Source organism: Coregonus clupeaformis, chromosome 27 (genome assembly GCF_020615455.1).
Source record: "Coregonus clupeaformis isolate EN_2021a chromosome 27, ASM2061545v1, whole genome shotgun sequence".
Taxonomy (NCBI): Eukaryota; Metazoa; Chordata; class Actinopteri; order Salmoniformes; family Salmonidae; genus Coregonus; species Coregonus clupeaformis.
Genome location: NC_059218.1, coordinates 8,171,036 through 8,459,393, shown reverse-complemented (window position 1 = coordinate 8,459,393; position 288,358 = coordinate 8,171,036). Strand labels below are relative to the sequence as shown.

Here is a 288,358-nt window from a genome sequence, read left to right as displayed (position 1 = left end):
CCACGGTAAAAGAAGAAGGCATATTAGCCAAAGTCACAGAATGGCACTTCATCCAGACGGATAAACTCAGCTACTGCTCTATTCAATCGTTGGGCATGTTTTGAGTTCAATATCATTACATTTGAAATGTTTTACGTCAGTATTTTTTGGAGACCCCCATGTATGCATTAATTTACCAATTATACAATCATGCAATTAATTTGACTTTGTCTTTAACAATCTAACTACATAACAATGACTTAAATGTAATGTAAATGCCTATTCCACCTCAAAAAGCACAAGAAAGAGGATTTTGACACCCACCATCTCATATTGTTCTGAAATCGTTTCTGTAGTTAGAAATTGATACAATTATCATTCCTGAAACATTATTTTTGTTTAAATATAATTTGATCTCTGACATTTACATTTACATTTTAGTCTGACAAATTAAGCTAATTGATTGCACCCAAATTGGCCATTTTAATTTATTGGATTCATATAATCTTCCATAAATATAGTACCTAACATTCGATTTGGACCATCGTTCTTCCTAACAATGAGTCAAATATGAGGAATGCAATAAAATTATCAAAAGCCACCCACACCCCACGCCTATCCCACACCAACAACCAGTATACAGTATCAGTTCTCTATATCTGACAAGTAGTATGCAGCTGCTGCTTGGAGTATTGCTTCTTCATCCTTTGTACTGTAATGTATTTCCTGTGAATCTGGTGATGTTTTTTCCCCCCTGTTCAGAGAAACTAGCCATTGATGTCGCTTGCATTATTTACCATAAATGAGTGTGAATTTGTGAAAGTACCACGTTTTGCCCACTAGATGCTGCTGTTCCTTCTACTGCCACCAAACACCCTTTTATGCATTTTGCTGGTCTCTTGTGTTTATTAAATGGATCACAACATTTTATTTGCAACTTTGGGTAGAAAAACAATAGCTTTTGCTCATGATGAAAATAAATTGTATGGTCATCCTCACAATTCCAGCCATGAAAGCATGGCTGGAAAGCAATTAAGTTTGTCCTTCTCTTAGGCTTAATTTGTGTCCAGGTTGCTAAGAGAAGGACAAACTGAATTGCTTTCATTTAGAACTGGCTTGACCACACAATTTATTTTCATCATGAGCAAAAGTTATTCACCAGAGATAATGCGTGTCATGGCTTGCTGAAATGACATGGAATGACCCACAGGTGAATGCATATTCAATAGGAGTTTGCGCATGCATTGAGTTATTGAGCTTATTTTGACTAATTTCATGGGCCTACTGATGACAAACAATCTGTTTCCCTTCCATGTGGCATTTATTTTATTGTACTGATCAACAACATTTGCATAAAAGTGGCTTATTTTATAAAAGTGTGCGCTGTCTCTTTAACCAGTAATGACTCATTCACAAGCCAAGAAGCGGCCTGCCAGAGCCTTCGGCCTCAGTTTGCTGAGGGAGAGACGTGAGGGAGACTGATTAAGTGAATGAATAAAGTTTTTAGTGGCAATCTGCTTTGAATCAGTATATTTTGCAGTATGGTTTGCATATTATCACAAAAAAAGTACTAGGGTAGTGAATTTATGTTAGTTTCAGCTGTAAGCTAGCAAGGAAAGGGTCAGTGCAACCCTGGATCCTTGGGACATCCCTACCCTAAACCCTAACTTTAATCCTTATCCTAACCTATTACCTAACCCTAACCTTAACCCTTTTTAACTTCAACTTCAATGGAGTAGGGATGTCCCAAGGATCCTGGGTTTCACGGGCTGCAAGGAAAGTTAGCATACAAAGCTGGAAGCTACCGGTATCTTCTTGCATTGTAAAGTTATTCTAGCCTGTATGGAAATTGTATTGCGAACGGTAATTAACAGTTTCTACATGCCATGTCGCATTATTCAAGTGTGTTAACTTCTGTGTAGCATGAGTGGGGAGCTAAACATGAAACAGCTCAGACTCCCAGTGCAGACTATTAATGAGTATGTGGAGCAGGCACGTGTGCTCCGTGGGGGACATCTGCTGCGCTGATAGCCAGACTTGATCCGTCAGACACATTTGGCACAAGTACCAAAAGTAACCAACATTCTAGTACCGAACCGTTTTTCACGTTTTAGTATTTTAAAAAATATGGACGTTTTGGTATACCGTGCAACACTTGCAGACAGACAGACAGATAGATAAATAGATGGAGGGATATGTTTACCTGATGAAGTAGCAGCAGAAGATGAGGCTGAGGACGAAGACGAAGACTCCGGTCCCGAAGATGACCATGTAGATGTTGAGAGGAAGGTCCTGGAACGCCACGGCAGACATGACTCCTAACCTCTGGCGCCCGACCTGCTGTGACCTTTGATCCTTCCCCTCTGACGGTGAACCAGACACACACACCCTGGAGGGAGACACACACAAACATTCAATCATTTCAGAAAAGCCTGCACGTTAAGAATGTTGATTACAAAAAAAGAATGCACACATGCAAACAAACGCACACACACACACACACACACACACTAACAGTAAGTAACACAGGCCGTCTCTGTTGTGGGTGTGGGAGAAGATAACAGGCGCAGACAAAGCAGGAAGTGATGCAGTCTGTGGTGAGACATAGCTCAGCTGCTGTGCAGCTGGCAGGATATTGTACACCCCAAAGACTTGTTGCTGATAGACACTGATCTAAGGGCAGTTTGTATCTAATGTTAGGTTGGATTGGGGGAGGTGAGCTGATCCTAGATCTGTGACTATTGTCTACATGGGCTTACTGATGCCCTAGTCTTCTGATGTACGACTGTACAGCATGAATGCCTGTACAGCATGAATACAGAATAGCTGTATTTTCAGGCCCTGGTCCAAGTATAACAACCTGCTCACATGCGTGCACACATGCATGCACACGCACACACTGCCCTAGGAAAGTCCTTGGCTACAGACACTGTTTATATTCCTAAGCTCTATTGGTCAAGCGGCACGTGTTCAGTTTATTGGCTGAGAGAACAGAGATCACAGGTGAGGCATTCAGCCTCCAACCGAAATAAGGAAGTGGTTCAGTATTGATACCAACATAATGCATTACCTCTCAGGCAGTGTATAACCCCTGCAGTATAACACTGCAGATTTGTGTGCGCTGTGTGCTTGTGTGTGTGCACTCTGAAGCACAGATGTTGGTGTGGGTCACTGTTAGAAGAGCCACTGGATATGAGACTGTGATTTCCAAACAGTTCCTCCACTTTTTTTCCTAAGACAATCTGAAGGTAAATGTATAAGTGTGTGTAATATAAACGAGAGAATCAATAAGTTTACTCTTGTCTGTTGTCTCAACTTACCATAAAACAGACTTGGATATCAAGAACTGTCTGCGCACAAACGAGAAGTTGCGCACAGTGCACACTCACAGTGACGTGAAGTCACCAAGGGACAATGACATACCATTAATGACGATCATATAATTTATTTTCAACGGAGGATATGTATCGTCAAAATGTCCAATGTGTTAGTAATAGAAACGATTCTATGAAGTAATGCAAGTAGGCCTGGTGTTATGCGCGCAAACTGCGCATATCATACAGTAAAATAAAAAAGTCAAATAATGGTGTCAGCTCATAACTTGTTCTTCAAGACAATCAAAACAATGCAATATCACACAGCGATTAAGTAAATATTTTGAAAAACAAGAAACGTTAACAGAAACAAATGTGTTATGCGTAAAATGCTTACCGTTATAACGAAGAAGGCGCACAGACTGCCCCTCGATGGTAGAACATGTTTATTCTTCATCAACACCAGTGGTTCGTCGTGAATGGCTGCGGCTCACATTTGGACTTTACATTCTTCCCTCGGTAGGCTATTCTCTCACTCTCTCTCTCTCTATGGTCCTTATTTTCCAATGTCCCAACCAAAACAGACATAAAGATGAAAATGTTGCCATGAGATATACATTTGCGACTTTAAATAAAGACAAAGAAAAAAAGTTGACAAGACAGATGCAAAAGGAGTCGACCGTGGCTCGTATCTTACCACATCTGTAGGCAATTTTACTTATTGTTTCTACATCTGTTGTCCTGCCCTGGTATTGTCATACACAACATTACCGTTCCTGCTAATTCCCGCTAATGTTCATAAAGTATGCGAGGAGTGGAAACAATTATTTTTTCCTCACTTTCTCTTATCGAGCCAATTTGAGTTCAAAAGAATTGGCCCAAAATAAAAAAGAACGTACATTTAAAAACATTATTGAAAGCGAAACTGTAGTAATGCAAGTAAAAAAAAATATATATATATATATATATATATATATATATATATATATATATATATATATATATGTAAACAAAAGATAATGAATTGTATGAAAACATATAGAATTCAAACGTATTGAAAATGGTTTTGAAAGCATTAAATTGATGTTTGCATTCATGCTCAAAGTTTCTTTGTGTCCTTGAAATGAATTTCCCACCCCCCTACCTTCCTTCAAAGTCATATTTTCTCTCCACGGAGTTTTGGTATTGACGATGAGGCGGAGTTTGGGGGGATGGGCGTGTCCAACGAGGCACGAGGGACAGCATAACCAATAGGATACTTCAGAGATACTTTTGAGTTGCACTCTACTGCTGATTATCTACCAAGCAGAGGAGGCTGGTGGGAGGAAATATAGGCGGACAGACGCATTGTAATGGCTGGAATGGAATAAATGGAACGGTATCAAACACATCAAACATATGGAAACCACATTAACCATTAAACCATTAATTCCATTCCAGCCATTACAATGAGCCTGTCTTCCTATAGCTCCTCCCACTACTAGCCTCCTCTACTACCAAGCTACTTCAGGGTATGACTGATGTGTAACATTTCTGACTTGTTATTGTTTATCAGTAACCACATTTCCATCCACAGTTTTTGTGCCTGTAAAGTCATATCGTATAAAACAAAAATCACGACAGCTGTGATGGAAAAGTTTTTGTGCAATTTTATAAATGCAGACAGATCATTTGTTTGTTCGATCTGGTGGGATATTTTTGTGTGGGTAAAAAGTATTATGTGGGAAATGGCAGTGGAAACACCTTTATGCGCAAATATTGATATAATAACCATCATATCAAATCAAATCAAATGTTTTTTGTCACATGCGCCTAATACAACAGGTGTAGACCTTACAGTGAAATGCTTACTTACAAGCCCTTAACCAACAATGCAGATAGTCCGGGTAGCCATTTGATTAGCTGTTCAGGAGTCTTATGGCTTGGGGGTAGAAGCTGTTAAGAAGCCTTTTGGACCTAGACTTGGCGCTCCGGTACCGCTTGCCATGCGGTAGCAGAGAGAACAGTCAATGTCTAAGGTGGCCTTCCTCTGACACCGCCTGGTATAGAGGTCCTGGATGGCAGGAAGCTGGCCCCAGTGATGTTCTGGGCCTTACGCACTACCCTCTGTAGTGCCTTGCGGTCGGAGGCCGAGCAGTTGCCATACCAGGCAGTGATGCAACCAGTCAGGATGCTCTCGATGGTGCAGCTGTAGAACTTTTTGAGGATCTGAGGACCCATGCCAAATCTTTTCAGTATCCTGACGGGGAATAGGCTTTGTCGTGCCCTCTTCACGACTGTCTTGGTGTGTTTGGACCATGATAGTTGGTGATGTGGACACCAAGGAACTTGAAGCTCTCAACCTGTTCCACTATAGACCCGTCGATGAGAAAGGGGGCGTGCTCAGTCCTCTTTTTTTCATGTAGTCCACAATCATCTCCTTTGTCTTGATCACGTTGAGGGAGAGGTTGTTATTCTGGCACCACACGGCCAGGTCTCTGACCTCCTCCATATAGGCTGTCTCATCGTTGTCGGTGATCAGGCCTACCACTGTTGTGTCGTCAGCAAACTTAATGATGGTGTTGGAGTCATGCCTGGCCATGCAGTTATGGGTGAACAGGGAGTACAGGAGGGGACTGAGCACGCCGTGTTGAGGATCAGCGTGGCAGATGTGTTGTTACCAACCCTTACCACCTGGGGGCCGCCCGTCAGGAAGTACAGGATCCAGTTGCAGAGGGAGGTGTTTAGTCCCAGGGTCCTTAGCTTAGTGATGAGCTTTGAGGGCTCTATGGTGTTGAACACTGAGCTGTAGCCAATGAATAGGCTTCTTAAATGCCCAACAACCTGCCCACTTGACCCTATCCCCTCCTCTCTTCTCCAGACCATCTCTGGTGACCTTCTCCCTTACCTCACCTCGCTGATCAACTCATCCTTGACCGCTGGCTATGTCCCTTCCGTCTTCAAGAGAGCGAGCGTTGCACCCCTTCTCAAAAAACCAACACTCGATCCCTCTGATGTCAACAACTACAGACCAGTATCCCTTCTTTCTTTTCTCTCCAAAACTCTTGAGCGTGCCATCTTTAGCCAACTCTCTTGCTATCTCTCTCAGAATGACCTTCTTGATCCAAACCAGTCAGGTTTCAAGACTGGTCATTCAACTGAGACTGCTCTTCTCTGTGTCACGGAGGCTCTCCGCACTGCTAAAGCTAACTCTCTCTCCTTTGCTCTTGTCCTTCTAGACCGGTCTGCTGCCTTTGATACTGTGAACCATCAGATCCTCCTCTCCACCCTCTCCGAGCTGGGCATCTCCGGCACGGCTCACTCTTGAAATGCGTTCTACCTGACCGGTCGCTCCTACCAAGTGGCGTGGCGAGAAGCTGTCTCCGCACCACATGCTCTCACCACTGGTGTCCCCCAGGGCTCAGTTCTAGGCCGTCTCCTATTCTCGCTATACACCAAGTCACTTGGCTCTGTCATATCCTCACATGGCCTCTCCTATCATTGCTACACAGACGACACACAACTAATCTTCTCCTTTCCCCCTTCTGATAACCAGGTGGCGAATCGCATCTCTGCATGTCTGGCAGACATATCAGTATGGATGACGGATCACCACCTCAAGCTGAACCTTGGCAAGACGGAGCTGCTCTTCCTCCCGGGGAAGGACTGCCCGTTCCATGATCTCGCCATCACGGTTGACAACTCCGTTGTGTCCTCCTCCCAGAGTGCGAAGAGCCTTGGCGTGACCCTCGACAACACCCTGTCGTTCTCCTCTAACATCAAGGCGGTGACCCGATCCTGTAGGTTCATGCTCTACAACATTCGGAGAGTACGACCCTGCCTTACACAGGAAGCGGCACAGGTCCTAATCCAGGCACTTGTCATCTCCCCGTCTGGATTACTGCAACTCGCTGTTGGCTGGGCTCCTGCCTGTGCCATTAAACCCCTACAACTCATCCAGAATGCCGCAGCCCGTCTGGTGTTCAAACTTCCCAAGTTCTCTCACGTCACCCCGCTCCTCCGCACACTCCACTGGCTTCCAGTTGAAGCTTGCATCTGCTACAAGACCATGGTGCTTGCCTACGGAGCTGTGAGGGGAACGGCACCTCCGTACCTTCAGGCTCTGATCAGTCCCTACACCGAAACGAGGGCATTGCGTTCATCCACCTCTGGCCTGCTGGCTCCCCTACCTCTGCGGAAGCACAGTTCCCACGCAGCCCAGTCAAAACTGTTCGCTGCTCTGGCACCCCAATGGTGGAACAAGCTCCCTCACGACGCCAGGACAGCGGAGTCACTCACCACCTTCCGGAGACATTTGAAACCCCACCTCTTTAAGGAATACCTGGGATAGGATAAAGTAATCCTAATACCTGGGATGATGTTGTTGATGTGAGCCATTTCAAAGCACTTCATGGCTACAGACGTGAGTGCTACGGGTCTGTAGTCATTTAGGCAGGTTACCTTAGTGTTCTTGGGCACAGGGACTATGGTGGTCTGCTTGAAACATAATAATAATAATAATAAACATGTTGGTATTACAGACTCAGTCAGGGACATGTTGAAAATGTCAGTGAAGGCACTTGCCAGTTGGTCAGCGTATGCTCGGAGTAAACGTCCTGGTAATCCGTCTGGCCCTTTGGCCTTGTGAATGTTGACCTGCTTAAAAGTCTTACTCACATCGGCTACGGAGAGAGTGATCAAATAGTCATCCGGAACAGCTAATGCTCTCATGCATGCTTCAGTGTTGCTTGCCTCGAAGCGAGCATAGAAGTGATTTAGCTCGTCTGGTAGGCTTGTGTCACTGGGCAGCTCGCGGCTGTGCTTCCCTTTGTAGTCTGTAATGGTTTTCAAGCCCTGCCACATCTGACGAGTGTCAGAGCCGGTGTAGGACGATTCAATCTTAGTCCTGTACTGACTCTTCGCCTGTTTGATGGTTCGTCGGAGGGAATAGCGGGATTTCTTATAAGCGTCCGGGTTAGAGTCCCGCTCCTTGAAAGCGGCAGCTCTACCCTTTAGCTCAGTGCGGATGTTGACTGTAATCCATGGCTTCTGGTTGGGGTATGTACGTACGGTCACTGTGGGGATGACGTCATCGATGCACTTATTGATGAAGCCAGTGACTGATGTGGTGTACTCCTCAATGCTATCGGAAGAATCCCGGAACATATTCCAGTCTGTGTTAGCAAAACAGTCCTGTAGCTTAGCATCTGCGTCATCTGACCACTTCCTTATTAACCGAGTTACTGGTGCTTCCTGTTTTAGTTTTTGCTTATAAGCAGGAATCAGGAGGATAGAGTTATGGTCAAATTTGCCAAATGGAGGGCGAGGGAGAGCTTTGTACGCATCTCTGTGTGTGGAGTAAAGGTGGTCTAGAGGTTTTTTTCCTCTGGTTGCACATTTAACATGCTGGTAGAAATTAGGTAGAACGGATTTAAGTTTCCCTGCATTAAAGTCCCCGGCCACTAGGAGCGCTGCCTCTGGATGAGCGTTTTCCTGTTTACTTATGGCCTTATACAGCTCATTGAATGCAATCTTTGTGCCAGCATCGGTTTGTGGTGGTAAATAGACAGCTACGAAAAATATACAGTGGTGTGAAAAAGTGTTTGCTCCCTTCCTGATTTCTTATTTGTTTGCATGTTTGTCACACTTAAATGTTTCAGATCATCAAACAAATTTAAATATTAGTCAAAGATAACACATGTAAACACAAAATGCAGTTTTGAAATGAAGGTTGTTATTATTAAGGGAAAACTAAATCCAAACCCACATGGCCCTGTGTGAAAAAGTGATTGCCCCCTACAACCTAATAACTGGTTGGGCCACCCTTAGCAGCAACAACTGCAATCAAGCGTTTGCGATAACATGCAATGAGTCTTTTACAGTGCTGTGGAGGAATTTTGTCCCACTCATCTTTGCAGAATTGTTGTAATTCAGCAACATTGGAGGGTTTTCGAGCATGAACTGCCTTTTTAAGGTCATGCCACAGCATCTCAATAGGATTCAGGTCAGGACTTTGACTAGGCCACTCCAAAGTCTTCATTTTGTTTTTCTTCAGCCATTCAGAGGTGGACTTGCTGGTGTGTTTTGGATCATTGTCCTGCTGCAGAATCCAAGTTCGCTTCAGCTTGAGGTCACGAACAGATGGCCGGACATTCTCCTTCAGGATTTTTTGGCAGACAGCAGAATTCATGGTTCCATTTATCACAGCAAGTCTTCCAGGTCCTGAAGCAGCAAAACAGGCCCAGACATCACACTACCACCACCATATTTTACTGTTGGTATGATGTTCTTTTTATGAAATGCGGTGTTACTTTTACGCCAGATGTAATGGGACACACACCTTCCAAAAAGTTCAACTTTTGTCTCGTCAGTCCACAGAGTATTTTCCCAAAGGTCTTGGGGATCATCAAGATGATGTGGCTAGCGGAATTGAACTCAGGTGTGATAAACCACAGTTCAGTTGTGTTATAACAGTTGGGGGCAAACACTTTTTCACACAGGGCCATGTAGGTTTGGATTTTGTTTTCCCTTAATAATAACAACCTTCATTTCAAAACTGCATTTTGTGTTTACTTGTGTTATCTTTGACTAATATTTAAATTTGTTTGATGATCTGAAACATTTAAGTGTGACAAACATGCAAACAAATAACATCAGGAAGGGGGCAAACACTTTTTCACACCACTGTAGATGAAAACTCTCTTGGTAAATAGTGTGGTCTACAGCTTATCATGAGATACTCTACCTCAGGCGAGCAAAACCTTGAGACTTCCTTAGTATTCGATTTTATGCACCAGCTGTTGTTTACAAATATACACAGACCGCCACCCCTTGTCTTACCGGAGTCAGCCGTTCTATCCTGCCGATGTAGCATATATCCCGCCAGCTGTATGTTATCCATGTCGTCGCTCAGCCACGACTCGGTGAAACATAAGATATTACAGTTTTTAATGTCCCGTTGGTAGGATAACCGTAATCTTAGGTCATCCAATTTATTTTCAAATGATTGAACATTGGCTAATAGGTTTGATGGAAGAGGCAGTTTACTCGCTCGCCGTCGGATCCTTACAAGGCACCCCGACCTACGTCCACGATATCTCAGTCTCTTTCTCATGCGAATGACGGGGATTTGGGCCTTGTCGAGTGTCTCTAGAATATCCTTTGTCTAATACGAGGTGAATAATCGCTGTCCTGATATCCAGAAGCTCTTTTTGGTCATAAGAGACGGTGGCAGAAACATTATATACAGAATAAATTACAAATAACGGGAAAAAACACACATAATAGTGCAATTGGTTAGAGGGCTATAAAACGGCAGCCATCTTCTCCAGCGCCATACTCAAAATAGTTAATCGTTTTGTATGGTTACATAAGACAGAAGGTTACTTAAGGCAAAAACGAAAGGAGGGTGGGTTGTCGTATAATGAGAACATCTAGCAACCCAATGGTTGCGTGTTCTAATCTCATCACGGACAACTTTAGCATTTTAGCTAATTAGCAACTTTTGAACTACTTACTACTTTTTAGCTACTTTGCATGTTAGCTAACCCTTCCCTTAACCCTTTAAACTAACCCTCCCCCTAACCTTAACCCTTTAACCTAACTCCTAACCTTAACCCCTAACCCCTAGCCTAGCTAATGTTAGCCAGCTAGCTAACGTTAGCGTTAGCTACCTAGCTAACATTAGCAACCACAAATTGGAATTTGTAACATATCATACATTTAGAAAATTCGTAACACATTGTATGTTTTGAAAATTCGAAACATATTTTACTTTTGCAAGTTTGTAACATATCATACGAATTGTAATTCTTAACTTATCCTGCAAAATGGATGATGGACATCCACAAATGAATACATACCATACGAAGCGTCACATATCATACTAAATGAAGTATCTTGGATTTACATACTGTGATGTCACGAGAGGCTGTGTCCTGGAGGGACGTTACATCCCCCTGAGGTGGCTGCAAACCCAGACAGCTATGGCTCCATCTGCTGGTATGGTCGGGAACTCCACCCCTCTATGGCCAATCTTCCCACGCAGCTGAAACCAATCAGGGGCTGATGAGCTGAAGGTTTGTTGAAGGGAAGAGACACGGTCTCCAAGCTGGGCTCTCTGGAGGACAAGAGTGCTGCACGTCCACTTCCATGAGGAATATAAGGATTTGGAGATACTTACCTTTGGGAAATACTCACCTTTGGATATATGCACCTGTGGAAATACGTGTGGGACATTTGGAAGGACGTTTTGCTGGGTTGGCCACTAGCTGCAACGTGGAATACAGTAAGACTGGGGAAAAGTTATTTGAGCGAGGGAGAGTTATGATTTTGGATGTGGAAGAGACATCCCTGAACTGTTAACCCTTAAAGAGCCACCAGAGAACAGAATTGTGTTATACTTTCGTTAGTTTCCCAAGACCTTTAATAAAATCCTTGTTTTGGTTGAACCTGGTCTCCTTGCACTACTTGAGCAATCCCGCTGAAAGCTGTGTAGCCTCTCGTGACATCACAATACAGAATCAAACGAAATTATCTGATCCAGGTTGAGAGCATAGATATCCAGGAAAAGAGAAAAGTGTAGTAAATCATTCTAAAACCATTCCAAAAGTACCATAATGATGCACACTTATTATTTCTCACACAAGTTTATTGTTGCCCACACAAACTTCCCTTATTTATATGATTTATATGTTTGGTTGTAGGCCCACCACTTTCAACAGCAATTCTGAGTACTCTGTCCCTTACAAAAAAAGATTGCAGTGATGAAACTGCAGTAAAAGTGCAGGAACTGCAGTCGACTGTGGTATTTTGGACGCAGTAATTGCAGAATAAGTTATACTGCACTCTAACTGTTGTTACACTGCAAAATTACTGCAGTAAAAACAACTGTGTTATTTTGGATGCAGTATTTGCAGCATACTGCAGTTATATTGCACTCTAACTGCAATCTTTTTTCATAAGCGGTAGGTTTTCACACTTCCCGGGAACCACCAAGTCTGACAACAGGGAAAGCTTTGGTTGTTCCCAGCTCAAAGGTGTGCTTACTGCACCCTGTGTTGCGTGGCGACATCTCCTCGAAGTTGTAGCATCCCAGCCGTTGTTGCTGGTGGCACTTCAGGGAGTCTTGGGTTATCTGATTAAACTAATTGCATTCTAAACTGAAGACCATGATTAGATGATTATTGGAACCATGTGCTGGCTGGAGCTGGGGCAAAAGTGTGTCATCAAACAAGCCCCTGAGGACTGGAGTTGATCATCCCTGACCTAGATCAGAATTAAAACTAGCTATTTTTAGAATGTGTTGTACAACAGCTGATTAAAGACGAGGCATTCAGATCAAGAACACGAGATGTGCAGTTGAGAACGTTTCCACGGTAATGGTGCCGCTTTACAATTCCGTGATGAAACTTTGAAACAAAGTTGCCCCTTGTTGTAGCAAATGAGTGTCATGAAATACATGCACCAGAAACAGGGTAGCGTACAGTTTTTGACTTGTAAGAAATGTCAGCAAGCCAGGCTAGCAATGTACAGCAAAATAGATAGCTCTCTGCTTTGCTGGCTAGCAAGCTGCTTAGCTGAACACAGAATGTTAGCGTACTGTTCTTTGAATGGCTAATGGTTCCGTCTCGTCGCAAAACTTTGGCTAAAGTTGACTTATTGAATACTCCAGGTAATGATATGAGACGTTCAAAAACTAGACCGTTCAGATCAAACAAACCATTGCGTTGTGTCTCATCTTATGTATCTGAACTGGGTTTTATGGCTATTCCGTGCCAGTACACTTGTGTGAACTGAAGTAAATAGCTAGCCAATATAAGCATACACCGCCACCTACTGTACTGGAGAGTGAGGCCAGTCAAGGCCTACCTAAATGAAATTCTCTTCATTAGTCCTGTTCCCTCCCTTTCCTCCCCCCACTACACCACCCAAACCCCAATCCCGTCCAGCCTCTTTAACCCTTTCACACAATCTCTCCCTATCTACGTCACCGTTTCCTCCACTAAACACTGGTCACACAGACCTGTTTCATGTCTCCCTATCATCCACAACGTGGCATTCAAACATGTGTGTCCAACCCGTAGTCTACTCCACACAACTTCCTCGCACGTACTTCCCATACTCCCTACCTCTTCCTTAACTGACCGGTGCACGCGATAAAATTGCCTCCCCTTACTACTAGCATCCCACTCCCTTTGCCAAAGATCGAGCCCTTTTGCCCGGATCAAGGACTTGACTTCCCTGCAGCCCAGCAGGACCTGAATATCTACACCCTCTCTCCTCACCATACTCTTAGCCACCACATCAGCCTTCTCATTAACCACCACACTCACATGGGCGGGAACCCATCAAAAGCTTACCACCACTCCCATCCTCTCCAATCCCATTAACAGCACCATCATCTCAACAAACAAGTCTGCCCTATCCGACCTGCCCGTCTTCACACTACTCAACACTGCAGCCCAATCAGAACAGATCACCACTCTGAGTGGTTTCACCTCCTCCACCCATCTCAAACCTATAATCATGGTCATCAACTCGGCCGCATACACTGACACATAGTCAGTTAACCGCTTACATATACATATATACATATATACACATATACATACATACATACATACATACATACATACATACATACATACATACATACATACATACATACATACATACATACATACATACATACATACATACATACATAAACATATACATATCCTTTAAAAACAAAAATATTTCCCTTTATTACTTTCCAACCCCACCACCCCTTCCCTAATTTGAGTAAACTAGTGAACAACAATGCTTAGGCCTCTACTTCCAGCTTATACATACTATGTACATTTTATGGACACAGTCAATTTTACAATAATTATATTTTGTTTGTTTTTACTCCTGAACATCTTCTACCCTCAACCTTTCTGCTCATTTTCATGATGTCCATCCGGTTTGCTTCTATATGCTATATCTTTCTAACTGTGCTCTTTCACAAAAGCTCTCAACCTATAACCTATATACTTATTATGGACACAGTATGCTTACATTATGAGTTATCTTGTTGTTATTAGTTGTTGTTAGTTGTTATTAGTCCCATCCTTCAACTCCATTCAACACCACCCATCTATCTCTTAACACCATCCATATTGGATTTCTATTTGCCATATATTTTTCAACTGTACTGTGATATTTTACGAAAGTTCTGAACCTTGTAAATTGAAAATAAACATTTCCATATGTTATTGTTAGCTGCATGTGCGACATAACTCCACCAGTCCTACCGATGATATCATTTACGAAGATTATTGTGATGAGTGTGATGAAAGGAGTCAGGCGCAGGAGGGTATTCACCGAATACAGAGTTTATTCCTTTGTTGACACATAAATGCGCTCAAATAGCGATCAACGAAAGGGGAAACTCTCATCCCTGGCAAAATACACTGTAACGGTAGAATCCAATAATATATAGGCACAGGGGAAAATCTACCCTGGCAACAAAATGTACGAGTAGCTCCACCGAGCTATACTACTCTCACAACTAACAATCAGCCACAAGGACAAGGGGGCAGAGGGAACACTTCTACACAGACTAATGAGGGGATTAGAACCAGGTGTGTGTGATTAACAAGACAATACAAATGTGATGATGATTGGGGCGGCAGTGGTTAGTAAGCCGGTGACGACGAACGCCGAAGCCTGACCGAACAAGGAGGGGAGGCAGCCTCGGCCGAAGTTGTGACAATTATACCTTTTTTAAACATTTAGAAGACCGGGGCCTCACTGTGGTGACGGTCAGCATTGGCCTTCTGACAATGCACGGCGCACTGGAGGTGAACGTGGGCAGCGTCCCACGACTTCTCCACGCGCGCCGAAACCAGTCATCCACCGCAGGAGCCTCGGTCTGGCTCTGGTGCCATAGTGCCAGAACTGGTTGGTAACCTAAAACACATTGGAATGGTGTTAGGTTAGTAGAGGAGTGGCGGAGAGAGTTCTGGGCATATTCTGCCCATGGCAAGAACACCGACCACTCCCCCGGCTGGTCCTGGCAGTAGGACCGCAGGAACCTACCCACATCCTGATTTACCCATTCCACCTGCCCATTTCACTCGGGGTGGAACCCAAAGGTCAGGCTGACTGAGACCCCCAGACGTTCCATGAACGCCTTCCAAACCTTGGACGTGAACTGGGGACCTCGGTCGGACACTATATCCTCTGGCACCCCGTAGTGCCGGAAGACGTGAGTAAACAGGGCCTCCACAGTCTGCAGGGCCATGGGGAGACCGGGCAGAGGAAGGAGGCGGCAGGACTTGGAGAAGCGGTCCACAATGACCAGGATGGTGGTGTTACCTTGGGAGAGGGGAAGATCAGTCAAAAAATCAATAGTAAGGTGAGACCATGGTCGTTGTGGAACTGGTAAAGGTTGTAGCTTACCCGCTGGGAGGTGCCTAGGTGCCTTACTCTGGGCGCACACTGAGCAGGAGGAGACGTACACCCTCACGTCCTTAGCCAAGGTAGGCCACCAATACTTTCCGATCAAGCAGCGCACTGTACGACCGATACCTGGGTGACCAGAGGAGGGTGACGTGTGTGCCCAGAAGATCAGACGATCACGGATAAGAGCAGGCACGTACCGCAGCCCAACTACGTCGTAGTTCTGCTCCGCCGGGCTGAGCTTCTTAGAGAAGAAGGCACGGGGCGGAGCTTGGGAGGCGTGCCCGAGCAGTCGGGCCAGCACTTTGCGAACCAGGGACACATGCTCGGCGCGAGTAGCCATCCAGGACCTCTATACCAGGCGGTGTCAGAGGAAAGCCCTCAAAATTGTCAAAGACTCCAGCCACCCTAGTCATAGACTGTTCTCTCTGCTATCGCACGGCAAGCGGTACCGGAGTGCCAAGTCTAGGTCCAAAAGACTTCTCAACAGCTTCTACCCCCAAGCCATAAGACTCCTGAACAGCTAATCATGGCTACCCGGACTATTTGCACTGCCCCCCCACCCCATCCTTTTACGCTGCTGCTACTCTGTTAATTATTTATGCATAGTCACTTTAACTCTGCCCACATGTACATATTACTTCAACTACCTCAACTAGCCGGTGCCCCCGCACATTGACTCTGCACCGTACCCCCCTGTATATATAGCCTCCCTACTGTTATTTTATTTTACTTCTGCTCTTTTTTCTCAACACTTTTTTTGTTGTTGTTTTATTTTTACTTTTTTGTTAAAAATAAATGCACTGTTGGTTAAGGGCTGTAAGTAAGCATTTCACTGTAATGTCTGCACCTGTTGTATTCGGCGCATGTGGCCAATAACATTTGATTTGATTTGATTTGACATCAGGATGTCATCGATGTAGACCACCACACCGCGACCAAGCATGTCCCGAAACACCTCGTTCACAAAGGACTGGAAGACGGATGGAGCATTCATCAAACCGTAGGGCATCACCAGGTATTCATAATGCCCCGTGGTTGTGCTGAATGCTGTCTTTCACTCATCCCCCTCCCGAACACGCACCAGGTTGTATGCACTCCTGAGATCTAACTTAGTGAAGAAGCGCGCCCCATGCATTGACTCAATCACTGAAGGAATGAGGGGAAGAGGATAACTAAATCTAATCGTCTCCTTGTTCAGTGATTGATAATCAATGCACAGGCGCAGACCATCGTCTTTCGTCTTCAAAAAGAAGAAACTCGAGGAGGCGGGTGAAGTGGAGGGACGTATATACCCTGGCCCAGGGACTCTGAGACGTATGTTTCCATAGCCTCCGTTTCAGCCTGCGACAGGGGGTACACGACTTCTGGGAGGTACAGCGTCTACCCAAAGGTTTATCACGCAATCCCACGCCCGATGAGGTGGTAACGCGTGCGCCAAATCGAGGTATTCTGGGGGAATGCGCACGGTGGAGGTACCATCTGGACTTTCCAACGTGGTTGCACCAACGGAAACATCTAGACACCTACTCTGACACTCTCGCGACCACCCCGTGAGAGCCCTCTGCGGCCATGAGAAGGTGCTAGCCAAGGGATACCTAATACCACAGGGAAAGCAGGAGACTCAATAATCGAAAAAATAACCTGCTCACAATGTGTCTCCTGGGTGATCATGGTGACTGGTATAGAGATTTCCGTAACAAACCCGGACCCTAATGGTCGACTATTGAGTGCTCTGATGGGGAGTGGAATGGATAGGGGAACCAATGAAATGCCTTGACGGCGTGCAAATTCCCTGTCCATAAAGTTCCCTGCTGCGCCTGAATCGACTAGCGCCTTTCACTGGGGAACTACCTTGTGATCGGGAAAGTGGATAGGTAGGGTACAGTGCGCAGCAGAGGGCTCTGAACAAGTGTGAGTGTTCGATACCTGGGGTGATGCGTGAGTGCCCTGCCTTCCACCTCCAGGCCCAAAAGAACGTTGACTACGACGTGTGGTGTACTGTCCCTTAGTGCCACCAGAGTGGCACTGTCGCTGTCCTCCTCCGCTCTCTCGACCGGCGGCTCCACCCACCTCCATCGGCTCGGGATCCGAGTCGTCCGGGGTGGAAACGGGCAGACCCCTACCAGGACGTCCTCTGGCTGCCTGCAGGTTGTTCAAACGAATGTCCACCAGTTTATTGAAGGACAACATGGTGTCCTGGCAGGCTAGCTTGTTCCACCCGGACCCCGCTGCCAGCGTCCAAAACTCCAACGCAAAGTCCTGCGCGGTCCTCGTCCCCTGCCTCAGGTGGACCAGCCGCTCGCCAGCCTCTCGACCCTCGGGCGGGTGATCGAAGAACACCCGAAAGAGGCGAGTGAACTCCCCATAGTCCTCCAACGCGGCTCCTCCTTCGTTCCACACCGTGTTGGCCCACTCCAAGGCTTTCCCACAGAGGCAGGAAACGAGGACGGACACCTTCTCCCGCTCCGATGGCGCCGGCCTGATGCTGGAGAAGTACAGCTCCATTTGGAGGAGGAATCCCTGGCACAGCGCCGCCGTCCCATCAAACGCCCGTGGCCGGGATATATGGATCCCTCCGGGTGCTGGGGTGTAGGTGGCTGGATCCGGTTGACCAACTGGTCTCGACAGATCGGGTCCTCTCCACTCCAGGCATTGGACGACCTGAAGAACCCGATCCATCGCTTCCCCCAAGCTGGCCAGCATCGTGGAATGCTCTTGGACCCGTGCCATGACTCCAGGTTTAACTGCCATAAATGTTATTCATGTCATTATTAATAGGGTTTACATAATATCATTATTATTTGTACAACTTGTATTTTGAATATTGATTTTGCTTGTATTTATGTGATAGGAACTATCTGTACATTCTATGTTGTGTTGGGACGCTTTTAGTGGTGACAAGTTCCAGACATCGCGGTAAAGTAGCGGCGGTAAAGTTTAGTACTCTGAAAGATAAGTTAAATTAACGACGTGTTTATTTACAAGTATTCTTGTTTCTAAGTGGACCCATTTCCCTCTCAGTTGTGTGCAGCCAGCGAGGTATGTTCATTATGTTAATTATTTGTCGCGCATATTTACGTGCAAGGTTTCTGTAACGTGAACGCCAACTTGTGTTTTGTGCATGTGTTGAAATGTATTTAAACAGTTCGACGGTGGATTGATGACGGTGGAGAATTTAGTAGAAGAATAAATCCATCAGTAACCAGAACAGCGGCGTCGTGTATTTCCTGGAGGGAGTGATAGTCGAACTCGTGTCTGCGTGATCGGTTCCTGACCTGCTCTGCAAGACGGCTCGTCAAGACGGACTCACAGATAAGCCACTGTTCAGTGTTAAAGGACTCACACAAGTTCATCCGTTTTTTCATGAAGACGTCCGTAAGTCAGACACTTAAGTTTGTGTTCTGAAAAAGGTGACACAAGGATTGGAAAATATAAAGGACTTCTAAGGGCTGTGTGTAGCCAAGTAACATAACAGTGTGTAACAAGATATTAAGAGACATTAATGTAAGTGATTTAGCGATATTGATAATTCTTTATTTAATTGAATATAAGTCATTGATTTACTTAAGAAGAGGATTTATGTTTGTGCATTTAAGAAAGCTGTTATTTTGAGTGATTTTGCAACATTTCAAAATCTTTATAATATAATTATAATAATTGGTCATTTAGCAGACGCTCTTATCCAGAGCGACTTACAGGAGCAATTAGGGTTAAGTGCCTTGCTCAAGGGCACATCGACAGATTTTTCACCTAGTCGGCTCGGGGATTAGAACCAGCGACCTTTCGGTTACTGGCACAACGCTCTTAACCACTAAGCTATAATGCCTGCCTTTATTCTGAAGGGTTAATTTCAAAGACAATAACTTAACTTGGCATATTCTATTCTCTTGAGTATTTCTTTTTGTAAAATGTTTGTTGTAAACTCTACTGTTTATTTAAGACAACTGTCTTGTGTACAGGTTACTTTCAAATAAGTTAATATGTCACATAGAAGTAAAGAGAGTCAGTGTAAAGGATCACTCGTAGAGCCAGTAGAAGAGACAGAGCAGACAGATGAGTCTAGCGTTGTACAAGAAGCAGTACAGTCTGAAGAGCCTCGATGAAGTGGAAGAGCCCGTACATTAACGGAAAAGGGAAAATAATTTCAGAAAGAAAAAACAAAAGAACTACTAATTCGGCTTTGACAGCATTTATGAACGCTGGAAAGCTTTAACTAAGGTGGCTAAGAAATCAGTTACAAAACAAGATCCAAGTAACATCCTACACGAACACAGCAGCACTATTCAAAGAGAGTTATCTGAACTGAATAATGTTTATGAAGAATATCGCAGGATTGACAGCCCAGCTCACGAGATGCGCCGCTAGCTGGATAAATGTATATCAGTCACCAAGATTGTTGTACACAACGCGCAATCTCAAATTCAAGGAACAAAGGAGGAACTGATTTGGCCGGATGCAAGCTCCGTATTCGCATCTACGATTTCCAGTGTGTCATCTCCAGACTTTAAGTCTTCTAAGGCCACTTCCATTCGCTCTAATGTATCCTCAGTTAAACGACAAGAAGCCGCTGCTGAGTATGCAGCCACAAAGGCTGTGTTGAAGATTATGGCTGAGCAAGAGTGCCACCAAGAGAAACTCCAAAGACTTGAAGTTGAGGACAAGAAGATAGTTGCAGAGCAAGAAGTAGCTGCAGTAACTCGTCGTCTTCAAGGCGAAAGAGAAGAGACTGAACGTAAGATAGGAAAGGAGAGACAAGAAGCTTTGCTCTTAAAGAAACAGCAAGAAGAGAATGCTGCAAGGAAAAGATCTGTAGAAGACTTAAAAAGAGAGCTTGGACGTTTAGAGGAGATAAAAAGACTGAACGCGGCCAGAGCAAGGCTTCAAGTCTATGACGAAAATGAGTTGTATCCAGACCAAAGGCTTACTCCACATAAGTCTGAGCTGCCTACATTTGAGCAACCAATTGATCAGGTAAATCCTGTGTATCAGCACCCACAACCACTAAGGGATGTGGCTCCAAGAAATGTGCTTCAAAACGACACAAGTGAGCTTGTGAAAGTCCTGGCTGAGGCTATATCAGCAAATAGGCTTCCCATTCCAGAGCCTACAATTTTTAGTGGGGATCCACTCAAGTTTAACCATTGGAAGTCTTCCTTTCAGACACTGATTGAGAGAAAAAATATTCCAGCTGCAGAGAAAATCTTCTTCCTTCAGAAATATGTGGGAGGAGCAGCTAAAGAAGCAGTAGAAGGTTATTTTCTGATCGATTCAGAAGATTCATATCATGCAGCATGGGACCTGCTCAAGGAACGTTATGGTGAGCCGTTTGTGACTGCCAAGGCCTTCCGAGACAAATTACATGCTTGGCCAAAACTAGCTCCTAAGGAGAGTGCAGACTTAAGAAAATTTGTAGACTTTCTACGTAGTTGTGAATTCGCTATTGCTCACAATGAGAGTCTAAAGGTTCTTAATGATGATATTGAGAATCAAAAACTAGCTGCCAAACTACCCGACTGGTTAAGTAGCAGATGGAACCGAAGGGCCACACAATACCAACTGGAACACAGAAGGTTCCCAAGCTTTAACTATTTTGTGACATTCCTGTCGATGGAAGCTAGTATTGCGTGCAACCCTATAACATCCTACAACGCATTACGACAAAGTGAACCTGATAAAGCAAAGATCAAGAACCAAACTGTAGGTGCCAAGATCTTCACAACTAACATCAGTGAGAGAAACATAGTCACATGTGTGTTATGTAAGAAATTAGGACACAGTTTACACAAGTGCTTCAAATTCATTGAAAGGACAGTCGCGAACGAGTCAAGTTCATTCAGAATGAAAGACTGTGCTTCGGATGTTTAAGTCCTGGCCATCAATCCAAGAGCTGCAGTAGCCGGATGGTCTGTGACACCTGCTCAAAACGTCATCCCACATGCCTACACGAAGATCGCTCAAAACAAGAACCAAAAAGGGGAAACATCTAAAGACATAAGTTATGGCAAGGAAAGAAAGCTACTGTCAACACAAGAGGTTATCAAGGAAACCACATCCAACAGAGTTGTGCAAGATGGCAATACTACACAGACTTCAGCGATAGTACCTGTCTATGTGTCAACGCAAAGTGATTCAAGTAAGGAAGTTCTTGTCTATGCTCTGCTAGATTCACAAAGTGATTCTTCCTTCATTCTTGAGGAAGTAGCAAACATTCTAGATACGAACACGGAACAAGTGAAGCTGAAACTATCTACAATGTCGTCAAAAAGGACAATTGTACCCTGTAAAAGACTCAAATACCTACAAATAAGAGGTCTATTCTCCTCTAAGAAGATCACAGTGCCAACAACGTACACTCGTGAATTTATCCCTGCCAATCGGACACACATTCCAACTTCAGAGACCGCTAAAGCATGGCCTCATTTGGAGCATCTTGCAGAACACATTGCACCGCCAAAGGAATGTGAAATTGGTCTGCTAATCGGATACAATTGCCCACAAGCGCTAATGCCCAGAGAAGTCGTATGTGGAGAAGAAAACGAACCCTTTGCTCAGAGAACTGATCTAGGTTGGAGCATAGTGAGTTATGGTGACCCACAAGAGCACTACAGTGATGCAATTGGAGTAAGTCACCGCATCATTGTAAGGAAAGTGACACCTGAACCCAAACCAACAATCAAGCTCAAAGGTGAAGTTCACTATGTTTGCAAGACTCAGATCAAGGAAATGATCAGTCCAAATGATGTAATTAAGGTACTAGAATCTGATTTTAGTGAAAGAGTTGAAGAAGATGCAACCGTCTCTCAGGAAGATCTCCACTTCTTGACTAAGCTGAGAGATGAAATCAAACACAAACAAGATGGTCATTATGAAATGCCCTTACCTTTCAAACAAGACAGACCAAATCTACCCAATAATAAGTCATGTTCTGTTCAGCGTCTAAGAGGCTTGGAACGAAGGCTCAAGAGAGACCAGAAATACTGCTCAGACTACATGAACTTCATGAAAGATATCATTGCTCGTGGTGATGCTGAGAAGGTTCCCGAAAAGGAACTCAACAATCATCCAGCCTGGTATATTCCCCACCACGGGGTATACCACCCTCAAAAGCCTGGGAAGATACGCGTCGTCTTCGATTGCTCAGCAAGATTCCAAGACACGTCATTGAATGACCACCTTCTTACTGGGCCAGAGCTCACAAATACCTTGGTGGGAGTTCTCTGCAGGTTTCGCAAGGGCCCAATTGCTATTATGTGTGATGTGGAGCGAATGTTCCATCAGTTCCATGTAAGACCGGAAGACCAAGACTACCTGAGGTTCTTATGGTGGGAGAATGGTGACCTGATGTCTCCGCCATCAACTTTCCGGATGAAAGTCCATCTGTTTGGGGCAGCCTCCTCACCCGGCTGTGCCAATTTTGGTCTCAAACATCTAGCCGCTAAAGGTCAGGATCAATTTAACCAAAACGCTGTTAAATTCATCCAAAGGAATTTTTATGTTGACGATGGACTGGTGAGTGTAACGTCTGATGCTGAGGCAATTCAACTCATCAAGGAAGCAAGAGGTCTTTGCAGCACAGGCAAGCTAAGACTACATAAGTTCGTCTCCAACAGCAAGCATGTATTGAAATCAATACCAAAGGAAGAGTGCGCTGAAAGTGTCAAAAACCTTGATATGGCTTTGGGAGAGCCACTCATGGAAAGAGCTCTCGGAGTGCAATGGTGCGTGTCCTCTGATGACTTTCAGCTCAGAGTTACAGTCAAGGAACACCCGTTGACCAGAAGAGGAGTGCTATCAACAGTAGCTTCCATCTACGACCCATTGGGGTTCGTAGCCCATTCATTCTCCTAGGAAAGCAGATATTGCAACAACTGTGTCGAGACAAGGCCGGTTGGGATGAACCACTCTCAGAGGAGCTCAAGACACAGTGGGAATCTTGGCTACAAGATCTACAAAACTTGTCTAATGTAAGGATCAGAAGGTGCTATATTCCAGCAAACTTCATAGATGTCAAACAGTACGAGCTTCACCACTTCTCAGATGCCAGCGTCACAGGCTATGGGGAGTGTACTTATCTCAGAACAATCAACACCAATGGGGATGTCCATTGTTCGTTAGTCATGGGGAAAGCACGTGTTGCCCCCACCAAAGTGACCACAATACCACGCCTTGAGTTATCTGCAGCAGTGGTAGCAGCAAGGACAAGTGTTGTGCTCAGAAAGGAGCTCGAAATAGATGGTCTTCAAGAACATTTTTGGACAGACTCAAAGGTTGTCCTTGGATATATAAACAATGATGCAAGACGATTCCACGTCTTTGTGGCTAACAGAATCCAAAGAATCAAGTCCACTACAGATTCAAAGCAATGGCGATTTGTACGTTCTGAAGATAATCCTGCGGATCATGCTTCAAGAGGCCTAAAGGCAGATCAGTTTGTAGCTTCAACTTGGTTTAATGGGCCAGATTTTCTGTGGAAAAGAGAGCTGCCCATAGAAGACGTCAAAGTAAGTGAGGTCATTGACAATGATCCAGAACTTCGAAAGGCCCAGGTGCTCAACACAAAAGCAAAAGAGGACTGCTCTCCACGAAATCAATGGAGATTAGCAAGAGTAGCACAGGTGTACCCTAGCACTGATGGAAGAGTCAGAAAGGTAAAACTGTTAATTAGTGACTCAACCTTAGATAACCAGGGAAAACGCACTACAAAGCCAGTCTATCTTGACAGGCCTGTATACAAGACAGTTTTACTGCTTGAAGCAGAATGAATGTTATGGTTATTTTGTGAGGTGAAATCCCAAAGGATGTGATTTGGTGGGAGTTTAACTGCCATAAATGTTATTCATGTCATTATTAATAGGTTTTACATAATATCATTATTATTTGTACAACTTGTATTTTGAATATTGATTTTGCTTGTATTTATGTGATAGGAACTATCTGTACATTCTATGTTGTGTTGGGACGCTTTTAGTGGTGACAAGTTCCAGACATCGCGGTAAAGTAGCGGCGGTAAAGTTTAGTACTCTGAAAGATAAGTTAAATTAACGACGTGTTTATTTACAAGTATTCTTGTTTCTAAGTGGACCCATTTCCCTCTCAGTTGTGTGCAGCCAGCGAGGTATGTTCATTATGTTAATTATTTGTCGCGCATATTTACGTGCAAGGTTTCTGTAACGTGAACGCCAACTTGTGTTTTGTGCATGTGTTGAAATGTATTTAAACAGTTCGACGGTGGATTGATGACGGTGGAGAATTTAGTAGAAGAATAAATCCATCAGTAACCAGAACAGCGGCGTCGTGTATTTCCTGGAGGGAGTGATAGTCGAACTCGTGTCTGCGTGATCGGTTCCTGACCTGCTCTGCAAGACGGCTCGTCAAGACGGACTCACAGATAAGCCACTGTTCAGTGTTAAAGGACTCACACAAGTTCATCCGTTTTTTCATGAAGACGTCCGTAAGTCAGACACTTAAGTTTGTGTTCTGAAAAAGGTGACACAAGGGATTGGAAAATATAAAGGACTTCTAAGGGCTGTGTGTAGCCAAGTAACATAACAGTGTGTAACAAGATATTAAGAGACATTAATGTAAGTGATTTAGCGATATTGATAATTCTTTATTTAATTGAATATAAGTCATTGATTTACTTAAGAAGAGGATTTATGTTTGTGCATTTAAGAAAGCTGTTATTTTGAGTGATTTTGCAACATTTCAAAATCTTTATAATATAATTATAATAATTGGTCATTTAGCAGACGCTCTTATCCAGAGCGACTTACAGGAGCAATTAGGGTTAAGTGCCTTGCTCAAGGGCACATCGACAGATTTTTCACCTAGTCGGCTCGGGGATTAGAACCAGCGACCTTTCGGTTACTGGCACAACGCTCTTAACCACTAAGCTATAATGCCTGCCTTTATTCTGAAGGGTTAATTTCAAAGACAATAACTTAACTTGGCATATTCTATTCTCTTGAGTATTTCTTTTTGTAAAATGTTTGTTGTAAACTCTACTGTTTATTTAAGACAACTGTCTTGTGTACAGGTTACTTTCAAATAAGTTAATATGTCACATAGAAGTAAAGAGAGTCAGTGTAAAGGATCACTCGTAGAGCCAGTAGAAGAGACAGAGCAGACAGATGAGTCTAGCGTTGTACAAGAAGCAGTACAGTCTGAAGAGCCTCGATGAAGTGGAAGAGCCCGTACATTAACGGAAAAGGGAAAATAATTTCAGAAAGAAAAAACAAAAGAACTACTAATTCGCTTTGACAGCATTTATGAACGCTGGAAAGCTTTAACTAAGGTGGCTAAGAAATCAGTTACAAAACAAGATCCAAGTAACATCCTACACGAACACAGCAGCACTATTCAAAGAGAGTTATCTGAACTGAATAATGTTTATGAAGAATATCGCAGGATTGACAGCCCAGCTCACGAGATGCGCCGCTAGCTGGATAAATGTATATCAGTCACCAAGATTGTTGTACACAACGCGCAATCTCAAATTCAAGGAACAAAGGAGGAACTGATTTGGCCGGATGCAAGCTCCGTATTCGCATCTACGATTTCCAGTGTGTCATCTCCAGACTTTAAGTCTTCTAAGGCCACTTCCATTCGCTCTAATGTATCCTCAGTTAAACGACAAGAAGCCGCTGCTGAGTATGCAGCCACAAAGGCTGTGTTGAAGATTATGGCTGAGCAAGAGTGCCACCAAGAGAAACTCCAAAGACTTGAAGTTGAGGACAAGAAGATAGTTGCAGAGCAAGAAGTAGCTGCAGTAACTCGTCGTCTTCAAGGCGAAAGAGAAGAGACTGAACGTAAGATAGGAAAGGAGAGACAAGAAGCTTTGCTCTTAAAGAAACAGCAAGAAGAGAATGCTGCAAGGAAAAGATCTGTAGAAGACTTAAAAGAGAGCTTGGACGTTTAGAGGAGATAAAAAGACTGAACGCGGCCAGAGCAAGGCTTCAAGTCTATGACGAAAATGAGTTGTATCCAGACCAAAGGCTTACTCCACATAAGTCTGAGCTGCCTACATTTGAGCAACCAATTGATCAGGTAAATCCTGTGTATCAGCACCCACAACCACTAAGGGATGTGGCTCCAAGAAATGTGCTTCAAAACGACACAAGTGAGCTTGTGAAAGTCCTGGCTGAGGCTATATCAGCAAATAGGCTTCCCATTCCAGAGCCTACAATTTTTAGTGGGGATCCACTCAAGTTTAACCATTGGAAGTCTTCCTTTCAGACACTGATTGAGAGAAAAAAATATTCCAGCTGCAGAGAAAATCTTCTTCCTTCAGAAATATGTGGGAGGAGCAGCTAAAGAAGCAGTAGAAGGTTATTTTCTGATCGATTCAGAAGATTCATATCATGCAGCATGGGACCTGCTCAAGGAACGTTATGGTGAGCCGTTTGTGACTGCCAAGGCCTTCCGAGACAAATTACATGCTTGGCCAAAACTAGCTCCTAAGGAGAGTGCAGACTTAAGAAAATTTGTAGACTTTCTACGTAGTTGTGAATTCGCTATTGCTCACAATGAGAGTCTAAAGGTTCTTAATGATGATATTGAGAATCAAAAACTAGCTGCCAAACTACCCGACTGGTTAAGTAGCAGATGGAACCGAAGGGCCACACAATACCAACTGGAACACAGAAGGTTCCCAAGCTTTAACTATTTTGTGACATTCCTGTCGATGGAAGCTAGTATTGCGTGCAACCCTATAACATCCTACAACGCATTACGACAAAGTGAACCTGATAAAGCAAAGATCAAGAACCAAACTGTAGGTGCCAAGATCTTCACAACTAACATCAGTGAGAGAAACATAGTCACATGTGTGTTATGTAAGAAAATTAGGACACAGTTTACACAAGTGCTTCAAATTCATTGAAAGGACAGTCGCCGAACGAGTCAAGTTCATTCAGAATGAAAGACTGTGCTTCGGATGTTTAAGTCCTGGCCATCAATCCAAGAGCTGCAGTAGCCGGATGGTCTGTGACACCTGCTCAAAACGTCATCCCACATGCCTACACGAAGATCGCTCAAAACAAGAACCAAAAAGGGAAACATCTAAAGACATAAGTTATGGCAAGGAAAGAAAGCTACTGTCAACACAAGAGGTTATCAAGGAAACCACATCCAACAGAGTTGTGCAAGATGGCAATACTACACAGACTTCAGCGATAGTACCTGTCTGTGTGTCAACGCAAAGTGATTCAAGTAAGGAAGTTCTTGTCTATGCTCTGCTAGATTCACAAAGTGATTCTTCCTTCATTCTTGAGGAAGTAGCAAACATTCTAGATACGAACACGGAACAAGTGAAGCTGAAACTATCTACAATGTCGTCAAAAAGGACAATTGTACCCTGTAAAAGACTCAAATACCTACAAATAAGAGGTCTATTCTCCTCTAAGAAGATCACAGTGCCAACAACGTACACTCGTGAATTTATCCCTGCCAATCGGACACACATTCCAACTTCAGAGACCGCTAAAGCATGGCCTCATTTGGAGCATCTTGCAGAACACATTGCACCGCCAAAGGAATGTGAAATTGGTCTGCTAATCGGATACAATTGCCCACAAGCGCTAATGCCCAGAGAAGTCGTATGTGGAGAAGAAAACGAACCCTTTGCTCAGAGAACTGATCTAGGTTGGAGCATAGTGAGTTATGGTGACCCACAAGAGCACTACAGTGATGCAATTGGAGTAAGTCACCGCATCATTGTAAGGAAAGTGACACCTGAACCCAAACCAACAATCAAGCTCAAAGGTGAAGTTCACTATGTTTGCAAGACTCAGATCAAGGAAATGATCAGTCCAAATGATGTAATTAAGGTACTAGAATCTGATTTTAGTGAAAGAGTTGAAGAAGATGCAACCGTCTCTCAGGAAGATCTCCACTTCTTGACTAAGCTGAGAGATGAAATCAAACACAAACAAGATGGTCATTATGAAATGCCCTTACCTTTCAAACAAGACAGACCAAATCTACCCAATAATAAGTCATGTTCTGTTCAGCGTCTAAGAGGCTTGGAACGAAGGCTCAAGAGAGACCAGAAATACTGCTCAGACTACATGAACTTCCATGAAAGATATCATTGCTCGTGGTGATGCTGAGAAGGTTCCCGAAAGGAACTCAACAATCATCCAGCCTGGTATATTCCCCACCACGGGGTATACCACCCTCAAAAGCCTGGGAAGATACGCGTCGTCTTCGATTGCTCAGCAAGATTCCAAGACACGTCATTGAATGACCACCTTCTTACTGGGCCAGAGCTCACAAATACCTTGGTGGGAGTTCTCTGCAGGTTTCGCAAGGGCCCAATTGCTATTATGTGTGATGTGGAGCGAATGTTCCATCAGTTCCATGTAAGACCGGAAGACCAAGACTACCTGAGGTTCTTATGGTGGGAGAATGGTGACCTGATGTCTCCGCCATCAACTTTCCGGATGAAAGTCCATCTGTTTGGGGCAGCCTCCTCACCCGGCTGTGCCAATTTTGGTCTCAAACATCTAGCCGCTTAAAGGTCAGGATCAATTTAACCAAAACGCTGTTAAATTCATCCAAAGGAATTTTTATGTTGACGATGGACTGGTGAGTGTAACGTCTGATGCTGAGGCAATTCAACTCATCAAGGAAGCAAGAGGTCTTTGCAGCACAGGCAAGCTAAGACTACATAAGTTCGTCTCCAACAGCAAGCATGTATTGAAATCAATACCAAAGGAAGAGTGCGCTGAAAGTGTCAAAAACCTTGATATGGCTTTGGGAGAGCCACTCATGGAAAGAGCTCTCGGAGTGCAATGGTGCGTGTCCTCTGATGACTTTCAGCTCAGAGTTACAGTCAAGGAACACCCGTTGACCAGAAGAGGAGTGCTATCAACAGTAGCTTCCATCTACGACCCATTTGGGAGTTCGTAGCCAGCCATTCATTCTCCTAGGAAAGCAGATATTGCAACAACTGTGTCGAGACAAGGCCGGTTGGGATGAACCACTCTCAGAGGAGCTCAAGACACAGTGGGAATCTTGGCTACAAGATCTACAAAACTTGTCTAATGTAAGGATCAGAAGGTGCTATATTCCAGCAAACTTCATAGATGTCAAACAGTACGAGCTTCACCACTTCTCAGATGCCAGCGTCACAGGCTATGGGGAGTGTACTTATCTCAGAACAATCAACACCAATGGGGATGTCCATTGTTCGGTAGTCATGGGGAAAGCACGTGTTGCCCCCACCAAAGTGACCACAATACCACGCCTTGAGTTATCTGCAGCAGTGGTAGCAGCAAGGACAAGTGTTGTGCTCAGAAAGGAGCTCGAAATAGATGGTCTTCAAGAACATTTTTGGACAGACTCAAAGGTTGTCCTTGGATATATAAACAATGATGCAAGACGATTCCACGTCTTTGTGGCTAACAGAATCCAAAGAATCAAGTCCACTACAGATTCAAAGCAATGGAATTTTGGAGTTTTCTGAGTAAAAGGGCCAATCCGAAAAGGACATGCCGGGGAGGTCATCGAAGATGATCAAGAACCGAACGCCGTCCACACAACCAAAAAGAGACTCTTAGATTAGCAAGAGTAGCACAGGTGTACCCTAGCACTGATGGAAGAGTCAGAAAGGTAAAACTGTTAATTAGTGACTCAACCTTAGATAACCAGGGAAAACGCACTACAAAGCCAGTCTATCTTGACAGGCCTGTATACAAGACAGTTTTACTGCTTGAAGCAGAATGAATGTTATGGTTATTTTGTGAGGTGAAATCCCAAAGGATGTGATTTGGTGGGAGTTTAACTGCCATAAATGTTATTCATGTCATTATTAATAGGTTTTACATAATATCATTATTATTTGTACAACTTGTATTTTGAATATTGATTTTGCTTGTATTTATGTGATAGGAACTATCTGTACATTCTATGTTGTGTTGGGACGCTTTTAGTGGTGACAAGTTCCAGACATCGCGGTAAAGTAGCGGGTAAAGTTTAGTACTCTGAAAGATAAGTTAAATTAACGACGTGTTTATTTACAAGTATTCTTGTTTCTAAGTGGACCCATTTCCCTCTCAGTTGTGTGCAGCCAGCGAGGTATGTTCATTATGTTAATTATTTGTCGCGCATATTTACGTGCAAGGTTTCTGTAACGTGAACGCCAACTTGTGTTTTGTGCATGTGTTGAAATGTATTTAAACAGTTCGACGGTGGATTGATGACGGTGGAGAATTTAGTAGAAGAATAAATCCATCAGTAACCAGAACAGCGGCGTCGTGTATTTCCTGGAGGGAGTGATAGTCGAACTCGTGTCTGCGTGATCGGTTCCTGACCTGCTCTGCAAGACGGCTCGTCAAGACGGACTCACAGATAAGCCACTGTTCAGTGTTAAAGGACTCACACAAGTTCATCCGTTTTTTCATGAAGACGTCCGTAAGTCAGACACTTAAGTTTGTGTTCTGAAAAGGTGACACAAGGATTGGAAAATATAAAGGACTTCTAAGGGCTGTGTGTAGCCAAGTAACATAACAGTGTGTAACAAGATATTAAGAGACATTAATGTAAGTGATTTAGCGATATTGATAATTCTTTATTTAATTGAATATAAGTCATTGATTTACTTAAGAAGAGGATTTATGTTTGTGCATTTAAGAAAGCTGTTATTTTGAGTGATTTTGCAACATTTCAAAATCTTTATAATATAATTATAATAATTGGTCATTTAGCAGACGCTCTTATCCAGAGCGACTTACAGGAGCAATTAGGGTTAAGTGCCTTGCTCAAGGGCACATCGACAGATTTTTCACCTAGTCGGCTCGGGGATTAGAACCAGCGACCTTTCGGTTACTGGCACAACGCTCTTAACCACTAAGCTATAATGCCTGCCTTTATTCTGAAGGGTTAATTTCAAAGACAATAACTTAACTTGGCATATTCTATTCTCTTGAGTATTTCTTTTTGTAAAATATTTGTTGTAAACTCCACTGTTTATTTAAGACAACTGTCTTGTGTACAGGTTACTTTCAAATAAGTTAATATGTCACATAGAAGTAAAGAGAGTCAGTGTAAAGGATCACTCGTAGAGCCAGTAGAAGAGACAGAGCAGACAGATGAGTCTAGCGTTGTACAAGAAGCAGTACAGTCTGAAGAGCCTTGACGAAGTGGAAGAGCCCGTACATTAACGGAAAAGGGAAAAGAATTTCAGAAAGAAAAAAAAAAAAGAACTACTAATTCGCTTTGACAGCATTTATGAACGCTGGAAAGCTTTAACTAAGGTGGCTAAGAAATCAGTTACAAAACAAGATCCAAGTAACATCCTACACGAACACAGCAGCACTATTCAAAGAGAGTTATCTGAACTGAATAATGTTTATGAAGAATATCGCAGGATTGACAGCCCAGCTCACGAGATGCGCCGCTAGCTGGATAAATGTATATCAGTCACCAAGATTGTTGTACACAACGCGCAATCTCAAATTCAAGGAACAAAGGAGGAACTGATTTGGCCGGATGCAAGCTCCGTATTCGCATCTACGATTTCCAGTGTGTCATCTCCAGACTTTAAGTCTTCTAAGGCCACTTCCATTCGCTCTAATGTATCCTCAGTTAAACGACAAGAAGCCGCTGCTGAGTATGCAGCCACAAAGGCTGTGTTGAAGATTATGGCTGAGCAAGAGTGCCACCAAGAGAAACTCCAAAGACTTGAAGTTGAGGACAAGAAGATAGTTGCAGAGCAAGAAGTAGCTGCAGTAACTCGTCGTCTTCAAGGCGAAAGAGAAGAGACTGAACGTAAGATAGGAAAGGAGAGACAAGAAGCTTTGCTCTTAAAGAAACAGCAAGAAGAGAATGCTGCAAGGAAAAGATCTGTAGAAGACTTAAAAAGAGAGCTTGGACGTTTAGAGGAGATAAAAAGACTGAACGCGCCAGAGCAAGGCTTCAAGTCTATGACGAAAATGAGTTGTATCCAGACCAAAGGCTTACTCCACATAAGTCTGAGCTGCCTACATTTGAGCAACCAATTGATCAGGTAAATCCTGTGTATCAGCACCCACAACCACTAAGGGATGTGGCTCCAAGAAATGTGCTTCAAAACGACACAAGTGAGCTTGTGAAAGTCCTGGCTGAGGCTATATCAGCAAATAGGCTTCCCATTCCAGAGCCTACAATTTTTAGTGGGGATCCACTCAAGTTTAACCATTGGAAGTCTTCCTTTCAGACACTGATTGAGAGAAAAAATATTCCAGCTGCAGAGAAAATCTTCTTCCTTCAGAAATATGTGGGAGGAGCAGCTAAAGAAGCAGTAGAAGGTTATTTTCTGATCGATTCAGAAGATTCATATCATGCAGCATGGGACCTGCTCAAGGAACGTTATGGTGAGCCGTTTGTGACTGCCAAGGCCTTCCGAGACAAATTACATGCTTGGCCAAAACTAGCTCCTAAGGAGAGTGCAGACTTAAGAAAATTTGTAGACTTTCTACGTAGTTGTGAATTCGCTATTGCTCACAATGAGAGTCTAAAGGTTCTTAATGATGATATTGAGAATCAAAACTAGCTGCCAAACTACCCGACTGGTTAAGTAGCAGATGGAACCGAAGGGCCACACAATACCAACTGGAACACAGAAGGTTCCCAAGCTTTAACTATTTTGTGACATTCCTGTCGATGGAAGCTAGTATTGCGTGCAACCCTATAACATCCTACAACGCATTACGACAAAGTGAACCTGATAAAGCAAAGATCAAGAACCAAACTGTAGGTGCCAAGATCTTCACAACTAACATCAGTGAGAGAAACATAGTCACATGTGTGTTATGTAAGAAATTAGGACACAGTTTACACAAGTGCTTCAAATTCATTGAAAGGACAGTCGCGAACGAGTCAAGTTCATTCAGAATGAAAGACTGTGCTTCGGATGTTTAAGTCCTGGCCATCAATCCAAGAGCTGCAGTAGCCGGATGGTCTGTGACACCTGCTCAAAACGTCATCCCACATGCCTACACGAAGATCGCTCAAAACAAGAACCAAAAGGGAAACATCTAAAGACATAAGTTATGGCAAGGAAAGAAAGCTACTGTCAACACAAGAGGTTATCAAGGAAACCACATCCAACAGAGTTGTGCAAGATGGCAATACTACACAGACTTCAGCGATAGTACCTGTCTATGTGTCAACGCAAAGTGATTCAAGTAAGGAAGTTCTTGTCTATGCTCTGCTAGATTCACAAAGTGATTCTTCCTTCATTCTTGAGGAAGTAGCAAACATTCTAGATACGAACACGGAACAAGTGAAGCTGAAACTATCTACAATGTCGTCAAAAGGACAATTGTACCCTGTAAAAGACTCAAATACCTACAAATAAGAGGTCTATTCTCCTCTAAGAAGATCACAGTGCCAACAACGTACACTCGTGAATTTATCCCTGCCAATCGGACACACATTCCAACTTCAGAGACCGCTAAAGCATGGCCTCATTTGGAGCATCTTGCAGAACACATTGCACCGCCAAAGGAATGTGAAATTGGTCTGCTAATCGGATACAATTGCCCACAAGCGCTAATGCCCAGAGAAGTCGTATGTGGAGAAGAAAACGAACCCTTTGCTCAGAGAACTGATCTAGGTTGGAGCATAGTGAGTTATGGTGACCCACAAGAGCACTACAGTGATGCAATTGGAGTAAGTCACCGCATCATTGTAAGGAAAGTGACACCTGAACCCAAACCAACAATCAAGCTCAAAGGTGAAGTTCACTATGTTTGCAAGACTCAGATCAAGGAAATGATCAGTCCAAATGATGTAATTAAGGTACTAGAATCTGATTTTAGTGAAAGAGTTGAAGAAGATGCAACCGTCTCTCAGGAAGATCTCCACTTCTTGACTAAGCTGAGAGATGAAATCAAACACAAACAAGATGGTCATTATGAAATGCCCTTACCTTTCAAACAAGACAGACCAAATCTACCCAATAATAAGTCATGTTCTGTTCAGCGTCTAAGAGGCTTGGAACGAAGGCTCAAGAGAGACCAGAAATACTGCTCAGACTACATGAACTTCATGAAAGATATCATTGCTCGTGGTGATGCTGAGAAGGTTCCCGAAAAGGAACTCAACAATCATCCAGCCTGGTATATTCCCCACCACGGGGTATACCACCCTCAAAAGCCTGGGAAGATACGCGTCGTCTTCGATTGCTCAGCAAGATTCCAAGACACGCCATTGAATGACCACCTTCTTACTGGGCCAGAGCTCACAAATACCTTGGTGGGAGTTCTCTGCAGGTTTCGCAAGGGCCCAATTGCTATTATGTGTGATGTGGAGCGAATGTTCCATCAGTTCCATGTAAGACCGGAAGACCAAGACTACCTGAGGTTCTTATGGTGGGAGAATGGTGACCTGATGTCTCCGCCATCAACTTTCCGGATGAAAGTCCATCTGTTTGGGGCAGCCTCCTCACCCGGCTGTGCCAATTTTGGTCTCAAACATCTAGCCGCTAAAGGTCAGGATCAATTTAACCAAAACGCTGTTAAATTCATCCAAAGGAATTTTTATGTTGACGATGGACTGGTGAGTGTAACGTCTGATGCTGAGGCAATTCAACTCATCAAGGAAGCAAGAGGTCTTTGCAGCACAGGCAAGCTAAGACTACATAAGTTCGTCTCCAACAGCAAGCATGTATTGAAATCAATACCAAAGGAAGAGTGCGCTGAAAGTGTCAAAAACCTTGATATGGCTTTGGGAGAGCCACTCATGGAAAGAGCTCTCGGAGTGCAATGGTGCGTGTCCTCTGATGACTTTCAGCTCAGAGTTACAGTCAAGGAACACCCGTTGACCAGAAGAGGAGTGCTATCAACAGTAGCTTCCATCTACGACCCATTGGGGTTCGTAGCCCATTCATTCTCCTAGGAAAGCAGATATTGCAACAACTGTGTCGAGACAAGGCCGAGTTGGGATGAACCACTCTCAGAGGAGCTCAAGACACAGTGGGAATCTTGGCTACAAGATCTACAAAACTTGTCTAATGTAAGGATCAGAAGGTGCTATATTCCAGCAAACTTCATAGATGTCAAACAGTACGAGCTTCACCACTTCTCAGATGCCAGCGTCACAGGCTATGGGGAGTGTACTTATCTCAGAACAATCAACACCAATGGGGATGTCCATTGTTCGTTAGTCATGGGGAAAGCACGTGTTGCCCCCACCAAAGTGACCACAATACCACGCCTTGAGTTATCTGCAGCAGTGGTAGCAGCAAGGACAAGTGTTGTGCTCAGAAAGGAGCTCGAAATAGATGGTCTTCAAGAACATTTTTGGACAGACTCAAAGGTTGTCCTTGGATATATAAACAATGATGCAAGACGATTCCACGTCTTTGTGGCTAACAGAATCCAAAGAATCAAGTCCACTACAGATTCAAAGCAATGGCGATTTGTACGTTCTGAAGATAATCCCTGCGGATCATGCTTCAAGAGGCCTAAAGGCAGATCAGTTTGTAGCTTCAACTTGGTTTAATGGGCCAGATTTTCTGTGGAAAAGAGAGCTGCCCATAGAAGACGTCAAAGTAAGTGAGGTCATTGACAATGATCCAGAACTTCGAAAGGCCCAGGTGCTCAACACAAAAGCAAAAGAGGACTGCTCTCCACGAAATCAATGGAGATTAGCAAGAGTAGCACAGGTGTACCCTAGCACTGATGGAAGAGTCAGAAAGGTAAAACTGTTAATTAGTGACTCAACCTTAGATAACCAGGGAAAACGCACTACAAAGCCAGTCTATCTTGACAGGCCTGTATACAAGACAGTTTTACTGCTTGAAGCAGAATGAATGTTATGGTTATTTTGTGAGGTGAAATCCCAAAGGATGTGATTTGGTGGGAGTTTAACTGCCATAAATGTTATTCATGTCATTATTAATAGGTTTTACATAATATCATTATTATTTGTACAACTTGTATTTTGAATATTGATTTTGCTTGTATTTATGTGATAGGAACTATCTGTACATTCTATGTTGTGTTGGGACGCTTTTAGTGGTGACAAGTTCCAGACATCGCGGTAAAGTAGCGGCGGTAAAGTTTAGTACTCTGAAAGATAAGTTAAATTAACGACGTGTTTATTTACAAGTATTCTTGTTTCTAAGTGGACCCATTTCCCTCTCAGTTGTGTGCAGCCAGCGAGGTATGTTCATTATGTTAATTATTTGTCGCGCATATTTACGTGCAAGGTTTCTGTAACGTGAACGCCAACTTGTGTTTTGTGCATGTGTTGAAATGTATTTAAACAGTTCGACGGTGGATTGATGACGGTGGAGAATTTAGTAGAAGAATAAATCCATCAGTAACCAGAACAGCGGCGTCGTGTATTTCCTGGAGGGAGTGATACCAGGCATGCGCTCTTCTCCCGCTGACTCCATAGGGGTGGGTGATTCTGTGATGAGTGTGATGAAAGGAGTCAGGCGCAGGAGGGTAATCACAGAATACAGAGTTTATTCCTTCGTTGACACATAAATGCGCTCAAATAGCGATCAACGAAACAGGCACAGGGGAAACTCTCATCCCTGGCAAATACACTGTAACGGTAGAATCCAATAATACATAGGCACAGGGGAAAATCTACCCTGGCAACAAAATGTACGAGTAGCTCCACCGAGCTATACTACTCTCACAACTAACAATCACCCACAAGGACAAGGGGGCAGAGGGAACACTTATACACTGACTAATGAGGGGATTATAACCAGGTGTGTGTGATTAACAAGACAAGACAAATGTGATGATGATTGGGGCGGCAGTGGTTAGTAAGCCGGTGACGACGAACGCCGAAGCCTGCCCGAACAAGGAGGTTTTAGAAATAGTTTTATTTGGGAAATGATTTCCTTTTCAAATAACTGAAAGTGAGTAATCTGAATAAAGGGAAAAAGGCCATTCTTGAACATTGGGTGAGACAATCTTACTAATTTGCTAGAGAACCAGCTCGGATTTATGTATAACTTTTGTATGACTGAGGCTTTTAGTGATAGGTCTAATGCTTTAATATTTAATAATTTCTGTCCTCCGAATTCATATTCATTATACAAATAGGCCCGTTAAATTTTGTCTGGCTTGCCGTTCCAAATAAAATTGAATATTTTTTTATCATATAATTTAAAAAAAACTGTTTGCTAGGCGTAGGCAAGACCATAAGCAAATAGGTAAACTGGGATAATACTAAAGAGTTAATCAGGGTGATTTTCCCACAAATTGACAGGTATTTACCTTTCCATGGTAGCGAGATCTTATCTATTTTTGCTAACTTTCTATTAACATTTATTGGAGTGAGATCATTTATTTCATTTGGGATATATATTCCGAGTATATCCACATCCCCATCAGACCATTTTATTGGTAAACTACATGGTAATGTAAATGTTTTATTTTTTAGTGATCCAATATGTAATATAGTACATTTATCATAATTTGGTTGTAATCATTTTTTATTTTATTTTTTAAGTCATTTAGCAGACGCTCTTATCCAGAGCAACTTACAGTTAGTGAGTGCATACATTTATCATACTGGCCCCCCGTGGGAATCGAACCCACAACCCTGGCGTTGCAAGCGCCATGCTCTACCAACTGAGCTACAGAGAGGTTAGGAAATGTATCTAGATCCTCTATGAGGCTGTGGAGGGATTCAAGTTGTGGATTTAAAAGAAAACATGAATCCTCAGCGTACAATGACACCTTTGTTTTTAAGCCCTGGATTTCTAATCCCTTGATATTATTGTTGGATCTGATTTTAATAGCTAACATCTCGATGGCCATAATAAATAGATATGCCGATAGTGGACAACCTTGTTTCACTCCTCTTGACAGTTTAAAACTTTCTGAGAAATAGCCATTATTTACTATTTTACACCTAGGGTTACTATACATGATTTTAACCCAATGTATAAGAGATTCTCCAAAATTGAAATGCTCCAGGCATTTATATATAAACCCCAGTCGTACTTTATCAAATGCCTTTTCGAAGTCTGCTATGAATAGCAGGCCTGGTTTCCCAGATTTTTCATAGTGTTCTATTGTTTCCGGTACTTGCCTTATATTATCTCCAATGTATCATCCATGTAAAAAACCTGTCTGATTAGAATGAATAATGTCCGACAATACCTTTTTAATTCTATGCACTATACATTTTGCTAGAATTTTTGCATCACAACACTGAAGTGTAATGGGCCTCCATTTTTTTTTATGGACTGGATCTTTATATTTTCCACTTGTATCCTGTTTCAGTAATGATGAAATCAGACCTTCTTCTTGAGTGTCTGATAATCTACCATTTACATAGGAGTGGTTAAAACATGCTAATAACGGTCCTCTGAGTATATATAAAAAAAGGTTTGGTATACCTCAACTGGTATGCCATCCAACCCTGGAGTTTTCCCAGACTTAAAGTTTTTACTTGCATCCAGAAGTTCCTCCTCTGTAATTTCCCCTTCACATGAGTCTTTCTGTATGGCTGTTATTTGTACATTATCAATATAAATAAAATCTCTACAATTTGCTTCAGGAAGAGGAGATAGAGGCGACTGAAATGAAAACATATGCTTAAAGTACTTTGTTTCCTCCTTCAAAATATAATTTGGTGAATCATGGGTTTCAGTAAATTCTTTTTGGTAGCATTCCTATGTTGAAGATTAAAAATGTAAAGGTGTCCCATACAATATGGGGATTTGCTATTCCTATGTTATGTTGGAAAAAATCAGTTATAAATTCCTCTGTCCTAGTTAAAAATAAATGATCATCCAATAGGCTTTGATTAAATTTCCAATATCCTCGTCCGCGTGGAAGTTCAATAAGAGTAATGTATATGCCAATTATATGATTGTCTGACCGCATTCTGTCCCCTATCAACACTTTTTAAACTTTTGGTGCCAACGAGAATGACATAAGAAAGAAGTCAAGACGACTAGCTTGATTGAGTCTCCACCATTGTTACGTGAATTTCTATCCCCATGTTTCAAAAAATGAACTTATTACTCAGTCTTTATCCCAGAGGTTATAAATCTCTAATAATCAGACCAAGCAACCCTGAATATATCAGGGTTCATTCATGAGAACGTTCTAAAACAAAATGGTCGTACAATATTTGTATATGCACACGTCAGAGAAAAAATCCCTCCCCTCTGTAGGCAGGCTGTAGTTTTCCACCTTATAATTGCTCTCCTGACCATCAGTTCACACACACACACACACACACACACACACACACACACACACACACACACACACACACACACGCGCGCACATACACACACACACACACACACACACACACACACACGCACTCTTCCAAGCCTAACAGTTTCTCTCCTCCCTAAATTCCTCAGTTATCTTGGTTTCTCAGTTGCCTGTAGACAGTTCTCCTTGTCCTTTGTTGTCTGGCCTAACTCTTACTCACATTGCTAAATAGTAGCACAATGTCATAATCTTTACTGGTCCTACACTCACACATTCTAACACATTTCACACAGTTTCAGGGTGTAATAATTAGTCATTAATAATTAGTTTAACTGAGGGTGTGACATTTTAGTCATACCTCACTCACACATTTCTTTATCAGCCGTGTACAGTGGGGAAAAAAAGTATTTAGTCAGCCACCAATTGTGCAAGTTCTCCCACTTAAAAAGATGAGAGAGGCCTGTAATTTTCATCATAGGTACACGTCAACTATGACAGACAAAATGAGAAAAAAAAATCCAGAAAATCACATTGTAGGATTTTTAATGAATTTATTGGCATATGATGGTGGAAAATAAGTATTTGGTCAATAACAAAAGTTTCTCAATACTTTGTTATATACCCTTTGTTGGCAATGACACAGGTCAAACGTTTTCTGTAAGTCTTCACAAGGTTTTCACACACTGTTGCTGGTATTTTGGCCCATTCCTCCATGCAGATCTCCTCTAGAGCAGTGATGTTTTGGGGCTGTCGCTGGGCAACACAGACTTTCAACTCCCTCCAAAGATTTTCTATGGGGTTGAGATCTGGAGACTGGCTAGGCCACTCCAGGACCTTGAAATGCTTCTTACGAAGCCACTCCTTCGTTGCCCGGGCGGTGTGTTTGGGATCATTGTCATGCTGAAAGACCCAGCCACGTTTCATCTTCAATGCCCTTGCTGATGGAAGGAGGTTTTCACTCAAAATCTCACGATACATGGCCCCATTCATTCTTTCCTTTACACGGATCAGTCGTCCTGGTCCCTTTGCAGAAAAACAGCCCCAAAGCATGATGTTTCCAACCCCATGCTTCACAGTAGGTATGGTGTTCTTTGGATGCAACTCAGCATTCTTTGTCCTCCAAACATGACGAGTTGAGTTTTTACCAAAAAGTTATATTTTGGTTTCATCTGACCATATGACATTCTCCCAATCCTCTTCTGGATCATCCAAATGCACTTCAGACGGGCCTGGACATGTACTGGCTTAAGCAGGGGGACACGTCTCGCACTGCAGGATTTGAGTCCCTGGCGGCGTAGTGTGTTACTGATGGTTGGCTTTGTTACTTTGGTCCCAGCTCTCTGTAGGTCATTCACTAGGTCCCCCTGTGTGGTTCTGGGATTTTTGCTCACCGTTCTTGTGATCATTTTGACCCCACGGGGTGAGATCTTGCGTGGAGCCCCAGATCGAGGGAGATTATCAGTGGTCTTGTATGTCTTCCATTTCCTAATAATTGCTCCCACAGTTGATTTCTTCAAACCAAGCTGCTTACCTATTGCAGATTCAGTCTTCCCAGCCTGGTGCAGGTCTACAATTTTGTTTTTGGTGTCCTTTGACAGCTATTTGGTCTTGGCCATTGTGAAGTTTGGAGTGTGACTGTTTGAGGTTGTGGACAGGTGTCTTTTATACTGATAACAAGTTCAAACAGGTGCCATTAATACAGGTAACGAGTGGAGGACAGAGGAGCCTCTTAAAGAAGAAGTTACAGGTCTGTGAGAGCCAGAAATCTTGCTTGTTTGTAGGTGACCAAATACTTATTTTCCACCATAATTTGCAAATAAATTCATTAAAAATCCTACAATGGGATTTTCTGGATTTTTTTTTCTCAATTTGTCTGTCATAGTTGACGTGTACCTATGATGAAAATTACAGGCCTCTCTCATCTTTTTAAGTGGGAGAACTTGCACAATTGGTGGCTGACTAAATACTTTTTTCCCCCACTGTATATCTCACTAGATCAGGATAGTTAAGCCTCCATATATCTACTAGTTCTAATGTATCCATGACATTCACAATTTCCTTAAGAGCAAGAGGGTGATTGTTTGTAGTGTGATTTCCTTTACGGTACATTGAGCTATTTAAAACTATATTATAATCTCCCACCATAATAATATAGTCTTGAATTGCTTGCAGGGTTGATCATTTATTATATATATTGTCAAAGAAGTGTGGATCATCATTATTTGGTCGGTAAAGGTTAATGAGCCATATCTGTTTATGTTAGCTTATTGTTTAAACATTAATATCCAAGACAGTACAGTATGAAGATGGCCAGAAACTGCTTCTCCAATAGAAATCCCCGATCACACTTGTAGGCAATGCCATGGTGACGTTGGCTAGTTAATCTCATGCGCAGAAACACGTCATCGTGTGCTGGAGGTAGAAGAGACCTACAGGGATTTCCACATGCTGGTTTGCTCTAGGAGGAATAATGAGATTGATAAAGTGTTACCGACATTTCACACGTGAAGTGTTCCAAAAACACAGTTTCACATGCGAAACCACGTTACATTTCATTTGACTTTCCACTTATCAAACTACATACACTGTTAGCCATTGCTGTTAATTTTGTGGTACATTGTACAGTCATTATACGGTACATTTCTACAGTAATAGGAAACTGTGTCAGTGTTTTGCTATATATTTACTGTCAATCGCAATGCACTTGTGTACTTTTTGGCCCGTCCTACAAATTAACTTGGCATGCATCACTTGCAATTGCATTTAAATTTATAGCATACAGATTGGATAGCACAACATTTTTATTGGCAAGAATACATTTCTGCACTTTGCTAAAAGTTGCCCAGAATCAAGTCAATAATTGTGCGATTGTCTGACAACCCCAACTAAAAGGTAGCAGTACTCAGGGACACTTGACATTAAGGCCTAGATTCAATCAGATCAAGCGTAAACACGCAATAGCCGACACCCACATTACGGGTGTTTTGGTGGTGTTGGAGATGTAACTGCATTAGAGCTGTCACACCGGTGAGCGGCTGCTTGTGTGGTCATTGTCATGAAACCACATCCGTCCTATTCACGTTAGAAGTTCAGAACGAGAAAGTGTAGGCTACAGTGCCTTCAGAAAGTATTCACACCCCTTGACCTTCCACATTTTGTTGTGTTACAGCCTGAATGAAACATGTATTAAATAGCCAGTTTTGTCACTGGGCTACACACAATACACCATGTTTTTCTAAATGTTAACAAATTAATTAAAAATGAAAAGCTGAAATGTCTTGAGTCAATAAGTATTCAACCCCTTTGTTATAGCAAGGCTAAATCATTTCAGGAGTAAACATTTGCTTAACAAGTCACACAAGTTGCATGGACTCACTCTGTGTGCAATAATATTGTTTAACATGATTTTTGAATGACAACCTCATCTCTGTACCCCACACATACAATTATCTGTAAGGTCCCTCAGTCGAGCAATGAATTTCAACCACAAAGACCAGGGATGTTTTCCAATGCCTCGCAAAGAAAGGCACCTATTGGTAGATGGGTAAAAATAAAAAAACAGACATTTAATATCCCTTTGAGCATGGTGAAGTTATTAATTACACTTTGGATGGTGTATCAATACACCCAGTCACTACAAAGATACAGGCATCCTTCCTAACTTAATGGACGGCAGACCCGGCGCCAGGATAAAGTGACTAAGGGGGCAGTTGAAATCGGCGGGGGCACACATTTTTGGGGGGTTCTTGCATTGGAATTATATTGAATTCTGCTTATATAATCACGCTATACCACAATAAACAAAGTTAAAATGCAGAGACTCCGAGATCATTGAGTGCTTTTAAAATATTTAGCCTATCTCTGCTGCGCTGTATCAGCACAATGGACAGCACCCTACAGCTAGGCTGTTTTGGTAATGAATATAGGCTACAAGATAGATAGGGCAATTCACCAATTACAAACAGCCTATGTGAATGCAGCCGTACACACAGCTGTCTTACCGAAATAATGCAAACTAAAGGCTGGAAGTATTAGCCTAGTTATTCATGCATGCAAACAAAAATACTGAATAGCAGTTTAGCTTAGAATACTGATGTAAGGGATAGTTGATTGGTTAAGATCATTGCCTCTTTGCTGACCCAGTCAATCAGTAAACAGAATCAAGACATTCTAAGGAAGGTCCAATAAACCTCCTTGTTATTCAGAAGAGGCGGGACTAACAATCACGTTATGCGTATTGATGTATTGGAATGCTGAATAGAGTGCCATGATAAGAAGCCTACAGAACAAAGAAACAACAAAAATAACTTTTAAAAAACAGTTACCAGACATAATGTGACTTACCTGAAATCAGTGGAGTCTACTGGAGAACGGAAGAGAGACTTTATGTGTAATACTATTCTCATTCTTCGGTGCTACAAGTGGAGCGAGAGACCACCAACGTTTTGTTGGGGCACAGAAGATTGGCTAGCTTGCTAATGGCGTTGGGACCAGAGAGTCTTCAGCTACAGAGAGGCGGGTTAGCAGCTGCATGGGATCGGGACCAGCAAAGTTGAGGATCGGGACACTGAATAGCGCGGGAAGTTGCAGGTCGAGGAAAGCGGACATTGAACTACAGCAAAGGGAAGTAAAAACTGTCACTATTGGACTTAGACTTAACGTCATTCATAGAACGGGATAGTAGCAGTGTGAACAGACAGTGACGGTGTGAAGTTGGCAACATTAACAATTAGCCACAGTAGCAGACAGTGCAATTTATGCAAATACAGCTATTCTGGAAACTCATGAGCTGGAGCATATCGCTAGCTCTGACTATAGAAGCAGATTACTTACTCATTCTAGCTGAAGATCATTAGTTTGGTAACGGATATGAGAGAAGCGGACTTGTGATTTCACAGTGACTGTAAGAGAAATAACATTATTGGGAGAAAGGAGTTCCATGAAGGGTGCTGAGAGGACATTGTCATTGAAGACAGTTTAGCGCTTGAGTCGCTGTTTTATTGAGTTGAAACAAAATCAACTTTATTATTTTATTTTATTGACAATTTTATTTGTGACTTTCAGGTGAGCTGATAATCGAAGGTTGATTATCTACAAAGTCATGGGTTGGATGACTGTTTGGATATTTCACCAACTAGTGTCAAACTATTTTGGTATTGGTTATTGAGGGTGTGAAATACTTTGTTCCTTGCTGAATACTGTATGTGGTTTTGAGAAACGACTGTTCCTTTTTGAGTGTTTTAATGCTGATGGTTTGATTAATAGAGGCCATACTATTGCACTCTTACACTGACACAACTGTGAATGTGAACGAATGCGAACAGAACAAAACAGCGTTACCAAGTAGAAGGCCTAGTAAACACAATATCTGATCTTTAAAGGCATGACACCATCTATATTTGGGCTAGTTACATTAACAGTAAACAAACGCAGTAAACAAAAGGTGAATGGAGATCCAAATAACCAAAACATAGCCTACAGCCTACTACAGTGACATGAAGCCATGCACAGCTGTCTTGCAAAATAAATAGGCCCACGGGGGGGCAGTATGAAAAAAATAAAAAATAAAAATAATGTATGCACTCACCAACTGTAAGTCGCTCTGGATAAGAGCGTCTGCTAAATGACTAAAATGTAAAAATGTTTTAAAAAATACAGGCCCGATTCAAACATGGAAAATCGTGCCGCTCGCTCTTGAGTTCAGCAACACGTTGTGATATGGCACAATACACTTATGTGAATCAAATTTGACCCACGTAATCAATTAAGCAATGACAGCCTACAATAAACACGTTTCCAATAAGTACAGTTCAATTTACAGTTGATTTTACAGCAACGAAAACCAACAGGCTACCAAGAAAAACATAATAGCATCTGAAGTAACCAAGTATTCCAGCCACTCTCTTCATATGATCCAGTTGCTATTAAATGAATGTTTTTGGACATTAAATCTGCGGCTAGGGTAGGATTCTAGGCTAACCTGGGGTGGCTCCTCTGTTCCAAGATCATCAGGAACAGTCGGAAGTGGAGGTGGCTATGGAGCCATTATCATGGTGACACTTGTGGAAGGGTGGGTAGGCTCTGCACACGGAACTATCTAGAGCTCGGCAGCATCATCGCTGCTGGGCTTGGCGGTGTCCTCGGTGGTTTGATGCTGCTGCTCATCGCTCTCCTTCTCCTTTGTTTGGGTACTTTGATGAAGCCAATTTCTGATATCCATCATGGCAGATTAGCTGGTTCGAGCTAGCTAAATAGGCTAAGGCTAATAACACTAACGCTTTTTACAGCTAGCTAGCTAAGAGTGAAGCAGCTTCAATGTTAAACTTATAAATCAAAATCAAAAATTACAGGCAGAGGCGTATCATGTTATTAGCCTACCACAGAGATGAGAGATGAGAAGCATTTTGACTGCTCTAATGCAGTTTGACAGCTCTAATGCAGTTAAAATACCGCCAAAACACCAGTAATGCGGGTGTCGGCTATTACGTGTTTGCGCTTGATCTGATTGAATCCCAAAGGAGTCATACCTAACCGCCCAGAGGCTTTCCATAGCCCCCCAACACACCCGTGGCGCGCCCTGTCCATTGTGCTGACACACAGTGTTTGGTTTTCGCCAGATATAATGGGACCCGACCCAACTTGTCCAAAAAGTTGACTCAAGTTTGCCAAAAGCACCTGGATGATCATCAAGACTCTTGGAAGAATGTTCTATGGACAGATGAGTCAAAAGTATAACTTTTTGGACGACATGGGTCCCATTATGCCTGGCGAAAACCAAACATTGTATTTCACAGTAAGAACCTTATACCAATGGTCAGCGACGTGAGAGACTGTTCAACAACTTGTTGTGTTATTTGTTCACTCATGTTCCCTTTATCTAATATTAGGTTTTGGTTGAAGATCTGATAACATTAAAAAAATATGCAAAAGTAGAGAAAATTAGAAAGGGGGCAAATACTTTATCACAGCACTGTATCTAATCAAGATATATTAGTGTTTTTTATATTTTATTTTACAAATGTTTGGATATTTCTTCCACTTTAACATTAAATAGTATTTTGTGTAGATCGTTGACAAAACATTTCAATTAAATCTTATTTTAATCCCACTTTGTAACACAACAAAATGTGGAAAAGTTCAAGCGGTGTGAATACTTTCTAAAGGCACTGTACATGATACAAATAGGAGAAGGACCAAAAATAAATTGCAAGCCAATACAGGCAGGGACACACTCTTTTCACGCCACTTCGATTCAGTTACGGCCGGAAGTGATTTTTGTAGCAGATAAGGAGAGCATTTTCCTTTTCCTAACCTTAACCTAATTATCATAACCTGCTATGTTAGTTCTCCTAACCTGCTACGTAAAAGTAACTTCCAGTCATAGCTGTATCGAAGCGGCGTGAAAAGAGTGTTTCTCAATACAGGCAACCAACAGCTAAAAACAGGAAGTAGTTAGCCGGAAGCAGATCGCCATGACCTTTATTACCAAGAAGTTGTTTATGACGTTGTGCAAGTAATCTATTGATTATGCAGTCCCTCGTGGCTCATTGGACATGCCCATCTCTCCTAACTCCGCCTCCACGTCAATGGAGTACCAAAACTCGGTGGAGAGAAAAGATTAGTTGAAGGAAGGTGGAAAATAATCGTCATCGCAAGGACAAGAACCGAGAGTGAAAATAAGTTGTTTGACCAAATAAACTTTTAAGATTGGATGCGAACATCAATTGAATGCTTTCAAAACCATTTTCAAAACGTTTCATACAATTCAATATTTATTTGCTTTATTATTATTTTCAGTTTCAATGTGCATTACTTCACTCTCACTTACAATATATATATTTGTTCATTTACGTTATTTTTCTTTTGGGACAATTCTTTTGATCTCAAATTGGCTTCATATCCTCTCCACCCCCACCCTTAAACGATAAGAGATGTGTGCGCATTCCAATCTGAGCCAGCTTGAAGTTCAGACAGGTGTTGTATTCAGTGTGCAGCTGTTATAAATGATGACAGACTTGTATATTGGGCATATTAACCTACTGTACATATAAAACAAACACCATTTTATATGAAAAGTCATAGTCAATCGATCAATAATATAATAATACTTTTAGCAAAAAAAAATATTTTTAATTCACAATCTGTAGAAGCAATGAGAATAGAAAGGTTCAGAACTTTTGTAAAACATCACAGTACGGTTGAAATATATATGGCAAATAGAAATCCTATATGGATGGTGTTAAGAGATAGATGGGAGGTCTTGAATAGAGTTGAAGGATGGGACTAATAACAAATAACAACAAATAATAACAAAGATAGCTAATATTGTAAGCATACTGTGTCCATAATAAGTATATAGGTTGTATGTTGGGAGCTTTTGGGAAAGAGTACAGTTAGAAAGATATGGCATATAGAAGCAAACCGGATGGACATCATGAAAATGATCAGAGAGGTTGAGAGTAGAAGAAGTTCAGGAGCAAAAAAATCCACCTAAAATTAACTGTGTCCATAAGGTGTAGATAGTAAGTATAGACCGGAAGTAGTGGCCTGGGCATTGTTGTTCACTAATTTACTCCAAGTAGGGAAAGGATGGCGGGGTTGAAAAGTAATAAAGGAGTATATATATAAAAAACATGGGGGATTGGAAGTGATGCAGACAATTACATTGATAGAAGATACAATCTATCTGCAATATTAAGCTGATCCACCCCCCCCAAAAATAAAAATAAAATAAATAAAAAACATTTTATACTGTACTACAACATTTTACACAAGGTGAGAAAGTTCTCACCAGTGGACAGTGTTTCATCGCCTCACACAGTGTGAATGACTACTATACCAATCTCATGAAACATCAAAGAACTTGAACCATCATGAAGACCATACACTGCTGTCCAGTACCAACTATGTACCAATTATGAACAGGAAATTATCCTTGGCCTTGTACTACTTGTCAGAACGAGGAACCCAAATATCATTGAAAACTACATCTAAAACTGTCATCAGGAAGTTTGAGATTTGCTTGTTTGGCTTAATGTTTTAACCAACTGGTTCCCAGACTGTATTGTGCTGCTAAATGGACCCATTTCCAACTTATTGACCTATAATGTCAACCAGTATCTGTGTACAATCTAGTCTAACACTGTGGCCCATGACCCTATAAAGGAGTGGTGTTCAATCTTATGCGCAAAGGACTCCAGCCCAAGCAGTAGCACACCTGTTTCAAAGTATCATATTCTTCAATCAAGATGTTTATCAGTTGAATCAAGTGTGTTACCGGCACTGCTTGGTCTGGAGCAAAAGCCTGCACCCACACAGGCCCTCACAGGGTACGATTATCCAGCCATGTTTTTTTTTCTTTGGGGATTATTAGGCTTTATAAAACGGGTTGTTTGGATCCAGGATGCTGATTTGTTGATAGCAGGGAGTTACAGCATCATAATCCCCGCATTCCACAGGTAATGCCTGTTAACAATTCCATTCGATTTATCAATGCGCATCTACTGTCCCACAGCCCAGCCAGGCAATTTATACATGACCTTGGAACCAAAAAATAACCACATGATCATTATGGCACCTGTGTTCATTCTACACAACAGAAACTGCCTCCAAGCACACTCAGTTTTAGTGTGGGATAAAGCTGCATCCATCCATACAATACCATTCTAATCATGGACAATAGAGCCATACACACATTCTGTGTAGTGGTGATGTGAGCATATTAAGCATACAGTATGTTTCATCCTGTGACAGGAAGTGTGAATTGTGGAAGGAGACAATCAAACAAAAATCTGCCATGTCCTCTGTTTCCTCCAACTGGGATACAAATAATGACGGCTGCATGTGGCTCAACCCTGTCACATCTGGATGTCACTGGGCAGGGTTGCCTTTAATGAGGTCAGAAAGAGAGAAGGGGAAACTTGGAGAGAGCCCTGAAATAATATCACTTATCATCTCCGTCCTCGAACCGACTCTGTAATCTATCCCAAGCCCCCCCACACACACACACACACACACACAGCCACACCCTTGAGTAGTCCCAAGAGAGGAAGAAGGCAGGGACCTGTGAGTGTTTCTGCACATGTGCAAATGGCAGAGCCGCACACAATGCCATTTCTCCCAAAGGGACGTAATTTCACTATAAACACTTTACAGAATAATTATGTTACTGTAAAATGACTTTTTACTGGAATACCAGGAACAGGAAACAGGAGTAGAGTAGAATATATTGGAATCAATTTAAAACACACATTCCTATTCTTTTTTCTTGTAGACATTGTTCATTTTAACTTGGAAGATCAGACTGGTAGGTTATAACCAGAGCCAAATCATTCTCATGAAACAGGGTATTTGAGTCCATTGTATTTTTCTAATATTGCTTTTGACAAGGTTTCTGTGTGCAGTAGTCTTTTGACAAATCAGATCGGCTCTTTAGCCAGTAATTGGGCAAAAGATCAGAATTGGGCTGCCTGTGTAAACGCTGCCAAAGAGTATTTGAGGAGACCACACATTACAGAGCATGTGTCACACACACATAGGCTACTTGATGTATTCATTATCATAGAACAGGAATATTTTCAGAGTTGGTGTAAATATCAGCATTAAATAATCAATCATTCTTACTTGTCATCAATTCCATACACAAGCCTTCTTGACTTTGTCTGGATGCAGGGCTGTGGTCCATATCAATTCCGTCAATTGGCATTCATAAATTGGCGTTCATTATTTGGCATTCCTGTTTGAAATATTGAAAACTCCTCACTGAAAATAATTGGCACTTGCTGAATGAACTAAACTGAAATGGGATTGAGCTCAACCCAGCCTGCCATGATGCAGAAGAATCCCCAACGGTCAGCTGGTACAGTAGCCTAGCTCATCCAAAAACAGAAAACACAGGCAGTAGGTAGCTATCCACAGTACTAAGCCATTATCCCAAACCATGGCCATGGCATGTGTTGGCACTACCTTATCATACAAAGTGGTAAGAAAATGTTGAGCAGATTTACAAAATATTTGAAATAACAAAACACCTTTGGTGGGAATTCAACACCCAATTGAAGTAGCTTCAGCGCATTTTCATGTGATATACGGACCTCATAGATAAACACTGTTTGAGAGATTTAAGTTCTCAATGCTACATTTCAGTGCTGGGGTCCTAACACATACTTTGTGTTTGTGGTATTTATTTTCATAAAAACATTGTCAAAGAATCATATCAACCAGACTGATATTCCAGGTTACTGTGACGATCATCAGGTGAGGACCTGAGGACCTCCAGCAGTGTGTAATAACCCTATAACCTTCGTAAGTCCCTTATGACCCTTCGCAAGAGCCTAATGACCCTTCGTAAGATCCTTATGACTCTTCATAAGAGCCTTAGTACGATCCTTATGAACTCCCCCATGAGAGTTAACCTTCTACAGTTTGTTCCCCTTATGTTTGTATGATATATATATATATTTTTTAAACAATACCATTCGCGTTTGTGTTACTTATAAGCTCATAGTGTGGTAAACAAGTGTAAGCTTCTCCTTCCCTACACACTGACTATGTGAGAAGGCAGGCATTAGGGCTTTCCATTTACATTTTCGTCATTTAGGCGACGCTCTTATCCAGAGCGACTTACACATTTGGGAATGATATGATTGTGTATGTCATAAACATTTCTCCATATGTCTCTACTGTACTCTGTGTACAGTAGGCTACAGTAACTATTTTATAAGGCATGATGTATATCCCACTGATACTCAATAGTACTACCGTGTAGTTAGTACTGTATTACTAGAAAATGCTAAATTACAGTTCGTTTCTAACACTGGGTGAAAGAGAGCGCCACCATGTGGTGGTCTCCAATAGAGGAGCCTATACACCAAACAGACACACATACACGGCAAACAGAAAGAGAACTGATGATAGTGAATAGTGATAGTGTTTTTATGGTCAAAGACGCACTAAACACCAGTCAAGGAGTCCAGAAGAATGATTGTCCATGTGGAAAGGTTCAAATGTGAGTTGATGTGGAGGACAGGAGTTTACAGAGGTTGTCTCAACCTGCCCTCCTCCTGGAAACAACTGAAGAGGAGAGGCAGAGTGGGGTTCTGTTGCTCCCAGGCTAGGCCACTGATTGACTGACCAGGTCACATGACACAGGTCAGGTGAGAGTTGCCCCTAGCAACGGAGTCCCAGGTATCTCAGTCAGTAATTTTACATTTACATTTTAGTCATTTAGCAGACGCTCTTATCCAGAGCGACTTACATTATTTTGTATACCCCCCGTGGGAATCGAACCCACAACTCTGGCGTTGCAAACGCCATGCTCTACCAACTGAGCTACATCCCTGCCGGCCATTCCCTCCCCTACCCTGGACAACGCTGGGCCAATTGTGCGCCACCCCATGGGTCTCCCGGTCGCGGCCGGCTACGACAGAGCCTGGATTCGAACCAGGATCTCTAGTGACACAGCCTTAGACCACTGCGCCACTCGGGCATAGCCTTAAGGTAGGGAGGGGCAGTTCCTCTTGCTGTTCTGTAGACAAGTACCATAGACTTGTAGTGGATGCGAGCTTCGACTGGAAACCAGTGGAGTGTTCAGAGGAGCGGGGTGACATGGGAGAACTTGGGAAAGTTGAATCAGGGGATGGAGAACAATCCACACTTTTTTTGTGTGAAAATACACTGCTCAAAAAAATAAAGGGAACACTTAAACATCTCATCCTAGATCTGAATGAATGAAATAATCTTATTAAATACTTTTTTCTTTACATAGTTGAATGTGCTGACAACAAAATCACACAAAAATTATCAATGGAAATCAAATTTATCAACCCATGGAGGTCTGGATTTGGAGTCACCCTCAAAATTAAAGTGGAAAACCACACTACAGGCTGATCCAACTTTGATGTAATGTCCTTAAAACAAGTCAAAATGAGGCTCAGTAGTGTGTGTGGTCTCCACGTGCCTGTATGACCTCCCTACAACGCCTGGGCATGCTCCTGATGAGGTGGCGGATGGTCTCCTGAGGGATCTCCTCCCAGACCTGGACTAAAGCATCCGCCAACTCCTGGACAGTCTGTGGTGCAACGTGGCGTTGGTGGATGGAGCGAGACATGATGTCATAGATGTGCTCAATTGGATTCAGGTCTGGGGAACGGGCGGGCCAGTCCATAGCATCAATGCCTTCCTCTTGCAGGAACTGCTGACACACTCCAGCCACATGAGGTCTAGCATTGTCTTGCATTAGGAGGAACCCAGGGCCAACCGCACCAGCATATGGTCTCACAAGGGGTCTGAGGATCTCATCTCGGTACCTAATGGCAGTCAGGCTACCTCTGGCGAGCACATGGAAATGCCACCCCACACCATGACTGACCCACCGCCAAACCGGTCATGCTGGAGGATGTTGCAGGCAGCAGAACGTTCTCCACGGCGTCTCCAGACTCTGTCACGTCTGTCACGTGCTCAGTGTGAACCTGCTTTCATCTGTGAAGAGCACAGGGCGCCAGTGGCGAATTTGCCAATCTTGGTGTTCTCTGGCAAATGCCAAACGTCCTGCACGGTGTTGGGCTGTAAGCACAACCCCCACCTGTGGACGTCGGGCCCTCATACCACCCTCATGGAGTCTGTTTCTGACCGTTTGAGCAGACACATGCACATTTGTGGCCTGCTGGAGGTCATTTTGCAGGGCTCTGGCAGTGCTCCTCCTGCTCCTCCTCCACGTCTCCTGGTGTACTGGCCTGTCTCCTGGTAGCGCCTCCATGCTCTGGACACTACGCTGACAGACACAGCAAACCTTCTTGCCACAGCTCGGATTGATGTGCCATCCTGGATGAGCTGCACTACCTGAGCCACTTGTGTGGGTTGTAGACTCCGTCTCATGCTACCACTAGAGTGAAAGCACCGCCAGCATTCAAAAGTGACCAAAACATCAGCCAGGAAGCATAGGAACTGAGAAGTGGTCTGTGGTCACCACCACCAGAACCACTTATTTATTGGGGGTGTCTTGTTAATTGCCTATAATTTCCACCTGTTGTCTATTCCATTTGCACAACAGCATGTGAAATTTATTGTTAATCAGTGTTGCTTCCTAAGTGGACAGTTTGATTTCACAGAAGTGTGATTGACTTGGAGTTACATTGTGTTGTTTAAGTGTTCCCTTTATTTTTTTGAGCAGTGTATATCATTTTCATAGTCATGGCACACTTTCTTTAAGAGCTATTCAAGATTGAAATTCTTTTCTTTTCACAGAAAAAGAATTGTGGATTGTTCTCCATCCTCCTCTAATTCAGAATATAAAATGTTCATAGTTATGGCATGTTTTGTTCAATAGCTCCACCAAATATCCAATATAAAAGGAATTTTACCTCGGTATTCAACCGGCCTATGAGTGAATTGATTTCGTTTATAAGAAATAATAATAAACAGTATGTTTTGTTGTGTGAAAATGGTGGTGAAATTGCCATTAGATAACACACAATTGACTCGCATATCAGAGCATTAACATAAGCTAAATGAACACAGATACAATATCCCAATTGGAAAGGTACTGTAGGCTACATTGCGCTCTGCAATAGAGAGAAAGCGTGTCAATTTCTATGATTCGGCATTAATTGCTCTAATGTCTGATTATTGTAGAAGAGAATAATGTTTGATGGAACACAGTATCAATTTAGACTATCTACACAACGCCGTACATATTCTAACAGTCGGCTAATACCGAAAAAAACACAATAATAATCATTCACCTTTTCTTTCTGTAATCCTTCTCTTCTCTTTCTCTTTCGCGCGTCTGCCCACACAGGGGCCATATACTATCCGCCATGTTCCTCTCCTATTATTGGAAATTATACAGCAACAGGCTGGAGTGGTACACTGTGGTGGGATGATGTGAAAATGTACAATAAACCTGGACCGCATTTTACCGTCAACAAGTTCACAGTAACAGTTTATTTGTCAGGCAACCTATTTAGTCACTTTTTTTGTTTTGTCAGATAACCAATTTTTTTTCTCAATAATGTAACAGAGCTATATTACTGTATTATGTTTATTTGGCCTCTGTAGGGGTAGTCTATTGTCTGAAACATTGTTTTGATAACAGCGAATTAGATTATGTTTCAGAAATGAGCTGACCTTTTCAATAATGATACTGACCAATAAAACATTTTGTGTAGCCTAATAATAGTACACTAAAGGCTGCTCACACTGGGTGTATAGTAGATAGAAAACACAATAGTTAGACCAAAAAGGACCATGATAGCCACCATGAAAAAAGCATATTTAAAGAAAAATCTAATATTTTCAATGATGGTTTTATCAGAATTAAGTAATTTAGTGTGTGCAAGTTGAACACGATTGCATTCCGTTGTTGATTTCAGGATGGAAATATACTGTATGCCTGTCGAAGGTCAATTTCTCCATCTGGTGTTTAGATAAGGTACTGCATGTACACAGACGCCTGCAAAGCAGTTGTTCTTTCGTTAGTCAATTATAGTAGTTAGTTAGTTAGTTAGAGGATAACGATGACAATGTCCCTATTCAGAGCAGGCCTACTCTCCAGTATCACAAAACAAGCATGGGAGAGAAGGTAACCAGATGGGATCTGACTTGCAATGTTATACCTATAAAATATGCAATTTTGGTCAGAAGTTCAGCAATGTTTATTACAAGTTCTTCTGGAAAAATCATGGACTGATTGCTGAAGAAAATATGATTGACATAACTAGCCATCATAGTGCTGTAGGCTACTGTACCTCAACACATTTAGCTTGTCACTTTAAAAACAAAAGATCCAGCTCTTCAGGACAGCCCTGACTTTGTCCTGTCAGACCCCAACATGCAGCTGTTGGATGGGGCTTACAACAACCTTCACGACCGCCACCTATGGTCCTTCTACAGCCAGCATGACAGGCAGGCGAGGCTGGTTAAGGTCAAATCTATAGGTTTACCAAACGTTTAAGTGATCATCAATTAAGAGCATGTAGAGGTATTTTTAGATGAAACACTGATTAAGTTTGGTGAAAAAGTGACTATGATTTTGTGTGTTGTACTTAGTCAATTGAAAATGTGCTTAGAGTTTTGAAACAACTGCCTTTTTGATGATCTGTTTTGAGTTTTGTACTAAGAGTAAAAAAAAAACTGTATCTTACCCATTGTCACGACTTCCGCCGAGGCTGCCTCCCCTCCTTGTTCGGGCAGGCTTCGGCGTTCGTCGTCACCGGAGTATTAACCACTGCCGCCCCAATCATCATCACAATTGTCTTGTCAATCACACACACCTGGTTATAATCCCCTCATTAGTCAATGTATAAGTGTTCCCTCTGCCCCCTTGTCCTTGTGGGTGATTGTTTGTTGTGGAGGTTAGTAGCTCAGTGGAGCTCTTGTATTTGGTATCGACAGGAGTATTTTTCCCGTGTGCCTTGTATTTTCCAGTGCACTTGTTTTGTGCCCTGGAGTGTGTTTGACGCATTTCTGCGCAAACCTGTATTTTTCGGATTAAAGCCTGTTTCTGTGATTTACCCTCCTGTGCCTGACCACCTTATCACACCCATAGACGTGCTGTATAATGCGATACAAAAACGGAATGTCTGATGTTTTGTGGCCTCCTCTGTAACTAGGTGCTCTGTTCCCAGAGTGTCAATTTGAGGTGACTGGGAGCCTTAGGTTACAACTAGCCCATATAATGTATTACTTTCTGCCACTGAGGGGAGCAGGTGCAGACAAACAGAAGCAGGAAAAGAGTTACAGACAGTGATGTGTAAGTAAAGTCATTGTCTTTGGTGCCTTGGTCCTTGACACACGCATTTGTGCACAGGTACTACAGTGGGGGAAAAAAGTATTTAGTCAGCCACCAATTGTGCAAGTTCTCCCACTTAAAAAGATGAGAGAGGCCTGTAATTTTCATCATAGGTACACGTCAACTATGACAGAAAATGGAGTAAAAAAATTCCAGAAAATCACATTGTAGGATTTTTAATGAATTTATTTGCAAATTATGGTGGAAAATAAGTATTTGGTCACCTACAAACAAGCAAGATTTCTGGCTGTCACAAACCTGTAACTTCTTCTTTAAGAGGCTCCTCTGTCCTCCACTCGTTACCTGTATTAATGGCACCTGTTTGAACTTGATATCAGTATAAAAGACACCTGTCCACAACCTCAAACAGTCACACTCCAAACTCCACTATGGCCAAGACCAAAGAGTTGTCAAAGGACACCAGAAACAAAATTGTAGACCTGCACCAGGCTGGGAAGACTGAATCTGCAATAGGTAAGCAGCTTGGTTTGAAGAAATCAACTGTGGGAGCAATTATTAGGAAATGGAAGACATACAAGACCACTGATAATCTCCCTCGATCTGGGGCTCCACGCAAGATCTCACCCCGTGGGGTCAAAATGATCACAAGAACGGTGAGCAAAAATCCCAGAACCACATGGGGGGGACCTAGTGAATGACCTGCAGAGAGCTGGGACCAAAGTAACAAAGCCTACCATCAGTAACACACTACGCCGCCAGAGACTCAAATCCTGCAGTGCCAGACGTGTCCCCCCTGCTTAAGCCAGTACATGTCAAGGCCCGTCTGAAGTTTGCTAGAGTGCATTTGGATGATCCAGAAGAGGATTGGGAGAATGTCATATGGTCAGATGAAACCAAAATAGAACTTTTTGGTAAAAACTCAACCTCGTCGTGTTTGGAGGACAAAGAATGCTGAGTTGCATCCAAAGAACACCATACCTACTGTGAAGCATGGGGGTGGAAACATCATGCTTTGGGGCTGTTTTTCTGCAAAGGGACCAGGACGACTGATCCGTGTAAAGGAAAGAATGAATGGGGCCATGTATCGTGAGATTTTGAGTGAAAACCTCCTTCCATCAGCAATGGCATTGAAGATGAAACATGGCTGGGTCTTTCAGCATGACAATGATCCCAAACACACCGACCGGGACACGAAGGAGTGACTTCGTAAGAAGCATTTCAAGGTCCTGGAGTGGCCTAGCCAGTCTCCAGATCTCAACCCCATAGAAAATCTTTGGAGGGAGTTGAAAGTCCGTGTTGCCCAGCGACAGCCCCAAAACATCACTGCTCTAGAGGAGATCTGCATGGAGGAATGGGCCAAAATACCAGCAACAGTGTGTGAAAACCTTGTGAAGACTTCCAGAAAACGCTTGACCTGTGTCATTGCCAACAAAGGGTATATAACAAAGTATTGAGAAACTTTTGTTATTGACCAAATACTTATTTTCCACCATAATTTGCAAATAAATTCATAAAAAATCCTACAATCATTTTGTCTGTCATAGTTGACGTGTACCTAATGAGGAAAATTACAGGCCTCTCTCATCTTTTTAAGTGGGAGAACTTGCACAATTGGTGGCTGATTAAATACTTTTTTCCCCCACTGTATATAGCACAAACCTACACATGGCTCCTCATCTTCTCCAGACTCTCAGGTAAGGGTAACATATTTCTCTGAAGTGATTGTGCTCCATGAAGTTAGGGACATGCTGACATTGAAGACAGGAGCAGCAGGTGGATTCTCTTGGTTTCATACAAGGGAGTTGTATCTAGGGAGTTGTACACTGTGGCCCTGTTCGACAATACCCCCGGACAGGGCCAACCAGGCAGGATATAACCCCACCCACTATACCAAACCCCCACACCACTCAAGGGATATCAACAGATCACCAACTTAGTATAGATCATGAAGATCTCCTCCACCGAAACAAGCCAGAGACAGGAAGATCACGTCAATGACTCAACCCACTCAAGTCGAGTATAGCGAAAAAAGCCTGGCACGACGTGACGCACCTCTCCTAGGGAAGGCATGGAAAAGCACTAGTAAGCCGGTGACTCAGCCACCGTAATAGGTTCAGAGGCAGAGAATCCCAGTGGAGAGAGGGGAGCTGGCCAGGCAGAGACAGCAAGGGCGGTTCATCACTCCAGTGCCTTGCCATTCACCTTTGCACCCCTGGGCCAGACTACATTCAATCATAGGAACTACTGAAGCGATGAGTCTTCAGTTAAGACTTAAAGGTTGAGATTAACATGGATAGGCAGACATGGATAGGCAGACCATTCCATGAAAAATAGAACTCTATAGGAGAAAGCCCTGCCTCCAGCTGTTTGCTTAGAAATTCTAGGGACAATAAGGAGGCTTGTGACCATAGCGTACGTGTAGGTATATACGGCAGGACCAAATCGGAGAGATATGTAGGAGAAAATCCATTTAGTGCTTTGTAGGTTAGCAGTAAATACTTTAAATCAGCCCTAGCCTTAACAGGAAGCCAGTGTAGAGAGGCTAGCACAAGAGTAATATGATCAAATGTTTTGGTTCTAGTCAAGATTCTAGCAGCTAACTGCAGTTTATTTTGTGCTTTATCCGGGTAGCCGGAGGGTAGAGCATTGCAGTTGTCTAATCTAGAGTGACAAAAGCATGGATTATCTTTTCTGCATAATTTATAGACAAAATAATTCAGATTTTTGCAATGTTACGAAGATGAAAAAAAGCTGTCCTTGAAATATTATTGATATGTTTGTCAAAAGAGAGATCAGGGTCCAGAGTAACGCCGAGGTCCTTCTCAGTTTTATTTGAGACGACGATACAACCATCAAGGTTAATTGTCAGATCATACAGCAGATCTCTTTGCTTCTTGGGACCTAGAACTAGGATCTGTCTTTTGTCCGAGTTTAAAAGTAAAACATTTGCCACCATCCACTTCCTTATGTCTGAAACACAGGCTTCCAGGGCAGGCAATTTTGAGGCTACACCACGTTTCATCGAAATGTACAGCTGCGTGTCTTCGGAATAGAAGTGAATGGTGACATTGTGTTTCCGAACGACATCACCAAGAGGTAGAATATATAGTGAAACAATAAACGGAACATTGAGGAAAACCGAAATTGATTTGTCAGAGGACCAACCATCTACAGAGGCGTTCTGTTAGGCTATGGTTCAACCCAGCACTCAGAGAAACAAACACGACTAAGGGAGTGGAAGAAACAAAAATTATTTTAATAAAAGTTCAATTTGTCTTAGTCCAAAAACAACTGAAGAAAAGGAACAGAGTGGGCTAGTCGGCTCCGGAGGAAGGAGAGGCTGAGGCAGGCAGGCAGGCAGGCAGGCAGGAAGGCAGGCAGGCAGGCAGGTTGGGAGGTATGTCTGAACTGAAGACAAAACAAACGACAGGTTAAGGAGAGTAAAGAGCCAGGCTGAAGACAAAGACCATTTAACTCTACTGGTGAGCCAAGTTACCGCTCTAGTAAGAACAACGATCTGGCGCCGGTGGAGAGCCATGCCCAGGAATTAGTAGTGCAGGTTGATGAGAGAATAGGATGCAGCTGCGTAGGCAGGAATCACTGGAAACAACCCGCAGCTGCACAGGAGAGGCAGATCCTGAGCACACCCCCGATCCACTCCAGACACACCCACATAATGGGGACAAACACACATACAGATACAACAGACAAAGAGGGGACAAAACAAGGAGGAAGGGAAACAGAAAAGGGAGAGACGAGCTGCCCACATAACACGAACTGATATCTTTCCGACAGATAAGATCTAAACCAGGCAAGAACTTGTCCGTGTAGATTATGGTTTCCAATCTCTCCAAAAGAATGTGGTGATCGATGGTGTCAAAAGCAGCACTAAGGTCTAGGAGCACGAGGACAGATGCAGAGCATTGGTCTGATGCCATTAAAAGGTCATTTACCACCTTCACAAGTGCAGTACCATGATGGGGTCTAAAACCAGACTGGAGTGTTTCGTATGCATTATTTGTCTTCAGGAAGGCAGTGAGTTTCTGCACAACAGCTTTTTCTAACATTGTTGAGAGGAATGGGAGATTCGATATAGGCCGATTAGTTTTAAAAATGTCTGGGTCAAGGTTTGGCTTTTTCAGGAGAGGCTTTATTACTGCCACTTTTAGTGAGTTTGGTACACATCCAGAGGATAGGGAGCCTTTTATTATGTTCAACATAGGAGGGCCAAGCACAGGAAGTAGCTCTTTCAGTAGTTTAGTTGGAATAGGGTCCAGTAGGCATCTGGAAGGTTTAGAGGCCATGACTATTTTTGTGAATGTGTCGAGAGATAAGGGAAAAACTTGAGTGTCTCCATTGATCCTAGGTCCTGGAAGTTCTTTGCAGACTCAGGACAACTGAGTTTTGGAGAAATATGCAGATTCAAAGAGACCGTAATTTGCTTTGTAATGATCATGATCTTTTCGTCGAAGAAGTTCATGAATTCATCACTGCTGAAGTGAAGGCCATCATCTCTTGGGGAATGCTGCTTTTTAGTTAGCTTTGCGATAGTATCAACATTTTGAATTGTTATTATTCTCATCAATTAGGTTGGGAAAGTAGGCTGATCGAGCAGCAGTGAGGGCTCTTCGATATTGCACAGTATTGTCATTCCAAGCTAGTCGGAAGACTTCCAGTTTGGTGGAACGCCATTTCCGTTCCAATTTTCTGGAAGCTTGCTTCAGGGCTCGGGTATTTTTTGTATACCAGGGAGCTAATTTCTTGTGACAAATGTTATTTCTTTTTAGAGATGCTACTGCATCTAGGGTATTACGCAAGGTTAAATGTAGATCCTCGGTTAGGTGGTTAGGTGATTTTTGTACTCCAACGTCCTTGGGTAGGTGGAGGGAGTCTGGAAGGGCATCTAGGAATCTTTGGGTTGTCCGAGAATTTATTGCGCGGCTTTTGATAATCCTTGGTTGGGGTCTGAGCAGATTATTTGTTGCGATTGCAAACATAATAAAATGGTGGTCCGATAGTCCAGGATTATGAGGAAAAACATTTAGATCCACAATATTTATTCCACAAGACAAAACTAGATCGAGGGTATGACTGTGGCAATGCGTAGGTCCGGAGACATGTTGGACAAAACCCACTGAGTCGATGATGGCTCCGAAAGCCTTTTGGAGTGGGTCTGTGGACTTTTCCATGTGAATATTGAAGTCACCAACAATTAGAAGATTATCTGCCATGACTACAAGGTCCGATAGGAATTCAGGGAACTCAGTGAGGAACGCTGTATACGGCCCAGGAGGCCTGTAAACAATTGCTATTAAAAGTAAATGAGTAGGCGGCATGGATTTTATGACTACAAGATTACATTTTTGAACTACCCCTGTTATTATTACTATTATTATTATGAATAGTAATACAGATAACAATAACACAATATTTTAGTTCTCAGTGTTTATTATGATTTTAGTGGCAAAGCAGAATAAAAAAATCTGAATATGATGTAAACTCCCAGTAGAGCCCCAAGTCCAATGGATATATCCTCTGGCGTGTTGATGTTAATGTGTTGATGTTCTCCTTATCAATAGCCAGAATGATTTTGCAGTGCATGGTGACCGAACAGGTTTCCTGTTATATTCATCAGAGGTGAAGGGAGGGTGAAGTCTGTGAATCCCAAAAATAGTAATTATACAGATGATTAACAAAACATGCACATGACAGTATTCAACTGTTTTGATTAATGGTTTTCATACACATACCTTGTCCATAATGTAGAGGCCTATGGGCTATTCATTGAAGAGGTAAGGAAGGAGGATGGTAAATGTGATCTGCATAACATAGCAATACCAATTGAAATACCTTTGTATGCCTCCTCATCTGTATACCTGCAGACACATAAGTGAGTAGTTCAGTCATCTGCACCCAATACAGCTAGCCTTCAACATATTCTTATAGCCTACATATTCTTACATCTTTGTTGATTGATATCCATTGAATTGTGTCCATTTTCTGTGCACAAATATGAAAAGATAGATGGTATCATCATACAACAATATAAATTTGAATCATACATTTAAACCTTAAATTGAGGAGATCTTTTCAGTTAAGTGCCTTCACCTGCTGTCCTTTCAAATTCAAATCCAAATTATTCAGTTGGGCAGTTAGGTTCCTGCAAGAACCCCCACCAACTAAGGAGGTTCCTCGATGTACCCCACCTCCAAAGAACTTTGAGGATCGTAGAAGAACCCTTGTTGAACCCCTAATTTTTAGAGTGTATCCACGTCGGCACACACAGTGTTAGGATGAAACAGTCAGAGGTCACCAAGCGCAACATAAATTCAACGTGTAAGTTAGCTAGAAAGATGTGTTGGCATCGGAGTAATTGTCTCTGCACTCAAGAAATGTGGGGTTCAACAAGGGTTCTTCTAAGAATAACTTATAGGGGTCCCCCACAGTTTCAATTTGAAGAGCCCCTAAAGTATACTCCAGGAACCTTTTCTTTTTAGAGTGTAACAATATCCCTATACAATCTATACTCACCAGTTTTAGCCTCAGCCCGCACCATCTTCAGGTTAGCCTTTACACTGTTAGCCCTGCCCCCAGGATGATTATTTTTAAGTCTAATATTGCGGGTAATGGAGTCGCCAATCACTAGGGTTTTCAATTTATCAGAGCTAATGGTGGGAGGCTTCGGCGGCTCAGACCCCGTAACGGGTGGAGGAGAGACCTGAGAAGGCTCTGACTCCGACTTGTTGCTTAGTGGGAAAAATCGGTTGAACGTTTCTATAGGCTGAATGAGCTACACCACCGGTTGAGCACACGAAAATTGTCCGGCTGCAGGGACTGTGCAGGGGGATTAACACTACTACCTGTGGCACAGACGCGTCCTTTCCTACACTTGACATACCCAAATCTGACTGCCTGTAGCTCAGGACCTGAAGTAAGGATATGCATATTCTTGATATAATTTGAAAGAAAACTGTGAAGTTTGTGGAAATTTGACGAGGAGAATAATACATTTTGATGAGGAGAATAATACATATTAGATCTGGTAAAAGATAATACAAACAAAAAAACATGCATTTTCTAATTATTATTTTTTTGCATCATCTTTGAAATACAAGAGAAAGGCCAGACAGTGATGTAGGATTCTAGGTGTAATTTAGATGTTTTGTCCACCAGACGGCAGCAGTGTGTCTGCAAAGTTTCAGACTGATCCAGTGAAGAATTACATCATTACACAATATGTTGTATTAAGTCTCCAAGAGTTTTCCCAAATGTGCCGAATTGGTTTTCAAGTACATAACTATAGAGAACATACAAAAAGCTATTGGTAATACAAAATGTACATTTGCACACATTAGCTTCCCTACAGAAAATACACTAACCTTCACACATCTAGATGGCTGGGCGGGGTGGGTGTGGAGTCAGAGGTCAAACTGTAGGACCCAGTTCCTACATTTGAATATAAAAATTGATTTTTCAAAAAAACTACACTACATTTTATCCCTGGGACCCTCAGGATGACAAATCAGTGCAAGATGACTGAATGTAAGTACATGATTTACCTTCAGAGGTGAATGTACCAAACCAGTTGCCGTGATAAAAGTATTTTGTTGTTGTGCACTCTCCTCAAACAATAGCTTGGTATTTTTTCACTGTAATAGCTACTGTAAATTGGACACTGCAGTTAGATTAACAAGAATGTAAGCTTTCTGCCCATATAAGACATGTCTATGTCCTGGGAAAGTTGGCTGTTGTTTACAACACCGTTCTAGTCGCATATCGCATATTGAGCAACAACCGTCCCGTATAAGGGACACCGATCCCGTAGAGGTTAAATTGCCCTTGCCTAACAATTGCATCTGAAGCCAAGCTTGCAACTAGGCTATCCTCACAATAAATAATATAATAATATGCCATTTAGCAGACGCTTTTATCCAGAGCGACTTACAGTTAGTGAATACATATATATATTTTTTGCATTTTTTTTTCTTCATACTGGTCCCCCGTGGAAATCGAACCCACAACCCTGGCGTTGCAAACGCCATGCTCTATTAACTGAGCTACATCCCTGCCAGCCATTCCCTCCCCTACCCTGGACAACGCTAGGCCAATTGTGCGCCGCCCCATGGGTCTCCCGGTCGCGGCCGGCTGCGACAGAGCCTGGATTCGAACCAGGATCTATAGTGGCACAGCTAGCACTGCGATGCAGTGCCTTAGACCACTGCGCCACTTACAGTCATGTGTGTACATTTTTACGTATGGGTGGTCCCGGGGATCGAACCCACTACTGTGGCGTTACAAGCGCCATGTTCTACCAATTGAGCTACAGAGGACCACCAATACGGTGATAGTTATCCTGTATATTAAGAGTACAGCGACTGCAATGAGAAGGCATAATGTTACTTTGCTTATTTTTTTTCGGCCGGATGAGGTGCAGATCTGTGTTCAGATAAAGCGTCCGGGGTGAAAAAGTTTAATTAAAAAAGTTGTGTGAGGACAAAACTAAGATCTTACAATAGTTTAAAGGAATCCCACAGTCGTGGTCTTACTCTGTGTGTGTGTGTGCCATCCTGGTGCTGCAGCAGACGGTGGAGAGGGTTCACGCATGGAAGCGGTACGGAGACATCGCCCGAGGAATCTTCATCATCAGGGGAGATAACTTGTCCTCCTGTGGGAGATTGTAAGTATGCCACACACACAAACAAACACACACACACGCACAAACACACACACACACACACACACACACACACAGACACACACACACACAGTGGTGTACAGTACTTAAATAAAAATAGTTTTTTGGGGTATCTTTACTTTACTATTTAAATTTTTGACAACTTTTACATCTACTTCACCACATTCCTAAAGAAAATTATGTACTTTTTACTCCATACATTTTCTCTGACACTCTAAAGTACTCGTTACATTTTGAATGCTTAGCAGGACAGGAAAATTGTCAAATTCATGCACTTATCAAGAGAACATCCCTGGTCATCCCTACTGCCTCTGATCTGGCGGACTCACTAAACACATGCTTTGTTTGTAAATATGTCTGAGTGTTGGAGTGTGCCCCTGGCTATCCGTAAATAAAAAAACAAGAAAATGGTGTCGTCTGGTTTGCTTAATATATGGAATTTGAAATTATTTATACTTGTACTTTTACTTTTGATACTTAAGTATATTTAAAACCAAATACTTTTAGACTTTTACTCAAGTAGTATTTTACTGGGTGACTTTCACTTTTACTTGAGTCATTTTCTGTTAAGGTATCTTTACTTTTACTCAAGTATGACAATTGAGTACTTTTTCCACCACTGCGCACACACACACACACACACACACACACACACACACACACACACACAGGGCTTGCCCTAGCCTTTTGGGAACCCTAAGCAACATTTTGTTGAGGGGCAAGTTTGCTGCAATTCTACACATTTTGCCAAGGGCCGGAGAGAAGATTTTGAAAATGTATAACTAATTTCATGCAATCATCCTCATTTTGCCATAGGGTGGAGATACATTTTTGCAGTTTTAAAGCTAATTTCCTTCTCATTTCCGTTCATGACTGTTAATATGATATCTGAGTGAGAGTGACTAACACAATCAATGGGGGCCCCCTTTAGGTCTGGGCCCCTTGGCACGTGCCCTTTGTGTCCAGTCGATAATTCGACCATGATTACTACAAGTTATAGCTGTGTAGCCTAATTTACCAATCAAAAGTTTGTTTGCTGACATGGGCTAATTGAGTGACTGTCGGTGACTGACATAACAAGAGAAAAACTGCTGATGCACGATAGGGTTGGGCCATATCAACCTTTGTCTTATCGTGATTAAGTACCCATAAAACATTGTGATATACGATGGTATCACCCCCTATTGGCCAACCAATTATTATCAAAATATAATTTAAAAAGATAGTTAAAAAGGAGCTCACATGCTACGGGAGGGACGAGAGGAATCATGACAAAATAGAGACGCACAAGTGACAGTCAAGGAGCCTCACTGTGCGTCGTGTGATGGGTTGTAAATCATTCAAGGGCCCAGCTGCAGAGCACAAACTCTGCTGTCTCCAGAACTGGATCATTATTCAATGATTTGCATTTTTGCCCAATCTTCCTCTCTTATTAATCTTGTTGTTAACTCTAAATTCCATTCTGTAACCCATTAAAAAGGGTGCTTGGAACTAAAAATAGATTTTTGTTTTGTATGATACCCATCAAAGACTGGCAAGGCCACCTCCAAGGCGATGATTGACATCTTCATCCCCCACGGTTCTCCTGAGGTCATCTTTAGTGACTGAGGTCGTGAACTCTGGAACAAGGTATGGATGTTATAGGTTATACCAATGGTTTGTTTGTTTTTGTTTTTCCATGGTACATAATCAGACATATTTCAATATCTTACATTGTCAATAAATATCCCTTTCCTACCCCCTCCTCCAGGTTTGGATGAACGGACCAACCAGACCCTCAAGACTGCCATGGGCAATTCCCTTGACGGGTACCAGGAACAGTGGGAGGACAACCTGAAGGTAATTATCTTTGCACACAACAGCAGCGTCCAGGCCTCCACGAGTACTCGCCCTATTGCCTGTTGTACGGATAGGAGCCGCAGCTGTTGACTGAGGTAAACAATGCAATTGTATATATATTTATTGCATATACTGTAGTCTTTAAAATTTGTGATTGACTTCGTGTTGTTGTTTGTCTATTGCCATTTTTGTATAACGTACTTTCAGATCACTGAAACTCCACCTGATGTGGTGGAAGTTGTCGAACCAGATCAGAACGCCTTCGAGGACCACTTTCAGGCACGGGCTGAGAAGGATGTGGAGGTTTTTGAACAGGTAAAAATTGTTGTCCGCTGTAAGAAATGTATTTGTAATAATATGAAATATAATTGCATTTATTTCTGTTATCACTCAAGGTGAGACTGAACATCGACAAAGCACAGGAGAAATAGAAGGAGAGCTACCGGAGGAGAATCAAGAAGGGGACCAAGTGCTTCGACATCCGGGCGAATGACTTGGTTTGGAAGAAGGACGAAAGGAAGGCGAGACCTGGGAAACCTCGCTGCTCTTTCGCTCCTAGCTGGGGTCACCATACGTTAAGGTGAATATAAAAATCTCAGATAATAACTATTTGCATTTGCACACAAAATAACCTGAAGATAGTTTTAGTATTTTTATCTTTGTCTTCCTAGGGTTTCCTCAGTGGAAGCCAACAATCTTCTACAGTTAGAGCAGTTGGACGGTCGACCACTGAAAGCCCTGACGCCCTACACTTCGGTGAAGCCCATGAGACGAAGTATGTTAAGCTTTGGTTGACATTTGAGAAAGCAAGAAATTGTCAATATGCATAGCTTATAAAAATGTACCTCTCCAAATGACTTTAGGACCATCAACTGTCTGAGCCACCCAGGAGGTATCCCATCCAACAGAGCCAGTGAGTTTGGATCAGTCTGATTCTTTGTGCTCTGAGTCGGAGGGCGACCAGCTTGAGGTAGGCTATACCTTCAAAATCTGTTGAAAAGTACACATCTCCCATTTATAACACTGCACTAATCCATCACATTTTCTCACAGTAAAATATAACCTGTGTGTTTGCTTGTTTACGTCTCTGTCTCCTACCCTGTTCCCTTTAACTCTGCTCCTGTTCTCCAGGACCTAGGGGTTCTGCCCAACACCCAGACGTGGATCCACCTGATGTCCTCCTTTACCAACCACCCTCCAACTTTTCATTACATCATCTACAGCTACTGTTATTGTCATGTTGTCATTATCTGCTAAGAAAGTGTTCTTGCTCTATCATACTGGGCACATAATGTGAGATACACAGATGAACTAAAAACACTAGCACTGCAAACACTCAGAACAAAGAGAGCAGCAGTGCCTGGACTTTGCAGTCTCCCTCTTCAAGTCCTCCTTCCAATACTGGCTGCCTGTTGAGAACAAGTGACAGGCAGAACCTCCCACCCACACAGCACCCACTTCCTCTTTATTCCACACACCAGAATTCAGTATTTCAGTCTATGATTGCCATGTGAGTGTACAAAAAAATCGTTTAGATATTTAAATCTTAAATATTGCCAGGTTGGTTTTCACAGCTGTTTCACAAGGTGTTCATTGTTGTAAATTGTAAGGTATCCCTTTATGGTATTTGTTACGGCAACATTATTCATTCACCTACAATAGATACATACAGTGCATTCGGAAAGTATTCAGACCCCTTCCCTTTTTCCAAATGTTGTTACGTTACAGCCTTATTCAAAAATGGATTAAAGAAAAAAAAAGTCCTCAGCAACCTACACACAATACCCCATAATGACAAAGCGAAAACAGGGTTTTAGACAATTTTGCAAATGTATTAAAAATAAAAAACAGAAATACCTTATTTACATAAGTATTCAGACCCTTTGCTTTGAGACTCGAAATTGAGCTCAGGTGCATCCTGTTTCCATTGATCATCCTTGAGATGTTTCTACAACTTGATTGGAGTCCATCTGTGGTAAATTCAATTGATTGGACATGATTTGGAAAGGCACACACCTGTCTATATAAGGTCCCACAGTTGACAGTGCATGTCAGAGCAAAAACCAAGCCATGAGGTTGAAGGAATTGTCTGTAGAGCTCCGAGACAGGATTGTGTCGAGGCACAGGTCTGCGGAAGGGTACCAAAAAATGTCTGCAGCATTGAAGGTCCCCAAGAACACAGTGGGACTGGGAGACTAGTCAGGATCGAGGAAAAGATGAACGGAGCAAAGTACAGAGAGATACTTGATGAAAACCTGCTCCAGGGCGCTCAGGATATCCTTGAGTGGCCAAGCCAGAGCCTGGACTTGAACCCGATCAAAAATCTGAGGAGAGATCTGAAAATAGCTGTGCAGCAACGCTCCCCCATCCAACTACAGAGAAGAATGGGAGAAACTCCCCAAATACAGGTGTGCCAAGCTTGTAGCGTCATACCCAAGACGACTCGAGGCTGTAATCGCTGCCAAAGGTGCTTCAACAAAGTACTGAGTAAAGGGTCTGAATACTTATGTAAATGTTATATTTCCGTTTTTTATTTTTTTTATAAATTTGCTAAAATTTCTACAAACCTGTTTTTGCTTTGTCATTATGGGGTATTGTGAGGGGGAAAAAACAATTTAATCCATTTTAGAAGAAGGCTGTAACGTAACAAAATGTGGAAAAAGTCAAGGGGTCTGAATACTTTCCGAATGCACTGTATATATTCAACCACAAGGGTGTACTAATGAGCTATGCGAGATAGAAAAACAATTCAGTGTAGATAAGGGAAGGGCAGCTTAAAATAAAAACATGGCAGCCAGACAAGCCAGTGTATGAATGAAATGGATTTGCGTATGAATGGAGTGGAAAGGAGCTCTTTGTGATCTGTAAGGTAAGTAACATTAATGTGTCAAGTAGATTACACGTTTTCTTTGCTATTTCCAAAACGTAGCAATGTTTAAGACATGGATTTCATGTTGAAATGTTAACAAGGTACAAAAGCAGTTTGAAGTAATGTTTTCATCTTATTAGATAAACTAAAATTTAAACAGCGATTTTGTCGCGGAAATCAGCTTTGTTTGCACAGCGGGGATGAAAAGAACGCCATTTAGGCTGTAATGATATCCACAATTCAACGCCTTACGTCATCACACCGTTGATATAGCAACGGACGCTAAAGGTTTATCAAATCCCATTGGGACACGGGGGGGACACTTTTTGGCTGGGGGACATTATTTGGCATGACAGGCCCCCTAGTGGCTTATGCCCAGGGCCGGCCCTGCACACACGAGAGTCCCTCTTTGGTCCGTTTTTTGGACCTGCACCCGCCCCATGCCGGCCACATCAATTCTGAGCCCCACCCGGTATCAGACATCAGGACAGATTTTTCTCCACAACCCGACCCGACCCACCTGCATATAATTGTTCCCGAGAGCCGATCCGTGACCCACCAAATAACATCAATTCATATAATTGTTCTTATAACTCCAGAGTAGTAGGCTATTATTCCCCTCCCTGCATTAATTATTTTTTCTGCATGACTATTCATTATTTGGACAAAAGGAAACCATGCCATTCATTATTTTTACAATGAGATGCGGCGTCACATTGACGACTCAAATCGCTCTGAAACCAAGGGTCTTCTAATTAGCCTTCTTACCTAATGAAAGCCTTTAGCTGACATAACAAAACCAGACCTTTACATGCAATATTGTTTAGATAATCAAATAGTTTAATTGAAACTTAAATAAACCACTATTCCCACAATCCAATATAACTTTTAGCATACCAGCATACCGGTTTAAACTTGATATAGCCTGCATGGTCTAAATCAGTGGTGCTCAAACCTCTCCTCGGGGATCCTCAGCCGTTCCATGTGTTTGATATATTCCAGAGCTAGCACACCTGATTCAACTTGCCAACTAATCATCAAGCCTTTGACTAACTAGGTCAATCAGGTGAACTACTTCAGGGCTACAACAAAATTGTTAAACGGCTACAACAAAATTGTGAAAGGGGGTCACCGAGGAGAGGTTTGAGAAACACTGGTTTAAATGAACGAAAGCCTGAATTAACGTAATAATAAGCTGTTAATAAACATATTCCTGCTTGCACTTTTAGTAACACTTTACTTGACACCCAGTGTCATAACACGTTATGACATGGTCATAACCATGTCATAATATGTCTAAACAGCTGACATAACTTATTTTATGGCTGGTTATGACACCTAAATAAGAGTGTAAAAACCCACAAAACCTACCACAGTAGTTATTTTATTTCTGGTTATGTCACCTACATAAGAGTTTCAAAACCCACAAAATCTACCACACAATGCAAAACATTCCATTACACCATAGCCTATGTGTCAACAGTATGTTTGTTATATATACACTACCAGTCAAAGGTTTGGACACACTTACTCATTCAAGGGTTTTTCTTAATTTTTTTTACAATTTATAACATTGTAGAATAATAGTGAAGACTTCAAAACTATGAAATAACACATATGGAATCATGTAGTAACCAAAAAAGTGTTAAACAAATCAAAATATAGAGTGGCGTGCAAAGCGCAGGGAGGGAATCACATTTGGCCACCTCTTTTTATTTTATTTCAAGAGCGCCTAGTCTTGCTGCTGGCACTCATTTTGTCATTACATGTTTCTCTGCTTAGAAAAACGAGACAACAGTAACTTCTCTCAATGCCCAGAAAGGTAGCCTTCTTAAAGCCAATTTATGCTTGCTCTGGAAATGTGATCCAGAGGCTCAGAGCGGTGTGTGTGATGCAATTGCTGGGTCTTGGAAGGCTAGCAGAGACCAAATCGAGCTCCGTAACGGATGCCCGCGCGCCTCCAAAATGTTGTAACAATGTGGATAGCTCTGTATTGCTTTGCATTGACATGATTGGTTGCCGGTAGGTGGTGGCGGGAGGCCCTGTATAAACACAAACTCACTTCCTTGACAACGTCCTTCACAACAGCTCTGCTCCAGGAAGCTCAAGAAGTATGAATGCCCTGACTTCTGCAGAGGCCATATCACAGTAAATGCTGTACGGCTACTGCAGATGTCAGATTGACAATGCAGAGCCTTTTAGCCTATAGCCTGGGTCTGTTGCAGGTGGCTTGTGACCGTTTAAAGTCACTTGCTGGTGATTTTGAATCTCGCTAATTGTTGGTGACATTGACGCTGTAAAAAAATTCTGAAACATGACATAACCCAGTCTACGACGAAAACATTGCCAAATAAAGCTCAACCCCCCTCCCCCCCGACTACCACTTGTTTGGCTACAATTTAACATCTGTAGAATCTAGGGTAAAATGGGTGCTTTAGCGTTGTAACAATGTAGCACAGTGTGAACAGACCCTACTGTGACATTAACATTCAGATACAGATTAAACAGAAAAAACAATGATGTGAAGCTGTTTCCAGGGTGACTGATAAAGAGATGAGTGTGCAAAGCTGTCATCAAGGTAAAGGGTGGCTATTTGAAGAATCTCAAATATAAAATATATTTTGATTTGTTTAACACTTTTTTTGTCCTTACTTTTGACTGGTTCTGTAAATATATTTTTTAATTGACCATGTTAATTACAATTATCATTGTAATTGTGCACACATTAACGTCAGACATGCACCTACCCCAATACTCTGTTGCTGATGACTGGGATGAATGCAGGAGCAGATTTCAGGAGCAGGACAAGACACCCTCTTTTTGACTGATGACTGATATAAGGGCCTGTACGTGATAGGCCTATCTGGTGTATATGATTATGATGGTCATAATGCTTCTTGACAGTGTTATAAAGTGTATTTTCTTAACCAAGTAAAGTGATTCAGGATGATCATAATGCTTCATGACAGTGTATTTTTTCAAGTTATTTAAAATATGATGAAAAAAGCATGACTGAATTCATTACAACAAAAACAAAGGATTGAAGAGACAAACTTTCAAACAAAAGGAAACTTCTTGGCAGGGAAAAAACTAATTTGAATAAATGTTGGTTTTGACACTCTTATGTAGGTGTCATAACCAGCCATAAAATAATGCAATATAGTTCACAACAGGTGTAAATGTATGGGTCATGGTGTTATGACCATATTATGACAGGTTATGACATGTTATGTCACTGGGTGTCAAGTGTTACCGCACTTTTTGCTGGCTGTGTATCCATCTACCGGGTTGTAGTCCTTGTCCACAATGACTCCAAAATCCTTCCAAACCAAACCAGGGATTTCACTTGTGCAGCACCTGTTTCCACGATGGTGTATTTCATAACCTTTTCTTTTATATCTCCGGTTATGCCGACGTAAGCCATTTTCACATAAGCTAGGCTAGCCAGGAAAGTACACTTGGCAACATATTCTCACGTGGGGGGATGAAACAAGTTTCAGCACCACACAAATAATGGATATTTCCCTGATCTACTGCGTGCATGTCAGGTAGCCTACAGTGTCAAATCAAAATGTATTGGCCACATGCGCCGAATACAACAGGTGCAGACATTACAGTGAAATGCTTACTTACAGCCCTTAACCAACAGTGCATTTATTTTTAATAAAAAAGTAAAATAAAACAACAAAAAAGTGTTGAGAAAAAAAGAGCAGAAGTAAAGTAAAATAACAGAAGGGAGGCTATATATACAGGGGGGTACCGGTGCAGAGTCAATGTGCGGGGGCACCGGCTAGTTGAGGTAGTTGAAGTAATATAGCCAGTCTCCAGACCTTAATCCCATAGAAAATCTGTGGAGGGAGCTGAAGGTTCGAGTTGCCAACCGCCAGCCTCGAAACCTTAATGACTTGGAGAAGATCTGCAAAGAGGAGTGGAGCAAAATCCCTCCTGAGATGTGTGCAAACCTGGTGGCCAACTACAAGAAACGTTTGACCTCTGTGATTGCCAACAAGGGTTTTGCCACCAAGTACTAAGTCATGTTTTGCAGAGGGGTCAAATACTTATTTCCCTCATTAAAATGCAAATCAATTTATAACATTTTTGACATGCGAATTTCTGGATTTTTTTGTTGTTATTCTGTCTCTCACTGTTCAAATAAACCTACCATTTAAATTATAGACTGATCATGTCTTTGTCAGTGGGCAAACGTACAAAATCAGCAGGGGATCAAATACTTTTTTCCCTCACTGTATGTGTGTATGTATGTATGTATGTGTATATATATATATATATATATATATATATATATATATATATATATATATATATATATAAATAAAAAACATGGGGGGATTGGAAGTGATGCAGACAATTACATTGATGGAAGTTACAATCTATCTGCAATATTAAGGATGTAGCTCAGTTGGTAGAGCATGGTGTTGCGGGTTCGATTCCCACGGGGGGCCAGTATGAAAAATAAAAATAAATATGTATGCACTCACTAACTGTATGTCGCTCTGGATAAGAGCGTCTGCTAAATGAATAAAATATAAATGTAAGCTGATCTATCCCCTAAAAAATTAAAAACATACCTTAAAGGCTGTTGAAGAACGGTGTGCATCATTTAGTACAAAAACCGTCACGCAATGTTGAAAACGTTGAATTGAACTGAACGCACCCCTGGCAAAACCTCAATAGTGTAACTGCAGCTGTGTCTCCTATTGGAACAGTTCTATATTTGACCAGTAGAGGACGTGCTAGCACTACTTTAGCCTCACTTGCCTCTGTTTGGCCGTGTCTACACTTGATACTTACAGGCGACATCTCCTATCAGAATACGAAGATCACATCGAAAAGATAGGTCACATTGTGGTCGGATTGTGTTCAGATCTGGCTGACAACTTCAGGAGGAGGTCAGAGACACATTGTTTGCGGATTTCTCCTCAGTCTGGATGCAATCAGGCTACTGAAAGCACACACAGTGGGCAACGTCATCGGCACTCTGCCCACAAGTCTCTAGAAAACGTGTGTTTTGCGAGCAAGAGGCACTTTTTTTTTATTAAACATTGGATGAAATACGTTCCTAGCGTGTGAGGAACGTGTTTGCTGGCTTCATAACTGCTAGCCAGCTATCTTATTTAGAAAAAGTATTTTTTGTTTGGCTAGAGTTATGCTAACCTGTTTGCAATCCATTTGGCTTTGCTAGCTAGCTTGCTGGCTAGTTACATAGGTTAGCTGGCTAGTTAGCTACAGTAATTGGCTACTGCCATCAAGTTGTTGTTGTGTTATTATCAGATTTAGCCTGTTCCACCGTTTACAGAATGCATACTGGTATTTGAGTATAGTGTGAAAAGGGAGTCCGGAAACAATGTGGACACGGTAGACACATTTAAATATAGGTGTAGACGCATGATGTGTTCGGAATTCCATCATCAGAATACAAAAGCTGCATGAACTTTCAAGTCTAGACACAGCCTTTAATGTGTCTGGCGCTAGTTACTCTGAAGCACTGCAACTAAAATTCCAGATATAATTTCATTAGGCTTATTACACATGAATATGACACCTAATTAAACTTGTGCCTGATTATGATTTAAACTCATGCCTGAGCTGATAAAAAAGGTCTAAAAAAGACTTGGTTCCAAATACTGTCCAATGAATTATTTGTTAGCCTATAATAAATGCTTTTCCAACAGTCTTGAAAGAGTTCCCACATATGCTGAGCACTTGTTGGCTGCTTTTCCTTCACACTGCGGTCCGATTAATCCCAAACCATCTCAATTTGGTTGAGGTCGGGGGATTGTGGAGGCCAGGTCATCTGATGCAGCACTCCATCAATCTCCTTCTTGGTAAAATAGCCCTTACACAGCCTGGAGGTGTGTTGGGTCATTGTCCTATTGAAAAACAAATGATAGTCCCACTAAGCCCAAACCAGATGGGATGGCGTATCGCTGCAGAATGCTGTGGTAGCCATGCTGGTTAAGTTTGCCTTGAATTCTATATAAATCAGACAGTGTCACCAGCAAAGCACCCCCACACCATAACACCTCCTCCATGCTTTACGGTGGGAACTACACATGCAGAGATCATCCATTCACCCACACCGCGTCTCACAAAGACACGGCGGTTGGAACCATAAATCTCCAATTTGGACTCCACACCAAAGGACACATTTCCACCGGTCTAATGTCCATTGCTCGTGTTTCTTGGCCCAAGCAAGTCTCTTCTTATTATTGGTGTCCTTTAGTAGTGCTTTCTTTGCAGCAATTCGACCATGAAGGCAGGGGCGGTGTGTTCAATAGGGCGATATGGGCGACGCACTGCCAAACGGGAAAAGGAAGGGATTTTTTTTCTAATCAATTATATCACGGCAACAGTAGTTATCAGTGTTCTAATCTGATCTGACTGCCACTAAATGTCAAATCAGGCTAAAGTCGTGCTTCAAATGGCCCCGCCCGTTTTTGGGGCGATTTCAGTCATGTTGAAAATCGCCCAGAAGTCTGTCATAGACTCCCATGTAAAATCTATTTTTTTCAAATTTCAAAGCTTTCAATACAATCTCTATGGGTGTCTGTGGGCTTGCACTTACGCGCTTTCGTCATACGTGACGTAACCATGAAACGTAACTAAGAAAATAGCGGCTAGCAGCGTCTCTGTTGCGACCTGCAGTGTGGCGTTATCTTATGTTTTTAATTTGTACACTTAGTGGCGTTATTTTATGTTTTTAATTTGTACACTTAGTTTACAAACATTCTGCCAACCATGGATTTCCAGTGGTGGGTTTTGGACTGATCTTGTTGATCGTGTACATACCCGCTACGAACGGACTAAATAATGAAACGCTGCTGGCAGCGGAATCCAATACAGCTGGGAGACTTGGCTGGATGACAGAGTCCCGGACAGAGAAGTGGAGCCGGCCGGGCTTCACCCTGGTCAGAGCGGACCGCAATCTGACACAGTCACAGGGAAAATCGATCCTGGTAAGAGAGCGACTCTGTACCCCCGACATTGAACTGCTTTCTGTGTCACTGCGACCTTACTATCTGCCCCGTGAGTTCCCCCAATTGTTTGTTACCGTTGTGTACTGTTGATAATCACAAGTTTACTGGAGAACTGAGACCAAGTAGAGACTTTGGACAGGGTGGATATGGTATAATAAAGGCAGTTTATTCAGAGGTAAAGATATCTGGAATCGCGTGCACGGACTCGTTCGTCAAACTCTTAGGGAGCTATCTGAAGAGAGCCCCGAAAACATTGTGTGCAGACATTTTATACAATAAATGATGTAGGTTGAATCTAGTAGTTCTGATCTTCTGATTGGTCCTGATGAGTTGGGCGAGGTCCCCTCCACTGTTGCATTGGCTCTGAGTCGGGTTCTCTGTCTTCAAATGTTCAGCCTAAAGAGAGGGATTTTTGTGTGTGTGTGTGTGTGTGTTTAACAGTGATGATGTGTGTGTGTGTGTGTGTTATCAGTGATGATGTGTGTGTGTGTGTGTGTGTGTGTGTGTGTGTGTGTGTGTGTGTCCTCAGAGCAAGAACTCGTGAGTTGGAAGAACTGAGAGACCTATGGCGTGGGTGTTGTCCTTGGCCACCTGCTGACAAGGCTAACAAGATAGGACTCTTTTGTCCATTGTTATAGGATAGGAACAGCATTGATTGAAAACAAACGCCCAACACAAAATGGGTCATGCACAAGATTTTAGTCAGACCAAGCTATAACATTATATATTTACTACGACAGTACATTCAACCAAAAGCTAATATAACAAAGGCATCAGAGATTATTTATAATCTGTCACAGAAACTGGAATCCATCTCCCCAGATCAGTCAATAAATGCTTCTGGTATTGACTTATATGCTGCCCCTGTCTTCATGTTGTTGCTGGACATATCTTTTTTAAAATGTGTGTAGGTCACCTAAATCATCAGAAAAATTGCCCCTCCTGAGAATTTTTTCAGGAGCCGCCACTGCATGAAGGCCTGATTCACACAGTCTCCTCTGAACAGTTAATGTTGAGATGTGTCTGTTACTTGAACTCTGTGAAGCATTTATTTGGGCTGCAACTTCTGAGGCTGGTAACTCTAATGAACTTATAACTCTGGGTCTTCCATTCCTGTGGCAGTCCTCATGAGAGCCAGTTTCATCATAGCGCTTGATGGTTTTTGCGACTGCACTTGAAGAATCTTTCAAAGTTCTTGAAATGTTCCGTAGTGACTGACCTTCATGTCTTAGAGCAGGGGTGTCAAACTCATTTTAGCTCAGGGGCCACATGGAGGAAAATCTATTCCCAAGTGGGCCGGACCGGAAAAATCATGGTATATATAACTTAAAAACAACAACTTCAGATTGTTTTCTTTGTTTTAATACGATCAACATACAACATAAAGCTGGAGCCTGAGGACAGTGTGTCCAAAATAGTACAAGCACAACATCACTATTAATCATAAAACACGTCAAGTTTATTTGAAAATTCTAAAGAAAAAGAACACACAAACACACAATGCCTCAGTGATTAACAGAACTGTTTCACAGATCACAGAACTATATCAGGGAGTCATTTCTCAGGCAGAAATGTAGATAAAAATAATGAAATCCTGTTCCCCAAACAAGTGCAAGAACCACAGAGTCAAGAATAGGTTAAATATACAAATAAAATAAAAACAATTAAAAACAATAGCACATCAACATAAAAACATATAAACATAAATCTGAAAGCGTTGCTCAAACTCCCGTAACAGTCCCGTTATTTTATCTGCCACATGGCGGCAGGTAGCTTAGTGGGTAAGAGCGTTGTGCCAGTAACCGAAAGGTCGCTGGTTCTAATCCCCGAGCCGACTAGGTGAAAAATCTGTCGATGTGCCCTTAAGCAAGGCACTTAACCCTAATTGCTCCTGTAAGTCGCTCTGGATAAGAGCGTCTGCTAAATGACTAAAATGTAAATGTAAAAAAATGTTGGGTCGCGCACACATTTTTCAGACAGGGGAAGTGAGCTGCATCACCACCGGCAAGTTGCGTCTCCCACAATGACAGCTTCAACTTGAAAGAACGTATGCTGTCATAATACTGCGTGACAACTTTGTTGCGCCCTTGCAGCTGTTTGTTCAAGTTATTCAGGTGCTCTGTAACATCCACCATAAATGCAAGGTCCTGCATCCATTCTGCGGAATGAAATTCTAACACTGGTTTGCCCTTTTCTTCCATGAACTGTTCAATTTCTTCTCGTAAATCAAAGAAACGCCTCAGCACAGCACCTCGGCTTAACCATCTTACCTCAGTGTGGTATGGCAGGCCATAGATGTGGTCTTTCTCTCTGAGAAGTCTGTCAAACTGACGGTGATTCAGGCTTCTGGATCGGATGAAATTAACAGTTTGGATGACCACCTTCATGACGTTATCCATCTTTAATGACTTGCAACACAAAGCCTCCTGGTGCAAAATACAGTGAAAAGTCAAAAAATCACGTCCTCCATTTGCAGATTGCACTTTCTCTCTGAACTTTGTCACAACGCCTGCTTTTTTCCCGATCATTGAGGGCGCACCATCTGTAGCCAGGCTGACAGCGCGGGACCAGTCCACTCCGACCCTGTCCAGCGCGCCGACGAGTGCGGTAAAAATATCAGCTGCTGTCGTTGTATCTGTCATCGGCACCAACTGCACGTGCTTGACCTACTTGCTCTGCCCCGGTATAAACAGTTTGCTTGCTTAACACAATTGCTATTGCGCCATCCAGTGGACGCAATTGGAACAGCAGTTTATTTTATAGAAAAATTGCAGCGCATTTTTATACTTTACAAAATTATTATTATTATTTTTTTTTATTATTATTTTTTTTTCAAAATCATCTCGCGGGCCGGATTAAACCCGTTAGCGGGCCTGATCCGGCCCGCGGGCCGGACGTTTGACACCCCTGTCTTAGAGTAATGATGGACTGTCGTTTCTCTTTGCTTATTTGAGCTGTTGTTGCCATAATATGGACTTGGTCTTTTACCAAATAGGGCTAACTTCTGTACAGTGAGGGAAAAAAGTATTTGATCCCCTGCTGATTTTGTACGTTTGCCCACTGACAAAGACATGATCAGTCTATAATTTTAATGGTAGGTTTATTTGAACACTGAGAGACAGAATAACAACAACAATATCCAGAAAAATGCATGTCAAAAATTTTATAAATTGATTTGCATTTTAATGAGGGAAATAAGTATTTGACCACTCTGCAAAACATGACTTAGTACTTGGTGGCAAAACCCTTGTTGGCAATCACAGAGGTCAGATGTTTCTTCTAGTTGGCCACCAGGTTTGCACACATCTCAGGAGGGATTTTGTCCCACTTCTCTTTGCAGATCTTCTCCAAGTCATTAAGGTTTCGAGGCTGACGTTTGGCAACTCGAACCTTCAGCTCCCTCCACAGATTTTCTATGGGATTAAGGTCTGGAGACTGGCTAGGCCACTCCAGGACCTTAATGTGCTTCTTCTTGAGCCACTCCTTTGTTGCCTTGGTCGTGTGTTTTGGGTCATTGTCATGCTGGAATACCCATCCACGACCCATTTTCAATGCCCTGGCTGAGGGAAGGAGGTTCTCACCCAAGATTTGACGGTACATGGCCCCGTCCATCGTCCCTTTGATGCGGTGAAGTTGTCCTGTCCCCTTAGCAGAAAAATAACCCCAAAGCATAATGTTTCCACCTCCATGTTTGACGGTGGAGATGGTGTTCTTGGGGTCATAGGCAGCATTCCTCCTCCTCCAAACATGGCGAGTTGAGTTGATGCCAAAGTGCTCCATTTGAGTCTCATCTGACCACAACACTTTCACCCAGTTCTCCTCTGAATCATTCAGATGTTCATTGCCAAACTTCAGACGGGCCTGTATATGTGCTTTCTTGAGCAGGGGGACCTTGCGGGCGCTGCAGGATTTCAGTCCTTCACGAAGTAGTGTTTTACCAATTGTTTTCTTGGTGACTATGGTCCCAGCTGCCTTGAGATCATTGACAAGATCCTCCCGTGTAGTTCTGGGCTGATTCCTCACAGTTCTCATGATCATTGCAACTCCATGAGGTGAGATCTTGCATGGAGCCCCAGGCCATGGGAGATTGACAGTTATTTTGTGTTTCTTCCATTTGCGTATAATCGCACCAACTGTTGTCACCTTCTCACCAAGCTGCTTGGCGATGGTCTTGTAACCCATTCCAGCCTTGTGTGTAGGTCTACAATATTGTCCCTGACATCCTTGGAGAGCTCTTTGGTCTTGGCCATGGTGGAGAGTTTGGAATCTGATTGATTGATTGCTTTGATTGCTTCTGTGTGACAGGTGTCTTTTATACAGGTAACAAGCTGAGATTAGGAGCACTCCCTTTAAGAGTGTGCTCCTAATCTCAGCTCGTTACCTGTATAAAAGACACCTGGGAGCCAGAAATCTTTCTGAGTGGGCAAACGTACAAAATCAGCAGGGGATCAAATAGTTTTCCCCCTCATTGTATACCCCCCACACCTTGTCACAACACAACTGATTGGCTGAAATGCATTAAGAAGGAAAGAAATTCCACAAATTAACTTTTAAGAAAGCACACCTGTTAATTGAAATGCATTCCAGGTGACTACCACATGAAGCTGATTGAGAGAATGCCAAGAGTGTGCAAAGCTGTCATCAAGGCAAAGGGTGGCTATTTGAAGAATCTCAAATATAAAATATATTTAGATTTTTTTAACACTTTTTTGGTTACTACATGATTCCATATGTGTTATTTCATAGTTTTGATGTCTTCACTATTATTCTACAATGTAGAAAATAGTAAAAATAAAGAAAGAAAAACGCTTGAATGAGTAGGTGTTCTAAAACTTTTGACTGGTGGTGTATTTCAAATGAATATGCTAAATTCATATTTGCTGTTAGAGCTCGCTCTCTCTCTCTTTGTGTGTGTGTGAAAGCAGTACAAAGCAATACAATACAGAGCTATCCACATTCTTACAAAATTTGGAGGCGCGCAGCCTCCGCTACCGAGCTCGATTTGGACTCTGCTAGCCGTCCGAGACCCAGCAATTGCGTCACACCCACCGCTCTGAACCTCCGGATCACATTTCCAGAGCAAGCATAAAAATTTAAGAAGCCTACCTTTCTGGGCATTGAGAGAAGTCACTGTTTTTCTAACAGAGAAACATGTAATGACAAAATGAGTGCCAGCAGCCAGACTAGGCGCTCTTGAAATAAAATAAAAAGAGGTGGCCAAACGTGATTCCCTCCCTGCGCTTTGCACGTCACTCGCGGACATATCGCAACAATGGACTGTCTCCACTGGGAGGTCGCGCTGTATCATCCCGTGTCAGTCATGGATAACATTCTTTATCGTGTGAACATCGCTTCCCGGTATTGTTTTTTCCACTTGCGTTTGGTAGCCTAGAAGGTCCGGGGGAATACGACTGAAGATGCCTGGACGGAACAGGTACAATCTGGTGGACGATGTGGTGGATTCGCCGGTCCCCCTCGACAATGAAGAGGCGTACCAACACGGGATCCATTTCCAAGCGAAGGTGAAATTCACGGCTAAATATTCTATAATAAACAATTAAGGCCCTTTGATGTTTTTCCTATATAGCTTTTATTTGTCTTTCCCAATCGCGCGTCTTGAAACAATTCCGCCGTCACGTTGTTATCATTTGGTGTCCGACTTCAAAAGTCTCATTCTGTGTGGCTGAATAAACTCAACTCCATAGTGAAGAAAGTTTCTGATTAACTCTACCAATGGGAGTGAGAAACTCATCAGAAACTTTCTTCACCATGGAGTTGAGTTTAGTTGGCTACATTCGGGTTAGCCGATAGTTTTCTTTATTACATGGCTGCGTTATTAAGTTCAGGACAGTTGCAAATGTGTGGTAGCCTGAGGACATGACTTATTTCTAGTGGCTTTAGATACTTTATCAATAATTCCCCCAGCCAATAATATGCTTTCTAGTAGTAGGTTTTCTAAACCTGCAAACGTTCATATTTCCTTCCATCTCTGTAGGTCCTACTCTCACTAGAGTACTCAATATTGACTGTTCTTAAGTTGTTCTTGCTCAAACTATTGGTAATTGATTTCTCAAAACTAGGCTAAACAGAAAACACAGAACATTTTCCCATTTTGAGTATTTAAAACGCATAGAATATAACCCTAATGATATTATGATATATATATATAATATAATGATATTTGAGATTATTTGAGATTAATCCTACAAGATGCTTATATAACACTAGTGTCCTATACCAGTATAATAACAGTCGAAAGTAAATAACTAGTTATATATTGCATTCAGAAAGTATTCACACCCCTTGACTTTCCCACTTTCTGTTGTGTTACAGCCTGAATTTAAAATGGATTGCATTTAGATTGTTTGTCACTGGCTTACACACAATACCCCATAATGTCAAAGGGGAATTATACTGAACAAAAATATAAATACAACATGAAAGTGTTGGTCCCATTTTTCATGAGCTGAAATAATAGATCTCAGAAAATGTCCAAGTTTCCAAATAGCTTATTTCTCTCCAATTTTGTGCACACATTTGTTTACATCCCTGTTAATGAGCATTTCTAATTTGCCAAGATAATCCATCCACCTGACAGGTGTGACATATCAATAAGCTGATTAAACAGCAGAGCTGTAGCTAGAGAATTGAATGTTAATTTCTCTACCATAAGCCACCTCCAACGTTGTTTTAGAGAATTTTGCAGTACGTCCAACTGGCCTCACAACCGCAGACCACGTGTAACCATGCCAGCCCAGGACCTCCACATCTGGCTTCTTCACCTACAGGATTGTCTGAGACCAGCCACCCGGACAGCTGATGAAACTGTGGGGTTGCACAACCGAATAATTTCTGCACAAACTGTCAGAAACCGTTTCAGGGAAGCGCATCTGCGTTCTCGTCGTCCTCACCAGGGTCTTGACCTGACTGCAGTTTGGCGTCGTAACCGACTTCAGTGGGAAAATGCTCACCTTTGATGGCTATTGGCACGCTGGAGAAGTGTGCTCTTCACGGATGAATCCCGGTTTCAACTGTACCGGGCAGATAGCAGACAGCATGTATGACGTCGTGTGGGCAAAAGGTTTGCTGACGTCAACGTTGTGAACAGAGTGCCCCATGGTGGCCTTGGGGTTAGGGTATGGACAGGAATAAGCTACAGACAACAAACACAATTACATTTTATCGATGGCGATTTGAATACACAGAGATACCGTGACGAGCTCCTGAGGCCCATTGTCGTGCCATTCATCCACCGCCATCACCTCATTTTTCAGCATGATAAATATCCTGGAAGTTGAAAATGTCCCAGTTCTACCATGGCCTGCATACTCACCAGACATGTAACCCATTGAGCATGTTTGGGATGCTCTGGATCGACGTGTACATCGGCGTGTTCCAGTTCTTGCTAATATCCAGTAACTTCGCACAGCCATGGAAGAGGAGTGGGACAACAATCAACAGCCTGATCAACTCTATGCAAAGGAGATGTGTCGTGCTGCATGAGGCAAATGGTGGTCACACCAGATGCTGACTGGCTTCTGATCCACGTCCCTACTTTTTTTTTTAAGGTATCTGTGACCAACAGATGCATATCTGTATTCCCAGTCATGTGAAATCCATAGATTAGGGCCTAATGAATTTATTTCAATTGACTCATTTCCTTATATGAACTGTAACTCAGTAAAATCTTTGAAATTGTTGCATGTCGCGGTTATATTTTCGCTCAGTGTATGTTTTTCATTTTTTTAAACAAATGAATTACAAAATAAAAGCTGAAATGTCTTGAGTCAATAACTATTCAGCCCCTTTGTTATGGCAAACCTAAATAAGTTCAGGAGTAAAAATGTACTTAACAAGTTACATAATAAGTTACATGGACTCTGTGTGCAATAATATTGTTTAACATGACTTAATGACTTAATTCTTCAAGCTCTTTCAATACATGTTAGAATCACATTTGGCAGCGATTACAGCTGTGAGTCTGTCTGGGTAAGAGCTTTCCACAGTATTGTGGAGTAACTACAATGTTGTTGATCCATCCTAAGTTTTCTCCTATCACAGCCATTAAACTCTGTAACTGTTTTAAAGTCACCATTTGCCTCATGGTGAAATCCCTGAGCGGTTTCCTTCCTCTCCGGCAACTAAGTTAGAAAGGATGCCTGTATCTTTGTAGTGACTGGGTGTATTGTTACAGCATTCAAAGTGTAATTAATAACTTCACCATGCTCAAAGGGATGTACAATGTCTGCTTTTTTATTTTTACCCATCTACCAATAGGTGCCCTTCTTTGCGAGGCATTGGAAAACCTCCCTGATCTTTGTGGTTGAATCTGTGCTTGATATTCACTGCTTGACTGAGGGACCTTACAGATAATTGTATGTGTGGGGTACAGAGATGAGGTAGTAATTTTTAGTCCTGAACTTATTTAGGCTTGCCATAACAAAGGGGTTGAATACCTATTGACTCAAGACATTTCAGCTTTTCGTTTTAAATTAATTTGCAAACATTTCAAAAAACATAATTCCGTTGTGTGTAGGCCAGTGACACATTGTTTTTCTGAAGGCACTATATAGGCTTACACAATATGAGTAGGCTACATGTAATTTATGTGACTTGCGACAGCAGCCACACTTTAGATATTGTAAGAATTATTTCTGACTTATAGTTATTATTATCCTTTACAATGCTGCTCCTCTTACACCGTTTAAGCTAGAAAGGTCGTTCAGACTTCTGTCTTTTATACTTGTTAATCTATTAAAGTTGTTGTCCTTTTTTTTTGGCCTCCATCCACTTTCATGGGATTTCCTCAGCATTCTAAAGGTCCCATTGTGACATCATCACTCCCAACATATTTTATTACATGTAAACAATGTAACTTTTGACACTAATCAGCTACTTTGACCACTTTCCTAACATCAAATTCTTAAAAACTTTGATCAACAACAAATATATATATATGTATATATATGTATTTGCATCGATTAGCATAAAAGAACCGACCAACAGTAACTCTTGAATCATTCAAGCTAGAGACACCAAACCAATTTTCTTATGTTCAGGCTATCCTATCCACTGACACAAAAATACTTTTAAAGTGCTGAAGCAAGTCACAACATTTTTGTTCATAGAAAATTACCATCTAGTTATTATTATTAGGTGGGACTTGCAAAGCAAAAGTCATGACTTAAAATCTTCGTTAGACTTATTATTATTCTCCACGCTACTCCTTAAGCTAGAAATGCCTTTCAAACTTTAAAACGTGTATAAAGGTCTGCAATAGTGTGCTATTTTAACTTTTTGATATCTTATACTTTTTAAACTATAATTTTTTCATTCACATAAAGGGAAACTTCAACATTGTTCAACTTCGTATTCATCATCGCCAGCACAACCCAAACACCGACATATGTGAAAAAGATAGCGGAAGAAAAGTGTTTCCAATGACATCATTGGTGAGCATCGTGTGATTTGAACTAATTATGAGTAGGCATTGCATACTAATTGTCTACTAATTGGTTGATGATGACAGAGCCCTCCACTACCTCTCCACAACCTTCCCCCTCTCGAAGGTACCCTGTAAGGGCTAGGTGCACGCCCACTTACCTTAATGACTTTACAGCTCCATAGTCCACACCAAACACCTTGAACGGGGACAGAGTTACAGGTCATATAAGGAAATGAGTCAATTTAAATAAATGAATTAGGCCCTAATCTATGGATTTCACATGACTGGGCAGGGGTGCAGCCATGGATGGGCCTGGGAGGGAATAGGCCCACCCACTGGGGAGCCAGGCCCAGCCAATCAGAATGAGTTTTTCCCCACAAAAGGGTTTTATTACAGACAGAAATACTCCTCAGCACCCCCGTCACCCCTCCTCAGATGATCCCGCAGGTGAAGAAGTCTCCCGAGTGGCGCAGTGGTCTAAGGCACTGCATCGCTGTGCCACTAGAGATCCTGGTTCGAATCCAGGCTCTGTCGTAGCCGGCCGCGACCGGGAGACCCATTGGGCGGCGCACAATTGGCCCAGGGTAGGGGAGGGAATGGCCGGCAGGGATGTAGCTCAGTTGGTAGAGCATGGCGTTTGCAACGCTAGGGTTGTGGGTTCAATGCCCATGGGGGGCCAGTATGAAAAATAAAAACATTATGTATGCACTCACTAACTGTAAGTCGCTCTGGATAAGAGTGTCTGCTAAATGACTAAAAATGTGAAAGAAGTCCTGGGCTGGCGTGGTTACACATGGTCTGCGGTTGTGAGGCTGGTTGGACGTACTGCCAAATTCTCTAAAACCAAATGAACATTAAATTCTCTGGCAACAGCTCTGTTGAACATTCCTGCAGTCAGCATGTCAATTGCACACTCCCTCAAAACTTGAGGCATTGTGTTGTGTGACAAAACTGCACATTTTAAAGTGGCCTTTTATTGTCCCCAGCACAAGGTGCACCTGTGTAATGATCATGCTGTTTAATCAGCTTCTTGATATGTCACACCTGTCAGGTGGATGGATTATCTTGTCAAAGGAGAAATGCTCACTAACAACATTTTTCTTGAGTTTTGTCAGAGTTTAGAGTGACCAAAAGTAGCTAACAGCTAACTGCTCTCAACAAGAAGTACAACATTACAAATCTTTTCCGGCATGTGAGATAATTAACTTGCTATCTGTAATATTGTATAGCTTTGGAATTGTGACATTAGGCACGTTTCTCGACTCATACCCTGACTTTGAGAAGGGATTGCGTGACGATTAGCTTAGAAACCTCGTGCCACAGCATGACAACGTGAACGCGACTGGTCGACAGTCTGCTAGGTGGGGCGATATACGTTCCTCCATTCATTGCCCAATGGGATTCCTCCTTTCTTTTTTTCAATTTAAAGTTTAAAGTTTTCTTGTTTTTCAATCAACAAACAAAACACATTCCACATTCACAGATGTGGCAGACATAAATAATATAATATAATAAAATATCAAACAAACACATTTGCAGCAGCACTATCTGTGATCATGTTAGCTATTTCCAGCTTTAGCTGAGACAACGAGCAAATAATTCGTTTTTACAGCACCTGTAAATATGTATATACACTCATTTCCCTAATCACCCCATTCACTCTGTCCAATTTGAAATATAGTTGAGTAGTGGAGACCAGAGTCTATCAAACCTGGGCTGTCTCTTGCGGAGGTCAGTGAGCTTTTCAAGAGGAAGAAAGTCAACAATCTGGTCAATCCACATTTTAAATGTAGGTGAAGAATTAGAAGCCCACAGTAGGAGAATACATTTCTTGGCAAAGTATGTTTTATTTTTTATTTTTTTTATTTCACCTTTATTTAACCAGGTAAGCCAGTTGAGAACAGGTTCTCATTTACAACTGCGACCTGGCCAAGATAAAGCAAAGCAGTGCAATAAAAACAACACAGAGTTACATATGGGGTAAAAAACATAAAGTCAAAAATACAACAGAAAATATATATACAGTGTGTGCAAATGTAGCAAGTTATGGAGGTAAGGCAATAAATAGGCTATAGTGCAAAATAATTACAATAGTATTAACACTGGAATGCTAGATGTGCAAGAGATTATGTGCAAATAGAGATACTGGGGTGCAAAAGAGCAAAATAAATAACAATATAGGGATGAGGTAGTTGGGTGGGCTAATTTCAGATGGGCTGTGTACAGGTGCAGTGATCGGTAAGGTGCTCTGACAACTGATGCTGAAAGTTATTGAGGGAGATAAGAGTCTCCAGCTTCAGAGATTTTTGCAATTCGTTCCAGTCATTGGCAGCAGAGAACTGGAAGGAATGGCGGCCAAAGGAGGTGTTGGCTTTGGGAATGACCAGTGAGATATACCTGCTGGAGCGCAGACTACGGGTGGGTGCTGCTATGGTGACCAATGAGCTAAGATAAGGCGGGGATTTGCCTAGCAGTGATTTATAGATGGCCTGGAGCCAGTGGGTTTGACGACGAACATGTAGTGAGGACCAGCCAACAAGAGCGTACAGGTCACAGTGGTGGGTAGTGTATGGGGCTTTGGAGACAAAACGGATGGCACTGTGATAGACTACATCCAATTTGCTGAGTAGAGTGTTGGAGGCTATTTTGTAAATGACATCGCCGAAGTCAAGGATCGGTAGGATAGTCAGTTTTACGAGGGCATGTTTGGCAGCATGAGTGAAGGAGGCTTTGTTGCGAAATAGGAAGCCGATTCTAGATTTAACTTTGGATTGGAGATTCTTTATGTGAGTCTGGAAGTTGAGTTTACAGTCTAACCAGACACCTAGGTATTTGTAGTTGTCCACATAGGTCAGACCCGTCGAGAGTGGTGATTCTAGTCGGGTGGGCGGGTGCCAGCAGCGTTCGATTGAAAAGCATGCATTTAGTTTTACTAGTGTTTAAGAGCAGTTGGAGGCTACTGAAGGATTGTTGTATGGCATTGAAGCTCGTTTGGAGGTTTGTTAACACAGTGTCCAATGAAGGGCCAGATGTATACAAAATGGTGTCGTCTGCGTAGAGGTGGATCTGAGAGTCACCAGCAGCAAGAGCGACATCATTGATATACACAGAGAAAAGTGTCGGCCCAAGAATTGAACCCTGTGGCACCCCCCATAGAGACTGCCATAGGTCCAGACAACAGGCCCTCCGATTTGACACACTGAACTCTATCTGAGAAGTAGTTGGTGAACCAGGCGAGGCAGTCATTTGAGAAACCAAGGCTATTTAGTCTGCCAATAAGAATGCGGTGGTTGACAGAGTCGAAAGCCTTGGCCAGGTCGATGAAGACGGCTGCACAGTACTGTCTATTATCAATCGCGGTTATAATATCGTTTAGGACCTTGAGCGTGGCTGAAGTGCACCCATGACCAGCTCGAAACCGGATTGCATAGCGGAGAAGGTACGGTGGTATTCGAAATGGTCGGTGATCTGTTTGTTAACTTGGCTTTCAAATACTTTCGAAAGGCAGGGCAGGATGGATATGGGTCTGTAACAGTTTGGATCTAGAGTGTCACCCCCTTTGAAGAGGGGGATGACCGCGGCAGCTTTCCAATCTCTGGGGATCTCAGACGTTATGAAAGAGAGGTTGAACAGACTAGTAATAGGGGTTGCGACAACTTCGGCGGCTAGTTTTAGAAAGAAAGGGTCCAGATTGTCTAGCCCAGCTGATTTGTAGGGGTCCAGATTTTGCAGCGCTTTCAAAACATCAGCTGTCTGAATTTGTGTGAAGGAGAAGCGGGGGGGGGCATGGGCAAGTTGCAGCAGAGGGTGCAGAGTTGGTGGCCGGGGTAGTGGTAGCCAGATGGAAAGCATGGCCAGCTGTAGCAAAATGCTTGTTGAAATTCTCGATTATTGTAGATTTATCGGTGGTGATAGTGTTTCCTAGCCTCAGTGCAGTGGGCAGCTGGGAGGAAGTGCTCTTATTCTCCATGGACTTTACAGTGTCCCAAAACTTTTTGGAGTTAGTGCTACAGGATGCAAATTTCTGTTTGAAAAAGTTAGCCTTTGCTTTCCTGGCTGCTTGTGTATATTTGTTCCTAACTTCCCTGAAAAGTTGCATATCGCTGGGGCTATTTGATGCTAATGCTGTACGCCACAGGATGTTTTTGTGCTGGTCAAGGGCAGTCAAGTCTGAGGAGAACCAGGGGCTATATCGGTTCTTAGTTCTGTATTTTTTGAATGGGGCATGTTTATTTAAGATTGAGAGGAAATTACTTTTAAGGAACAACCAGGCATCCTCTACTGACGGAATGAGATCTATATCCATCCAGGATACCTGGGCCAGGTCAATTAGGAAGGCCTGCTCGCTAAAGTGTTTTAGGGAGCGTTTGACAGTGATGAGGGGTGGTCGTTTGACCGCGGACCCGTTACGGACGCAGGCAATAAGGCAGTGATCGCTGAGATCCTGGTTGAAGACAGCTGAGGTGTATTTAGAGGGTATGTTAGTCAGGATGATATCTATGAGGGTACCCATGTTTACGGATTTAGGGTTGTACCTGGTAGGTTCGTTGATAATTTGCGTGAGGTTGAGGGCATCTAGCTTGGATTGTAGGATGGCTGGGGTATTAAGCATATCCCAATTTAGGTCACCAAGCAGTACAAACTCTGAGGATAAATGGGGGCAATCAATTCACATATGGTGTCCAGGGCACAGCTGGGGGCTGAGGGGGTCTGTAGCAAGCGGCAACAGTGAGAGACTTATTTCTGGATAGGTGGATTTTTAGAAGTAGAAGCTCAAACTGTTTGGGCACAGACCTGGATAGTATGATAGAGCTCTGCAGGCTATCTCTACAGTAGATTGCAACTCCACCCCCTTTGGCAGTTCTATCTAGACGGAAAATGTTATAGTTGGGGATGGAAATTTCAGAATTTTTGGTGGCCTTCCTGAGCCAGGATTCAGACACTGCTAGAACATCAGGGTTGGCAGAGTGTGCTAACGCAGTGAATAACTCAAACTTAGGAAGTAGACTTCTGATATTTATGTGCAAGAAACCAAGACTTTTGCGATTACAGAAGTCAGCAAATGATAGCGCCTGGGGAGTAGGAGTGATACTGAGGGCTGCAGGGCCTGGGTTAGCCTCTACATCACCAGAGGAACAGAGGAGGACTAGAATAAGGATACGGCTAAAGGCTTTAAGAACTGGTCTTCTAGTGCGTTGGGTACATAGAATAAAGGGGGCAGATTTCCGGGTGTTATAGAAAAGATTCAGGGCATTATGTACAGACAAGGATATGGAAGGATATGAGTAAAGTGGAGGTAAACCTAAGCGTTGGGTAACAATGAAAGAGATAGCATCGCTGGAGGCATCAATTGAGTCGGTCTCCGCGTGTATAGGGGGTGGGACAAAGGAGCTATCTAAGGCAGGTTTAGCTGGGCTGGGGGGTCTACAGTGAAATAGTACAATTAGAAATAACCGAAACAACAATAAGCTAACCATGTTTGGGCTGAGGCTAAACATAAACAGGATGTAGTACCGTAAAAAGGAACAGTCCAGCAGACATCATCTGTATAGCTGAGTTATCATACGGTCCGGTGGTAAAGCACTAGCGAGTAAGAGGCCACGGCTAGCGTGTGCTAGCGGGCCGGGGCTAGCAGATGGAATCTTTGTGGTTAACGTCGTAACCACATCAGACGATTTCGTCGGCAGACCAGTCGTGTAGGATCGGCGGGGCTCCGTGTCAACACTAGGTGGTCCCGTCCGGTTGACAGAGAGGTAGATAGCCGGGAGATGGGCCTAGCTCAGGATTATTAGCCAGACCACAGCGTCCATTTTGTTGCAGCTAGCTGGTAGCGATGAATCCGGAGTTAAAGGTCCAGTGATTCAGTGATTCCGGCGGAAAAACGGATATGTTCTGGGTCGATAACGCTCTGTGGGGTCGATAACGCGATGTGATAGTCATAAACACATTTTCTCTGTCTGGATCAAGAAGTCCTGCTGGGCATTAAGAATATAGAGACACGGGGTCATATCAAACTGTACATCTAATATTTTCTGTGCAGCAGTATGTATAGATTGCCAAAATCTGGTAATCTCTCTACAACTCCAAAATACATGCATATAGGTTCCACTTTCAGAGTTACATCTTTTACAATCAGGAGAAATGTTTATTTATTCTATGGAGTCTCACTGGGGTGTAATAAAATGTGTGAAAAAATGTGTAATTAGATTCTTTAAATTTTACATTAGTAGAGGAGCAGGATACCCTGTCGCAAACATCCGCCCATAAATAATCACTGATAGTCAGACAAAGGTCCTTTTCCCAGATTATTTTCAAAGGAGTAAAGGAGGAAAGTCTATAGATATAGGATATTTTGTCTTTGATGGATTGTGCTGTAGCAAGAAGGGTCTCAACTTCATTCAGCTGAGCTCTAAACCTCTCCTTGGAAGTGAATGAGGAAATGACTAATTTGAAGATATTTTTTCAAGAATGGATCTAGGCACATTGAATTCACTGCAGAGCTCTTGATAGGATTTCAGTGTAGTTGTGTTCTGATGAAACAGGGCTATTGGCAAGTCTGGGTTGCATACTATTGGCGAGTGAGAGCATATTTGGGAGGAAATGCCAAGGTATTTCTTACAGTCCTTCCATGCTAGTAGGGTGCTGTAAATCACAAAGGTTTTGGCTATGTTGCCCACTTCACTAAAGTTATTAATGAATATCATTGAGCTTAGGGGCAATGAACCACAGGATGGGCCTCTATCTGAATCCACATTAGGTCTTGTCTGTTTGAGATCCATGTTAACGTGTTGCGGATTTGGGCAGACCAGTACTACAATTGAAGCCAGGGAAGGGCAAGACCACCCTTAGATTCAGGTTTCGATAGAGTGGAGAACTTGAGCCTAGGTTTTTTATTGCCCCATATAAATTTGGTGATGCTTTGATTGGTTGTTTTGAAAAAATAAACTGGGAGATAGCATGGGAGCATCTGAAATAAATAGTTCAATCTAGGGAGGATGTTCATATGGATAACATTGATTCTTCCGACTAAGCTAATTGGGAGGGAGATCCAGGTGTGGGAGATAATTTTCTTTGAAAAGGCAATTCAGATCTGGTGCTACAAAGATCCCAAGGTATTGAAACCCCTGTGTCTTCCATTGGAACGGGCAGAGTGTCTTCATAGAGCTGGTGAGTGTAAGATTGAGAGGGCAAACAATGGATTTGTTAAAATGTATCTTATATCCTGAAAACTTGCAGTACTGAGCAATTGTGTCTAAAATGGGAGGGAGAGATTTCTCAGGGTTGGATATGTAGAGCAAGACATCATCCGAGTAGAGAGCGAAATCTTGTGCTGAAGGCCGCCTGTAGAAACACCCATAATACTTGGATTGCTCCTTATCAACTCCGACAAAGGCTCCGCCCCCAACAAGTAGAGCAGGGGGGACAGTGAGCATCCTTGTCTTGTGCCACGTCCCAAAGGGAATCTGTCAGAATTAAGACCGTTAGTAGTCACCATGGCATTTGGTTGAGAATATAGGGACTTAATCCATTTAATAAAGTTTGGGCCCATATTGAACTTTTCTAAGACTGAGAACAGAAAGCTCCACTCCATCCTGTCGAACACCTTCTCAGCATTCAGTGAAGCCAGCAGGACAGGGGTCTTCTGTGTGTTTACTTGATCTATAATATCAAAAAGACGGTGAATGTTATCAGAAGAGTACCTGTCTCTAATAAATCCAGTTTGGTCCGCTTTTATTATTTTGGGAAGAAGAGTGTTTAGTCTTTTGGCGAGCAATTTGGTAATTATTTTGTAGTTGAAATCCAACAAGCTTATGGGCTGGAAGGACGAGTAGGATAGAGGGTCCTTGTCTTTTGTGAGCAACACTGTAATGCGGGCTGTGTACATAGAGTCTGGGAGAGCTCCGCCGCCTGTAGGACTCGTTCCTTGTTGGTGAAAGTAGGTTGATTGATTAATAGATCGATTGATTGATTGGTCGGTTGATAGGATAGGATAGGCTGCACATGTGAAAGTTGGTTTGATGTCTCTAGCTTGAACAGTTCAAGAGTTACAATTATTGTTGGTGGGTATGATATGCTAATTTATGCACATTTAAGTAGTTATAATTTACAGTGCATTCGAAAAGTATTCAGATCCCTTGACTTTTTCCATATTTTGGCTGTCCCTGAGGCAGAGCTTGAACCCATGGAGGTAGGGGCACACACCTCTCTCAGGCAGAGCGGCCGCGGGGAATTTCATCGACCAGGCCCTCGCTTCCTCCCTGAACATAACTTCGTACCCGCTCTCCTCTCCTTTTCCGGTCCACTGGATAAGCAACTATTGAGATCCGGCACAATCACGCACATCACAGCACCACTCACCCTCACCGTGGGACCCATGCACCAGGAAAGCCTTCCCTTCCTCATAATCACTGCACCCGTGGCTCCAATGTCATAACCCCCCCATCTCCTGGTCGAGGATGAAAATCACCACCTGGGGACCAGGATGCCGGAAGACCTGCTTTCCCGTACCCTGTGGTTCCACACCGGTTGAGAGTCCTGTAAGTGCCCTCCAGCCCATCAATCGGTCCTCCCGTATCATTGGCCCCGTGTTTTGGGACGTAGATGTGGACATCCGCCAGGCTCTGGAGAGGGAACCTGCTCCTGCTACCTGCCCTCCAGAATGCATCTACGTCCCCACGGGGTAAGAGATCAGCTGTTGACCTGGGCACACACATGCCTCGCCGCTGGACAGCCAGGTATCACCATCACTATCCAATCCCTCTACGATAAGTACTGGTGGCCCACCTTGGCGCAGGACGTCGCCCACTATGTCAACTCCTGCTCCATATGTGCCCAAACTAAATCCCCCCGACACGCTCCAGAAGGGAAACTACTTCCCCTTCCCATGCCTCAGCGGCCTTGGTCCCATCTGTCCATAGACTTCGTTACTGATCTCCCCCCGTCTAATGGTTTCACCACTGTTATGGTTGTTGTGGACAGATTCTCCAAATCCTGCCATTTTATCCCTCTCTCTGGTCTCCCTACCGCTCTCCAGGTCGCTGAGGCACTGTTCCAGCAGGTCTTCCGGCACTATGGCTTCTAGTGGACATAGTCTCCGTGGCCCCCAATTCACGTCGCGGGTATGGAGAGCCTTCATGGAGGTGCTGGGGGCCTCAGTCCAATGGGCAGGTGGTGAGGACTAACCAGGAGCTGGGGAGGTTCCTAAGGAGTCACTGCTAGGACCGACTGGGGGAGTGGGCCCAGTTCCTTCCCTGGGCGGAGTACGCCCAGAACTCACTTCTTCACTCCTCCACCGGGCTGACTCCCTTCCAGTGCATCCTGGGATATCAGCCGGCACTGGCTCCATGGACTCCGAGCCAGACCGAGGCCCCTACAGTGGACACAGTCTGCTTTCAGAAGGATCAGGCGGACCCCCACCACAGTGAGGCTCCCGTGTTCCATCCTGGTGATCACGTCTGGCTCTCCACCAGGAACCTCCCTCTCCGCCTGCCCTGCCAGAAGCTGAGCCCCCGGTTTGTGGGGCCCTTCAAGGTCCGCCGGAGGGTCAATGATGTAACTTACCGTTTACAACTCCCCACCAACTACCGGATCTCACCCTCTTTTCATGTTTCCCTCCTCAGGCCGGTGGTTCCTGGTCCCCTGGCTGATGCCATCCCCCGTAGACACTCCTCCGCCTCCCCTGGACATCCATGGGACCCCTGCCTATGCCGTCAGGTCCCTACTTGGCTCCCGACGTTGTAGGGGTCGGCTTCAGTACCTGGTGGACTGGGAGGGGTATGGCCCAGAGGAGCGCTGTTGGGTTCCGGTGGCCAACATCCTGGACCCAACATTGTGTTGACCTGCGTCTGCGTCGTCCTGCGTCTGTAACCGTGCGTCAGGGTGATGTTCCCCATCATTACGCACACCTGGACTTCCTCATCACCTAGATTACCTTCCCTTTATTTAGCCCTCAGTAGCCTCAGTCATCAGGCAGTATTGGTATGTTTTCATGTTCAGTACACATCCCCTGTTTTGTTCATTTACCTTGCATCATTGTTATTAAACTCTCCTTTTGCACATGATTCCTGACTCCCTGCGTATACGTGACACAGCCACTGTGGCAGCCCTATTTGGGAAAAGACCAAGTCCATATTATGGCAAGAACAGCTCAAATAAGCAAAGAGAAACGACAGTCCATCATTACTTTAAGACATGAAGGTCAGTCAAAATGGAACATTTCAAGAACTTTGAAAGTTTCTTCAAGTGCAGTCGCAAAAACCATCAAGTGCTATGATGAAACTGGCTCTCATGAGGACCGCCACAGGAATGGAAAACCCAGAGTTACCTCTGCTGCAGATGGTAAGTTTATTAGAGTTACCAGCCTCAGAAATTGCAGCCCAAATAAATGCTTCACAGAGTTCAAGTAACAGACACATCTCAATATCAACTGTTCAGAGAAGACTGTGTGAATCAGGCCTTCATGGTCGAATTGCTGCAAAGAAACCACTAATAAAGGACACCAATAAGAAGAAGAGACCTGCTTGGGCCAAGACACATGAGCAATGGACATTAGACCAGTGAAAATGTGTCCTTTGGTCTGGAGTCCAAAATGTTTGGTTCCAACGCTGTGTCTTTGTGAGAAGCGGTGTGGGTGAACAGATGATCTCCGCATGTGTAGTTTCCCACCTTAAAGCATGGAGGAGGAGGTATTATGGTGTGGGAGAGCTTTGCTGGTGACACTGTCTGTGATTTATTTAGAATTTAAGGCACACTTAACCAGCATGGCTACTACAGCATTCTGCAGCGATACGCCATCCAATCTGGTCGGGCTTAGTGGGACTATCATTTGTTTTTCAACAGGACAATGAACCAACACACCTTCAGGGCTATTTTACCAAGAAGGAGAGTGATGGAGTGCTGCATCAGATGACCTGGCCTCCACAATCGCCGACCTCAACCCAATTGAGATGATTTGGGATGAGTCGGACGGCAGGGTGAAGGAAAAGCAGCCAAAAAGTGCTCAGCATATGTGGGAACACCTTCAAGACTGTTGGAAAACCATTCCAGGTGAAGCTGGGTAAGAGAATGCCAAGAGTGTGCAAAGCTGTCATCAAGGCAAAGAGTGGCTATTTGAAGAATCTCAAATATAAAATATGTTTGGATTTGTTTAACACTTTTTTGGTTACTACATGATTCCATATGTGTTATTTCATAGTTTTGAAGTCTTCACTATTATTCTACAACGTAGAAAATAGTACAAATAAAGAAAACCCCTTGAATGAGTAGCTGTGTCCAAACTTTTGACTGGTACTGCAGATACAATAGTAAAAACGGTTCTACAACTGAACATCAAGAATTAACAAAGTGCCTCACAAACAGTGCAATAATATTAAGCTATATGTATTTGTATTTACAGTAGGCTATAGCCTACAAATAGCTATACCATGTAGTCGTATGGTATGAGGCTGTAAGCGTACTGCAAGGCTATAGACCTACTGCAAATTATTATTGTTTGTTCCTTAACTGGCCGAATGACAGAGCTATCCTTGAACTATCCTTCAGCACCACAAGTTCGTTCAACTTCTTTAATTAACATCATTGCGTGATCCTGGCGCTGTCCTTTCAATCCTTTCACTTAAAATTACATTTAATCAAGATCTCTTGCCTACGCCTATAATAGTCATACTCGTCACTTATTATTATTATTATTATTACAAATAAAAGATTATCACTTCTCACAATGGTGCTCATTTAGTAAAGTTAGATCAAAGCTGAATCAACGTCTGTCAAGATCACAATTATTAATTAGCATGTTACATAGGTGGTCCTCTGTAGCTCAGCTGGTAGAGCACGGCGCTTGTAACACCAAGGTAGTGGGTTTGATCCCCGAGACCACCCATACACAAAAAAAAAATTATGCACGCATAACTGTAAGTCGCTTTGGATAAAAGCGTCTGCTAAATGGCATATTATATTATTTATTATTACATAACAGAGCCAAATATAATACCATACCATAATAGGCCTATAACGCGTTACTGCTACACCAAAAACACCTTCTCATTTCTAATGAGATTTTTGGATGGATAGCTGAAGCTGAATAGTAAAACAAATTAAAATAATCTCATGCGTCAAATCTCAGAGCGCACCACTAGGCAGGATATATGCTTTGATTGAAACAAAATACAAGAAAGGCTAATACACTGCTCAAAAAATTAAGGGAACACTTAAACAACACAAACTGTCCACTTAGGAAGCAACACTGATTGACAATAAATTTCACATGCTGTTGTGCAAATGGAATAGACAACAGGTGGAAATTATAGGCAATTAGCAAGACACCCCCAATAAAGAAGTGGTTCTGCAGGTGGTGACCACAGACCACTTCTCAGTTCCTATGCTTCCTGGCTGATGTTTTGGTCACTTTTGAATGCTGGCGGTGCTTTCACTCTAGTGGTAGCATGAGACGGAGTCTACAACCCACACAAGTGGCTCAGGTAGTGCAGCTCATCCAGGATGGCACATAATAATAATAATAATATGCCACTTAGCAGACGCTTTTATCCAAAGCGACTTACAGTCATGCGTGCATACATTTTTGTGTATGGGTGGTCCCGGGGATCGAACCCACTACCCTGGCGTTACAAGCGCCGTGCTCTACCAGCTGAGCTACAGAGGACCACTAAGCTGCGAGCTGTGGCAAGAAGGTTTGCTGTGTCTGTCAACGTAGTGTCCAGAGCATGGAGGCGCTACCAGGAGACAGGCCAGTACATCAGGAGACGTGGAGGAGGCCGTAGGAGGGCAACAACCCAGCAGCAGGACCGCTACCTCTGCGTTTGTGCAAGGAGGAGCAGGAGGAGCACTGCCAGAGCCCTGCAAAATGACCTCCAGCAGGCCACAAATGTGTATGTGTCTGCTCAAACGGTCAGAAACAGACTCCATGAGGGTGGTATGAGGGCCCGACGTCCACAGGTGGGGGTTGTGCTTACAGCCCAACACCGTGCAGGACGTTTGGCATTTGCCAGAGAACACCAAGATTGGTAAATTCGCCACTGGTGCCCTGTGCTCTTCACAGATGAAAGCAGGTTCACACTGAGCACATGTGACCGATGTGACAGAGTCTGGAGACGCCGTGGAGAACGTTCTGCTGCCTGCAACATCCTCCAGCATGACCGGTTTGGCGGTGGGTCAGTCATGGTGTGGGGTGGCATTTCTTTGGGGGGCCGCACAGCCCTCCATGTGCTCGCCAGAGGTAGCCTGACTGCCATTAGGTACCGAGATGAGATCCTCAGATCCCTTGTGAGACCATATGCTGGTGCGGTTGGCCCTGGGTTCCTCCTAATGCAAGACAATGCTAGACCTCATGTGGCTGGAGTGTGTCAGCAGTTCCTGCAAGAGGAAGGCATTGATGCTATGGACTGGCCCGCCCGTTCCCCAGACCTGAATCCATTTGAGCACATCTGGGACATCATGTCTCGCTCCATCCACCAACGCCACGTTGCACACGTTGTAGTTTGTTAACACCATCTTCTCTAATCCGCTCATGAAACAGTAATTCTAGAAGATCTAAATGCATATTCCCATGAAACGGATTGAGATCAATGAAATGATTGGCATGGAGCAACACATGGAGATGCAGTTTGAACGTTTCACTGGTTAAACATAAAGAAGAATAATTCACGATTGACAGTGATGATGGCCTATTTTGAAATTAGGTAGCCAATGCCTAACTTGGTGTTTGAGAGGATTAAACATTATTTTTTTTCTTTAGACAATAGCCTATGTGTGGGCATAGACAGACGTTGCAATTGGAGGATGCATTTTTCTATGAATATTCTATAATGATAGGCTATTAAATTGGCTACATCTGTCGGTACAAACTTTGATTGAGGAAATGATGTCATTTTAAAACAACATTTGCGCTCCCTCACCCAAAAGAAATAGCACTACATCATTGGTTACATGGCTTATTTATTATTATTATAGTTCAGGGCTCTACACTGACATTTTTTACAAGGAGTACATGATGTGTTCCTAAGTAGAAATGTAGAAGCACACAAATAAATCTGGGAGAACAATTAAAGTATTTAAGTGTTTTAATGATATGTAAAGTTTTTAAGAGGGATCCATGCCCAATCAAGCACAATCATTAGGTGAGACAAAAATATTCAGCTGCCCCTTTAAGGGACGGGCTGTTACCGTGGTAACTTGGGCACTCGCTTGTCTGTGATGAAAAAATATCATAGACTGCGTAGACTTCCTAGCAGCAGACATTTGCAGCAAACTCTAATTAACATTGAAAAACAAGACTGGTCTCTTTTATACTTTTTAAAAGTATTAAACTTGAGATTCTAAAGGTCCAATTGTGACATCATCACTCCCAACATTCTATTATATTTACTGTAAATCATGTAACTTGACACAAATCAGCTACTTTGACCGCTTTCCCAAATACTTAGACAAAAAGTTATAGGGTATGAACTCTTCCTCTAGTTCTCAGCTATTCAAATCTGAAGCCGGACCAAAAATATATTACCGATCCGATGATACAGCTGTTTTAGTAACCGCATTAATACTTTTTCCAAACAACTGCATTTTTGACCCATTTCCCAGCACTTTAGACACAAAGAGGATATGACATCTTGGTCTACTTCTCTGCTATTCAAGTCTGGTATCAGAACAGAATTATCTGCTACCAATCAAAAGTTACAGCTGTTTGTCGGAGTGTAGAGTGATGAAAAGTAGATAGCTAACATCAGCTAACAGCTCTCTCATGTCTCGTCATTGAGCAGCCAAAATGGAGCCGTTGCTAATGATACCAATGCATTTCAATGGCAAAAAAGTATCTCCTCACCGTTTACGCTATCAACTCCAAACCAACATTTAGATGTTCAGACTGACCCTACTTAGATTTCTTGTCAAATGATTTTTGATACTACATATACTTTTTGAAATATAACCATTAAAAATGTGCATAAATTAAACATGAGTTTGAATGAGAACCATAGAAATACAGAGGTAGCTATTCCAAATGGTCCTGCTCCTTGTTCAATTAAGCTACAAGACGATCTTTAAAACATTCAGGATATCCTAACTTCAAATATATAAATATATAAATTAGCATGCATTTGCATAAAATAACTCACCAACAGTAACTCTTGAACTGTTCAAGCTAGAGACACCAAACCAACTTCCACATGTTCAGGCTATCCTATCCACTGCCACAAAAATTTTTTTTTAAAGAGCTGAAGCAAGTCACACAATTTTTCTTCAAGGACAATTACCATCTAGTTATTGGTTGCAATCGGCTACTAGGCTATGCATAACCATGTAGGCTACTTACACAGGATAATTACAAAAGGGGTCGCATTAGCTTTCAAAAATATGCATTTTCGAAACACAGACCATCATAAAATCTGCGTTTTAAACCATTTCACCTGTGTTTTATATTGAAAGTCAGTGTTTTATTTGCTTCAATAGAGTGATAAGGGGCGTGCAACTATAGTTTTTCTTCACACAAAGTCTACAGTAAATCATTTAATCAGATGACTACAGAATTGCAATGCTATTTGGCTAGCAGCCACACATAAGTACATTAGCTTACAATGAAAAAGTAAGGTCTTTCTTGCAAAACGATGCACGGCCATCATATTTCTAATGTTTATGATAGAAATAATGTTTTGCTTGAAGTTAATCTTGCATTTTAACCGGCTACTGGAGAAGAACTACACCTGAGGAAAGTACCAGACAAAAGTAGCCTACACATCAGTCAGAGCGCTGTCTGGTGATCCAATGATGAGAGCAAAGATATTTCATCCAAGTAGAGAAGTGCAACTGAACAGCCTAATCTTATAGACTAGATGTAACATAGTAAACGTACATCTGGAACACTCCAATTAGTATGATATGTTACGTTTTGGTATGGTTACATAAGACAGAAGGTTATTTAAGGCAAAAACGAAAGTAGGGTGGTTGGTCGGGCGTATCACTCGAACGTCTACCAACCCAACTTTAGCATTTTAGCTAATTAGCAAACCCTTTAACCTAACTCCTAACCCTAACCTTAACCCTAACCCTAAACCCTAGCCTAGCTAACATTAGCCACCTAGCTAACGATAGCAACAACAAATTGGAATTGGTAACATATTATACGTTTTTCAAATTCATAACATATTGTAGGAATTGCATTCGTAACATATTGTACGAATTGCAATTCGTAACATATCATACAAATTGCAATTTAGAAAATATTATATGAATTGTAATTCGTAACATATACTAAGAAATGGATGACGGACATCCACAAATTAATACATACCATACGAAATGTAACATATCATACTAATTGGAGTCCCAGATTTGTGTTTACTATGTTACGCCTGCCCCCAAGTCCAGGTTTAACTGAAGCACAAAATGAGCCCTTTTACATTCATGATTTGGAGCGAACCCTAAGCCAAGCAAAATGTACAATAAGAAGCATTTTAGATCTGCGTTTACAAAACCTATATTTTCTGCATTTTATCTTTCCTTTTCTGCGTGAAAAATGCAGAATCCTGCGTTAACGTGACCCCTTTTAAAGGGAGAGGTGTCATGCATTTTATAGTATTGTTCTCAATAGCCTAGTGTTGTTGTGTTTTGTTGCATCTATAACTGTACTGTATGTTGAGTGTCTTGTGCTATCTATAACTTTGTTCCTATGTCTTTTGTATTGCTATCTATAACATGTGTCTTGTGTGTGTTGTTCTTTTTCTAACTTTGTGTGTTTTGTGCAGTATGTGGGCAGTCTGGACGTTCCCAGGCCCAACAGTCGTATGGAGATCGTAGCAGCTATGAGAAGGATCAGGGTAAGACCTCATACACATCATGACAAAACGGTTGGACGCTCAATCTGGCGAGACCTAGGACTAGGGCTGTTACGGTGACCATATTACCGCCACACCGGCGGTCACGAGTCATGACCGCAGTCAAATTCCATGTGACCGTTTGTCATGGTAACTAGGCTTCTCCAAGCTATGATGCTGCTGATGGTCATTAGTAGCCTACCAAACTTGCTAACTGCCTGGTACTCAGCACTCTATTGTCCCTCTAATCACACTGACATCAATGCACATTTTTTCGAAAATCAAATAAAACACTTCATGAGAGCCCATGAGCTCATGTTGTGCAACATTTCTATAGGCTATGCAATTGCGTGAAAAAACAGAGTTTTGATGGCCACTATTAAAAAGAGGATCCCATCAGCTTTCTATAGGCTAGGCCTACTATATTTATTTATCCATCAACTTTCCTAATTTTAAGCACATTGCTTCGCTTTACAACAGGAGTATAGCCTACCTGGCTGGCATGAAAATGAACCAAGGGAAAAGTGTCCTCCATTCGCTATTTAAGTACATAGACATTTACATTACATTTTAGTCATTTAGCAGACACTCTTATCCAGAGCGACTTACAGTTAGTGAGTGCGTACATTTCCATACTGGCCCCCCGTGGGAAACGAACCCACAACCCTGGCGTTGCAAGCACCATGCTCTACCAACTGAGCTACAGGGGACCCACATGTATTTTTCCCCCCATGCCCCTGTTCCTAGGTGCATGATAATAGTTCATTCTAAACCAAAACTAATTTCACACATATATTATTTAATATATGTAAAGACTACATTAAATTAAGAATAGTCTGATGGGTGACAATATTAGCCTATCACTTGTGAATGATGTATTATCACTTGTGAATGATGTATTATCACTTGTGAATGATATATTATCCCTTGTGAATGATGCCCAGTTTAAGGCAAGAAACTACTTTTTCAAATCATAGTCCCACACCTCATGTAGCCTAGCCCATAGGCCTATATGTTTTGATAAGGTTTGTATCACAACTAAAGTGGCCAAATAACTTCTTAAAATTAAGCACATTAATCCGCTTTACAAGGGGTTTAGAGCCTAACTGGCATACATAAGCAGCGCGTTAGTTTCAAGTTTGGGGAAGATAATTTTCACCATAAAAATGCACCTTTATAATAAAAGCATTACATGTATAATCGCATTTGCCGTCACTTTTGAGAACAATTGATTGCATTTTGGAACATTCGCGCTTATAGCCTACTGCTGTGTGCATTGCTGCGCTTATAATGTGAATAAATAGCCTAATAGTTTATTAACATTTTAAGCTAAACGTTCTGATCTGTTGCATCAGCCTCATTGCTTTTAAAAGTTTTTTTGATGCAAGTGGTTGTATAAATGTGGGATCTACCGCATCCCACAACTGTACCAGCGTATGTTCTGAATATTTACAGTGCATTCGGAAAGTATTCAGACCGTTTGACTTTTTCCACATTTTGTTACGTTACAGCCTTATTCTAAAATGGATTACTTGTCTAAATAAGGTCCCACAGTTGACAGTGCATGTCAGAGCAAAAACCAAATCTGGGGAAGGGTACCAAAACATTTCTGCAGCATTGAAGGTCCCCAAGAACACAGTGGCCTCCATCATTCTTAAATGGAAGAAGTTTGGAACCACCAAGACTCTTCCTAGAGCTGGCCGCCCAGCCAAACTCGGGCGGAGAAGGGCCTTGGTCAGGGAGGTGACCAAGAACCCGATGGCCTCCTGTAGCTCAGTTGGTAGAGCATGGCGCTTGCAACGCCAGGGTTGTGGGTTCGATTCCCACGGGGATCCAGTATGAAAGATGTATGCACTCACTAACTGTAAGTCGCTCTGGATAAGAGCGTCTGCTAAATGACTAAAATGTAAATGTAATATGTTTAACAGAGTTCCAGAGTTCCTCTGTGGAGAGGGGAGAACCTTCCAGAAGGACAGCCATCTCTGCAGCACTCCACCAATCAGGCCTTTATGGTAGTGGCCAAACGGAAGCCACTCATCAGTAAAAGGCACATGACAGCCCGCTTGGAGTTTGCCTAAAGGACTCTCAGACCATGAAAAACAAGATTCTCTGGTCTGATGAAACCAAGATTCAACTCTCTGGCCTGAATGCCAAGCGTCAGGTCTGGAGGAAACCTGGCACCATCCCTACGGTGAAGCATGGTGGTGGCAGCATCATGCTGTGGGGATGTTTTTCAGTGGCAGGGACTGGGAGACTAGTCAGGATTGAGGGAAAGATGAACGGAGCAAAGTACAGAGAGATCCTTGATGAAAACCTGCTCCAGAGCTCTCAGGACCTCAGACTGGAGGCGAAGGTTTACTTTCGAACAGGACAACAACCCTAAGCACACAGCCAAGACAACGCAGGAGTGGCTTCGGGACAAGTCTCTGAATGTCCTTGAGTGGCCCAGCCAAAGCCCGGACGTGAACCTGATCGAACATCTCTGGAGAGACCTGAAAATAGCTGTGCAGCAATGCTCCCATCCAACCTGACAGAGCTTGAGAGGATCTGCAGAGAAGAATGGGAGAAACTCCCCAAATACAGGTGTGCCAAGCTTGTAGAGTCATACCCAAGAAGACTCAAGGCTGTAATCGCTGACAAAGGTGCTTCAACAAAGTACTGACTAAAGGGTCTGAATACTTATGTAAGTGTCATATTTTTTAAATATATTTTTTTATACATTTGTAAACATTTCTAAAAACCTGTTTTCGCTTTGTCATTATGGGGTATTGTGCGTAGATTGATGAGGGGGAAAAAAACGATGTGATCAATTTTAAAATAAAGCTGTAACGTAACAAAATGTGGAAAAAGTCAAGGGGTCTGGATATTTTCCTAATGTACTGTATTTCTTGCACAGAAGGACAAGTTGACCAATTGAATAGGTCAACTTTTGTACCATGGGGGATAGTAGATTGACATAGGTTAATGATTTTGCTGTTCGTTAAGCCTACTCATCTTGTTGGCTGACGAAAAGCTGGCTAAACGTGTTAGGCCTACTCATCTTGTTGGCTTACGAAAAGCTGGCTAAACGTGGACAGTTTTTCTGACATCTTCAATATACGCCTCAGAATTCAATGTGAGGGACGCGCAAAGTTGCATTCCCGATGTGTCTGTCTTCACTTGTAGCCTACTTCTTAGCTGTGAGAAGGACCTGATCATGTGACAGGTATTGGCTAATAAGAATTGAGATATCTGAGAGAGCCATGTGAGTGAGAGATGCGTCAGAGCACGGCAGCCAGGGGGGAAGGGAATTATGATGATTATATTCAGCCCAAGGGCACAACGGCCACTTTGGCTGCAAAAGGCATGGATATTTTACGGGGCATTACGGCCACACAAGGGGGATGCCGCCAGAAAATGTGAGGCCTGGTGAGAATATTATCAAGAGAGACTGATGAAGTGTGTGCAGCCTGCACAAGAAACAAATCAGAGCTCTTGCCTTTCATGCAACTTTTTTCAAATCATTATTAGAGTTGCATCATGCAGCCTTAGAATGTATTAAAAATCAAAAAACATATAGCCCAACGTTTGTATCACATTATTTATTTATTTACAACTAAAGTTGCATGAATAACTCTAAATTAAGCATATAGGAGGACCTGTTTCTTTGTTAACCGCTCAACAGAGAATAGCCGCATGGGCGCACTTCCCTGGAAATCGTTTGGAGAAAATATCCTTTCTATTTTATTCAGCTTTGTTCAATTGTATTCTTCATACTATAAAATACTATAAAACAATGCCACGGAATTCTAAGCAAATCTTGTCTGCTGAATGAACTAGTGTAGCCCACAGCCATGGCAAGCCATATAAGGGCCTAACAAAAGGAGTATGCTATTCTGTTCTTCTGAAATAGACTACATTTTCTTAATATCATGTTTCCTTAGACCTGTCTAAAATAAATAATGGATTTATTGTGATGTGTAGGCTATATTAAATTGATTTATTCAACTGTAGGCTATGCTTGGAAGCCAGGAGATGCTAAATGTGTTTATGTTAATTAACGGTCAGTTACCGTGAGACTGGCAGTTATTTGCTTGGCAATCACCGGCTGACAACATTTCATGACTGCCACAGCCCTACCTAGGACCATAAAAAAACGGCTAGCTGGAGCTCGTCTGAACGATTGGCTGGATATGCCCTCACACGCTATATACTTAATGCTGATTGGTTCTGGTACTGTCCACTATTGTGCTGTCCGGTTAGAACATAATGTTGAGGCCCATTACTGTAACTTGGTCACCACCACACACACGCGCGGACAGCACATTTGAAGATGTTTTATCTGATTGTGGTTCTAAAATGGAAACAGATACAATCATGAGGATCCATTTCTAAGAAACTAAGACATTAATATACAGCATGCAATAATAATAATAATAATAATAATAATAGAGATGTGTGAACATGGTATATTTACATGCTAAAGTGTGCAATAATATTACACAGAGTACAGGCACATCTACACATACTGACACATGATATTTACAGTGCCTTTTCCACATTTTGATGTTGTATTACAGCCTGAATTTAAAATGGTTTAAATTGAGATGTTGTGTCACTGGCCTTCACACAATACACCATCATGTCAAAGTGGAATGATGTTTTTACACATTTTTACAAATTAATATGTGTAAAAACATCGTTCCACTTTGACATGATGGTGTATTGTGTGAAGGCCAGTGACACAACATCTCAATTTAATCCATTTTAAATTCAGGCTGTAACACAACATCAAAATGTGGAGCTGAAAAGCTGAAATGTCTTGAGTCAGTTGTAATTAATAAAGAGGAGAGACTAGGTCAATCAATATTAACTTTATTAAAAACGTATCGATAAGGGAGCTGGTCACAATACCCACACTGAAGTGAATAGAGTGAGAGCCCACTGAGTGGAGTGAGCCTCCGGGTTATATACCATCTCAGGATAGGTGCAACCTCAGAGATAACATACAATGGTTCCAGACACTAACCCCACACTTCCCGTAGCCCCAAATACAAAGAACTCATTGTTTTGTTCAGTACTAAGAATTTAGAAGGACATTTGTTGTTACTTAGTTTCCACCTTGCTAGTAAGGTAACCAGGGGAGAGAACAATCTCCCAAGGCCAAAGGAGGGGGCGACTGACACACACACATTTTGGAGACAAGTGATTTATTCCCATTCCTCATGCCATCCCTTCACATGGTTTGAAATAGGAAAGATACACCTTTCAGCAGGACAATAACCTAAAACACAAGGCCAAATATACACTGGAGTTGCTAACAAAGACAACATTGAATGTTCTTGAGTGGCCTAGTTGCAGTTTTGACTTAAAATCGGCTTGAAAATCTATGGCAAGACTTGAAAATGGCTGTATAGCTATGATCAACAACCAATTTGACAGAGAGGATTTTTTTAAAGAATACTGTGCAAATATTGTGCAATCCAGGTGTGCAAAGCTCTTAGAGACTCACCCAGAAAGACTCACAGCTGCCTAAAGTGATTCTAACATATATTGACTCAGGGGTGTGAATACTTATGTAAATGAGATATTTCTGTATTTAAATGTCAATACATTTGCTAACATTTCTAAAAACCTGATTTCACTTTATCATTATGGGGTATTGTGTGTAGATGGGTGAGCATTTTTATTTATTTAATCCATTTTTAATTTAGGCTGTAAGACAACAAAATGTGGAATAAGTCAAGGGGTATGAGTACTGTACTTTCAGAAGGCACTGTACATACTGCCAAATAAAGAGAGAAAGTAGCAGGCACCGGGTTTTATATTATATTAATTTTTATAGCCATTTCTCTGGCCTGGCGAGGGCTTGAGCTTATCTAAGGACTGGCAACGGCGCATGCGCTGGGACTTAAAGAGCTAGATGTAAACGTCTAGAAACTGTACAATGGCGCCAGCAACCATACCAATATTTGAGGCTGTATATCTTGCAGTGGTAGCATGCAAGTAAATACACATCGCTAGTACACAAAATGGTTGTTGCGCTCAGCACCATTACTAATTAACATGCAATGGGTACATGCACAAACAATTCTAGCGTTAGCTGGACGCTAGCAAACAACACTGCAAACGTACATCTACAAACATATCTTACAAACTTAGCACAGGGTAGGTGTAACACTATCAATCATTAACTCCGATATCCCCCAGATAATAGGGCCGCAGGTAGCCTAGCGGTTAAGAGCGTTGGGCCAGTAACCGGAAGGTCGCAGGTGAAAAATCTGTCGACGTTCCCTTGAGCAAGGCACTTAACCCTAGTCGCTCTGGATAAGAGTGTCTGCTAAATGACTAAAAATTTTATATCCCCAAACTTACATTACAATGGACTCACAACACTTCATAGAAAGGCAGAATTTGAAAAGTCAGTCAGCGTCAAACACTTTCTCAAGACAGCAAAACACGCTCTAACGTAAGGTGTGTGAGGGCAGAGCCCTGGTGTGTATCCAAGCGCCCTGATTAGTTGGGATGATTGATAGGTTTGAAGGCCAGTCATTTTGAGAGGGACGGCATTTTTTTTTTACACATCATAAACATGGGTCCCGTGCAGAGTATGTGAGTGGAGTCAGAGAGGAAGAGAGAGGCCCAACTTGCCGGAAAATCTGTCTCCCTCTGGCAGGTGGTGTACTTTCATTGTTTCGCACACCAAGCAAGGAGTTTTTGTATGGAGGTCAATGAGAGAGTGTTGAATTTGGTCAACAAAAAAAGTTATGACTTTTTTGCTACGTGATTTCTGACCCACTGGGAATGTGATGAAAGAAATAAAAGCTGAAAGAAATCATTCTCTCTACTATTATTCTGACATTTCACATTCTTAAAATAAAGTGGTGATCCTAACTGACCTAAGACAGGAACATTTTACTAGGATTAAATGTCAGGAATTGGGAAAAACTGAGTTTAAATGTATTTGGCTAAGGTGTATGTAAACTTCCGACTTCAACTGTACCTTTTAAAAAAGTAGGGGCGTGGATCAGAAAACCAGTCAGTATCAGTGACCACCATTTGCCTCATGCAGCGCGACACATCTCCTTCGAATAGAGTTATCAAGCTTTGAGATTCTTCAAAGTAGCCACCCTTTGCCTTGATGACAGCTTTGCATACTCTTGGCAATCTCTCAACCAGCTTCATGAGGTAGTCACCTGGAATGCATTTCAATTAACAGGTGTGCCTTGTTAAAAGTTAATTTGTGGACTTTCTTTCCTTCTTAATGCGTTTGAGGAAATCAGTTGTGTTGTGACAAGGTAGGGGTGGTATACAGAAGATAGTGCTATTTGGTAAAAGACCAAGTCCATATTATGGCAAGAACAGCTCAAATAAGCAAAGAGAAACGATAGTCTGTCATTACTTTAAGACATGCAGGTCAGTCAATCCGGAAAATGTCAAGAACTTTGAACGTTTCTTCAAGTGCAGTCGTAAAAACCATCAAGCGCTATGATGAAACTGGCTCTTATGAGGACCACCACAGGAAAGGAAGACCCAGAGTTACTTCTGCTGCAGAGGATAAGTTCATTAGAGTTACCAACCTCAGAAATTGCAGCCCCAAAAAATGCTTCACAGAGTTCAAGTAACAGACACATCTCAATATCAACTATTCAGAGAAGACTGTGTGAATCAGGCCTTCATGGTTGAATTGCTGCAAAGAAACCACTACTAAAGGACACCAATAAGAAGAAGAGACTTGCTTGGGCCAAGAAACATGAGCAATGGACATTAGACCGGTGGAAATCTGTCCTTTGGTCTGATGAGTACAAATGTGAGATTTTTTGTTCCAACCGCTGTGTCTTTGTGGTGCAGAGTAGGTGAACGGATGATTTCTGCACGTGTGGTTCCCACCGTGAAGCATGGAGGAGGTGGTGTGAAGGTGTGGGGGTGCTTTGCTGGTGGCACTGTCAGTGATGTATTTAGATTCAAGGCACACATAACCAGCTTGGCTACCACAGCATTCTGCAGTGGTATGCCATCCCATCTGGCTTACGCTTAGTGGGACTATCATTTATTTTTCAACAGGACAATGACCCAACACACCTCCTGGCTGTGTAAGGGCTATTTGACCAAGAAGGAGATTGATGGAGTGCTGCATCAGATGACCTGGCCTCCACAATCAACTGACCTCAACCCAATTGATATGGTTTGGGATGAGTTGGACAGCAGAGTGAAGGAAAAGCAGCGTGGGAACTTCTTCAAGACTGTTGGAAAAGCATTCCCGGTGAAGCTGGTTGAGAGAATGCCAAGAGTGTGCAAAGCTGTCATCAAGGCAAAGGGTGGCTACTTTGAAGAATCTAAAATATATTTTTTGGTAACTACATGATTCCATATGTGTTATTTAATAGTGTTGATGTCTTCACTATTATTCTACAATGTAGAAAATAGTAAAACATTTAAGAAAAACCCTTGAATGAGTAGGTGTGTCCAAACTTTTGACTGGTACTGCAGATGTGGACATGCGCCAGGCTCTGGAGAGGGAACCCGCTCCTGCTACCTGCCCCCCAGAACGCATCTACCTCCCCACGGGGGTAAGAGATCGGCTGTTGATCTGGGCACACACATCTCTTGCCGCTGGCGCCGAAGAAGATGGCGGCCTCGCGACCAGCTCTTAGGAAACATTGCGGTATTTAGTTTTTTTTATGTATTATTTTGTATATTATTGGCTCAAATGTTTTCTATCATTACATACAGCCGGGAAAAACTATTGGATATCAGAGTGGCGGTAACTCACCAGCATTACGACCTGGAATACGATTTTTGCGAAGCAGATTCTTTGTTTGCTCTCTCCAGGGCAATTGAACTGATTCCAGCGACTGACCCAAAACATCGCCAGCGGAGGAGAGGCACTCGGAGCGGCCTGCTGGTTCGACTTAGGAGGCGCGCACACCACCCACCGCTTTCAAGTACATTACTCGCTAATGTTCAGTCTGTGGATAACAAGATTAACGAGCTCAGGTTTTCTTTCTAGAGAGACATCAGGGCCTGTAACATACTTTATTTCATGGAAACATATTCTGTCGAAATCGGTCCAGCCAGATGGGTTCTCCGTTCATCGCGCAGACAGAAATAAATATCTCTCCGGGAAGAAGAGGGGCGGAGATGTGTGTTTCATGATTAACGACTCATGGTGTAATTGTAGTAACATACAGGAACTCAAGTCCTTTTGTTCACCCGACCTATAATACAGTGGGGAAAAAAAGTATTTAGTCAGCCACCAACTGTGCAAGTTCTCCCACTTAAAAAGATGAGAGAGGCCTGTAATTTTCATCATAGGTACATGTCAACTATAACAGACAAAATGAGAAAAAAAATCCAGAAAATCACATTGTAGGATTTGTAATGAATTTATTTGCAAATTATGGTGGAAAATAAGTATTTGGTCAATAACAAAAGTTTCTCAATACTTTGTTATATACCCTTTGTTGGCAATGACACAGGTCAAACGTTTTCTGTAAGTCTTCACAAGGTTTCCACACACTGTTGCTGGTATTTTGGCCCATTCCTCCATGCAGATCTCCTCTAGAGCAGTGATGTTTTGGGGCTGTCGCTGGGCAACACGGACTTTCAACTCCCCTCCAAAGATTTTCTATGGGGTTGAGATCTGGAGACTGGCTAGGCCACTCCAGGACCTTGAAATGCTTCTTACGAAGCCACTCCTTCGTTGCCCGGGCGGTGTGTTTGGGATCATTGTCATGCTGAAAGACCCAGCCACGTTTCATCTTCAATGCCCTTGCTGATGGAAGGAGGTTTCACTCAAAATCTCACGATACATGGCCCCATTCATTCTTTCCTTTACACGGATCAGTTGTCCTGGTCCCTTTGCAGAAAAACAGCCCCAAAGCATGATGTTTCCACCCCCATGCTTCACAGTAGGTATGGTGTTCTTTGGATGCAACTCAGCATTCTTTGTCCTCCAAACACGACGAGTTGAGTTTTTACCAAAAAGTTATATTTTGGTTTCATCTGACCATATGACATTCTCCCAATCCTCTTCTGGATCATCCAAATGCACTCTAGCAAACTTCAGACGGGCCTGGACATGTACTGGCTTAAGCAGGGGGACACGTCTTGCACTGCAGGATTTGAGTCCCTGGCGGCATAGTGTGTTACTGATGGTAGGCTTTGTTACTTTGGTCCCAGCTTTCTGCAGGTCATTCACTAGGTCCCCCCATGTGGTTCTGGGATATTTGCTCACCGTTCTTGTGATCATTTTGACCCCACGTGGTGAGATCTTGCGTGGAGCCCCAGATCGAGGGAGATTATCAGTGGTCTTGTATGTCTTCCATTTCCTAATAATTGCTCCCACAGAGGATTTCTTCAAACCAAGCTGCTTACCTATTGCAGACTCAGTCTTCCCAGCCTGGTGCAGGTCTACAATTTTGTTTCTGGTGTCCTTTGACAGCTCTTTGGCCTTGGCCATAGTAGAGTTTGGAGTGTGACTGTTTGAGGTTGTAGACAGGTGTCTTTTATACTGATAACAAGTTCAAACAGGTGCCATTAATACAGGTAACGAGTGGAGGACAGAGGAGCCTCTTAAAGAAGAAGTTACAGGTCTGTGAGAGCCAGAAATCTTGCTTGTTTGTAGGTGACCAAATACTTATTTTCCACCATAATTTGCAAATAAATTCATTACAAATCCTACAATGTGATTTTCTGGAGAAAAAAATTCTCTCAATTTGTCTGTCATAGTTGACGTGTACCTATGATGAAAATTACAGGCCTCTCTCATCTTTTTAAGTGGGAGAACTTGCACAATTGGTGGCTGACTAAATACTTTTTTTCCCCACTGTACCTCACAATCAAATGCCGACCGTATTATCTCCCAAGAGAATTTTCTTTGGTTATAGTCACGGCCGTTTATATCCCCCCTCAAGCCGATACCACGACGGCCCTCAAAGAACTTCACTGGACTTTATACAAACTGGAAACCACATATCCTGAGGCTGCATTTATTGTAGCCGGGGATTTTAACAAAGCGAATTTGAGGACTAGGGTGCCGAAGTTCTATCAACATATCGACTGTTGTACATGGGCTGCTAAAATTCTCGACCACTGCTATTCCAACTTCCGGGATGGTTATAAGGCAAAGGTACACTTCAACTGTGAGAGACGGAATCTAAAACAAAAATCCAGAAAATCACATTGTATGATTTTTAAGTAATTAATTAGCATTTTATTGCATGACATAAGTATTTGATCACCTACCAACCAGTAAGAATTCCGGCTCTCACAGACCTGTTAGTTTTTCTTTAAGAAGCCCTCCTGTTCTCCACTCATTACCTGTATTAACTGCACCTGTTTGAACTCATTACCTGTATAAAAGACACCTGTCCACACACTCAATCAAACAGACTCCAACCTCTCCACAATGGCCAAGACCAGAGAGCTGTGTAAGGACATCAGGGATAAAATTGTAGACCTGCACAAGGCTGGGATGGGCTACAGGACAATAGGCAAGCAGCTTGGTGAGAAGGCAACAACTGTTGGCGCAATTATTAGAAAATGGAAGAAGTTCAAGATGACGGTCAATCACCCTCGGTCTGGGGCTCCATGCAAGATCTCACCTCGTGGGACATCAATGATCATGAGGAAGGTGAGGGATCAGCCCAGAACTACATGGCAGGACCTGGTCAATGACCTGAAGAGAGCTGGGACCACAGTCTCAAAGAAAACCATTAGTAACACACTACGCCGTCATGGATTAAAATCCTGCAGCGCATGCAAGGTCCCCCTGCTCAAGCCAGTGCATGTCCAGGCCCGTCTGAAGTTTGCCAATGACCATCTGGATGATCCAGAGGAGGAATGGGAGAAGGTCATGTGGTCTGATGAGACAAAAATAGAGCTTTTTGGTCTAAACTCCACTCGCCGTGTTTGGAGGAAGAAGAAGGATGAGCACAATCCCAAGAACACCATCCTAACCGTGAAGCATGGAGGTGGAAACATCATTCTTTTGAGATGCTTTTCTGCAAAGGGGACAGGACGACTGCACCATATTGAGGGGAGGATGGATGGGGCCATGTATCGCGAGATCTTGGCCAACAACCTCCTTCCCTCAGTAAGAGCATTGAAGATGGGTCGTGGCTGGGTTTTCCAGCATGACAACGACTCGAAACACACAGCCAGGGCAACTAAGGAGTGGCTCCGTAAGAAGCATCTCAAGGTCCTGGAGTGGCCTAGCCAGTCTCCAGACCTGAACCCAATAGAAAATCTTTGGAGGGAGCTGAAAGTCCGTATTGCCCAGCGACAGCCCCGAAACCTGAAGGATCTGGAGAAGGTCTGTATGGAGGAGTGGGCCAAAATTCCTGCTGCAGTGTGTGCAAACCTGGTCAACACCAACAGGAAACGTATGATCTCTGTAATTGCAAACAAAGGTTTCTGTACCAAATATTAAGTTCTGCTTTTCTGATGTATCAAATACTTATGTAGGGCGGCAGGTAGCTTAGTGGTTAAGAGCGTTGTGCCAGTAACCGAAAGGTCGCTGGTTCTAATCCCCGAACCGACTAGGTGAAAAATCTGTCGATGTGCCCTTGAGCAAGGCACTTAACCCTAATTGCTCCTGTAAGTCGCTCTGGATAAGAGCGTCTGCTAAATGACTAATTATTTATTATTATTTATGTCATGCAATAAAATGCACATTAATTACTTAAAAATCATACAATGTGATTTTCTGGATTTTTGTTTTAGATTCCGTCTCTCACAGTTGAAGTGTACCTATGATAAAAATGACAGACCTCTACATGCTTTCTAAGTAGGAAAACCTGCAAAATCGGCAGTGTATCAAATACTTGTTCTCCCCACTGTATGTGGCAGGGTCTACAGACAATCACGGACTACAAAAGGAAAACCAGCCACGTCGCCGAGAGCCACGTCTACCAAGGACTGTGGGCTCTCGTTCTCCTTGGCCGACATGAGTAAGACATTTAAGCATGTTAACCCCTGTAAGGCTGCCGGCCCAGACGGCATTCCTAGCCGCGTCCTCAGAGCATGCGCAGACCAGCTGGCTGGTGTGTTTATGGACATATTCAATCTCTCCCTCTCCCTATCCCAGTCTGCTGTCCCTACATGCTTCAAGATGGCCACCATTGTTCCTGTACCCAAGAAAGCAAAGGTAACTGAACTAAATGACTATCGCCCCGTAGCACTCACCTCTGTCATCATGAAGTGCTTTGAGAGACTAGTCAAGGGTCATATCACCTCTACCTTACCTGTCACGCTAGACCCACTTCAATTTGCTTACCGTCCAAATAGATCCACAGACGATGCAATCGCCATCACACTGCACACTGCCCTATCCCATCTGGACAAGAGGAATACCTATGTAAGAATGCTGTTCATTGACTATAGCTCAGCATTCAACACCATAGTACCCTCCAAGCTCATCATAAAGCTTGAGGCCCTGGATTTGAATCCCGCCCTGTGCAACTGGGTCTTGGACTACCTGACGGACGCCCCCAGGTGGTGAAGGTAGGAAACAACATCTCCACTTCGCTGATCCTCAACACTGGGGCCCCTCAAGGGTGCATGCTCAGCCCCCTCTTGTACTCCCAGTACGCCTCCAACTCAATCATCAAGTTTGCAGACAACACAACAGTAGTAGGCTTGATTACCAACAATGACGAGACAGCCTACAGGGAGGAGGTGAGGGCTCTGGGAGTGTGGTGCCAGGAAAATAACCTCTCACTCAACGTCAACAAAACAAAGGAGATGATCGTGGACTTCAGGAAACAGCAGAGGGTGCACCCCCCTATCCACATCGACGGGACCGCAGGGGAGAAGGTGGAAAGCTTCAAGTTGCTTGGCGTACACATCACTGACAAACTGAAATGGTCCACCCACGCGGACAGTGTGCTGAAGAAGGCGTAACAGAGCCTCTTCAACCTCAGGAGGTTGAAGAAATTTGGCTTGGCACCTAAAATCCTCACAAACTTTTACAGATGCACAATTGAGAGCATCCTGTCGGGCTGTATCACCGCCTGGTACGGCAACTGCACCGCCCGCAACCGCAGGGCTCTCCAGAGGGTGGTGCGGTCTGCCCAACGCATCACCGGGGGCAAACTACCCGCCCTCCAGGACACCTACAGCACCCGATGTCACAGTAAGGCCAAAAAGATCATCAAGGACATCAACCACCCGAGCCACTGCCTGTTCACCCCGCTATCATCCAGAAGGTGAGGTCAGTACAGGTGCATCAAAGCTGGGACCGAGAGACTGAAAAACAGCTTCTATCTCAAGGCCAACAGACTGTTAAATAGCCATCACTAGCACATTTGAGGCTGCTGCCTATAGACATAGACTAGAAATCACTGGCCACTTTAAGAAATGGAACACTAGTCACTTTAATAATGTTTACATATCTTGCATTACTCATCTCATATGTATATACTGTATTCTATAATATTATACTGTATCTTAGTCCATGCCGCTCTTTCATTACTCGTCCATATATGTATATATTCTTAATTCCATTCCTTACTTAGATTTGTGTGTATTGGGTATATGTTGTGAAATTGTTAGATATTACATGTTAGATATTACTGCACTGTCGGAGCTAGAAGCACAAGCATTTCGCTACACCCGCAATAACATCTGCTAAACACGTGTATGTGACAAATACAATTTGAATTGAATTGGACACCCAGGTATCACCTGCACTATCCAATCCATCTCTGATAAGTACTGGTGGCCCACCTTGGCGCAGGATGTCACCCTATGTCAACTCCTTCTCCATACAGTGCATTCGGAAAGTATTCATACCCCTTGACTTTTTCCACATTTTGTTACGTTACAGCCTTATTCTAAAATGGATTAAATAAAAAATGTTCCTCTTCAATCTACACACAATGCCCCGTAATGAAAAAGCAAAAATAGGTTTTTAGATTTTTTTCACATTGATTACAAATAAAAAACAGAAATACCTTATTTACATAACTATTCAGACCCTTTGCTATGATACTCGAAATTGAGCTCAGTTGCATCCTGTTTCCATTGATCATCCTTGAGATGTTTCGACAATTTACCCCCTTAGTTTGGTACGTTTGGACTTGTGTGAACACTTTATCCACACTCGTGAGTGAACTAAACAATGCACGGTGGTTTGCTCAAAAACGGTGGCTCGGTCCGATTTAATTCGTACCATGGTGCGGTTTGCTGCAGGTGAGAATGCAGTCTGGACCAAACACAGGGGAAAAAAACAGTCTCGCATTATTATTGATTGTTTGACTGCGAGCATTTGATGAAACGCACGCAGCATCATAACTTCAGATCTCTGAAACATTATGTGAGTAGTAGCGCATTATGAGCGCATCTGATGCAGATTAGGGGAGACAGGGCTATACCGGGGATATAGGCTACTGAATATAGCCTGTTCATGTCGTCACAGTTAGAGCGGCTATTGCGCTGTTTCCTCCCGCATTTTGTTGGAAGACCAAAGAGAAATAAATATTATGATTGGGACACACAAGTAATGTGGATTTAACTTGAGCATTTTTGGACAATAAACAAAGGACTTGCATGGACAAGCGGTTTTGTTTAGGAATTTTTGTTTTGACAAATGTCATACATTGTGAAACCAACTGGATCAAATGAAAAAAATACAATGTAACAAATAGTCAAGTTTTGAGCTATAGTTCAAATCAATGTGTGAAAATGCCCTTAAATAACCCCCTTCCCCAAAGCATGTATAAATATTGGACTATAAATTGTAGCTTCCTGTATTATACTTATGCTAAAATATGTATTATATTCTACTGAGCCATTTACTTTATGTTCATATTCTTATATTTTTATTATTTCTTATTGTTGTTGCATTGTCCAGAAGGAACCTGCATGTAAATGTAAGTAAGCATTTTGTAAATGTAAACGTAAGTAAGCATTTCGTTGGACGATGTATGACGTGTATCCTGTACATACGACTAATAAAACTTGAAACTAGAGAAGCGCACTGGGGTTAACCAAGGGTGAAGTATATATCCGTAAGTTGTTGTTATATAGCTAGCGTGTACCGTTATAGAAGGATGGCATTTATTATTATTATTATTTGGTGGAAAATCGTTATGAGAAACATCCCATTGGACACAGACATCAGTTAACGTCTAGTTCTGTCTTACATTTGATTGTTGTCTATTAACGTTAATTCAAAGAAAAATCGACAACAATTTGAACATTGTTATTGGATTTAGGTTACAAGTTGGGTAAAAAAAGAAAAAAATTGAGTTTTTACAAATCCAATCCGTTTTTCACGTATATTCACGTTTCACGTTTCCTTCATCAGAAGAAAAATGTTGGGGGGTTAAAATGCCTGAAATAAATGTTTGGGTTGTTGTTGAAATGCCATGAAAACAATGTTGATTCAACCAGTTTGTGCCGAGCGGGTATTGGATTGTCTGTATCGGATTTCCAGTAATGGTGCTGCGCTTGCTCTCTCTCTCTAGATGAGCAGTGTGGTTAAGGCGCGTATTCACAAAGCATCTCCGAGTAGGAGCAGATCTAGGATCAGTTTCACCTTTTAATACATAATTAGGGTGTTAGGTGACTCGACAAACAATGGGCACTATGCGAGAATTCTACAAAAAACAGCAGTGATCAAATACATTTTCACTAAATGTCAATAATGTGGTCGTCAAAATACATAATACATTATTTGAAAACATGAATGTCGAAGTTGTTAACCATGTCTAAAAATCATAATACTGTATGTTATGATATTTACGTGATATGAGCCCAAATATAAAGTAAGTGCCTTGCTTAGAACGTTCAATTCTGTAGGACAGCCTTTTTTTTATGAAAGCCGCAAAATCGGCGTGTTCATATTTGCTCTTTGCTATGGGTATTTCCCACTCTACCAGAGTAAGATCAATGTAAAATTGCATTGCCAACAAGTATCGGATAGTCCGGAGGGTATTTTAAGGTCATCAGACATCCTTGGACTGAAATATAAGGTAAAAACGTTTTTCCTTCACTTCTGTCATTGATGTTTTCAGAGACATGAAAAAAACATAGCAGGTTACACAGTAGAGCTTCGTAGCTACATTTTGGTGTATGAGTTGTCAGGGTAGTCTAAATTCACGCGGCGCTACCCGTTTTTATGACGAGATGCTAGCTAGCTACCTGTGTGAGGGAGTGTTTGTTGGCTGGACGCCGTTCGCTGATATGGCGAGTGATTCATGCCAAAATTAAGCCTAATGAAGTTACTGATACCATATCAACTCCATAAAAACAATATTAGGCAAGTTGATTTGCAGCCAGCCACCATTACTGTGTAGATATGCCTATTTCTCAAATCAATATGGACACGAGGGCTTTGTTGGAGCCCTATTCAGAAATAAGAGGTAGCCTAGGTCTCTCTAGTGCCACGTTCAAAACAACTGGGAACTCGGCAATCTCTGACTTCCGACTTCAGTGTTTTCAAGAAAACTGGGAACTCTGAAAAAAACGAGCCCCAACTGGGAAAAATAGTTTTCAATGATCATCCAACTCGGAAACTGAGGCATCTTTCTCAGACTTTGCAATCTGAAAATCACTGATGTCATGATTTGACCTCGTTTTCCCCCCCAGAGTTCCCAGTTTACCTGTTTAACAGATGCAATCACTGTCACCATACACTCCTTAGGCAATCTGCTATCAATTTCTGTGGAGGGCTTGATGTCTTATGGTTAAAAGCAGGGCTTGAATTGAGGGAGTATGTGAGGATATAGAGAAGTGCAAAAAGCATAGGCTACCCCTTGTTGGATTACAAATTTTGCGAAAAAACAACGGTCCAGATTATATACAGCGATCTAGGCTATAACAATGATTAACTCCACAATGCTTTCTGCATAGTCTACTATCATATTGAAGGTCTTGCTCTGCCTCAACATGGGTTCATGGTAGACCTATAAGCTTATCAAAACATTGACTTTTAAATGTAAAGCAAGTATCATTATTATTGAGAATATTAGTGTTCGGCTATGCATATAGCAAAATACCAAAAATATAGAAAAGGTATAGAAGTGGTATGGATCTATCCATAGACCAAACGGCTTAATAGATAAACACATTTTAGATTTTCAGGAGAATTGCATTGAATCAGGCTATTCATTTCAGTGCAGTTGCGTTCTTTCGCATAACCTGTAGCCGAAATGGAACCAAAACACCCCAGCCTATTTTGATCACAGATCATGACAAAGCCTGAACATTTTGGCGATACTGTATTTATCCTTGATTTAGCCCACTGTCGCCTACAGATTTGATACACATGAAGCCAAAGGCCTATATTTAATCTGGATTTGACAAACAATAGCCTGACTAGGATCCTTTGACTTCTCCCCACGCCATATGTGTTTCCAATTGGGCTAAATGTAGTCCTATGAATAAGGTCTGAATGTTTTCCTATTAATTTGCATAGGCTAACCATTGTGATTAATTATATTGACTATCTTCTGCTTTTTATGAATAAACAGGCATCAGTAAAAACAATAATTGGTTTAGATATGCTCCACAAGAAAATGAGTGAAATTGCATTATTTTCGAATTTGCATTGGTTTTCAATCAATTACTACTGCTTAGCACCTCACCATGTTTTTGTGAGTAGGTATATTTTCCTTGTAAAGATTGTGTATTAAAATGTTCTAGACAAGAATGAGGGGATGGGTGTGTGGCGATCATAGGCCTATGGAGGCATATAAATTATGAATTTCTCCCGCCAATATTCGTGCACATTTGTTGTTTCGTTGTGTGAATATTTTATTCTCAGCTACCCTACTTTATTAATGTATCAATTCCCGTTACATAGCCTGATCATTTATATCCAGTGCTTCACTTAGGCTATAACAGCCTCCACTCTTCTGGGAAGGCTTTCCACTAGATGTTGGAACATTGCTGCGGGGACTTGCTTTTATTCAGCCACAAGAGCATTAGTGAGGACGGGCACTGATGTTGGGCGATTAGGTCTTGCTCGCAGTCGGCATTCCAATTCATCCCAAAGGTGTTTGATGGGGTTGAGGTCAGGGCTCTGTGCAGGCCAGTCAAGTTCTTCCACACCTATCTCAACAAACCGTTTCTGTATGGACCTCGCTTTGTGCACTGGGGAATTGTCATGCTAAAACAGGAAAGGGCCTTCCCCAAACTGTTGCCACAAAGTTGGAAGCACAGAATCGTCTAGAATATCATTGTATGATGTAGCGTTAAGATTTCCCTTCACTGGAACTAAGGGGCCTAGCCCGGACCATTATTCCTCCTCCACCAAACTTTACAGTTGGCACTATGCATTCAGGCAGGTAACGTTCTCCTGGCATCCACTAAACCCAGATTCGTCCGCTCGGACTGCCAGATGGTGAAGCGTGATTCATCACTCTAAAGAATGTGTTTCCACTGCTCCAGAGTCCAATGGCGGCAAGCTTTTCACCACTCCAGCCGACGCTTGGCATTGCGCATGGTGATCTTAGGCTTGTGTGCGGCTGTTCAGCCATGGAAACCCATTTCATGAAGCACCCGACGAACAGTAATTGTGCTGACGTTGCTTCCAGAGGCAGTTTGGAACTTGGTAGTGAGCGTTGCAACTGAGGACAGACAATTTTTACGCACTACGCGTTTCAGCACTCGGCGGTCCCGTTCTGTGAGCTTGTGTGGCCTACCACTTCGTGGCTGAGCCATTGTTGCTCCTAAATATTTCCACAATAACAGCACTTACAGTTGACCGGGGCAGCTCTAGCAGGGCAGAAATGTGATGAACTGACTTGTTGGAAAGGTGGTATCCTATGACGGTGCTACATTGAAAGTCACTGAACTCTTCAGTAAGGCCATTCTACTGCCAATGTTTCCTATGGAGATTGCATGGCTGTGTGCTCAATTGTATACACCTGTCAGCAACGGGTGTGGGTAAAATAGCCATATCCACTAATTTGGAGGGGTGTCCACATATTTTTGTATATATAGTGAATAAACAGTAGCCTACCCGTACCCAAAATGAATAGGCTACCAGCACCTATTTCAGTCCATGTCAAGCACTGTTTATATCACCAGTAGGCCTAAATGTTCACCATTAATCCCCGTTTTTGTAATCTAGGCGTTTAGTTACGGTAATATATGATAATGCAATTCAAACTGCTAGCCTATTCTTGTGATGAAGAAGTTTAGATTTTATTATGAGTTTTGTCTATTTCTTAATTTTTGTCAATTTCTTGATTGTCTTTTGTTCGCATGTGTTGGATTCTTTGTCCTATCAATGTTGATCACGCATCCTCAGCACGCATATAGAAGTAGGGTAATTTGCCTGCGCGCAAATGTAAGCCAGGCCTATAAAAGTGGGGATGTTTGGTAGCCGAGTATTTCTTATTGTCTTAACACACCACTACCAATGAGCAAATCCTTTCGCCTACATCTTAGAACCCCACAGTCCTGCTCAACGGCTCCCAATGCATTTTTCACTGGGGTAGCTATGGGTTAGCTTGGCCAATCAAAATTGAATGAGTACTCACTTAAAACAAATGAGTTAAAAATAACCTGGCCCATGTTGACGCCAATGCTTCTCACAGTTCTGTCAAGTTGGCTGGATGTCCTTTGGGTGGTGGACCATTCTTGATTCACACAGGAAATTGTTGAGCGTGAGGAACCCAGCAGCGTTGCAGTTGTTCACACTCAAACCGGTGCGCCTGGCACCTACTACCATACAGTGAAGGAAAAAAGTATTTGATCCCCTGCTGATTTTGTACGTTTGCCCACTGACAAAGACATGATCAGTCTATAATTTTAATGGTAGGTTTATTTGAACAGTGGGAGACAGAATAACAACAAAAAAATCCAGAAAAACGCATGTCAAAAATGTTATAAATTGATTTGCATTTTAATTAGTATTTGACCCCTCTGCAAAAAATGACTTAGTACTTGGTGGAAAAACCCTTGTTGGCAATCACAGAGGTCAGACGTTTCTTGTAGTTGGCCACCAGGTTTGCACACATCTCAGGAGGGATTTTGTCCCACTCCTCTTTGCAGATCTTCTCCAAGTCATTAAGGTTTCGAGGCTGACGTTTGGCAACTCAAACCTTCAGCTCCCTCCACAGATGGGATTAAGGTCTGGAGACTGGCTAGGCCACTCCAGGACCTTAATGTGCTTTTTCTTGAGCCACTCCTTTGTTGCCTTGGCTGTGTGTTTTGGGTCATTGTCATGCTGGAATACCCATCCACGACCCATTTTCAATGTCCTGGCTGAGGGAAGGAGGTTCTCACCCAAGATTTGACGGTACATGGTCCCGTCCATCGTCCCTTTGATGCGGTGAAGTTGTCCTGTCCCCTTAGCAGAAAAACACCCCCAAAGCATAATGTTTCCACCTCCATGGGGATGGTGTACTTGGGGTCATTTGGGGTCAGCATTCCTCCTCCTCCAAACACGGCGAGTTGAGTTGATGCCAAAGAGCTCGATTTTGGTCTCATCTGACCACAACACTTTCACCCAGTTCTCTTCTGAATGATTCAGATGTTCATTGGCAAACTTCAGACGGCCCTGTGTATGTGCTTTCTTGAGCAGGGGGACCTTGCGGGCGCTGCAGGATTTCAGTCCTTCACGGCGTAGTGTGTTACCAATTGTTTTCTTGGTGACTATGGTCCCAGCTGCCTTGAGATCATTGACAAGATCCTCCTGTATTGTTCTGGGCTGATTCCTCACTGTTCTCATGATCATTGCAACTCCACGAGGTGAGATCTTGCATGGAGCGTCTACTAAATGACTAAAATGTAAATGTAAGAGTGGAGGCTGTTATAGCAGTAAAGGGGGGACCAACTCCATATTAATGCCCGTGATTTTGGAATGAGATGTTCGACGAGAAGGTGTCCACATACCTTTGGTCATGTAGTGTATATCAGCAATTGTAAGTCCTATACTCATGAAATAAAGTGTTCTGTGTTCCTGAGAAGCTTCTCTATAAAATGGAATACAACATAAAACACCAGAAGCACAGTTTCATTTTGAGCCCTAACATAATGAATAAGAGAGGGGACCTGATCCTACATAGATCAGCGCTCCTACCCTGAGACACTTTGTGAATACGGGCCCTGGTCTGGTGAGTGACACACACACGCTCTCACTCACTCACTCACTCACTCACTCACTCACTCACTCACTCACTCACTCACTCACTCACTCACTCACTCACTCACTCACTCACTCACTCACTCACTGTCACACACAGGAGACCCTATGTCACACATCCATTACCAAGGTAACAACAGAGGTAAAAAGAGAAAGAGACTTGTTTTCCTCCATACCATCTCCAATCCTACAATCTCTCTCTTTCTTTCTCTCTGCTCGCACCATCTTTCACCTGCACTTTCTTATTTTCTCTATTTATGTTTCCCTCTCTCTGCCCTTCTGTCTCTGTATTCAGCTCTCTCTGTCTCTCTAGATCTCTCTATCTACAGTGCATTCGGAAATTATTCCGACCCCTTCCCTTATTCTAAAATTGATTAAATACATGTTTGTCCTCATCAATCTACACACAATACCCCATAATGACAAAGCGAAAACAGGTTTTTAGAAATTTTGCAAATGTATTACAAATTAAAAACTGAAATACCTTACTTACTTAAGTATTCAGACCCTTTGCAATGAGACTCGAAATTGAGCTGAAGTGCATCCTGTTTCCATTGATCATCCTTGAGATGTTTCTACAACTTGATTGGAGTCCACCTGTGGTAAATTCAATTGATTGGACATGATTTTAAAAGGCACACACCTGTCTATATAATGTCCCACAGTTGTCAGTGCATGTCAGAGCAAAATCCAAGCCATGAAGTTGAAGGAATTGTCCATAGAGCTCCGAGACAGGATTGTGTCGAGGCACAGATCTGGGGAAGGATACCAAAACATGTCTGCAGCATTGAAGGTCCCCAAGAACACAGTGACCTCCATCATTCTTAAATGGAAGAAGTTTGGAACCACCAAGACTCTTCCTAGACCTGGCCGCCCGGCCAAACTGAGCAATCGGGGGAGAAGGGCCTTGGTCAGGGAGGTGGCAAGAACCTGATGGTCACTCTGACAGAGCTCCAGAGTTCCTCTGTGGAGATAGGAGAACCTTCCAGAAGGACAACCATCTCTGCAGCACTCCACCAATCAGGCCTTTATGGTAGAGTGGCCAGACGGAAGCCACTCCTCAGTAAAAGGCACATGCCATCCTGCTTGGAGTTTGCCAAAAGGCACCTAAAGAACTCTCATACCATGAGAAACAAGATTCTCTGGTCTGATGAAACCAAGATTGAACTCTTTGGCCTGAATGCCAAGCGTCACGTCTGGAGGAAACCTGCCACCATCCATACGGTGAAGCATGGTGGAGGGCAGCATCATGCTGTGGGGATGTTTTTCAGGCGGCAGGGATGGGGAGACTAGTCAGGATCGAGGGAAAGATGAACGGAGCAAAGTACAGAGAGATCATTGATGAAAACCTGATCCAGAGTGCTCAGGACCTCAGACTGTGGCGAAGGTTCACCTTCCAACAGGACAATGACCCTAAGCACACAGCCAAGACAACGCAGGAGTGGCTTCAGGACAAGTCTCTGAATGTCCTTGAGTGGCCCATCCAGAGCCCGGACTTGAACCCGATTGAACATCTCTGGAGAGACCTGAAAATAGCTGTGCAGCGACGCTCCCCATCCAACCTGACAGAGCTTGAGAGGATCTGCAGAGAAGAATGGGAGAAACTCCCCAAATACAGGTGTGCCAAGCTTGTAGCGTCATACCCACGAAGACTCGAGGCTGCAATGGCTTCCAATGGTGCTTCAACAAAGTACTGAGTAAAGGGTCTGAAACCTGTTTTTGCTTTGTCATTATGGGGTATTGTGTGTGTGTAGATCGATGAGGGGAAAAAAAAACAATTTAATCAATTTTAGAATAAGGCTGTAATGTAATAAGCCCAGACTATTATGACCCTGAAGTGCTCTTGACATTAGGGTTGGGCTGAATCCAGATTTCCATACCTTCATACCGTTCCTGTACCATATGTGGGTACAACTGGCTTACCTGGTTAAATAAAGGTTAAATAAAATAAATAAAAAATACCGGCAGTGCACACATGCTAACAAAGTACTAGCGAATTCCCATAGCAGACACTAGCTAAATGCTAAGGACCGAGCTCAAAGTTATACAACTATCTAAAGAGTCTACTCGCACTTCATCCAGAAGGGGATCTACCAACCCTGATGTTCTAGCAGTGTCTGAATCTTGGCTTAGGAAGGCCACCAGAAATTTCCATTCCGAACTACAACATTTTCCGTCTAGATAGAACTGCCAAAGGGGGCGGAGTTGCAATCTATGTAGAGATAGCCTGCAGAGCTCTATCATACTATCCAGGTCTGTGCCCAAACAGTTTGAGCTTCTACTTCTAAAAATCCACCTTTCCAGAAATAAGTCTGGAGTTGCAATTATCATTAGATGTCACGATCGTCTGAAGAAGCGGACCAATACGCAGCGCGTGGAGTGAACATGATGACTTTATTTAATAAAGCAACCACAAAAAACAACAAATGACGATAGTGAAGTCCTCTGTAACACTGACAGAAACATGGAACAAAAACCCACAAACACACAGTGAAACCACAACAGTTTAAATATGGCTCCCAATCAGAGATAACGAGCCGACAGCTGTCACTCGTTACCTCCGATTGGGAGTCACATGAATAATAACCACCACAACATAGAAATGAACACCTAGAAACCAACATAGAAATACACCCAAAAGAAAATGAACAACCCTGGCTCAATAATCAAAGTCCATGGAGCCAGAGTGTCACAGTACCCCCCTAAAGGTGCGAACTCCGGGCGCACCAACATACAGTCTAGGGGAGGGTCTGGGTGGGCGTCTGTCCATGGTGGCGGCTCTGGCACTGGTCGTGGTCCCCACCCCACCATAGTCACTACCCGCTTACGTAGCCTCCTCCAAATGACCACCCCCCAACTAAACCCCACAGGATTAAGGGACAGCACTGGACTAAGAGGCATCACCGGACTCAGGGGCAGCACCGGACTAAGGGGCAGCACCGGGCTAAGGGGCAGCACCGGGCTAAGGGGCAGCACCGGACTAAGGGGCAGCACCGGACTGAATGGCGGATCCTGGCTGGCTGGCTCTGGCGGATCCTGGCTGGACGGCTCTGGCGGATCCTTGCTGGACGGCTCTGGCGGATCCTGGCTGGAAGGCTCTAGCGGCTCCGGTCTGGCGGACGGCTCTGAAGGCTCATGGCAGACGGGCGGCTTTGCAGGTTCAGTACAGACGGGCGGCTTTAGCGCCGTTGGGCAGACGGGCAGTTCAAGCGCCGTTGGGCAGACGGGCAGTTCAGGCGCCGTTGGGCAGACGGGCAGTCCAGGCGCCGTTGGGCAGACGGGCAGTTCAGGCGCCGTTGGGCAGACGGGCAGTTCAGGCGCCCGTTGGGCAGACGGGCAGTTCAGGCGCCGTTGGGCAGACGGGCAGTTCAGGCGCCGTTGGGCAGATGGCAGACTCTGGCCGTCTGAGGCGCACCTTAGGCCTGGCGCGTAGTGCCGGAACTGGAGGTACCGGGCTGAGGACACGCATCTCAGGGCTAGTGCGGGGAGAAGGAACAGGCCGGACCGGGCTGGCGACGCACACCGTAGACTTGGTGCGGGTGGCAGGAACAGGCCGGGCAGGGCTGTCGACGCACACCGTATCCTTGGTGCGTGGAGCAGGAACAGGCCGGGCAGGGCTGTCGACGCACACCGTATCCTCTGTGCGTGGAGCAGGAACAGGCCGGGCTGGACTGGCGACGCACACCGTAGGTTCTGTGCGTGGAGCAGGAACAGGCCGGGCTGGGCTGGCGACGCACACCGTAGGTTCTGTGCGTGGAGCAGGAACAGGCCGGGCTGGGCTGGCGACGCACACCGTGGGCTTGGTGCGTGGAGCAGGAACAGGCCGGGCAGGGCTGTCGACGCACACCGTACCCTTGGTGCGTGGAGCAGGAACAGGCCGGGCTGGGCTGGCGACGCACACCGTAGGTTCTGTGCGTGGAGCAGGAACAGGCCGGGCTGGGCTGGCGACGCACACCGTGGGCTTGGTGCGTGGAGCAGGAACAGGCCGGGCAGGGCTGTCGACGCACACCGTATCCTTGGTGCGTGGAGCAGGAACAGGCCGGGCAGGGCTGTCGACGCACACTGTATCCTTGGTGCGTGGAGCAGGAACAGGCCGGGCTGGGCTGGCGACGCACACCGTAGGTTCTGTGCGTGGAGCAGGAACAGGCCGGGCTGGGCTGTCGACGCACACCGTATCCTTGGTGCGTGGAGCAGGAACAGGCCGGGCAGGGCTGTCGACGCACACCGTATCCTTGGTGCGTGGAGCAGGAACAGGCCGGGCTGGGCTGGCGACGCACACCGTAGGTTCTGTGCGTGGAGCAGGAACAGGCCGGGCAGGGCTGTCGACGCACACCGTATCCTTGGTGCGTGGAGCAGGAACAGGCCGGGCAGGGCTGTCGACGCACACCGTATCCTTGGTGCGTGGAGCAGGAACAGGCCGGGCTGGGCTGGCGACGCACACCGTAGGTTCTGTGCGTGGAGCAGGAACAGGCCGGGCTGGGCTGGCGACGCACACCGTGGGCTTGATGCGTGGAGTAGGAACAGGCCGGTCCGTACTGGGAACACACACCACTGGCTTTAACTGGGGATCAGGAACGGGCCGGACCGGACTGGTAACACACATCAGTCTCTCACGCCGTGCCGCAACAACTTCCCTTCCTCTACTCGCCAATGGCTCCCGTAATCCGATAGCCTTCTCTCCACGTCTCCCCTGTAGCAGCCTCCTGCTGCCCAGCCGCTAAGCCATGTGCCCCCCAAAAACTTTTTGGGGTTGCCTCTCGTCCTTCCAACGATGATGGCCCTGCTGACGCCGTTGCTCCTCTCTCGCCAGGGCCTTGATCCTCCCCCAAGGTCCCTTGCCCCCGAGCATGTCCTCCCAGGACCACGATTTGCCCACCTGGGCCATCGCCAGCCTCTCGATCTCCTTACCAGGCGCTTCCTCCCATGTCCAGCTGTCCTGCTCCTGGACACGCTGCTTGGTCCTTCTATGGTGGGTTTTTCTGTCACGATCGTCTATAAAGGGAGCAGACCAATACGCAGCGCGTTGAGTGAACATGATGACTGTAATTAGACAAGCACGTCAATACAAAACAAAAGACGAAAGTGAAGTCCAACAGTGACAAAATACTGAACCTGGAACAAAAACCCACAAACACACAGTGAAACCACAACAGTTTAAATATGGCTCCCAATCAGAGATAACGAGCCGACAGCTGACACTCGTTACCTCCGATTGGGAGTCATATGACTAATCACCAAACATAGAAATGAACAACTAGAAACCAACATAGAAATACACCCAAAAGAAAATGAACAACCCTGGCTCAATAATCAAAGTCCATGGAGCCAGAGTGTCACATTAGAACGGTGAGGAATCAGCCCAGAACTAAACAAGAGGATCTTGTCAATGATCTCAAGGCAGCTGGGACCATAGTCACCAAGAAAACAATTGGTAACACACTACGCCGTGAAAGACTGAAATTCTGCAGCGCCCGCATGGTCCCCCTGCTCAAGAAAGCGCATATACAGGCCCTTCTGAAGTTTGCCAATGAACATCTGAATGATTCAGAGGAGAACTGGGTGAAAATGTTGTGGTCAGATGAGACCAAAATCGAGCTCTTTGGCATCAACTCATCTCGCCATGTTTGGAGGAGGAGGAATGCTGCCTATGACTCCAAGAACACCATCCCCACCATCAAACATGGAGATGGAAACATTTTGCTTTGGGTGTGTTTTTCTGCTAAGGGGACAGGACAACTTCACCGCATCAAAGGGATGATGGACGGGGCCATGTACCGTCAAATCTTGGGTGAGAACCTCCTTCCCTCAGCCAGGGCATTGAAAATGGGTCGTGGATGGGTATTCCAGCATGACAATGACCCAAAACACACGGCCAAGGCAACAAATGAGTGGCTCAAGAAGAAGCACATTAAGGTCCTGGAGTAGCCTAGCCAGTCTCCAGACCTTAATCCCATAGAAAATCTGTGGAGGGAGCTGAAGGTTCGAGTTGCCAAACGTCAGCCTCGAAACCTTAATGACTTGGAGAAGATCTGCAAAGAGGAGTGGGACAAAATCCCTCCTGAGATGTGTGTAAACCTACAAGAAACGTCTGACCTCTGTGATTGCCAACAAGGGTTTTGCCACCAAGTACTAAGTCATGTTTTGCAGAGGGGTCAAATACTTATTTCCCTCATTAAAATGCAAATAAATGTATACAATTTTTGACATGCATTTTTCTGGATTTTTTTGTTGTTATTCTGTCTCTCACTGTTCAAATAAACCTACCATTAAAATTATAGACTGATCATGTCTTTGTCAGTGGGCAAACGTACAAAATCAGCAGGGGATCCAATACTTTTTTCCCTCACTGTATGTGTCAAGTGTAGACACGACCTATGATGTTCCGTCTCCTTATTAATTCAGCCACTTACTTAGCCAACTAGCAAGTTAAACCAAATACACAGCTGGACTCACCAGCTCCGATCCGCTTTCTCCCGTTGTGCTATTTACAAACAAACACATGACTGGCACAACTGCGTGTGATCAGGGGTGTATTCATTCCGCCGATTCTGTTGAAAAACTTTTCTTAAACGTCAGCAAACGGAACAAAACGGGGATAAATATACCTGAATTTGTCCAATAGAAACTCTAGTTTGCAACTGTTGGACTAATGATTACACCTTATATCCGCTAGATGCAGGCAAGAGTGTGTAATGCGGTATTGAATGTGTCACTGTCTGTCACCTCAAAATGTTCTCTCAACCTGTGTACACCTATGTTGTAATCTTTCATTCATAGGCTAGGTTGTAGGGAAAATGTGGGTATCATGTAGTAGCCTAAACCTATTGCTGTTACATTGAACTGGGTGAATGGAATATGAATGACAGTAATCCAATATGCTGTAATAGAAATAAGGCCATGCTCATGAAAAAAAAAATGGTCCTCACACATCTTAAACGGCACTGACCGCCACTACTACACATGCATGTGTGTGATCAGGTGGGTAGGCCTAAGTGTGTGAGTTACGCAACTCCAAGTCACACATTCAGTGTGACTGCCTCTGCTTGGCCTAATGCCCAAGGCTCACACATCGAGAGACATCAAAGTAATTGCCTGCATCTCACACTATTCTTCCAAACTATTCCAAACTCCTTACACAACCACAGGACTCTCTCATAGTTCTTGTCAGACACCTCCTGCAGCCTGTTTCTGTGTCGATTCACTAGCAGAATGCTGACAGCTAACGCTAATACTAAAACGCAACCAACAGCTAATGCTAACAGCTAGAGCTAGCTAGAGCTAGCTGCTGGAGAGTAGTCAAGGACTCATTTTCTCCAACTGTCTGATGGCCTACGTCACACTGTGAACTCAATGAAAGAACAGTTTTCCCTCTCTCTTTTGTTCTCTCTTTTTTTCCCCTCTTCTTCTACTTTCTAGGGCCCATAGTCATAGTCTGGCTGACGAGACTCACGTGGTCAGCGTGGGAGAGTTGTGCTTATTTCTGGCTGAGCTTTGATTGGTTCTCTCAGATGTTTTTTTCTTCTTGGGGGGTTGAGATGAGACCTCACGTTGTTTGGATTTTGAAAATCCAACAGTTGTGATGGAAGGGGGTGGCGCTCAGGGGCTGTGTGTGGTTGTCCATGGTGGGTGTTTTAGTGAGAAAGACACAGAGGAGAACCAATCAGTAAAAAAACACAGCCCCCTACATTATCGACGCATCATGCTGACAACATCAAGAGCCTTGCCAGACTCTAAAGTCAGTGTGTGTGTGTGTGTGTGTGTGTGCGCACATTGTGTGCGTGTGTGCATCCAGTCAATATAGTAAAACTAAAGCACCTAGTGTTTTATTTTTCTCTTCCAATTCTCTCTTTCTCTCCCTCTCTTGTTCTCCATTTTATTATACCTCCTATCTGGCTTAAGTAAACGTCATTGTATCATAGGACTGCTGTTTGTTGTGTAATGATTGAGGAAAGTGCTTCGGGCCCTTTGAGCTGAGAGATTGGCTGCCCTACTTCTGACCGACTGTGTCCGTCTCTCTATCGGTGTGTGTGTTCATCTCCCCTCTTACATCTCTTTCCAACTGGCTGCTTTGCTACATAGAAAGCCTCAAGGTCTGTTTCTCTCTTCTCCTCTTCTCTCTTTCACACTGTCTCTCTTGCTGTGTGTGTGCTTCTCTCTCTCTCTCTCTCGCGCGCTCTCTCTCTCTCTCTCTCTCTCTCGCGCGCGCTCTCTCTCTCTCTCTCGCGCTCTCTCTCGCGCTCTCTCTCTCTCTCTCGCGCTCTCTCTCGCGCTCTCTCTCTCTCTCTCTCTCGCGCTCTCTCTCTCTCTGTGTTTGTTTGTTTGCACAGAACAGTAGAGTATAGTTAAGTAGAGTACAGTAGACCTCAAAACTATGAAGTAACACATGAGAGAGTGTGCAAAGTTGTCATCAAGGCAAAGGGTGGCTACTTTGAAGAATCTCAAATATAGAATATATTTTGATTTGTTTAACACCTTTTTGGTTACTACATGATTCCATATGTGTTATTTCATAGTTTTGATGTCTTCACTATTATTCTACAATGTAGAAAATAGTACAAATAAAGACAAACCCTTAAATTAGTAGGTGTGTCCAAACTTTTGACAGGTACTGTATATCGAAGAACTCTGTCTTTCTCACACACACGCAGCTGTATCTGACCGATGGGACCACAGTGTGGTGTCTGCTGTGGTCGGTCTCTGTGGTCTCAACCAGCAGCACTGTTGTTAAAGTAACACATGATGTGGAACACACCTAGGTGTCACGGATCCCCCCGGGACTGCTGCTCATTCCGTTCACCAGCTCCGGAGGTCTACGTCACCGGTCTTCTAGGCGTCACTGACCTGGATCATTACCACCAACTGATAGATTCATTTGTATTTTAAGAATAAGGACTAAAGGATTTCACCCCAAATACAGTATAAATGTGTGAACGATGTTAGAGTTATAATTTAGTGTCAACCCACTAACAGAGGGGCGGGGAGTTAGAAACTGCTGAGAAAGCATTCCAGGGTGAAGGGCACTAAGAAACTGTTTAAAGATGGGCAGAGCAAAGTGCCTTTGTGTGTCAAGGGATATAAAAGCTGTATGTATGTTTTTTGGCGCCAGAGCTCCCCATGAATAAAAATACAGATCATTCTTGCTGGTAGCGGACCTTTGCTTAATTCATGATTAAACCAGAGAATTTACACCCTCTGGGAATTATTCAGAGCATTAAGTTTGATTAATTAGAGATAGAAATTCTCGTGACACCAACCCCGGACTGTCTTGTCTCATTACGCACACCTGGTTCCCATTCCCCCTGATTAGCATGTGTATATATGTGCCCACTGTTCCCCATTGTCCTTGTCGATTATTGTCCCCATGTCCGTTGGTCTCGTGAGTGCCTGTGCTCTGTTGTATCGACTTTCGTGCTACGTGTTACTGTACATTGTATTGCGGTTTACATACCGTGTAACTGTGCATTTTTGTGATTACGGGTCTCATCCCGTGTATTATTTAGAGGTTTACACCTCGCTCCTCTGTTTGGGTTACAACCCTGTGTTTTATATATATATATACACACACACGTGTTTGTTTTTGGCTTCGTCCCCGTTGTTTTTCATGACGTACCTTATATTGGGTAGAGAAATAAAAAATCCTATTACGTATTCATGCGCCTGTCTTCTATCATTATACAACGTGACACTAGGGCTGTTACGGTGACCTTATTACTGCCACACAGGCGGTCACGAGTCATGACGGCAGTCAAATTCCACGTGACCGTGTAGTCACAGTAACTAGGCTTCTCCAAGCTCTGATGCTGCTGCTGGTCATTAGTAGCCTACCAAACTTGCTAACTGCCTGGTACTCAGCACTACCGGTATATTGTCCCTCTAATCACTCTGAAATCAATGTCATCGAAAATCTAATCAAACACTTCATGAGAGCCCATGAGGTCAACTTTCCTAATATTAAGCACATTGCTTCTCTTTACAACAGGAGTATAGCCTACCTGGCTGGCATGAAAATGAACCACAGGAAAAGCATCCTCCATTCGCTATTTAAGTGCATACGTAGATGACATGTATTTCGAGACGGGTGCATGATAATGGTCCATTCTAAATCAAAACAAATTTCACACATTTATGTAAAGACAAGATTAAATCAAGAATAGTGTGATGGGTGACAATATTAGCCTATCACTTGTGAATGAGATATTATCACTTGTGAATGATGCCCAGCTTAAGGCAAGAAACAGCTAATGGTTTTTTTGCGACTTTTTCAAATCATAGTCGCACACCTCATGTAACCTAGCCCATAGGCCTATATGTTTTAATAAGGTTTGTATCACAACTAAAGTGGCCAAATAACTTCTTAAAATGAAGCACATTAATCCGCTTTACAACGGGTGTAGAGCCTAACTGGCACATATAAGCAGCGCGTGAGTTTCAAGTTTGGGGAAGATAATTTTCATCATAAAAATACACCTTTATAATAAAAGCATTACATGCATAATCACATTTGCAGTCACTTTTGAGAATGGTGTTTTCCGCTAATGGACCATTCGTGCGTATAGCCTACTGCCGTGTGGGCATTGCTGCACTTATAACGTGAAGAAATAGCCTAATAGTTTAGCAACATTTTAAGCTAAACGTTCTCATCTGTTGCGTCAGGCTCATTGCTTAAAACAGTTTTTTTAATGCTAGTGGTTGTATTAATTTGGGATGTATCGCACCCCACAACTGTCCCAGACTATGTTTGGAATATTTATTTCTCGCACAGAATAGAATAGGTCAACTTTTGTACTATGGGGGATAGTAGATTGACATAGGCTAGTGCTTTTGCTGTTCGTTAGGCCTACTTATCTTGTTAGTTGACGAAAAGTAAATGTGGATAGTTCTTCCAAAATCTTCAATATGCACCTCGTAATTGGATAAGGACGTGCGCAGTTGCGTCCCCGATGTGTCTGCCTTCACTTGTAGCCTGTGAGAAAGACCCGATCACGTGACTGAGAGCCATGTGAGTGAGAGGTGCTACGGCACGCAGCCGGGAGAAGGGAATTATAATTATTATATTTTGCCCAAGGGCACAACGGCACTGGCCGCAAAAGGCATGGATTTCTTTGGGGGGCATTACGGCCACACAAAAGGGATGCAGCCGAGCAGAGCTCATGGCTTTCATGCAACTTTTTTTCAAATCATCATTAGAGTCGCATCATGCAGCCTTAGAATGTATTACAAATCTAAACATATAGCCCAATGTTTGTATCACAACTAAAGTTACATTAATAACTCTAAATTAAGCATATAGGAGTACCTGTTTCTTTGTTAACCGCTCAACACAGAATAGCTGCATGTGTGCACTCCCTCAAATCCTTTGGAGAATATATCCTTTCTATTTTTTTCAGCGATGTTCAATTGTATTCTTCATACTATAAAATAATATAAAATAATGCCACGAAATTCTAAGCAGATCTTGTCTGCTAAATGAACTAGTGTAGCCCACAGCCATATGGCATAGCCAGATCGAGCCTAACATAAGGACAACTCAGAGTATGCTATTATGTTCTTCTGAAATATACTTCATTTTCTTCAAATCATGATTCTTTAGGCCTGTCTAAAATAAATAATGGATTTATTGTGATGGTGTAGGCTATATTACATGGATTTATTAGACTTTTAAAGAATGTAGATGTTCCAAAGGTCTACATCAGTGGCTTGTAGGATATGTGTGGAAGCCAGGAGATGCTAAATATGTTTATGTTAATTAACGGTCAATTACCGTGAGACTGGCAGTTATTTGCTTGACAATCACCAGCTGACAAAATGTTATGACCGCCACAGCCCTAAACAAACAACAACATTCTGACAAGCCGGTGCGCTTGAACAAGCCCCTAACTAACCACAACGCTTTAACAAACCCCAACACTGACAGTCTGCTGCAGTCTTAAACCACACTGGCTATCATGTCAATACTCTTCTCTTAAAATGCTATTCTACTTTTATTGCCATAATTAAGGCCAAACTAGCTCTTATGACGACAATGTAAAGCCAAGCTATGAGTTGCTGTCACCCCATGCCCCATGCCATGCATGCAGGAAGTCACCTATGGGTTTCTCCCTTTAACCAGACCATGTCTCCTTTCCTCTCCCATGTGGTCTGGTCCCCTGCTGTGTTTAGCCCTGTTTGTAACCCTGTTATAGAGCCACTGTAGGGGCAGGCCTGCCAGCCAGTGTTAGCCCAGGGCCCTCTCTCCCAGCCCTCTCTCCCAGCCAACCCTCTCTTCCACTGGGCTAGATTGTTCGCTAAGCACTGCCAAGAGTGAAGCCCAGGAGCCCAATCAATAACATGTGCAGTCAAGTGGAAGTCACGCGTCTCGTACACACACCTATTCACGCACATATACACAAACACACTCACGGATACACTTGCGGAAACACACACTCACGTTTATTTTACTATCCTTGTGGGGACCAAACAATTGATTCCTGTTCAAAATCCTATTTTCCCTGACCCTTACCCTAACTCCTAACCCTAATTCTAACCCTAACCCTAATTCTAACCCTAACCCTAACACTAACCTAACCGCTTAGCCTAAAATAGCCTTTTTCCTTGTGGGGACTGGTGAAATGTCCCCACTTGTCACGATTGTCCTTGTTTTACTATCCGTGTGAGGACTTCCGGTCCCCACAAGGATAGTAACACCAAACACACAAACAGACACACTTCACACACCTGAACTAGGTCAACTAGTGAACACACAATGTCAGGAAGAGGAAAAGAAGGAACGGTCGAAGGGCAGCAGAACCTGAAGCGCAACAACCAACGCTGCCAGCAGATGAGCCCGAAGAGCCCCAGATCCCACAGCACGCCCCGAAAACAACATGAGCAGCAGAGAGGTGAGGAAGAGGAGGACAAGGGAGCAGAGAGGAAGAAACAACACCAACCCAAGAGCAACAGCCAGTCCTAAAGCCAGTCTTGCAGTCAGTCTGACAGCACACCAGAAAGCGAGAGTGACGAGGAGAATGATGACATCTTCGAGTCCGCCAGTGAAGAGCCATCCCAAGACCCTTCCCTCCCTGATGACACAGGTCCCGCAGCAGACTGGTCCACTCAAATGGAGGCCCATGATGACGACCCACCAAACCTTGCCAGTACTCCGGCCGCCTCCCACCTCTGCCCCCAGACACTTCCAGCTCCGTCAAAAAGTGGTAAGAAATGTCCTGTCTATTCCGCTTAGGAAGAGGGGACCACAAAAAATACAAAGTAAAGAGATGAAAAAACCCCAGCCCTAAATGAATATCATTAAATAAACAAAACGTAAGCAAAACGTAATCAAGAAAAATAATTACGGGACTTTTTTTTATTATCAGTATTGGTCTGCCATCTAATATTCTAAATGTATGGATTATCTCTAACGACCAACAAATATAAGTATTTACGTTTGAAATGTGTACTTTCTATTATGCAATGTGTAATATAATAAAATAATATTGTCAAGTCATGAATTCTATTAATTATTGTTTAAAAAAATAGATAGTCATATGTAGCCTGGCAAAGTAAACCCAGCACAGGACACAAACTAATTTGGGGTTGTTTATTCTGTCGAAGCTTACATTTGAAATAGGACAATGTAGAAGGGAAATCACCGCAAGGTGAAGTCACCATAAAGAAAGGTTCAGTCTAAATCACAATCAAGTGAAATAAATGTGTTTTGTAAAGTGCATAAAAACAATCGGAGTACAATAAGTACAAAGTGAAATGCATAAACGGTAGTGGCTCTGCTTTCTATAAAAAAAATTACAAGAAAATACTAAAACCACAATGTTCACAGTTAGAATGGACTTTCCAACATTTCAAATATCTGAGTACAAGATGTCCATAAACAAAATTACATTGTGCATGATAAACAAAAAATACATTTTGTCATAAAACAATATGAATACTTACAAACACCCTGTCCACGTGATACCCTAACCCCACATGGAACAGTAAATCCTCATCTCACCCATACAGCACTGGGGAAAATGTCATACCAACATAATTTATAAGTTACAATTAAAAAATGAAACAAAATACAACACCCTGAAGCTTTACATGAAATGGAATGTAATTCTGATAATTACTCATGCTACAAAATAATGTTATTATCAACTCCACAACGTGGTTCTGAGAGCACTTGGATTCAGCTAGTAAGAAGTGAACATCCTCATGTCAATCTGAAAGTATCAACAGGCTAACATGACCATCTGGCATAAATATTACAAAACAAACTCTTATACACTGCAGATGATACAAAGTATGATATATTTCGGTACAAGAGTAAGATAAAAAGTATTATTTACCCATCTAAAGTAATGTTGGACCCACAATGGATTTCAACAGCTCTCCAGTGTAATTGCTTGCTCTCATGCTTACACACTGCACAATGCCATAACCGCTTGCATACATAATTTATGGACTCTTAAAGGGACAGTGCCATCTAGTGGATATAAATTAATACAGCTACGTGCTTTTACCACCTGGCTACATATATATATACAAAGTAAAGATAATATTAAAACAAACAACAAAAAAGCAATAAGTCCAACACCTGAGGAAGTGGAAACTCAAAACACATTAACTAGATCGCTAACGAAATATAAATATAATAACTAAATATAATACCCACTGCTTGTAGCCATGTATTCATCCAACAGTACATTTTATATCCTAAATAAACTTTGCAGTTATAGGCTACTACCCATTTCACACGTGCCACTCCATATCTCAAATCATCTTGGTTGTAAAATAGTTGCTGTTGAAAAGAATATTGAGAGTTGAGAAATAAAAATGATAGCTACAGAAAGCTGAGACAAGGGGGTGAAGCTTCCAACGCTGTGTTTTTCTCACAGCATGCCCCAGCGAGGAAACAGGCACATGGGCAGGGCAGACACTTTCATTACAGGAATCATGAGGATAATGCACTTTACTGTTGAACCAAATCAGGGTTTTAGCCGCCAAAAAAAATAGGACGTTTTGAGTGAGGTGACAATGTAGAATGTGCTTCTTCTACATTTATAGGCACCCTTTCCGTTTTTTACGATCCATAAACTTGGTTGTCAAACTGATGACAGAGTCAAAGCAGGGCTCTTTGATGCAGTGTTGCCAACTCCTCAGTAAGGAAAGTAGCTATTGGCTGTCCTAAAAGTCGCTAGAAGTCGCTAAATGACGCCATCACCAAATTTGCATAATTGGCCATGTGCATGTAATTGTGATGAACGCTGTAGGAGAGAGGAATAACGTAGTGGGAGAGACAAAAAGTTAGTAAAAAACACCCTAAATATGTTTAGAACTACAAATTAACTTTCTTCTGTTGATTCTTGTTTTTTTTATGTCACAATTCCAACCCTCCTCCTTTATCTGGGCTTGGGACCGGCAAAAGTGACCCAAAAGAGACACTCTGGCGGAGTTACTTCGTTTTTGTTTAGTTTTTTGTTTTTTATAATTTATTTTGTTGCATGCTTCCCGCATGCGCAATTCATTTGCAGTCTGGAGACGTGGAGGGGTGAACATCTCCTGCTCTGACTGCAGCTGGGAGGGACTGCTGCGCGAGGACTGGTCCGCCTGTGAGTGCTTTGGGACGGGGACAGGGGTGGGGCCCATGGAGTGGGGGGTGGGGCCCACGGGGTGGGGCCCATGGCAGCACCCGCTGCTCGTTGAGAAGAGTAAGAATGATACGTGCTTTCACGTCAGAGTCTCCAAAAGTCTCCAATAACACCAGAAAAAGTCGCTAGATTTGTCGCTAGATGCTTTAAAAAAAAAAGAATAAATATAGCGACAATGTTGCTAAGTTGGCAACACTGCTTTGATGATGCCGCTTTCGACTTTGAGTTTGCTCAGCTCAGCCTATCAGAAAACGGGGCCAGCCTATCTTGGTAGGGGGGTTGGCCGTTGCCCACTGATCAGCCAAAGGCTCATTATAGATTAGTGTAACAGAGAAATTGCGCAAAAATCATAAAAAATATAATGGGCTGCCAGCCATGTCACCCTTTTCATTATTTTATTTTTTATTTAAAAAAAATAATAGTTTGTCAATTTCGACCAGCCCACCCAACTAAAGAATGGTCCAGCCCAGATGGCCAATCCGCCCTGGATGTAGAGGAAGCATTTCAGGGAACCTAATAATCTACAGGTGCTATTGGAATTGGAGTTCCGTTCAAGGAAAAACCCCTTACTATATTCTCATGTACAAATGCACTGGAAGAGTGGAAAATTACAGCTAAATTACGGTACAGTCAAGTTATTGTTTGTTTCTCACCCAACAACCATAACTTTAAATTCCTTGGATTCCTCTGAGATTCTTTTCAAGTTGAATGTCTAAAGGCCGTTGGACAGGGTATTCAAAACCCCCTTGGAGCTGAGCATGAGAGATTCTTGGTAGTGTATTATTTTTCAGTCCTTCATTCTGTTTGCAATGCCTTTCATTAAAGGACCTCTGGTTAGATAGTTTGGAGAAGTTACGTTCGAAGACCATTAGAACTCTCTAGTCTATTTGTCAATCAATCCATGTTTATCGACCTTGAACCAACCGGAGGAGGCTGGTGGGATGAGCTATAGGAGGGCAGGCTCATTGTAATGTCTGGAATGGAATAAATGGATGGTACCAAACACATCAAACAACACATGGAAACAACATGTTTGACTCCGTTCCATTGATTCCATTACAGCCATTATAATGAGCCCGTCCTCCTATAGCTCCTCCCACCAGCCTTCTCTGAAGCCAATTTATGTAACAGATCCTACAAGAGCAGCCTTTCATTAGTGCGATGTTGACAGATACCTTTGAAGATATATAGGACTATTTGAACTATAATTAGCAGAACATGACTGGTGCCCCTTTCTTCTGAACTGAATGCGCTTCTGTCATTCAGAAAAACAACAAAACTGTTGACCCTGGTCTCAGTCCAACTCTGTAGCCTTAATGTATGCAGTGCCTTCAGAAAGTATTCACACCCCTTGACTTTTTCCTAATTTTGTTGTTTTACAACCTGAGATTAAATTGAGATGTTTTGTCACTGGCCTACCCCATAATGTCAAAATTGAATTGTTTTTCATAATATTTACAAATTCATTAAAAATGAAAAGCTGAATTGTCTTGAGAATAAGTATTCACCCCTTTGTTATGGCAAGCCTAAATAAGTTCAGGAGAAAAACATTGCTTAAGAAGTCACATAAAAAGTTGCATGGATTCACTCTGTGTGCAATAATAGTGTTTAACATAATTTTTGAATGACTACCTCATCTCTGTACCCCACACATATAATTATCTGTAAGGTCCCTCAGTTGAGCAGTGCATTTGAAACACAGATTCAACCACAAAGACCAGGGAGGTTTTCCAATGCCTCACAAAGAAGGGTACCTATTGGTAGATGGGTAATTTGTTTGAAAGAAAGTAGACATTGAATATCCCTTTGAGCATGGTGAAGTTATTAATTACACTTTGGATGGTGTATCAATTCACCCAGTCACTACAAAGATACAGGCGTCCTTCCTAACTCAGTTGCCAGAGAGGAAGGAAACTGCTCAGGGATTTCACCATGAGGCCAATGGTGACTTTAAAACAGTTACAGAGTTTAATGGCTGTGATAGGAGAAAACTGAGGATGAATCAACAACATCGTAGTTGCTCCACAATACTAACCTAATTGACAGAGTGAAAAGAAGGAAGCCTCTACAGAATAATAATATTCCCAAACATGCATTCTGTTTGCAATAAGGCACTAAAGTAAAACTGCAAAAAATGTGGCAAAGAAATGAACTTTATGTCCTGAATACAAAACGTTTAGTTTGGGGCAAGTCCAACACATCACTGAGTACCACTCTTTGTATTTTCAGGGATGGTAGTGGCTGCATCATGTTATGGGTATGCTTGTCATCGGCAAGGACTAGGGAGTTTTTTATGATAAAAATAAACGGAATAGAGCTAAGCACAGGCAAAATCTTAGAGGAAAACCTGTGTTCAGTCTGCTTTCCAACAGACACTGGGAGACAAATTCACCTTTCAGCAGGACAATAACCTAAAATACCAAATATACACTTGAGTTGCTTACCAAGACGACATTGAATGTTCCTGAGTGGCCTAGTTACAGTTTTGACTTAAATCAGTTTGAAAATCTATGGCAAGACTTGAAAATGTCTGTCTAGCAATGATCAACAACCAACTTGACAAAGCTTGAAGATTTTTTAAAAGAATAATGTGCAAATATTGTACAATCCAGGTGTGCAAAGCTCTTAGAGACACCCAGAAAGACTCACAGCTGTAATTGCTGCAAAAGGTGATTCTAACATGTGTTGACTCAGGGAATTGAATACTTAATACTCAAGATATATTCTTTTTATTTATTTTTTTCATGTTTTTTAAATGTGCTTATACAAATGTTAGAATCTTTCTTCCACTTTGACATTACAGATTATTTTGTGTAGATTGTTGACAAAAAATGACAATTAACCTTTTACAGCAGTGGGCTAAATCAGGGTCACACAGAGTGTTTCTTGGTAGTCTTAAACAAATCTATTTTGAAATTGAATTCAATTTATGCACCTTGGTTGGATTGCGAGGTAACGATAGTATGATAGTATACTTTTTCCTGAGACACGGTTGCGGCATCTCCTCTGTAGTCATTGGCATTTCTTAATTTTTGATGAATGAGAGAAAGGAAAAACAAAAGCCTCTTCTTTTAACGATTGTAATTTTTTAAAATTGATAATACTATTGGTTCACGCCTCATAGACTTTTTATGCCAGAGATGCTCATTACAAAATGGCGGCCCTCTTTTTTTCTTTTTGGGATCTTTGAATAAAACAGCCGACTGATAATAACCTTTAAAAATTAATGGACTCCTGTCTCCTCCGATCGGATTTTGTAATGTATGTGTCACCTTCTAAACTGACAGCACTTTCACTGCTGAACTGGCAAATTCGCCAGAGTGTCACTTAGTAAGACCTGGCAAAGCGTTGTACTGTATAAGAGAGCAATTTTAGTGTTATTAAAGGGTGGGCCAGGCTGTACTGAGATCAGATATCATATCTGGAGCCAGCTTTTCCATCATTTTGGGTGCAAAGTCATCACTATTTAAGCTGTCCTTTTTATAATAAATGACCGATGGAAATGCTGACGGAAATGTTTTCGCTTACTTGCTCGGAGAGTCATGATTCTGACTATTAAGTCATCCATCTAGTGTTATAAGACTTTGAAGTGTATATTGATTTGAATAGACTTCTATGCGAAGTGTAGACTTTAAAGTCTTCCAATATAACTGTCTCTTACCATATGCAGTATATGACCTCAGTATGAATATTGTCGCTATATGCTGTTTGCTGACTCATCATGTCCTTGTTATATGTGTAGATTATACAGTGCATTCGGAAAGTATTCAGACCCCTTGACTTTTTCCACATTGCCTTATACTAAAATGGATCAAATTGTTTTTTTCCCTCATCAATCTACACACAATACCCCATAATGACAAAGCAAAAATAGGTTTGTAGAAATTTTTGCAAATGTATTCAAAATAAAAAATATTCAGTATTCAGACCCTTTACTCAGTACTTTGTTGGAGCACCTTTGGCAGCGATTACAGCCTCGAGTCTTCTTGTGTATGACGCTACAAGCTTGGCACATTCTTCTCTGCAGATCCTTTCAAGCTCTGTCAGGTTGGATGGGGAGCATCGCTGCACAGCTATTTTCAGGTCTCTCCAGAGATGTTCGATCGGGTTCAAGTCCGGGCTCTGGCTGGGCCACTCAAGGACATTCAGAGACTTGTCCCGAAGCCACTCCTGCGTTGTCTTGGCTGTGTGCTTAGGGTCGTTGTCCTGTTAGAAGGTGAACCTTTGCCCCAGTCTGAGGTCCTTCTCCCCCGATTGCTCAGTTTGGCCAGCTCTAGGAAGAGTCTTGGTGGTTCCATTGTGTTCTTGGGGACCTTCAATGCTGCAGACATGTTTTGGTACCCTTCTCCAGATCTGTGCCTCGACACAATCCTGTCTCTGAGCTCTACAGACAATTTCTTCGACCTCATGGCTTGGTTTTTACTCTGACATGCACTGTCAACTGTGGGACCTTTATATACAGGTGTGTGCCTTTCCAAATCATGTCCAATCAATTTAATTGAACACAGGTGGACTCCAGTCAAGTTGTAGAAACATCTCAAGAATGAACAATGGAAACATGATGCACCTGAGCTTAATGTAGAGTCTCACAGCAAAGGGTCTGAATACTTATGTAAATAAGGTATTTCAGTTTTTGTATTTTTAATAATTTTTGCAAACAATTCTAAAAACCTGATTTTGCTTTGTCATTATGGGGTATTGTGTGTAGATTGATGAGGAAAAAGTTTCATTTAATCTATTTTAGAATAAGGCTGTAACATAACAAAATGTGGAAAAATGGAAGGGGTCTGAATACTTTCCGAATGCACTGATGGAGGTGGGGGCTTGGAAAGAAATGCCCGGAACGTCAAAGAAAGTTATTAACCGGTTCCCATGCTTTTAAAATAACGGTTCTGTTCCGGAACAGTATATACCACTTTCATTTCCAGTTCTGATTCTGTTCCTTGAAAAATTTAGTTATTTTCCAGTTTTCTGTTCTGTTCCCTGAACCGGTTCCAACCCCTGGCGTAGAGAAAAAGTTTTAAAGCAAGTAGATTTTGCAATTTTTAAACTAATTTCATGCTAATTGATTGACTGACATAACAAGAGAAAAACAGCTGATGCACAACCAAATTTCAAAATAGCACTTTGTGTGAGTTCCTACATAAAAAAAAAAGAACATTAAAAAGGAATGCTTTGGACATTCTGTTTTGAAAATTGATCCGTGGGCCGTCAGTTGCCCATCCCTGCTCTATAGTCTCTAGTCTGGAAAAGGCTTTAAGGACACGCCCGACACCCACACCAATTTAATTTCAGAATTGATAAAAATTAGGTTAAGGTTAGGGTCAGGATTAAGGTTTTGGTTAAGGTTAGGGTAAGGGTCAGTTTTAGGTTTTTGCTAGTTGGTTTAAGCGTCAGCTGTGTCCTTATAGTCTCTCCCCTCTAGCCTACATATAACTCTCCACGGCTTGGAAGTTTCTAAAATAGCCCAACATAATGAACAAAGTGTTTGGTTGTGCACCGAAAACACTTTTTCCTCAGTTGTTCTTTTTTACAAGCGAGGCAGAGGGAGCTATGTGACGTAAGAACTTTTAATTGTTTGCTCCGCTGTTTATGAGGGAAACATGGAGAACCATGCAAGTGCATTAAAGCCTTAATATTTCAAAACACTTTTGCACTTAAGCAAAGAAAAATATAAAATTTTCATACTTGGTTAAAGTTACAAAACACGTTTTTCCTCCAACAGGATGTGAATTATAAAAGAGCGCCGTTTTGGAGTTTTTTTTACAAAAATAGACATGGCGTGAAAAGTGTGTGTCGGGGACTCCGGGGTGGTGGCATGCTGATACGTGTGTGTAATTGTTTGTTACGTGTGTGTGTGTGGGCGTGTGTGTATGTGACTGCTTTGTTACGTGTGTGTGTGTGGGCGTGTTTGTGTGAGAGTGCATGCGTGTGCGTGAGTTTGTGTGCATATAAGGAGTACAGTAAGGGCTTTTATATGGGCAGACAATGCTGATGAGACCCAGTGTGAGAGGCACTTAGGGCCAGTGTTGATCCTGTTTCACTGTCTGGCAAAAGTATCATATCAATATCCAGTGCCAAAATGTTCCATTGAAACCAGTTGAAGCCAAATTCTTTGGAACAGAGCTAGGCGGGGGGCCGTGCTGCCTATACAATGGTAGGATAGGGAAAAGCTGCACAGATGTCCTGTCTGACAGACCTGTCCTACTCTGAGATTTGACGCTACAGTGTGTGTCTGAGCTAGGCTAGTGTAGAGCATTGGAATGATGGCGCCGGAGGGAATGGCTGCCGTTTTTATGGACTCTTAACCAACCGTGCTATTTTGTGTGTTTTTTCGTATTGTTTGTAACTTATTTTGTACATAATGTTGCTGCTACAGTCTCTTATGACCGAAAAGAGCTTTTGGACATCAGAACAGCGATTACTCACCTTGAACTGGACAAATAATTTTTCTTTAATGAGTAGGACGAGAGGGATTTGCTCCAGACACCCGACAGGGCCCCTGTCATTCGCAGTAGAAAGAAAATGAGATATCGCGGAAGGAGATTGGGGTGCTTGGTAAGGAGCCGGCGACGAGTGGCTAATCTGCCTTTGCCATCGATACTATTGGCCAACTTGCAATCGCTTGATAATGAAGTGGACGAACTACAGGCATGAATATCCTACCAACGGGACTTTAAAAACTGTAATATCTTATGTTTCACCGAGTCGTGGCTGAACGAAGACATTAATAACATACAGCTGGCGGGTTATACACTGTATCGGCAGGATAGAACAGCAACCTCTGGTAAGACGAGGGGTGGCGGTCTATGTATATTTGTAAACAAAAGCTGGTGCACGATATCTAAGGAAGTCTCAAGGTTTTGCTCGCCTGAGGTAGAGTATCTCATGATAAGCTGTAGACCACACTATCTACCAAGAGAGTTTTCATCTATATTCTTCGTAGCTGTCTATTTACCACCACAAACCGATGCTGGCACTAAGACCGTACTCAATGAACTGCATACGGCCATAAGCAAACAGGAAAACGCTCATCCAGAGGCGGCGCCCCTAGTGGCCAGGGAGTTTAATGCAGGGAAACTTAAATCTGTTTTACCTCATTTCTACCAGCATGTTAAATGTGCAACCAGAGGGAAAAAAAAACTCTAGACCACCTTTACTCCACACACAGAGATGCGTACAAAGTTCTCCCTCGCCCTCCATTTGGCAAATCTGACCATAATTCTATCCTCCTGATTCCTGCTTACAAGCAAAAACTAAAGCAGGAAGCACCAGTGACTCGGTCAATAAAAAAGTGGTCAGATGAAGCAGATACTAAGCTACAGGACTGTTTTGCTAGCACAGACTGGAATATGTTCCGGGATTCTTCCGATGGCATTGAGGAGTACACCACATCAGTCACTGGCTTCATCAATAAGTGCATCGATGACGTCGTCCCCACAGTGACCGTATGTATATACCCCAACCAGAAGCCACAGGCAACATCCTCACTGAGCTAAAGGGTAGAGCTGCCGCTTTCAAGGAGCGGGACTCTAACCCGGAAGCTTATAAGAAATCCCGCTATGCCCTCCGACGAACCATCAAACAGGCAAAGCGTCAATACAGGACTAAGATCGAATCGTACTACACCAGCAGTAGCTGCAGGGCTTGCAAACTATTACAGACTACAAAGGGAAGCACAGCCGCGAGCTGTCAGTGACACAAGCCTACCAGACGAGCTAAATCACTTCAATGCTCGCTTCGAGGCAAGTAACACTGAAACATGCATGAGAGCATCAGCTGTTCTTGACGACTGTGTGATTTACGCTCTCCGTAGCCGATGTGAGTAAGACCTTTTAAACAGGTCAACATTCACAAGGTCGCAGGGCCAGACAGATTACCAGGACGTGTACTCCGAGCATGCGCTGACCAACTGGCAAGTGTCTTCACTGACATTTTCAACCTCTACCTGTCTGAGTCTGTAATACAAACATGTTTCAAGCAGACCACCATAGTCCCTGTGCCTAAGAACACTAAGGTAACCTGCCTAAAATGACTACCGACCCGTAGGACTCACATCTGTAGCCATGAAGCGCTTTGAAAGGCTGGTCATGGCTCACATCAACTGCATTATCCCAGAAACCCTAGACCCACTCCAATTTGCATACCGCCCCAACAGATCCACAGATGATGCAATCTCTATCTATGACATCACGGATTCCCATCAGACCAACTCTTTGAATGTCCTACAACTTTGAAGTTTGCAGTTGTATCTAAAAAACACTATTTTGCTTCAAATATATTTTTTGTGTACTTTACTGTATTTACACTAAGGATATCGCTTTTCAACAGTAAAAGTAAAAAAAAATGTCAATGCTCTTTTGACTCAAAGAAGAGTCTTCAACTATGAGGTGTTTTTTGAGCTCTCCTAGCTGTTTCTTCACAATACAACAAACATAGGCTCATTCTGTTCAGGACAACCCAGGGTTTAACGAAATATCATCTTGTAACTGAACATCAAACATAGTGATCATAAAAGTTGACACTATATATTACATGAGTTTTATGATATGGAAATGTGAAGGGCACATTTGGAGTCACGGTTGTTTGGCTTATATCATCTTTCAAAATACATCGAGTCCTCTTAATTTACAGCATTTCCCTAACTCAGACAACACATTTTTTACTAAAGTTGCCCAATTAGCAGGAGGGATGTGGGCAAATTTTTGTCGCGCACGGTACTCAAGTTCGGAACGGCTGTCAATGAAAACCCATACAGAGCTGTGAAGCAGAGACCCTGCTCCCCCTTTCATTTATTTATTTTTGTTTATTGAGATTATTAAATACACCACCAGTTTGATTTTGTTTAATTTGAGGAACCTAGTAAAATTGAGTTGTTTTCAATCTCATTTCCTGCAATTCTACGTAGTTTAAGAAGACTAATGATATATTTTAGATAGGCTATTTAATAATAATAATGATGAAAATAAAGTCTATACCCGATTTCCCCAAATGTTATTCCGCTACCAAATATGTTTTATTATGAGCATTTATATGAACCCTCAATTTAATTATACATATTCTCTTTTACAGAAAGTGACTAGATCAATTGAACTATTTCCGTTGTGTCCCCCTAATGAACACGGCCCTGGTCTCAGGCCCTGAACCTAGTTTTCCATCGCGTGCCCTAATGAACATAACCCTGGCCTTGAAATTTTCAGAGTCAAAGCTAACTGGGTTCATGTTTAAGTGAGGAGCCGTGAGGCTAAGTAGAGGCGATGTGGCAGACATGCTAACTCCTCTAGCCAGAGCTCCTCCGAGCTAACACTCGGCCAGACACGCAGGAAGTGTGTTAGTCATTCTGAGCAGGCACACACAGCTGCCATGTCTGATCCTGCCAATGAGCAGAACACAAGCAAAGCAACACCCCTATTAGGGGAACCGAGGAAGTTGGAAACTGAATAACCTGTGTTCTTTTGTTAGCTCTTAAAATATACAGTAGGATGGGTTGTTTAGTGTTTATGCGGGTGTGGGTGGAAGGGATGAGGGGGTGTCTGTGTGTGTGTTTGTGTGTGTGTGTTTGCAAGCAAGTTCCTTTGTGTGTGTGTCTATGTGTGTTTTGGCGGGATGTTGTTCAGTTGAGGACTGATGTGGTTTAATAATGGACATCCAACTCCCAGCCCTCCACACACACACACACACACACACACACACACACACAGACAGATGATTCATCAACACTGGGAAACGGTCCTTTGGACGGATGTTTCTGGGGCTCTGAGGTCCAATGGGCTCAACTCCACCACAGGGTAGGGCAGAAGCTGCTAGAAGTCAACCGTCCAGAAAAACACATTCATATAGCCATTAGCTAATCATCATTAGATTGATTTGCATGTGAATGAGGAGCTTGCCATCACATAATTCATTAGAAGGGATTGAAGAAGAACAGATGTGGCAATCCCAAATGAAAGAAGACAGGGGCATGTAGTAAGAAATAGATGTCATTGTTGTACAAAACTGTGAGTGTGCTTCATTTATTATCATCCTAAATAAAAAATATTGCATTATTTTGTCGTATATAGTTATTTTATAATACACCAATTTTCCCAATGTGGACAGTTTGTGTTACTACATTATGCAAGCACGCATTTTCGCCACATCAATTTGAGTGGAGTTGCACATCCTTTTTGCTTCAGATTGGTGATGTTAATATTACATTTTACAGTCATCACGAATATTTTTAATCTATTGTTTTAAACAGATGAATACATTTGGTTTGGTACGGTTAGCAAGACACCCCCAATAAAGGACTGGTTTTGCAGGTGGTGACCACAGACCACTTCTCAGTTCCTATGCTTCCAGGCTGATGTTTTGGTCACTTTTGAATGCTGCCGGTGCTTTCACTCTAGTGGTAGCATGAGTCGGAGTTTACAACCCACACAAGTGGCTCAGGTAGTGCAGCTCATCCAGGATGGCACATCAATGCGAGCTGTGGCAAGAAGGTTTACTGTGTCTGTCAGCGTAGTGTCCAGAGCATGGAGGCGCTACCAGGAGACAGGCCAGTACATCAGGAGACGTGGAGGAGGCCGTAGGAGGGCAACAACCCAGCAGCAGGACTGCTACCTCCGCCTTTGTGCAAGGAGGAGCAGGAGGAGCACTGCCAGAGCCCTGCAAAATGACCTCCAGCAGGCCACAAATTTGCATGTGTCTGCTCAAACGGTCAGAAACAGACTCCATGAGGGCCCGACGTCCACAGGTGGGGGTTGTGCTTACAGCCCAACACCGTGCAGGACGTTTGGCATTTGCCAGAGAACACCAAGATTGGCAAATTCGCCACTGGCGCCCTGTGCTCTTCACAGCTGAAAGCAGGTTCACACTGAGCACATGTGACAGACGTGACAGAGTCTGGAGACGCCGTGGAGAACGTTCTGCTGCCTGCAACATCCTCCAGCATGACCGGTTTGGCGGTGGGTCAGTCATGGTGTGGGGTGGCATTTCTTTGGGGGCCGCACAGCCCTCCATGTGCTTGCCAGAGGTAGCCTGACTGCCATTAGGTACCGAGATGAGATCCTCAGACCCCTTGTGAGACCATATGCTGGTGCGGTTGGCCCTGGGTTCCTCCTAATGCAAGACAATGCTAGACCTCATGTGGCTGGAGTGTGTCAGCAGTTCCTGCAAGAGGAAGGCATTGATGCTATGGACTGGCCCGCCCGTTCCCCAGACCTGAATCCATTTGAGCACATCTGGGACCTCATGTCTCGCTCCATCCACCAACGCCACGTTGCACCACAGACTGTCCAGGAGTTGGCGGATGCTTTAGTCCAGGACTGGGAGGAGATCCCTCAGGAGACCATCCCCCACCTCATCAGGAGCATGCCCAGGCGTTGTAGGGAGGTCATACAGGCACGTGGAGGCCACACACACTACTGAGCCTCATTTTGACTTGTTTTAAGGACATTACATCAAAGTTGGATCAGCCTGTAGTGTGGTTTTCCACTTTAATTTTGAGGGTGACTCCAAATCCAGACCTCCATGGGTTGATACATTTGATTTCCATTGATCATTTTTGTGTGATTTTGTTGTCAGCACATTCAACTATGTAAAGAAAAAAGTATTTAATAAGATTATTTCATTCATTCAGATCTAGGATGTGTTATTTTAATGTTCCCTTTATTTTTTGAGCAGTGTATATTTTTTCAAAGTCAATGTGTCATGTCATAGCTGACACACCATTCTGTCAGCAGACATTGTTGAATCTTAATATCAGAGCAGGAATTTAACAGAGTTTTTTGAAAACGTGGACACATAAACTGAGGGGGATTTTACTGAAATTCTGTTACCAAACTTTGCATCTGCACAGTTCTTCCAGTAAATGTGTTTTTGTAAAATGTTCTTTGTAAATTGTTAAAAGTTGTCCTTGTGCATAGAGTTGTATGGTTTGTTAAACTTTGAAATCAATGGTTTAAGTGAGAAATCTGAGTCTCAGCTCAATTCTGTTACCGTGGAATGGCCCTATACCAGAAATCATCAAAACGTGTTTTCCCTGCCTACTCAATGTGAATCACCATCATCATCTCCGAGTCATTCAGCTCAGCTCAGTGTGGTCCTCACTAACACAACCCTCATTTGGAATAGAACAAGGAACAAGACATGTTGTTTAATGTCATCAGCTTCAGTTTCAGCCCTGGGTAGCCTCTCTCATCGTGGCTCAACCGGACCCCACTTGTGGTTACAATGGCTCAGTGGGTTAGAGCGTATTGCTAGAAACACAAGGACTTGATTCCCACATGGGCCACATCTACATATGTGACATGTGTCCCTTTAAGTCGCTTTGGATAAAATTGTCTGTTAGAATAGATTATCATATTAGTGAAACAATGCTTCACAATACAGTCACACTGAGTCCTTGGTACAGAGTACCAAACAGAGTGAGTGGATCGTTGGCTTGGCTACTAATATGAATTATGGAAGGCCTTTCCTCTTTCCTCAGTGAGCTGCTGTGCTGCTGCCTGCCAAGGTATTAAAAGGATGGCTAATATATTAGCGTGTAGCAGGGATCATCTCCTAACACTGACAGCCTTCCTCTGTGGGAGCCTCTAAAACTCTGTCACTGGGCCAGCATGATGGGGCGGGGTGTTGTGTGTATGTGTGTGTGTGTGAAATGCATGCTTGTGTGAGGGTAATTTCCCTTGTGGATCAATAAATTGTCTATAATGTAAGTGCTGAAATCACTATACATCACGTGTCAAACTCATTCCATGGAGGGCCGAGTGTCTGCAGGTTTTCGCTCCTCAATTGTACTTGATTGATGAATTGAGGTCACTAATTAGTAAGGAACCCCTCACCTGGTTGTCTAGGTCTTAATTGAAAGGACAAAACAAAAACCAGCAGACACTAGGCCCTCCATGGAATGAGTTTGACACCCCTGCCCATTGTAAGAGGGGTATCTCTCACCTCATCCTCTACCAATCTGTTGCACCCGCCACCTGTAGTATGTGAATGATTGTTGATTGCGGTTGATGATCTACTACCATAGAGGTCTGTGATTGACCTGCATATGTTTGTATTTTCCAGTATGAGTTCAAGGCCAAGAACATCAAGAAGAAGAAAGTGAGCGTCATCGTGTCTGTGGATGGAGTCAAGGTGGTCCTCCGTAAGAAACAGAAGGTAAGGCTGGGCCAATCAGAGAGCAGGGTTTTGATTATGTAATTATGAAAGAACCAATCAGAAAGCAGGGTTAAGAAAATGCAATTATGATGTCATTATGAAAGACCAATCAGAGAGCAAGTTTATGACAATGTTATTATGAAGGGACCAATCAGAGAGGAGGGTCATGACAATGTTATTATGAGGGGACCAATCAGAGATCAGGTTTATGTCATTTTCAAGGGACCAATCAGAGAATAGGGGTATGAACGTATGACAATGTCATTATGATAATGTTTTTATGAAGGGACCAATCAGAGAGCAGGGTTATGACTAGGGCTGTGGCGGTCACGAAATTTCGTCAGCCGGTGATTGTCAAGCAAATAACTGCCGGTCTCACAATAATTGACCATTAATTAACATAAATACATTTAGCATCTCCTGGCTTCCACACATAGCCTACAAGCCACTGATACAGACCTTTAGAACATCTACATTTAAAAAAGTCTAATAAATCCATGTAATGTAGCCTACACTATCACGTTTCAGGAGAAGACCCAGATGCAGACAGTGTCGAAGTAACAAAAGTGAATTACAAAAACAGGGGGCAGGCAAACGACAGGTCAAGGGCAGGCAGAGGTCAGTAATCCAGATAGGAGTCCAAAAGGTACAGAACAGCAGGCAGTCTCAGGGTCAGGGCAGGCAGAATGGTCAAAACGGGGAAAACTTGAAAACAGGAACTTGAGAAAAACGAACTGGCAACAGACAAACAGAGAACACAGGTATAAATACACTGGGTATAATGGGGAAGATGGGCGACACCTGGAAGGGGTGGAGACAATCGCAAAGACAGGTGAAACAGATCAGGGTGTGACACTACACCTTCACAATAAATCCATTATTTATTTTAGACAGGTCTAAAGAAACATGATATGAAGAAAATGTAGTCTATTTCAGAAGAACAGAATAGCATACTGTGAGTTGTCCTTATGTTAGGTCCTGATCTGGCTATGCCATATGGCTGTGGGCTACACTCATTTAGCAGACAAGATATGCTTAGAATTCTGTGGCATTATTTTATACTATTTTATAGTATGAATAATACAATTTAACAAAGCTGAATAAAATAGAAAGGAATTTTCTCCAAAGGATTTGAGGGAGTGCGCACATGCAGCTATTCTGTGTTGAGCGGTTAACAAAGAAACAGGTTCTCCTATATGCTTAATTTAGAGTTATTTATGTAACTTTAGTTGTGATACAAATGTTGGGCTATATGTTTTGATTTTTAATACAATCTAAGGATGCATGATGCGACTAATGATGATTTGAAAAAAGTTGCATGAAAGGCATGAGCTCTGCTTTGTTTTTTTGTGCAGGCTGTACACACTTCATCAGTCTCTCATTCACAATTTGACAAGCACTTGATAATACCTCGAATTTCGCAGCGGTATCCCTTTTGGGTGGCCGTAATGCCCCCTAAAACAATCCATGCCTGTTGTGGCCGTTGTGCCCTTGGGCTGAATTTAATACGTTTAATTCCCTTCTCCCTGGGTGCTGCTTGTTCCGAAGCACCTCTCACTCACATGGCTCTCCGTCATGTGATCGGGTCTTTCTCACAGGCTACAAGTGAAGACAGACACATCGGGGACGCAACTGTGCGTGTCCTTATCCAATTCCGAGGTGCATATTGAAGATATTGGAAGAACTGTCCATATTTACTTTTCGTCAGCCAACAAGATGAGTAGGCCTAACGAACAGCAAAAGCACTAGCCTATGTCAATCTACTATCCCCCATAGTACAAAAGTTGACCTATTCTGTGCGACAAATAAATATTCCAAACATAGTCTGGGACAGTTGTGGGATGCGATAGATCCCAAATTAATACAACCACTAGCATCAAAAAACCTTTTTTATGCAATGAGGCTGACGCAACAGATCAGAACGTTTAGCTTAAAATGTTGATGAACTAAATTGTTAGGCTATTTCTTCACATTATAAGCGCAGCAATGCGCACGCGGCAGTAGGCTATAAGCGGGAATGTTCGATTAGTGGGAAAACACCATTATCAAAAGTGACCGCAAATGCGATTATGCATGTAATGCTTTTATTATAAAGGTGCATTTCTATGGTGTAAATTATCTTCCCCAAACTTGAAACTCATGCACTGCCTATGTATGCCAGTTAGGCTCTACACCCATTGTAAAGCGGATTAATGTGCTTAATTTTAATAAGTTATTTGGCCACTTTAGTTGTTATACAAACCTTATCAAAACATAGTGGTCTATGGAATATGATTAGAAAAAGTCGAAAAAAATAAAAGGTATGCATTGTTTCTTGCCTTACGCTGGGCATCATTCACAAGTGATAATATATCATTCACAAGTGATAGGCTAATATTGTCACCCATCAGACTATTCTTGATTTAATCTTGTCTTTACATATATTAAATAAAATGTGTGAAATTTGTTTTGATTTAGAATGGACCATTATCATGCACATGTCTTGAAACAGGGTCAGGGGAAAAAATACATTTCATCTATGCACTTAAATAGAAAATGGAGGATGCTTTTCCCGTGGTTCACTTTCATGCCAGCCAGGTAGGCTATACTCATGCTGTAAAGACAAGCAATGTGATTAATATTAGGAAAGTTGAGATATAAATATAGTAGGCCTAGCCTATAGAAAGCTGATGGGATCCTCTTCTATTTAATAGAAGCCATCACTCTGTTTTCTCACTCAATTGCATAGCGTATAGAAAACCAATCAGAGAGCAGGGTTATAACGACGTCATTATGAAGGGAATAAAGTTGTTAAATCACCAAATTCATGGTATTCTTCTTTCTTGCAGATGTTGTGTTTTCGTCCGTAGTAAAATATTACATTTAGACTTCATGTTGTCTTTATACTCTGAATCTCCACTGTTGTGATTAATTGTGAACATCACCTTGACTTTCTCTCCCACAGAGGAAAGAGTGGACCTGGGATGACAGAAAGACACTGATCATGTCTGACCCCATATACAGGTCAGTTTGACCTCTGACCTATTGTACACTCCTAGATACAGTGGGGAAAAAAAGTATTTAGTCAGCCACCAATTGTGCAAGTTCTCCCACTTAAAAAGATGAGAGAGGCCTGTAATTTTCATCATAGGTACACGTCAACTATGACAGACAAATTGAGGAAAAAAAATCCAGAAAATCCCATTGTAGGATTTTTAATGAATTTATTTGCAAATTATGGTGGAAAATAAGTATTTGGTCACCTACAAACAAGCAAGATTTCTGGCCCTCACAGACCTGTAACTTCTTCTTTAAGAGGCTCCTCTGTCCTCCACTCGTTACCTGTATTAATGGCACCTGTTTGAACTTGTTATCAGTATAAAAGACACCTGTCCACAACCTCAAACAGTCACACTCCAAACTTCACAATGGCCAAGACCAAAGAGCTGTCAAAGGACACCAAAAACAAAATTGTAGACCTGCACCAGGCTGGGAAGACTGAATCTGCAATAGGTAAGCAGCTTGGTTTGAAGAAATCAACTGTGGGAGCAATTATTAGGAAATGGAAGACATACAAGACCACTGATAATCTCCCTCGATCTGGGGCTCCACGCAAGATCTCACCCCGTGGGGTCAAAATGATCACAAGAACGGTGAGCAAAAATCCCAGAACCACACGGGGGGGACCTAGTGAATGACCTGCAGAGAGCTGGGACCAAAGTAACAAAGCCAACCATCAGTAACACACTACGCCGCCAGGGACTCAAATCCTGCAGTGCAAGACGTGTCCCCCTGCTTAAGCCAGTACATGTCCAGGCCCGTCTGAAGTGCATTTGGATGATCCAGAAGAGGATTGGGAGAATGTCATATGGTCAGATGAAACCAAAATATAACTTTTTGGTAAAAACTCAACTCGTCATGTTTGGAGGACAAAGAATGCTGAGTTGCATCCAAAGAACACCATACCTACTGTGAAGCATGGGGGTGGAAACATCATGCTTTGGGGCTGTTTTTCTGCAAAGGGACCAGGACGACTGATCCGTGTAAAGGAAAGAATGAATGGGGCTATGTATCGTGAGATTTTGAGTGAAACCCTCCTTCCATCAGCAAGGGCATTGAAGATGAAACGTGGCTGGGTCTTTCAGCATGACAATGATCCCAAACACACCGCCCGGGCAACGAAGGAGTGGCTTCGTAAGAAGCATTTCAAGGTCCTGGAGTGGCCTAGCCAGTCTCCAGATCTCAACCCCATAGAAAATCTTTGGAGGGGAGTTGAAAGTCTGTGTTGCCCAGCGACAGCCCCAAAACATCACTGCTCTAGAGGAGATCTGCATGGAGGAATGGGCCAAAATACCAGCAACAGTGTGTGAAAACCTTGTGAAGACTTACAGAAAACGTTTGACCTGTGTCATTGCCAACAAAGGGTATATAACAAAGTATTGAGAAACTTTTGTTATTGACCAAATACTTATTTTCCACCATCATATGCCAATAATTTCATTAAAAATCCTACAATGTGATTTTCTGGATTTTTTTTTCTCATTTTGTCTGTCATAGTTGACGTGTACCTATGATGAAAATTACAGGCCTCTCTCATCTTTTTAAGTGGGAGAACTTGCACAATTGGTGGCTGACTAAATACTTTTTTTCCCCACTGTAAAAGGGTTCCAAAAGGCTTCTTTGGCTGTCTCCATAGGAGAACCCTTTTGGGTTCCATGTAGAACCCTCTCTAAAAAGGGTTCTACCTGGAACCCAAAAAGGTTCTACCTGGAGCCAAAAGGGTTCTACCTGCATCCAAAAAGGGTTCTCCTATTTCTAAGATGTACAAGTCTGCCTCACTTGTCACTAGGGCTGTGGCGGTCACGAAATTTCGTCAGCCGGTGATTATCAAGCAAATAACTGTCGGTCTCACGGTAATTTACCGTTAATTAACATAAACACATTTAGCATCTCCTGGCTTCCACACATATCTACAAGCCATTTTAAAAAGTCTAAAAAATCTATGTAATATAGCCTACACCTTCACAATAAATCAATTATTTATTTTAGACAGGTCTAAAGAAGCATGATATGAAACAAATGTAGTCTATTTCAGAAGAAAATAATCGTATACTCTGAGTTGTCCTTATGTTAGGTCCTGATGTGGCTATGCCAAATGGCTGTGGGCTACACTAGTTCATTTAGCAGACAAGAGTTGCTTATAATTCCGTAGCATTATTTTATAGTATGAAGAATACAATTGAACAAAGCTGAATAAAATATAAATATGTTCTCCAAACAATTTGAGGGAGTGTGCACATGCGGCTATTCTGTGTTGAGCAGTTAATAAAGAAATAGTTACTCCTATATGCTTAATTTAGAGTTATTAATGTAACATTAGTTGTTCTACAAACGTTGGGCTATATGTTTTGATTTTTAATACATTGTAAGGCTGCATGATGAGACTCTAATGATGATTTGAAAAAAGTTGCTTGAAAGGCATGAGCTCTGCTTTGTTCTTTGCGCAGGCTGTACACACTCCAATAGTCTCTCATTCACAATTTGACAAGAACTTGATAATGCCTCAGATTTCACAGCGGTATCCCCTTTGTGGCACCCTAAAAAAATCCATGTCTTTTGCGGCCGGGAGTGCTGCGTTGTGCCCTTCTCCCTGAGTGTGCTGCGCAATCCGAAGCGACTCTCACTCACATGGCTCTCTGTCACGTGATCGAGTCTTTCTCACAGGCTACAAGTGAAGACAGACACATCGGGGATGCAACTTCGCGCGTCCTTATCCAATTCCGAGGTGCATATTGAAGATATTGGAAGAACTGTCCAAATTTACTTTTCGTCAGCCAGCAAGATGAGTAGGCCTAACGAATTGTAAAGCGGATTAATGTGCTTAATTTTAAGAAGTTATTTGGCCACTTTAGTTGTGATACAAACCTTATTAAAACATATAGGCTTATGGGCTGGGCTACATGAGGTGTGCGACTATGATTAGAAAAAGTTGCAAAAAAAGGCATTGTTGCTTAAGCTGGGCATCATTCACAAGTGATAGGCTAATATTGTCACCCATCAGACTATTCTTGATTTAATCTTGTCTTTACATATACTAAATAATATATGTGTGACATTTGTTTTGATTTAGAATGGACCATTATCGTGCACCTGTATCAAAACAGGGGCAGCAGGAAAAAATACATGTAATCTATGCACTTAAATAGCGAATGGAGGACGCTTTTCCCCGTGGTTTATTTTCATGCCAGCCAGGTAGGCTATACTCCTGTTGTAAATATAAGCAATGTGCTTAATATTAGGCCATCACTCTGTTTTCTCACTCAATTGCATAGCCTATAGAAATGTTGCGCAACATGAGCTCATGGGCTCTCATGAAGTGTTTGATTAGATTTTCGAATGCATTTGCATTGATGTCAGAGTGATTCGAGGGACAACCGAGTGCTGAGTACCAGGCAGTTAGCAAGTTTGGTAGGCTACTAATGACCAGCAGCAGCATCAGAGCTTGGAGAAGCCTAATTACCGTGACTAAACGGTCACGTGGAATTTGACTGCCTTCATGACTTGTGACTGCCGGTGCGGCGGTAATACGGTCACTGCAACAGCCCTACTCATCACCCCATTGTCTGCCTGTGTCTCAAACGAACCCCTCCCTATTCCCCATACAGTGCACTACTTTTGGCCAAAGTCAATGTAGAGCACTAGGACATCATTTGAGATTTGTCAAACATCTCCCTTGGAAAATACATTCTTTATTTCAATTCAACTTCCTGGTATAAAAATAGCAGAAGCTCCTTTAGTGAATCCCATTTTAATGAGCAACACTAACGGTCCACCCGTGTGTGTGATGAGGTGTGAATGAAGGAGTCAGGCGCAGGAGGTAAAACACCGAAGTCCAGAGTTTATTCCATTTACCTAAATAAAACACACCAAGCGTCAAAACGAAACTATCACAAGGAAAATATTCCACCTTGGCAATAACAAATGGAAGAGTAGCTCAACCGTGTGTGTGTGATTGACAAGACAAGACATGACAAGTGGAGTGATGAGAATGGGATCGGCAGTAGCTAGTAAGCCAGTAACGACGAACGCCGAAACCCGCCGAAACCACTTGACACGCGGCTCCAGCAGTGCGCCGACTCCGGCCTCGGGGACGGCCAGGAGGACGCGGAGCTGGGCGAGATCGAGGATGTCCCTCCTTGGGACCCAGCACCGTTCCTCCGGACCGTACCCATCCCACTCCACGAGATACTGAAGGCCCCCCATCCGACGCCTCGAATCCAGTATGGAACGGACCGAGTACGCCGGGGCCCCCTCGATGTCCAGAGGAGGTGGAGGAACCTCCCGCACCTCAGACTCCTGGAGTGGACCAGCTACCACCGGCCTGAGGAGAGACACATGAAACAAGGGGTTAATACGGTAATCAGGGGGAGTAACAACCTGTATGTAACCTCGCTTATCCTCCTCAGGACATTAAACGGCCCCACAAACCGCAGGCTCAGCTTCCGGAAGGGCAGGCGGAGGGGTAGATTCCGGGTCGAGAGCCAGACCCGATCCCCCGGTACGAAAACCGGGGCCTCCCTGTGGTGGTGGTCAGTGTTCACCTTCTGACGACGCACGGCGCGCTGGAGGCGAACGTGGGCAGCATCCCAAGTCTCCTCCGCGCGCCGAAACCAGTCATCCACCGCAGGAGCCTCGGTCTGGCTCTGGTGCCACAGTGCCAGGACCGGTTGGTAACCCAAAACACATTGGAAGGGTGTTAGGTTAGTGGAGGAGTGGCGGAGAGAGTTCTGAGCGTATTCTGCCCATGGCAGGAACACCGACTACTCCCCCGGCCGGTCCTGACAGTAGGTCCGCAGGAACCTACCCACATATTGATTCACCCTTTCCACCTGCCCATTACTGTCGGGGTGAAATCCAGAGGTCAGGCTGACCAAGACCCCCATACGTTCCATGAACGCCTTCCAGACTCTAGACGTGAACTGGGGACCTCGGTCGGACACTATATCCTCTGGTACCCCGTAGTGCCGGAAGACGTGAGTAAACAGAGCCTCCGCAGTTTGTAGGGCCGTGGGGAGACCGGGCAGAGGAAGGAGGCGGCAGGACTTCGAAAAGTGATCCACAACGACCAGGATAGTGGTGTTACCTTGGGAGAGGGGAAGATCAGTAAGAAAATCAATACTAAGGTGAGACCATGGTCGTTGTGGAACTGGTAAAGGTTGTAGCTTACCCGCTGGGAGGTGCCTAGGTGCCTTACTCTGGGCGCACACTGAGCAGGAGGAAACATACACCCTCACGTCCTTAGCCAAGGTAGGCCACCAGTACTTCTCGGTCCGGCAGCGCATTGTACGACCGATACCTGGATGACCAGAGGAAGGTGACGTGTGTGCCCAGTAGATCAGACGATCACGGATAAGCGCAGGCACGTACTGCAGCCCAGCTGGACACTGCGGTGGAGATGGATCTGTGCGTAATGCCTGCTCTATATCCGCGTCCATCGCCCATACTACCGGCGCCACAATGCATGAGGCCGGGAGTATTTGGGTGTTGTCTCTGGGCCTCTCCTCTGTGTCATACAGCCAAGACAGTGCGTCTGCCTTCACGTTCTTCATACCCGGAATGTATGAGAGTGTGAAATCAAACCGGGTGAAGAAGAGGGCCCACCTGAGCTGAGCTTCTTTGAAAAGAAGGCACAGGGGCGGAGCTTGGGTGGCGTGCCCGAGCGTTGGGATAAGACAGCGCCTATCCCTACCTCAGATGCATCCACCTCCACTACGAACGGTAGTGATGGATCGGGGTGAGCCAGTACCGGGGCGGAGGTGAACAGACCCCGCAATCTACTGAAGGCCAAATCAGCCTCAGCAGACCAGTGGAGCCGGGACGGCCCACCCTTCAACAAGGAGGTAATGGGAGCTGCGACCTTGCCAAAGCCCTGAATAAACCTCCGATAGTAGTTGGCAAAGCCAAGGAAGCGCTGCACCTCCTTCACCGTGGTTGGAGTCGGCCAATTACGCACGGCTGAAATGCGATCTCCCTCCATCTCCACACCTGTGGTAGTAATGCGGTATCCGAGGAAGGAGATTGTCCAAGCATGTCCCGAAACACCTTGTTCACAAAGGACTGGAAAACGGATGGAGCATTCATCAAACCGTAGGTCATCACCAGGTATTCATAATGCCCCGATGTTGTGCTGAATGCTGTTTTCCACTCATCCCCTTCCCGAATACGCACCAGGTTATAGGCACTCCTGAGGTCTAATTTGGTGAAAAAATGGGCCCCATGCATTGACTCAATCACTGAAGGAATGAGGGGAAGAGGATAACTAAATCGTACCGTCACCTTATTCAGTGGTCGATAATCAATGCACGGGCGTAAACCGCCATCTTTCTTCTTCACAAAGAAGAAACGTGAGGAAGCAGGTGAAGTGGAGGGACGTATATACCCCTGGCGCAGGGACTCAGTGACGTATGTTTCCATAGACTCCTGGGAGGTACAGCGTCTACCCGAAGGTTTATCGCGCAATCCCCCTCCCGATGAGGTGGTAATTTAGTCACTTGCGTCTTGGAAAACGCGACACAATGAAGTCATTCACGTGTGCTGCTACACACTTTGCTAATGTGCCTCTATGTATGTACCAAGTGCAATTACAGTCATATACAGTTCCGTGAAAAAGTATTTGCTCCCTTTCTGATTTTCTCTATTTTTGCATATTATTTTACACTGTTAATAGATCTTCAACCAAAACCATTTAGATAAAGGAAACCTGGAGTGAACAAATAACACCCAATGCCCCTGTGTGAAAAAGTAATTGCCCCCTTACACTCAATAACTGGTTGTGCCACCTGTAGCTGCAATGACTGCAACCAAAACTTCCTGTAGGTGTTGATCAGTCTTTCACATCGCTGACATCACCATGTGGTCAATTAGTTAATAGACCATTAAGAAAGAGAGTTCCAAACCTCTCTGCCAATAACAGCAAATGTTAAGTTTTACCCTCCCCACTCAGACCACTCCCAGACAGTCGTAGCAAAGTTCTAGCTTGAGAAATTGCCCTTTGCTAAGAAGTGATTTTAGTTTCTTTTTGACAATTTTAATTGAAAAAAATCACAGTAAGATACTTAATTGTTACTCATAAATGATTTGATATTGAGATAAAAACGGCTGCATTGGACCTTTAAGACACTTTATGTTGGTGTTTCCTTTATTTTGGCAGTTACCTGTATGTTCATAGGTGCCGTATAGTGTTAACATAATAGTGCATTTTGTCTTTTTACTAAATAGATTGGTGCCAATTTCAGTATAGTGAGAGAGACTGCCTTACAACGTTTGTCCAACGTATTTCTAACGTTCTGATGTATTTTCCACTCCAGGATCTTCTACGTGTCCCATGACTCTCAGGACCTGAAGATCTTCAGCTACATCACCAGAGACTGCTCCAACAACTCATTCAGGTGTAATGTCTTCAAATCCAAGAAGAAGGTAAGAGAGACTAGGCCGTATTACTCCTCTTTGGCCATGTCTACCCACCTGTACTGGAGGTCACTCTCTGTCTGATCTGCTTGTTCTGTCCTTTTCCATCTCTTTCTATTTTGTGCTCTCTCTCTCTCTCTCTCTCTCTCCTCTTTCTTTCTTTCTTTCTTTCTTTCTTTCTTTCTTTCTTTCTTTCTTTCTTTCTTTCTTTCTTTCTTTCTTTCTTTCTTTCTTTCTTTCTTTCTTTCTTTCTTTCTTTCTTTCTTTCTTTCTTTCTTTCTTTCTTTCTTTCTTTCTTTCTTTCTTTCTTTTTCTTTCTTTCTCTAACATGAATGACAACAAAGTAATGTCCCACTGTGTAGATGTAATTACATCTCCCTCTCTCCCTCCCTCCATCCCTTCTCTCCTCTCTCCCTCTCTCCCTGTCAGACCCAGGCCATGCGTATAGTGCATACAGTGGGCCAGGCATTCGAGGTGTGTCATAAGCTCAGCCTGCAACACGCCCAGTTAGACATAGACGGACCGGCAGACAGAGAGAGTGACAAGACCCCAGAAGAGACCCCCGTTGAGGGAGACAAAAAGAGTGAGACACACACACATACAGACACACACATACAGACAGACACACGCATGCTCGCACGCTAACACACACACAACGCCATAACACTTCTCTCACAGAGATTTATCTGACAAAAAAACAAACAGAAACTGAACACACTGTTTATGTGTGCATCAAGTATGACACCTAATATACTGTATGTGATGATGTAATCAAATAGAATGTCTGGGATTGATGATTTCATTGGTTATGTGTGTGTGTGTGTTCCCCTCTTCCATCAGGTCATCAGCTGATGGGGGCAGAGCAGGAAGGGGAGGAGGAGGGGGAGCCCCGGGCACAGTCCCAGTCTGTGTGTGAGCAGGCGGTCAGCGAGATCCTCCAGAGTCTGGCAGAACTCAACGTGGTCAAGCCTGGACACACCATCATGGTAAGGCCGCGCACACACGCACACACACACTGGACATGAATGTGGACTTCCACTATTACTTAGTAGAAACAGCCTCACTGAGATAGTGTGGATATCAATCATGTAGGCATCACCAATAGCACACAACAGCAGGGCACAATGTTGTGGAACATTCAGATATACAGTTGAAGTCGGAAGTTTACATACACTTAGGTTGGAGTCATTATAACTTGTTTTTCAACCACTCCACAACTTTCTTGTTAACAAACTATAGTTTTGGCAAGTCGGTTAGGACATCTACTTTGTGCATGACACAAGTAATTTGTCCAACAATTGTTTACAGACAGATTATTTCACTTATAATTCACTGTATCACAATTCCAGTGGGTCAGAAGTTTACATACACTAATTTCACTGTGCCTTTAAACAGCTTGGAAAATTCCAGAAAATTATGTAATTATGTCATTTAGAAGCTTCTGATAGGCTAATTGACATCATTTGAGTCAATTGGAGGTATACCTGTGGATGTATTTCAAGGCCTACCTTCAAACTCAGTGCCACTTTGCTTGACATCATGGGAAAATCAAAAGAAATCAGCCAAGACCTCAGAAAAAAAGGGTAGACCTCCACAAGTCTGGTTCATCCTTGGGAGCAATTTCCAAACGCCTGAAGGTACCACGTTCATCTGTACAAACAAAAGTACGCAAGTATAAACACCATGGGACCACGCAGCCGTCATACCGCTCAGGAAGGAGACACGTACTGTCTCCTAGAGATGAACGTACTTTGGTGCGAAAAGTGCAAATCAATCCCAGAACAACAGCAAAGGACCTTGTGAAGATGCTAGTGGAAACAGGTACAAAGGTATCTACAGTGAGGGAAAAAAGTATTTGATCCCCTGCTGATTTTGTACGTTTGCCCACTGACAAAGAAATGATCAGTCTATAATTTTAATGGTAGGTTTATTTGAACAGTGAGAGACAGAATAACAAAACAGAAATCCAGAAAAACACATGAATGTTATAAATTGATTTGCATTTTTAATGAGGGAAATAAGTATTTGACCCCCTCTCAATCAGAAAGATTTCTGGCTCCCAGGTGTCTTTTTATACAGGTAACGAGCTGAGATTAGGAGCACACTCTTAAAGGGAGTGATCCTAATTTCAGTTTGTTACCTGTATAAAAGACACCTGTCCACAGAATCAATCAATCAATCAGATTCCAAACTCTCCACCATGGCCAAGACCAAAGAGCTCTCCAAGGATGTCAGGGACAAGATTGTAGACCTACACAAGGCTGGAATGGGCTACAAGACCATCGCCAAGCAGCTTGGTGAGAAGGTGACAACAGTTGGTGCGATTATTCGCAAATGGAAGAAACACAAAATAACTGTCAATCTCCCTCGGCCTGGGGCTCCATGCAAGATCTCACATCGTGGAGTTGCAATGATCATGAGAACGGTGAGGAATCAGCCCAGAACTACACGGGAGGATCTTGTCAATGATCTCAAGGTAGCTGGAACCATAGTCACCAAGAATACAATTGGTAACACACTATGCCGTGAAGGACTGAAATCCTGCAGCGCCCGCAAGGTCCCCCTGCTCAAGAAAGCACATATACCGGGGCCGTCTGAAGTTTACCAATGAACATCTGAATGATTCAGATGAGAACTGGGTGAAAGTGTTGTGGTCAGATGAGACCAAAATCAAGCTCTTTGGCATCAACTCAACTCGCCGTGTTTGCAGGAGGAGGAATGCTGCCTATGACCCCAAGAACACCATCCCCACCGTCAAACATGGAGGTGGAAACATTATGCTTTGGGGTTGTTTTTCTGCTAAGGGGACAGGACAACTTCACCGCATCAAAGGGACGATGGACGGGGCCATGTACCGTCAAATCTTGGGTGAGAACCTCCTTCCCTCAGCCAGGGCATTGAAAATGGGTCGTGGATGGGTATTCCAGCATGACAATGACCCAAAATACACAGCCAAGGCAACAAAGGAGTGGCTCAAGAAGAAGCACATTAAGGTCCTGGAGTGGCCTAGCCAGTCTCTAGACCTTAATCCCATAGAAAATCTGTGGAGGGAGCTGAAGGTTCGAGTTGCCAAACGTCAGCCTCGAAACCTTAATGACTTGGAGAAGATCTGCAAAGAGGAGTGGAACAGAATCCCTCCTGAGATGTGTGCAAACCTGGTGGCCAACTACAAGAAACGTCTGACCTCTGTGTTTTGCCACCAAGTACTAAATCATGTTTTGCAGAGGGGTCAAATACTTATTTCCCTCATGAAAATGCAAATCAATTTATAACATTTTTGACATGCGTTTTTCTGGATTTTTTTGTTGTTATTCTGTATCTCACTGTTCAAATAAACCTACCATTAAAATTATAGATTGATCATGTCTTTGTCAGTGGGCAAACGTACAAAATCAGCAGGGGATCAAATACGTTTTTCCCTCACTGTAAATCCACAGTAAAACGAGTCCTATATCGACATAACCTGAAAGGCCGCTCAGCAAGGAAGAAGCCACTGCTCCAAAACCGCTATAAACAATCCAGACTACGGTTTGCAAATGCACATGGGGACAAAGATCGTACTTTTTGGAGAAATATCCTCTGGTCTGATGAAACAAAAATAGAACTGTTTGGCCATAATGACCATCGTTATGTTTGGAGGAAAAAGGGGGGCCTTGCAAGCTGAAGAACACCATCCCAACAGTGAAGCATGGGGGTGGCAGCATCATGCTGTGGGGGTGCTTTGCTGCAGGAGGGACTGGTGCACTTCACAAAATAGATGGCATCATGAGGAAGGAAAATTATGTGGATATATTGAAGCAACATCTCAAGACATCAGTCAGGAAGTTAAAGCTTGGTCGCAAATGGGTCTTCCAAATGGACAATGACCCCAAGCATACTTCCAAAGTTGTGCGAAAACGGCTTAAGGACAACAAACTCAAGGTATTGAAGTGGCCATCACAAAGCCCTGACCTCAATCCTATAGAAAATGTGTGGGCAGAACTGAAAAAGCGTGTGCGAGCAAGGAGGCCTACAAACCTGACTCAGTTACACCAGCTCTGTCAGTAGGAAAGGGCCAAAAATCACCCAACTTATTGTGGGAAGCTTGTGGAAGACTACCCAAAACGTTTGACCCAAGTTAAACAATTTAAAGGCAATGCTACCAAATACTAATTGAGTGTGTGTAAACTTCTGACCCACTGGAATAAATCATTCTCTCTACTGTTATTCTGAAATGTCACATTCTTAAAATAAAGTGGTGATCCTAACTGACCTAAGACAGGGAATTTTTACTAGGATTAAATATCTGGAATTGTGAAAAAATGAGTTTAAATGTATTTGGCTAAGGTGTATGTAAACTTCCGAATTCAACTGTAAATATATGACATACTTCTCTGACCTGTAGAATAAGGAATCATGTCAGCTCTATTCAGGGCATTTCTGTCTGCAACATTTCACCATGTTTGCCTACTGACCGTTGCCCATGGTTTGCAGTGCTGCAGACTCTAGTCGACACAGATCTATGGCTTTAGTTGCAGTGCGGAAGTGTCTAGTTAAAGCAGATCTATGGCTTTAGTTGCAGTGCGGCAGTGTCTAGTTAAGGCAGATCTATGCTGTGGTTTCCTGCGGCAGTGGATTTACCCCCTAATGCTGAGTCATGTCCTAGCCCTTGTCTTTTGTTCCTTAGATGTACTGTTTTGTTCTTGTAAACTATGTGGGCCACTGTGTGTCTGAAAGAGAGGAGGTTCAAACACACACACACACATACACACACACACACACATGCAAGGATGTACACATACACCCACACACACATATGATGGGCGTGTCGCTCTGACAGAGGTAGAGAATGTTCCCCTACATTACAGGACTGTGTGAAACACATGCCTACCTTCATCCACTTACCCTAGTACTGAAGAGACACACCAGACGAGTGGCACTGTCCTGTCAGAACTATCTCCCCAAGCCCTTTAGGGTTCATTCTGTTTGCCATAGGAATAGAATAAGGTGGCCTGGAGTGGACTAGACTCTAGAGTCTGCCTCCGGATCACATACCGTTGCAGCATGGGTCCGAATCCGGCCCACTGCTATTTTAGCACTCTCTCTCCTCTATCTTTCCTCTCTACCTCTGTCCTGTCCGATAAACAAAAAGTACTGCACCACTCCTTTAAAAAGAAAAAGAGAGAAATAGAAGAAGAAGAACTTTAAAAAGTATTATATGGCACTCGAGTTAGAGTACCATTATTGAGCTTTAGGGCTTCTCAGGTAATGATCTGTATCACCGATGCCTCTGGGAGAAATAGGAAGTTATCGGCGATTTACTTTGAGGTAGTGTAGGTGTTTTTTTTCCCCCACTAGGCTTCTTACATTAGGAGTCAATGCTTCAGAGATACAACAAGCGTGTTTGGTGGTGTTGTCTTCTTCCTTGAGACATGTCACCTGTGTAGCCATGCATAGCACCATTTCTGTCTGTCTGTCTGTCTCTGTCTGTCTGTCGTTATCCTGGAAATCAGAGCAGAACGGAGCAGGAGCCGGCAGGGAGAGATGTTTTCCTTCTCCGTGGCTATGAAGGGAGATAGGAGGAAGTAGGAGAGAGGGAGATAGGAGGAAGTAGGAGAGAGGGAGATAGGAGGAAGTAGGAGAGAGGGAGATAGGAGGAAGTAGGAGAGAGAGGGAAAGAGAGAGGGAGAAAGAGGGAAAGAGAGAGGGTGGGTAGAGAAGGGGTAGGGGTAGAGAGATAGAAATTGAGAGGGAGAAAGGTAGAGATGAAGTGAAGAGAGGGAGATAGAGGGACGAAGGAGGTAGAATGAGTGAGAGACAGCAGAGGGAGAGAGAAAGGGAGTGGAGAGAACAACAGTGTTGAGTGTCTGACAGCCCTATGCCAACCTCAGCGCTCGTGACACAGCAGCTAGCTAGCGTAGCACTGAGAGAGAGAGGGACTCAACTCATGTCAACCCCATGCCCCTGTCAGTGCCAACCAACTCCCCATGCCATCCTTTCCTCTCTCTTTCTTCCCCCTCTTTTTTCCCCTCTTTCGCTTTCTCTCTCTCCTCTCCCCTCTCTCTTTCACGCTCCTCTCTCCATTCCCAGTCTGCCATCTTTCATCAACAATAACTACTTCTACTACTCATTTTATGTGGGAAAAGCTTTTCAAACACCCTCAAAGCACGCAACTAACTCGCACAGGACTCTTAGGATTAAGTCTCAGTGCAGACACATTCACTCTCTTTCTTCCTCTCTCTCTCTCTCTCTCTAGCGCTCTCTCTCTCTCTTCTTTGCAGCATGCACTGCATTCAAACACTGTCTCTACACTCCCTCTAGTGGTGAAATGTGACTGGTACACTTTCAAGGGCACGACAAAGCGTTCACTCTCTACTTTGGGTTGTATTAGCCCGTTATTATTGCTAGTGTATTACAGCAATGTTTGAAGATCTGAAAATAAACTCAGCAAAAAAAGAAACGTCCCTTTTTCAGGTCCCTGTCTTTCAAAGATTATTCGTAAAAATCCAAATAACTTCACATATCTTCATTGTGAAGGGTTTAAACACTGTTTCCCGTGCTTGTTCAATGAACCATAAACAATTAATAAACATGCAGCTGTGGAACGGTCGTTAAGACACTAACATCATTCACTAACTGTAAGTCGCTCTGGATAAGAGCGTCTGCTAAATGACTAAAATGTAAATATAAATTTCTACTGAGTCTGAAAAACACCAAAAGAAAGCTGCTCAGGGTCCCTGTTCATCTGCGTGAACGTGCCTTAGGCATGCTGCAAGGAGGCATGAGGACTGCAGATGTGGCCAGGGCAATAAATTGCAATATCCGTACTGTGAGACGCCTAAGACAGTGCTACAGGGAGACAGGACGAACAGCTGATCGTCCTCGCAGTGGCAGACCACGACACCTGCACAGGATCGGTACATCCGAACATCATACCTGCGGGACATGTACAGGATGGCAACAACAACTGCCCGAGTTACACCAGGAACGCACAATCCCTCCATCAGTGCTCAGACTGTCCGCAATAGGCTGAGAGAGGCTGGACTGAGGGCTTGTAGGCCTGTTGTAAGGCAGGTCCTCACCAGACATCACCGGTAACAACGTCGCCTATGGGCACAAACCCACCGTCGCTGGACCAGACTGGACTGGCAAAAAGTGCTCTTCACTGACGAGTCGCGGTTTTGTCTCACCAGGGGTGATGGTTGGATTCGCGTTTATCGTCGAAGGAATGAGCGTTACACCGAGGCCTGTACTCTGGAGCGAGATCGATTTGGAGGTGGAGGGTCCGTCATGGTCTGTGGCAGTGTGTCACAGCATCATCGGACTGAGCTTGTTGTCATTGCAGGCAATCTCAATGCTGTGCGTTTCAGGGAAGACATCCTCCTCTCTCATATGGTACCCTTCCTGCAGGCTCATCCTGACATGACCCTCCAGCATGACAATGCCACCAGCCATACTGCTCATTCTGTGCGTGATTTCCTGCAAGACAGGAATGTTAGTGTTCTGCCATGGCCAGCGAAGAGCCCGGATCTCAATCCCATTGAGCACGTCTGGGACCTGTTGGATCGGAGGGTGAGGGCTAGGGCCATTCCCCCCAGAAATGTCCGGGAACTTGCAGGTGCCTTGGTGGAAGAGTGGGGTAACATCTCACAGCAAGAACTGGCAAATCTGGTGCAGTCCATGAGGAGGAGATGCACTGCAGTACTTAATACAGCTGGTGGCCACACCAGATACTGACTGTTACTTTTGATTTTGACCCCCCCTTTGTTCAGGGACACATTATTCCATTTCTGTTAGTCACATGTCTGTGGAACTTGTTCAGTTTATGTCTCAGTTGTTGAATCTTGTTGTGTTCATACAAATATTTACACATGTTAAGTTTGCTGAAAATAAATGCAGTTGACATTGAGAGGACTTTTCTTTTTTTGCTGAGTTTACATATTGGTATATATTTGAGCAAGTCAACTAAATGTACTGTTTCTGTACGTTTACCTGTGTCTGTATAAGGAGTATTTTCCTTTTGAGGAAATTAGCATGATGCCCTGTAACGATCCACATAAATACATGTTAACACTGCCTTGGAGAATGCTGTATTTAGACCCACTTACACTATCCTAAGCCCCTCACACACATACACACACACACACACACACACACACACACACACACACACACGACATTCCCTCATCCCCACTCCAGAAGAGGCAGAATAGTCAGAGTAAAGCTGCTTAGTGAGAAGAGGTCTTTCCCCCTGAAAACATGACTGCCACTGGAAATACCCTGATGAATCTTGGAAATGAGGAGCGCTGCTGTGTCTGAACACTTGGAGAAGCTTTGGAGATGTGGTGCTACCCTACCCTACTTATCTCTATGTTAATGACAAGCTCTTAAGGAGTTAGAGCTGATGAGGAAGGAAGAAAGAAAGAGGGAGGGAGTTCCCACCAGACTTTTGTGATGCAGCAACAGCTGCAAGGATGACAATGGGACTCTCCATGACCACCCTGTCTCACCATGTCAAAGTCATGCTTAGTAAAATGTCCCTCGCACCCTTTCTCCAAACAGTACCATTTTGTCTCCCTCCCACTCTGTGTTCTCGTAAGGTTAACTGGACTCAATGTTTCCCTCCTGGACAGAACTCAGTGTTCTTGTCCTTTCGCAGGACTTTTCAGAAAGGAAATGTTCTCCCGATCTCTCCAATTGGTAGTTACAGTCTTGTCCCATCGCTGCAACTCCCGTACGGACTCGGGAGAGGCATGCGTCCCCCGAAACACAACCCTGCCAAGCCGCACTGCTTCTTGACACACTGCTCGCTTAACCCGGAAGCCAGCCACACCAATGTGTCAGAGGAAAGACCGAAGTCAGCGTGCATGCGCCCGGCCCGCCACAGGAGTTGCTAGAGCGCGATAGGACAAGGACATCCCAGCCGGACAAACCCTCCCCTAACCCGAACGACGCTGGGCCAATTGTGCGCTGCCTCATGGGTCTCCCGGTCGCAGCAGGCTGCGACACAGCCTGGGATCGAACCCGGGTCTGTAGTGACGCCTCAGGCATTGCAGTGCAGTGCCTTAAACCGCTGCACCACTCGTGAGGCTTTATCTCTCCTTTCTACCATAACTGTGTGTGTGTTCGTTTGTGTGTTTGCTCTCTTTTCTCCGAAGGACTTTAGAATGACTCCCAACTTATCTTTGTGTAAAGCTGTGGATGGTTTGTGCAGAACTGGGTTCAAATACAATTTGAAATCCTTTCAAATACTATACATTTTTTGCTATTGATTGAGCTTGCCTGTTGAAGTAGAGCCAATAGAAAAGTCAAAAAAGTGTAAACCCTGCCCAGCTGGCACTCCAGGCAGTCTAAAGCAAACGCTCAAAGCATTTGAAAGATCTCAAATAGTATTTAAACCCAGGATTGGTCGTGTCCACCCCTCTCATTGTAACTGTCTTGTGTCTGTTCTTCTCCTGTGTTGTCTTCAGGACTATGAGAGCCGTTCCATCTACACGGTGACACCGCATGGCGTGGTTTCTCCCAGCAGCCCCTGCTCTCTGTCTCTCATGCCCCTGGCAGCACAGCACTATCTCAAGCTCCTCCAACACCAACTCCAGCAGCAGCAGCAACACACACAGGTGGCTATGGCACAGGTGAGACACACACACACACACATAGGCAGTATACACACATAAACACACATGCGCACACACACAGATGGACGGTATGAATGTACGCATGCATACACACACACACACACACACACACACACACACACATACATGTACACACACAGTCCCAGCTCTTATCCATCTGTAGTCCTGATGTCTGGTCAGTGTGGCACAGCTGTCCACCTCTGTATTTACAATATCATATTCACAAGGTCATACCAGTGGTCCTGGGTGGCTCCATTGGTAAGAGCATGGTGCTAGCAGCGCAAGGGTAGTAGGTTTGATTCCTGCTGGGGTCGCCAAAATGGAAATGTGTGCACTCATTATTTGAAGTTGCTGTGGTTAAAAGCATCTGATAAATGCCATATATTATACTTACAAATGTAGAAAGGTTATTTCAGTTCATGCACTGTTCACATATAGTGCACACTGCACCACCCCAGTCCTAGTCAGTACTGAAGTCAAACTGAAGTGCCATGGGGGACTGACTGACTGGTTGGCTGGCTTAATGACTAAGTCATGTGCCTCATTTGGCACCATTGTCGTCTGTCTTTCTGCTGCAGGACCACTAGGGGGCACTGCCATCACAGCTATGTAAGGACACACACACACACTTAGACACATGCATTTCTGTGCACATATACTTACAGTGCATTCGGAAAGTATTCAGGCCCCTTGACTTTTTCCACATTTTTTACGTTACAGCCTTATTCTAAAATGGATTAAATAACAATTTTTCCTCATCAATCTACACACAATACTCAATAAAGACAAAGCAAAAACAGGTTTCCATTGATCATCCTTGAGATGTTTCTACAACTTGACTCTAGTCCACCTGTGGTAAATTCAATTGATTGGACATGATGATTTGGAAAGGCACACACCTGTCTATATAAGGTACCACAGTTGACAGTGAATGTCAGAGCAAAAACCAAGCCATGAGGTTGAAGGAATTGTCCGTAGAGCTCCGAGACAGGATTGTGTCGAGGCACAGATCTGGGGAAGGGTACCAAAAGCATTGAAGGTCCCTAAGAACACAGTGGCCTCTATCATTCTTAAATGGAAGAAGTTTGGAACTACCAAGACTCTTCCTAGAGCCGGCCGCCCGGCCAAACTGAGCAATCGGGGGAGAAGGGCCTTGGTCAGGGAGGTGACCAAGCACCCGATGGTCACTGACAGAGCTCCAGAGTTCCTCTGTGGAGATGGGAGAACCTTCCAGAAGGCCAACCATCTCTACAGCACTCCACCAATCAGGCCTTTATGGTAGAGTGGCCGGAATGAAGCCACTTCTCAGTAAAAGGCACAGGACAGCCCGCTTGGAGTTTGCCAAAAGGCACCTAAAGGACTCTCAGACCATGAGAAACAAGATTTGCTGGTCTGATGTAACCAAGATTGAACTCTTTGGCCTGAATGCCAAGCATCACGTCTGGAGGAAACCTGGCACCATCCCTACAGTCAAGCATGGTGGTGGCAGCCTCATGCTGTGGGGATGTTTTTCAGTGGCAGGGACTGGGAGACTAGTCTGGATCGAGGGAAAGATGATCGGAGCAAAGTACAGAGAGATCCTTGATGTAAACCAGCCCCAGTGCGTTCAGGACCTTAGACTGGGGCGAAGGTTCACCTTCCAACAGGACAACTAGCTTAAGCACAAAGCTAAGACAACGCAGGAGCGGCTTCGGTACAAGTCTCTGAATGTCCTTGAGTGGCCCAGCCAGAGCCCGGACTTGAACCCGATCGAACATCTCTGGAGAGACCTGAAAATAGCTGTGCAGCGATGCTCCCCATCCAACCTGACAGAGTTTGAGAGGATCTGCAGAAAATAATGGGAGAAACTCCCCAAATACAGGTATGCCAAGCTTGTCGCGTCATACCCAAGAAGACTCAAGGCTGTAATCGCTGCCAAAGCTGCTTCAACAAAGTACTGAGTAAAGGGTCTGAATACTTATGTAAATGTGATATTTTAATTTTTAAATTTTTTATGGATTTGCAAACATTTCATTATGGGGTATTGTGTGAAGATTGATGAGGGAAAAAAACAATTTAATCAATTTTAGAATAAGGCTGTAATGTAACAAAATGTGGAAAAAGTCAAGGGGTCTGAATACTTTCCGAATGCACTGTACATATGCACACGTGCGCGTACAGATGCACACGTGCGCTTACAGATGCACACAACACAAACACACACACACTTGCAGCCACACACTCAAACACACACTCACAGCCACAAAATGACACATCGCAATCACAACACACCAGGGACAGAGTGAATCAGTCTGCTATTGTTGTAGAAAATGAGCCTGGAAGGCACAACACAAACACAGAATTATACATATTTTTTTCATTTATTTCCGAGTCGTTCGCCATGAATTATGTAAACAAATAATAGCGGCAACCTTTTCAATTTCAGGTCGGGGAATTTCCAATCATCTAATTAGATTTTCAACTGCAATCTCTTGGATGATCACTCTCGGAGGGGAGTCTAGGGGTGGGACTGTAGCATCAAATAGAAAATTATTCAAACACAGGCACACACACACACAAGGAATTCAGAGAGATAAAGAGTATTCTAGACACAAACAAACTCATAAAGACTAAGTGAACTCCAAGATGGCGTAGCAGAGCGGTCGTGTATTCTGTAATGTGCTCGTGTAAATAGCCTGTTTTTTTGTTTTGTTGTCTTTTTCATTGGTCACCATAGCAACACCCACCCGTAGTATGCGCTCCAGCAGGTATCTCACTTGTCATCCCCAAAGCCAACACCTCCTTTGGCCACCATTCCTTCCAGTTCTCTGCTGCCAATGACTGGAACGAACTGCAAAAATCTCTAAAGCTGGAGACTCTTATCTCCCTCACTAACTTTAAGCATCAGTTGTCAGAGCAGCTTACCGATCACTGCACCTGTACACAGCCCATCTGTAATTAGCCCACCCAACTACCTCATCCCCATATTGTTATTTATTTTGCTCATTTGCACCCCAGTATCTCTATTTGCACATCATCTTCTGCACATCTATCACTCCATTGTTAATACTAAATTGTAATTATTTTGCACTATGGCCTATTTATTGCCTTACCTCCATAACTTACTACATTTGCACACACTGTATATAGATTTTCTATTGTGTTTTTGACTTTATGTTTTGTTTTACCCCATATGTAACTCTGTGTTGTTGTTTTTATCGCACTGCTTTGCTTTATCTTGGCCAGGTCGCAGTTGTAAATGAGAACTTGTTCTCAACTGGCTTACCTGGTTAAATAAAGGTGAAATAAAATAAAAATAAAAGGTGGAGTCTGCCTGTGTGTTTAGACCTGCAGAACACACTGCTATAAACACAGATGTGGGTGTGCGCTCACACACACACATACAGTGGGGAAAAAAAGTATTTAGTCAGCCACCAATTGTGCAAGTTCTCCCACTTAAAAAGATGAGAGAGGCCTGTCATTTTCATCATAGGTACACGTCAACTATAACAGACAAAATGAGAAAAAAATATCCAGAAAATCACATTGTAGGATTTTTAATGAATTTATTTGCAAATTATGGTGGAAAATAAGTATTTGGTCAATAACAAAAGTTTCTCAATACTTTGTTATATACCCTTTGTTGGCAATGACACAGGTCAAACGTTTTCTGTAAGTCTTCACAAGGTTTTCACACACTGTTGCTGGTATTTTGGCCCATTCCTCCATGCAGATCTCCTCTAGAGCAGTGATGTTTTGGGGCTGTCGCTGGGCAACACGGACTTTCAACTCCCTCCAAAGATTTTCTATGGGATTGAGATCTGGAGACTGGCTAGGCCACTCCAGGACCTTGAAATGCTTCTTACGAAGCCACTCCTTCGTTGTCCGGGCGGTGTGTTTGGGATCATTGTCATGCTGAAAGACCCAGCCACGTTTCATCTTCAATGCCCTTGCTGATGGAAGGAGGTTTTCACTCAAAATCTCACGATACATGGCCCCATTCACTCTTTCCTTTACATGGATCAGTCGTCCTGGTCCCTTTGCAGAAAAACAGCCCCAAAGCATGATGTTTCCACCCCCATGCTTCACAGTAGGTATGGTGTTCTTTGGATGCAACTCAGCATTCTTTGTCCTCCAAACACGACGAGTTGAGTTTTGACCAAAAAGTTATATTTTGGTTTCATCTGACCATATGACATTCTCCCAATCCTCTTCTGGATCATCCAAATGCACTCTAGCAAACTTCAGACGGGCCTGGACATGTACTGGCTTAAGCAGGGGGACACATCTGGCACTGCAGGATTTGAGTCCCTGGCGGCGTAGTGTGTTACTGATGGTAGGCTTTGTTACTTTGGTCCCAGCTCTCTGCAGGTCATTCACTAGATCCCCCCGTGTGGTTCTGGGATTTTTGCTCACCGTTCTTGTGATCATTTTTACCCCACGGGGTGAGATCTTGCGTGGAGCCCCAGATCGAGGGAGATTATCAGTGGTCTTGTATGTCTTCCATTTCCTAATAATTGCTCCCACAGTTGATTTCTTCAAACCAAGCTGCTTACCTATTGCAGATTCAGTCTTCCCAGCCTGGTGCAGGTCAACATTTTTGTTTCTGGTGTCCTTTGACAGCTCTTTGGTCTTGGCCATAGTGGAGTTTGGAGTGTGACTGTTTGAGGTTGTGGACAGGTGTCTTTTATACTGATAACAAGTTCAAACAGGTGCCATTAATACAGGTAACGAGTGGAGGACAGAGGAGCCTCTTAAAGAAGAAGTTACAGGTCTGTGAGAGCCAGAAATCTTGCTTGTTTGTAGGTGACCAAATACTTATTTTCCACCATAATTTGCAAATAAATTCATTAAAAATCCTACAATATGATTTTCTGGATTATTTTTTTTCAATTTGTCTGTCATAGTTGACGTGTACCTATGATGACAATTACAGGCCTCTCTCATCTTTTTAAGTGGGAGAACTTGCACAATTGGTGGCTGACTAAATACTTTTTTCCCCCACTGTACACACACACACACATACACACAAACATCCCCCTTCACCCCCATCACCCCATCATCATCAGTCCCACTAGGCCCAGTTCGGATCCCTGATCCCCCCTCTTTCCTACTCCTCTCCCCCACTCAGGTGCAGCTCCTGAAGGATCAGATGTCAGCGGAGGCCGCAGCTCGTATAGAGGCCCAGGCCCGAGCCCACCAGCTGCTACTACAGAACAGAGACCTGCTCCAGCACCTAGCCCTTCTGGTCACACAGCTCAAAGACCTGGAGAGCAGGGCACCTGGACTGGGACAGGGGGAGAGACACACACCGGGAGAAGAGCACAGTAAGTCACCTGCACTACCTACGTGTATACTGGCTAACCCGAACAATAGAGTTGGATCACGCCATATACAGTTACAACACTTACAACACAAGTCATTCTCCATTGAGCTTTTTAATCCAGGACTAGGCTTCATCTGTGTCCATCTGGAAACCAGCCCTACATGTACAACACTTCATCAACTAGGACAGAAGACACTTGCATAACAAGAGAACATGAACATTGAACACTGAACATTGTCAACCTAGAGCAGAAGTCATAGACACGCACGCACACACGCACGCACGCACGCACGCACGCACGCACACACACACACACACACACACACACACACACACACACACACACACACACACACACACACACACACACACACACACACACACACACACACACACACACACAGAGACTGTATGTGTGTACTGAGAAAGCTTCTCTGCTTCTCTTTGCCATGAGATCTGCCAGCTCAGATAACACCACACTCAGATATTGCTCATGGAAAGTTTTTGGTTCCAGACACACACACACACACACACACACACACACACAGGAGGAGTACTGTATGGGGGTGTATTTGTAAAAACTGTTAGACGAGGAATGCTGAGTTCTGCCAAAATTATAATTGAACACAATAAAGAGTTGGTTTGAGGTGTGTGTGTGTATGTGTAGCGTAGAATCCCGTATTATCGGCATATTCAACAGCGTTTAAGAAATATATTACCTTCAACAGTGTTATCTTGTGATCAAGCCTTCAATGTTTTGTGATTATTGGTGTCGTAAAAATGTTAGCTAACGGTTTAGCAATTAGCAAGTTTGACATTTCATTTGAAAATATTACTGTTATCTGCTTTTGATAAGCGGTTAAGCAAAAAAATACGTCCCGTATTATCTGTATACGGCCCCCAGTTATTGGGCACCTTACTATTTTGTTCAATTACAAGATATATCCGTTTAATTTTGTTGAAAAAAGAGACACCAACCACGTACCCGAAGTGTTTACTAGATAGTTGACTAGTTGGCTAGTCTTCCGGTAAAAAATAATGACTTGCCTGTCAACTTTTCATTGCGTAGCCCGGTGCGCCCTCTTGTGGACTCTTAAAAAATGGTTATTCACCAAAATATTCAGTGTTGTAACCAAATGAAATATGAGTATTAATAATTTACATCAAATACACTTTAATTTCAGTTATGTGCATTAACATAAAACAATGAAAACACTGGAGTTTGTGTTGCAGAGGTGGACTTGGAAAGTAAAGGAAGAAATACACAAGATGGGTTCAATAAATATATATATTATATTTTAGACATTTATTTTTTTGAACAAATAAATAATTTCATATGAACACAAACAAAACAAACAATTAAATCTCGACCTCCATCCCTATATTGTCACAAAAATCACAATAAAAATCCAGCTCCACCGCTACCTCTTGATCCCACTGCACACACCTGCAGTGGAACCAGTGCTGGCAGAAGTCACAGCACACCCATGGCACCTCGGATCTACACTCCTGAGGGGAGCTTGCAGGCGGATCACACTCCCCGCAGCGAGCACAGCAGGTGGTGTCTTCTTTTATAAAAAATAAAATAATAATACAAATTGATTAATATGGTTTTGCAAAATGTAGAAGTTCTTCAACAACAATAGTAATTGATACAACTGAGAGAGCGAGAAAAACAGATTATGAAGTACCTGAGAGTGGTGCCATGGGTGGTGTGACAGATGTGACCGGTGTAGCTTTTCTCTTCCTTTTCTGTGCTGCAGTTTGAGAAAAAGTGGTGTTAGACAGAGCATGTTGCATGAAAACCCTTTTCAACTTTTTTACATCAATACCTCTGGAGGAAGCTGCAGAGGTTTTGGAGGAGGCGGAGATGACTTGAGGGCTGGTGCTATTTACTGTAGATATATAAAGATATATATATATTTTTTTTACATTGCTGTTTTATAAAACGGATAAGTAATTTTTTCGTAATTTAACATGTGTTTACCTGTGGAGGTGGTGGTATTCAAATTGCAGGGGGCAGGGACACCAGACGAGGCTGCTATGGTGGTGTGACCAGGGGAGACGGAGGAGGCAGTTGGTCCAGAGGAGGCCGTGTTGGTGGTGACAGACATGGGGGGTGGTGTGCATTGGGGTGGTGGTGGACAAAACCGCCGACGATGGCTTGGAGGAGCTGGTGTTTGTAATGGTGGGGTTGAGGGGCCGACGATGGTGTGGCCGGGAGAGTAGGCATGTGGCCTTCTTCTGCAGCTGGGGACTCCGGCGGCTCCTACAGGTGTTGCACACTGGGAGGCACTGGCAGTGGTGATGCAGCTGTCAGGAGTGGTTCCAACAGGGGGTCCAGCAGAGGCGATGGCGTCAATGGTCTCATCCATGGCAGCCCTCTCCTGTGCCCTCTGTGTTCTGAGGGCTGCCCGACGCTCTTTCTCCTCTGCCCCGGCCCTCTCCTTCTCACCCCTCTCCTGCCACTGGCGCGTGTATTCCTCCCCGGTGAGGCATGTGGCGACCACAGGGAGTCTTCTGTATCGGTCCAGCCGATACTTCAGGACAGTAAGGATGTGCCCCAGGTCCTTCGCTATCAGCCCCCCTCTATTAGGGGGTGCTCTTCTAGAGCTAGGGATAGGACTGGAGCAGCGGCTGGGACTGGGGCAGGGGCTGAGGGTCCTCCTGTGGTCGCTGGGGAGGAGGTGCTGATGGATGGCACATTGCTGCTGGTTCCAGTAGAGGCGGTGTTGGGACCCGGTAGGGTCCGAGACGGCATTAAACGGGACCCTTCAATGGCTGAAGTGTCAAAGGGGAAGAGGCCACACTTCTTAAACCCTTCCACCACATAGCACATGTCCTTGCATCGCTGGTACGGGTAGCGGAATACTCTGGCAAATTCTGATTTGTTTACCATGTAGGAGTGGTCAAAATGGCTAAGGTCTCCAGCTACCTTGGAGAACTCAGCCTTTAAAGGGCCAAAGTATGCCACGTCCAGCGGCTGCAGGACATGGGTGCAGTGTGGTGGAAGACAAAGAAGTATAACCCCCTTCCCTTAGTGCCACCGCGAGCACTTCCGGGTCCATGTGGCTCTTGTGCCCATCAAAGAGGAGAAGGAGAGGGCGCTCTTTCACTGCATACTTAATGAAGTGCTGAAACCACTTCCTGAACAGGTCCCCGTCAATGTAGCCACTGCTTGACCGTCCATACAAGGCTTGGGGGGGGGCCTCCCAGTGTGTAGTGGCCACCGGGGAAACACTTGGGGTAGATGATAAACGGGGGGATGTCCTCCCCAGTTGCGTTGAAGCAGGCCAGCACTGTGATGTGCTCCTTGGTCCCCGGAGCCTGCTGGTACACGTGTTTTGCGCCCCGGGGAGCCAGCACTTTGTGCCTGCTTGGTCGCTACGAAACCCAGACTCATCGCAGTTATAGATTTGTCTGGGTTTCTCCCTCAACCCACTCTCCTCCAAGTGCTTCTCATAAGAAGTGAAGAAGGTGTCCATCGTCGGACGTGTGGCACACTCAGCTCTCCCCCTATCCAGGGTGTCCGGCCTCCTCATGCTTAGGTTCTTGTGCCTCCTCCTGAACATTTCCCACCACCTCTTCCCCAGTGGTGGGATTGTTTCCCCTGGGTGCCGAAACCTACAATAGAATAGAATATATAATTGTCCATCCAGGATGAAAATGTTTGTTTTGGCATCACCATACACATCCACATTTACATCACACACATTGATAACAGTCAGTCCAGCATTCTACATACATAAACACATAGAACACCAAATACCTGCGTATTTTGTCGGCATATTTCATCAGCCTCTGTCTGGTGAAGGGGAACCCATGGCTGGCGCAGTAGATACAGTACTGCACCAGAGACTTTTCATCCTCTGGTGCAAGCAATGTGGGTGGTCCACTGCGACAACCATGGGTCACCCGGCCGCTCAGCCTGTCCGCCAGGGTCTGCCGAGGTACACCATGCACCTTGGTAGATAAGAAAATAAAACTGTTACGAGCAGATAAAATTCACATACACATGGTAATCTCCTAAAAACAAAAGATGCCTAACCTTGGCAGCCTGGCGGATAGCCATCCCTGCCCCGCAGTCCTCCATGGCATGGAACATGTCCACCTCACTCCACTGCTTCCTCTTGACTTTCTCCATGCTGCAGTGGTAAATACATGTAGCTAAATAACTTGGCATACTATACACATTTTAGAAAGATAACTCAATCTGAATATGTATAAACATTTACATTTCAAAGCTAAGGCATTGAAAGGTGATGAAAGTTTTCACAATAACTGAAAGTGTACCCACGTTTTTTGTTTGATGTTATCTGTAATGAAAATTAGTGTCCCAATTAGTGTAATATTGATGCATACATTGTACCATTTAACTAAATACTGCCTCTATGTAGCTGTTGTAAGATGAAATATAGCCAACAGTGATAGGTGTCGAAAAGTTCATGGTTCAAAGTTCCAAATACATTTTTGCAGATTGTGCAAAACGCCTCCGTCAGAGGACTCCAATTTTGATACGGTAAAGCTTGACAACATGCAGCTGTTTTCGTGATATGTATTATCTAACACTTACAATTTCTTTCCTTTTTGCTTACTTAGCAGTTCTATCAACATTTAGCAACTAAGATAGCGACATTAGAAAATCCGTTAGCTATATTTCAGAGGTAAAAAGTTGGATATTAAATTAGGTGTGGTCTGTCGCGCAGTCGAATTTTACAATATGCAGCGTGTTCCACAAAATGTGTACATATAACTTTTTTGAAAACTCTCAAAACCTAACTTAACTTACATAAATTGCACTGAAAATCGGTGGTCAGCTAGCTAAAAGGGTGTCGTTAGTCACAAAACTTACCGTTATTTTTCAGTCCATTTAAATGTTGAGCTCGAGGTGATTCAGTCCTCCAACCGCTAGAAAGTGTCCGAGGTCAGGGGGTGTCTGATGTTTGGGGAAAATTAGCTATGTACATGCCTGCATACTTCTTTGTGTGCCTGCATGTGTTTGTGTTTATGTGGGGGTGACACGTCGTGTTTCATGTTAGCTTTAATCATGATAGGCCCAGTACTAGGGGATGCCAATCTAAATAATCTAAGAGACAGTCCACTCAGACGTGGCTGCTACTGGCTCACAGCCAAAACCTCTCTCTCTCTCTAGAGAGGCAGCACACACACAGGCCTGTGAGAGGGATACTGAAGGGAGAGAAACATGGGAAGAAAGGAGAGAGAAACAAACTGATAATAAGATGATAATGATGATGATTATTATTATTATTTGGAAGAGAGATATTATTATTTGGAAGAGAGATAGGAGAGGCACTGACTGACAATCGGGCATGTGCATATGCATACATGTTTGTGTCGATTGTTTGTTGATTTAAGTTATTTTTGTCTGTGAGAAAGAGACAGAGAAAGTGGAGTGAGAGAAACTGACTGACAACTAGAAAAACTGAGAGTGTGGATTAAGGTTAAACTGGTTTGTTTGCTCCATTGTATTAAAATAGTCCTTGTTTGATCATTTTGGGTTGACTTTGTCAATTTGAGACATTTATCTTCCTTCCCCTGTAGATGATCAGGAGTTGTCATGGACGACCAGGTCCCTGTCACTCAACCTGAAGAACCACTACAGTTTCAACACGGATCAGCCCATCACCTCCACCCCCGCAGGGCCGTTTCAAAACACCACCCTCTCCGTCGCCCAAGTGGACTGTGCCGAGTCCTACCTCAACTTCCTCAACCTGGAGAACGGGACCAAACCACCAGGCTCTCGAAACGGGGGGGAGACAGAGACGGACACCCTCATCAGAAGAACAGCCAATGGAAAGCCTGGGAGGAGAGAGAGCTCTGAAGTGTCGTCCAATGTGCGGTTAGAATCGAAGAATTCTACAAACCTGGATGAAAGGTAAGATACGTTAGCTAGAAACAACTATCTGAACATAACTTACATCATATTGTACAAACCTTTCTTGAGACCAACCAGCCATATGCCAGGGGTTCAACTCAACCATGCAACCACACACACACCACACACACACGTTGGGCTGCAGGTAGCCTAGCGGTTAGAGAGGCAAGCCAGCAACCAAGTCAGTTCGAATCCCCGGCCCGACGGGAAAACATCTGGTGGGAAGTGAGCTGGCAACCGGAGGGTTGCTGGTATCAAATCCTAGATGCCACTGCCTGCCATTGTGCCCTTGATCAAGGCACTTAACCCCCACTTAACCCCCCCTCCCCCACCAGTGCCTGGGCATGATAATACACAATGTGTTGGAGCTCCAATTTGGAGCTCCTATCTCTTTCATCTAAAAGAGAAGGAGCCAGGAGCTGCTAGCCTCCTCTCATCCTCACAGAACAGAACAAAGAGCCTAGTAATGGGAGTGTGACTCTAATCAAGAGATTACATAAGACAGAGGGAGGGAAGAAGGGGGAGGTAGAAAGGGGGGGGAGAAAGACACTTTAGACTGTATGTACTGGATATACTGTATTCTTAATTGAGGTGTGTATAGACAGTATGGACAGTCTATTAATAGAAAAGGTGTGTATAGCAGTAGTTGTATAGGATGAGCCATGACTATACAGTGGGGAAAAAAGTATTTAGTCAGCCACCAATTGTGCAAGTTCTCCCACTTAAAAAGATGAGAGAGGCCTGTAATTTTCATCATAGGTACACGTCAACTATGACAGACAAAATTAGATTTTTTTTCTCCAGAAAATCACATTGTAGGATTTTTAATGAATTTATTTGCAAACTATGGTGGAAAATAAGTATTTGGTCAATAACAAAAGTTTCTCAATACCCTTTGTTGGCAATGACACAGGTCAAACGTTTTCTGTAAGTCTTCACAAGGTTTTCACACACTGTTGCTGGTATTTTGGCGCATTCCTCCATGCAGATCTCCTCTAGAGCAGTGATGTTTAGGGGCTGTCGCTGGGCAACACAGACTTTCAACTCCCTCCAAAGATTTTCTATGGGGTTGAGATCTGGAGACTGGCTAGGCCACTCCAGGACCTTGAAATGCTTCTTACTAAGCCACTCCTTCGTTGCCCGGGCGGTGTGTTAGGGATCATTGTCATGCTGAAAGACCCAGCCACGTTTCATCTTCAATGCCCTTGCTGATGGAAGTAGGTTTTCACTCAAAATCTCACGATACATGGCCCCATTCATTCTTTCCTTTACACGGATCAGTCGTCCTGGTTCCTTTGCAGAAAAACAGCCCCAAAGCATGATGTTTCCACCCCCATGCTTCACAGTAGGTATGGTGTTCTTTGGATGCAACTCAGCATTATTTGTCCTCCAAACACGATGAGTTGAGTTTTTACCAAAAAGTTCTATTTTGGTTTCATCTGACCATATGACATTCTCCCAATCCTCTTCTGGATCATCCAAATGCACTCTAGCAAACTTCAGACGGGCCTGGACATGTACTGGCTTAAGCAGGGGGACACGTCTGGCACTGCAGGATTTGAGTCCCTGGCGGCGTAGTGTGTTACTGATGGTAGGCTTTGTTACTTTGGTCCCAGCTCTCTGCAGGTCATTCACTAGGTCCCCCCGTGTGGTTCTGGGATTTTTGCTCACCGTTCTTGTGATCATTTTGACCCCACGGGGTGAGATCTTGCGTGGAGCCCCAGATCGAGGGAGATTATCAGTGGTCTTTTATGTCTTCCATTTCCTAATAATTGCTCTCACAGTTGATTTCTTCAAACCAAGCTGCTTACCTATTGCAGATTCAGTCTTCCCAGCCAGGTGCAGGTCTACAATTTTGTTTCTGGTGTCCTTTGACAGCTCTTTGGTCTTGGCCATAGTGGAGTTTGGAGTGTGACTGTTTGAGGTTGTGGACAGGTGTCTTTTATACTGATAACAAGTTCAAACAGGTGCCATTAATACAGGTAACGAGTGGAGGACAGAGGAGCCTCTTAAAGAAGAAGTTACAGGTCTGTGAGAGCCAGAAATCTTGCTTGTTTGTAGGTGACCAAATACTTATTTTCCACCATAATTTGCAAATAAATTCATTTAAAAAATCCTACAATGTGATTTTCTGGATTTTTTTTTCTCAATTTGTCCGTCATAGTTGACGTGTACCTATGATGAAAATTACAGGCCTCTCTCATCTTTTTAAGTGGGAGAACTTGCACAATTGGTGGCTGACTAAATACTTTTTTCCCCCACTGTATATATATATATATACAGTGGGGAGAACAAGTATTTGATACACTGCCGATTTTGCAGGTTTTCCTACTTACAAAGCATGTAGAGGTCTGTAATTTTTATCATAGGTACACTTCAACTGTGAGAGACGGAATCTAAAACAAAAATCCAGAAAATCACATTGTATGATTTTTAAGTAATTAATATGCATTTTATTGCATGACATAAGTATTTGATCACCTACCAACCAGTAAGAATTCCGGCTCTCGCAGACCTGTTAGTTTTTCTTTAAGAAGCCCTCCTGTTCTCCACTCATTACCTGTATTAACTGCACCTGTTTGAACTCGTTACCTGTATACAAGACACCTGTCCACACACTCAATCAAACAGACTCCAACCTCTCCACAATGGCCAAGACCAGAGAGCTGTGTAAGGACATCAGGGATAAAATTGTAGACCTGCACAAGGCTGGGATGGGCTACAGGACAATAGTCAAGCAGCTTGGTGAGAAGGCAACAACTGTTGGCGCAATTATTAGAAAATGGAAGAAGTTCAAGATGACGGTCAATCATCCTCGGTCTGGGGCTCCATGCAAGATCTCACCTCGTGGGGCATCAATGATCATGAGGAAGGTGAGGGATCAGCCCAGAACTACACGGCAGGACCTGGTCAATGACCTGAAGAGAGCTGGGACCACAGTCTCAAAGAAAACCATTAGTAACACACTACGCCGTCATGGATTAAAATCCTGCAGCGCACGCAAGGTCCCCCTGCTCAAGCCAGCGCATGTCCAGACCCGTCTGAAGTTTGCCAATGACCATCTGGATGATCCAGAGGAGGAATGGGAGAAGGTCATGTGGTCTGATGAGACAAAAATAGAGCTTTTTGGTCTAAACTCCACTCACCGTGTTTGGAGGTAGAAGAAGAATGAGTACAACCCCAAGAACACCATCCCAACCGTGAAGCATGGTGGTGGAAACATCATTCTTTGGGGATGCTTTTCTGCAAAGGGGACAGGACGACTGCACCGTATTGAGGGGAGGATGGATGGGGCCATGTATCGCGAGATCTTGGCCAACAACCTCCTTCCCTCAGTAAGAGCATCGAAGATGGGTCATGGCTGTGTCTTCCAGCATGACAACGACCCGAAACAAACAGCCAGGGCAACTAAGGAGTGGCTCCGTAAGAAGCATCTCAAGGTCCTGGAGTGGCCTAGCCAGTCTCCAGACCTGAACCCAATAGAAAATCTTTGGAGGGAGCTGAAAGTCCGTATTGCCCAGCGACAGCCCCGAAACCTGAAGGATCTGGAGAAGGTCTGTATGGAGGAGTGGGCCAAAATCCCTGCTGCAGTGTGTGCAAACCTGGTCAAGACCTACAGGAAACGTATGATCTCTGTAATTGCAAACAAAGGTTTCTGTACCAAATATTAAGTTCTGCTTTTCTGATGTATCAAATACTTATGTCATGCAACAAAATGCAAATGAATTACTTAAAAATCATACAATGTGATTTTCTGGATTTTTGTTTTAGATTCCGTCTCTCACAGTTGAAGTGTACCTATGATAAAAATTACAGACCTCTACATGCTTTGTAAGTAGGAAAACCTGCAAAATCGGCAGTGTATCAAATACTTGTTCTCCCCACTGTATATATATATATATATATATATATATATATATACATATTGGATTCTGACATTGCTCGTTCTGATATTTCTTAATGTATTTCTTTTTACTTTTTGGATTATGTGCGTATTGCTTTGTATTGCAAGGTATTATTACTGCCCTGTTGGAGCTAGAAACACAAACATTCCACTGCACCTGCAATAACATCTGCAAATCTGTGTACACGACCCATAAACTTTGATTTGATTTAGAAAGAGAGAAAGAGAGTGAAGGAGGGAGGGATGGAAGTTAAAGGGAGAGACAGAGAGAGAATAGAGAGAGAGAAGCAGAGAGAAAGCAGACTCATCATATTCTCCCTGCCGATCCATTAAACTCAATTTGAATGGGCATTCTGAAAGTACTCAGTCCCTAGCCATTTCACATAGCTACAGTCAGGGTTTGGAAGTAAAGGATTACATGTAAAAAACTGTAACTATAATCCATTATGTTACCAGCAAAAATATTGTAATCAGATTACAGATACTTTTGAAAAACTAGATGATTCCTTCTAGTATAACTTTTTAATTCAGAAAGGATGCTTGCGAACAAATTCTTTGGCACCTTCCTGTTTTCTCAATGACATTGAAGTCAACATTGAATAAAGGTGCAAGTGTAATTCAAATTCGAATAAACGCTTGAAGGCAAGGAGGAGAACAATGGTGTAGCTTAGGGTGATACACATATAACCTATTATTGGTATCTACATAGCGCACTGATGTGAATCACACTGCTGCTCTCACATTTAGCTATTTGCACCTTACGGATTGTGGTTGTTGTGGATGGCTGTTCACAAATGTATATTTGTATTTTAACCCAATAATGGTTGAATTGAAGAAGTTTAAGCTGCCGATCAATCATTGTTTTTGCGTCCAGTGGACAGCCAGTGAAAAATGCGCTCTTGCAACAGCTGCATAGTGCGGATCCCAGCCTATGTTCCTCCATTCTAAACTCCTCCTTGGTATTGTGCTCCATACTGATAAAAAACGGACACATGCTCAAACTCGCACACTTTTGATAGACTTAAACAGCTGCAAATTATCGAGATATCAAAGTGTCCCCATCAAAACCGTAAACAATAGGCCTATAGCAAATGCAGCATATGGCATACATTTTTTACATGCATATAGCACTTTTCAGTAGTGCTCAAAGCATGCCATTCCATGAGAGTAGCATTTCTGTTTCAACTCGACACAAGGAGCCCAATCAGTCCTCCATGACAACAAAATCATAAACAACAGAGTAGGCTAATAAGTCCTTTGTTTTGGGGTTGTGCTCAGGTTAAACAATTTGGCTAATTTTTATTTCCATATTTTCAAGTCCTATTCTTGAAGATCAAGGAGTATGAAATTAATTGGAATGGCTGTAAATCTGACAGACTTTGGCTTTTAATGTAAAGATATATCATAATCATATTATTATCTGAATAGAAAGGAATGGGTTAGAAGAAGCCTACATAACCAACCCATAAAGTGAAAATGCAACATCCATTTATGGCCAGCTATGTAAACTCTAACATTGATTTATCCAGCTGCAATAGATGTCGTTCAATTGGTAATATACATTTTTGTCTTCTAATGCCTCTTAAGGGGAAAGTAATCTAAAAGTAACTGAAAGTAATCAGATTCATCCAAAAGGTATGTTACTGATTACATTTTTGAACAGGTAACTGTAATGGATTACATTTAGAAGTAACCTACCCAGCCCTAGGTACAGTACTACAGCGTATAGAGTAATAGACAGAGAGAATAGCATAGTACAGAGATAATAGCATAGTACAGAGATAATAGCATAGTACAGAGATAATAGCATAGTACAGAGAGAATAGCATAGTACAGAGATAATAGCATAGTACAGAGATAATATCATAGTACAGAGTGGTAGCATGCTTCTGACATTACATTTTTCTGTGCCACCTTGAGTTCTTCCTCCCTATACCCTTATCTCTGATGCAGTCACACACACACACACACACACACACACACACACACACACACACACACACACACACACACATGAACACATACGAACACACAGTCCCCTTCACGCACCTCTCCCGCACACCTCTTACCCATACACTTCTAATGCTCTGTATAATTGCCCGTTAATGGGAGTGTCAATCTCTAGCGGTATCTCACTTCACCATCACTAAGAGCAGCCCGGAACATTAATTATTAACACACCGGTCTAACAGTAAAAAACCTGGGCTTTTATCACAATGTACTATGAGAGGACCCACTGGGCACACACTGGATGAATCAATGTTGTTTCCATGTCATTTCAATGAATTTGAATAGACGTTGAATTGACGTCTGTGCTCGGTGGGATCTGTCTTTTTCTTCATATCTCTGTCTCTCTAGCTTTCTCTTCCATCTTTTTCTTTCCCCCTCTTTCTTTCTTTCTTTCTTTCTTTCTTTCTTTCTTTCTTTCTTTCTTTCTTTCTTTCTTTCTTTCTTTCTTTCTTTCTTTCTTTCTTTCTTTCTTTCTTTCTTTCTTTCTTTCTCTTTCTCTCATGTGTATTGCTTTGTATGTATTGCATTGTATTAAACTATATAATGTAGTTGTGTTGAGGTTTGGCAGTATGTGATGTGTTTTAAGGCAGGGGGACACAGAAAGTCTCTCTCTCTCTCTCTCTCTCTTCCTCCAACCTCTTCCCACCTTGCTTTCTCCTTTCCTATCTTACTCTGTCCTCTCCTTTCTATTTCTCTCTCTTTCTGCCTCACTCCCTCACATATTTTTTCTTTCCTCTCTCATCTCCCCCATCCTCTCCATCTCCCTCCCTGTCTCCTATCTCTCTCTATCACCTCCTCTCTCTCGATCCCCCTCCTCTCTCTCTCCCCCCTCCTCAAAGTACCGTTCAGACCCACAGGGCCGTAACACTCTCCAGGGTGTGTATGTTGAAGCTGATTAGCAGCAGGGGGAATAAAAAGTTGTGATTGGCTCTGCAGTGCGTATAGGTGGTCTGTCTGTGTGTGTGTGTGTGTGTCTGCGTGCGTGTGTAAGTGTACATACTATGTGTGTGTGTGTGTCTGTGCGTGCATATGTACGTGTGTGTGTGTGTGTGTGAACGCCTTTCTCGCTGTCTCTGTATGACTGGGTCAGGCTGAAACAAAGCCCTCAGAGACTGTCTGAATATCTGCAGCCAGACCCCCAAACCAATCGCACACACACGCACACACGCACGCACACACACACACACGCACACACACACACACACACACACACACACACAAAAACCTTGATTGTTTTTTCCAAAGCAGCAGTGTTGTACTGTAACAGTCCAAGTTTACATTGAAGCCAGCTGGAGAGTGCTGTGCCTGAGGGAGGACAGTGGAGCTTTTTTAAACTCACTTTTCATTTTATTATCAGTGGTCTCTCTAGTCTAGAGGTACTCTATACCCATCCACCACATACCCTCCTCCTCCTCCTCTTCCTCCTCCTGTTCTTCCTCCTCCTCCTTCTCTCTCTGTTTTGATTCTCACAAGGTTTTCTTCTTCTTCTCTGTATCGGAGCAATTGTATTCTCTCTTTCCTTTCTCTCTCTTTCCCTCTCTCTCGCCCCCCTCTCTCCTTCCATACACCCCCCCATCTCTCTCCGCTATCTCTCCCTCTCTCTCTTTCCTACCTCTCTCCTCCCTCATAGTGACTGCATTATAATGTAAATGATAATCATCTGATTTAATACTTTGCCTCTCCTACAGTGGGCAAATAAAAGTAATGAAAGTGAGTGAGGAGGACCGCACCAGGTTATTGCTGCACAAAGAGAGATATCCACATACAGTGCCCTCCACAATTATTGGCACCCCTGTTTAAGATGTGGTCGAGACCTTCCAAAAATTCTCATTTTTTTTTAAACAACATAGAACCCAAATGCAAAAAAAGAGAAAAATCCAACCTTTTATTTAAGGACATTACTTTGGTGTAAAAAAAAAATATCACACATTTAGAAAAAAAAAAACTTGAAATCATGTGTCCCACAATTATTGGCACCCCTGATGTTAATACTTTGTACAACCCCCTTTTGCCAACAAGACAGCACTTAATCTCCTCCTATAACATTTCACAAGATTGGAGAACACAGAGAGAGGGATCTTTGACCATTCTTCTTTGCACAATCTTTCTAGATCATCCAGTGTCCTGGGTCCTCTCTTATGCACTCTCCTCTTTAGCTCGCCCCACAGGTTTTCGATTGGGTTGAGGTCTGGGGACTGAGATGGCCATGGGAGGACCTTGAGTTTGTGACTGCTGAACCATTTTTGTGTAGATTTTGCCACATGTTTTGGATCATTATCCTGCTGAAAGACCCAATGACGACCCATCTTCAGCTTTCTGGCAGAGGCCATCAGGTTTTTATTTAAAATGTCCTGGTAGTTCAAAGCGTTCATAATGCCATGCACCCTAACAAGGTTCCCAGGGCCTTTGGAAGAGAAACAGGCCCACAGCATCACAGATCCTCCACCATACTTCACGGTGGGCATGAGGTGCTTTTCGGCATACTCATCTTTTGTTTTACGCCAGACCCACTTAGAGTGTTTGTTGCCAAAAGCTCAATCTTAGTCTCATCTGACCAAAGCACACGATCCCAGTTGAAGTCCCAGTGCCGCTTAGCAAACTCCAGACGTTTACGTTTGTGAGTGTTAGTGAGAAAAGGCTTTTTCCTTGCATGCCTCCCAAACAGCTTGTTGGCATGTAGAGAGCGTCTGATGGTTGTTTTGGAGACTTTGTGACCCCAAGATGCCACTCTTTGATGCAATTCTGTGACAGTGAGCTTAGGACTTTTTTTTACTTCTCTTACCATCCTCCTCACTGTGCGTTGTGGCAAGATAAACTTGGGACCTCTTCCAGCCTTGTTTGTCACTGTTCCAGTTGTTTTAAACTTCTTAATGATTCCTCTGACTGTAGATACGGGCAAGTTAAAGGCGAGTGGCTATTTTCTTGTAGCCATTGCCTGACTTATGAAGGTCGACACAAATCTGCCTTACTTGAATGGTGTGTTCTCTTGTCTTTGCCATGTTGACAAATGGGTAAGAGAATTAGGCCTCTGTGTCACGTCATATTTATACCCCAGGGAAACAGGAAGTCATGAATTACTAATTAAAAGTTCCTAGATACCCTGACCAACTTTAGCAACTACAGAAAAAATATTTTTTTAAAAAATCAATTAAAATTTTCAGCGGAATTGTTAGGGGTGCCAATAATTGTGGGACACATGATTTCAAGTTTTTTTTTTTTTTTATGTGTGATTTTTTTTTTTACCACCAAAGTAATGTACTTAAATAAAAGGTTGGATTTTTCTCTTTTTTTGCATTTGGGTTCTATGTTGTTTAAAAAAAAAGGAGAATTTTTGGAAGTCCTCGACCACATCTTAAACAGGGGTGCCAATAATATTGGAGGGCACTGTATAACTACACTATCTTACACACACACACACACACACACACACACACACACACACACACACACACACACACACACACACACACACACACACACAGAGGACATTCTGGTCCTGATAAGGAAACAAAACATGTACACACACACACACCCCGATCAAGTCAAATGAATAGTGAATGCAAATGTGGTGTATGTGCATGCCTGCATGCATGTGTGTGTGTGAGTGCAATATACCTTATTAGACAGTTACCTTTCATTTGAGTAGGATATACAGTGGCTTGCAAAAGCATTCACCCCCCTTGGCATCTTTCCTATTTTGTTGCCTTACAACCTGGAATAAAATTGATTTTTTGGGGGTTTGTATTATTTGATTTACACAACATGCCTACCACTTTGAAGATGCAAAATATTTTTTCTTGTGAAACAAACAAGAAATAAGACAAAAAAACAGAAAAATGGAACGTGCATAACTATTCACCCCCCCCCAAAGTCAATACTTTGTAGAGCCACCTTTTGCAGCAATTACAGCTGCAAGTCTCTTGGGGTATGTCTCTATAAGCTTGGCACATCTAGCCACTGGGAATTTTGCCCATTCTTCAAGGCAAAACTGCTCCAGCTCCTTCAAGTTGGATGGGTTCCGCTGGTGTAATCCACTCTTCCGTAAAGCCCAGCTCTGTGGTGTGTATGGCTTAAAGTGGTCCTATGGACAGATACTACAATCTCCGCTGTGGAACTTTGCACCTCCTTCAGGGTTATCTTTGGTCTCTTTGTTGCCTCTCTGATTAATGCCCTCCTTGCCTGGTCCGTGAGTTTTGGTGGGCGGCCCTCTCTTGGCAGGTTTGTTGTGGTGCCATATTCTTTCCATTTTTTATAATGGATTTAATGGTGTTCCGTGGGATGTTCAAAGTTTCTGATATTGTTTTATAACCCAACCCTGATCTGTACTTCTCCACAACTTTGTCCCTGACCTGTTTGGAGAGCTCCTTGGTCTTCATGGTGCCGCTTGCTTGGTGGTGCCCCTTGCTTAGTGGTGTTGCAGACTCTGGGGCCTTTCAGAACAGGTGTATATATACTGAGATCATGTGACACTTAGCTTGCACACAGGTGGACTTTATTTAACTAATTATGTGACTTCTGAAGGTAATTGGTTGCACCAGATCTTATTTAGGGGCTTCATAGCAAAGGGGGTGAATACATATCCACACATCACTTTTCCGTTATTGATATTTAAATTTTTTTGAAACACATTATTTTTTTCATTTCACTTCACCAATTTGGACTATTTTGTGTATGTCCATTACATTAAATTACAGGTTGTAATGCAACAAAATAGGAAAAACGCCAAGGGGGATGAATACTTTTGCAAGGCACTGTATTCTCACATTGGCTCTGGCACCTGGCAGGAGAAGCGACAGTTTCATGTCTGTCCTACCTGTGAGAATAACCCATATATTGCATATGTGACTGGATTCGAACCCAGGCTTTGTGTTAGCCTGCTGAGCTAAAGCCTACACTTGAGGTTTTCAGGTCCTCAGGCAAGGTTACTCATCACGTGAGCGTGGTACACCACCTCACAATACACACAGACAGAAGAAACCATTTCAGCCAGTAGTTAATGTAGTCTCATAGAAGAGGAGAGAGTGCTCTGTATGCAACAGACATACTGCAGCCTTATTAGTCTTAATTGTTCCCTCTCTTTGGCACAGGTGCGAGGATCCCCTCTTGCTCATCCTCGTCCTTATCTAACCCCCTCCCCCCATCTTCCTGCCCTCCTTCCCTTTCTATCCCTATCCAATACTCGCCTCCCCCCATCCCTAACCAGTAACCTCCACCATTACTGATTCCTGTGGTGCACCAGCCTGTCTCTCCCTGGCAGCCTTGGGGGCCCACTGATAACCAAGCCATACCCAGCCTAGCTCCCCCCTCCTCTCCTCCTCTCCTTTCCTCTTCGCCCCTCCTCTCTGTGGATGTGAGTATACAGTCCTCAAGCATGCAAAATAAACCGGTGTATGTGGCACAAGCATGGGGACTGTGTTGTACATGGGCATGTGTGGGCAGTGGTGCCCCTCTCAAAATACCTCTGTGCATGTTTACTGTGCACATCCAATTTAGTGGAGCATGCTCTGGCGTGTGTGTCTCACAAGGGCTGTTACGGTTACCGTATTACCGCCACATCGGCGGTCACGAGTCATGACGGCAGTCAAATTCCACATTACCTTTTAGTCACCGTAATTAGGCTTCTCCAAGCTCTGATGCTGCTGCTGGTCATTAGTAGCCTACCAAACTTGCTAACTGCCTGGTACTCATCACTATATTGTCCCTCTAATCACTCGGACATCAATTCAAATGTTGAAAAAAATCTGATCGAAAATCTAATCAAACACTTCATGAGAGCCCATGAGCTCATGTTGCGCAACATTTCTATAGGCTATGCAATTGAGTGAGAAAACAGAGTGATGGCCTCTATTAAAAATATGAAGATCCCATCAGCTTTCTATAGGCTAGGCCTACTATATTTATTTATCCACTTTCCTAATATTAAGCACATTGCTTCTCTTTACAACAGGAGTATAGCCTACCTGGCTGGTATGAAAATTAACCACAGGAAAATAGTCCTCCATTCGCTATTTAAGTGCATAGATGACATGTATTTTTTCCCCCTGCCCCTGTTTCGAGGTAGGTGCATGATGATGGTCCATTCTAAATCAAAACTAATTTCACACATACATTATTTAATATATGTAAAGACTACATTAAATTAAGAATAGTCTGATGGGTGACAATATTAGCCTATCACTTGTGAATGATGTATTATCATAATAATAATAATAATAATATGCCATTTAGCAGACGCTTTTATCCAAAGCGACTTACAGTCATGCGTGCATACATTTTTTGTGTATGGGTGGTCCCGGGGATCGAACCCACTACCTTGGCGTTACAAGCGCCGTGCTCTACCAGCTGAGCTACAGAGGACCACTTGTGAATGATGTATTATCACTTGTGAATGATGGATTATCACTTGTGAATGATGGATTATCACTTGTGAATGATGTATTATCACTTGTGAATGATGTATTATCACTTGTGAATGATGTATTATCACTTGTGAATGATGTATTATCACTTGTGAATGATGTATTATCCCTTGTGAATGATGTATTATCCCTTGTGAATGATGTATTATCCCTTGTGAATGATGTATTATCACTTGTGAATGATGTATTATCACTTGTGAATGATGTATTATCACTTGTGAATGATGTATTATCACTTGTGAATGATGTATTATCACTTGTGAATGATGTATTATCACTTGTGAATGATGTATTATCACTTGTGAATGATGTATTATCACTTGTGAATGATGTATTATCCCTTGTGAATGATGTATTATCCCTTGTGAATGATGTATTATCACTTGTGAATGATGTATTATCACTTGTGAATTATATATTATCACTTGTGAATGATGCCCAGCTTAAAGCAAGAAACAGCGCATGCTTTTCTTTGCGACTTTTTCAAATCATAGTCGCACCTCATGTAGCCCAGCCCATAGGCCTATATGTTTTGATAAGGTTTGTATCACAACTAAAGTGGCCAAATAACTTCTTAAAATTAAGCACATTAATCCACTTTACAAGGGGTTTAGAGCCTAACTGGCATACATACGCACCACGTGAGTTTCAAGTTTAGGGAAGATCATTTTCACCATAGAATGCACCTTTATAATGAAAGTATTACATGCATAATCACATTTGTGGTCACTTTTGAGAATTGAGTTTTCCTGCCAATGGAACATTCGTGCTTATATCCTACTACCATGTGCGCATTGCTGCGTGTATAATGTTAGGAAATAGCCTTATAGTTTATCAACATTTTAAGCTAAACGTTTTGATCTGTTGCGTCAGCCTCATTGCTTTAAAAAGGTTATTTGAATCTAGTGTTTGTATTAATTTTGGATCGACCGCGCCCCACAGCTGTCCCAGACTATGTTTGGAATATTTAATTCTCGCACAGAATAGAATAGGTAAACTTTTGTACCATGGGGGATAGTAGATTGACATAGGCTAGTGCTTTCTTTAGGCCTACTCATCTTGTTGGCTGACCAAAAATAAATGTGGACAGTTCTTCCAATATCTTCAATATGCGCCTCGGAATTGGATAAGGACGCGTGCAGTTGCGTCCCCGATGTGTCTGTCTTCACTTGTAGCCTGTGAGAAAGACCCGATCACGTGACGGAGAGCCATGTGAGTGAGTGGTGCTTCGGCGCAAGCAGTCGGGAGAAGGGAATTATATTTATTATATTCAGCCCAAGGGCAAAACGGCCACAAAAGGCATGGAAAAACAAAAAAATACTTCATCATGCATAGAAAAAGGAAAACCACCAAGAAAAGGAAACAAAAAAGAAAACACAGGTGATCTAACTCCAGACAACACTCGCACTCACTCATACAATTCCCAGCATGCACCAAACACTCCCAGCATGAGGGAGAGAGAGAGAGAGAGAGAAAGAGAGAGCGAGAGAAGAAGGTTTTTGGTTTGGGATCAGAGACAGTATCATTAATGTATAACAGTGTTATTTTTGTAGAAAAAATTGAATTGTGATAAGGTCAGACGTCTGGGTGTCTGAGCGTGTGTGTTTCAGCTCAATAGGAAGTGAAATGTTTGCACTGCTGTCAGATTGGTTCCATTAGCAAGGAAATTACACCTGCCATCCTCATAAACACTATCATCACTCATACTCATGTACAAAAAACAACACATTCAATTATATGCACACAACCCTCCAGCACACAAAATACACACGCACACGCACACACACACACACCTCTATCTCTATCCCCTGTATATCATTGTACATCAGCCTAGCATTCCAAGGTCCTTCAAGGACTCTATGTTTATTGAACTTAAACAATACGTCCCAACCACCACCAGTACTCCACAAACCTCTCCTTAAGCATCCCACTGCACCCCACTTATCCACTGACTGCACTGTCAGTGTTCAGCCACTGGGGAGCAGGCCTTTATGAGGGTATTTGACCCTCTGTCTGCATCCCAAATGGCATCCTATTCCATATATTGTGCACTACTTTTGACCAGAGCCCTTTGGGCCCTGTTCAAAAGTAGTGCACATAATAGGAATTAGTTAAACATTTTTATTAGTCGTATGTACGGGATACACATTGTATACACCGTCCAACTAAATGCTTACTTGCTGATTCCTTCTCGACAATGCAACAACAATAAGAAATAATAAAATATAAGAATATGAACATAAAGTAAATGGCTCAGTAGAATAGAATAAACATTTCATTTTAGCATAAGTATAATACAGGAAGGCACAATGTATAGTCCAATATGTACTACTGTTTTGGGAAGGGGAATTAGGGTGCCATTTGGGATGCAGACTTTGTCTAAGTATGTCTGTCTCTGGGGTGTTGTACTGTAGTAATACTGCATGTATGAGTAAATCAAGGCTGTAAATGGCATGCCTTGCTGCCAGCTCTGGAGGCTAGGGAGTAGTAGGTAGACTAGAGACCTTACCACACTATGTTTGTCACCTCATTAAATCATCCCTGCAGTCTTCCAGTCAGCATGGATGAAGGGGTCTCAGACTGAGAGGGGGGGGTAGCGATGAAAAGAGAGAGAGAGAGAGAGGGGGGGGGAAGGTGGAGGCAGGGAAGCAGAGCAAGGGAGCAAGATAAGCATGTGAGAACAAGACAGAGAGGCATAAAAACAGAGGGCGTGGTAGAGAGAACAAGAGACAGAAAGGGGAAGCACAGAGAGAGGGGGGTAGCAAAAGAGGCAGGGGGCATAAGTGAGAGGGAAGCTGACAGACAGAGTGACAGAGCTGGCAGTTAGAGAGAGGAGTGGTAAGGGAGGAAGAGATAGAGGGGGAAGGCTACAGAGAGAGTGTGTGGAAGCCCTCACAGCAGACAGGAGTGCTGAGTCAAACAAATGGAAATCACACATACTGACTGGGGAGCAGATAGCTAGAGATACAACCACTCAGTGGGCTAAAAGTGTCTTAAACAAATCAACTTTGAAACAAAAGTACAGTATAGACCTCACACACATGCTTACAGAAAGAAGACACCTGTACGATGTCAGATATAGAGTTGAAATGTTCCACACTATGAGGTTGCAATAATACTGTGAACTTTTGAAAAGGATGATAATGCCTTTTTAGTGTAACAGCTGTTTGAAAAGACCGCTTGAAATTCCAGCCTGTTTTGGTGGAGTTTTGGCCTGCCTGGTGACATCGCTAGGCAGTAAATTAGTTAATAGACCAATAAGAAAGAGTGTTCCAAACTTCTCTGCCAATAACAGATTGTTTTCTGTTTTCTCCTCTCCAATTCCAGACAGTCCTAGCAAAATTATGGCTTGAGAAATTGCTCTTTGCTAATAAACTATTTTGGTTTATTTTGTACCTTTTTATTTGAAAACAATCACAGTAAGGTACCTAACTGTTAAGCAGAAAGGATTTTATATTGAGATAAAAATGGCTGCATTGGACTTTTAAGGAACCAGTCAGAGCTAACAACAGTTACAAGTCATAACAGGTCACACCACTATAAACAGGCTTCACTCACAAGCTAGTAATAGCACACATAAACCAGCTTCACTTGGGAAACTAAAAAGAGTCAATAGAAAGAATTAGGGAGGAACAAGGCTTGTTTGTGTGTGTGTGTGTGTGTGTGTGTGTGTGTGTGTGCATGTGTGTGTGTTATGTTATAACCACCATGGGTTTTCTGTGGTCTAAGCAGGGAGTGCAATGCAGCTATTTATAGTGTGTGTGTTTGGCGCTGTGACAGAGGAATGGAAAGCCTGCAGCTCTCTCTTTCATTTTCTCTCTCTCTCTCTCTGTCTCTCTCTCTTCCCCTCTTCCTCCCAACAGTGGAGTTGTGGGCCAGAGATAAGGGCCCAGACTGCTCTTTCTCTCACACCCACACCAGAGCTCCCATCAGGCTTCGGCTTACCTCACAATGCATTTGGTTTAAAGAATAGAAGTGTCGCTGTGGAAATTTAAATGGCGAGGCTTATTTTCCCCACTCTTTTGAATGCACCTGCCTGTTATATTGTAAGCACTATCACCCACTCACTTATACAGTAGATCCCTTCTGCACAATATGAATATGGATATATTCAGTACAATTGCATTGAGCTCAGTGGCTCATGTTATTGACAGTTTGTATTTTTGTTTGTATTTTGAGGAAGAAGTGTAGTTAATCTCAAATGACACCGTATACCCCCGTATAGTGCACTACTGGTCAAAAGTACTGCACTATATAGGGAACAGGGTGTGATATTAGATGCCCTTAAATGTTTCATTACTGATTAACAGTTTATAGAGGTGTAGTCAAAATTAGTGCACCATAGTAGTGCACTACATGGGGAATAGGGTGTCATTTGATTTGAGATGTGCCCTTCGATGAAATCGAACTCTCTTTTCTGATTGGCAGGTTTAAACATATCATCCCTAAATTGGACCCACCTCCCCCATCCTTCAACCGTAAGCGAGCCAGCAGAACTCTCTCTCCGTGGTTGGAGTTCAACCCGCTGACCACCCCCCTGACCACGCCCGTGGATGGGAGCGGCGGCGTTCCCAGCGGCATTCCCAGCCGGAGCGAGAGCCTGTCGTTCCCGGAAATCACTCCCTGCTCCCACTCTTCTGGACTCTCCGGAGACTTCCACTCACTCAGCAACGGAGGAGGCGAGAGCGGTTCCTGCGACTCGGCTAGTGAGGATTCCGGCATCCGTTCCGAGACTAAATCACAGCTCTCGCCCCTCCACGACAAACAGGACCTGTTTGGGGACAGGGGGAAGTTCCTGGCGGCTTCTAGCGGCTGTGGCAGCCCCCTAGAAGACATGAGGGGGGAAACGGCGCCCCCATCGCTTGTCACCGCCACCCCTGGCACGCACACGGACAGCTGCGAGCACACACTCCCCTTCCCGTCCCCCATCAATGACACATGTCTGCACATCAGCTTCTCGGAGGATGAGTTGCTGGACAGCAGCCCCGAAGACTCCAGTGTCCCACAGAGGAGCTAGGAAGATGGGCATGGAGGGCTAATACAGGCCCTGGCTTCATTTGAGGCCTATGGAGCCTTTGGGGGACTCAGAGGAGGAGGATGAGGTTTGGAGGGCTACTATAGCAGCAGGCTTCATTTGAGGACTCTGGGGGACTTTAACTGATGCTAACTGACAATGATGCTGCAACAGACACACACTATAAAATTACTGACAGACTGTAATCAGAGCTTCTAAAGTTTTATCAAATGCAATAATGTGGAGTGGGCTGGATTTCAAGACTTTTACTTATTTCGTCCACTCACTACCAACAGATAGACAATATTGCACATGGCCTAAACATACATCAACACATTCACTGAAAAGGAACATAAAATTATCTATTACTGTATCATTTATTGCCAGATGGACAGATCCTAGTATTTTTATAGAGAGAATAATGATAAGATGTTATTTGTGAGTAAATAAGTAGAGAATTGAGAAGAATATGTCAGGAAGCAGGTGCAGAAGTTGAGTTTAATAATGAAGAATGCAGATAAACAAAACATGAGAAGCATACAGAACATGAATGAAAACAAACCAATACTGCCTGATGACTGAGGCTACTGAGGGCTAAATAAAGGGAAGGTAATCAAGGTGATGATGAGGTCCAGGTGTGCGTAATGATGGGGAGCAGGTGTGCGTAATGAAGATTGCCAGGGCCAGTGGTTAGTAGAGTCGAGTGCCGGAGCGGGAGTAGGAGTGACAATACCCCACCCCCGACGCGCGGGTCCAGCTGCAGGACGACGCCGGTCAGGGGATGGCCCCAAGGGCGAGGAGCGGGCCGGTCCAGACGGCAGAGATGGAAATCTCGGACGAAGTTGGGGTCCAGGATGTCAGCCACTGGAACCCAACAGCGCTCCTTTGGGCCGTACCCCTCCCAGTCCACCAGTTACTGGAGTCGACCCCCACAACGTCGGGAGTCCAGGAGGGACCTGACGGCATAGGCGGGAGTCCCATCGATGTCCAGGGGTGGCGGAGGGGTGTCGCGGGGGACGGCACCAGCCAGGGGACAAGGAACCACCGGCCTGAGGAGGGAAACACGGAAAGAGGGTGTGATCCGGTAGTTGGTGGGGAGTTATAAGCGATGTTACCTCATTGACCCTCCGGAGGACTTTGAAGGGCCCCACAAACCGGGGGCTCAGCTTCCGGCAGGGCAGGTTGAGTGGGAGGTTCCTGGGGGAGAGCCAGATGCGATCACCAGGATGGAACACGGGAGCCTCACTGCGGTGGCGATCCGCCTGCTCCTTCTGGCGGCGGGCTGGAGCCTCACGTGGGCAGCGTTCCAAACCTCCTCTGCGCGCCGAAACCACTCGTCCACCGCATGGGCCTCGGTCTGGCTCAGGGTCCACGGGGCCAGGACCGGCTGATACCCCAGGATGCACTGTAAGGGAGTCAGCCCGGTGGAGGAGTGACGAAGTGAGTTCTGGGCGTACTCTGCCCAGGGAAGGAACCGTGCCCACTCCCCCTGCCGGTCCTGGCAGTGACTCCTAAGGAACCTCCCCAGCTCCTGGTTGGTCCTCTCCATATGCCCGTTGGACTGAGGCCGGTACCCGGATGTGAGGCTGGCCGTGCCCCCCAGCTTCTCCATGAAGGCTTTCCATACACCTGACGTGAATTGGGGGCCACGGTTGGAGACGATGTCCTCCGGAAGGCCATAGTGCCGGAAGACCTGCTGGAACAGTGCCTCATCGACCTGGAGAGCGGTAGGGAGACCACAGAGAGGGATAAAACGGTAGGATTTAGAGAATCTGTCCACAACAGCCATAATAGTGCTGAAACCATCAGATGGAGGGAGATCAGTAACGAAACCTATGGACATATGGGACCAAGGACGCTGAGGCACGGGAAGTTTCCCTGCTGGAGCGTGCCGGGGAGATTTTGTTTGGGCACATACGGAGCATGAATTGATATAGCAGGCGACGTCCTGTGCCAAGGTGGGTCCCCAGTACTTTGCGGAGATGGATTGAATGGTGCGGGTGATACCTGGGTGTCCAGCGGTAAGGGATGTGTGTGCCCAGGTCAACAGCCGATCCCTCACCCTGTGGGGATGTAGATGCGCTCAGGAGGACAGGTAGCAGGTGCAGGTATCCTCTCCAGAGCCTGGTGGATGTCCACATCTATGTCCCAAAACACGGGGCCAACAATACGGGAGGACGGAATGATGGGCTGGAGGGCACTCACAGGACTCTCAACCGATGTGTAACCACAAGGTAAGGGAAAGCAGGCCTTCCGGCATCCTGTGGCCCAGGCTGTGATTTTCATCCTCGACCAGGATATGGTGGGGTTATGACGTTGGAGCCACGGGAGGCCGAGGATGACTTTGTGAATGGGTGCAGTGATGATGAGGAAGGGAAGGCTTTCTTGGTGCAAGGGTCTCACGATGAGGGTGAGTGGTGTTGTGATGTGTGTGATAGTGCCGGATCCCAATGGTCGATTATCCAGGGCTTGGACCGGAAAAGGAGAACGGGTATAAGGTGATGTTCAGGGAGGAGACGAGGGTCTGGTCGATGAAATTCCCCACGGCACCGAAGTCCACTAGCGCTGTAGAGACAACACCTGAGGGACAGCCAGCCAGTGAAATGGAAACCAGGAATGGTTTGGCGGAAAACAATGAAGAAGGAATACTCACGCCTGCCCTGGGAGACGGATGATCACGGGGCCGGCCCTCTTCCCTAGTGGACCTTGGGTTGGAACGCACCGGACACCGCTGGAGCTGGTGCCCCTCTTGGCCGCAATAGGAACACAGCTCCAGCTGTCTCCGGCGACGCCGCTCTGCTGCGGATAGGTGTGACCCCTATCTCCATGGGTTCAGTGTCTGCCTCAGGACGGCCAAAGGAGGAGGGCGAGGGAGGTAATTATTTTGCAATATGGCCTATTTATTGCCTTACCTCCATAACTTACTACATTTTCACACACTGTATAAATATTTTCTGTTGTATTTTTGACTTTGTTTTGTTTTACCCCATATGTAACTCTGTGTTGTTGTTTTTATCGCACTGCTTTGCTTTATCTTGGCCAGGTCGCAGTTGTAAATGAGAACTTTTTCTCAACTGGCTTACCTGGTTAAATAAAGGTGAAATAAATCAAATAAAAGGTACCGGCGCTCCTGAAGGAGGTTGTCCAGACGGATGGCCATCACGATGAACGCGTCCAAGAAAGGTTGTCGCCCCGGCACTCCAACTCCGTCTGGACCTCCTTGCGCAGTCATCTACGGAATAGGGTGCATAGAGCCAGTTCGTTCCATCCGCTGGAGGCCCACGGTCCGGAAGGTGAGGGCGTACTCTCGGGTGGTGTCGAGGTGGTGGAGGACCTCATCCATAGCCGCACCCAGTTGCGCCAGCTGATCGTGATGTTTACGGATTAGGTGTCCCTGTTCACCGACCGTCTGGAAGATGTCTTTATCTTCTGCTGCTTCCATAATTTGTGAGGCAGTATTCTGTCACGTATACGCCTGGAGTCAGGAAGCAGGTGCAGAAGGTGAGTTTAATAATGAAGAATGCGGATAAACAAAACATGAGAAATGTACAGACCGTGAATGAAAACAAACCAATACTGCCTGATGACTGAGGAAACTGAGGGCTAAATAAAGGGAAGGTAATCAAGGTGATGACGAAATCCAGGTGTGTGTAATGATGGGGAGCAGGTGTGCGTAATGAAGATTGCCAGGGTCGGTGGTTAGTAGACCGGCGACGTCGAGCACAGGGGCAGGAGTAGGCGTGACAGAATCATGTAGCAGAAGTCTTGCACTGTTAAAGTAGCCTAGTGTCAACTGCAAGTTAGTAGTCGACATGCTTTTAATGTATTTTTATTACACACGCTCAACTGATTTACAAGGGAAATCAACGTAAATCATGTTTTTGACAATGTTTTTAACATTACACAAACATTACTGAAATTGAAGTGATATATGAATGTTGTGGGAACGTTGTGGATGTGAAGTGCTGTGCCGTTAAAGGGAAAATCCACTGGAAAACTATCTTTTGGTATTTTTTTTATTAGTCCACTGTGGACAGATACTAGTAAAGTGTCACCGGCCACATCATTATGATGATGATGCAAAATGCATCATATGATGCAAAAAGCATCATCATGATGATGTGGCCGGTGACACTTTGCTTCTTGAAAGTCCAATATCTTGTAAACTTGACTGCTGACTAATGAAAGAAATACCAAAAGATAGTTTTTGAATGGATTTCCCCTTTAAGAACAGCTGCCCTCTCTCAGGCACTAGACTATGAAGAGTTATGAAGAAAGGAACAGGAAAGTAATAGAAAGGAAATAGTGAATGGAAGAGAAGGGATGCTGGAACTGGGTTTGTGTGTGTTTGGTCACTCACACAGTATGTGTGGTAGTTTGATTATGTGTGTTTGCAAGTTACGTTTGGTTCTGGAATGTTGTACACCACACCTATAGCCTTCGGACCACACACCAGTAGTACTCAGTACTGTATGTATAATTATAGAACGCTTCAGTTAAAAATATAGAACAAGGACAGTGCCTTCAGAAATTATTCACACCCCTTTACGTTTTCCACATTTTGTAGTGTTACAGACAATTTAAAATGGATTAAATTGAGTTTGTGTGTCACTGATCTACTCACAATGTCATCATGTCAAAGTGGAATTTTGTTAGGATTTTTGTTGTTGTTGAAATTAATAAAACATGTAAAGCTGAAATGTCTTGAGTCAATAAGTATTCAACCCCTTTGTTATGGCAAGCCTAAATAAATAAGTTCAGGGGTAAAAATGTTCTAACAAAACGCATAATAAGTTCAATAATAGTGAATAACATGATTTTTGAATGATTACCCATCTCTGTACGCCACACATACAATTATCTGTAAGGTCCCTCAATCGAGTAGTGAATTTCAAGCACAGATTCAAGCACAAAGACCAGGAAAGTGTTTCAATGCCTCGCAAAGAAGGGCACCCATTGGTAGATATGTAAAAAATAACAAAAGGTAGACGCTGAATATCCCTTTGAGCATGGTGAACTTATTAATTAGGCTTTGGATGGTGTATCAATACACCCAGTCACTACAAAGATACAAATCAAATCAAATCACATTTTATTTGTCACATGCGCCAAATACAACAGGTGTAGACCTTACCTTGAAATGCTTACTTACAAGCCCTTAACCAACAATGCAGTTCAAGAAATAGTGCTAAGAAAATATTTACTAAATAAACAAAAGTAAAAAATTAAATAAAAAGTAACACAATAAAATAATAATACCGAGGCTATATACAGGGGGTACCGGTACCAAGTCAACGTGCGGGGGTGCAGGTTAGTCAAGGTAATTTGTACATGTAGGTAGGCGCCCTTCCTGACTCAGTTGCCGGAAGGAAGGAAGCTGCGCAGAGATTTCACAATTAGACCAATGGTGATTTTAAAACAGTTACAAAGTTTAATGGTTGTGATATGAGAAAACTGAGGATGGATCAACAACATTGTAGTTACGCCATAAGCTAAATGAAACAGTGAAAAGAAGGAAGGCTGTACAAAATAAAAATATTCCAAAACATACATCCTGTTTGCAACAACGAACTTAAGTAATACTGCAAAAAAGTTGGCAAAGAAATTAACTATTTGTCCTGAATACAAAGCGTTATGTTTGGGGCAAATCCAACACGACACATCACTGAGTAGCACTCTTCATATTTTCAAGCATGGTGGTGGCTGCATCATGTTATGCGTATTCTTGTCAATGGCAAGGACTAGGGAGTTTTTTAGGATAAAAGAAACGGAACACATCTATAAGCACAGGCCAAATCCTAAAGGAAAACCTGGTTCAGTCTGCTTTCCAGTAGAGGCTGGGAGATTAATTCACCTTCAGCAGGACAATAACCTAAAACACAAAGCCAAATCTACGCTGGAGTTGCTTACCAAGACGAAAATGAATGTTTCTGCGTGACCTAGTTACAGTTCTGACTTAAATCGGCTTGAAATTACATGGCAAGACTTGAAAATGGCTGCCTAGCAATGACAACAATCAAATTTACAGAGCTTGAAGAATGTTAAAAAGAATAATGGGCAACTACTGTACAATCCAGGTGTGCAAAGCTCTAAGAGATTTACCCAAAAAGACTCACAGCTGTAATCGCCGCCAAAGTTGCTTCTACAAAGTATTGACTCAGGGGTGTGAATACTTATGTAAATGAGATATTTCTGTATTTAATTTTCAATAAATGTGCAAACATTTCTAAAAAACTAGTTTTCACTGTCATTATGGGGTATTGTGTGTAGATGTGTGAGAAGAACATCTACTTTATCAATTTTGAATTCAGGTTGTAACATAGCAAAATGTGGAATAGGTCAAGGGGTATAAATAGTTTCTGAAGTCACTGTATGTTTTTCAGGGACATTTCAATGATGATGGGTTCATAAGAGCCAACATGATTAGCTAAATGTAGGTTTTAGGGCTAGTAAACTGCTCTGAGCTGAAAAGCTGGCCAATGGCCTGACAAGCAGTGAAACCTGACAGATGGTTCCAAATGGAATGATGTAATTACATGAATGAAGAAGCATGAAAGGTTTTAATGGTACCCCTGAATGGCAAAAGATTTTCAGTGATTTTGTAGTTTTGATCAAAAGGACCCACAGAGTGGAAAGATAATTTACTGAAAGGATAATTGGGAATCAGGGAGAGGCGTCAGGAGAAAAGACAAACTCTATGATGGATTTATCTTTCACTCTCTCTCTTTTCACCTCCTGCCTCTCTCTCTCTTCACCTCCTGCCTCTCTCTCTCTTCACCTCCTGCCTCTCTCCCTCTTCACCTCCTGCCTCTCTCAATTCAATTCAAGGGGCTTTATTGGCATGGGAAACATATGTTTACATTGCCAAAGCAAAAATGAAATGGATAAACAAAAGTGAAATAAACAATAAAAAGTGAACAGTAAATATTACACTCACACAAGTTCCAAAAGAATAAAGACATTTCAAATGTCATATTATGTCTATATACAGTGTTGTAATGATGTGCAAATAGTTAAAGTACAAAAGGGAAATTAAATAAACATAAATATGGGTTGTATTTCCAATGGTGTTTGTTCTTCACTGTTTGCCCTTTTCTTGTGGCAACAGGTCACATCTTGCTGCTGTGATTGCACAGTGGTATTTCACCCAATATATATGGGAGTTGATCAAAATTGGATTTGTTTTCGAATTCTTTGTGGGTCTGTGTAATCTGAGGGAAATATGTGTTTCTAATATGGTCATAGAGTATCTCTCTCTCTCTCTCTCTCTCTTGCTCCCTTGCACTCTCTCGCTGAAGTCCTGATTGAGGGCCTTCTTTTGCAATCCTGATAATTTTGGTCGCTCAGTCTAAATTAAAGGGAGATTGACATCACTTCTGAGTGTTTGTTCATTCTGGAATGGGAGGAAGAGAGAGGAAAATAGAAAGAGAGGGAAAAGTGTTACATCTGATAAAAACAGGGTTGCATCAGTGGCACAGTGAGAATCATGGTGAGATGGTCTCATATACATACTAACACAGGCTATGAGGATGACAACAACAACATTTACATTTGTCATTTAGCAGACGCTCTTATCCAGAGCGACTTACAGGAGCAATTAGGGTTAAGTGCCTTGCTCAAGGGCACATCGACAGATTTTTCACCTAGTCGGTTTTATATTCATGACCAGTGGCGATTTTAGCATGTAAATCTTGGTGGGGCAAACAAAACAAAAAATTGGGGGATGCATGCCAGGTAAGCCACTACACTACACAACACTAAACAGTACATTAATTGCACTATAACGGTGACAAACGGTGCCCACAAACTGTTAGGGCCTACACATAGCTGTCCCAACAGCAGTCCCAACACCTTACAACAAGCGGATAAGAGGCAATCCGTAATTTTTATTAAGACATTAATGAGCGAGCTAGGACTGATGTAGTCAATATAACTATTTGTTCAGCACTTTTGACAGTTGTTCAGGCCATTCTTACAGTATTCTCCCTGTACACCAAGTCATAACTGTAGGATAAATAAAGGGGTCATATAAGCAGACAATGAAAGCTCTTACAATATTTGATGATTACATTTCTCTAAAACAGGTTATAGGCTACATGTGCACCAGCAAGTCAGAACAGCAGGCGAAATTAAGTGGGGAAAATATACCAAATTATTAGGGTGAGGCACATTGGCTACTAACAGCTAACTACACAACATACACTTAGTATTACTTTCTTAGCTACAGTATACATATCTCCCTGGCATATTACATCATTTATGCAGCAGCATACAAGACAGTTTTGGACTCACCTTGTTGTGCTGTGCGCACTTGAACAGGAAGGTGGCGCGGCGGTCCTTCGTGGGCAAATTTTTCATCACGTCTGGCAGTCTCTGGATTTATGGTGCTTTCAAGACAACTGGGAACTCTGAAAAAGGTCGAATCATGATGACGTCATTGATCTTCAGGTCGTAGCTCTAGAAAGAGGCCAGAGTTCCCGAATTACAATTCCAAGTTGGATGACCGTTCAAAACGTATTTTGCCAGTCGGAGCTAGTTTTTTCCCATGTTCCCAGTTGTCTTGAAGTCACTAAAGTCAGATTTCCCAGTTCCGAGTTAACAGTTTTTTTAATTAAATTTTTTATTTTTTAGAACATAGTAAAAATGAAGAAAAACCCTTAAATGAGTAGGTGTTCTAAAACTTTTGACCAGTAGTGTATAATGTACAGTATAGAGAGAGGAGCTGTCACGAAGCTGCTGTATTTTAAGACAGGAAAATTGCATTGACACACACACAGACAGAGAAAAATAGGAAACCGGTAAGTAATGGATGGTTGCTATTTGAAACAGCCTCTTCCTTCTGACAGTTAAAATTATGAAAATGTACTTGTCATTTTTTTACACATGGGCTGATTCACAGAAGAGCTTCCTTTTTATGAATTCTAATTTCCCGAGTCGTGATATTCCTTCATGATGTGCCTTGAGAATGAATAGCTAACATTTAAAGGAAAAGAGACATTTGGAGAACTATTTAGATAGGTTTGAAATGTATTCACATCGTTATTCCCCAAGGCTTCAGGGCCTCAAGAAACAGACCACCATAGATGAACAGGCCTTCTTTACTTCGCCTATGCTGAGAATTTTTTTTATTTGAAGAACTGAGATAATATACAATGGGGTCTGGAATTATTGGATTACTTGATAAAGATGAGCAAAAAAGACTGCATAAAATAAATAACACAAATACTGAGCTATACTGTATGCAATATATATATATATATATATATATATATATATATATATATATATATATATATATATACACTGCTCAAAAAAATAAAGGGAACACTTAAACAACACAATGTAACTCCAAGTCAATTACACTTCTGTGAAATCAAACTGTCCACTTAGGAAGCAACACTGATTGACAATAAATTTCACATGCTGTTGTGCAAATGGAATAGACAACAGGTGGAAATTATAGGCAATTAGCAAGACACCCCCAATAAAAGAGTGGTTCTGCAGGTGGTGACCACAGACCACTTCTCAGTTCCTATGCTTCTTGGCTGATGTTTTGGTCACTTTTGAATGCTGGCGGTGCTTTCACTCTAGTGGTAGCATGAGACGGAGTCTACAACTGACACAAGTGGCTCAGGTAGTGCAGCTCATCCAGGATGGCACATCAATGCGAGCTGTGGCAAGAAGGTTTGCTGTGTCTGTCAGCGTAGTGTCCAGAGCATGGAGGCGCTACCAGGAGACAGGCCAGTACACCAGGAGACGTGGAGGAGGCCGTAGGAGGGCAACAACCCAGTAGCAGGACTGCTACCTCCGCCTTTGTGCAAGGAGGAGCAGGAGGAGCACTGCCAGAGCCCTGCAAAATGACCTCCAGCAGGCCACAAATGTGCATGTGTCTGCTCAAACGGTCAGAAACAGACTCCATGAGGGTGGTATGAGGGCCCGACGTCCACAGGTGGGGGTTGTGCTTACAGCCCAACACCGTGCAGGACGTTTGGCATTTGCCAGAGAACACCAAGATTGGCAAATTCGCCACTGGCGCCCTGTGCTCATCACAGATGAAAGCAGGTTCACACTGAGCACATGTAACAGACGTGACAGAGTCTGGAGACGCCGTGGAGAACGTTCTGCTGCCTGCAACATCCTCCAGCATGACCGGTTTGGCGGTGGGTCAGTCATGGTGTGGGGTGGCATTTCTTTGGGGGGCCGCACAGCCCTCCATGTGCTCGCCAGAGGTAGCCTGACTGCCATTAGGTACTGAGATGAGATCCTCAGATCCCTTGTGAGACCATATGCTGGTGCGGTTGGCCCTGGGTTCCTCCTAATGCAAGACAATGCTAGACCTCATGTGGCTGGAGTGTGTCAGCAGTTCCTGCGAGAGGAAGGCATTGATGCTATGGACTGGCCCGCCCGTTCCCCAGACCTGAATCCAATTGAGCACATCTGGGACATCATGTCTCGCTCCATCCACCAACGCCACGTTGCACCACAGACTGTCCAGGAGTTGGCGGATGCTTTAGTCCAGGTCTGGGAGGAGATCCCTCAGGAGACAATCCGCCACCTCATCAGGAGCATGCCCAGGCGTTGTAGGGAGGTCATACAGGCACGTGGAGGCCACACACACACTACTGAGCCTCATTTTGACTTGTTTTAAGGACATTACATCAAAGTTGGATCAGCCTGTAGTGTGGTTTTCCACTTTAATTTTGAGGGTGACTCCAAATCCAGACCTCCATGGGTTGATAAATTTGATTTCCATTGATAATTTTTGTGTGATTTTGTTGTCAGCACATTCAACTATGTAAAGAAAAAAGTATTTAATAAGATTATTTCATTCATTCAGATCTAGGATGTGTTATTTTAGTGTTCCCTTTATTTTTTGAGCAGTGTATACACACTGAGGGAAAAAAGTATTTGATCCCCTGCTGATTTTGTACGTTTGCCCACTGACAAAGACATGATCAGTCTATAATTTTAATGGTAGGTTTATTTGAACAGTGAGAGACAGAATAACAACAAAAAAATCCAGAAAAGCGCATGTCAAAAATGTTATTAATTGATTTGCATTTTAATGAGGGAAATAAGTATTTGACCCCTCTGCAAAACATTACTTAGTACTTGGTGGCAAAACCCTTGTTGGCAGTCACAGAGGTCAGACGTTTCTTGTAGTTGGCCACCAGGTTTGCACACATCTCAGGAGGGATTTTGTCCCACTCCTCTTTGCAGAACTTCTCCAAGTCATTATGGTTTCGAGGCTGACGTTTGGCAACTCGAACCTTCAGCTTCCTCCACAGATTTTCTATGGGATTAAGGTCTGGAGACTCCAGGACCTTAATGTGCTTCTTCTTGAGCCACTCCTTTGTTGCCTTGGCCGTGTGTTTTGGGTCATTGTCATGCTGGAATACCCATCCACGACCCATTTTCAATGCCCTGGCTGAGGGAAGGAGGTTCTCACACAAGATTTGACGGTACATGGCCCCGTCCATCGTCCCTTTGATGCGGTGAAGTTGTCCTGTCCCCTTAGCAGAAAAACACCCCCAAAGCATAATGTTTCCACCTCCATGTTTGACGGTGGGGATGGTGTTCTTGGGGTCATAGGCAGTGTCGTGTATTAGGATTATGCCTTTGTTAAATGTTTTTCATGAAGAAATGGAATGTTGTTTATGTTAGGTCAAATGTGGCGTTTGTGGGGTGACGCCCCAGGGGAGACCGGTGATTGGCCAGAAGAGGGAGCACCCATCTTTTTGCATTGTTTATAAGTAGGGGCTAGACAAAGAAAGGGCAGAGCGACCATTGCAATGCGGGCCGTCGCTCTCCGGATGTCATGACATCTGTCACTTATGCTGAAGCTTGTGATATGAATAAACCTTATGATCCAAGTTCAGTATGAGCGGACTCCTTTGTTCATCAGCAATAATTGCCAGCATTCACCCGATACGACAGCAGCATTCCTCCTCCTCCAAACACGGCGAGTTGAGTTGATGCCAAAGAGCTCGATTTTGGTCTCATCTGACCACAACACTTTCACCCAGTTCTCCTCTGAATCATTCAGATGTTAATTGGCAAACTTCAGACGGCCCTGTATATGTGCTTTCTTGAGCAGGGGGACCTTGCGGGCGCTGCAGGATTTCAGTCATTCACGGCGTAGTGTGTTACCAATTGTTTTCTTGGTGACTATGGTCCCAACTGCCTTGAGATCATTGACAATATCCTCCCGTGTTGTTCTGGGCTGATTCCTCAACGTTCTCATGATCATTGCAACTCCACGAGGTGAGATATTGCATGGAGCCCCAGGCCGAGGGAGATTGACAGTTATTTTGTGTTTCTTCCATTTGCGAATAATCGCTGTTGTCTGTTGTCACCTTCTCACCAAGCTGCTTGGCGATAGTCTTGTAGCCCATTCCAGCCTTGTGTAGGTCTACAATCTTGTCCCTGACATCCTTGGAGAGCTCTTTGGTCTTGGCCATGGTGGAGAGTTTGGAATCTGTGAATTCTGTGGACAGGTTTCTTTTATACAGGTAACAAGTTGAGATTAGGAGCACTCCCTTTAAGAGTGTGCTCCTAATTTCAGCTCGTTACCTGTATTAAAGACACCTGGGAGCCAGAAATCTTTCTGATTGAGAGGGGGTCAAATACTTATTTCCCTCATTAAAATGCAAATCAATTTATAACATTTTTGACATGCGTTTTTCTGGAATTTTTTGTTGTTATTCTGTCTCTCACTGTTCAAATAAACCTACCATTAAAATTATAGAGTGATCATTTCTTTGTCAGTGGGCAAACGTACAAAATCAGCAGGGGATCAAATACTTTTTTGCATATATATATTGTGATGTCACGAGAGGCTGTGTCCTGGAGGGACGTTACATCCCCCTGAGGTGGCTGCAAACCCAGACAGCTATGGCTCCATCTGCTGGTATGGTCGGGAACTCCAACCCTCTATGGCCAATCTTCCCACGCAGCTGAAACCAATCAGGAGCTGATGAGCTGAAGGTTTGGGTTGTGAAGTAACACAGTCTCCAACCGGGGCTCTCTGGAGGACAAGAGTGCTGCACGTCCACTTCCATGAGGAATATAAGGATTTGGAGATACTTACCTTTGGGAAATACTCACCTTTGGATATATGCACCTGTGGAAATACGTGTGGGACATTTGGAAGGACGTTTTGCTGGGTTGGCCACTAGCTGCAACGTGGAATACAGTAAGACTGGGGAAAAGTTATTTGAGCGAGGGAGAGTTATGATTTTGGATGTGGAAGAGACATCCCTGAACTGTTAACCCTTAAAGAGCCACCAGAGAACAGAATTGTGTTATACTTTCGTTAGTTTCCCAAGACCTTTAATAAAATCCTTGTTTTGTTTGAACCTTGTCTCCTTGCACTACTTGAGCAATCCCGCTGAAAGCTGTGTAGCCTCTCGTGACATCACAATATATATATATATATATTATTTTATACTAATATAATTGCTCAGAGAAAGAGATTTAGTTTGACAAGTTATTTAAAAAATCTGAAAAAGATAGGGGTCCTTGCGAGGATAACCATACTGAGCCTTTTTCTAAAATGTTTTATGAGATTGGAGAACACATTGGGAGGGATCTTAGACCATTCCTCCATACAGAATCTTTCCAGATCATTGATATCCTTCATCTGCACTTATGGACTGTCCTCTTCAATTCAAAAAACATTTTTTCAATGGTCTTCAAGTCCGGAGACTGAGATGACCGTTGCAAAATATTTATTTTGTGGTCAATTAGCCTCCTTGTCACGATCGTCGTAATGAACAGACCAAGGCGCAGCGTGATGAACGAACATGTTTAACTTTATTATCTTTAGTGATAATAGAACACAATCAACAAAACAAGAAACGACTCGTGAAGTCCACGGTAACAATGACCGAACACGGAACAAGAACCCACAAACACAAAGGGAAAATAGACAGTATAAATATGGCTCCCAATCAGAGACAACCAACGACAGCTGACACTCGTTGCCTCTGATTGGGAGTCACTCTAGCCAACATAGAAATAAACACAACAGAATTACCAACATAGAAATAAACACATAGAATGAACACACCCTGGCTCAACATATAGAGTCCCAGAGCCAGGGTGTGACAGTACCCCCCCCTAAAGGCGCGGACTGCGACCGCGCCTCAGCTTGAACAAAACAGGGGAGGGCTGGGCGGGCATACCTCCTCGGCGGCGGTTCTGGCTCCGGCCTTGACCACCACCCTCCAATAAACCCCCCAATGCGCCCCTGGTCCAGTCTGGCCCCGCCGGCTGGAGCTGAACTGGACTTAGCAGGAGCGGTTAGCTTCAGCTCCATAGTGGAGCAGTTGACCGGTACCTTACCAGGCACCGGTGACCCAGGCACGGGTTGTGCTGGACTGACGACGCGCACCCCTGGCTTGGTGCGTGGAGGAGGAACGGGCCTTACCAGGCTGACGACGCGCACCCCTGGCTTGGTGCGTGGAGGAGGAACGGGCCTTACCAGGCTGACGACTCGCACCCCTGGCTTAGTGCGTGGAGGAGGAACGGGCCTTACCAGGCTGACGACTCGCACCCCTGGCTTGGTGCGTGGAGGAGGAACGGGCCTTACCAGGCTGACGTCTCGCACCCCTGGCTTAGTGCGAGTGGCAGGAACAGGCCGGGCCGGGCTGGCGACGCGCACCGTAGACTTGGTGCGAGTGGCAGGAACGGGCCGGGCCGGGCTGGCGACGCGCACCGTATACTTCCGGTGCGAGTGGCAGGAACAGGCAGGTCGGGCTGGCGACGCGCACCGTATACTTGGTGCGAGTGGCAGGAACAGGCCGGGCCGGGCTGGCGACGCGCACCGTATACTTGGTGCGAGTGGCAGGAACAGGCCGGGCCGGGCTGGCGACGCGCACCGTATACTTGGTGCGAGTGGCAGGAACAGGCCGGGCCGGGCTGGCGACGCGCACCGTATACTTGGTGCGAGTGGCAGGAACAGGCCGGGCCGGGCTGGCGACGCGCACCGTATACTTGGTGCGTAGAGCAGGGACAGGCCGGACTGGGCTGGCGACGCACACCGTAGGCTTGGTGCGTAGAGCAGGGACAGGCCGGGCTGGGCTGGCGACGCACACCGTAGGCTTGGTGCGTGGAGCAGGGACAGGCCGGGCTGGGCTGGCGACGCACCCCGTAGGCTTGGTGCGTGGAGCAGGGACAGGCCGGGCTGGGCTGGCGACGCACACCGTAGGCTTGGTGCGTGGAGCAGGGACAGGCCGGACCGGGCTGGCGACGCACACCGTAGGCTTGGTGCGTGGAGCAGGGACAGGCCGGACTGGGCTGGCGACGCACACCGTAGGCTTGGTGCGTGGAGCAGGGACAGGCCGGACCGGGCTGGCGACGCACACCGTAGGCTTGGTGCGTGGAGCAGGGACAGGCCGAACCGGGCTGTGGAGACAGATAGGAGACCTGGAGTGAAGAGCGGCCACAACCCGTCCTGGCTGAATGCCTACCCTCACACACTCTGTGTGAGGCATCCGCACAGGATGTACAGGGCGGTGTATCCGTAACCTGGTGGCCTTCTGAATCCGCCCCTTTTCTGCCTCCGTCAGCCCCGTCGTCCATGCCGTGTGCCCCCCCCTAAAAATGTTCTGGGGTTGCCTCTCGACCGTCCGACGACGACCCTGATCACGCCGTTGCTCCTCTCTCCGTCGCCTCTCCACTGTCTCACTCCATGGCCGGCGATCCATCCCGGCCAGGATTTCCTCCCAAGTCCAGGACCCTTTACCGTCCAATATCTCCTCCCATGTCCAGGCTGCCTGCTCCTCTCTACGGCGCGCCTCCACCGTCTCTTCTCCCGGCGCTTCCTCCCATGTCCAGCCCAAGAGCTGCCCCTGGACACGCTGCTTGGTTGCATGGTGGGTTCTTCTGTCACGATCGTCGTAATGAACAGACCAAGGCGCAGCGTGATGAACGAACATGTTTAACTTTATTATCTTTAGTGATAATAGAACACAATCAACAAAACAAGAAACGACTCGTGAAGTTCACGGTAACAATGACCGAACACGGAACAAGAACCCACAAACACAAAGGGAAAATAGACAGTATAAATATGGCTCCCAATCAGAGACAACCAACGACAGCTGACACTCGTTGCCTCTGATTGGGAGTCACTCTAGCCAACATAGAAATAAACACAACAGAATTACCAACATAGAAATAAACACATAGAATGAACACACCCTGGCTCAACATATAGAGTCCCAGAGCCAGGGTGTGACACTCCTGGCAGAGGCAACCAGGTTTTTGGCTAAAATGTCCTGGTACTTGGTAAAGTTCATGATGCCGTTGACCTTAATAAGGGCCCCAGGACCAGTGGAAACAAAATAGCCCCATAACATCAAAGATCCACCACCATATTTTACAGTAGGAATGAGATATGTTCTGCATATGCATTGTTCTTTCGAAGGCCAAACCCACCGTTGGTGTGCGTGGTGAAATACCACTATTGTCATGTAATCTGATAAAGGCACCGCCTGGAGTTTGCTAAACGGCATTGGCACTTGGATTGGAACCGGTGCTATGGTCATATGACATGATGCTGGAGTAATAAAAACAGGGGGTATAAAATAAAATACCATGTTAAGTCTACTTATCTCAAGTCTGAATCGGGCCCATACTGATTGTCAGTGGTGAGAGGATCTCAAGAAACAGACAACCACCAATTAATACTTTACAATGCCTGTGCTGAGGAGAAAATATATTAGAACAGGTACTTAGTCAGATGTTTTGAATGTATACCCAGGCTTCACTCAATACAAGGCTCCTTGCAGGCTCTTTTTAAGGATGTGCGACAGCAGAGACATGAGGTGGGGTAATGACTTGTAGCGTCTCTCAGTCTGTAGGGCCACAACACAATCACAGGCCCATTAGACACAGCAGCTCTGTTCTCTCTCATATCTCTCTCTCTCTCTCTCTCTCTCTCTCTCTCTCTCTCCCTCTCTCTCCCTCTCTCTCTCTCTCTCTCTCTCTCTCTGTGTAATCTGAGGGAAAGATGTGTCTCTAATATGGTCATACAGTGGGGAAAAAAAGTATTTAGTCAGCCACCAATTGTGCAAGTTCTCCCACTTAAAAAGATGAGAGAGGCCTGTAATTTTCATCATAGGTACACGTCAACTATGACAGACAAATTGAAGAAAAAAAATCCAGAAAATCACATTGTAGGATTTTTAATGAATTTATTTTCAAATTATGGTGGAAAATAAGTATTTGGTCACCTACAAACAAGCAAGATTTCTGGCTCTCACAGACCTGTTGTCACGCCCTGGCTCTGGGGACTCTAATATGTTGAACTCCTGAGTGGCGCAGTGGTCTAAGGCACTGCATCGCAGTGCTAACTGTGCCACTAGAGATCCTGGTTCGAATCCAGGCTCTGTCGCAGCCGGCCGCGACCGGGAGACTCATGGGCGGCGCACAATTGGCCCAGCGTCGTCCAGGGTAGGGGAGGGAATGGCCGGCAGGGATGTATCTCAGTTGATAGAGCATGGCGTTTGCAACGCCAGGGTTGTGGGTTTGATTCCCACGGGGGGCCAGTATAAAAAATATATATATATATATATGTATTCACTAACTGTAAGTCGCTCTGGATAAGAGCGTCTGCTAAATGACTAAAATGTAATGTTGAGCCAGGGTGTGTATAGTCTATGTGTGTTCTAGGTTTCACTTTCTGGTTTTGTAATTCTATGTTGGCCAGGGTGGCTCCCAATCAGAGACGGCTGTAGCTCGTTGTCTCTGATTGGGAGTCATACTTAGGTAGCCGTTAGGCATTCATTTGGTGTGTTTTCACTGTCGTGCGTATTGCTTGTGTATACAGTTTGCTCGGTTGAGCGGCTCTCCATTTGATTTTGGAGTATTTTGTCGCACGTGTTTAGTGCGCCCGTTTTATTTCGCCTGCGTGCGGAGTTTCTCGCCTCAGGGCATTGATTTTCGTGCTGTGTTGTTTTGCTAAACCACTAAAGTCTTTTGGACTTATTTTGTGCGTCTTGCGCCTGATTCCACCACCACACCCACCTACAGCTATACTGACAGAAGAAACCACCAAGACTTGACCAAGCAGCGTGTCCAGGAGCCATCGCCAGGGAGATCTCTAGCAGATCTCCTTCGCCTCCTCGACTGGGTCAAGCCGAGTGAGGAAGAGAAGGGCTTGACATTGAGGCAGAAGGGCGAAAGGCTGGCGAGGGACATGGAGACCTGGTCCACGGGTAGGAGAGACGCCCAGAAATTTTTTAGGGGGGGGCTAACGCCGTGGACGACGGGCCAGCAGGAGACCGCGGCAGAGCGGCCCAGCGGATTGGCAGAGGAGGCCGCCAGGTTACGGTGGCCACTGGTCGAAGAGGGGGTGGAAGGTGTAGAGGCACGGCGAGAGGTACTGGGGTGTGTTACCAGTCCGGTCCGGCCCATTCCAGATCCCGGCGTAGGACCAGTGGTGTGTGTCCCCAGTACGGTCCGGCCTGTTCCTGCTCCCCGCACCAAGTCAGTGGTGCGCTTCGTCAGCCCGGCTCGGCCCGTTCCTGCTCCCCGCACCAAGTCAGTGGTGCGCTTCGTCAGCCCGGCTCGGCCCGTTCCTGCTCCCCGCACCAAGTCAGTGGTGCGCCCGTCAGCCCGGCTCGGCCCGTTCCTGCTCCCCGCACCAAGTCAGTGGTGCGCCGTCAGCCCGGCTCGGCCCGTTCCTGCTCCCGCGCACCAAGTCAGTGGTGCGCTTCGTCAGCCCGGCTCGGCCCGTTCCTGCTCCCCGCACCAAGTCAGTGGTGCGCTCGTCAGCCCGGCTCGGCCCGTTCCTGCTCCCCGCACCAAGTCAGTGGTGCGCCCGTCAGCCCGGCTCGGCCCGTTCCTGCTCCCCGCACCAAGTCAGTGGTGCGCTCGTCAGCCCGGCTCGGCCCGTTCCTGCTCCCCGCACCAAGTCAGTGGTGCGCCCGACAGCCCGGCTCGGCCCGCTCCTGCTCCCCACACCAAGCCAGTGGTGTGCGTCGTCAGTCCGGCACGGCCCGTGCCTGTTCCACCGGTGGCTGGTCCGGCACCGGTCAGATGCTTCACGCCGGAGCTAGAGCAATCCGCTCCACCAGTGTGCAGTCCAGCTCCGGCCAGCGGGGCCAGACCGGACCAGGGGTACTTTGGGGGGTTGGAGAGGGAGCGGGGATCAGGCCCAGAGCCGGATCCGCCGCCTAAGCGGAGTGCCCACCCGGTCCCTCCCCGGTGGTATTTGGTGGGCGCGGTCGGAGTCCGCGCCTTTAGGGGGGGGTACTGTCACGCCCTGGCTCTGGGGACTCTAATATGTTGAGCCAGGGTGTGTATAGTCTATGTGTGTTCTAGGTTTCACTTTCTGGTTTTGTAATTCTATGTTGGCCAGGGTGGCTCCCAATCAGAGACGGCTGTAGCTCGTTGTCTCTGATTGGGAGTCATACTTAGGTAGCCGTTAGGCATTCATTTGGTGTGGTTTCTTGTTCGTATTTGGTTTGTGTATTACCATTGACTGTCACGTCATCGTTTTGTTGTTTTGATCGTGTGATCATTCTATAAATAAATATGTTCGCCTTCAACGCTGCGCCTTGGTCCTCCTCTATGTATGACGATCGTGACACCTGTAACTTCTTCTTTAAGAGGTTCCTCTGTCCTCCACTCGTTACCTGTATTAATGGCACCTGTTTGAACTTGTTATCAGTATAAAAGACACCTGTCCACAACCTCAAACAGTCACACTCCAAACTCCACTATGGCCAAGACCAAAGAGCTGTCAAAGGACACCAGAAACAAAATTGTAGACCTGCACCAGGCTGGGAAGACTGAATCTGCAATAGGTAAGCAGCTTGGTTTGAAGAAATCAACTGTGGGAGCAATTATTCGGAAATGGAAGACATACAAGACCACTGATAATCTCCCTCGATCTGGGGCTCCACGCAAGATCTCACCCCGTGGGGTCAAAATGATCACAAGAACGGTGAGCAAAAATCCCAGAACCACACGGGGGGACCTAGTGAATGACCTGCAGAGAGCTGGGACCAAAGTAACAAAGCCTACCATCAGTAACACACTACGCCGCCAGGGACTCAAATCCTGCAGTGCCAGACGTGTCCCCCTGCTTAAGCCAGTACATGTCCAGGCCCGTCTGAAGTTTGCTAGAGTGCATTTGGATGATCCAGAAGAGGATTGGGAGAATGTCATATGGTCAGATGAAACCAAAATAGAACTGTTTGGTAAAAACTCAACTCGTCGTGTTTGGAGGACAAAGAATGCTGAGTTGCATCCAAAGAACACCATACCTACTGTGAAGCATGGGGGTGGAAACATCTGCAAAGGGGACTGTTTTTCTGCAAAGGGACCAGGACGACTGATCCGTGTAAAGGAAAGAATGAATGGGGCCATGTATCGTGAGATTTTGAGTGAAAGCCTCCTTCCATCAGCAAGGGCATTGAAGATGAAACGTGGCTGGGTCTTTCAGCATGACAATGATCCCAAACACACCGCCCGGGCAATGAAGGAGTGGCTTCGTAAGAAGCATTTCAAGGTCCTGGAGTGGCCTAGCCAGTCTCCAGATCTCAACCCCATAGAAAATCTTTGGAGGGAGTTGCCCAGCGACAGCCCCAAAACATCACTGCTCTAGAGGAGATCTGCATGGAGGAATGGGCCAAAATACCAGCAACAGTGTGTGAAAACCTTGTGAAGACTTACAGAAAACGTTTGACCTGTGTCATTGCCAACAAAAGGTATATAACAAAGTATTGAGAAACTTTTGTTATTGACCAAATACTTATTTTCCACCATAATTTGCAAATAAATTCATTAAAAATCCTACAATGTGATTTTCTGAATTTTTTTTCTCATTTTGTCTGTCATAGTTGACGTGTACCTATGATGAAAATTACAGGCCTCTCTCATCTTTTTAAGTTAGAGAACTTGCACAATTGGTGGCTGACTAAATACTTTTTTTCCCCACTGTACATTTGGCAGGAGGTTAGGAAGTGCAGCTCAGTTTCCACCTCATTTTCGCCTTTCTCAATAGCAAGGCTATGCTCACTGAGTCTGTACATTGTCAAAGCTTTCCTTAAGTTTAGGTCAGTCACAGTGCTCTGTTTAGGGCCAAATAGCATTCTAGGTTGCTCTTTTTTTTGGTTAATTCTTTCCAATGTGTCAAGTAATTATCTTTTTGTTCTCTCATGATTTGGTTGGGTCTAATTGTGTTGCTGTCCTGTGGCTCTGTGGGGTCTTTGTGTTTGTGAACAGAGCCCCAGGACCAGTTTGCTTAGGAGCCTCTTCTCCAGGTTAATCTCTCTGTAGGTGATGGCTTTGTTATGGAAGGTTTGGGAATCGCTTCCTTTTAGGTGGTTGTAGAATTTAACGGCTCTTTTCTGGATTTTGATAATTAGCGGGTATTGGCCTAATTCTGCTCTGCATGCATTATTTGGTGTTTTATGTTGTACACAGAGTTCTGCATGCAGAGTCTCAATTTGGTGTTTGTCCCATTTTGTGAATTCTTGGTTGGTGAGTGGACCCTAGACCTCACAACCATAAAGAGCAATGGGTTCTATAACTGTTTCAAGTATTTTTAGCCAGATCCTAACTGGTATGTAGAATGTTATGTTCCTTTTGATGGCATAGAAGGCCCTTCTTGCCTTGTCTCTCAGACACCGTTGCTCTAGGGCAACAGTGTCTAGATGTAATTTGTATTTGTGGTCCTGGAAACTGGACCTTTTTTGGAACACCATTATATTTGTCTTACTAACATTTTCTCTCTTTCTCTCTTTTTTTTTCTTTCTCTCTCTCATCTCTATTCTCCTCTCTCTGGTTGTCTGACTGAATGGGAAGAGGCATCAACAGCCTGTTCTCTTTTCCTCCCTGACTCTGTCTGGAACTACTAGAGAGACTTTGAAGGAGTGCTACTTTGCATTTGAGCTGACATGTTCTGCATATTAAGTAGGTGTTTTTCCTCTCATATGTAATCTAAAAGCTTTCTTTTCACTCACTCTCTTTCATTTTCCCTTTTCTCTCTCATCTCTCTCTCTCTCTGTCTCTCTTTCTCTCTCTCTCTCTAACTCCCTCTCTCCCTCTCCTTCCCTAATCACTCCCTCCATCCCTCTCATGAGGTGTTTCTGCAGGTTAGTCATTATTTTTCCTCGCCTGTCACCCACCAGACCGGGCCATAATAAGAGTCTGGTAGCATCAGTTGTGTGTGTAGCATGAATGTATGTGTGTGTGTGTGTGTGTGTTTGAGTGAGTGAGTGCATGTGTGCTAAGGTGTGGAGAGTCAGTGCAGGTGGTGAGTCCAGTTCAAATGTTCAGCAGTCTGATGGCTTGTAGATAGACATTTTCTCAGAGCCTGTTGGTATCAGACCTCATGCTCCAATACCATCTGCCTGACATTAAGGGAGTGGCTGGGGTGTGTGGGGTCCTTGATGATGCTACGAGCATTCCATAGGCACCGTTTTGAGTTGATGTCATTGATGGGTGGGAGCACGGCCCCAGTGATGTACTGGGCCATCTTCACAATCCCCTGGAGGGCCTTGCGGTCGTGGAAGGAGCAATTCCCGTACCAGGCCGTGATGCAACCGGTCAGCCTGTGGTCTGCCCGCCAGGTAGTCCAGGATCCAGCTGCAGAGGGTGGTGTCCAGACCCAGGGCTCTGAGCTTGGTGTCGAGCTCGGAGGGAACAATAGTGTTGAATGCTGAACTGGAGTCAATGAACAGCATTCTCACATAGGGGTTCCTCTTGTCCAGGTGTTTTACTGCCGTGTGAATAGCGATGAAAATGGCATCTTCTGTGGTGCTGTTGGAGCGATATGCAAATTTGAGTGGCCTTGATGTGGGCCATGACCAGTCTCTCGAAACACTTCATGATGACCAGTGTGCGACGAGGCGATAGTCATTTGGGCATGTCACCTTGTTTTTCTTGGGCATTGGGACGATGGTGGTCTCCTTAAAGTAGGTGGGGACTACAGCCTGGGGCAGGGACAGGTTGAAGATGTCAGAGAAGACGCCTGCCAGCTGGTCAACACACACTCTGAGGACACGGCCTGGGATGCCATTTGGGCCGACGGCTTTGTGAGTATTCACTCTTTTGAGAGTTTTCCTCACGTCAGCCTCGGAGAGCAAAAGCACCTGGTCGTGTGGAGCAGCAAGAGTCTTCCTGGATGGCTCAGTATTGTCTGCCTCGAAGCGAGCATATAATGTGTTAAGCTCGTCTGGGAGGGAGGCTTCAGTGGGCACCACACAGCTGGATTTGCCTTTGTAGTCCATGATAGTCTGTAGTCCTTGACACATGCATCACGAGTCTTGAGTTTTCAAACATCATTTCAAATTTGAGTGTATTGTATTTTTGTGTCCCTAACGTATCTGCTTTCCTTGTATGCGTCACACACCACCGAGTCATCAGGGTTTGTTCTGCTGACATTGAATATTGCAGTACGGGCACACAGCATGGTATGGATATCTCTGTTCATCCAGGGTTTTTGCTTGGGGTATGTCCGGATTGTTATTGTGGGTACAACATCATCAACACATTTCCTAATGAAGCCTGTGACTAACAATGCATATTCCTTAATGTTGATGGATGAGTCCTGGGTGGATGAATGAACATATTCCAATCAGTATTCTCAAAACAGTCCTGCAGCATTGAGTCTGCCTCCTCTGTCCAGCGCCTCACTATTCTCTGTGTTGGTGGCTCCCTCTTGAGTTGCTGTTTGTAGGCGGGGAGTAGAAACAGAGAGATGTGTTCTGATTGGCCGAAGTGGGGGCGAGGGATGGCTTTGTACATATCACAGGCTTGTGTGGCAGGATAAATGTTGGTGATACTTTTGAAGAATGTTTTTAAACATGCTTGGTTAAAATCACCCGTGACAATAAAGACTGCTTCCTATTGTCCGTAAGCCATGTCTCTGTAAAAACAAAGACACAAAATTCCCTGATGTCCCTCTGTGATTGAAGCCTTGGTCTGAGTTCACAACGTTTATTTTCCAGTGATTGGACATTAGCCGTCAGGATACTAGGAAGAGGAGGCTGTGTAGCCCGTCTTTTCAGCCTAGCTTGGAGTCCCCCTTTCCTTCCTCATCTTCGTCGCTGGTGTTGCCTTCGGTCATTTTGCTCAGCAGCAGAAGGTAAGCCCGCTGTGTGGGGAATAAAGGAGCGAATGTAGTATTCCAGATCTGGGACTCTGAGAAATAAGTGTGTAGCTTCCGATTCATGATCCAGAAGTGTTTGTCGGTCGCAGGAAATTATTGCACAAACATTCTGAGCAAACAAAGTAATAATTAAGGCAAAAATAGCCATAAAAAAAGCAAAGTCGAGCAGGAACAATGAAGACGCGCGCCCTCAGCGCCACCATCTTGTTTGCGAGCGAGAATGTGCCCATGCTTACCTGTGTGTGTGTTTGTGTGTGTGTGTGCTTGTGTGTGTGTACCGAGACAGAGTTAAATCTCTTTCTATGTAATCAATAATGCAGGATGTGTGCCAGGCTAAGGAGAACACAACCCCTGCTTCCCCCCCCTCTCTCTAGAGGCAGCCATCACAAATGCATACTCACTCACTCACATGCACGCACACGCACACACGAACACACACACACAATATACACATTTGAAGCTTACATCCTACTGTGTCCTTCTTGGATCTGTCCAACACTACATCTGTCTACCTTTCTACCTACCTCCCTACCTCCCTACCTCCCTACCTACCTACCTACCTACCTACCTACCTACCTTCCTTTGGCTCAGCTCAGTACTGCCACACCAAGACATTGAGCATTGCAGACTACATTCAGAGCCTCCCTCATTACGGACAGTGACACATCAATAGTGTTTACCCCATGGACTAGGCTAAGCTCCTGTGATCACAGAGGTGTTCTGGGATAAAGTAGCATCAATGCTGATCAGAGACAGAAAGATATCCCTGTGTAGACAGTGTAGACAGAGGTCACCCCATATGCTGTCTTATGGACATACCCACTGGAGGATTAACAAAAATATGCTCATCTTAATTACTGTACATGTTAGTGTAAGGGGCTCACATAAAGGTTTTATAACACATTGTTTACAAGTCGTTGGGCGTTTACAATCAGTGGTGTAAAGTACTTAAGTAAAAATACTACTTTAAAGTAGTTTATTGGGTTATCTGTACTTTACATTACTATTTATTTATTTGACATTGACTTTTTACTTCACTATATTCCTAATAAAAATAATGTACTTTTTACTAAGTACATTTCCCTTGACACCCAAAAGTACTCGCTACATTTTGAATGCTTAGCAGGACAGGAAAATGATCAAATTCACGCACTTATCAAGAGAACATCCCTGGTCACCCCTACTGCCTCTGATCTGGCGGACTCACTAAACACAAATGCTTCATTTGTAAATGATGTGTGAGTGTTGGAGTGCGCTCCTGGCTATCCATAAATCAATTTTTTTTTTTTTTTATTGTGCCGTCTGGTTATGCTTTATATACGGAATTTTAAATAATTTATACCTTTACTTTGATACTTCAGTATATTTGAGCAATTACATTTTACATTTACATTTTAGTCATTTAGCAGATGCTCTTATCCAGAGTGTCACGCCCTGGCTCTGGGGACACTTGTATGTTGAGCCAGGGTGTGAGTTTCCATTGGTTTTTCTAGTAGTTATATTTCTATGTTGGCCAGAGTGGTTCCCAATCTGAGGCAACGAGTGTCAGCTGTTGCTGGTTGTCTCTGATTGGGAACCATATTTAGACAGGCTGTTTTCCCACAGTGGTTGTGGGATCTTGTTCCAGTGTGGTTTGTGTTAGACCGAGGACGTCACGTTATCGTTTGTTGTTTTGTTTGTGTGATCAGTCTAATTAATAAATATGTTCGCATTCAACGCTGCGCCTTGGTCCTCTGTTCCCGACGATCGTGACAGAAGATCCCACCAAAACTGGACCAAGCAGCGTGTCCAGGAGCCATCGCCAGGGGAATCGCTAGCGGATCGCCTTTGCAACCTCGACTGGGCCAAGCCAAGTGAAGAGCAGAAAGGTTGGACTTTGGAGCAGTGGAGTAAGAGTCTCGACTGGGCCAAGCCAAGTGAAGAGCAGAGAGGTTGGAATTGGGAGCAGTGGAGTGAGAGTTGGGCGAGAACCATGGAGGCCTGGTCCACGGGGGAGAGACAAGGGCAGAAAATGTTTAGGGGGGGGCTCACGCCGTGGACAACGGGGCAGCAGGAGGCCGCGATAGAGCGGTCCAGCGGGTTGGCAGAGGAGGCCGCCAGGTTAAGGGGGCCACTGGTCACTAAGGGGAAGGAAAGTGTAGAGGCACGGCGAGAGGTACTGGGGTGTGTTACCAGTCCGGTCCGGCCCGTTCCTGATCCCCGCGTAGGGCCAGTGGTGTGTGTCCCCAGTACGGTCCGGCCTGTTCCTGTCCCTCGCATCGAGCCTGTGGTGCGCGTCGCCAGCCCGGTTCGGCCTGTTCCTGCTCCCCGCATCGAGCCTGTGGTACGCTTCGTCAGCCCGGCCCGGCCCGTTCCTGCTCCCCGCACCAAGCCAATGGTGCGCGTCGCCAGCCCGGCCCGGTCTGTTCCTGCTCCCCGCACCAAGCCTATGGTGCGCGTCGCCAGCCCGGCCCGGCCTGTTCCTGCTCCCCGCACCAGGCCAAGGGTGCGCGTCGCCAGCCCGGTCCGGCCCGTTCCTGCTCCCCGCACCAAGCCAATGGTGCGCGTCGCCAGCCCGGCCCGGCCTGTTCCTGCTCCCCGCACCAAGCCAATGGTGCGCGTCGCCAGCCCGGCCCGGCCTGTTCCTGCTCCCCGCACCAAGCCAATGGTGCGTGTCGCCAGCCCGGCCCGGCCCGCTCCTGCTCCCCGCACCAAGTCAGTGGTGCGCTTCGTCAGCCCGGCTCGGTCCGTTCCTGCTCCCCACACCAAGCCAGTGGTGTGCGTCGTCAGTCCGGCACGGCCCGTGCCTGTTCCACCAGTGCCTGGTCCGGCACCGGTCAGCTGCTCCACGCCGGAGCTAGAGCAATCCGCTCCACCAGTGTTCAGTTCAGCTCCGGTCAGCAGGGCCAGACCGGACCAGGGGTACTTTGGGGGTTTAGAGAGGGAGTGGGGATCATGCCCGGAGCCGGATCCGCCGCCAAGGCGGAGTGCCCACCCGGTCCCTCCCCTGTGGTATTTGGTTGGCGCGGTCGGAGTCCGCGCCTTTAGGGGGGGGTACTGTCACGCCCTGGCTCTGGGGACACTTGTATGTTGAGCCAGGGTGTGAGTTTCCATTGGTTTTTCTAGTAGTTATATTTCTATGTTGGCCAGAGTGGTTCCCAATCTGAGGCAACGAGTGTCAGCTGTTGCTGGTTGTCTCTGATTGGGAACCATATTTAGACAGGCTGTTTTCCCACAGTGGTTGTGGGATCTTGTTCCAGTGTGGTTTGTGTTAGACCGAGGACGTCACGTTATCGTTTGTTGTTTTGTTTGTGTGATCAGTCTAATTAATAAATATGTTCGCATTCAACGCTGCGCCTTGGTCCTCTGTTCCCGACGATCGTGACACAGAGCGACTTACAGTTAGTGAGTGCATAGATTTTTTATTTTTTTACATTTACTTTTGATACTTAAGTATATTTAAAACCAAATACTTTTAGACTTTTACTCAATAAGTATTTTACTGGGTGACTTTCACTTTTACTTGAGACATTTTCTATTAAAGTATCTTTACTTTGACTAAAGTATGACAATTGGGTACTTTTTCCACTACTGTTTACAATGGGCACTACATTCAAGTTTATGGATGATGCCAACTCTGTTGTCGTCTGAATGGCAGAATGTTTGGGATGCTAGTAAAAGTGTTACAGCATCTTTTAAAAAATCACAAATAGATATATATATTTACATTTACATTTACGTCATTTAGCAGACGCTCTTATCCAGAGCGACTTACAAATTGGTGCATTCACCCTATAGCCAGTGGGATAACCACTTTACAATATGGTTTTTTTTTTATTTATTTTTTTAGGGGGCGGGGGGGGTAGAAGGATTACTTTATCCTATCCCAGGTATTCCTTAAAGAGGTGGGGTTTCAAATGTCTCCGGAAGGTGGTGAGTGACTCCGCTGTCCTGGCGTCGTGAGGGAGCTTGTTCCACCATTGGGGTGCCAGAGCAGCGAACAGTTTTGACTGGGCTGAGCGGGAACTATGCTTCCGCAGAGGAAGGGGAGCCAGCAGGCCAGAGGTGGATGAATGCAATGCCCTCGTTTGGGTGTAGGGACTGATCAGAGCCTGAAGGTACAGAGGTGCCGATCCCCTCACAGCTCCATAGGCAAGCACCATGGTCTTGTAACAGATGCGAGCTTCAACTGGAAGCCAGTGGAGTGTGCGGAGGAGCGGGGTGACGTGAGAGAACTTGGGAAGGTTGAACACCAGACGGGCTGCGGCATTCTGGATGAGTTGTAGGGGTTTAATGGCACAGGCAGGGAGCCCAGCCAACAGCGAGTTGCAGTAATCCAGACGGGAGATGACAAGTGCCTGGATTAGGACCTGTGCCGCTTCCTGTGTAAGGCAGGGTCGTACTCTCCGAATGTTGTAGAGCATGAACCAGCGAGGTGAGGTAGGGGAGAAGGTCACCGGAGATGGTCTGGAGAAGAGAGGAGGGGATGGGGTCAAGCGGGCAGGTTGTTGGGCGGCCTGCAGTCACAAGTCGCAGGATTTTATCTGTCATTTATATAAACTCTTTTATCTGTCATTGTCATTTATATATCAACTCTTATAGGGCACTTGCACTAAAGTAGATTACCATCTCATTTCAAGTTTCTCTTAAACCTTTGGGGGAAAATCTCTGTATTTCTTCCACTGTGGTTCGTTGCCTATGGAAAGAAAACATTGAAAAGACGTTGAAAATACATATTTTTGGTTGAAAGGACGTTGAAAATACATATTTTTGGTTGAAAAGATGTTGAAAATACATATTTTTGGGGGTCCTGTGTGGCTCAGTTGGTAGAACATGGTGCTTGCAACACCAGGGTTGTGGGTTCGATTCCCACGGGGGACCAGTACAAAAATGTATGTACTCACTACTGTAAGTCACTCTGGGTAAGAGCGTCTGCTAAATGACTAAACTGTAAAAATCTTCCAACCAATTTTCTTCACTGGGTTGTATATTCTCATTCCCTGTTCTTACTGCTGCAGTCAGAATGTAGGCAGACACTTAAGTGTTCCTCTTCCTTGTTTTTCCTGAGCAGTCTTCTCTCACTATGTCATGGCTTTATTAGGAAGCCAGACGGCAGAAAGAAGTAAACCATGAGGGGCCTATGTTATGAGAAGACTGTCACACAATGTGCTTCCCAAATGGCACCCTATTCCCTATATAGTGCACTACTTTTGACCAGAGAGCTCTGGCACTATATAGGGAATAGGGTGCCAGTTGGGATGCAGATGTAAGACAGCTGGGAATGGGAGCAGATGAGTGGTGTGGTGACTGAGAGCACCCATTGACCAATGGGAGCTCGGAAAGTGATATTAGGGAAATCATTTTGTCCAATGGGGTCTAATGAAAGGTTAGTGAGAGCCTGCCCCCTTTGATTCTCCAGAGGAACATTTACAAAATGACAACACATCTGCAGTGGTGGAAAAAGTACTCAATTGTCATACTTGAGTAAAAGTAAAGATACCTTAATAGAAACGACTCAAGTAAAAATGAAAGTCACCCAGTAAAATACTACTTGGTTTTAAATATACCTAAGTATCAAAAGTGAATGGAATTGCTAAAATATACTTAAGTATCAAAAGTAAAAGTAAAAGTAGCAATAATAATTAAAAATCCTTATATTATGCAAACCAGACGGCACAATTTTATTTTTGTAAAATTGTATTTACAGATAGCCAGGGGCACACTCCAACACTCAGACATTAATTTACAAACATAGCATTTGTGTTCAGTGATTCCGCCAGATCAGAGGCAGTAGGGATGACCAGGGATGTTCTCTTGATAAGTTTGTGAATTAGACAATTTCTCCTGTCAAAATTAGAGTACTTTTGGGTGTCAGGGAAAATGTATGGAGTAAAAAATACATAATTTTTTTTAGGAATGTAGTGAACTAAAAGTAAAAGTTGGCAAAAATATAAATAGTAAAGTACAGATCCCCCAAAAAACTACTTAAGTAGCACTTTAAAGTATTTTTACTTAAGTACTTTACACCACTGCACATCTGTTATCATTTTGTTGTCATCTCTACAAGCAATGTGTTCCTTTTCCATTGATGACATTGACGACTTCCATTCAGAGCGGCTAGGCTTTCTTCCTCTCTTCCATTTAGGGCTTTCTCTTTTCTTTCTATGATAGATATCTCCATTTCTCACTCGCTCTTTGACTGAAGCAAGGACACGGAGACACAGACAAGGATGCACACACACATACACTTGTTTTGATTCGGTTTGTAATGGTATTTGTCATCCTTTCACTGTCATCTGTTTTACCTCACATAATGCAAGGTTCAGACAGGTCAGAAGAATGGCAAGGCTCATTCTGTCTACATAATATAGTACTTCAGATCCAGCCTTGAGATTCTCAATGAGAGGGAGGTTTTCTGTCTGTCTGGAGCGAGGCCCTAGGGGACAGTAACACAGGGGTTCAAACCATTTCCTCTCCACAGAAATGTTTCTCTCCAGAGGTTAAGTGGAGGGAAATTGATACTTGTGGCGACTTGCTGCCTACCGGAGATGCCAACAGAGTTTGCAGAGCAAACCCTAAAGGTCAATGTGAATTAAAGGCGCATAACTCTGTATTTCACATTAAAAGGTAATAGAACTTGGCAATTGGACCCAGGCAAGATAAATACAACCTGGGAACCTGCTTTCATAAAGGTACTCTTCAAGTGTAAACCTGTTAACCTCTTAAGGATCTGACCCTTTTTTTCCATTTTCGCCTAAAATGACATACCTAAATCTAACTGCCTGTAGCTCAGGACCTGAAGCAAGGATATGCATATTCTTACATTTTTGTCATTTAGCAGACGCTCTTATCCAGTTAGTGAGTGCATACATTTTTCATACTGGCCCCCCGTGGGAATCGAACCCACAACCCTGGCATTGCAAGCGCTATGTTCTACCAACCGGGCGGCAGGTAGCTTAGTGGTTAAGAGCGTAGTGCCAGTAACCGAAAGGTCGCTGGTTCTAATCCCCGAGCCGACTAGGTGAAAAATCTGTCGATGTGCCCTTGAGCAAGGCACTTAACCCTAATTGCTCCTGTAAGTCGCTCTGGATAAGAGCGTCTGCTAAATGACTAAAATGTAAATGTAAACTGGGTGGGTGTGGAGCCAGACACATTCCGGGTTTCAAACTGTAGAACCCAGTTCCTACATTTGAATATAAAAATTGATTTTATCAAACAAAACTATACTACATTTTATCTCTGGGACACTTAGAAATCAGAGCAAGATTACTGAATGTTAGTACATTATTTACCTTCAGAGGTGAATGTATCAAAACAGTTGGCGTGATAAGTTTGTTGTTTTTGTGCACTCTCCTCAAACAATAGCATGGTATTTTTTCACTGTAATAGCTACTGTAAATTGGACAGTGCAGTTAGATTAACAAGAATGTAAGCTTTCTGCCCATATAAGACAAGTCTATGTCCTGGAAAGTTTGCTGTTACTTACAACAGTCATGCTAATCACATTAGCGCACGTTAGCTCAACCGTCCCGTATACGGGACACCGATCCCGTAGAGGTTAAACAAGGTAAAAAATAAATAAAAGGGTATGAGAAAACAGGTATGAGAAAGTTACTTGTCACATAAATACTCTTACATTAGTAGTTAATTCATTAATAACACCTACAGAAAGAACTACATTGCCTTGTAACCCACAAGGTTAGAGCCCCCAGTGGAGGTGTCATAATACCCATAAAACCTAGTGGTCAAACAGGGAAATGGTTCCAATCGTTTTTTCCACCATTCATTTTAGAAACACTTAAAATAAGGGCTGTGTTTCGTGTAGGCTTACCCTGGCTTGAGGTTTTTATAACCAGGTAAATCTTTCTCGGACAAGGTGACTTTTATCAATATATTCAGCTCTATTTACTCTCAGATTCTAAAATGCTAGTTAGCATCAACGTAGACATCATGCAAGACTACAAATCCCAGCAAGCTCCTGCACGTCATCTCTAGCTGACACCTTTGCTAACAGGTATTATGTCAATTTAAAACTTGCACAAGACAGTTCATAGAATTGTCAATTTAAATAAAATGTGCCAATTAATTCATTACTACATTTAGCTAACATTACATAGTTAATCCAGAGATTCTTACTTTTACCTCGATTTGGCAGTCTCGTCTAGATCATCATGGCATTTGTAGTTCTTTATGATAGCCACATTAGCAGCTAATTAGCATTTAATTTGGGGGGGAATATAGGTCGAATATATTTATAAAAGTCACCTTGTCCTAGAGAGATTTACATGGTAATCAGAATGTCACGCCAGGGTAAGCCTACACGAAACACAGCCCTTATTTTAACTGTTTCTAAAAAAAATCTATGGGAAAAATTATTGGTGGAAAAACTATTGGAACCATTTCCCTGTTTGACCGCTAGGGTTTATGGGTTATTATGACTCATACTGTGGTACTCTATAGGCTGTGGGTTCTGCCCCGGCCACACCCAAAGTCACATCCTGGGTCGTGTTCAGCAGGACGCAACGTTTTGGAACGTTCAGATAGAAATATGATATGTAGAATAAACATCCCAAGAGGGAAAACAATATATATAAATATACTTAAATTATACTTCATGAATATATTTTTATATATTTACAGTGCATTCGGAAATTATTCAGACCCTTTGACTTTTTCTACATTTTTTTACGTTACAGCCTTATTCTAAAATGGATTCAATAAAAAAAATGTCCTCAATCTACACACAATACCCCATAATGACAAAGTGAAAAAAATAAAGAACTGAAATACCTTATTTACGTAAGTATTCAGAAATATGAAATACATTTAAAATGATCTAAATTGGGACACTTTTTTGTACTTACAGGAGTAGTTCATTATTTTACAACTTGATGGTTCCATTTTTCACACATGATGCATTCAATATTGGAATATTCAACCAACACAACATCCATATTCAGTTAGACTGATATTGTAGTATAATACAGAATGCCTATTATGCTCACAACTGCATTGTGGTATAGATATTGCTAGCTGTTGTACATATGTATATAATGGTGTTTTGTATAATCTGAACTGACAAGTGACTAAATGACTCCAGTTGCATGAGAAACCAATAAAATGTTGACTTGTGATATTCATGAAATGTATTTGGATAAACTAGCTTCAGTCTTACTGCTAAAAAAAATGATGCAGGGAGTTGCAGGGAATTGGTATATAATTTAAACTTTAATTCGTTGGCAAGTAAACATGTTTCAATAAAATAGTAGATTAGTCAATATAGCAAATAAGTAGACATGAGGTGAAAGCATAGAGGTGAAAGCATTGGAAATGCTTTTGGCGGTTAATCTGCTTCTGTTTTGTGGGTGGCACTGTGTGCTGTTTTCGATGGATGGGTCCTGGCCTCTCGGGGCCTTAGGGATCTGGAGGGACGTGGGTGGGATGCTGATCACTGGGATGACGGCTCAACTTGGGATGGGGAGGGGCTTTAGCGGGGGAATTAGTGGAGAACAATTGAAGGGTTACTCCGTAGCAATGCAAATATCACGGTACAGCTAAATGGACACTCAATCATTACGGTATTTTTTATTGGTAAATTTATAAACATATATAATGATAAATAGACTTGAAACTTGTATCTCATTATGGTGTATGGTGAAATAAGTATAGCCAGTTATAATTGTAATGGCTTAGCTGATAATAACAAAAGAAGAACAATATTTACATTGCTCAAAGAGAAGGAATATAATATCTATTGTATACAGGAAACTCATTCAACAATTCGAGATGAAGTAGCGTGCAAAAAAGAATGGGGGGATATACTTTTCCCATGGGCAAAGAAATTCAAAAGGGGTGATGATATTAATTAATAGTAATTTCGATCCGAATGTGCAAATTGTCCAAATAGATATGCAAGGTAGATGGATTATTTTAAATATGTTATTGGACCATAAACAGATATGGCTCATTAACCTTTACGGACCAAATAATGATGATCCACAATTCTTTGACAATATATATAATAAATTATCAACCCTGCAAGCAATTCAAGACAATATTATTATGGTGGGGGATTATAATACTGTTTTAAATAACTCAATGGACCGTAAAGGAAATCACACCACAAACAATCACCCACATGCTCTTAAGGAAATTGTGAATGTCATGGATACATTAGAACTAGTAGATATATGGAGGCTTAAATATACTGATCTAGTGAGACATGGCGGAGACTGAATCAAGCTAGTCGTCTTGACTTCTTTCTTATCTCATTCTCATTGGCACCAAAAGTTTAAAAAGTGTTGATAGGGGACAGAATGCGGTCGGACCATCATATAATAGGCATATACATTACTCTTACTGAATTTCCACGTGGGCGAGGATATTGGAAATGTAATCAAAGCCTATTGGATGATAATTTATTTATAATTAGAACAAAGGAATTTATAACTGACTTTTTCCAACATAACATAGGTACAGCGAATCCCCTTATTGAATGGGACACCTTTAAATGTGCCTTTAGAGGCCATGCAATTCAGTACTCATCTCGAAAACAAAAGCAATTTAGGTCAAAAGAAAGTCTAACAGAACAGATAGATGGCAATAAAAACTGTAACATAGAGGCTCAGAATAAATTAGAGGAAAAACAAAAATAAATGGAGAAACTTATTCAAGAAAGATCAAGTGTAATATATTATAAAAAATTAAGCAAACTGGATGGAATATGGGGAAAAATGCACAAAATTATTTTTTAATCTTCAACATAGGAATGCTACCAAAAATAACTTAATGAAACTGGTTACAATTGACGGAGTCACCCATAATTCACCAAATGATATTTTGAAGGAAGAAACAAAGTACTTTAAGCATATGTTTTCTTTTCAGTCGCCTCCATCTCCTCTAACTGAAGCTAATTGTAGAGATTTTTTTTCTATTGATAATGTCAAATTAACAGCCACACAGAAAGACTCATGTGAAGGTGAAATTACAGAGGAGGAACTTCTGGATGCAATTAAAGACTTTAAGTCTGGGAAAACTCCAGGGATGGATGGCATACCAGTCGAGGTATACCAAACCTTTTTTGATATACTAAGAGGACCATTATTAGCATGTTTTAACCACTCCTATGTAAATGGTAGATTATCTGAAACTCAAGAAGAAGGTCTGATCTCATTATTACTGAAACAGGATACAAGTGGAAAATATAAAGATCCAGTCCATTTACAAAATTGGAGGCCCCTTACACTTCAGTGTTGTGATGCAAAAATCCTAGCAAAATGTATAGCGCATAGAATTAAAAAGGTATTGTCTGATATTATTCATTCTAATCAGACAGGTTTTTTACATGGAAGATACATTGGAGATAATATAAGGCAAGTATTGGAAACAATAGAACACTATGGAAAATATGGGAAACCAGGCCTGCTATTCATACTAGACTTCGAAAAGGCATTTGATAAAGTTTGACTGGGGTTTATATATAAATGCCTGGAGCATTTCAATTTTGGAGAATCTCTTATAAAATGGGTCAAAATCATGTATAGTAACCCTAGGTGTAAAATAGTAAATAATGGCTATTTCTCAGAAAGTTTTAAACTGTCAAGAGTCAAATCTATTTATTGTGGCCATCGAGATGTTAGCTATTAAAATCAGATCCAAAAATAATATCAGAGGATTAGAAATCCAGGGCTTAAAAACAAAGGTGTCATTGTACGCTGATGATTCATGTTTTCTTTTAAATCCACAACTAGAATCCCTCCACAGCCTCATAGAGGATCTAGATAAATTTTCTAACCGCTCTGGATTACAACCAAATGATGACAAATGTACTATATTACGTATTGGATCACTAAAAAATTTAAATTTTACATTACCATGTAGTTTACCAATAAAATGGTCTGATGGTGATGTGGATATATTCGGAATACATATCCCAAAGGAAATAAATGATCTCACTTCAATAAATTTTTATAGAAAGTTAGCAAAAATAGATAAGATCTTACACCTCCGTACCTTCAGGCTCTGATCAGTCCCTACACCCAAACGAGGGCATTGCGTTCATCCACCTCTGGCCTGCTGGCTCCCCTACCTCTGCGGAAGCATAGTTCCCGCTCAGCCCAGTCAAAACTGTTTGCTGCTCTGGCACCCCAATGGTGGAACAAGCTCCCTCACGACGCCAGGACAGCGGAGTCACTCACCACCGTCCTAATCCAGGCACTTGTCATCTCCCGTCTGGATTACTGCAACTCGCTGTTGGCTGGGCTCCCTGCCTGTGCCATTAAACCCCTACAACTCATCCAGAATGCCGCAGCCCGTCTGGTGTTCAACCTTCCCAAGTTCTCTCACGTCACCCTGCTCCTCCGCACACTCCACTGGCTTCCAGTTGAAGCTCGCATCTGTTACAAGACCATGGTGCTTGCCTATGGAGCCGTGAGGGGAACGGCACCTCCGTACCTTCAGGCTCTGATCAGTCCCTACACCCAAACGAGGGCACTGTGTTCATCCACCTCTGGCCTGCTGGCTCCCCTTCCTCTGCGGAAGCATAGTTCCCGCTCAGCCCAGTCAAAACTGTTCGCTGCTCTGGCACCCCAATGGTGGAACAAGCTCCCTCACGATGCCAGGACAGCGGAGTCACTCACCACCTTCCGGAGACATTTGAAACCCCACCTCTTTAAGGAATACCTGGGATATGATAAAGTAATCCTTCTACCCCCCCTTACCCCAACCCCCCCCCCCAAAAAAATAAAATAAAACTATTGTAAAGTGGTTATCCCACTGGCTATAGGGTGAGTGCACCAATTTGTAAGTTGCTCTGGATAAGAGTGTCTGCTAAATGACATAAATGTAATGTAAATGAAAGGAAAATACCTGTCAACTGATTAACTCTTTAGTATTATCCCAGTTTTTTAAATTATATGAGAAAAATATATTCAATTTTATTTGGAACGGCAAGCCAGACATAATTAAAAGGGCATATTTATATAATGAATATGAATTCGGAGGACAGAAATGATTAAATATTAAAGCATTATACCTATCACTAAAAGCTTCAGTCATACAAAAGTTATACTTAAATCCGAACTGGTTCTCAAGCAAATTAGTAAGATTGTCTCACCCAATGTTCAAGAAAGGCCTTTTTCCCTTTATTCAGATTACAACAACTCATTTGCAGTTATTTGAAAGGGAAATTATCTCCCAAATATCACTATTTCTAAAACAAGCCATAGAAAGTTGGTTGCAATTTCAATTTAATCCTCCAGAAACGACAGAACAAATAATGCAACAAATATTGTGGTTAAATTCAAATATACTAATTGACAAAAAACCTTTATTTTTTGACAGAATGTTTAAAAAAGGTATAATCTTCGTAAATGATATCATCGGTAAGACTGGTGGAGTTATGTCGCACATGCAGCTAACAAAAACATATGGAAATGTCTGCTCTACCCAAAATTACAACCAAATAATTGCAGCCTTACCGCAAAAGTGGAAGAGGAAAGTGGAAGGGTGAGAAAGTAAGGAACTTGTCTGTCGGCCTTGCATTAAAGAACATAATTGGTTAAGGAAAACTGTGATAAATAAAAAAGTATATCAGTTTCACTTCAGGACCAAAGGATTGACAGCCGTCCCATATAGATTGCAAAATAGTTGGGAAGACATTTTTGACGTACCGATCCCATGGCATAGTGTTTATGAACTGACACGCAAAACGACACCGGATTCAAAAATTATAATCTTTCAATTTAAATTATTATATAAAATTCTTGCTACCAATATAATGTTATTTATATGGGGGATACGATCTTCCCAGCTCTGCAGATTTTGCTGTGAAGAGACAGAATCATTAGATCATTTGTTTTGGTTCTGTCCATTTGTAGCTTGTTTTTGGACACAGGTCCAGGAATGGCTAAAGGATTGCAATATTTACCTGGAGCTAACCTTGCAGATAGCATTACTGGGTGATCTGAAAAGTCACAGTCAATCGATCAATAATATAATAATACTTTTAGCAAAAATGTTTATTTTTAATTCACAATCTGTAGAAGCAATGAGAATAGAAAGGTTCAGAACTTTTGTAAAACATCACAGTACGGTTGAAATATATATGGCAAATAGAAATCCTATATGGATGGTGTTAAGAGATAGATGGGAGGTATTGAATAGAGTTGAAGGATGGGACTAGTAACAAATAACAACAAATAATAACAAAGATAGCTAATAATGTAAGCATACTGTGTCCATAATAAGTATATAGGTTGTATGTTGGGAGCTTTTGGGAAAGAGCACAGTTAGAAAGATGACATATAGAAGCAAACTGAATGGACATTATGAAAATGATCGGAGAGGTTGAGAGTAGAAGAAGTTCAGGAGCAAAAAAATAAATAAAATAAAAATATATATATATTGTGATGTCACGAGAGGCTGTGTCCTGGAGGGACGTTACATCCCCTTGAGGTGGCTGCAAACCCAGACAGCTATGGCTCCATCTGCTGGTATGGTCGGGAACTCCACCCCTCTATGGCCAATCTTCCCACGCAGCTGAAACAAATGAGGAGCTGATGAGCTGAAGGTTTGGGAAGGGAAGAGAGACGGTCTCCAAGCTGGGCTCTCTGGAGGACAAGAGTGCTGCACGTCCACTTCCATGAGGAATATAAGGATTTGGAGATACTTACCTTTGGGAAATACTCACCTTTGGATATATGCACCTGTGGAAATACGTGAGAGACATTTGGAAGGACTTTTTGCTGGGTTGGCCACTAGCTGCAACGTGGACTACAGTAAGGCTGGGGAAAAGTTATCTGAGCGAGTGAGAATTATGATTTTGGATGTGGAAGAGACATCCCTGAACTGTTAACCCTTAAAGAGCCACAAGAGAACAGAATTTTGTTATAGTTTCGTTAATTTCCCAAGACCTATAATAAAATCCTTGTTTTGTTTGAACCTTGTCTCCTTGCACTACTTGAGCAATCCCGCTGAAAGCTGGGTAGCCTCCCGTGACGTCACAGATGGTGGAGAATACGGGCACGCTCAAGCGTTAATAGTGCATGTCAGAGGAGGATACCGAAGGTTTGATCACCCAGTTTTCCAAGTTGGCCGTAGGCTCCCCGCCGACTGAAATGGAGGACATATTGAAAGCCCCTTGTTGCTGGCCAGCAAGCCCAGATGCAAGCAAACGTGGCTCTCTTGGAGGAGCAAAAGAAAGCCAACCTTCTGAAGGCAGAGGAATTGCAGTTGCAGAGACAGAGGGTGGTCCAAAATACCCGCCCAATAAAGGCAAGTGACTTTATATCTAAGATGGGAGCTACCGATGACATTGAGGCATACCTGCATGCATTTGAGGCCACGGCCACTAGGGGAAGCCTGGCCCAAGCAACAGTGGGTTGGTCTGTTAGCCCCCTTTCTAACCGGGGAATCGCTGAATGCTGTCCGGGACCTGGGCCCTGACCAGGTTACTGACTATGATGCCCTGAAGTCTGAGATCCTCAGCAGATATGGACTCACAAAGTTTGGTATGGCCCAGCGCTTTCACAGCTGGACCTTCCAACCAGACCAACCTCCTCGGGCGCAGATGCATGAACTTGTCCGAATCGCAAGGAAATGGCTGGATCCGCAGAGGAATACAGCAGCGGCGGTGGTGGAGGCCGTTGTGGTGGATCGTTACCTACCTGCCTTATGAGGCAAAACGGTTCATCAGTCAACAGGCCTTGACCACGGCTGATCTGACCGTGGAAGCTGTGGAAAAGTACCAGGCCACAGCGGAGATGCTGAATGCTTCCCGAAAAGACCCCAGGAGTGCGGCCCCACCACAAATGGGAAGAACCCGTCCAAAGGACCCCAAGGTCTCGAACCCAGCCACGTCAGGACTTATCCCGGCTCCAGGGGGAGCCAGAAACCAGGCGGGTCCAAGAAGAGTACACCAGGAGGGGGAAACTTCGACAGTGTTACCGGTGTGGGGAGATGGGACATATCTCCTGGCAGTGTGGGAAACCAGCCGAGGAACCTATGCCCACTGCGGAGTCCTCCAGCTCAGCACCCACACACCGTTTTGCCTCGCTCTTGGGAGTCGTAGATGGCGGCCCAGATCGACCCCCCACCTGCCCGGTAACTGTGAATCACCATGATGTGGAGGCCTTACTGGATTCTGGTAGCCGGGCCACCCTGGTGCGTAAGGATTTGGTGGGCCCAACGTGTCTGACCCCGGGGAAAGTCCTCCCAGTTTCCTGTGTCCATGGGGACACCAGAGAATACCCCATTACTGAACTTACAATGACCAGCACACGGGGAACCATACACACGACGGCGGGGGTGGTTGATTCCCTCCCCGTCCCTGTCCTAATTGGACGAGACTGCCCAGCCTTTTACCCACTCTGGAGAGAGTCTCAGGAGAGGATAACCCGAGTACCTCGGAAACGGAGAGGCAAGACTCATCCTGGGAAGGCTCCGGTGCAATCCTCCGAGTTACTCACTCCCGCCCGGGCTCTGATAGGGATGGCAGGTGCCCAGACCGACACAGAGACGGAGCTACAGAATCTGGACAAAGAACTGTCTGGTCTGAAGGGGACCGCTGAGAGGTATCGTTTGTTAAAGCAACAGTTAGACATGAAGACAGAAGAGTTAGATATCCTCCAGGCTAAACTCCAACAGAGCTCCTTCCCTAAGCAACAGGAGGAGCTGGAGAGGCTGCGCAGGACCATCGAGGAGTGTGAGGAGACCCTGCGCAGTAGTAAGGAGGTCCAGAAGAAGGCAGAGGAGAAGTACAAGGTGTTGGAGAACAAGATGAAGAATGCGGAGGCAGAGAGAGAGAAGGAACTGAAAGCTGCTCAACAGAAGCTAAACTCTGCTAAAACCAAGGCTGATGCGTTCAGTAAGAAACTCAAGGAGAGACAACAGGAGGCTGAGTCCCTGGTCCTAGAGTTGGAGGAGTTGAAGAGAGAGCAGTCTGGCAAGCACCACGGCAATGCGGACGCCCTCTCCCGGCGTGATGCCTTCTTCGCTGCCTTTACCCCGACGAGGACGTCGGTCCCGAGGAGGGGGATGTGTGATGTCACGAGAGGCTGTGTCCTGGAGGGACGTTACATCCCCCTGAGGTGGCTGCAAACCCAGACAGCTATGGCTCCATCTGCTGGTATGGTCGGGAACTCCACCCCTCTATGGCCAATCTTCCCACGCAGCTGAAACAAATGAGGAGCTGATGAGCTGAAGGTTTGGGAAGGGAAGAGAGACGGTCTCCAAGCTGGGCTCTCTGGAGGACAAGAGTGCTGCACGTCCACTTCCATGAGGAATATAAGGATTTGGAGATACTTACCTTTGGGAAATACTCACCTTTGGATATATGCACCTGTGGAAATACGTGAGAGACATTTGGAAGGACTTTTTGCTGGGTTGGCCACTAGCTGCAACGTGGACTACAGTAAGGCTGGGGAAAAGTTATCTGAGCGAGTGAGAATTATGATTTTGGATGTGGAAGAGACATCCCTGAACTGTTAACCCTTAAAGAGCCACAAGAGAACAGAATTTTGTTATAGTTTCGTTAATTTCCCAAGACCTATAATAAAATCCTTGTTTTGTTTGAACCTTGTCTCCTTGCACTACTTGAGCAATCCCGCTGAAAGCTGGGTAGCCTCCCGTGACGTCACAATATATATATATATATATAATAGAATTATTGTAAAATTAACTGTGTCCATAAGGTGTAGATAGTAAGTATAGACCGGAAGTAGAGGCCTGGGCATTGTTGTTCACTAATTTACTCCAAGTAAGGAAAGGATGGCGGGGTTGAAAAGTAATAAAGGGGAGTATATATATAAAAAATATGGGGGATTGGAAGTGATGCAGACAATTACATTGATAGAAGATACAATCTATCTGCAATATTAAGCTGATCCACCCCCCGCCCCCCCCAAAAAAAACATATACAGTGGGGAAAAAAAGTATTTAGTCAGCCACCAATTGTGCAAGTTCTCCCACTTAAAAATATGAGAGAGGCCTGTAATTTTCATCATAGGTACATCATTGTTCTTCTGTCAACTATGACAGACAAATTGAGGGAAAAAATTCCAGAAAATCACATTGTAGGATTTTTAATGAATTTATTTGTAAATTATGGTGGAAAATAAGTATTTGGTCACCTAAAAACAAGCACGATTTCTGGCTCTCACAGACCTGTAACTTCTTCTTTAAGAGGCTCCTCTGTCCTCCACTCGTTACCTGTATTAATGACACCTGTTTGAACTTGTTATCAGTATAAAATACACCTGTCCACAACCTCAAACAGTCACACTCCAAACTCCACTATGGCCAAGACCAAAGAGCTGTCAAAGGGCACCAGAAACAAAATGTTAGACCTGCACCAGGCTGGGAAGACTGAATCTGCAATAGGTAAGCAGCTTGGTTTGAAGAAATCAACTGTGGGAGCAATTATTAGGAAATGGAAGACATACAAGACCACTGATAATCTCCCTCGATCTGGGGCTCCACGCAAGATCTCACCCCGTGGGGTCAAAATGATCACAAGAACGGTGAGCAAAAATCCCAGAACCACACGGGGGGACCTAGTGAATGACCTGCAGAGAGCTGGGACCAAAGTAACAAAGCCTACCATCAGTAACACACTACGCCGCCAGGGACTCAAATCCTGCAGTGCTAGACGTGTCCCCCTGCTTAAGCCAGTACATGTCCAGGCCCGTCTGAAGTTTGCTAGAGTGCATTTGGATGATCCAGAAGAGGATTGGGAGAATGTCATATGGTCAGATGAAACCAAAATATAACTTTTTGGTAAAAACTCAACTCGTCGTGTTTGGAGGACAAAGAATGCTGAGTTGCATCCAAAGAACACCATACCTACTGTGAAGCATGGGGGTGGAAACATCATGCTTTGGGGCTGTTTTTCTGCAAAGGGACCAGGACGACTGATCCGTGTAAAGGAAAGAATGAATGGGGCCATGTATCGTGAGATTTTGAGTGAAAACCTCCTTCCATCAGCAAGGGCATTGAAGATGAAACGTGGCTGGGTCTTTCAGCATGACAATGATCCCAAACACACCGCCCGGGCAACGAAGGAGTGGCTTCGTAAGAAGCATTTCAAGGTCCTGAAGTGGCCTAGCCAGTCTCCAGATCTAAACCCCATAGAAAATCTTTGGAGGGAGTTGAAAGTCCGTGTTGCCCAGCGACAGCCCCAAAACATCACTGCTCTAGAGGAGATCTGCATGGAGGAATGGGCCAAAATACCAGCAACAGTGTGTGAAAACCTTGTGAAGACTTACAGAAAACGTTTGACCTGTGTCATTGCCAACAAAGGGTATATAACAAAGTATTGAGAAACTTTTGTTATTGACCAAATACTTATTTTCCACCATCATTTGCAAATAAATTCATAAAAAATCCTACAATGTGCTTTTCTGGAAAAAAAAATCTCAATTTGTCTGTCATAGTTGACGTGTACCTATGATGCAAATTACAGGCCTCTCTCATCTTTTTAAGTGGGAGAACTTGCACAATTGGTGGCTGACTAAATACTTTTTTTCCTCACTTAATATATATATATATATATGTGTAGACATGGCCTGTATTCCAAATCGGGAAATAGGCCAAATCCCCGCCCTATCTTAGCTCATTGGTCACCATAGCAGCACCCACCCGTAGTCTGCGCTCCAGCAGGTATATCTCACTGGTCATTCCCAAAGCCAACACCTCCTTTGGCCGCCATTCCTTCCAGTTCTCTGCTGCCAATGACTGGAACGAATTGCAAAAATCTCTGAAGCTGGAGACTCTTATCTCCCCCAATAACTTTAAGCATCAGTTGTCAGAGCACCTTACCGATCACTGCACCTGTACACAGCCCATCTGAAATTAGCCCACCCAACTACCTCATCCCTATATTGTTATTTAATTTGCTCTTTTGCACCCCAGTATCTCTATTTGCACATAATCTCTTGCACATCTAGCATTCCAGTGTTAATACTATTGTAATTATTCTGCACTATAGCCCATTTATTGCCTTACCTCCATAACTTGCTACATTTGCACACACTGTATATATATTTTCTGTTGTATTTTCTGACTTTATGTTTTTTTTCTTTACCCCATATGTAACTCTGTGTTGTTTTTATTGCACTACTTTGCTTTATCTTGGCCAGGTCGCAGTTGTAAATGAGAACCTGTTCTCAACTGGCTTACCTGGTTAAATAAAGGTGAAATAAAAAAATAAAAATAAAAGTATTCAAGACAAAATATATTTGCTCTGGAGACTGAGGTGAGTTTACACAGCAGTATGCAGGAACAGTTATGTCAATGTAAGATATACAGTACATTCAGACCCTGTCACACCCTGGCTCTGGGGACTCTATATGTTGAGCCAGGGTGTGTAGATTCTATGTGTTTATGTTCTGTGTGGGAGTTCTAGTGTTGTATTTCTATGTTGGCCAGAGTGGTTCCCAATCAGAGGCAACGAGTGTCAGCTGTTGCTGGTTGTCTCTGATTGGGAACCATATTTAAACAGTCTGTTTTCCCTTAGTGTTTGTGGGATCTTGTTCCGTTTGGTTTGTTCCGTGTTGGTTGTTTAACCTAGGACGTCACGTCATCGTTTATTGTTTTGTTTGTATTATCACTGTAGATAATAAAGTATGTTCGCTCATCACGCTGCGCCTTGGTCTACTCCCTCGAACGATCGTGACAGACCCCTTGAGTTTTTCCAAATTTTGTTACGTTACAGCCTTATTCTAAAATTGATTAAGTTGTTTTTTTTTCTCATCAAACTACACACAATACCCCATAATGAAAAAGCAAAAACAGGTTTTTAGAAATGTTTGCAAATGTATTAAAAATAAAAAACACCTTATTTACATAAGTATTCAGACCCTTTGCTATGAGACTCGAAATTGAGCTCAGGTGCATCCTGTTTCCATTGAGCATCATCCTTGAGATGTTTCTACAACTTGATTGGAGTCCACCTGTGGTAAATTCAATTGATTGGACATGATTTGGAAAGGCACACACCTGTCTATATAAGATCCCACAGTTGACAGTTTATGTCAGAGCAAAAACCAAGCCATGAGGTCGAAGGAATTGTCCGTAGAGCTCCGATACAGGATTGTGTCGAGGTACAGATCTGGGGAAGGGTACCAAAACATTTCTGCAGCATTGAAGGTCCCCAAGAACACAGTGGCCTCCATCATACTTCAATGGCAGAAGTTTGGAACCACCAAAGATTCATCCTAGAGCTGGCCGCCCGGACAAACTGAGCAATCTGGGGAGAAGGGCCTTGGTCAGGGAGGTGACCAAGAACCCGACGGTCACTCTGACGGAGATGCGAGAACCTTTCAGAAGGACAACCATCTCAAGACTAATATGAGTCAAAGTCATTCCTTTACTCTCCGCCATTATCATCATCAAAACATTTATCCACTTTTGCTCCTAATGAGAGGCACTGAGGCTAGCTAGGCTAGTTAGCTAGCTATCTATAACATTAGAATACAGTACATTTTAGGTATAGCAAATACACAGCTGGCTAGCTAGTTAAACTTGGCTAGCTTGCCTTGTAGTGGTACTAGCAAGCCCCGTTATGGCCGAATCAATCACCAAATTGTACTGTACTGAACAACATTGCCTTGTGTAAAAAGAGAGCTTATATTGCTAGCTAGCTATCAACAGCAAAACTTACTCGTTTGTCATTTGCCCTCCTGAGTCCCGGTCCAGCTGGTCTAGACTGCCGCCGCTGCTTGCTGGTCTTGCAATTATTTTTCTTGCTGTCTCAACTTCTCTTCAGTGTATTCCAGCTAATAGAAATAGGGCTGTATGTTCCTATGTAAAAGAACATCAACAAGATGTTTCGTCGTCCAGTTCTTCTTGGAAATAGGAATCATCAGAAGCAGCCATTGTAGATAATTATTTAGCAATCTTGGATAGACAGTGCATGGTAACATAGCTTCTATGAACCTATAAACTAGTACCGTCCCCTTTTTGAAAGCCTGCCTACGAGGGTGGGAACACGGAAGTAGGGCTCCCGTCAGGCTGTAGTCTTTACAAGACCAGGGAAAATGAGTCAACCTAGATATCCTGCAATGTCCTGACAAATAGCAACATTGTTGAGACAAGTCCAGTGGCTCTATTGAACAAGGACAACCATATCTACTCGCTGCTAGCGTGATCGTGCAACCAGGGAAACACAATGGCCACAATAATCAATCAATCAAATGTATTTATAAAGCCCTTTTTACATCAGCAGATGTCACAAAGTGCTATTCAGAAACCCAGCCTAAATCCCCAAACAGCAAGCAATGCAGATGTAGAAGCACGGTGGCTAGGAAAAACTCCCTAGAAAGGCAGAAACCTAGGAAGAAACCTAGAGAGGAACCATGCTCTGAGCGGTGGCCAGTCCCCTTCTGGCTATGCCGGGTGGAGATTATAACAGTACATGGCCATTAAGGCCATATTTTTATCCAATATGTTCAAACGTTCATAGATGACCAGCAGGGTCAAATAATAATCACAGTGATGGTAAAGGTTGCAACAGGTCAGTACATCAGGAGTAAATGTCACTTGGCCTGTCATAGCCGGGCATTTAGAGGTTGAAATAGCAGGTGCGGTAGAGAGAGAGAGAGTTGAAAACAGCAGGTCTGGGACAAGGTAGCACGTCTGGTGAACAGGGTCAGGGTTCCATAGCCGCAGGCAGAAGAGTTGAAACTGGAGCAGCAACTCGACCAGGTGGACTGGGGACAGCAAGAAGTCATCAGGCCAGGTAGTCCTGAGGCATGGTCCTAGGGCTCAGGTCCTCCGGGAGGGGAGGGAGAGAGGGAGAGAGAGAGAATTAGAGGGAGCATACTTAAATTCACACAGGACACCGGATAAGACAGGAGAATAACACCAGATATAACAGACTGACCCTAGCCCCCCGGCACATAGACTATTGCAGCATAGATACTGGAGGCTGAAACAGGGGGGGGTCGGGAGACACTGTGGCCCCATCCGACGATACCCCCAGACAGAGCCAACCAGGCAGGATATAACCCCACCCACTTTGCCAAAGCACAGCCCCCACACCACCAGTAGTCCCGCGTAGCTCAGTTGGTAGAGCATGGCGCTTGCAACGCCAGGGTTGTGGGTTCGATTCCCACGGGGGGCCAGTATGAAACATTTATGCACTCACTAACTGTAAGTCGCTCTGGATAAGAGCGTCTGCTAAATGACTAAAATGTAAAAATGTAAATGTAAATATCAATAGACCACCAACCAACTACCCTGAGACAAGGCTGAATATAGCCCACAAAGATTTCCTCCACTGCACGAGCCAGAGGGGGCGACAAATAATTGCTACAAAACATGACTACATTCATTTTTAGAGCAGGCTCAATCAACCAATGACGTAATTTGTTGAACTCTCCTGGCACGAAAATGAAAAAATACAGCTATAGTGCATAATTATGTCTGAAACACCCTCTCATCATTCATAATTATGTAGGGAGACTGGAAAAACACCCCAAAAAGGTGTCTAGTGCTGAAGTTTCCCTTTAATACGTGTGTTGAAGTGTAATGATAGTATATTTATAGTACACTTAAGATATACTAGAAAAGTACATCTCATATTTGAAGTATACTGTTTGAATTTGTAGTATATTTAAGTATACTTTAGTATACTTGTAATATATTAAATTATACTTTTCTTTGTTTGGGATGCCTCTCCCACATGTAGAATAATGAATCACGTCGGCTCAATTCATGGTTGTAAAGGTTGCAACAGGTCAGTACATCAGGAGTAAATGTCGCTCGTTGTAATGGCTAGCATGGAATTAATGGAATGGAGTCAAACATGTGGTTTCCATATGTTTGATACCGTTCCATAAACTCCATTCCAGCCATTATAATGAGCCCGTCCTCCTATAGCTCCTCCCACTAGCATTCTCTGGTATGTATACAGTGGGCTCCAAAATTACTGGCACCACTGACTGGCAATTCATAAACAATACTTAAAAAAATATAAACAATATAATTATAGAGATAAACTCAAAATACCAACATGTGAGAATTACTGTACTATATTAATGTTCCAATGGAACCCACCAAAATCATTTGTTGATTTAATTAAAAATCAATGTCCTCCAAATCAAGGTTTCACAATTAATGGCACCCTTAAATATTATTGTAAATAACATCTACCAAAATTAAACCAGGAATTAAATTCCACTTATTTAAGTTTATCTAAATCATAAGGAACTATATTGAGCCATTACATCACTTCCTGTTTCACTAGGGTATAAAAATGAGGTAACACGCATGCAATATCCCTTTGTCATCCAATGAAGAAAACAAAAGATCTGGCAGTTCAAAAGAGACAGATGGTTGTAGACCTTCATAAATCTGGTAATGGCTATAAGAAGGCTACAAGAATTGCAGGCCTTGGTGGTGTCTTGGGGTCACCAGGTTTCAAAAAGCACCATCAGATGCCACCTCCACAACCACAGGCTCTTTGGAAGGGTTGCCAGAAGAAAGCCATTTCTGACCCCAAGACACAGACATCATTTAAATTATGACTGGAAGAAGGTGCTCTGGTGAGATGAGACCAAAATTGAAAGTTTTGGTCAGATACAGCATCTGCATTTTTGGCGTCGAAACAGAGAGGAGAGGCACCTCATATCCATGGTGAAATATGGTGGTGGGTCAGTGATGTTTTGGGGCTGTTTTAATTCCAGAGGTCCAGGGGCACTGGTTAAGATTGATGGCATAATGAATTCCACCAAGTATGAGGCAATTTTGTCTGACAATCTGGTTGCCTCTGCCAGAAGGCTGGGACTTGGCCGTAGGTGGACTTTCCAACAAGACAATGACCCAAAACATACCTCAAGATCCACACAGAAATGGTTTTGTGACAACAAAATCAATGTTCTGCCATGGCCATCTCAGTCGCCGGACCTCAATCCAATCGAAAATCTGTGGGCTGAGTTGAAGAGGGCAGTTGATAAGCGCAAACCCAAGAATGTGAAGGATCTTAAAAGGATCTGCATAGAAGAATGATCCAAAATCCCTCCAAATGTGTTCCTTAACCTTGTCAAACATTACAGGGAAAGACTCCATGCTGTTATCCTTGCCAGAGGTGGTTGCACTAAGTACTAAATGAGGAGTGCCAATAATTATGAAACCTTGATTTTGGTGACATTTATTTTGTATTAAATAATTATATGATTTTGGTTGGTTCCAATGAAACATTAATAATGTACAGTATTTCTCACATGTTGGTATTTTGAGTTTATCGCTATAATTATAATGTTTATATTTTTTTAAAGTATTGCTTGTGCATTGCCAGTCAGGGGTGCCAGTAATTTTGGAGCCCACTGTATATGTTGGGTTTCCCTCTGTGGACCATTTCTCCTTTGAATTATTTCACAGACCAACAACTGAACTGGTAAGAAAAAAATCCTACTTTCATTTCTCGTGGCAGGATTAACTGGAGTTTATTTTTTTTATTTTTCTTTAGATTTAAAGAGTGTTTGAGTTGATTTTGAGGGATTATGGTTTGATTCTGTATGCCAGTTGATTTATTTGTAAATACTGATCATTCTTTAAATGACATTCATGCCCTCCCTTGTATTTATATTAGTTTACTGACCGTTATAGCCTATACATAGCCTTGTGAAGCAAAGCAATGATGTTCCCTCTGTTTTCAACTGAAACCCAAAACAGACCCTCTTCATCACTTCACAAAGCATCACATACAGTAACAGACTAGTCAACACAATACTCATGCATATCTATACATCACTCTGGTAAACAGTAGTAGCCTGATCAGTTGTCCCCATCAGTCAGTCATGAGAGCAGCCTTTCTACCAGTAGCCTTTCTACCAGTAGAAACTATACTCTGTGTCTATGGGAACCAGGGCTATCGCTCAATGCAAGCCATTTCGATCTACGGTGTCCGCAGATCGATTTATAAGGAAAAATGTTGTTCGGAACCGGTACCAGAATCACGCAAGTCCCCTAAACAGGGGACTTTACATCTATTAAAAGAAAAATAATTATTATTATTTTGTTGTTGTTTCTCTGTAATAGTCCTAGCCACCTAGCAATTTTATGAAGTTAGCTTTCGCTAGCCCAGATAGGTTCCCAATCTCCCAACCTCATAACTAGCTACCAAGAAGCCATTTCAGGATATCAATCAAGTTAGAGTATCTAGCTTTTCTAACTATCTTAGCTGGCATGGCTGCTGGCAAGGTTGGTAGACTTTAGAAAAGCAAGCAATAACTAATGTACTAAATAAGACTCACATTCCTTTCCATCTTTTACCCAGATTTCAGCAGAGATGCAGAGAAGAATATTTACTTTCTTTAAAAAAAGAACCACCAGTCAGGAGGATACAGACAGATCCAGAGGTATGCTTAGATAAGCAGAAAAATATACATATAAATTACATACGGTAGAATTAAGCATAATGATTATGGCTCTAGATTGCAGGAAAAAGCTGTTTCACACACACAGTCAAAAGATCTCCATCTCTCATAGTCCACTCTCTCTCCATACACACACACACACACACACACACACACACACACACACACACACACACACACACAGCCAAAGGAGCTCCATCTTTCATCCATCTTTTTCCATACACACACTCTTCCATTTAGTTATTGAGAGAGAGAGAGAGAGAGAGAGAGAGAGAGAGAGAGAGAGCTACTTCAGGATTAGGAAAATGACTGGTACCCAGGCTAGAGAATTGCCACAGGGTGAGGCTGTTTGAACATTATTTGACACCCTACTGCGATGTATCAATCTCGTTTTCCATTTTCGTTGACTGAATATGGTGTGTGGTACAGCGAGGAAAAAGTGTGGAGTATATTTTGCTTTTATTGTCTATACCAGTCATACTCAAATGGCGGACCGCGGTCCATGTCCGGACCCAGCAAAGGGTCAATACGGACCGAACAGCACCAAACGATATCGAAGTCAGTAAATTAATTTCAGACAGCTTTTTCAAACATGATTAACCGGGCGTCGTTTCCCAAGTGCAGCGCAGCCTCTCTCTGTCTCTAGCAGTGGTGAAGAAACACCAGCCTATCCAATCGCGTGCATTTATGCAAATTAGTCTCATGAAGAGAGCTGTGTCTCATCCAATCGCATAAATATATGCAAATGTCTTTGACAGTGAAAGACAGTGTTGGGACTGGGAGCAAGCAGCAGGCAGACACACATGGAAATACATCCATCGATAGACATTGTGGACAGACAAGTACGCATTAATTATCCCCGCAACAAGTTCAAAACCAATGTGCCTGATTTCTCAGGGTCCGTAGCGCTCGTGAAAAGTGCCAATGTGAAGCGCCACTATTACACAGTCATTTCGAGCAAACATATCCCCAAAACAGAGGTGAGAACCAGAAAAATAAATCAGCTCAAAGCCCAATATGCGATGTCCACCAAAGTTCTTGTGCATTCCCTGACAGCCCAAGAACGTGCAATCAAGTGCTCACTGAGAATAGCTTGGGTTTTGGGAAAACGCAAAAAGCCATTTACTGACACAGAGATGGTTAAAGGATGCATGAGTGAAGTTGCTGAGACCTTTCTTGATGGTAAACAAAAAGATGAGCTGAAGGAAAAGATCAAACAGATCCCACTGTCAGATTCCACAGCAATGAGAAGAACTGAAATATTGTCTGAAGATGTGATTTCACAACTTGATGAGGCCATTCAGAATACACCATGCATTTCTTTAGCTGTGGATGAATCAACAGATACCACCGATAATGCCCAGCTTCTGGTATTTGTGAGATGTTATGACAAAACAAAAAAGGAATTCTGTGGGGACCTGTTGGGTTTAACAACTCTTGAAGCACACACACGAGGAGAGGGCATTCATGAGGCCATCAAAGGGATGCTGACAAAAAGGGGGATAGATCTGAAGTCAGTGGTCTCCATCACCACAGATGGAGCTCCAGCCATGATAGGAAGAGGGTTGCACGTTTGAAAGAGGACCACCTTGACCTGACATCTTACTACTGCATCATCCACCGCTTTCTGACAGAGGTTAATGCCAGCTATGATGACTTACTACTGCACAACAATGTCAGATGGGCGGCAGGTAGCTTAGTGGTTAAGAGCGTTGTGCCAGTAACCGAAAGGTCGCTGGTTCTAATCCCCGAGCCGACTAGGTGAAAATCTGTCGATGTGCCTTTGAGCAAGGCACTTAACCCTAATTGCTCCTGTAAGTCGCTCTGGATAAGAGCGTCTGCTAAAAAAAAAAAAAAGATGGCTCAGCAAAGGCAGGGTTTTGGAGTGCTTTTGGGCCATTCGGGAGGAGATCAAATCTTTCCTATCAGAGAAAAAGAGTGAAAAGGCAACTCAGTTTACAGAGTTTTTGGAAGATGTGGAGCAAATGCAAACAGCTGCATTTTTGGCAGGAATTACATCACATCTTAATGCGCTCAATGCTAAGCTGCAGGGAAAGAACAAAACAGTGTGTGATTTGATAACAGCAGTCCGGGATTTCCAGAGGTTATTTTGAGATTTTCAAGACTGATCTCCAGGGAGAACTTGTCCACTTCCCCAAACTTTTGGAGCAAACCCAGGGAGAGAAAGATGTGCCTCACCATGGTGAGTTCATACAGAAGCTGATGGATAACTTCAAGGCTCGCTTTGATGACTTTGCTCTTGGAAGAGAACTGCTGCTGTTCATACAGAACCCCTTCTTGGTCACAAATGTCACAGAGTTTTCAGAGGAAGCAAAACAGACCTTCAGATGGGTAAATGTTGCATCACTACAAATGGAGTTGATTGAATTGCAAGAAAATGTGGCTTTGAAAGAGCAGGTTGGTGATTGTGACCCTGTCAGTTTCTGGGGAAAGATGGTGCCCGCAGCTGGTTTCCCTGTTCTAAACAAAATGGCACTACACATCCTGACCATGTTTGGTTCTACATACTGCTATGAGTCAGCCTTCTCCACAATGAACATTATTAAGACCAAATACCGCACCAGGCTCACCAATGAACACCTGCACCAGTGTCTTAGAATTTCACTCACACAATTTTTGCCAAAGTTCAAAGTATTGGCAGGAGAAAGATGGTGTCATTTCTCTTATTAGTCATTGATGCAAGGCCCAGAGTGACTTGTGCATGCATGGAACACAGTCTGTGATGCAAGGCCCAGAGTGACTTGTGCATGCATGGAACACAGTCTGTGCACTCAGATTTTATTTTCTATTGGACTCTACTTTGTTCTCCATAAAATTATTATTATTATTATTATTATTATTTATTCAATTAAGAGAAATGCAAGGCCCATACAGATTACTATGCAACCACTTTTGTTCTTCAGAAATGTTGTTAGAAATGTACACTTTATTATATTTTTATCATTTTTTTAAATACTTTTTGTACTAATTTCTTAAATGTCTGTGAAGCAGCATGACATATAGTAATAGCCTACATTACATTTACATTTACGTCATTTAGCAGACGCTCTTATCCAGAGCGACTTACAAATAGGTGCATTCACCTTATAGCCAGTGGGATCACCACTTTACAATGTTTTTTTTTGTTTTTTTTGTTTTTGGGTTGGGGTTGGGGTAAGGGGGGGGTAGAAGGATTACTTTATCCTATCCCAGGTATTCCTTAAAGAGGTGGGGTTTCAAATGTCTCCGGAAGGTGGTGAGTGACTCCGCTGTCCTGGCGTCGTGAGGGAGCTTGTTCCACCATTGGGGTGCCAGAGCAGCGAACAGTTTTGACTGGGCTGAGCGGGAACTATGCTTCCGCAGAGGAAGGGGAGCCAGCAGGCCAGAGGTGGATGAACGCAATGCCCTCGTTTGGGTGTAGGGACTGATCAGAGCCTGAAGGTACGGAGGTGCCCTTCCCCTCGCAGCTACTACAGTACAGCCTGTACAATGCACATTTTCACAGTCAAAATAAATAAGTTGTTTGTAATTCATTAAAATGTATCTGATTGGTCTCATTTAACGTATTTAATAGTAGTCCTGAAAACATTTGATATAAAACCATGTATCCCAAATCATAATATGGGAAATGGTAAGTTTGTTACTATGCTGTACTAGAGCACCGATAAATGACAATATCTGTTCTATCAGGACCTTTCCCACTTAGGAAATGTGTGTGACTGGATTTTTCAAATTGTATTTGAATACCCCTGGTCTATACGCTAAGGTAAACATACTTTTGTTAATAGCAAAATATCCTGAAATGCTCTCCCGAATGGTTGGTAGAAAAAGTATGGAATATGGAATTACAGCATAATATTTTTCCTGCCAGTGTCCGTTGAAGCATACCGTGGTTTCACTAACCACTCCGTGTCCTGCAGCCTTGCTCTCTCTATTTTCTATTTCTATTTTCACCTGGAACTTATGAATAAAATGAGAGAAAAATAATAGTTTATATTCCAATTTATAGAAGAGTTATGGGAGAGTTAAAGTTCAGGGTTTTCAGTTGTATGGCTGTGCGGTCCAAGGCTTTAGGCTACACACACACACGTAAATATGGACACTTACACACACTTACACACACACACACGTACACACACACACATTGAAGGTCTAGAGAACTCTATTGTATCTAGTCAGGCTCTTATAGGCTCTTAGCATGAGCACATACTGTACGAAAGAAATACACCTTTTTTCCCAGAGTAGTTTATTTTCATCTGTGTTTTCACAACCTTTTGACCTTGACTAAATAATAGTAATAAAACATGGCAATGAATCAGAGAGAGAGTGAGAGAGAAAGAGAGAGAAGTTTTACCGCAGATGCTTTTCCCAACCAAAGGCACCCCACTGCTTGTGTTGTGAGAGAGAGACAATATATAGTTTGCCTGTACAAATAAAATATTGAAATATTGATCATTTATTTGACCGAGACACGCACCGACAGAAAGATGCATCAATTTCAGATAAAGTATCCGAGCGAGCGAAACAGCGCCCCTCAGTCTCAGTATGTGTAGCCTATGTATCTGATGCTGTCTGGTCGAAAGGAGTATGGCATGACATACTATTTTCGGCCAGACAGCATCAGATACATGGGCTACATATAGTAAGACAGAGGGGCGCTGTTTTGCTCGCTCGGATGCTTTCTCCTGTGAGATAATTTCAGCAATGCAAATTGAAGGAAAGTTGGCGGGTGCACAGTGTACTGTTTGGATGCTGGAATTATTTGGGACGAACGTGCAAAAGTAACCTACTTTTTGAATAGGCGGCGTGTCCAATAGGCTTAAAGTAAATTTAAATAAATTTGCCAAAATTATATATTTACTCCTGTCTATACAGAAATAAATACAATCATTCAAAATACTTCACCAGAGAGCATGGTCCAACTCAAGGTGTCATTAAAAAAAAAGCATCCCCTCCAACATATTTTTTTTCACATGACCCTCCCCTTGTACTGTAAAATAAATTGAACACCCTCCCCCTCGTAGAATTAACTCAAAATAATGTTTACGACCACAAATAACAATAACTGTCGTGACCCTGTGTTTATAAACGTGTCCTTTTGTGGCACAGTTGATGCCATGCAGGGCTACGGCCAGAAGGTTGAGGGTTCGCCGACCACCACAGAGGAGCTCACTCTCCCAGCCTGTTTCATTACTTCATGATCAGAGCTGGTTGCAGCCAATGATCAGCTAGGGGGAAATCAGATTTTCAACATTTTGATGCCATATTTATAATTATATAAAATATATGCAACGAATTTTCCACCAACAGGATTCTGTGCCATTTCACCACACAACCAAAACATACCGACATGGTTTGCGTTTTCAGCACCACAATAAATAGACTATGTCAATCTCGACATCCCTCCCTATCTTGTAGGCTTTTTAAGTGACCCAGATTGCATAATGAAGTCGGGGACTTATTTCCATTGTGGTCCCTACATTTGCTGCAGTAATATAACATTTACATTTTTACATTTTAGTCATTTAGCAGACGCTCTTATCCAGAGCGACTTACAGTTAGTGAATACATAATTTTTTTATACTGGCCCCCCGTGGGAGTCGAACCCACAACCCTGGCATTGCAAACGCCATGCTCTATCAACTGAGCTACATCCCTGCCGGCCATTCCCTCCCCTGATATGTAGGCATAATCAAAGTTACACTGGACTAGCGCACTTGCCAGACTTTAGGGTGCCTATAGGTTTCCATCCAATTGGCGACAGATTTTCATGCGAATATTAACACATCTGCATAAAAACAATATGCACATATTGGAACATTTGGCGCCAGACATCGCGGTCAGGAACATTTTCCAGACATTTGAGAAATGTACCATATGCATTCAAAGCCTACATGGCACAGCCAGCGCCATCAATAAACTAGAGATATTGGCCAGAATAAGCCACATTTACATGTCCTTAAAAACAGCCTATAACAAATGACAAAAACACTATTCCTTGCGTTTCAATTTGTAGCATATGCAAAACTTCATAATTTTCCTGAAACAATAATTCTCCACCTCACAGTTCAGCTGTCGGAGATTTGAGTACTAAATGCATCAGGGCATTGCATGCATAGGCCTATAGGCTTAGGTGTCCACTGTATGATATTAATATACATACATTACGAGTCAAAAGTTTGGACAAACCTACTCATTCAAGGGTTTATTTTTACAATTTTTAACATTGTAGAATAATAGGGAAGACATCAAAACTATGAAATAACACATATGGAATCATGTAGTAACAAAAAAAGTGTTAAACAAATAAAAATGTTTTTTATATTTGAGATTCTTCAAAGTAGCCACCCTTTGCCTTGATGAAAGCTTTGCACACTCTTGGCATTCTCTCAACCAGCTTCATGAGGTAGTCACCTGGAATGCATTTCAATTAACAGGTGTGCCTTCTTAAAAGTTGATTTGTGGAATTTATTTCCTTCTTAATGCATTTGAGCCAATCAGTTGTGTTGTGACAAGGTACAGAAGATAGCCCTATTTGGTAAAAGACCAAGAAACGACAGTCCATCATTATTTTAAGACATGAAGGTCAGTCAATACGGAAAATGTCAAGAACTTTGAAAGTTTCTTCAAGTGCAGTCGCAAAAACCATAAAGCGCTATGATGAAACTGGCTCTCATGAGGACCGCCACAGGAAAGGAAGACCTAGAGTTGCTGCAGAGGATAAGTTCTTTAGAGTTAACTGCACCTCAGATTACAGCCCAAATAAATACTTCACAGAGTTCAAGTAACAGACACATCTCAACATCAACTGTTCAGAGGAGACCGCGGGAATCAGGCCTTTATGGTCGAATTGCTGCAAAGAAACCACTACTAAAGGACACTAATAAGAAGAAGAGACTTGCTTGGGCCAAGAAACACGAGCAATGGACATTAGACCGATGGAAATCTGTCCTTTGGTCTGATGAGTCCAAATTTGAGATTTTTGGTTCCAACTCCCGTGTCTTTGTGAGACGCAGAGTAGGTGAACGGATGATCTCTGCATGTGTGGTTCCCACCATGAAGCTTGGAGGAGGAGGTGTGATGGTGTGGGAGTGCTTTGCTGGTGACACTGTCTGTGATCTACTTAAAATTCAAGCCACACTTAACCAGCATGACTACCACAGCATTCTGCAGCGATAGTGGGACTATCATTTGTTTTTCAAATGGACAATGACCCAATACACACCTCCAGGCTGTGTAAGGGCTATTTGACCAAGAATGAGAGTGATGGAGTGCTGCATCAGATGACCTAGCCTCCACAATCACCTGACCTCAACCCAATTGAGATGGTTTGGGACCGCAGAGTGAAGGAAAATTAGCCAACAAGTGCTCAGCATATGTGGGAACACCTTCAAGACTGTTGGAAAAGGATTCCAGGTGAAGCTGGTTGAAAGAATGCCAAGAGTGTGTAAAGCTGTCATCAAGGCAAAGGGTGGCTACTTTGAAGAATCTAAAATCTAAAATATATTTTGATTTGTTTAACACTTTTTTGGTAACTACATCATTCCATGTGTTAATTCATAGTTTTGATGTCTTCAATATTATTCTACAATGTAGAAAATAGTAAAAAATAAAGAAAATCCCTTGAATGAGTAGGTGTGTCCACACTTTTGACTGGCACTGTATATATAAAACAATACAGCCTATATAAAGGAAGAGAATCTTAGGCCTAGCCCCAGAGAGATAGAGAGAAAGATGCCGGCGGACACTGACATGCATTTCTTTATCCAAAAAACATTCCTTACCTCAGGATACTTAAACTGGTGACTATACGGTAGAATAAAGACAAAGGAGCACTCTGTTGCTGTTTAAATCTGATAAATTTATTGACTGGAGAAACAAACAATAGGCTTACGTTTCAGCATGAATCGCCTTCATCAGAGCCTTGAGTATGAAAATGTGGGAGGCACCTATACAGTGCGTTCGTAAAGTATTCAGACCCCTTGACTTTTTCCACATTTTGTTACGTTACAGCCTTATTCTAAAATAGATTAAATAGTTTTTTCCCCTCATCAATCTACACACAATACCCCATAATGACAAAGCGAAAACAGGTTTTTAGAAAATTTGGCAAATTTATTCAAAAAAAAAAATGAAATACCTTATTTACATACGTATTCAGACCCTTTGCTATGAGACACGAAATTGATCTCAGGTGCATCCTGTTTCCATTGATCATCCTTGAGATGTTTTTACAACTTGATTGGAGTCCACCTGTGGTAAATTCAATTGATAGGACATGATTTGGAAAGGCACACACCTGTCTATATAAGGTCCCACAGTTGACAGTGAATGTCAGAGCAAAAACCAAGCCATGAGGTAGAAGGAATTGTCCGTAGAGCTCCGAGACAGGATTGTGTCGAGGCACAGATCTGGGGGAGGGTACCATAAAATGTCTGCAGCATTGAAGGTCCACAAGAACATAGTGGCCTCCATCATTATTAAATGGAAGAAGTTTGGAACCACCAAGACTCTTCCTAGAGCTGTCCGCCCGGCCAAACTGAGCAGTCGTGGGAGAAGGGCCTTGGTCAGGGAGGTGACCAAGAACCTGATGGTCACTCTGGGAGAGAATACTTACGTAAATGTGATATTTCCGTTTTACATATAAATTAACAAACATTTCTAAAAACCTGTTTTTGCTTTTTCATTATGGGGTTTTGTGTTTAGATTGATGAGGGAAAAAAGCTATTTAATCTATTTTAGAATAAGGCTGTAACGTAACAAAAAGTGGAAAAAGTCAATGGGTCTGAATACTTTCTGAATGCACTGTATACCCTCGCAAGGGAGTGTGACTCTCGTCATGTCAATCAAACATGTCAATAATGTCAATACTGTCAGTAGTGGTAGCAACTACACAGGTTATTCCTACACACACAGTACATTCCACTTGAATAACAAAAGACAGAAATAAACTAAGAAAAAAGATGAGAAAGAGAGCTGTTCATTCAGACCCTTGGCTTCGACACGATCTAAGCAGTCGATCCAAAGTGCCTCTCTCTGTAACCATTTCCTCACTATAATGCCACCTCTGGAGGAAAGAGAAACTTTCTAAATTCCCCAGAGTTTCAAGAAAGAGGCTGATCCATGATTGGCATTCATGTAATGCTGCGCAAACGCATAGTCCATGTTTTTGGTGCGGAAAGCTGTTTTGTGTTCAACTATTCTTAATTTGAGCGCTCGTTTCGTCTGACTAATGTAAACAAGCCCACATGGTCATTTGAGCATGTAAACAACGTGTTGTACTACAATTTATGAAGTATCTTATCTTGTATTCTTTACCCGAACAGACTGGCCGGACCTCAATGACTTGTGCAACCTGACTGGAGCTCAGATGGACACGGACTGACATGCAAACTGAGCCAGTGACTGCCTTTGATGCAGTTGTGGCATTCCCCTGTGTTGTTGTGGAAGCTTTTGTAACCCATGATGCAGCATCTTATCCAATATCAAGGACAATACTCCTCGGTATCAGACAGATGCAGCTGCGGCAACACTGGACTGGCCTGGCCTGAGTCAGCAGGTTAAACTCGCTGCTCTGGACTGTGCTGAGCACTCTGTCTCTGATTCCATGTACCAGAATGTTGCCATTAACGAGGTGAGGCTGCAAGTTCTACCAACCAAATATAACCTAGCACTCTGGTATCCTGCAAACCATGACCCATTTTGTATTCAACATGAATCAAATTGCCCATGTTGTGAATGGTTGCTGTTCATACAAGGATTTGTACATTGCTAGACATGACCGCCTTGTCGACCTGATAGCCAGTGAGGTGAGACAGTTGTCTCACTAACAGCACACATCCATAAACATTCTTGTGTAAGAGGAAGCTGGTTTGATGTTGATGATGATATGTTTTCCTGTGTGCCAAATACGTCGTTAAGGGGGGTGGCCAAAGGAAGGTGCTCATTTTGGAAGGAGGCTGATTAGCATCTCTAGACCTCCATGCATACAAGGCGCTGATGCGCACCTATGGAACATCTACATTTTAAAAAGTATAATAAATCAATTTCATATACACCAACAAAATAAATCCATTATTTATTTTAGGCAGGTCTAAGGAAACATTATGATATGAAGAAAATGTATTTCAGAAGAACCAAATATGAATCGGCCTACTATACACTATATATACAAAAGTATGTGGACACCCCTTCAAATTAATGGATTTAACTATTTCAGCCACACCCGTTGCTGACAGGTTTATAAAACCGAGCACACAGCCATGCAATCTCCATAGACAAACATTGGCAGTAGAATGGCCTTACTGAAGAGCTCAGTGATTTTCAACGTGGCACCGTCATAGGATGCCACCTTTCCAACAAGTCAGTTCGTCAAAGTTCTGCCCTGCTAGAGCTGCCCCGGTCAACTGTAAGTGCTGTTATTGTGAAGTGGAAATGTCTAGGAGCAACAACGGCTCAGCCGTGAAGTGGTAGGCCACACAAGCTCACAGGACGGGAACACCGAGTGCTGAAGTGCATAGCGCATAAAAATCGTCTGTCCTCGGTTACAACACTCACTCCCGAGTTCTAAACTGCCTCTGGAAGCAACGTCAGCACAATAACTGTTTTGTCGGGAGCTTTATGAAATGGGTTTCCATGGCCGAGCAGCCGCACACAAGCCTAAGATCACCATGCAATGCCAAGCGTCGGCTGGAGTGGTGTAAAACTCACCGCCATTGGACTCTGGAGCAGTGGAAACGCGTTCTCTGGAGTGATGAATCACGCTTCACCATCTGGCAGTCCGAGCGGATGCCAGGAGAATGCTTCCTGCGCAAATGCATAGTGCCAACTGTAAAGTTGGGTAGAGGAGGAATATTGGTCTGGGGCTGTTTTTCATGGTTCGGGCTAGGCCCCTTAGTTCCAGTGAAGGGAAATCTTAACGCATACAATGAGAGCATATAATGACATTGTAGACGATTCTGTGCGTCCAACTTTGTGGCAACAGTTTGGGGAAGGCCCTTTCCTGTTTCAGCATGACAATGCCCCCGTGCACAAAGTGAGGTCCATACAGAAATGGTTTGTCGAGAACGGTGTGGAAGAACTTGACTGGCCTGCACAGAGCCCTGACCTCAACCCCATTGAACACCTTTGGGATGAATTGAAATGCCGATTACGAGCCAGGCCTAATTGCCCGACCTCACTAATGCTCTTGTGGCTGAATGGAAGCAAGTCCCCACAGCAGTGTTCCAACATGTAGTGGAAATCCTTCCCAGAAGAGTGGAGGCTGTTATAGCAGCAAAGGGGGGAACAACTCCATATTAATGCCCATGATTTTGGAATGAGATGTTTGATGAGCAGGTGGCTATGCGCCATGCCATAGGCTGTAGGCTAGTTCACTTAGCAGACAAGATATGCTTATAAATCCTGTGCCATTATTTTATATTATATTATTTTATTGTAAGAATAATATAATTGAACTTAGCTGAATAAAATAGAAAGGATATTTTTCCCATTCTGGAGCGAGTGCGCATATGAAGTGGCTATGTTGAGCCTGAGTTTAAATCATGCTGTGTAGGCTACTCCGGTTTTATAGCGGAGCAGCTGAGAAATAGGCCTAAATATAGTAGCAGCTGGGATCCTCCTCTTTTTAGTGGCAACCATCAAAACTCTGCTTTTACACGGGATTACATATAGAAATGTCTGGGTTTATAAGAACACATTTCACTTCACGCATCAACCACTGTTTGAGGAGCATGCAGCCTCTCGCTGCATAACCGGTGATATTCCGTCCAAACTCTGTATGCCATGGGCTCTCCAACCATGTTCCTGCAGCTACCTAGTGCTTCATTTGAGAAACCAAGTGAAATCTGTTCGGGAACATCGGTAGGAACATGTTTTCACAACGAAACATACCGTATTTAATTAAACTGTGTTGACAGCCCCTATCTCTGCGTGCTCAAGAAAGGAATGAAGGAGAGAGAAGAAGATGGAAACGCACAGTGGTGAGATATTCTGTAGCTAAAGGTAATGTGTGCCTATTAATTATGAAGAAAAAATCAAATACAAATTCACTATAATTGTAGCCGCCCTGTAAGCCACCCTGCACAATCAATGAACCAATAGCATCGCCTAGGCCTATACGTTCTCTCCCAGAATTTTTTTAAATTTTGGAGTATAGCTAGACCAATTATGTGCCATTTTTTTTATTGAATATTAAAACATACAATCTACTTGCAGTGAAGCTGCTCAACATTTACATTACATTCAGTCATCTAACAGACTCCCATCCAGAGCGACCCACAGAAGCAACCAGGGTCAAAGCCCTGCTCAAGGGCACGTTGACAGATCACCCATAAGGTCAAAAACAGGAACCCGAACCAGCGACCTATCAGCCAGCCCAAGCTGCCAACCGCCAGGCCACCAGCCCTCCAAGATCCCCCTCACAGTTCCCCGAGAGCTGCCCCTCAACCATCCGAGACGCCCCCCCACAGTGTCGTCGTCCCCTGAGAAAAAAAAATCAAAATCATAATAAAATACAATAATTACATTCCCAAGACCCCCTTCCCCCAATGCACCAACAACCAACTAAATGAACAAAATAGAAAAAAGAGAAAGAAAGACAAAAGAAAACAGAAAACAACAATACAAAAGACATCAAGGACAACAAAAATCATAACAGCAAGGTTTGAGTGCATGTATGGCACTATTTACATGTGTGATTGTGTGTGTGTGTCCGTGTATGTGCACGTGTGTGCATTTGAATGAGAGTGTGTGTATATGCATGTGTACAAACACCTGCGCGGCATCAACCTCAGGCAAACAGGCATTAGCTGTAACAACGTTGCCCCTCAGTGTCATTCAAACTTACTTTTTGTTTAGTTTTATTTTGACTTTATTTTTTTTACTTTTATCTTTCACCGTCATTCCATCCCCCACCTGGTAACTCCACTCTCATTCAACCCTCAGCTTCCCTCAGTCCATCCCAACTATCTCTGCTGGCCACCCTCTTCGGATTTCTACGCACCATATATCTTTCAACTATGCTGTGATGTTTAACATACCATTTTAATCTATCTAATCGAATAGAATCCACAGATTGCGAGTTGAAGATAAATACTTTTACTAAGAGTATTAGTATATTAGTTATTGACTGACCAGGTCTCTCCAGATCTCCCAACAATGCTATTTCTAGGGTCAATTTTTGATTAATGTTATGCTTTTTCAGCCATTCCTGAACCTGAGACCAGAAACAGGCTACCTGAGGACAATACCAAAACAAATGGTCTATTGATTCTGTATCCTCACAACAAAATCTGCAGATCTGCAATGATTGTATGCCCCAAATATTCAACATTTTGTTGGTGGCAAGAATTCTGTACAATAATTTTAGCTGAAAAGTCTTAACTCTTGCGTCATTTTATATATCTACTCATACACCCTGTACCATCAAAAATCTCTTCCCAACTATTTTGCAATCTGTATGGCACAGCTGTCAACATCCTGGTCCTCAAATGAAACTGCTATACTTTCCTATTTATGCTATTTTTATTCCTCCGCCAGTTTTGATCCTTTATATTGGGCAGACAGACCAGTTCCCTACCTCCTCCCGCTGCCACCTGTCTCCTCCATTTTTGAGGTAATGCTGTAATCAATTGGTTGTAATCTTGGATTGAGCAGACCTTCCTATACAATTCTGATAACTCCATGAAATACATAACTCTACCATTCCAATTTACAATATAAATTAAAAATAAAATACCCTTTTCAAACACTTTTCCATAAATACAGGTATTTTATCAACCAGCACATTTGAGTTCAGTCATAATATTTGTTGTAATATTTGTTCTATCTTTTCAGGGGGATGAAATTGAAATTGTAACCAGCTCTGCAATGCTTGTTTGAAAAAGAGAGATACTTTGAAAAAGGTTTCATTTTCAAGTAATTGAAATTTTTAAACAATGGATGAGCATTTCTTACCAATCTACTTGAGAACCATTTAAGGTTAAGTTAACTATTGTATAAGTGAAGCTTTAAGAGAGAGGTTTAGTGCTTTTATATTGAATAATCTCAACCCACCCAGTTCATATTCATTATCTTGTCTGGTTTAGCAGTCGACCATAATGTGTACTATACAAAAACTTCCAGGCGACCATGATACAAATTCCCAAGAATGTCCTAAAAACGTCCTCTGGGAACAAAAACCTCCAGGAGACCATGAAACAACACTCAATGAACGTCCTAAAAACGTTCTCGATGACGTCACTGGGACAAACCGGGAACTAGACAAAACCTCCAGGGGACCATGACACAAAGTCGTTACCACTTTAGGTGACCATTTCGTGACGTTCCGGGGACGTCCTAAGGACTAATTTTTGTTTGCATGGTTATATCTATAAAAAACATTGCATATCAGTTGAAATTTTACTAGTAGTTTGCTAAAAGAAATGTTGCATGCACAAACACACACACACACACACTTTTGCTTAAGATAGTCCATCGTATCCGATGATGACTTCCACTACTGCATGTGGGTTTGCTGATGACTGTATAATCCGATGCGGGATGCACACTGTCTGCCACAGAAAAAGCACCTGTCGCTTCACCAGGTTACATTCAGTCCTTTTTTCCTCGGCCAATTGCACTCCTTGATGGCAGAGGCCGGTCCTCAGCAACAGTCTTGAGGGAGATAGGGTTTATCCCACACTTTTTTTGTGATGTCTTCAGTTGTTCCTTTAGACACTTTGTCTGCCCACCTGCAGAGCGACAGCCCAGTTGTAGCTGTCAGTACAGCATATTTCGCGGCAGGCGATCCTCTGGCATGGCCGAGCCAGCTAAGCAGGTGGTGTGTGATGGACACCTCAATGCTCCTGCAGTTGGTTCTCTGCAGGATCTCTCAGTGCGGAACACGGTCCTGCAAGGTCACTTTCAAAATGTCATTTTATGTGTTTTTTTAAGTGTCGGCTGTAGACTGTCCATGTTTCACATCCATAAATGAGTGTAGACTGCAACTTTGGTGTGTAGGTACAGGTTGTTAAAAACACTGTTCCTTAGCCGTCCAAAGGAGGATGAGGCATGTTTGATTCTGGATGTCCTGGTTGATGTTGCATTCTTCCCGAAAGGATGCTTCCAAAATATTTAAAGTGTGGTACAATGGCAAGTGAGGAGTCCGAGATGGAGAATGCAGGTGTTTCGGGTGGAGGATCAGTTGACCACTGACATAAGACCTATTTTTGGGATGGTAACAGACAGCCCCACAAACAGCTGCTGTGAGGGTGACTTATAGAGCTTCTGGGGTATGTGCCACAAGTGTGCAAGGAGAAAATCCAAGACGACCATGGGTAAACATGTATGGAAGGTTTCGTTGAAATTAAAAGGGGTGCAATCAGAAAGTGAATGAAATCATATGGTACGACCCTTTACGGAAAAAACACATGATATTATGGCTGAACTCACATGTGGAATATCAGATGATTTCACGTGACATTTCCACATGTTTTGCACATGTGAAATCATGTGAAACCAAGTGTTTTTGGAACACTTCACATGTGATTATATTTCACATTAAGTTTCACATGTGGATTTTCACATGTGAAACCATGTATTTTTTTAACACGTCACATGTAAAGTGTTCCAAAAACAAGTTTACACGTGTTCACATGTGAAATATCACGATTCACGCGTGAAATCATGTGATTTTCCACATGTGAAATCATGTGGTACAACATGTGATAACATAAAACTATAGTTAGCCATTGCTGTTAATTGTCATTATATTGTACATTTCTACAGTAATAGAATACTGTATTAGTGTTTTGCTGTATATTTACTGTAAATTAACTTGGCATGCCTCACTTGCAATTGCATTTGAACTTACAGGATAATATACTTTAAATGCACTTATGGCACAAACTGTTAAAAACAGATTCCTGTAATTTTATAGTAAGTTACCGGCTACTGAGTTACGGTGAAAATTGTGGAAATAACTTTTAATGTATTTCTACAGCTGACCTGTATTTTGTCAGTAAATATACAACAATTAACTGTATTCAGGAAGTACACAGAAATTCCAATTCTAATTCAATAATGAAAAATTGGGTTTACTTTCTGAATTGACTGGAACTTAAATGGACCTCAACACTTGGGACACAACCACACCTGGGATTTGAAATCACAACCTCTTAGATGACAGCAACCTGAATTTCCTTCTTCACCACCAGGTCTGTAGCCATGACAGCGATCGGCCACAAACTTACTGGCAAGAATACATTTTGCTAAAAGTTGCCCAGAATCAAGTCAATAATTATGCAATTATCTGACAACACCAACTAAAAAGGTAGCAGTGCTCAGGGACTCTTGACATTAAGGTATAGACTCAATCAGATGAAGCGTAAATACGCAATAGCTTCCACCCACATAGCTGGTGTTTTGACGGTATCAGAGATGTAACCACTTTAGAGCTGACAAATCGATGAGCGGCTGCTTGTGTGGTCATTGTCGCGAAGCCACACCTGTCCTACTCGCGTTAGAAGTTGAGAACGAGAAAGTGTAGGCTATATAGAAATAATGACACTCAAATTGAAAATCATTAAAGAAAATAATGAAGATTTCTATCAGCCTTATCGAGTTGTAGATGACATATCACATTCCAACTTGTAAACAAGGCTGCATAGGTTTTCTCTTAATGCAGCTCCATGCAGCCAATTGCAATTTCTGCTTCAGGTATAATGCCGGGAGACGCTTGTGGAATTGACAGCTCTAACGCAGTTACACCTCCGACACCAACAAAACAACCACTATAGAAGTAAAAAAAAAAGTGTGCATAAATGCCCTCTGGATTTTAACTTGCAACCTTTTGGTCTGGAATGTATTAATGTCTCAGCAGTGCCAACAGATGGTTTTTTGTTACCAAGAACATATATCCACACACTCTCAAAAATAAGAGTACGATTATGGTACAGTGTTGATCCCTGTAGTGAACATATTTGGGGGCATAGTCTAAGATATGTTGTATTTGTGCCAACCGTCAGTGGAAATGTTGTATCAGTTTAATTGGTTTTATCATTATATTGATGAAGTTTGAGCACCTCTTTTGACATTGTCAGTTTTGCACTCTTTGTAAAAACGTGTGACAATCAAGAGCTGCACTGTTAACAGGTTACTGTGCATTTTCCAGTAGCGTAATGGAAGCTGTTTCACAGGAAGGTCATGTTTAATTTTCAATGACTAAGTATCAACCTGGTGGCACTGCAGAAACATTGACGCACTCCCAACCAAGATGTATACTCTACGTCAAGTGTCCTTGAGCACTTCTAGTTTTATGTTGATGTTACTTTGGTGGTGATAATTTTACAATTATTTACTTGATTCTGGGCAGTGTTTAGCAAAGTGCAGAAATGCATTTTTGCCAATAAGTGTTTGGCCATATCTCGTTCAAGCTCACAGATCTGGTGGTGTAGCTGCACTGTAGAAGGACATTTCAGGTTGCATGTGACCAAAAGGTTATGAGTTCAAATCCCATTTAAGGTTGAGTCCCAAGTGTTGTCACAGTACAAAATTGTACACATATTTTTAACACTAACTGAAATCAGAATACAGCAGCATACTGTTATTTTATAGAAATAAACCTTCAAGTTGTATATATTTACTTTATTTTTTACTGCAACTTTAGGCAAAGCTGACACAACCTTCTAAAAACGTCCTTGGGGACATCCCTGGAACAAACTGGGAACTAGACAAAAACCTGAAGGGGACCATGAATGTTTCAATGTAATTAATGTCATTAATGTCTTTCAAAGTAAAATATTGTAAATGACATTTGACACCTGTGTTTTCATGTGTGTAGTGTCATGGTGTGTAGTCTCTCTCTCTCTCTCTCTCTCTCTCTCTCTCTCTCTCTCTCGCTCTCTCTCTCTCTCTCCCTCCCTCCAATGGCTTTATTGGCATGGGAAACGTATGTTAACATTGCCAAAGCAAGTGAAGTAGATAATAAATAAAAGTAAAATAAACAATAAATATTAACAGGAAACATTACACTCAGAAGTTCTATGCCTCTATGCACTCTCCTCCTCTCACCTTTTCCCTTTGTTTGTGGACTTCAATGAACAACACATCAGCTTTGTGACCAGGCGAAAAAACCTTTCCAAACCATGTCATAACCGCTACACACAGCCTACATCGTTGTAAACATATTAGCTAAAGTAACGTCCTAGTCAACATAGCTAATAGAACTAATGCATTAGTAAACCCACTACAATCATGCAGTAATGTTACAGTGTATAATCAGTAAGCAGTTAGACCGACGGGCCCCGGTAGCAATAAATTAATAAAACCAAAAGCTTACCTTGACTTGGAAGAGTTCCTGTGTTGTGTTGGATAGTCATAGCCAGCTAGCTAACATAGCATCCCTCTGTTTGTGCCTGGTGTTTGAGTAACTAAACTAGCCAGCTGCATTTTCTAGCTAAGTAAGTGAAACTGAAAGAAAATGACGAAATCTCTCTCTCTCTCGCTTCTCCTTCATTTTGGAAGAAATTAATTTGTTCAAAACTGTTCAACTATTGTCTTTCTCTCTCTTTGAACCAACTTCTCACCACATTATATGCACTGCAGTGCTAGCTAGCTGTAGCTTATGCTTTCAGTATTAGATTCATTCGCTGATCCTTTGATTGGGTGGACAACATGTCAGTTCATGCTGCAAGAGCTCTGATAGGTTGCAGGACGTCCTCTGGAAGTTGTCATAATTACTGTGTAAGTCTATGGAAGGGAGTGAGAACCAAGAGCCTCCTAAGTTTTGTATTGAAGTCAATGTACCAAGAGGAGGACGGAAACTAGCTATCCTCCTGCTACACCATGGTGCTACCCTACAGAGTGCTGTTGAGGATACTGTAGGCCTTCATTGCAAAACAGTGTGTTTTAATCAATTATTTGGTGACATGTGAATATATTTAGCATAGTTTGAAATGGATAACTCTTTCAATGTTTTACAATTTCTTTTTTTAAATTTTATGAAATTCACAGAGGAGGATGGTCCTCCCCTTCCTCCTCTGAGGAGCCTCCACTGTAACATATTCTGATTAATATAATCATGTCTCTCTCCAGATATATTATCCCTGTCTGTACAGCCAGCGGGGTTCACTGTGCATCACACGGACAGGAAGAAAGAACTCTCTGGGGAAAAACGAAAGTGGAGGGGTATGTCTCAGGTTTAACAACTCATGGTTTGGTATTTGGTATTTTATTAGGATCCCCATTAGCTGTTGCAAAAGCAGCAGCTACTCTTCCTGGGGTCCATACAAAACATGACATAATACAGAACATTAATAGACAAGAACAGCTCAAGGACAGAACTACATAAACATTTTTTAAAGACACACGTAGCCTACATATCAATACATACACACAAACTATCTAGGTCAAATAGGGGAGAGGCGTTGTGCCGTGAGGTGTTGCTTTATCCGTTTTTTTAAACCAGGTTTGCTGTATATTTGAGCAATATGAGATGGAACGGAGTTCCATGCAATAATGGCTCTATGTAATACTGTATGCTTTCTTGAATTTGTTCTAGATTTGGGGACTGTGAAAAGACCCCTGGTGGCATGTCTGGTGGGGTAAGTGTGTGTGTCAGAGCTGTGTGTAAGTTGACTATGCAAACAATTTGGGATTTTCAACACATTAATGTTTCTTATAAAAAGAAGAAGTGATGCAGTCAGTCTCTCCTCAACTCTTAGCCAAGAGAGACTGGCATGCATAGTATTTATATCAGCCCTCTGATTACAATGAAGAGCAAGACGTGCCGCTCTGTTTTAGGCCAGCTGTAGCTTAACTAGGTCTTTCCTTGCAGCACTGGACCACACGATTGCACAATAATCAAGATTAGACAAAACTAGAGCCTGCAGAACTTGCTTTTTGGCGTGTGGTGTCAAAAAAGCAGAGCATCTCTTTATTACGGACAGACCTCTCCCCATCTTTCCAACCATTTAATCTATTTGTTTTGACCATGATAGTTTACAATCTAAGGTAACGCCAAGTAATTTAGTCTCCTCAACTTGTTCAACAGCCACACCATTCATTACCAGATTCAGCTGAGGTCTAGAACTTAGGGAATGATTTGCACCAAATACAATGCTCTTAGTTTTAGAGATGTTCAGGACCAGTTTATTACTGGCCACCCATTCCAAAACAGACTGCAACTCTTTGTTAAGGGTTTCAGTGACTTCAATAGCTGGGGTTGCTGATGTGTATATGGTTGAATCATCAGTATACATGGACACACATGCTTTGTTTAATGCCAGTGGCAGGTCATTGGTAAAAATAGAAAAGAGTAGAGGGCCTAGAGAGCTGCCCTGTGGTACACCACAATTTACATGTTTGACATTAGAGAAGCTTCCATTAATGAAAACCCTTTGAGTTCTATTAGATAGATAGCTCTGAATCCACGATATGGCAGAGGTTGAAAAGCCATAACACATACGTTCTTTCAACAACAGGTTATGGTCAATAATATCAAAGGCTGCACTGAAATCTAACAGTACAGCTCCCACAATCTTCTTATTATCAATTTCTTTCAACCAATCATCAGTCATTTGTGTCAGTGCAGTACATGTTGAATGCCCTTCCCTATAAGCATGCTGAAAGTGTTGTTAATTTGTTTACAGAGAAATAGCATTGTATTTGGTCAAACACCATTTTTATCAACAGTTTGCTAAGAGCTGGCAGCTAGCTTATAGGTCTGCTGTTAGAACCAGTAAAGGGCATTTTACCATTCTTGGGTAGCGGAATTACTTTGGCTTCCCTCCAGGCCTGAGGACAAAGACTTTCCTCTAGGCTCAGATTAAAGATATGACAAATTGGAGTGGCTATAGAGTCAGCTACCATCCTCAGTAGCTTTCCATCTTAGTTGTCAATGCCAGGAGGTTTGTCATTATTGATCGATAACAATAATTTTTCCACCTCTCCCACACTAACTTTACAAAATTCAAACTTGCAATGCTTTTCTTTCATTATTTGTTTTTTATGCATGAATACGATGGCTCACTGTTCATTGTTGACATTTTCTGCCTACGTTTGCCCACTTTGCCAATGAAGTAATCATGAAAATAATTGGCAACATCAAAAGGTTTTGTGATGAATAAACCATCTGATTCGATGAAAGATGGAGTTGAATTTGTCTTTCTGCCCATAATTTCATTTAAAGTACTCCAAAGTTTTTTTTCCATCATTCTTTATTTCATTGATCTTGGCTTCATAATGCAGTTTCTTCTTACTTTTGTTGAGTTTAGTCACATAATTTCTCAATTTGCAGTAAGTCAACGAGTCAGATGTGCAGCCAGACTTATTAGCCACTCCTTTTGTCCCATCTCTTTCAACCATACAGTTTTTCAATTCCTCATCAATCCATGGAGCCTTAACAGTTCTAACAGTCAGTTTCCTAACAGGTGCATGTTTATCAATAATTAATCAAGTGCAGTATCTGGATGCTCCTTATTAATTACATTTTTACATTGACATTTTAGTCATTTAGCAGACGCTCTTATCCAGAGCGGCTTACAGTTAGTGAGTGCATACATTATTTTTTATACTGGCCCCCCCATGGGAATCGAACCCACAACGCCATGCTCTACCAACTGAGCTACAGATTACAGGCACTGGTTACAGTAACAACCTTCTTCGAGCGGACAGCTTGATGAAAACCAGTCAATATTCAGGTCCCCAAGAAAGTAGACCTCTCTGTTTACATCACATACACTATCAAGCATGTCACACATATTATTTAAATACTGACTGTTCGCACTTGGTGGCCTATAGGAACACCCCAAAAGAAAAGGCTTTAGATGTGGCAAGTGAACCTGCAACCACAACACTTTAATAACACTTGACAGTGTGGTTCTCTGTAGCTCAGCTGGTAGAGCACGGCGCTTCTAACGCCAAGGTAGTGGGTTCGATCCCCGGGACCACCCATACACAAAAAAAAAAAATGTATGCACGCATGACTGTAAGTTGCTTTGGATAAAAGCGTCTGCTAAATGGCATATTATTTTATTATTAGATCTTATCTAAGCATTACAGGTGTATGGCTCTGAATATATACAGCAACACCTCCCCCATAAGCATTTCTGTCTCTTCTATAGATTTTATATTCTTGTATTTGTGTAGTTGTGGTCAGTAGTTGTGTGGTTGTAGTCAGTAGTTGTGGTCAGTAGTTGTGGTCAGTAGTAGTCAGTTGTTGTGGTCAGTAGTTTTGTGGTTGTGGTCAGAAATTGTGGTCAGTAGTAGTGTGATTGTGGTCAGTAGTTGTGGTCAGGAGTTGTGTTCAGTAGTTGAGTCAGTAATTGTGGTCAGTAGTTATGATCTGTAGTTGTGTTGTTGTGGTCAGCTCTAATGCTTGTCGGATGTGGCAGGGCTTGCAAACTATCATGGATTACAAAGGGAAACCCAGCCACGAGCATCTCAGTGATGCGAGCCCACCAGACGAGCTAAACTCCTTCTATGCTCGCTTCGAGGCAAGTAACACTGAACCATTCATGAGAGCATTAGCTGTTCCGGATGACTGTGTGATCTCGCTCTCCGTAGCCGATGTGAGTAAGACCTTAACACAGATGGATTACCAGGACGCGTACTCAGAGCATGCACTGACCAGCTGGCAAGTGTCTTCACTGACATTTTCAACCATTTCCCCTGACCCAGTCTGCAATACCTACATGTTTTTTAAAGCAGACCACCATAGTCCCTGTGCCCAAAAACGCCAAGGTAACCTGTCTAAATGACCTTCGGCCCATAGCACTCACATCTGTAGCCATGAAATGCTTTGAAAGGCTGATCAATGCTCACATCAACACCATCATCCCAGACACCCTGGACCCAATCCAATTCGCATACCGCCCCAATAGATCCACAAAAGGCGCAATCTCTATTGTACTCCACACTGCCCTCTCCCACCTGGACAGAAGGAACACCTATATGAGAATGCTGTATATTAACTATAGCTCAGCATTCAACACCATAGTGCCCTCCAAGCTCATCACTAAGCTCAGGACCCTGGGACTGAACACCTCCCTCTGCAACTGGATCCTGGACTTCCTGATCGGCCGCCCCAGGTGGTGAAGGTAGGCAACAACACATCCCCCACGCTGACCCTCAACATGGGTGCCCCTCAGGGGTGCGTTCTTAGTCCCCTCCTGTACTCCCTGGTGGTTGACCTGATCACCGACAACGATAAGACAGCCTATAGGAAGAGGTCAGTGTCCTGGCAGTATGGTGCCAGGACATCAACCTCTCCCTCAACGTCAGGAATACAAAGGAGCTGATCGTGGACTACAGGAAACGGAGGGCAGAGCACACCCCCATCCACATCGACGGGGCTGTAGTCGAGCGGGTCAAGAGCTTCAAGTTCCTCTGTGTCCACATCACTAAGGAATTATCATGGTCCACACACACCAACATTAAGTCATTATTAAGTTAACATTAAGTCATTAAGAAGGCACGACAATGCCTCTTCCCCCTCAGGAGCCTGAAAAGATTTGGCATGGGCCCTCAGATCCTCAAAAAGTTCTACAGCTGCACCATTGAGAGCATCTTGACTGGCTACATCACCGCTTGGTATGACAACTGCTTGGCATCCGACAGTAAGGCGCTACAGAGGGTAGTGCGTACGGCCCAGTACATCACAGGGGCCGAGCTCCCTGCCATCCAGGACCTCTATACCAGGCAGTGTCAGAGGAAGGCCCTAAAAATTGTCAAAGATTCCAGTCACCCAAGTCATAGACTGTCCTCTCTGCTACCGAACGGCAAGCGGTACCGATGCAACCAACAGGACCCTGTACAGTTTCTACCCCCAAGTCATAAGACTGCTAAATAGTTAATTAAATAGTTAACCAATAGCTACCTGGACTATCTGCATTGACCCTTTTTGCATTAACTCTTTTGACTCATCACATACACTACTGCTACTGTTTATTATCTATCCAGTTGCCTTGTCACTTTATCCCTACCTATATGTACATATCTACCTTAATTACCTCGTACCCCTGCACATCAACTCGGTACTGATACCCCATGTATATAGCCAGGTTTTTAAAAACGTATTGTGTATTTATACACATCTCCACTCTCAATGGAGGTGTGTGTGTTTCTCTGTGTGTGTGTGTGTGTGTGTGTGTGTGTGTGTGTGTGTGTGTGTGTGTGTGTGTGTGTGTGTGCATAGACAGAACACACCACAGAGAGTAATACACAGAGCTTACTCAGCCGTCTGCTGTTTCTGCTCTCTCAGTATCTGACACGTTTTCACGCTCAATCTATTGTTACTGTGATAAATCGGAATAAATAAATAAATAGAAAATCACAAAAGTGGTGCGCTGGGACTTTACTACTTCTGTACGAGCAGACCAAAATAGCCGTCAGCAGCGCGGGAAGAAACAATTCTGTCAGCACAGTGTGTGTGTGTACTATATCATACTGTATAATGGAAAACATTCTTAAAAAGGTACGCATATGTACAGATAGGGGGGAAACTTGGCGATGGAAAAACACATGACTGAGGGAGAAGCAGCATCCAGAGGTTTAACAATGACACTTTAATCGCTTAAGAAATTGGTTTGAATCTTGATTGTAAAAGTCAACACTGGAGTAAATATTACTGTTATTTCAGACATATCTTTTATTACCTTCTGTTTGTTTTTTATCTCTTTCATTGGATAGTTTTACTGTAAAGTATGTTGCGATTTTAAATGAAAGTTTGATTCAATTTGAGACTTCTGAAATCACTGCACCTGCACTCTCATGATTTGTCACTTGTCAGCCATTTGAACCTATCCCATCTCATCTAAATGTAATTACCATAAACTGTATGCCCTAAACTATAGCAATATTCTATCCTATTTATCCTATTTCCTTTACCTGGATGTACTTTAAGTAGATCCGCTTCGTTCCCCTCTCCAGCTGTGTTATAGAGTGGGGGGAAAAAGTATTTAGTCAGCCACCAATTGTGCAAGTTCTCCCACTTAAAAAGATGAGAGAGGCCTGTAATTTTCATCATAGGTACACGTCAACTATGACAGACAAAATGAGAAAAAAAAATCCAGAAAATTACATTGTAGGATTTTTAATGAATTTATTTGCAAATTATGGTGGAAAATAAGTATTTGGTCAATAACAAAAGTTTCTCAATACTTTGTTATATACCCTTTGTTGGCAATGACACAGGTCAAACGTTTTCTGTAAGTCTTCACAAGGTTTTCACACACTGTTGCTGGTATTTTGGCCCATTCCTCCATGCAGATCTCCTCTAGAGCAGTGATGTTTTGGGGCTGTCGCTGGGCAACACGGACTTTCAACTCCCTCCAAAGATTTTCTATGGGGTTGAGATCTGGAGACTGGCTAGGCCACTCCAGGACCTTGAAATGCTTCTTACGAAGCCACTCCTTCGTTGCCCGGGCGGTGTGTTTGGGATCATTGTCATGCTGAAAGACCCAGCCACGTTTAATCTTCAATGCCCTTGCTGATGGAAGGAGGTTTTCACTCAAAATCTCACGATACATGGCCCCATTCATTCTTTCCTTTACACGGATCAGTCGTCCTGGTCCCTTTGCAGAAAAACAGCCCCAAAGCATGATGTTTCCACCCCCATGCTTCACAGTAGGTATGGTGTTCTTTGGATGCAACTCAGCATTCTTTGTCCTCCAAACACGACGAGTTGAGTTTTTACCAAAAAGTTATATTTTGGTTTCATCTGACCATATGACATTCTCCCAATCCTCTTCTGGATCATCCAAATGCACTCTAGCAAACTTCAGACGGGCCTGGACATGTACTGGCTTAAGCAGGGGGACACGTCTGGCACTGCAGGATTTGAGTCCCTGGCGGCGTAGTGTGTTACTGATGGTAGGCTTTGTTACTTTGGTCCCAGCTCTCTGCAGGTCATTCACTAGGTCCCCCCGTGTGGTTCTGGGATTTTTGCTCACCGTTCTTGTGATCATTTTGACCCCACGGGGTGAGATCTTGCGTGGAGCCCCAGATCGAGGGAGATTATCAGTGGTCTTGTATGTCTTCCATTTCCGAATAATTGCTCCCACAGTTGATTTCTTCAAACCAAGCTGCTTACCTATTGCAGATTCAGTCTTCCCAGCCTGGTGCAGGTCTACAATTTTGTTTCTGGTGTCCTTTGACAGCTCTTTGGTCTTGGCCATAGTGGAGTTTGGAGTGTGACTGTTTGAGGTTGTGGACAGGTGTCTTTTATACTGATAACAAGTTCAAACAGGTGCCATTAATACAGGTAACGAGTGGAGGACAGAGGAGCCTCTTAAAGAAGAAGTTACAGGTCCGTGAGAGCAAGAAATCTTGCTTGTTTGTAGGTGACCAAATACTTATTTTCCACCATAATTTGCAAATAAATTCATTAAAAATCCTACAATGTGATTTTCTGGATTTTCTTTTCTCAATTTGTCTGTCATAGTTGACGTGTACCTATGATGAAGATTACAGGCCTCTCTCATCTTTTTAAGTGGGAGAACTTTCACAATTGGTGGCTGACTAAATACTTTTTTTCCCCACTGTAGCAGATGTCTTTCATAGTGTGGATATCTCCAGAGTCACATCTCTCTGTGAAAGACTCCATTACTTTAATGACTCCGATTATAGAGTGATAAATTGATTAGAGCATTGTGCTGTAAGCTGCACACACACAGCCGGGAATAAAAACGTCCTCTCTTATTTACAGCACTCAATCTCTTTACCTGTCACATACTGCCGATAGGAAACTGCATCTCTGGCTTACCCACAGCAGGTACCAGAAAGTCACACACAAACACACACAATATTCATTTGCAGATTTTCATTGCTTTATATGCTATCCGTGGAGGAGACGTGGCTACAGCATTAAAATGGGTTCTCTGCCTCTACCAGAACACATTCCCTATTTGAGATAGCATTCATAGCCACACAGGTACAGTGATACACCCCCAGAACTCTATCATACCCTGATAACGTTTTCCCAACGTTCCCCTGTAACACTGATAAGGCACCAATGCACCACTATCAGTAGCTAATCAGGTTACTGTAATTCAAACAGATAACGACGTTTTGATTCCAACCTTTTAATGACATTGAGGTCATTTGGAGCCGTATCTCTCTCTCTTTCCCTCTCTCTCCCTTTCTCTGTTTCTTTCTCTCTTTTTTTCCGTGTCTCCTCTGTCATTCTCACATCCTCACACATGCATGCACACACACACACACACACACACACACACACACACACACACACACACAGGAGTTATTAAATACTTTTTTATTAGGGTCGCAGCATATTATGCACATCTGCAAGCATAGCAGCAAAGGCTGAACAAATATTATATATTTATCTCTAAATCTGTTTCAATATGTTAAAATGCTATATACAGCATCCTATGTACATAAGTGGACATTATAAAGGTCCATATTTTTCCTAATAAAACATTGGCCAGTATAGGTCGCAGTTATATGCATGTTTTTTTGTAAAAACAAACATAAAATATCTGGTCTGTGAATTTATTGTGTTTTTTCAATATGGCCCGTGCGCTGATTGAGTTTAACACCCTTGCCTTAAGGTATATAAATATATATATATACAGTGAGGGAAAAAAGTATTTGATCCCCTGCTGATTTTGTACGTTTGCCCACTGACAAAGACATGATCAGTCTATAATTTTAATGGTAGGTCTAGTTGAACAGTGAGAGACAGAATAACAACAACAAAATCCAGAAAAACGCATGTCAAAAATGTTATAAATTGATTTGTATTTTAATGAGGGAAATAAGTATTTGACCCCTCTGGAAAACATGACTTAGTACTTAGTGGCAAAACCCTTGTTGGCAATCACAGAGGTCAGACGTTTCTTATAGTTGGCCACCAGGTTTGCACACATCTCAGGAGGGATTTTGTCCCACTCCTCTTTGCAGATCTTCTCCAAGTCATTAAGGTTTCGAGGCTGACGTTTGGCAACTCGAACCTTCAGCTCCCTCCACAGATTTTCTACGGGATTGAGGTCTGGAGACTGGCTAGGCCACTCCAGGACCTTAATGTGCTTCTTCTTGAGCCACTCCTTTGTTGCCTTGGCCGTGTGTTTTGGGTCATTGTCATGCTGGAATACCCATCCACGACCCATTTTCAATGCCCTGGCTGAGGGAAGGAGGTTCTCACCCAAGATTTGACGGTACATGGCCCCATCCATCGTTCCTTTGATGCGGTGAAGTTGTCCTGTCCCCTTAGCAGAAAAACTCCCCCAAAGCATAATGTTTCCACCTCCATGTTTGACGGTGGGGATGGTGTTCTTGGGGTCATAGGCAGCATTCCTCCTCCTCCAAACACGGCGAGTTGAGTTGATGCCAAAGAGCTCGATTTTGGTCTCATCTGACCACAACACTTTCACCCAGTTCTCCTCTGAATCATTCAGATGTTCATTGGCAAACTTCAGACGGCCCTGTATATGTGCTTTCTTGAGCAGGGGGACCTTGCGGGCGCTGCAGGATTTCAGTCCTTCACGGCGTAGTGTGTTACCAATTGTTTTCTTGGTGACTATGGTCCCAGCTGCCTTGAGATCATTGACAAGATCCTCCTGTGTAGTTCAGGGCTGATTCCTCACCGTTCTCATGATCATTGCAACTCCACGAGGTGAGATCTTGCATGGAGCCCCAGGCCGAGGGAGATTGACAGGTCTTTTGTGTTTCTTCCATTTGCGAATAATCGCACCAAATGTTGTCTCCTTCTCACCAAGCTGCTTGGCGATGGTCTTGTAGCCCATTCCAGCCTTGTGTAGGTCTACAATCTTGTCCCTGACATCCTTGGAGAGGTATTTGGTCTTGGCCATGGTGGAGAGTTTGGAATCTGATTGATTGATTGCTTCTGTGGACAGGTGTCTTTTATACAGGTAACAAGCTGAGATTAGGAGCACTCCCTTTAAGAGTGTGCTCCTAATCTCAGCTCGTTACCTGTATAAAAGACACCTGGGAGCCAGAAATCTTTCGGATTGAGAGGGGGTCAAATACTTATTTCCCTCATTAAAATGCAAATCAATTTATAACATTTTTGACATGCGTTTTTCTGGATTTTGTTGTTGTTATTCTGTCTCTCACTGTTCAAATAAACCTACCATTAAAATTATAGACTGATCATTTCTTTGTCAGTGGGCAAACGTACAAAATCAGCAGGGGATCAAATACTTTTTTCCCTCACTGTATATATACACAGTATATTTTGGGGATGAAACATTGAATTTGGCCTTACTGCTAATAGCCCATAGAAACATATTGAATAGCAGCTTCATACATGGATAAACAGATAGTCCCCAAATGTAAACGAAGTTTGTTCTGAAGTATCTGTCCTATATCTGAGACATATAAGAAAGATCAGGAAAAATATATATTATTCATGTATTTAACCCCTTATTCTCCATATGCTTTCCTTCCATTCATTTTTTTAACTGGTACCTGGCTACCTTCAGACTAGTCTTGCGTTTGTGAGAGTCTCATCTTTCCATAGTGGTAATAATAGTTTTTAGGCCAAACTGTTCGGACGCTACAGACGTTTTCGTGAGACCGATTTTCGGGATGTCTCATGGTCTGACAAGCATCGCTCTTGTCACGACTTCCGCCGAGGCTGCCTCCCCTCCTTGTTCGGGCAGGTTTCGGCGTTCGTCGTCACTGGCTTACTAGCTACTGCTGATCCCATTCTCATCACTCCACTTGTCATGTCTTGTCTTGTCAATCACACACACCTGGTGCTCATTCCCCTAATTAGTATGTGTATAAGTGTTCCCTCTGTTCCCCTTGTCTTTGTGAGTGATTGTTTCATTGTGAGAGTGAGTAGCTCGGTTGAGCTACTCTTCCATTTGTTATTGCCAAGGTGGAATATTTCCCTTGTGATAGTTTCGTTTTGACGCTTGGTGCATTTTAATTAGGTAAATGGAATAAACTCTGGAATTCTGTGTTTTACCTCCTGCGCCTGACTCCTTCATTCACACCTCATCACAGCTCTAGCTCTGCCACTTCTCACCGCAGATGCAGATGAGGAAGGGAGTCATCGGATGCGGTGGACTTAGATGCAGGCCATGCAAAAATACTTTTTATCCATGCCAAACTTGGTGCAAAACCACGCCCACGGGTAACCTAGCAACATTCAAAGCCACGCTGATTGGTCAGAGTTCAGACGTTCCCTCAAATCAAATCAAATTGTATTTGTCACATGCGCCGAATACAACAGGTGAAATGCTTACTTACAAGCCCTTAACCAGCAATGCAGTTTTAAGAAAGAATACCAAAAAAATTAATAATAATAATAATAATAATATCACAAAAGAATACAATATAAAATAATATGAAATAAAAGTAACAAATAATTAAAGAGCAGCAGTAAAAATAACAATAGCGAGGCTATGTACAGGGGGTACCGGTACAGAGTCAATGTGCGGGGGCACCGGTTAGTCAAGGTAATTGAGGTTATATGTACATGTAGGTAGAGTTTTTGAAATGACTATGCATAGATAATAAACAGAGAGTAGCAGCAGCGTAAAAGAGGGGTGGGGGATAATGCAAATAGTCTGGGTAGCCATTTGATTATATGTTCAGGAGTCTTATGGCTTGGGGGTAGAAGCTGTTTAGAAGCCTCTTGGACCTAGACTTGGCACGCCGGTACCGCTTGCCGTGCGGTAGCAGAGAGAACAGTCTATGACTAGGGTGGCTGGAGTCTTTGACCATTTTTAGGGCCTTCCTCTGACACCGCCTGGTATAGAGGTCCTGGATGGCAGGAAGCTTGGCCCCAGTGATGCCTTGCGGTTGGAGGCCGAGCAATTGCCATACCAGGCAGTGATGCAACCAGTCAGGATGCTCTCAATGGTGCAGCTGTAGAACCTTTTGAGGATTTGAGGACCCATGCCAAATCTTTTCACTCTCCTTAGGGGGAATAGGTTTTGTCGTGCCCTCTTCACGACTGTCTTGGTGTGCTTGGACTATGTTAGTTTGTTGGTGATGTGGACACCAAGGAACTTGAAGCTCTCAACCTGCTCCACTACAGCCCCGTCGATGAGAATGTGAGCGTGCTCTTCTTTTTCCTGTAGTCCACAATCATCTCCTTTGTCTTGATCACGTTGAGGGAGAGGTTGTTGTCCTGGTACCACATTTGACATTTTACATTTGAGTCATTTAGCAGACGCTCTTATCCAGAGCGACTTACAGGAGCAATTAGGGTTAAGTGCCTTGCTCAAGGGCACATCGACAGATTTTTCACCTAGTCGGCTCGGGGATTAGAACCAGCGACCTTTCGGTTACTGGCACAACGCTCTTAACCACTAAGCTACCTGCCGCCCATGTACTACACGGCCAGGTCTCTGACCTCCTCCCTATAGGCTGTCTCGTCGTTGTCGATGATCAGGCCTACCACTGTTGTGTCATCGGCAAACTTAATGATGGTGTTGGAGTCGTGCCTGTCCATGCAGTAATGAGTGAACAGGGAGTACAGGAGGGGACTGAGCACGCACCCCTGAGGGGCCCACGTGTTGAGGATCAGCGTGGCGGATGTGTTGTTACCTACCCTTACCACCTGGGGGCGGCCCGTCAGGAAGTCCAGGATCCAGTTGCAGAGGGAGGTGTTTAGTCCCAGGGTCCTTAGCTTAGTGATGAGCTTTGAGGGCACGATGGTGTTGAACGCTGAGCTGTAGTCAATGAATAGCATTCTCACATAGGTGTTCCTTTTGTCCAGGTGTGAAAGGGCAGTGTGGAGTGCAATAGAGATTGCATCATCTGTGGATCTGTTGGGGCGGTATGCAAATTGGGGTGGGTCTAGGGTTTCTGGGATAATGCTGTTGATGTGAGCCATGACCAGCCTTTCAAAGCACTTCATGGCTACAGACGTCAGTGCTACGGGTCGGTAGTCATTTAGGCAGGTTATCTTAGAGTCCTTGGGCACGGGGACTATGGTGGTCTGCTTGAAACATGTTGGTATTACAGACTCAGTCAGTTGGTCAGCACATGCTCGGAGTACACGTCCTGGTAATCCGTCTGGCCCTGCGGCCTTGTGAATGTTGACCTGCTTAAAAGTCTTACTCACATCGGCTACGGAGAGTGTGATCACATAGTCATCCGGAACAGCTGGTGCTATCATGCATGCTTCAGTGTTGCTTGCCTCGAAGCAAGCATAGAAGTGGTTTAGCTCGTCTGGAAGTCTTGTGTCACTGGGCAGCTCGCGGCTGTGCTTCCCTTTGTAGTCTGTAATAGTTTTCAGAAGTAGCTATTATTTAATATTTTACACCTAGGGTTAGTATACATACAGTGCATTCGGAAAGTGTTCAGACCCCTTGACTTTTTCCACATTTGGTTATGTTACAGCCTTATTCTAAAATTGATTAAATTGTTTTTCCCCCTCATCAATCTACACACAATACCCCATAATGACAAAACAAAACTGTTTTTTAGAAATGTTAGCAAATGTATTAAAATAAAAAAAGCTGAAATATCACATTTACATAATTATTCAGACTCTTTACTCAGTACTTAATTGAAGCACCTTTGGCAGCGATTACAGCCTTGAGTCTTCTTGGGTATGATGCTACAAGCTTGTCACACCTGTATTTGGGGAGTTTCTCCCATTCTTCTCTGTAGATCCTCTCAAGCTCTGTCAGGTTGGATGGGGAGCGTTGCTGCACAGCTATTTTCAGGTCTCTCCAGAGATGTTCGATCGGGTTCAAGTGGCTGGGCCACTCAAGGACATTCAGAGACTTGTCCCGAAGCCACTCTTGCGTTATCTTGGCTGTGTGATTAGGGTCGTTGTCCTGTTGGAAGATGAACCTTCGCCCCAGTCTGATGTCCTGAGTGCTCTGGAGCAGGTTTTCATCAAGGATCTCTCTGTACTTTGCTCCGTTCATCTTTCCCTCGATCCTGACTAGTCTCCCAGTCCCTGCCGCTGAAAAACATCCCCACAGCATAATGCTGCTACCACCATGCTTCACCATAGGGATGGTGGCTGGTTTCCTCCAGACGTGACGCTTAGCATTGAGGCCAAAGAGTTTGATCTTGGTTTCATCAGACCAGAGAATCTTGTTTCTCATGGTCTGAGAGTCCTTTAGGTGCCTTTTGGCAAACTCCAAGCGGGCTGTCATGTGCCTTTTACTGAGGAGTGGCTTCTGTCTGGCCACTACCATAAAGGCCTGATTGGTGGAGTGCTGAGGAGATGGTTATCCTTCTGTAAGGTTCTCCCATCTCCACAGAGGAACTCTGGAGCTATGTCAGAGTGACCATCAGGTTCTTGGTCACCTCCCTGACCAAGGCCCTTCTCTCCACTCAGATTGGCCGGGCAGCCAGCTCTAGGAAGAGTCTTGATGGTTCCAAACTTCTTCCATTTAAGAATGATGGAGGCCACTGTGTTGTTGGGGACCTTCAATGCTGCAGAAATGTTTTGGTACCCTTCCCCAGATCTGTGCCTGGACACAATCCTGTCTCGGAGCTCTGCGGACAATTACTTCAACCTCATGGCTTGGTTTTTGCTCTGACATGCACTGTCAACTGTGGGATCTTATATAGACAGGTGTGTGCCTTTCCAAATCATGTCCAATCAAAGGATTGTATCACAGGTGGACTCCAATCAAGTTGTAGAAACATCTCAAGGATGATCAATGGAAACAGGGTGCACCAGAGCTCAATTTCGAGTCTCATAGCAAAGCGTCTGAATACTTATGTAAATAAGGTATTTATGTTTTTTAATTTCTAAAAACCTGTTTTCGCTTTGTCATTATGGGGTATTGTGTGTAGCTTGATGAGGATTTTTTTGTTTTAATCAATTTTAGAATAAGGCTGTAACGTAACAAAATGTGGAAAAAGTCAAGGGGTCTGAATACTTTCCAAATGCACTGTATTTCCTGAGCTTTCTTACATCTCCTAAATATAGGACAGACAGTCCAAAACCTTATTCCTTATGACTGTCTTTTTTGCCATTTATGAATGTGTGGCAAAATGAATAAGGGCAATGTGTTTCTATAGGCTATAGTAGTAAAGGCCAAATATAATATTTTATCAAATCATTTTTATATATATTTTTTAATACCTAAAGGGTTCCCAAAATTCAAAATCAAATAGCTAAATGATCCATGTATGACCATCTTAAAACAATTCCATATGTTAGCTTAGTACTTATAAGAAGTATTGGATTCTCATAACTTTGAAGATTCAACACTTTGCTAAACATGTTCAGTCAATGAATGGTGAGTAATGAAGACCAAAACATTCAACATTGTGAGAGGATACCTCCTCCACTTTTTCAACCAAAGGTATTACGGTTACTATTTCACACCAGAGCGTTCGCCATACTTGTGTTGATATAATCTGGTAAGGGGTAATATGTTAGGAATGATGATTGAATAATGTCCTGGATTTAAAGTTGGCCAGGGCATCAGGGTTTCAAAGGTTGGTCAAGACACATCATGAAAACCTATTTTGTTCCTGGGACAGAGCACCAATGCATCACACCCAAAAGTGACAAAATAACTATTGTTCAACTATGCAACTATTAAAAATAAGATTGCATGATGATACATAAGGGTTAACCTTATAAGCATTTGTAAGTGCACTTATAAATGGCTCACTATTTGACAACACTGTCCAGTTACTGCACTATTTTGACCAATGCGATATAACTGTTTATTAATGGTTTATAATGCATTTACAAATGATTTTCACACATGTTATCCAGATATGGTGTGGTGTGAGCGTCGGGTGAGGTTGTGTCTCTCTCTGGCGGGAGGTAAGCTTGGTGTCGAGTATTCAGATTGTAGGTAGGTATTGTAGTTAGGTATTGTAGGTAGTTTATCTAGGTAGTTATTGTAGGTTATTGTAGGTAATTATTGTAGGTAAGTATTATATTCGGCTGAGCCCGGTGAAGCACGAGGCTAGCTAACCCACTACCTGGACCAATAAAGCTAGCTAGCTAGCGGGTAGCTACTGGTAACTATTAGCAACTGTGGATAGCTGTTTCCAAATCTAATTTCACGCTTAAGAGTACCTGTAATTATGCCAGCTAGCTACCTACCATTAAGCTGTTTTTCTAACCTCATTATCTGAAGCGTTAACGTTAGGTAGTTAGTAGCTACTGTACTTGAAATGTAGCTAGCTTGTTG

At 43.4% G+C, this 288,358-nt stretch overlaps 2 protein-coding genes, 1 long non-coding RNA gene and 1 pseudogene across 3 annotated transcripts in view; 3 read left to right on the top strand and 1 right to left on the bottom strand.

Moving 5' to 3' along the window:
• LOC121541445 (RING finger protein 122) overlaps positions 1-2,545 on the bottom strand; it is an 8,191-nt gene extending 5,646 nt beyond the window's left edge. Inside the window, exons 1-2 of the mRNA XM_041850453.2 lie at positions 2,495-2,545; positions 2,183-2,368 (exon numbers count right to left, since the gene is read on the bottom strand). Of these exons, the coding sequence (XP_041706387.1) occupies positions 2,183-2,292 (110 nt within the window). The 5' untranslated portion in view covers positions 2,293-2,368; positions 2,495-2,545. The remainder of the gene's footprint in view (positions 1-2,182; positions 2,369-2,494) is intronic.
• A 19,134-nt stretch (positions 2,546-21,679) lies between these two features.
• LOC123482011 lies at positions 21,680-24,819 on the top strand (annotated as a pseudogene).
• A 40,120-nt stretch (positions 24,820-64,939) lies between these two features.
• Positions 64,940-68,427, top strand: LOC121541109. Its single transcript, XR_005995713.2, has 8 exons — positions 64,940-65,319; positions 66,868-66,966; positions 67,088-67,176; positions 67,384-67,491; positions 67,572-67,756; positions 67,848-67,951; positions 68,040-68,146; positions 68,308-68,427. It is a non-coding gene; the product is annotated as an uncharacterized LOC121541109 (long non-coding RNA).
• A 13,488-nt stretch (positions 68,428-81,915) lies between these two features.
• Positions 81,916-202,787, top strand: LOC121541444 (carboxyl-terminal PDZ ligand of neuronal nitric oxide synthase protein-like). Its single transcript, XM_041850452.2, has 11 exons — positions 81,916-82,565; positions 103,240-103,311; positions 154,069-154,161; positions 157,106-157,164; positions 164,508-164,616; positions 165,037-165,190; positions 165,448-165,593; positions 174,057-174,221; positions 179,335-179,530; positions 185,092-185,425; positions 202,187-202,787. The coding sequence occupies exons 1-11, from the start codon at positions 82,461-82,463 to the stop codon at positions 202,773-202,775; spliced, it is 2,022 nt and encodes a 673-aa protein (XP_041706386.1). The 5' UTR covers positions 81,916-82,460; the 3' UTR covers positions 202,776-202,787.
• Positions 202,788-288,358: the final 85,571 nt, after the last annotated feature.

What these genes read in the sequence shown, in the direction of transcription:
- LOC121541444 (XM_041850452.2), top strand. Translation starts at nt 82,461, where the DNA reads ATGCCTGGACGGAACAGGTACAATCTGGTGGACGATGTGGTGGATTCG. An exon ending in TCCTCCGTAAGAAACAGAAG is followed by an intron (nt 154,162 to 157,105) that starts GTAAGGCTGGGC and finishes TCTCTCCCACAG; the next exon opens with AGGAAAGAGTGGACCTGGGA. An exon ending in AGCCTGGACACACCATCATG is followed by an intron (nt 165,594 to 174,056) that starts GTAAGGCCGCGC and finishes TGTTGTCTTCAG; the next exon opens with GACTATGAGAGCCGTTCCAT.